The 288,358-nt window shown below is 42.8% G+C and overlaps 6 protein-coding genes and 3 non-coding genes across 9 annotated transcripts; 2 read left to right on the top strand and 7 right to left on the bottom strand.

The window, feature by feature from the left end:
- Positions 1-47,525: 47,525 nt before the first annotated feature.
- On the bottom strand, positions 47,526-56,559 carry LOC139208559 (sterile alpha motif domain-containing protein 9-like). The gene is made up of 4 exons (XM_070838274.1): positions 56,470-56,559; positions 53,178-53,239; positions 53,017-53,081; positions 47,526-52,752 (listed from the first exon to the last, which is right to left on the bottom strand). Exons 3-4 carry the CDS (start codon positions 53,038-53,040, stop codon positions 48,235-48,237), a joined length of 4,542 nt encoding a protein of 1,513 aa, XP_070694375.1. The 5' UTR covers positions 53,041-53,081; positions 53,178-53,239; positions 56,470-56,559; the 3' UTR covers positions 47,526-48,234.
- A 6,855-nt stretch (positions 56,560-63,414) lies between these two features.
- Positions 63,415-76,401, bottom strand: tfcp2l1 (transcription factor CP2-like 1). The gene is made up of 15 exons (XM_070837870.1): positions 76,260-76,401; positions 75,589-75,737; positions 73,643-73,716; positions 71,317-71,422; positions 70,676-70,782; positions 68,850-69,002; positions 68,614-68,724; positions 67,872-67,975; positions 67,468-67,519; positions 67,252-67,345; positions 67,000-67,090; positions 66,523-66,605; positions 65,033-65,175; positions 64,390-64,441; positions 63,415-64,267 (listed from the first exon to the last, which is right to left on the bottom strand). Exons 1-15 carry the CDS (start codon positions 76,316-76,318, stop codon positions 64,230-64,232), a joined length of 1,416 nt encoding a protein of 471 aa, XP_070693971.1. The 5' UTR covers positions 76,319-76,401; the 3' UTR covers positions 63,415-64,229.
- A 3,168-nt stretch (positions 76,402-79,569) lies between these two features.
- clasp1a (cytoplasmic linker associated protein 1a) lies at positions 79,570-153,920 on the bottom strand. Its single transcript, XM_070838555.1, has 42 exons — positions 153,825-153,920; positions 150,663-151,387; positions 128,043-128,121; positions 127,211-127,314; positions 126,544-126,635; positions 125,715-125,790; positions 125,071-125,168; positions 123,032-123,102; positions 110,192-110,332; positions 109,891-109,964; positions 108,867-108,959; positions 108,618-108,763; positions 107,331-107,466; positions 107,071-107,141; positions 106,903-106,962; positions 106,341-106,418; positions 106,070-106,237; positions 104,794-104,840; positions 104,094-104,264; positions 101,337-101,444; positions 100,831-100,857; positions 100,054-100,218; positions 97,583-97,741; positions 96,268-96,330; positions 95,372-95,475; positions 94,168-94,191; positions 93,230-93,474; positions 91,944-92,007; positions 91,776-91,778; positions 91,513-91,676; positions 91,027-91,105; positions 90,777-90,920; positions 87,243-87,392; positions 86,952-87,058; positions 85,459-85,606; positions 84,816-85,062; positions 84,287-84,343; positions 83,045-83,238; positions 82,777-82,905; positions 81,547-81,753; positions 80,982-81,098; positions 79,570-80,367 (listed from the first exon to the last, which is right to left on the bottom strand). The coding sequence occupies exons 2-42, from the start codon at positions 150,858-150,860 to the stop codon at positions 80,281-80,283; spliced, it is 4,695 nt and encodes a 1,564-aa protein (XP_070694656.1). The 5' UTR covers positions 150,861-151,387; positions 153,825-153,920; the 3' UTR covers positions 79,570-80,280.
- LOC139208963 (U4atac minor spliceosomal RNA) lies at positions 128,510-128,635 on the top strand. The gene has a single exon (XR_011585202.1). It is a non-coding gene; the product is annotated as a U4atac minor spliceosomal RNA (small nuclear RNA).
- An 881-nt stretch (positions 153,921-154,801) lies between the features above and the next one.
- Positions 154,802-157,883, bottom strand: nifk (nucleolar protein interacting with the FHA domain of MKI67). Its single transcript, XM_070838047.1, has 6 exons — positions 157,664-157,883; positions 157,009-157,137; positions 156,515-156,623; positions 155,974-156,185; positions 155,701-155,763; positions 154,802-155,444 (listed from the first exon to the last, which is right to left on the bottom strand). Exons 1-6 carry the CDS (start codon positions 157,784-157,786, stop codon positions 155,229-155,231), a joined length of 852 nt encoding a protein of 283 aa, XP_070694148.1. The 5' UTR covers positions 157,787-157,883; the 3' UTR covers positions 154,802-155,228.
- On the bottom strand, positions 155,532-155,662 carry LOC139208965 (small nucleolar RNA ACA64). Its single transcript, XR_011585204.1, has one exon. It is a non-coding gene; the product is annotated as a small nucleolar RNA ACA64 (small nucleolar RNA).
- On the bottom strand, positions 156,723-156,852 carry LOC139208964 (small nucleolar RNA ACA64). The gene has a single exon (XR_011585203.1). It is a non-coding gene; the product is annotated as a small nucleolar RNA ACA64 (small nucleolar RNA).
- Positions 157,884-158,686: 803 nt separating the features above from the next.
- LOC139208611 (high affinity cGMP-specific 3',5'-cyclic phosphodiesterase 9A) lies at positions 158,687-167,102 on the top strand. The gene is made up of 14 exons (XM_070838333.1): positions 158,687-158,774; positions 159,850-159,999; positions 160,101-160,152; positions 160,630-160,732; positions 161,285-161,427; positions 161,721-161,780; positions 162,665-162,842; positions 164,137-164,259; positions 164,805-164,897; positions 165,075-165,142; positions 165,241-165,343; positions 166,145-166,249; positions 166,699-166,845; positions 166,944-167,102. Exons 1-14 carry the CDS (start codon positions 158,687-158,689, stop codon positions 167,100-167,102), a joined length of 1,572 nt encoding a protein of 523 aa, XP_070694434.1.
- Positions 167,103-186,614: 19,512 nt separating this feature from the next.
- On the bottom strand, positions 186,615-265,799 carry gli2a (GLI family zinc finger 2a). Its single transcript, XM_070837752.1, has 14 exons — positions 265,614-265,799; positions 249,069-249,208; positions 221,154-221,259; positions 212,102-212,307; positions 208,708-208,926; positions 200,801-201,002; positions 199,508-199,703; positions 197,221-197,331; positions 196,581-196,721; positions 194,027-194,176; positions 192,775-192,939; positions 191,260-191,541; positions 189,748-190,114; positions 186,615-189,522 (listed from the first exon to the last, which is right to left on the bottom strand). Exons 2-14 carry the CDS (start codon positions 249,181-249,183, stop codon positions 187,211-187,213), a joined length of 4,572 nt encoding a protein of 1,523 aa, XP_070693853.1. The 5' UTR covers positions 249,184-249,208; positions 265,614-265,799; the 3' UTR covers positions 186,615-187,210.
- Between the last annotated feature and the right edge of the window lie 22,559 nt (positions 265,800-288,358).

Here is a 288,358-nt window from a genome sequence, read left to right as displayed (position 1 = left end):
AGGCTGTGGCTGCATGTGTCTGGCAGGTGGAGGTTTAAGCTGCAATTTTCTGTCAGATTCTGCAGGTGGAGGCTGTGGCTGCAGATGTCTGTCTGAGGTTACAGGTGGAGGTTTAAGCTGCAACTTTCTGGTAGATTCTGCAGGTGGAGGCTGTGGCTGCATGTGTCTGGCAGGTGGAGGTTTAAGCTGCAACTTTTTGTCAGATTCTGCAGGTGGAGGCTGTGGCTGCAGATGTCGGGCAGAGGTTACAGGTGGAGGTTTAAGCTGCAACTTTTTGTCAGATTCTGCAGGTGGAGGCTGTGGCTGCAGATGTCTGTCTGAGGTTACAGGTGGAGGTTTAAGCTGCAACTTTTTGTCAGATTCTGCAGGTGGAGGCTGTGGCTGCAGATGTCGGGCAGAGGTTATAGGTGGAGGTTTAAGCTGCAACTTTTTGTCAGATTCTGCAGGTGGAGGCTGTGGCTGCAGATGTCGGGCAGAGGTTATAGGTGGAGGTTTAAGCTGCAACTTTTTGTCAGATTCTGCAGGTGGAGGCTGTGGCTGCATGTGTCCGACAGAAGTTACAGGTGGAGGCTGTGGCTGCAGGTGTGGAGGCTGTGGCTGCAGGTGTCTGTCTGAGGTTACAGGTGGAGGCTTTTGCTGCAACTTTGTGGCAGATTCCGCAGATGGAGGCTGTGGCTGCATGTGTCTGGCAGAAGTTACAGGTGAAGGCTGTGGCTGCAGATGTCTGTCTGAGGTTAAAGGTGGAGGTTTAAGCTGCAACTTTTTGTCAGATTCTGCAGGTGGAGGCTGTGGCTGCATGTGTCCGGCAGAAGTTACAGGTGAAGGCTGTGGCTGCAGGTGTCTGCCTGAGGTCATAGGTGGAGGCTTTTGCTGCAACTTTCTGGCAGATTCCGCAGGTGGAGGCTGTGGCTGCATGTGTCTGGCAGAAGTTACAGGTGAAGGCTGTGGCTGCAGGTGTCTGTCTGAGGTTACAGGTGGAGGCTTTTGCTGCAACTTTGTGGCAGATTCTGCAGGTGGAGGCTGTGGCTGCATGTGTCTGGCAGAAGTTACAGGTGAAGGCTGTGGCTGCAGGTGTCTGTCTGAGGTTACAGGTGGAGGCTGTGGCTTCAGGTGTCTGCCTGAGGTCATAGGTGGAGGCTTTTGCTGCAACTTTCTGGCAGATTCCGCAGGTGGAGGCTGTGGCTGCATGTGTCTGGCAGAAGTTACAGGTGAAGGCTGTGGCTGCAGGTGTCTGTCTGAGGTTACAGGTGGAGGCTGTGGCTTCAGGTTTCTGCCTGAGGTCATAGGTGGAGGCTTTTGCTGCAACTTTCTGTCAGATTCTGCAGGTAAAGGCTGTGGCTGCATGTGTCTGGCTGAGGTTACAGGTGGAGGCTGTGGCTTCAGGTTTCTGCCTGAGGTCATAGGTGGAGGCTTTTGCTGCAACTTTCTGTCAGATTCTGCAGGTGGAGACTGTCGCTGCAGGTGTCTGGCAGAGGTTACAGGCGGAGGCTTTTGCTGCAACATTCTGTCAGATTCTGCAGGTAAAGGCTGTGGCTGCATGTGTCTGGCTGAGGTTACAGGTGGAGGCTGTGGCTGCAGGTGTGGAGGCTGTGGCTGCAGGTGTCTGTCTGAGGTTACAGGTGGAGGCTTTTGCTGCAACTTTGTGGCAGATTCTGCAGGTGGAGGCTGTGGCTGCATGTGTCTGGCAGAAGTTACAGGTGGAGGCTTTTGCTGCAACATTCTGTCAGATTCTGCAGGTAAAGGCTGTGGCTGCATGTGTCTGGCTGAGGTTACAGGTGGAGGCTGTGGCTGCAGGTGTGGAGGCTGTGGCTGCAGGTGTCTGTCTGAGGTTACAGGTGGAGGCTTTTGCTGCAACTTTGTGGCAGATTCTGCAGGTGGAGGCTGTGGCTGCATGTGTCTGGCAGAAGTTACAGGTGAAGGCTGTGGCTGCAGGTGTCTGTCTGAGGTTACAGGTGGAGGCTGTGGCTTCAGGTGTCTGCCTGAGGTCATAGGTGGAGGCTTTTGCTGCAACTTTCTGGCAGATTCCGCAGGTGGAGGCTGTGGCTGCATGTGTCTGGCAGAAGTCACAGGTGAAGGCTGTGGCTGCAGGTGTCTGTCTGAGGTTACAGGTGGAGGCTGTGGCTTCAGGTGTCTGTCTGAGGTCATAGGTGGAGGCTTTTGCTGCAACTTTCTGGCAGATTCCGCAGGTGGAGGCTGTGGCTGCATGTGTCTGGCAGAAGTTACAGGTAAAGGCTGTGGCTGCAGGTGTCTGTCTGAGGTTACAGGTGGAGGCTTTTGCTGCAACTTCCTGGCAGATTCCGCAGGTGGAGGCTGTGGCTGCATGTGTCTGGCAGAAGTTACAGGTGAAGGCTGTGGCTGCAGGTGTCTGTCTGAGGTTACAGGTGGAGGCTTTTGCTGCAACTTTGTGGCAGATTCTGCAGGTGGAGGCTGTGGCTGCATGTGTCTGGCAGAAGTTACAGGTGAAGGCTGTGGCTGCAGGTGTCTGTCTGAGGTTACAGGTGGAGGCTGTGGCTTCAGGTGTCTGCCTGAGGTCATAGGTGGAGGCTTTTGCTGCAACTTTCTGGCAGATTCCGCAGGTGGAGGCTGTGGCTGCATGTGTCTGGCAGAAGTCACAGGTGAAGGCTGTGGCTGCAGGTGTCTGTCTGAGGTTACAGGTGGAGGCTGTGGCTTCAGGTGTCTGTCTGAGGTCATAGGTGGAGGCTTTTGCTGCAACTTTCTGGCAGATTCCGCAGGTGGAGGCTGTGGCTGCATGTGTCAGGCAGAAGTTACAGGTGAAGGCTATGGCTGCAGGTGTCTGTCTGAGGTTACAGGTGGAGGCTGTGGCTTCAGGTGTCTGTCTGAGGTCATAGGTGGAGGCTTTTGCTGCAACTTTCTGGCAGATTCCGCAGGTGGAGGCTGTGGCTGCATGTGTCTGGCAGAAGTTACAGGTGAAGGCTGTGGCTGCAGGTGTCTGTCTGAGGTTACAGGTGGAGGCTTTTGCTGCAACTTTCTGTCAGATTCTGCAGGTGGAGACTGTCGCTGCATGTGTCTGGCAGAGGTTACAGGCGGAGGCTTTTGCTGCAACTTTCTGTCAGATTCTGCAGGTAAAGGCTGTGGCTGCATGTGTCCGGCAGAGGTTACAGGTGGAGGTTTAAGCTGCAACTTTTTGTCAGATTCTGCAGGTGGAGGCTGTGGCTGCATGTGTCCGGCAGAAGTTACAGGTGGAGGCTGTGGCTGCAGGTGTGGAGGCTGTGGCTGCAGGTGTCTGTCTGAGGTTACAGGTGGAGGCTTTTGCTGCAACTTTCTGGCAGATTCCGCAGGTGGAGGCTGTGGCTGCATGTGTCTGGCAGAAGTTGCAGGTGAAGGCTGTGGCTGCAGGTGTCTGTCTGAGGTTACAGGTGGAGGCTGTGGCTTCAGGTGTCTGCCTGAGGTCATAGGTGGAGGCTTTTGCTGCAACTTTCTGTCAGATTCTGTAGGTGGAGACTGTCGCTGCATGTGTCTGGCAGAGGTTACAGGCGGAGGCTTTTGCTGCAACTTTCTGTCAGATTCTGCAGGTAAAGGCTGTGGCTGCATGTGTCTGGCAGAGGTTACAGGTGGAGGCTTTTGCTGCAACTTTCTGGCAGATTCTGCAGGTGGAGGCTGTGGCTGCAGATGTCTGGCAGAGGTTACAGGTGGAGGTTTAAGCTGCAACTTTTTGTCAGATTCTGCAGGTGGAGGCTGTGGCTGCAGATGTCGGGCAGAGGTTACAGGTGGAGGTTTTTGCTGCAACTTTCCGTAAGATTCTGTAGATGGAGGCTGTGGCTGCAGATGTCTGTCTGAGGTTACAGGTGGAGGTTTAAGCTGCAACTTTCTGTCAGATTCTGCAGGTGGGGACTGTCGCTGCATGTGTCTGGCAGAGGTTACAGGCGGAGGCTTTTGCTGCAACATTCTGTCAGATTCTGCAGGTAAAGGCTGTGGCTGCATGTGTCTGGCAGAGGTTACAGGTGGAGGCTTTTGCTGCAACTTTTTGTCAGATTCTGCAGGTGGAGGCTGTGGCTGCAGATGTCGGGCAGAGGTTACAGGTGGAGGTTTAAGCTGCAACTTTTTGTCAGATTCTGCAGATGGAGGCTGTGGCTGCAGATGTCTGTCTGAGGTTACAGGTGGAGGTTTAAGCTGCAACTTTTTGTCAGATTCTGCAGGTGGAGGCTGTGGCTGCAGATGTCTGTCTGAGGTTACAGGTGGAGGTTTAAGCTGCAACTTTTAGTCAGATTCTGCAGGTGGAGGCTGTGGCTGCAGATGTCGGGCAGAGGTTACAGGTGGAGGTTTAAGCTGCAACTTTTTGTCAGATTTTGCAGGTGGAGGCTATGGCTGCATGTGTCCGGCAGAAGTTACAGGTGGAGGCTGTGGCTGCATGTGTCTGTCTGAGGTTACAGGTGGAGGCTGTGGCTTCAGGTGTCTGCCTGAGGTCATAGGTGGAGGCTTTTGCTGCAACTTTCTGTCAGATTCTGCAGGAAAAGGCTGTGGCTGCATGTGTCTGGCAGAGGTTACAGGTGGAGGTTTAAGTTGCAACTTTTTGTCAGATTCTGCAGGTGGAGGCTGTGGCTGCATGTGTCCGGCAGAAGTTACAGGTGGAGGCTGTGGCTGCATGTGTCCGACAGAAGTTACAGGTGGAGGCTGTGGCTGCAGGTGTGGAGGCTGTGGCTGCAGGTGTCTGTCTGAGGTTACAGGTGGAGGCTTTTGCTGCAACTTTCTGGCAGATTCCGCAGGTGGAGGCTGTGGCTGCATGTGTCTGGCAGAAGTAACAGGTGAAGGCTGTGGCTGCATGTGTCTGGCTGAGGTTACAGGTGGAGGCTGTGGCTTCAGGTTTCTGCCTGAGGTCATAGGTGGAGGCTTTTGCTGCAACTTTCTGTCAGATTCTGCAGGTGGGGACTGTCGCTGCATGTGTCTGGCTGAGGTTACAGGCGGGGGCTTTTGCTGCAACATTCTGTCAGATTCTGCAGGTAAAGGCTGTGGCTGCATGTGTCTGGCTGAGGTTACAGGTGGAGGTTTAAGCTGCAACTTTTTGTCAGATTCTGCAGGTGGAGGCTGTGGCTGCAGATGTCTGTCTGAGGTTACAGGTGGAGGTTTAAGCTGCAACTTTTTGTCAGATTCTGCAGGTGGAGGCTGTGGCTGCATGTGTCCGGCAGAAGTTACAGGTGGAGGCTGTGGCTGCAGGTGTGGAGGCTGTGGCTGCAGGTGTCTGTCTGAGGTTACAGGTGGAGGCTTTTGCTGCAACTTTCTGGCAGATTCCGCAGGTGGAGGCTGTGGCTGCATGTGTCTGGCAGAAGTTGCAGGTGAAGGCTGTGGCTGCAGGTGTCTGTCTGAGGTTACAGGTGGAGGCTGTGGCTTCAGGTGTCTTCCTGAGGTCATAGGTGGAGGCTTTTGCTGCAACTTTCTGTCAGATTCTGTAGGTGGAGACTGTCGCTGCATGTGTCTGGCAGAGGTTAGAGGTGGAGGCTTTTGCTGCAACTTTTTGTCAGATTCTGCAGGTGGAGGCTGTGGCTGCAGGTGTCTGCCTGAGGTCATAGGTGGAGGCTTTTGCTGCAACTTTCTGTCAGATTCTGCAGGTGGAGGCTGTGGCTGCATGTGTCCGGCAGAAGTTACAGGTGGAGGCTGTGGCTGCAGGTGTGGAGGCTGTAGCTGCAGGTGTCTGTCTGACGTTACAGGTGGAGGTTTAAGCTGCAACTTTTTGTCAGATTCTGCGGGTGGAGGCTGTGGCTGCATGTGTCCGGCAGAAGTTACAGGTGGAGGCTGTGGCTGCAGGTGTGGAGGCTGTGGCTGCAGGTGTCTGTCTGAGGTTACAGGTGGAGGCTTTTGCTGCAACTTTCTGGCAGATTCCGCAGGTGGAGGCTGTGGCTGCATGTGTCTGGCAGAAGTTGCAGGTGAAGGCTGTGGCTTCAGGTGTCTGCCTGAGGTCATAGGTGGAGGCTTTTGCTGCAACTTTCTGTCAGATTCTGCAGGTAAAGGCTGTGGCTGCATGTGTCTGGCAGAGGTTACAGGTGGAGGTTTAAGCTGCAACTTTTTGTCAGATTCTGCAGGTGGAGGCTGTGGCTGCATGTGTCCGGCAGAAGTTACAGGTGGAGGCTGTGGCTGCATGTGTCCGACAGAAGTTACAGGTGGAGGCTGTGGCTGCAGGTGTGGAGACTGTGGCTGCAGGTGTCTGTCTGAGGTTACAGGTGGAGGCTTTTGCTGCAACTTTCTGGCAGATTCCGCAGGTGGAGGCTGTGGCTGCATGTGTCTGGCAGAAGTTACAGGTGAAGGCTGTGGCTGCAGGTGTCTGTCTGAGGTTACAGGTGGAGGCTGTGGCTTCAGGTTTCTGCCTGAGGTCATAGGTGGAGGCTTTTGCTGCAACTTTCTGTCAGATTCTGCAGGTAAAGGCTGTGGCTGCATGTGTCTGGCTGAGGTTACAGGTGGAGGCTGTGGCTTCAGGTTTCTGCCTGAGGTCATAGGTGGAGGCTTTTGCTGCAACTTTCTGTCAGATTCTGCAGGTGGAGACTGTCGCTGCATGTGTCTGGCTGAGGTTACAGGTGGAGGCTTTTGCTGCAACATTCTGTCAGATTCTGCAGGTAAAGGCTGTGGCTGCATGTGTCTGGCTGAGGTTACAGGTGGAGGTTTAAGCTGCAACTTTTTGTCAGATTCTGCAGGTGGAGGCTGTGGCTGCAGATGTCTGTCTGAGGTTACAGGTGGAGGTTTAAGCTGCAACTTTTTGTCAGATTCTGCAGGTGGAGGCTGTGGCTGCAGATGTCGGGCAGAGGTTATAGGTGGAGGTTTAAGCTGCAACTTTTTGTCAGATTCTGCAGGTGGAGGCTGTGGCTGCATGTGTCCGGCAGAAGTTACAGGTGGAGGCTGTGGCTGCAGGTGTGGAGGCTGTGGCTGCAGGTGTCTGTCTGAGGTTACAGGTGGAGGCTTTTGCTGCAACTTTCTGGCAGATTCCGCAGGTGGAGGCTGTGGCTGCATGTGTCTGGCAGAAGTTGCAGGTGAAGGCTGTGGCTGCAGGTGTCTGTCTGAGGTTACAGGTGGAGGCTGTGGCTTCAGGTGTCTTCCTGAGGTCATAGGTGGAGGCTTTTGCTGCAACTTTCTGTCAGATTCTGTAGGTGGAGACTGTCGCTGCATGTGTCTGGCAGAGGTTACAGGTGGAGGCTTTTGCTGCAACTTTTTGTCAGATTCTGCAGGTGGAGGCTGTGGCTGCAGGTGTCTGCCTGAGGTCATAGGTGGAGGCTTTTGCTGCAACTTTCTGTCAGATTCTACAGGTGGAGGCTGTGGCTGCATGTGTCCGGCAGAAGTTACAGGTGGAGGCTGTGGCTGCAGGTGTGGAGGCTGTAGCTGCAGGTGTCTGTCTGACGTTACAGGTGGAGGTTTAAGCTGCAACTTTTTGTCAGATTCTGCGGGTGGAGGCTGTGGCTGCATGTGTCCGGCAGAAGTTACAGGTGGAGGCTGTGGCTGCAGGTGTGGAGGCTGTGGCTGCAGGTGTCTGTCTGAGGTTACAGGTGGAGGCTTTTGCTGCAACTTTCTGGCAGATTCCGCAGGTGGAGGCTGTGGCTGCATGTGTCTGGCAGAAGTTGCAGGTGAAGGCTGTGGCTGCAGGTGTCTGTCTGAGGTTACAGGTGGAGGCTGTGGCTTCAGGTGTCTGCCTGAGGTCATAGGTGGAGGCTTTTGCTGCAACTTTCTGTCAGATTCTGCAGGTGAAGACTGTCGCTGCATGTGTCTGGCAGAGGTTACAGGCGGAGGCTTTTGCTGCAACTTTCTGTCAGATTCTGCAGGTAAAGGCTGTGGCTGCATATGTCTGGCAGAGGTTACAGGTGGAGGCTTTTGCTGCAACTTTCTGGCAGATTCTGCAGGTGGAGGCTGTGGCTGCAGATGTCGGGCAGAGGTTACAGGTGGAGGTTTAAGCTGCAACTTTCCGTCAGATTCTGCAGATGGAGGCTGTGGCTGCAGATGTCTGGCTGAGGTTACAGGCGGAGGCTTTTGCTGCAACTTTCTGTCAGATTCTGCAGGTAAAGGCTGTGGCTGCATGTGTCCGGCAGAGGTCACACGTGGAGGTTTAAGCTGAAACTTTTTGTCAGATTCTGCAGGTGGAGGCTGTGGCTGCAGATGTCGGGCAGAGGTTACAGGTGGAGGTTTAAGCTGCAACTTTTTGTCAGATTCTGCAGATGGAGATTGTCGCTGCATGTGTCTGGCAGAGGTTACAGGCGGAGGCTTTTGCTGCAACATTCTGTCAGATTCTGCAGGTAAAGGCTGGGCCTGCATGTGTCTGGCAGAGGTTACAGGTGGAGGCTTTTGCTGCAACTTTTTGTCAGATTCTGCAGGTGGAGGCTGTGGCTGCAGGTGTCTGCCTGAGGTCATAGGTGGAGGCTTTTGCTGCAACTTTCTGTCAGATTCTGTAGGTGGAGACTGTCGCTGCATGTGTCTGGCAGAGGTTACAGGCGGAGGCTTTTGCTGCAACTTTCTGTCAGATTCTGCAGGTAAAGGCTGTGGCTGCATGTGTCTGGCAGAGGTTACAGGTGGAGGCTTTTGCTGCAACTTTCTGGCAGATTCTGCAGGTGGAGGCTGTGGCTGCAGATGTCTGGCAGAGGTTACAGGTGGAGGTTTAAGCTGCAACTTTTTGTCAGATTCTGCAGGTGGAGGCTGTGGCTGCATGTGTCCGGCAGAAGTTACAGGTGAAGGCTGTGGCTGCAGGTGTCTGGCAGATTCTGCAGGTGGAGGTTTAAGCTGCAACTTTTTGTCAGATTCTGCAGGTGGAGGCTGTGGCTGCAGATGTCGGGTAGAGGTTACAGGTGGAGGTTTAAGCTGCAACCTTTTGTCAGATTCTGCAGGTGGAGACTGTCGCTGCATGTGTCTGGCAGAGGTTACAGGTGGAGGCTTTTGTTGCAACTTTCTGTCAGATTCTGCAGGTAAAGGCTGTGGCTGCATGTGTCTGGCAGAGGTTACAGGCGGAGGCTTTTGCTGCAACTTTCTGTCAGATTCTGCAGGTAAAGGCTGTGGCTGCATGTGTCTGGCAGAGGTTACAGGTGGAGGCTTTTGCTGCAACTTTCTGGCAGATTCCGCAGGTGGAGGCTGTGACTGCATGTGTCTGGCAGAAGTTACAGGTGAAGGCTGTGGCTGCAGGTGTCTATCTGAGGTTACAGGTGGAGGCTGTGGCTTCAGGTGTCTGCCTGAGGTCATAGGTGGAGGCTTTTGCTGCAACTTTCTGTCAGATTCTGCAGGTGGAGACTGTCGCTGCATGTGTCTGGCAGAGGTTACAGGCGGAGGCTTTTGCTGCAACTTTCTGTCAGATTCTGCAGGTAAAGGCTGTGGCTGCATATGTCTGGCAGAGGTTACAGGTGGAGGTTTAAGCTGAAACTGTTTGTCAGATTCTGCAGGTAAAGGCTGTGGCTGCAGATGTCTGTCTGAGGTTCCAGGTGGAGGTTTAAGCTGAAAGTTTTTGTCAGATTCTGCAGGTGGAGGCTGTGGCTGTAGATGTCGGGCAGAGGTTACAGGTGGAGGCTTTTGCTGCAACTTTTTGTCAGATTCTGCAGGTGGAGGCTGTGGCTGCAGGTGTCTGCCTGAGGTCATAGGTGGAGGCTTTTGCTGCAACTTTCTGTCAGATTCTGCAGGTGGAGACTGTCGCTGCATGTGTCTGGCAGAGGTTACAGGCGGAGGCTTTTGCTGCAACTTTTTGTCAGATTCTGCAGGTAAAGGCTGTGGCTGCATGTGTCTGGCAGAGGTTACAGGTGGAGGTTTAAGCTGCAACTTTCTGTCAGATTCTGCAGGTGGAGGCTGTGGCTGCAGATGTCTGGCTGAGGTTACAGGCGGAGGCTTTTGCTGCAACTTTCTGTCAGATTCTGCAGGTAAAGGCTGTGGCTGCATGTGTCCTGCAGAGGTTACAGGTGGAGGTTTAAGCTGAAACTTTTTGTCAGATTCTGCAGGTGGAGGCTGTGGCTGCAGATGTCGGGCAGAGGTTACAGGTGGAGGTTTAAGCTGCAACTTTTTGTCAGATTCTGCAGATGGAGGCTGTGGCTGCAGATGTCTGTCTGAGGTTACAGGTGGAGGTTTAAGCTGCAACTTTTTGTCAGATTCTGCAGGTGGAGACTGTCGCTGCATGTGTCTGGCAGAGGTTACAGGCGGAGGCTTTTGCTGCAACATTCTGTCAGATTCTGCAGGTAAAGGCTGTGGCTGCATGTGTCTGGCAGAGGTAACAGGTGGAGGCTTTTGCTGCAACTTTTTGTCAGATTCTGCAGGTGGAGGCTGTGGCTGCAGGTGTCTGCCTGAGGTCATAGGTGGAGGCTTTTGCTGCAACTTTCTGTCAGATTCTGCAGGTGGAGACTGTCGCTGCATGTGTCTGGCAGAGGTTACAGGCGGAGGCTTTTGCTGCAACTTTCTGTCAGATTCTGCAGGTAAAGGCTGTGGCTGCATGTGTCTGGCAGAGGTTACAGGCGGAGGCTTTTGCTGCAACCTTCTGTCAGATTCTGCAGGTGGAGGCTGTGGCTGCAGATGTCGGGCAGAGGTTACAGGCGGAGGCTTTTGCTGCAACCTTCTGTCAGATTCTGCAGGTGGAGACTGTCGCTGCATGTGTCTGGCTGAGGTTACAGGTGGAGGCTTTTGCTGCAACCTTCTGTCAGATTCTGCAGGTGGAGACTGTCGCTGCATGTGTCTGTCTGAGGTTACAGGTGGAGGCTTTTGCTGCAACTTTCTGTCAGATTCTGCAGGTGGAGGCTGTGGCTGCAGATGTCGGGCAGAGGTTACAGGCGGAGGCTTTTGCTGCAACCTTCTGTCAGATTCTGCAGGTGGAGACTGTCGCTGCATGTGTCTGGCTGAGGTTACAGGTGGAGGCTTTTGCTGCAACCTTCTGTCAGATTCTGCAGGTGGAGACTGTCGCTGCATGTGTCTGTCTGAGGTTACAGGTGGAGGCTTTTGCTGCAACTTTCTGGCAGATTCTGCAGGTGGAGGCTGTGGCTGCAACTTTCTGGCAGATTCCGCAGGTGGAGGCTGTGGCTGCAGATGTCTGTCTGAGGTTACAGGTGGAGGTTTAAGCTGCAACTTTTTGTCAGATTCTGCAGGTGGAGGCTGTGGCTGCAGGTGTCTGTCTGAGGTTACAGGTGGAGGCTTTTGCTGCAACTTTCTGGCAGATTCCGCAGGTGGAGGCTGTGGCTGCATGTGTCTGGCAGAAGTTACAGGTGAAGGCTGTGGCTGCATGTGTCTGGCAGAAGTTACAGGTGAAGGCTGTGGCTGCAGGTGTCTGTCTGAGGTTACAGGTGGAGGCTTTTGCTGCAACTTTCTGTCAGATTCTGCAGGTGGGGGCTGTGGCTGCAGATGTCTGTCTGAGGTTACAGGAGGAGGTTTAAGCTGCAACCTTTTGTCAGATTCTGCAGGTGGAGGCTGTGGCTGCAGATGTCTGTCTGAGGTTACAGGTGGAGGTTTGAGCTGCAACTTTTTGTCAGATTCTGCAGGTGGAGGCTGTGGCTGCATGTGTCCGGCAGAAGTTACAGGTGGAGGCTGTGGCTGCAGGTGTGGAGGCTGTGGCTGCAGGTGTCTGTCTGAGGTTACAGGTGGAGGCTTTTGCTGCAACTTTCTGGCAGATTCCGCAGGTGGAGGCTGTGGCTGCATGTGTCTGGCAGAAGTTACAGGTGAAGGCTGTGGCTGCAGGTGTCTGTCTGAGGTTACAGGTGGAGGCTTTTGCTGCAACTTTCTGGCAGATTCTGCAGGTGGAGGCTGTGGCTGCAACTTTCTGGCAGATTCCGCAGGTGGAGGCTGTGGCTGCATGTGTCCGGCAGAAGTTACAGGTGAAGGCTGTGGCTGCAGGTGTCTGTCTGAGGTTACAGGTGGAGGCTTTTGCTGCAACTTTCTGGCAGATTCCGCAGGTGGAGGCTGTGGCTGCAGATGTCTGTCTGAGGTTACAGGAGGAGGTTTAAGCTGCAACTTTTTGTCAGATTCTGCAGGTGGAGGCTGTGGCTGCAGATGTCTGTCTGAGGTTACAGGTGGAGGTTTAAGCTGCAACTTTTTGTCAGATTCTGCAGGTGGAGGCTGTGACTGCAGATGTCGGGCAGAGGTTACAGGCGGAGGCTTTTGCTGCAACTTTCTGTCAGATTCTGCAGGTAAAGGCTGTGGCTGCATGTGTCTGGCTGAGGTTACAGGTGGAGGCTTTTGCTGCAACCTTCTGTCAGATTCTGCAGGTGGAGACTGTCGCTGCATGTGTCTGGCTGAGGTTACAGGTGGAGGCTTTTGCTGCAACCTTCTGTCAGATTCTGCAGGTGGAGACTGTCGCTGCATGTGTCTGTCTGAGGTTACAGGTGGAGGCTTTTGCTGCAACTTTCTGGCAGATTCTGCAGGTGGAGGCTGTGGCTGCAACTTTCTGGCAGATTCCGCAGGTGGAGGCTGTGGCTGCATGTGTCCGGCAGAAGTTACAGGTGAAGGCTGTGGCTGCAGGTGTCTGTCTGAGGTTACAGGTGGAGGCTTTTGTTGGAACTTTCTGGCAGATTCCGCAGGTGGAGGCTGTGGCTGCAGATGTCTGGCTGAGGTTACAGGTGGAGGCTTTTGCTGCAACCTTCTGTCAGATTCTGCAGGTGGAGACTGTCGCTGCATGTGTCTGTCTGAGGTTACAGGTGGAGGCTTTTGCTGCAACTTTCTGGCAGATTCTGCAGGTGGAGGCTGTGGCTGCAACTTTCTGGCAGATTCCGCAGGTGGAGGCTGTGGCTGCATGTGTCCGGCAGAAGTTACAGGTGAAGGCTGTGGCTGCAGGTGTCTGTCTGAGGTTACAGGTGGAGGCTTTTGTTGGAACTTTCTGGCAGATTCCGCAGGTGGAGGCTGTGGCTGCAGATGTCTGTCTGAGGTTACAGGAGGAGGTTTAAGCTGCAACTTTTTGTCAGATTCTGCAGGTGGAGGCTGTGGCTGCAGGTGTCTGTCTGAGGTTACAGGTGGAGGCTTTTGCTGCAACTTTCTGGCAGATTCCGCAGTTGGAGGCTGTGGCTGCATGTGTCTGGCAGAAGTTACAGGTGAAGGCTGTGGCTGCATGTGTCTGGCAGAAGTTACAGGTGAAGGCTGTGGCTGCAGGTGTCTGTCTGAGGTTACAGGTGGAGGCTTTTGCTGCAACTTTCTGGCAGATTCCGCAGGTGGAGGCTGTGGCTGCATGTGTCTGGCAGAAGTTACAGGTGAAGGCTGTGGCTGCAGGTGTCTGTCTGAGGTTACAGGTGGAGGCTTTTGCTGCAACTTTCTGGCAGATTCTGCAGGTGGAGGCTGTGGCTGCAACTTTCTGGCAGATTCCGCAGGTGGAGGCTGTGGCTGCATGTGTCCGGCAGAAGTTACAGGTGAAGGCTGTGGCTGCAGGTGTCTGTCTGAGGTTACAGGTGGAGGCTTTTGCTGCAACTTTCTGGCAGATTCCGCAGGTGGAGGCTGTGGCTGCAGATGTCTGTCTGAGGTTACAGGAGGAGGTTTAAGCTGCAACTTTTTGTCAGATTCAGCAGGTGGAGGCTGTGGCTGCAGATGTCTGTCTGAGGTTACAGGTGGAGGTTTAAGCTGCAACTTTTTGTCAGATTCTGCAGGTGGAGGCTGTGACTGCAGATGTCGGGCAGAGGTTACAGGCGGAGGCTTTTGCTGCAACTTTCTGTCAGATTCTGCAGGTAAAGGCTGTGGCTGCATGTGTCTGGCTGAGGTTACAGGTGGAGGCTTTTGCTGCAACCTTCTGTCAGATTCTGCAGGTGGAGACTGTCGCTGCATGTGTCTGGCACAGGTTACAGGCGGAGGCTTTTACTGCAACTTTCTGTCAGATTCTGCAGGTAAAGGCTGTGGCTGCAGGTGTCTGTCTGAGGTTACAGGTGGAGGCTTTTGCTGCAACTTTCTGGCAGATTCCGCAGGTGGAGGCTGTGGCTGCAGATGTCTGTCTGAGGTTACAGGAGGAGGTTTAAGCTGCAACTTTTTGTCAGATTCTGCAGGTGGAGGCTGTGGCTGCAGGTGTCTGTCTGAGGTTACAGGTGGAGGTTTAAGCTGCAACTTTTTGTCAGATTCTGCAGGTGGAGGCTGTGGCTACATGTGTCCGACAGAAGTTACAGGTGGAGGCTGTGGCTGCAGGTGTCTGTCTGAGGTTACAGGTGGAGGCTTTTGCTGCAACTTTCTGGCAGATTCCGCAGGTGGAGGCTGTGGCTGCATGTGTCCGGCAGAAGTTACAGGTGAAGGCTGTGGCTGCAGGCGTCTGTCTGAGGTTACAGGTGGAGGCTTTTGCTGCAACTTTCTGGCAGATTCTGCAGGTGGAGGCTGTGGCTGCATGTGTCTGGCAGAAGTTACAGGTGAAGGCTGTGGTTGCAGGTGTCTGTCTGAGGTTACAGGTGGAGGCTGTGGCTTCAGGTGTCTGCCTGAGGTCATAGGTGGAGGCTTTTGCTGCAACTTTCTGTCAGATTCTGCAGGTGGAGACTGTCGCTGCATGTGTCTGGCAGAGGTTACAGGCGGAGGCTTTTGCTGCAACTTTCTGTCAGATTCTACAGGTAAAGGCTGTGGCTGCATGTGTCTGGCAGAGGTTACAGGTGGAGGTTTAAGCTGCAACTTTTTGTCAGATTCTGCAGGTGGAGGCTGTGGCTGCAGATGTCGGGCAGAGGTTACAGGTGGAGGTTTAAGCTGCAACTTTTTGTCAGATTCTGCAGGTGGAGGCTTTGGCTGCAGATGTCGGGCAGAGGTTACAGGCGGAGGCTTTTGCTGCAACTTTCTTTCAGATTCTGCAGGTAAAGGCTGTGGCTGCATGTGTCTGGCTGAGGTTACAGGTGGAGGTTTAAGCTGCAACTTTTTGTCAGATTCTGCAGGTGGAGGCTGTGGCTGCAGATGTCTGGCTGAGGTTACAGGTGGAGGTTTAAGCTGCAACTTTTTGTCAGATTCTGCAGGTGGAGGCTGTGGCTGCAGATGTCTGTCTGAGGTTACAGGAGGAGGTTTAAGCTGCAACTTTCTGGCAGATTCCGCAGGTGGAGGCTGTGGCTGCATGTGTCCGGCAGAAGTTACAGGTGAAGGCTGTGGCTGCAGGTGTCTGTCTGAGGTTACAGGTGGAGGCTTTTGCTGCAACTTTCTGGCAGATTCCGCAGTTGGAGGCTGTGGCTGCATGTGTCCGGCAGAAGTTACAGGTGGAGGCTGTGGCTGCAGGTGTGGAGGCTGTGGCTGCAGGTGTCTGTCTGAGGTTACAGGTGGAGGCTTTTGCTGCAACTTTCTGGCAGAGTCTGAAGGTGGAGGCTATGGCTGCATGTGTCTGGAAGAAGTTACAGGTGAAGGCTGTGGCTGCAGGTGTCTGTCTGAGGTTACAGGTGGAGGCTTTTGCTGCAACTTTCTGGCAGATTCTGCAGGTGGAGGCTGTGGCTGCATGTGTCTGGCAGAAGTTACAGGTGAAGGCTGTGGCTGCAGGTGTCTGTCTGAGGTTACAGGTGGAGGCTGTGGCTTCAGGTGTCTGCCTGAGGTCATAGGTGGAGGCTTTTGCTGCAACTTTCTGTCAGATTCTGCAGGTGGAGACTGTCGCTGCATGTGTCTGGCAGAGGTTACAGGCGGAGGCTTTTGCTGCAACTTTCTGTCAGATTCTGCAGGTAAAGGCTGTGGCTGCATGTGTCTGGCAGAGGTTACAGGCGGAGGTTTAAGCTGCAACTTTTTGTCAGATTCTGCAGGTGGAGGCTGTGGCTGCAGATGTCGGGCAGAGGTTACAGGTGGAGGTTTAAGCTGCATCTTTTTGACAGATTCTGCAGATGGAGGCTGTGGCTGCAGATGTCTGTCTGAGGTTACAGGTGGAGGTTTAAGCTGCAACTTTTTGTCAGATTCTGTAGGTGGAGGCTGTGGCTGCAGATGTCTGTCTGAGGTTACAGGTGGAGGTTTAAGCTGCAACTTTTTGTCAGATTCTGCAGGTGGAGGCTGTGGCTGCAGATGTCGGGCAGAGGTTACAGGTGGAGGTTTAAGCTGCAACTTTTTGTCAGATTCTGCAGGTGGAGGATGTGGCTGCATGTGTCCGGCAGAAGTTACAGGTGGAGGCTGTGGCTGCAGGTGTGGGGGCTGTGGCTGCAGATGTCTGTCTGGGGTTACAGGTGGAGGCTTTTGCTGCAACTTTCTGTCAGATTCCGCAGGTGGAGGCTGTGGCTGCATGTGTCCGGCAGAAGTTACAGGTGAAGGCTGTGGCTGCAGGTGTCTGTCTGAGGTTACAGGTGGAGGCTTTTGCTGCAACTTTCTGGCAGATTCCGCAGGTGGAGGCTGTGGCTGTATGTGTCTGGCAGAAGTTACAGGTGAAGGCTGTGGCTGCAGGTGTCTGTATGAGGTTACAGGTGGAGGCTTTTGCTGAAACTTTCTGGCAGATTCTGCAGGTGGAGGCTGTGGCTGCATGTGTCTGGCAGAAGTCACAGGTGAAGGTTGTGGCTGCAGGTGTCTGTCTGAGGCTACAGGTGGAGGCTGTGGCTTCAGGTGTCTGTCTGAGGTTACAGGTGGAGGCTGTGGCTTCAGGTGTCTGTCTGAGGTTGCAGGTGGAGGCTTTTGCTGCAACTTTCTGGCAGATTCCGCAGGTGGAGGCTGTGGCTGCATGTGTCTGTCTGAGGTTACAGGTGGAGGTTTAAGCTGCAACTTTTTGTCAGATTCTGCAGGTGGAGGCTGTGGCTGCAGATGTCTGTCTGAGGTTACAGGAGGAGGTTTAAGCTGCAACTTTTTGTCAGATTCTGCAGGTGGAGGCTGTGGCTGCAGATGTCTGTCTGAGGTTACAGGTGGAGGTGTAAGCTGCAACTTTCTGGCAGATTCCGCAGGTGGAGGCTGTGGCTGCATGTGTCCGGCAGAGGTTACAGGTGAAGGCTGTGGCTGCAGGTGTCTGTCTGAGGTTACAGGTGGAGGCTTTTGCTGCAACTTTCTGGCAGATTCCGCAGGTGGAGGCTGTGGCTGCATGTGTCCGGCAGAAGTTACAGGTGAAGGCTGTGGCTGCAGGTGTCTGTCTGAGGTTACAGGTGGAGGCTTTTGCTGCAACTTTCTGGCAGATTCCGCAGGTGGAGGCTGTGGCTGCATGTGTCTGTCTGAGGTTACAGGTGGAGGTTTAAGCTGCAACTTTTTGTCAGATTCTGCAGGTGGAGGCTGTGGCTGCAGATGTCTGTCTGAGGTTACAGGAGGAGGTTTAAGCTGCAACTTTCTGTCAGATTCCGCAGGTGGAGGCTGTGGCTGCATGTGTCCGGCAGAAGTTACAGGTGGAGGCTGTGGCTGCAGGTGTCTGTCTGAGGTTACAGGTGGAGGCTTTTGCTGCAACTTTCTGTCAGATTCTGCAGGTGGAGACTGTCGCTGCATGTGTCTGGCAGAGGTTACAGGCGGAGGCTTTTGCTGCAACTTTCTGTCAGATTCTGCAGGTAAAGGCTGTGGCTGCATGTGTCTGGCAGAGGTTACAGGTGGAGGCTTTTGCTGCAACTTTTTGTCAGATTCTGCAGGTGGAGGCTGTAGCTGCAGATGTCGGGCAGAGGTTACAGGTGGAGGTTTAAGCTGCAACTTTTTGACAGATTCTGCAGATGGAGGCTGTGGCTGCAGATGTCTGTCTGAGGTTACAGGTGGAGGTTTAAGCTGCAACTTTTTGTCAGATTCTGCAGGTGGAGGCTGTGGCTGCAGATGTCTGTCTGAGGTTACAGGTGGAGGTTTAAGCTGCAACTTTTTGTCAGATTCTGCAGGTGGAGGCTGTGGCTGCAGATGTCTGTCTGAGGTTACAGGAGGAGGTTTAAGCTGCAACTTTCTGGCAGATTCCGCAGGTGGAGGCTGTGGCTGCAGATGTCTGTCTGAGGCTGCAGGTGAAGGCTGTGGCTGCAGGTGTCTGTCTGAGGTTACAGGTGGAGGCTTTTGCTGCAACTTTCTGGCAGAATCCGCAGGTGGAGGCTGTGGCTGCATGTGTCCGGCAGAAGTTACAGGTGAAGGCTGTGGCTGCAGGTGTCTGTCTGAGGTTACAGGTGGAGGCTTTTGCTGCAACTTTCTGGCAGATTCCGCAGGTGGAGGCTGTGGCTGCAGATGTCTGTCTGAGGTTACAGGAGGAGGTTTAAGCTGCAACTTTTTGTCAGATTCTGCAGGTGGAGGCTGTGGCTGCATGTGTCTGGCAGAGGTTACAGGTGGAGGTTTAAGCTGCAACTTTTTGTCAGATTCTGCAGGTGGAGGCTTTGGCTGCAGATGTCGGGCAGAGGTTACAGGCGGAGGCTTTTGCTGCAACTTTCTTTCAGATTCTGCAGGTGGAGACTGTCGCTGCATGTGTCTGGCTGAGGTTACAGGTGGAGGTTTAAGCTGCAACTTTTTGTCAGATTCTGCAGGTGGAGGCTGTGGCTGCAGATGTCTGGCTGAGGTTACAGGTGGAGGTTTAAGCTGCAACTTTTTGTCAGATTCTGCAGGTGGAGGCTGTGGCTGCAGATGTCTGTCTGAGGTTACAGGAGGAGGTTTAAGCTGCAACTTTCTGGCAGATTCCGCAGGTGGAGGCTGTGGCTGCAGATGTCTGTCTGAGGCTGCAGGTGAAGGCTGTGGCTGCAGGTGTCTGTCTGAGGTTACAGGTGGAGGCTTTTGCTGCAACTTTCTGGCAGAATCCGCAGGTGGAGGCTGTGGCTGCATGTGTCCGGCAGAAGTTACAGGTGAAGGCTGTGGCTGCAGGTGTCTGTCTGAGGTTACAGGTGGAGGCTTTTGCTGCAACTTTCTGGCAGATTCCGCAGGTGGAGGCTGTGGCTGCAGATGTCTGTCTGAGGTTACAGGAGGAGGTTTAAGCTGCAACTTTTTGTCAGATTCTGCAGGTGGAGGCTGTGGCTGCATGTGTCCGGCAGAAGTTACAGGTGGAGGCTGTGGCTGCAGGTGTCGAGGCTGTGGCTGCAGGTGTCTGTCTGAGGTTACAGGTGGAGGCTTTTGCTGCAACTTTCTGGCAGATTCTGCAGGTGGAGGCTGTGGCTGCATGTGTCTGGCAGAAGTTACAGGTGAAGGCTGTGGCTGCAGGTGTCTGTCTGAGGTTACAGGTGGAGGCTGTGGCTTCAGGTGTCTGCCTGAGGTCATAGGTGGAGGCTTTTGCTGCAACTTTCTGTCAGATTCTGCAGGTGGAGACTGTCGCTGCATGTGTCTGGCAGAGGTTACAGGCGGAGGCTTTTGCTGCAACTTTCTGTCAGATTCTGCAGGTAAAGGCTGTGGCTGCATGTGTCTGGCAGAGGTTACAGGTGGAGGTTTAAGCTGCAACTTTTTGTCAGATTCTGCAGGTGGAGGCTGTGGCTGCAGATGTCGGGCAGAGGTTACAGGTGGAGGTTTAAGCTGCAACTTTTTGTCAGATTCTGCAGGTGGAGGCTGTGGCTGCAGATGTCTGTCTGAGGTTACAGGTGGAGGTTTAAGCTGCAACTTTTTGTCAGATTCTGCAGGTGGAGGCTGTGGCTGCAGATGTCTGTCTGATGTTACAGGTGGAGGTTTAAGCTGCAACTTTTTGTCAGATTCTGCTGGTGGAGGCTGTGGCTGCATGTGTCCGGCAGAAGTTACAGGTGGAGGCTGTGGCTGCAGGTGTGGAGGCTGTGGCTGTAGGTGTCTGTCTGAGGTTACAGGTGGAGGCTTTTGCTGCAACTTTCTGGCAGATTCCGCAGGTGGAGGCTGTGGCTGCATGTGTCTGGCAGAAGTTACAGGTGAAGGCTGTGGCTGCAGGTGTCTGTCTGAGGTTACAGGTGGAGGCTTTTGCTGCAACTTTCTGGCAGATTCTGCAGGTGGAGGCTGTGGCTGCATGTGTCTGGCAGAAGTTACAGGTGAAGGCTATGGCTGCAGGTGTCTGTCTGAGGTTACAGGTGGAGGCTGTGGCTGCAGGTGTCTGCCTGAGGTCATAGGTGGAGGCTTTTGCTGCAGCCTTCTGTCAGATTCTGCAGGTGGAGACTGTCGCTGCATGTGTCTGGCAGAGGTTAGAGGCGGAGGCTTTTGCTGCAACTTTCTGTCAGATTCTGCAGGTAAAGGCTGTGGCTGCATATGTCTGGCAGAGGTTACAGGTGGAGGTTTAAGCTGCAACTTTTTGTCAGATTCTGCAGGTGGAGGCTGTGGCTGCAGATGTCGGGCAGAGGTTACAGGTGGAGGTTTAAGCTGCAACTTTTTGTCAGATTCTGCAGGTGGAGGCGGTGGCTGCAGATGTCTGTCTGAGGTTACAGGTGGAGGTTTAAGCTGCAACTTTTTGTCAGATTCTGCAGGTGGAGGCTGTGGCTGCAGATGTCGGGCAGAGGTTACAGGCGGAGGCTTTTGCTGCAACTTTCTGTCAGATTCTGCAGGTAAAGGCTGTGGCTGCATGTGTCTGGTAGAGGTTACAGGTGGAGGCTTTTGCTGCAACTTTCTGGCAGATTCTGCAGGTGGAGGCTGTGGCTGCAGATGTCTGTCTGAGGTTACAGGTGGAGGTTTAAGCTGCAACTTTTTGTCAGATTCTGCAGGTGGAGGCTGTGGCTGCAGATGTCTGTCTGAGGTTACAGGTGGAGGTTTAAGCTGAAACTTTTTGTCAGATTCTGCAGGTGGAGGCTGTGGCTGCAGATGTCGGGCAGAGGTTACAGGTGGAGGTTTAAGCTGCAACTTTTTGTCAGATTCTGCAGGTGGAGGCTGTGGCTGCAGATGTCTGTCTGAGGTTACAGGTGGAGGTTTAAGCTGCAACTTTTTGTCAGATTCTGCAGGTGGAGGCTGTGGTTGCAGATGTCTGTCTGAGGTTAAAGGTGGAGGTTTAAGCTGCAACTTTTTGTCAGATTCTGCAGGTGGAGGCTGTGGCTGCATGTGTCCGGCAGAAGTTACAGGTGAAGGCTGTGGCTGCAGGTGTCTGTCTGAGGTTACAGGTGGAGGCTTTTGCTGCAACTGTCTGGCAGATTCCGCAGGTGGAGGCTGTGGCTGCATGTGTCTGGTAGAAGTTACAGGTGAAGGCTGTGGCTGCAGGTGTCTGTCTGAGGTTACAGGTGGAGGTTTAAGCTGCAACTTTTTGTCAGATTCTGCAGGTGGAGGCTGTGGCTGCATGTGTCCGGCAGAAGTTACAGGTGGAGGCTGTGGCTGCAGGTGTCTGTCTGAGGTTACAGGTGGAGGCTTTTGCTGCAACTTTCTGGCAGATTCCGCAGGTGGAGGCTGTGGCTGCATGTGTCTGGCAGAAGTTACAGGTGAAGGCTGTGGCTGCAGGTGTCTGTCTGAGGTTACAGGTGGAGGCTTTTGCTTCAGGTGTCTGCCTGAGGTCATAGGTGGAGGCTTTTGCTGCAACTTTCTGGCAGATTCTGCAGGTGCAGACTGTCGCTGCATGTGTCTGGCAGAGGTTACAGGCGGAGGCTGTGGCTGCAACTTTCTGTCAGATTCTGCAGGTAAAGGCTGTGGCTTCAGGTGTCTGGCAGAGGTTACAGGTGGAGGCTTTTGCTGCAACTTTCTGGCAGATTCCGCAGGTGGAGGCTGTGGCTGCAGATGTCTGTCTGAGGTTACAGGTGGAGGTTTAAGCTGCAACTTTTTGTCAGATTCTGCAGGTGGAGGCTGTGGCTGCAGATGTCTGTCTGAGGTTACAGGTGGAGGTTTAAGCTGCAACTTTTTGTCAGATTCTGCAGGTGGAGGCTGTGGCTGCAGATGTCTGTCTGAGGTTACAGGTGGAGGCTTTTGCTGCAACTTTCTGGCAGATTCTGCAGGTGGAGGCTGTGGCTGCATGGGTCCGGCAGAAGTTACAGGTGGAGGCTGTGGCTGCAGGTGTGGAGGCTGTGGCTGCAGGTGTCTGTCTGAGGTTACAGGTGGAGGTTTAAGCTGCAACTTTTTGTCAGATTCTGTAAGTGGAGGCTGTGGCTGCATGTGTCCGGCAGAAGTTACAGGTGGAGGCTTTTGCTGTTTCAATTTGCAGCAGATTGACAGAGGAAATCGTGGTGGATGGCTGAAGTTGTAGGTGGAGGCTCTCGTTGCAGCTTTCTTGCAGGTGGAGGATGGGACTGTTCTCGCAGAAGCTGTTGTGGAGGTTTGGCTGCAGTTCTTAGTCAGAAACAGCAGGTGGATGCTTTTGGTGCAGTAATCTGGCAGAGTCTGAAGGTGGAGGTTCAGGCTGAATGTCTCTGCTAGAATCTGCAGGTGGAGGCTGTGGCTACAGGTTTGGTGGAGGAGGTTGCAGTTTAAGTATTTGTCTGCTGTCTGCAGGTGAAGGCTAGATCAGCAGACAGCTGCTGTAGTGTGAAGGTGGCTGTAAGATGGTATTGATGGAGGGTGAGTTGTGTCTATAGATGTCTTCCAGGTTCTGCAGGTGGAGCAAGGGGCAGCATGTGGATGGAGGAAGATGGTGCTTAAAGTGGTCATTCAGAGGTGTGGCTGGTGAGTCGGGTGGTGGTGGAGGCTGAGGAGAGAGTTTCTTATTAGAGATAATATTTACAGATTCAAACAAAAATCACAGTTCATACAACTTACCATTACTTAAACTACTAGTAACACTATGAATAACACTAACACTACTACTACTAAATGATACTTATTGATTGCTTATTATTGATATATGATTGCACATAATCTAATTATTCTAACGCTGTTAGATTTTGTGCTTTTTTGGATTCTGAGGTTTTGGCTCATGTGAAACATCAATATCATGTTGGGGAGGATAGATTCCAGCCCCGTATGCTTCAGCAACATGGAGATGTCCGTCTTCACTGGTAAAAGTTGTGAGTGTGGGACGATTCAGTCTCTCCCACAGCTTTTGTTTGATGCGACGCCCGAGGTCAAGGGAGTACGGGCGAGGCTGGCCATTCTTGTACCTGTGAGAGACAGAGAAAAGGATTCAATCATAACGATACGTGTGATCCAAAATCTTCTGCTCTAAAGTGTGAAAATCATCCGATTGAAAGAGTTCTGAGTTTTGACACAAACATACGTCAACATTTCATCGACAACTTCGTGGTAGATCCGCTGGTACTCTTCCACCGAATGGTTGTGGATCCTCAGTGGGCTGTCATCGCACCGTGGAGCAGGGGAGGGCTTGGGGCTAGTGGGCACACTTGAAACCACCGGCAGGTGGTCAGGCGGGATGGGAGACATCGGCCTTTGGTCCTCTAATGTGGAGGGCTGAGGAGGGGGAACCGGGTTCAGCACTTCAGGATGCTCATGCTGTTTGGAAGAACGAGCCACGGAGGTTCTCTTCCTCTTCTTGGAAGGGTTGGCCGCAGTAGCTGAGGGCTGGCGCTTTCTTTTTACACTTGGCACCTGTGGGCGGTCAGCAACACATGAGAGGATGTCAGGCTCCAGTAAACGTCTTACTTAACAACTCTCTTTTATAATGTCACAAGAGAGAAATCGACATCAAATGCACTGCGAAGGACTAGTTTGTCCAATGTAAATAACTTTATTATTTAACTTTATTATATCCATTTTCTAGGATTTTTGAGACACACGCCTTCATAACATAGAAAACATGGAAATCAAATGCCTTACCTGGCAGTCTCTACAGCACCGGCATGTGCTGTGGACTCCAGGCTGCGTCGCTCTTGCTGCCTGCCGCTCAGATCTTCTCTTTTCACTGTGGCTGTCACACTGCAACAATATAGCCTCATGTTAGATTTTCACAAACACAGTTAAAGTCCAATAGACTGTATTCGCGACAGACATTTTGACTTGTCACAGCTTCTTTCTGCTTTTTGGTAACTTGTGTTAAACCAAAGCATTGAACAGAATAAGGTGTAAAATCAGCCATGTGCACATCTCTGAAATACAGTCACAACCTACATGTTTTATTAAAATAACACATTATAGCAACAGTAATAATGAAAGAACTTATTATTAGACCTTTAGTGGAAGAAGTCAAGGATTCAAGGAACTTTATTTGTCATACCAACAAACATTTACATATGGGGTGGTACGAAATTACACTCTCAGGTCCCAGTTTAAGCCACAATAAATATATAGAATAAAATATAGGTACCTCTAGGTAGAGGTATTAAGTGCTAAAATACAGTAACTAGAATACAGTAACTGCAGTCGTGTCATTGCAGACAGGCTGATCATTACACACTGACAGGAATCTCAGAGATCAAAGATGAGACATAAATTCAACTCTAGAATAAAAAGCCAGGTGCACATCTGTGAAACACAGCCCTGACAATAAACCAATTTTAAATCTGACATTTTTTTTTTTACAAAAATTTAGTAACTTGAAAAGACTGAGATGCAGAGAAACAGCAAAACATGACAGTTTATATCACATCGTGAGTGAAAACCAGCAGAACACATGGAAGTTGTAATAAACTCAATAAAGTTTTCTCTTTTACCAGCAAAGCAATTTTAAATTTGACAGTTTTTGAAAACAACATTTTTTCTTAAGAAAATTAAACCATTTGAAAAGAAACTGAGATGCAGAAAAACATGAACACATGAAAATTGTAATAAGCTCCATGAAGATTTCTCTTTTACCAGCAGAGCAATTTTAAATTTGACAGTTTTTGAAAACAACATAGAAACATTTGAAAAGAAAGGGAGATGCAGAGAAACAGCAAAATGTGTCAATTCACTTCACAGCGTGAGTGAAAACCAGCACAAAAACACATGAAAGATATAATCTTTCATAAGATTAAAGTCTGTGGGTCTGTTCATGTCAGAGCCTGTTAGCCTTGTATCAGTGCAAACACATAGAAAAGTCCAAAATGTTCACAGCTTACATTTTCCATGTCGCAGGTCGGTAGTGTCTCTTTAGTTTGTTCGTCTGTTTGAGTCTTGAATACTTGTCAGGATAAAAGAAGTCCTCGGTTGAAGTGATAACTTTACAGAAATCCTCAAGTAAAACTTGCCAGAACTTTTTGTGACTGTTTGAGAGTTTGTGTATGTTTAAATGGTGATTTTATGAAAATGATGCACCTGGAGACAAAACATAGCAACCGTGGAATCCTGCCCGTCCATTCTGTCCACATGTGAGTTTACATTACAAGTTTAACAAATATTATTAAATAATAATAAGACAAGGTCAATTAAAAAGTAATTCTGCCTCAATGTAAGTCTAAGTATATTATAAAGAATAAAGTGTCAGGATAAAATCAAGCTGACGTACATCAGTGGAATACAGTTTTGCTAATAAAGCAATTTTAAATTTGATACATTTTTTCTTAAGAAAATTAAACCATTTGAAAAGAAACTGAGATGCAGAAAAACATGAACACATGAAAATTGTAATAAGCTCCATGAAGATTTCTCTTTTACCAGCAGAGCAATTTTAAATTTGACAGTTTTTGAAAACAACATAGAAACATTTGAAAAGAAAGGGAGATGCAGAGAAACAGCAAAATGTGTCAATTCATTTCACAGCGTGAGTGAAAACCAGCACAAAAACACATGAAAGATATAATGGAAGTTGTAAATCTGCACCTGTGTCTGCATCTCAGTTTCATTTGTGAATATGTGATAAAAAATAGACCTGATCTTCCCTTTGTCACATTTATTTTTAAGATATTTTGCTTAAAATACAGGCTATAATGTTTAATGAATGAATGTTTGAATTTATCTTGGATTTATTCTACTGATGAGAAAAAATAAAATCTCTTTTAGCCATTTCAGAGGAGCTAAGTGAATATTCACATCAGCTTTTCTTCAAATCCTTCTACAATATGACATATAGGCCTGTTATATACACTGTTGCCCTTAAAGTTGGAATAAAATATTTTTTACCTCTTACCTTTGACCTGATAATGTGATTTATTCTTGATAAATAAAGTGTATATCTTCTCAGCTTTATTGATCAAACTCTTCCAAACATATCACAGTGAAACTTAAACCACAACGAACCTTTGCTAACTGTGTATTCAGGCAAAAACTAAATTATTCAACAATTATTCCAACTTTATGGGCAACAGTGTATGACCAAATAAGCTTCATCCAGATCTCCATACTGCTCAGCTCTACATGTCTGTGGGTCTGTTCATGTCAGAGCCTGTTAGCCATGTATCAGTGCAAACACATAGAAAAGTCCAAAATGTTCACAGCTTACATTTTCCATGTCACAGGTCGGTAGTGTCTCTTTAGTTTGTTCGTCTGTTTGAGTCTTGAATACTTGTCAGGATAAAAGAAGTCCTCGGTTGAAGTGATAACTTTACAGAAATCCTCAAGTAAAACTTGCCAGAACTTTTTGTGACTGTTTGAGAGTTTGTGTATGTTTAAATGGTGATTTTATGAAAATGATGCACCTGGAGACAAAACATAGCAACCGTGGAATCCTGCCCGTCCATTCTGTCCACATGTGAGTTTACATTACAAGTTTAACAAATATTATTAAATAATAATAAGACAAGGTCAATTAAAAAGTAATTCTGCCTCAATGTAAGTCTAAGTATATTATAAAGAATAAGTGTCAGGATAAAATCAAGCTGACGTACATCAGTGGAATACAGTTTTGCTAATAAAGCAATTTTAAATTTGATACATTTTTTCTTAAGAAAATTAAACCATTTGAAAAGAAACTGAGATGCAGAAAAACATGAACACATGAAAATTGTAATAAGCTCCATGAAGATTTCTCTTTTACCAGCAGAGCAATTTTAAATTTGACAGTTTTTGAAAACAACATAGAAACATTTGAAAACAAAGGGAGATGCAGAGAAACAGCAAAATGTGTCAATTCATTTCACAGCGTGAGTGAAAACCAGCACAAAAACACATGAAAGATATAATGGAAGTTGTAAATCTGCACCTGTATCTGCATCTCAGTTTCATTTGTGAATATGTGATAAAAAATAGACCTGATCTTCCCTTTGTCACATTTATTTTTAAGATATTTTGCTTAAAATACAGGCTATAATGTTTAATGAATGAATGTTTGAATTTATCTTGGATTTATTCTACTGATGAGAAAAAATAAAATCTCTTTTAGCCATTTCAGAGGAGCTAAGTGAATATTCACATCAGCTTTTCTTCAAATCCTTCTACAATATGACATATAGGCCTGTTATATACACTGTTGCCCTTAAAGTTGGAATAAAATGTTTTTTACCTCTTACCTTTACCTGATAATGTGATTTATTCTTGATAAATAAAGTGTATATCTTCTCAACTTTATTGATCAAACTCTTCCAAACACATCACAGTGAGACTTAAACCACAATGAACCTTTGCTAACTGTGTATTCAGGCAAAAACTAAATTATTCAACAATTATTCCAACTTTATGGGCAACAGTGTATGACCAAATAAGCTTCATCCAGATCTCCATACTGCTCAGCTCTACATGTCTGTGGGTCTGTTCATGTCAGAGCCTGTTAGCCATGTATCAGTGCAAACACATAGAAAAGTCCAAAATGTTCACAGCTTACATTTTCCATGTCGCAGGTCGGTAGTGTCTCTTTAGTTTGTCCGTCTGTTTGAGTCTTGAATACTTGTCAGGATAAAAGAAGTCCTCGGTTGAAGTGATAACTTTACAGAAATCCTCAAGTAAAACTTGCCAGAACTTTTTGTGACTGTTTGAGAGTTTGTGTATGTTTAAATGGTGATTTTATGAAAATGATGCACCTGGAGACAAAACATAGCAACCGTGGAATCCTGCCCGTCCATTCTGTCCACATGTGAGTTTACATTACAAGTTTAACAAATATTATTAAATAATAATAAGACAAGGTCAATTAAAAAGTAATTCTGCCTCAATGTAAGTCTAAGTATATTATAAAGAATAAGTGTCAGGATAAAATCAAGCTGACGTACATCAGTGGAATACAGTTTTGCTAATAAAGCAATTTTAAATTTGATACATTTTTTCTTAAGAAAATTAAACCATTTGAAAAGAAACTGAGATGCAGAAAAACATGAACACATGAAAATTGTAATAAGCTCCATGAAGATTTCTCTTTTACCAGCAAAGCAATTTTAAATTTGACAGTTTTTGAAAACAACATAGAAACATTTGAAAAGAAAGGGAGATGCAGAGAAACAGCAAAATGTGTCAATTCATTTCACAGCGTGAGTGAAAACCAGCACAAAAACACATGAAAGATATAATGGAAGTTGTAAATCTGCACCTGTATCTGCATCTCAGTTTCATTTGTGAATATGTGATAAAAAATAGACCTGATCTTCCCTTTGTCACATTTATTTTTAAGATATTTTGCTTAAAATACAGGCTATAATGTTTAATGAATGAATGTTTGAATTTATCTTGGATTTATTCTACTGATGAGAAAAAATAAAATCTCTTTTAGCCATTTCAGAGGAGCTAAGTGAATATTCACATCAGCTTTTCTTCAAATCCTTCTACAATATGACATATAGGCCTGTTATATACACTGTTGCCCTTAAAGTTGGAATAAAATGTTTTTTACCTCTTACCTTTTACCTGATAATGTGATTTATTCTTGATAAATAAAGTGTATATTTTCTCAACTTTATTGATCAAACTCTTCCAAACATATCACAGTGAAACTTAAACCACAACGAACCTTTGCTAACTGTGTATTCAGGCAAAAACTAAATTACTCAACAATTATTCCAACTTTATGGGCAACAGTGTATGACCAAATAAGCTTCATCCAGATCTCCATACTGCTCAGCTCTACATGTCTGTGGGTCTGTTCATGTCAGAGCCTGTTAGCCATGTATCAGTGCAAACACATAGAAAAGTCCAAAATGTTCACAGCTTACATTTTCCATGTCGCAGGTCGGTAGTGTCTCTTTAGTTTGTTCGTCTGTTTGAGTCTTGAATACTTGTCAGGATAAAAGAAGTCCTCGGTTGAAGTGATAACTTTACAGAAATCCTCAAGTAAAACTTGCCAGAACTTTTTGTGACTGTTTGAGAGTTTGTGTATGTTTAAATGGTGATTTTATGAAAATGATGCACCTGGAGACAAAACATAGCAACCGTGGAATCCTGCCCGTCCATTCTGTCCACATGTGAGTTTACATTACAAGTTTAACAAATATTATTAAATAATAATAAGACAAGGTCAATTAAAAAGTAATTCTGCCTCAATGTAAGTCTAAGTATATTATAAAGAATAAGTGTCAGGATAAAATCAAGCTGACGTACATCAGTGGAATACAGTTTTGCTAATAAAGCAATTTTAAATTTGATACATTTTTTCTTAAGAAAATTAAACCATTTGAAAAGAAACTGAGATGCAGAAAAACATGAACAACACATGAAAATTGTAATAAGCTCCATGAAGATTTCTCTTTTACCAGCAGAGCAATTTTAAATTTGACAGTTTTTGAAAACAACATAGAAACATTTGAAAAGAAAGGGAGATGCAGAGAAACAGCAAAATGTGTCAATTCATTTCACAGCGTGAGTGAAAACCAGCACAAAAACACATGAAAGATATAATGGAAGTTGTAAATCTGCACCTGTATCTGCATCTCAGTTTCATTTGTGAATATGTGATAAAAAATAGACCTGATCTTCCCTTTGTCACATTTATTTTTAAGATATTTTGCTTAAATTACAGGCTATAATGTTTAATGAATGAATGTTTGAATTTATCTTGGATTTATTCTACTGATGAGAAAAAATAAAATCTCTTTTAGCCATTTCAGAGGAGCTAAGTGAATATTCACATCAGCTTTTCCTCAAATCCTTCTACAATATGACATATAGGCCTGTTATATACACTGTTGCCCTTAAAGTTGGAATAAAATGTTTTTTACCTCTTACCTTTGACCTGATAATGTGATTTATTCTTGATAAATAAAGTGTATATCTACTCAACTTTATTGATCAAACTCTTCCAAACATATCACAGTGAAACTTAAACCACAATGAACCTTTGCTAACTGTGTATTCAGGCAAAAACTAAATTATTCAACAATTATTCCAACTTTATGGGCAACAGTGTATGACCAAATAAGCTTCATCCAGATCTCCATACTGCTCAGCTCTACATGTCTGTGGGTCTGTTCATGTCAGAGCCTGTTAGCCATGTATCAGTGCAAACACATAGAAAAGTCCAAAATGTTCATAGCTTACATTTTCCATGTCGCAGGTCGGTAGTGTCTCTTTAGTTTGTTCGTCTGTTTGAGTCTTGAATACTTGTCAGGATAAAAGAAGTCCTCGGTGGAAGTGATAACTTTACAGAAATCCTCAAGTAAAACTTGCCAGAACTTTTTGTGACTGTTTGAGAGTTTGTGTATGTTTAAATGGTGATTTTATGAAAATGATGCACCTGGAGACAAAACATAGCAACCGTGGAATCCTGCCCGTCCATTCTGTCCACATGTGAGTTTACAGTCACATCTCACCTGTAACCTGTGAAGAAGATCAGGTCTATATCTGAGCACTGGTGGACTCCATGTTTGAATAAAACACTGCAGAAGTGCCCTCTTGGATGCCCCTTTGGTAGATAACACATGACTGATGTACTGCTGTAGTGCCATTTAGGCTGCACTACATGCTAGAAAATGAGTTGACCTCTATCTGCCTCTAATGGGTAAATAGTTCATAGTTCCCTGCATGTCTCAATTTAATACATTTAGTGTAAATAACTAATAAAATCTAATTTTAGTGGAAATGTTTACAATTGCCAAAAAGAATTAAAAGACCAAAGAAGGTTTTATTTGATGCATCCTCTCATGCTTTAGTTACACTGCGCCAAAGCCTGAATCAACCAGTTTAGTGTAAGTTAGCTGAATATAACTTTAGTGTAGTTAAATCTGATGAAGAAAGAAATCACATTGAATGTATGGATGGATTTTGTTTTGGAGCCTGTCCACAGAAGATATTTGTTCATTTCAAAATAGCACTAATAGCACAAATTGTGTAATACATCTATATGTGAAGCCAATAAGAGTCTTTCAGAGACAGATAAATGGTAGTGGTACAGATCTGTGACTTTTCCTCAGACTGAAACAGTGAAATCGTACACAAAAAAACCACTCAGTCTGACTAGTTAAACTGAGAAGTTTACTTTTACTTTTGATACCTACTCAATGGACAATGGACATGAACTTTGGTTTTTCAGTGCTGACAGCATAGGTCAAGCCAAGTGTGAACATTGGGTTTTGTAGTTTAGGATCTCAATATATGACTTGTGCATCATTTCATACCATTTGTGCATCAAGACCACTTTATCTGGTATGTCACACTCTCATCCTCAACCCTCTGCATTGCTCTCAGTCCCCATCTCCAGCAGCTGCTCCCTGCCCCCTCCTCCCTCCTCCCTGCCATCCTCCACCTGTCCACCAGAGGCCCTCAGGACTCTCCCTCCTCTTCCTGTCACCTGACTTCCCCATCCATCCACCCACCAGTTCTAACTTCCCTGCCTGCCTGTTTTTCACTGCTCTCCTAGTTTTCACCCTTGACTGCTTCATGACTCTGTAAGCTTATATATCTCCAGTTTCATTCATTAAATCATTAAACTGTATCAACTCTGCCTTGTCCGTGTTTGCCTAACATGCTGCCACATGTACGCTTGCCAAGAAATTCTTTCTTTGAGGGTTGTTATTCTGGGAAATGTTGGAAATCAGACTAAACAAGTTGAGTCCAGGGTGCGCGGTGGTGTAGAGGTTAGCACTGTTGCCTCACAGAGAGAAGGCTCCAGGTTTGAGTCTTGCATCTTCTCCTTCACAGTCCAAAAACATCAGGTTAATCGGTGGATCTACATTTCCTGTAGGTGTGAATACAAGTGTGACTGTTTATGTGTGTTGATTGACTAGCAACCAGTCCAGGGTGCACTCCAGCCCCCCTGCGACCCTGAAGGATAACCATGGATGGATGGAAGCTGAGTCCATAGATGATCTAGAGCAGGGGTCACCAACCTTTTTGAAACTGAGAGCTACTTCATGGGTACTGAGTCATACGAAGGGCTACCAGTTTGTCACACTCCTCTGAAATAACAAATTTGCTCAGTTTGCCTTTTGTTATATATTATTATTAATGATACTCATCTATGTGAAGACACTGATCACATTAGTGAGATCTCACAGTAATTATCAACAATGACTTAACAAAGTGGGAAACAGATAATATCAATATTACACATTTCATTTCTATTAGCCCCCACTTGGACACAGGGGACGTGCCCCTGCATCTTGCTTCTTTGATAACTTCTCCGTCTGAAATGCCTCCTTCTTCCTCTTTATCAGAAAATGTGTTGCTCTAAACTGCTGCTGCTTACCCAAAGCTGCCTTCGACTCTTCCCGGTGGGCAGTTAGCATGCTAGTTAGCATGCTAGCTTTGTGACCCGTAGTGAAGCGTCTCTCCACATTGTGCCGCTTTGTCGTCGCCCCACAAATGAGACACACGCAGTTTTCTTTCACAGCAGTAAAAAACAACTCTTCCTCCCATTCACTGTGAAAATGCTGAGTTTTCTTTCTTTTTTCTGCCATGTTTTTTGGGTTAGAAACCGCATTCAGCTCCACCCTCGCTGCGCTCGCTAGCTTCCTCTAGCGCCAAAGTTTTGACATGCACACAATACTTGACCTTTGAACTCGAGAAGGTCAGAGGTCACCTGAAACTATCTAAACTAATTATTTTATTTTTAAGATATTGTCATTTTCAAATCTATATAAATACAAGTGTGATTAAAAAAAGAATAGCAACAGAAACATTTTTTAGACGCAGCTCACTGGTGAGTTGTGCTATTTTTAGAACAGGCCTGCTGGGGGCGACTCATGTGGTCCTTGGGGGCGACCTGGTGCCCGCGGCCACCGTGTTGGTGACCCCTGCTCTATATTATACTATTATATTATACTACTATATTCTTCACTGTTGGTATAGCAACACTATATTTTCACAAATATATTCTCCACACAGACCTGATTGTCCTTTGCAGTCTGTGCCTGTCCTGTTTGGTGGCTGATCCAAACCAGACCGTAATGAGGACTGGATTCAATTCAATTCAATTCAATTTTATTTGTATAGCCCAATATCACAACAGAGTGTCTCATAGTGCTTTACAAAGTTAGGTGGATGTATGGCTGGATGGAGGGACGGATATGCGGATTGTCTTTGTTCTTTTCCCACTTGACTTGTCTGGACACACTGAGAGCAGAGACTTGCCTGCATCAAAGGCTTGTCCAATATTCCAGAACATGACTTCACAAAGTGATGACACATCAAAGGACATTTTTGAACAGTGTCACCAGCCACCAACGACCCAATCTCTGGAATATTTTACATTTACATATCCCACTCATCCATCCATCTATAGTGCTTATCCTTAAGGGTCGCAGGAGAGCTCCCAGTTGAAATTGGGCGAGAGGTGGGGTAAAACCCTGGACTCCTCAACAGTCAATCACAGGGCATAGAGACAGACAACCACTCACGCTCACACTCACCAGCTGAGAACACCAGGCGGCTGGAGAAGCTGGTTAATAAGGCTGGCTCAGAGCTGGATACAAGTCTGGATTCACTGGGGATGGTGGTGGAGGGACGCACACAGTGCAAGCTGCAGGACATCATGGACAATGTCAGCCGTTGCATTCCTAAGAATGGGATAGACGGAAGACAGACAGAGAAAAGAGAATCATAATGCCTCAGTCATCATCTGTAATGACAATCAGAATCAACTTTATTGGCCAAGTTTGAACAGGCAAACAAGGAATTTGACTCGGTGAAACTTGACTCTCTATGTACAGTAGGGGTGAGTATTGGCAAGCACCTCACGATACGATGCGTATCACGATACTTAGGTCACGATACGATAGTATCCCGATATAGCGATATTCACCATAGTTAACTTAAAAATTAAAAACAGAGATGAAAACACATGTTGCTGTAAATGTACATCAGATGATAGTGATCAGTGTACGAATTGAGTCCAAAATAAAGTGCATCAAATTTATTGTCACTGAAACTGGTAATGTCTTAAAGTAACTATTCTCTTTTCCCTTAACAACACTCTGAAAGCACTGTATCCTGCAGTACGGGTCACACTGTAACTAAAAACATGAGGGATAAAGTGCCCTGAGTTCATAACAATGCACAAAAAGAAGTGGAAATAATATTTCTTCTATTGTGTTTGAACACTGAACTAAACAGATTATATGAAAATACAATTCCTACGCACATATTGCAAACGTGCTCTATGTCACTGAACACACTGTGCTGAAAAGTATGAGGAAAGTGCACATAGTTCTCTTGTAAACAAAATTATTACAACTGAAAGAGTAAACCATGAACATTTTGATACATGAATAGGCCTAGTACTTGTACTTGACTTCTTTTGTTTTTAGATTTTTGTGTAGAAAGAGAATCTGATCAAGATGCTCTGGGGTGAGTATACTCCTCTGTGCGGTGATAATGTCCCCTCGCAGTAAAGAAAACTCTCTCAGAGGAGACACTTGTCCCAGGGATGCACAAATACCTCTTTGCAAGGTGACAGGAGGGGAAACTCGCACTCATGCTCCTTCCACCAGTTTGGTGGAATGTGGTGAGATGTTATTGTAATATACGACTCGGTGGCTCTGGACGTCCACCCGTCACAAGTCAGGGCAACTCTCTGTGCAGCGTTCAGAGACGTTTTCACGGCCTTCTTCACCTGGTCATACATCTTGGGCACAGCTGTATCCACAATGTGGATACAGCGAGACAGAGCTTGCCTGTCCTGTCTGGTGGCCGATCCAAACCAGACCGTAATGAGGACTGGATAGGTGGATGTATGGCTGGATGGCGGATTGTCTTTGCTCCTTTCCCACTTGACTTGTCTGGACACACTCTGAGCAGAGACTTGCCTGCATCAAAGGCTTGTCCAATATTCCAGAACACGACTGCACAAAGTGATGACACGTCAAAGGACCTTTTGTGAAAAGTCTCATCAGGCACCAACGGCCCAATCTCTGGATAGCGCTTATCCTTAAGGGTCGCGGGAGAGCTCCCAGTTGAAATTGGGCAAGAGGTGGGGTAAAACCCTGGACTCCTCAACAGTCAATCACAGGGTCAATACATAGATACAGACAACCACTCACGCTCACACTCACCAGCTGAGAACAGCAGGCGGCTGGAGAAGCTGGTTAATAAGGCTGGCTCAGAGCTGGATACAAGTCTGGATTCACTGGGGATGGTGGTGGAGGGACGCACACAGTGCAAGCTGCAGGACATCATGGACAATGTCAGCCGTTGCATTCCTAAGAATGGGATAGATGGAAGACAGACAGAGAAAAGGGAATCATAATGCCTCAGTCATCATCTGTAATGACAATCAGAATCAACTTTATTGGCCAAGTTTGAACAGGCAAACAAGGAATTTGACTCGGTGAAACTTGACTCTCTATGTACAGTGAGGAGAAAAATAAAAATAAATGTAGCCCGTCGAACCAGTAGTGTGGCTGCCTCACTTGCCCTATGACCTCCTGGACTGTCCTGTCCTGACAGAGGAAAGGGGGGGGGGTTGCCACAAACCCATGCTTTAACAGTGTACTGGCTGTGAATTAACCCTGAACTGACTTATCCAAAACAGGAAGCCATTGTATAAAAGTTTCGGATGATAACGTGATGAACGTTAAAAAGACTGATAAGTGACAATTATGAAGTGATGGAACCCAAAGCTTGCCTCTGGGTAGGTGTTGTGTAAAAGGCCTCACAGTGGCTGCCATAAAAATTAACAAAGAGCTTCTATCGACTTATACGTTCTGAACCCTCTATGAACCAGTGATTAGGATAGCAGGGTCCTATCCGAGCGACCCCGTGGTCTTCTTCACTCATGGACCCCTGAGGCCCAGGCCAGACTGATCAGGGAGAGGAATGAGGGAAGTCTGTATGAACATTCTTCCATTTCTGCTATAAGTTTAAATGTGGTTAAAGAAACTGTCCAAAGTGCCCACAGATCAGTTAATGCTAATTAATGTGTTCTTTTGTCTAATGGTGTAACCCACATGTTCATGAATATCCAAGGATGACCAACTAACCAATTACAACTTTTGAGAATGCTGCTTCAAATCCTGTGATAACACTGCAATTCACCAATGAGTGAGAAGACTCAGGCAGTCCATATAATTAATAATCTGTGTCTAATAAATTAGAAACTAACCAACAGCATATTCAATCCAGGTCTGTTTAATCTGTGTAATGTGATAATTAGAGTAATGGAAGTTAATGCAAACTTGAGAATGTTAAAGATTAGGTCATTGTGTGTCACGCCATTTAGGAAGTTATTTGGTAAAGACTTAATGAATATATGTATTGGAAGTGAAATATCTTGATTCTGGATACCATGCAATGTTAGGAATGAAAATGGATTTGGAACATAGTGAATATGAAACAGAAATCTAATTTAGTTCGTCTAAAACTCTTAAGTGATGACACAGGCGTTCCTCTGTCAGAGGAGAACACGCCTCTAAGATGCAGAGGATAAAACCTCTGTCTTCCCTTCTGTCATTGCTTAGCCCTTCTTTTCCGCTTTGCCGTTTTTTTAATTTTATTTTTATTTTTCCCTTTTAAGTTTTACTTTGTTACTTATAATCTTTGTGCCTGCTACCTTCAAGTTAAACTTTTGTAGACCGTTCTTCTGAAGTTATAGCTGATCACTATGACTGAAAGTATAACGGAGTTTTCTTAAAGTCCTCTTAAATACCGCCTGAAACACCAGCCAGAACCAAGTACTTTTGATAGTCTTGCGATCCCGCAACTCTCGTTTTTGATAACTCTGAACTGTTGCGTGTGACCAGCGACAACTTTTTTTTAGTGAGCTTTAAATGAGTTTTGAAGCTGAGGCCAACATCAGAGCCAGATCCAGCACCCAGTCTTATCCGCCTTTATAGTCATTAGTGTATTAACCGCCACTTCGCTGCCTGGATATTTCCTCATAACAAGGTGTAAGAGGATCAATGCCACTGAGAACTTGCACATTTAGAACTGAGACTGTTTAATGTTTAATGTTTAATGCTTAATTGTTAAGGTTAAAGACCTGAAGCCATCTGTGCTAATAAAATAATAAGTTGAATTTTACGTTCAGTGACGGGTGGTGCCCTTATTGATACGAGAGCTTTTAATTAATTAATTAAATGGTAGTCAACTTGCTACATTATTTTGGTGCCCCAGTGAGAGGGTATATATATTGCTACATTATTATGGTGCCCCGTAGTGAGGCCACCTCTAAACTTCCTACAACTGTCTCTTGCTCTGCAGGGCAGAGCCATCCCGCCTCTGTCCTTCGGAGGCTGTAAAGTTTGAAATTTTATCCTTGGTTTTTTTCTTCCCCAAATAAAGGATGAAATCATTCTATTCCATTCATTAAACTGCTTAAGAGGTATTTCCACCGGCAATGATTGAAAGAGAAAGAGCAGCCTAGGTAGGTTCATCTGTACTGCTAACTTCCTTTATTTTTTGTTAATTGTTATGTTTGTTTATTCACTTCCCTGTGTGTAATTATCAACTGTAATCCCTAGTAGTACTGAGACCTGACTTAGGTGTGCTGGTTATAGTCACGTGTGAACTGATTGCTGTGCTACTTTGATATGAATTGATGTGCAGTGGCATCTTAAGCATGCAGTCTATCGGGCTCATGTGCAATAGGTATTGACAGTATACATAATTTTACCCCGTTTGGAGGAATAGGATTGTGATTTTATGATATGCACCGTGGATAATAAATATTTACATTTATATACCTTCGTTACTTGCGCTCCATTTTATTTAATGATTGACCTGTGGAGTCAGGTGCAACATATTGTTGTAGTTTATTTCTATTTTTCTCCTCACTGTACATAGAGAGTCAAGTTTGACCGAGTCAAATTCCTTGTTTGCCTGTTCAAACTTGGCCAATAAAGTTGATTCTAATTCTCATTACAGATGATGACTGAGGCATTATGATTCTCTTTTCTCTGTCTGTCTTCCGTCTATCCCATTCTTAGGAATGCAACGGCTGACATTGTCCATGATGTCCTGCAGCTTGCACTGTGTGCGTCCCTCCACCACCATCCCCAGTGAATCCAGACTTGTATCCAGCTCTGAGCCAGCCTTATTAACCAGCTTCTCCAGCCGCCTGGTGTTCTCAGCTGGTGAGTGTGAGTGGTTGTCTGTATCTATGTATTGACCCTGTGATTGACTGTTGAGGAGTCCAGGGTTTTACCCCACCTCTTGCCCAATGTCAACTGGGAGCTCTCCCGCGACCCTTAAGGATAAGCGCTATCCAGAGATTGGGCCGTTGGTGCCTGATGAGACTTTTCACAAAAGGTCCTTTGACGTGTCATCACTTTGACAAGTCATGTTCCAGAATGTTGGATAAGCCTTTGATGCAGGCAAGTCTCTGCTCAGAGTGTGCCCAGACAACTCAAGTGGGAAAGGAGCAAACACGAAGCAAACAGGTTTTGATGAAAGTCACTGATTCCCAAATACTTTCTACGTTTCAAACGGTAAGCTGATAATTTCAATCGATCCTTTTGTTTATCTGTTCATCTATTGGTCTGTCCACCCGTGTGTCCAATTGTACTGAATGAGGTATCTCAGGAACGCATTCATTTTCATGATTCAAATTCTGCAAAAACCTTTCCATTTGGACTGAACAATGGCAGCCGTTGTGGGAGTCATTATGTCTTTGTGTTGTCTGCCAATCCGCATGTCCGTCCCTCCATCCAGCCATACATCCACCTATCCAGTCCTAATTATAGATACAACTGAGGCATTATGATTGTGTGTTCTCTGTTTGTCTGTCTGTCTGTCTTTCTTTTTGTCTGTCTGACTGTCGTCCATCTGGGTGTAAACTCGCCTCTCACTCAATGTCAACTGGGATTGGTTCCAGTTCCCCCATGAACCTTAAGGATGAGCACTATAGATGGATGGATGAGTGGGGTATGAAAATGTAAAATATTCCAGGGATTGGGCCCCGGGTGGCTGCTTAAACTGGTTGCTTGAGGAAAGAGCAGCAGTTTACCCTGAGGCAGTGACCATATCACCATCTCTCTAAACAGTTTCAACACAAACTGAACATCATGACCTTCATGAAGAGAGGAAGAGACTGTTGTGTTAGACAATCTCTTTAAAGAGATTCTCTGAATAATTACTGTCAATTTTCTATCATAATATACAGAACTTACCCTATCCTATCATCGACAGTGTGACTAATAAATATAGCAATATAATAAATAAGCAATATGTTAATATTGAAAAACATTACGATCCACAGCAGTGATTCATGAAGCCAGAGAACAACAGCAGGAGAACCAGGACCAGGATCCACAGGAACCAGAGAACCACAGCAGGAGAACCAGGACCAGGATCCACAGGAACCTGAGAACCACAGCAGCAGGACCAGGACCAGGACCAGGATCCACAGGAACCTGAGAGATGAGAAAAGCACAGAAAGGCTCCGGGGAAGATAGCAAGTTAGTGGCAGACATTAAAGAGACATGAAGCAGCTCCTTGACAGCTTGGTTAGCCTGATAAAGTCTGTGAGTAGCAGGGTGCTGAATCCACTGGCAAATACTGATGTACTCAAAGAGCCAATTGATGGATACATCAGTCCCAAACTGTACCTTGGTTACCTTCTTGAGTCAAAGGCAGCTGAGCTCCACCTTGCGCCTGAGGAGAAGAACAATGTCAGAAAGCGGTGTGTAGCCTTCACCATCTCCCTCACTAATGAGTTGAGGGTGAGACTGCCAGACAACATCGAAACATTGTAGTACATGTCTTCAATGTAGAGGAAACACAATAAGAGCCTGGGAGAAATAGAAAAATTAGCCAAGCTCCTTGGCTACTTTCCTGCAGAGATAGACAAGATTGTCCACCAATGGCGTGGGCTTCTGGGGTGAGATTTGGAAGTTCAGGGATGCAGCTGACATCAAGTTTCAGGAACTTGCCATGGCTGCTGTGTCTGTGTTGTCCTTGCCACACTCCAATGCTGAAGTCGAGAGATTATTCAGCCAGATGAGTGTTGTAAAAAGCAAACTTCAGACCCTTAACTCCATCCTGTATGTCAGATTTGGTCTGAAGTTGTCTGTTGAGGTTTGCTATGAGCACAAGCTGCCTGATAATGTTTTGCAACTTTTTGGCACATCAGCTGCTTACTCATTTAAGTCAGCTCCCTCAGTTGATGAACCTGCCATAGAAAGCCTTGACCAAAATGAAGATGACCTGCTCTTTCTGTGAGCCAGCACAGCGTGTGTGTGGAGGGAGGTCTGAAAAAGCAAACACTGAACCTGAATTAGGGCCAGACTAGTTGCGATCATTTTCTCACATTGCCATTGACAGTTTTTTTCTATTGTCTCTTTTTGGTCGTTATCGGTTGTTAATGTTGTCAAGTTAAAACCGTCTATACAAAAAATTGTTAGAATTATGGCAAAAAATATTTATGTTTTACTGTGACTTGTTGTAGGCTCCAAAACGTTGCAGTGTAGTGACACAACCAGCCAGGAAAGTTTAGCAATAACTCTGTAGATGTGTTCTTCATAAACAAAATGTAATCAGTTCTTTTCAGGGAGTTCATTCCACAGTGCAGGTAGAAGTTGGGTTCAGGTGTTTTGCATTTTTTGAGGACACAGCGCCCCCTTGTGTCCTGTAGGAGTAACTATTTATCAATGTTCCTCCACTCGTTTTCTCTTTTTCACTGTTTTTTCTTTTCATTTATTATATCTTTATATATCTTTGCTTTTAATGAGTCATTCAATGATATGTGTTAGCACTGTTCATTTGGGATAAATAAAAACAATGTGAAGTGTGTGGACCTGCCCATTGTGCTCTTTTATGTCCAGGGAGCCACATCTGGCCATTTTTGCAGCAAGCACATGAGCCAGAGCCCGTCTGCCCTCTGCCACGGCTCTGTGAAGAAATCTGGCAGTTTGAAAAGAAATGACACAGTTAGATTATATCCACATGCAAATGACTTCAGACTGTTTATCCACTACTTTGAGCTATTTCATTATTTGACTATGCCAGCCACTTTTAGTTGCCCATTTCAACCTCTTTGTTTGCTAACTAGTGTTCAGTCTTTAATACCCCTGCCAGGAATGACTGCTTTAAATTGCTGACTTTGAACCGTGTTGGTCCGTAGTGAAAACCCTGAGTTTTCATCAAAAGCTGTTGCCTTGGCGGCGCGACGAATTTCGATCGAAAATGTTCCTTCGCCGTGAGCATTACAAGTGCAGTAACTCCACTCTGCAAGGTCCTATCTTCACCACATTTATACTGTTTGACGACTGTCCGGCTCTGAAGACGTGCATAGTGGCGGGAGGAAGTGCATGTTTTATTCTCAGACGTCTCTCTCTCAGCAGGTTAGTTACAGCCACCTGAAATTTGGTCCAAACATTCCCAAGACGTGGATGATGCTCACTTATGAAGCTTTTGAGGTTTAGTCAAACGCTGTCACCGTGGCGATGCCGTGTTCGCCATGAAACAGGAAATTATTGTATCTTCAGTGTACATTATCCAATCTGTTCCAAACTTGTCATCCCGGCCTGAAGACATCTACATGCCAGTTAGCGACCAGTCATTGCACCACCTAGTGACAACAGGAAGTAAGACTTTTGTGCCAATCATCATTTTATTTGCATGAAATTGTCACGGTGTAGTCAACACTTCAAATGCTTAAATACAGGATGCATTTAGTGGTTGTTCTCTAGCACCACATAGGGGACACAGGAAGTGACGTGTAACTCCTTGATGCACTGTCCAAAATACATTAAAATTCTGAGCTGCATGGAAGGGACGGTGTCCAGCAACAGGACAAAGCTGCCGCACACCCCGATATGCACAAAGGTGCGAGGGCCCTCCAACGCTGCAGCGCTGCAGCGAGAAGAGCCGTCCACTGCAGCTGCTCCTCTGTCCTGCCAGGGTCTAGTGAAGAGGGTGGCTGACATTGTCCATCAATAATTTCCTGGTACCCCAACTGTAGGGGGGCGAGTGTGTTTTCATACTGTCTCAGGAGGGAGAGATAAAGCAGTTCCAGTGTCTTAATGATGTGCGATGTGAGGGCCACTGTACTATAGTCGTTACAATTAGTTTTAGCTTTGTGGGCCTAATAAACTGACAACTTAGTGTATAATTGCTGTCAATTTTCTATCATAATATACACAACTTACTTACCCTATCCTATCATGAGTACTCATAGAGGTACTAAGGCACTCACTGACCAGATGAAACACTCTTGATGGGAATGTAGCTTATTGGTAGAGCGTGTGCTTTGCATGGGCAAGGTGCTGGGTTCAATCCCCAGCATCCCTAACATGCTGGTGCTTACACTACACTGTTATCCTGTAACAGTATTGCAAGTAGTGATTCATATGCAGTGCTCTGTATCATATATAACATCAAATTGTTCAAGCATGTGTCCATATCTCTGTGCTGACCATATTCTTCATTGCTGCATTTAACCTATTTTCAGGATAACATGTTACAATGGTGCATAGATGTAGATATAGATGTGTGTGTGTGTGTATTTCACAAAAAAATGTGTATGTTGCTCAATTTCTGTTTCAGGGCACAGTTACGTGGAGATTCAAGGGGATCATTCATACAAATTAGTTCTCCTTGTTAAGCAAGGGTCAAAGTTAAAAAATACTGGATGAAACAGTAACACCTAATGAATAATAACCTAATAATAATGAGCATTAATGTAATGAAACAAATCCATCGCCATGGCAACTGATCCAAGTACTTTCTGTCTTTCAAAGTGTAAGCTGATGATTTATATCCATCCTTCTGTTTGTCTGTCCTTCCATCTGTTGGCAGCTTCCTCTTTCTGCCACGTCCAGGTAGTGTAGCCAATGGTCCTTCAGCTTTGAACTTGCAAACTATGCTTCCAACAGTATCTCCAAGGACATTCAGTGCCTTTTCTATCTTTTTGTATCCTTTTCCTTTTTTGTGTAAGGCACAATATTTCAAGAGTGACAATGACGATAGTCATGTCTATCCACTATCACAGGACCTATGGTGGCACCTACAGTAGGAATCTACACTTGTTAAAAAGCTGCTAATTCTTCAGGCTTCAGACGTTTTTGGTAATATTTGTAATTATTACATTTTAAAAACTGGAATTTCCCAGAGAAAAATTACAAGACTGCAACACATGCCCCCGCTTAGTCACAGAAACAAAGTTAAAATGATATAGGCAAGCGATATAAAAGCATTAATCATAGTTTTTGTGAAATGGGACAGCCCTTCCTAATATAGTCATGTTAAGTTTTAAAGGAAAGAGGAAGTTTTGTGGCACTTGGTGAAAAGCTGTCAGTGATACAACATAGATTTTGAACTTTGTTGGGCCTCGCTCTCCTTTTCATTTACTCAGTTTCAACCTTGCTGTGCTGCTCAGTTATGGAGGATGAAAAATTACTGAAATGTCAATATATATAAATACACTACTCACAATAAACTTATTATATCAGTGGATGTCATACATACGGTGTTTGTTTCACTTCAGAGATTTTTGGGATAGGGAGGCAAGTGTATTGGGGTGATAGACGCACCTCATTTTGTGTTTTCCACATAATGGTCTCACTGTGCCTTACATATTGGGGCCAATACCAAAAAATACTAAAAGACAACCCTTTTCAATGTGGCATCAATTTCAACATTCTGTGAGTATAAAAAGCTGGTATTGTCACAGTAAGTCATTCCAAGTTCATCATTCAAACAGCCAAGAACACACGACGTCACTTAACGGACAAGCAGCTCCACCTGGCCATAGCGTGCCTTCGGGTCAGTGGCAGGCAGTTAGATGTTGCTCGTGAACTTGGTGTGTCTCAAAGTGTCATCAGCAGACTTGCATCAAGACACAGAACTACTGGCAGAGTTCGTGACAGACCCAGGAGTGGAGCCCCATGAGTGACAGACCGCAACGATGACCAGTACCTAAGGACCTATGCACTCAGACATCGTTATGCAACTGCCACACAGCTGCAGGCCCGTTTACGAGATGTGAGGGGTACTAGGGTTTCCAGACAAACCATTCGCAACCAACTCCACCGCTTTTGCTTGAATGCCAGACAACCGTTGCAGGTGACTCCACTGACACCAACACACCGCCGTGAACGTTTGCAGTGGGCGCAAGACCATGTGACCTGGACAATGCAGCAGTGGTCTACCGTCCTGTTCACTGATGAGTGTTGGGTCACCTTGCACAGAAATGATCAGCGTTGCTGGAGAAGGCGAGGTGAGCGATACGCCGAGGTCAAGTCGGAGTGCCTCAAATGGTATGACCAACAATGTCCCCTGACCTGAACCCCATAGAGCACGTCTGGGACCAGCTGAAGCAGAGACTGGATGATCGTACCCCACCCCCACGTGACCTGGCAGAACTGCGTGTAGCACTTGTGGAAGAGTGGAACGCATTGCCTCAGAACAATATCATGATGCTGGTGAGGAGCATGAGACATCGCTGTCAAGCTGTCATTGCGGCAAATGGTGGAAACACCCGCTACTGACATTGTCAAATTTGTTATTTGGGGCTATCCTTGTCATTGTCTAAATTTTTGGGGTAATAAATATTAAACTAATAATGTTTCTTCTCATTCATTATTAGTAATATCAAAGGGAACTTTTACTTATTTCATTAAAATTCAGACCAAATAGGAAAAGCACTTGTAAATAACACACTGGAGGCGTGGGTTCAAATCCTACTTCTGACATCAACTGTTTTCAGTACGAGACCTGCAGTTTCCCAGTATGAAAAGTTTAGTTACCAAAAGCTGCTTGGCTAATGCTGCGCTTAGTTTATCAATTACCCCCAACAACTGGAGGAATCTCATCCACAGGTAGTCCACACAGATATATATATATATATATATATATATACACACACACACATATACAGTGGGGCAAAAAAAAATTTAGTCAGCCATCAATTGGCTGACAGCTGACAGCAGCAGGACCAGGATCCACAGGAACCTGAGAGATGAGAAAAGCACAGAAAGGCACCGGGGAAGATAGCAAGTTAGTAACAGACATTAAGCGGACATGAAACATGATGATGGAGAGGAAGAGGAGGATAGAGAATAGAGAGGAGCCCAGTGCTATATATATATATATATTTATATATATATAGTGGGGCAAAAAAGTATTTAGTCAGCCACCAATTGTGCAAGTTCTCCCACTTAAAAAGATGAGAGAGGCCTGTAATTTTCATCATAGGTACACTTCAACTATGAGAGACAAAATGAGAAAAAAAAATCCAGAAAATCACATTGTCTGATTTTTAAAGAAAATTATTTGCAAATGATGGTGGAAAATAAGTATTTGGTCAATAACAAAGGTTCATCTCAATACTTTATTATATACCCTTTGTTGGCAATGACAGAGGTCAAACGTTTTCTGTAAGTCTTCACAAGGTTTTCACACACTGTTGCTGGTATTTTGGCCCATTCCTCCATGCAGATCTCCTCTAGAGCAGTGATGTTTCGGGGCTGTCGCTGGGCAACACAGACTTTCAACTTCCTCCAAAGATTTTCTATGGGGTTGAGATCTGGAGACTGGCTAGGCCACTCCAGGACCTTGAAATGCTTCTTACGAATGCTTCTAACCCTAGCCTTTGTTACTTTGGTCCCAGCTCTCTACAGGTCATTCACTAGGTCCCCCCGTGTGGTTCTGGGATTTTTGCTCACCGTTCTTGTGATCATTTTGACCCCACGGGGTGAGATCTTGCGTGGAGCCCCAGATCGAGGGAGATTATCAGTGGTCTTGTATGTTTTCCATTTTCTAATAATTGCTCCCACAGTTGATTTCTTCACACCAAGCTGCTTACCTATTGCAGATTCAGTCTGGTGCAGGTCTACAATTTTGTTTCTGGTGTCCTTTGACAGCTCTTTGGTCTTAGCCATAGTGGAGTTTGGAGTGCGACTGTTGGAGGTTGTGGACAGGTGTCTTTTATACTGATAACGAGTTCAAACAAATGCCATTAATACAGGTAACGAGTGGAGGACAGAGGAGCCTCTTAAAGAAGAAGTTACAGGTCTGTGAGAGCCAGAAATCTTGCTTGTTTGTAGGTGACCAAATACTTATTTTACCGAGGAATTTACCAATTAATTCATTAAAAATCCTACAATGTGATTTCCTGGATTCTTTCCCCCCATTCTGTCTCTCATAGTTGAAGTGTACCTATGATGAAAATTACAGGCCTCTCTCATCTTTTTAAGTGGGAGAACCTGCACAATTGGTGGCTGACTAAATACTTTTTTGCCCCACTATATATATATAAATATATATATATATATAGCACTGGGCTCCTCTCTATTCTCTATCCTCCTCTTCCTCTCCATCATCATGTTTCATGTCCGCTTAATGTCTGTTACTAACTTGCTATCTTCCCCGGCGCCTTTCTGTGCTTTTCTCATCTCTCAGGTTCCTGTGGATCCTGGTCCTGCTGCTGTGTTTCTCTGGCTTCATGAATCACTGCTGCGGATCGTCGGCCACTCGTCACGTTTTTCAATATTACCATATTGCTAATTTTTTAGTCACACTCCTATTGTTACTGCTATAGTTGCTGTTAGTATGTTGGTTGCTGTTTGTGTCTCTCTCTGTCTCTCTCTCTCTCTGTCCAACCTCCACCCACCATGGACCCTGACAGAAAGCCTGGGTCTGTTCCAGGTTTCTTCCCGTTAAAGGGGAGTTCTTCCTGCCACTGTTGCTCAATATGATATCTGATGCTGCTCATGTGGGGATTCTTGAATGCTTAATTTTGAATTCCTGAATTGTTGGGTCTCTCTCTTATTAAAGAGTTTGGTCTGGACCTGCTCTTTAAGTAAAGCGTCTTGAGATAACACTATTATGAATTGGTGCTGTATAAATAAAGATTGATTGATTGATAAATGAAGAGCAATCTTTGAAAAGAGCCGGACTTCCCATCACTAGCGTCCTGATGTCCCTGACAACAACCAGGTAGGAACCACAACGCCCCCTTGTGTCCTGTAGGGAAATAAACACAGTTGTTGGTGATCTTTATTTTTCACACTGGAGATATTGTACTGAAATGTTACTACCTTAAGATTTATTATATCCCAGGTGTAACTGCTAGTGTTTACAATATAACACAGTCAAGTAACAGGGGCCTACCGAGTCCTCCACTAGTACTCTAACAGTTAAGTAAAGTTCAGATTAAGTTTGCTCCACTTATTGTGCTGTTCTCTGTGTGCAGGCCTGACAGCGCTGCAGACATTTGCTACTTGTTGCGCTATCTGCAGCACTGACATCAGCTTGACACAGACTTTCCCTGTCTTCTGAGGCCAAGAACCTGAACTCAGACAGACCAGAAAGTAACATACATATCCAGTAACGGGCTCCACACCTCACTAATCATCATGACCTACATGATAACACACCATCTGCAACACCCCTATAGGAGCTTTTGTGTGCAATCAAGAAACAGAGAAATGGCCCTGTTAACCATCCAAATCACAGATGACACTACAAGTCAGACAGTCCATCATCTACAGAGGTGATAATTCTTCTATTGCGTGTCGATGTGGCTGTCTGTTGCCTACAACAGGGAATGCACCGTCCTCCTCCACCCTCTTGTTCACTTATAACCATCTGTCTATTGTTATTGTGGTATGCAAGATGTCAAACTATAATACTCATATCATGGTCTTGTGCCATATATTTAAATAAGTTGCATAACAATTCACTTATCCTATTAAGTTCACTTTAACCTTAAATGGACAAATAACTTCATGATACTGTGTACATATTTTAAGTGTGTAGCTTTATGTTGTGTTTAGAATTACATTAGTAACTATGGCATGTAAACAACATCAAAGAGCTTATTACAATTACTTTGCGCACATGGTGCAGAAAACGTTAAATGATGTCTTACATGGTAATGTTACAAGAAATCTTTATTTAAAAATGTTTTACAAAGCACAGTGTTCATCACAGTTTATCATGGAACGCCAAAAAAGAACAAAGTCAGTAAGTAAAAACAAAAAAAGTAAAATAATGTAACACATGATGACAAAAGGCAAAAAAAAACTATTTCATTGTAAATATCAGAATAAACACAAAAATAAAAATAAATGCAAGAGAGACATTTCAATGTGAGCGCAATATGAGTCAAAGCTCATCTAAAACAAATTTGTTGTATCAATGATGGAACATGCACAATCACTGTGTGAAACATTGTAAATTCTTACATAGTCATTAAAGTACACCATTTTTATTCAAAAGTTAATTTTAGCTATTTCATTTCATTGAACAATATCATTAAGTTGATTTATAACACATATTCAGTTAAAGCAGAACATGACAAAAGGTAAACGTTGAATTTCTTTTTAAATGTCACATGAATTCATTATAGAAAAAAAAAATCAATTTTCATTATTCAAAAATGACTCGTCCAGCTGTCATAACCCCCCCCCCCGTCCCCATTTCCTGACTGCCTCTTCACTGTCAATGTCAAATAAATGCATAAAATGCTCAAAACATAATTCTTAAAAAAGACTCTTTTTGTATGTAAGTATAAGAAGAAGAATGTATAAAACAGATGGGTTTGGAATGATTAGCTATGCTGGAATAGGCTGCTTTCATAGTTTAGTTAATGTCAAGTGCAAGAGGGCCTCTCATCGTGAAACCAATAATGAATGACACTTTTGAACCCTGGGCATGCCCTCTGAGCTCACTTCGAAACACTGGGGTGACTTCAATCTTCAGATCTGGGATACAAGTATCTGCCAGTATCAAGTCACTTTTCACCTGGCCTGTGACCCTGCAAAGAAGTTTCTCCACCTTATTCTCTTTCCATATTTTGCCATTTTCCCACATAGAGGCAAACTGTTCGTCCCCACCCACGATGCACCTTTTGATTTCTCTAAAGTGTACCAGTTGTCCATAGCCCTGCTTCTTCCCCAGGAAGAAATGGACAATGGGCCTCTTGCCATTGTACACTTCCTTCATCACTGTGTGATAAGAGTTCCTCATCTGTGAGATGTACCTCCCCAGATTTTTACATTCTGGATGGTGCTGCTGTGGCCACAAAAGCACAACTGCAATGAAGTACAGTGGCAAAATATCATTTAATGGGGTTTGCTGATGCAGAACTTGGCAAAGCAGATCAACCAGTTTCTGGTGAGGCAGAACGTATCGTGACTGTAGTTTGATATGACTCAACACAACATTGACATAGATGAAGTTGATTCTGTCTTTCACTGTCGGGTTATGATGAGGGTCACAAACAAATTGATACTGTCTGGCAATCTTCTCCATTATTTCAGGTGAGATGTCATTTGAGAGATGATTAAGAATCCCAGAGTAGGTATCAGCTTTTTGCATCTCCAGAAATTGTCTGGCCTGGTGTATTTGCAACATGTGATGCATGGTTTTACCCTTCCAGAGAGCTGCAGAATCCGTCTTGCAGAAAAGCTCTCTATACGCCCTGAAACATCTGAAAAGCTCGTTTTGGGTAACTTGCTCTCGGCTGTCTTTCATTCCAAATTTGGAGCCCAAGTTCACGTAAAAAGTGTCAAGCAAGTCAAAGTTAATCTTCATCCTATATCTGATGTTGTAAAGAACATCTTCAAACTGTCTGAAAATGATGTAGTAGGGACTGTGTTTATTGCGCCGTTGATCAAATCTCTCTACATCCTGAAGTTTAACATCTCCAGAGAGAACCTCACTCATTATGTCATGGCGGACATTGTCAGAAGAAAATATGGGGGTCTTTGCCAGCACTTCAATGACAAGTACTCCAACCTGAATTTCTCCCAGGCACCCCGATATATTAAAAGGGCAGTTGTCTGACTTGACTTGTAATCGCTGAATTGACTCCTTCTTTGCAAGGCTCTGCGTTTCCTTGAATGCATCTATTGCTGACTGAGCCATTTTAAGAAACATGTTCAATTTCTCAGGACTAACAGGCTCTTCCCTGTAGTTTGCAATGGCATTCTTGAGCTCATGCTTGATAACTTGTGCTGATGTGTCTGCGATATATGAGCTGTCTTTGGAGATATTTCTTGCTCTACCTGCCCAAACTTTTGCCTCTGGGAAATCCTTCTTTTTAAGGTAATAGTACCTGGCTAGTAACTGACAAACAACAGCATCTTTCTCAAATCTTTTCCATGCATTTTGTAGCACCATCTCTTCCTGTCCTGGGGTTTCATTTGTAATGTCTTGAATCAGTGGAGAGAACTGAGACCCCTCTTCCTTTGAATGATATCTCTTCACCAAAATGTAATGAACATCTTGCAGGAGTTTGTCTTTGCCTTGTGTGCTCTCATAAAGCTTGTCTGTGGTTAGCAGAAGGTCAGCAATATCAGCCTTGCTGACTTTGTGTGTTGTTATAAGTTCTTGCAAACAGTGCCATGCAATACTTGAATGGATCATTTTCACAGCTTGGAATGCTACCTTACCCACAACTGAGCAGCTGGCAATTAAGTTGGAAAATTTCCCAAATCCTTCTTCAACTTTGATGGTTCCACAATATGGTTTTGGTTGAAGACCAAGAAATTCCTCACACAGAGAAACAGAGAGAGGGGCACCCTTGCAGTATACATTCAACAGAACTAAAACAGCCAGGAGTTGTGACTGTTTCTGATTAATGTTGAAGCTCTTCAGGTTGTTGCGGGCCACACCCTGAGCATACTCTGACTTAAAGTTCTTCTTCATGATCATGAATCCATAGAATGTATCAGCGTTCTTGTATGTTTTCTCTATTTCTACAAGTTTTTCCTCAAACAGTTTCTGCTCCTTTTCAGAAAGATCATTTCCAATGAAGACTGCGTCCTCAGTTGTTTCAGGCTGCTCAGCAGACTCCGACCTCATGCAGTTTAGGAGAATGACCTGTGCAGACTTAGACTGAATGTCTTTCTTTGCACATTCTTTTTCAATGAGCTGTTGCAAGTCAAAGACTTTTTCCTTATCATCAAAGTCATCAATCATCAGCAAAACAGGGACATGTGGTAGATGCTCACCATGGTCATACATTAAAAGTTTGACTACTTGACCCACTACCTCAGCAAAGTCAGCATTGCTGTCTCTAAGGACAGCACAACGGAATCTGTTCCGGAGAGCCCATAAAGTATGCATGGCCAAAGTTGTCCCACCACATCCAGGTATATGCATGAGGTTGAGCAACACACAGGCTTTTCTCAGGGAACACAAATCTGGTATGACTGTGTTCATGATGAAGTCAAACTTGTCTCGTTTGATAAATGGTGTGGATCCAGGCTGCTCTGAGAAATAGAAATTCCACCACGACACTTTTCCCCCTTTATAGAAGTTCTCCTCCATGATAAGTTTGTCCTCGTTTCCTCCTTCACATTGGTTCACGCACAGGACCTCCAAAGTATTCAAGCTACGCTCCACTTTCTTTTCAAGAAGAACTTTGCTTCCCCCACCACAGGGTAGGAAACGTCTGGATTTACGGTTTTTTGACAGAAGACTGAGGATAGTTCCATTCACTTCGGCAAAACTGAGCTCATATATGCATCTATTGGAGATATCTATTCCACACCGAGCATCGATAAGGTCCTTCCAGGAGGTAAATGCTTTTTCATTGTCACATATACAAAGGATTTGCTCATTGCCTTTGAGCTCCTGCAGGAATGTACTGAAAGTCTCAACAAGAGGATCCATCTTCTCACTCACTGTTGACAAAAGTAGGAATATGACAAGGAATCTCTTGTTTGGAAGCACATCTTTCCGACACAGGAAAGAAATCACATCTCGAATGGAGGCTCCTTTTTGCATCAACCACTGGTCTATGTCTGAGGGTGTCTCATCCTTGATACCTCCATTGCAGAATACCCAGCTGGTGTTTTGTGTTAATTTCAACTTGTTTGCAATGTCCTCAACTGCTTCTGTGATTTTATACTGTTCTGGCAAATGGACACTTGATATACTCTGCTGATCAAAGTGACACTGTAATCCATGTTTAGCTGATTCTGGATCAAAGTCCAAGACAGCTGTTGGGTTGAGCTCTACAAGAAATCCCAGTGATTCATATTGGATTGAATGTGATTTGTTAGTTACTATCACATACCGCTCAAAATGTGACTTATCTAAAGAGAGGGTTCCACCAGTTATCATCTCACTTAATCTAGAGCCTTGAGTACTGCTTTTTATCACATTGAGGTGCTTCTCTTCAGCCTGCTTTCGAAGTTGTGATCGTTGTGCCATACCATCAACAAACTGGTTGAATTCTTCCATTGGTTTGGCAAATGTAGTTGGTGCAAGGAGATCCCTGCTGCTACCACCATCTCGGACAAAGAATTGTTTTGACTGTTGTGTTTCAGTTTTGACGGTTTCTTTACCTCTTGCTTTTTTCTTGGCTTTTTTTGTGTTTACGCTGAAAGTGTGGTAGGTGTTTTCTTCGCAGATTGTGGAGTCAGGTTCTATGTCCACTTCAATCACACATTTGTCAGATGATGTCATATTCTTATTGAGAACCCCAACAAAGCGAGGAGGTTTGATGCAACTTTGAGCAGTCTGTCTGTGTTTGTGCTCAAAATAGCCAACAATGGCAGACTTTAGTTCATTTGCAAATGCCTCTTTGTCCTCTACAACCACTCCCAACACTTGACCATGAATGAAGTGTGGCTTGTCTCCTATTCCAAAGTGTATGGTGCCATTGGTGCGACTATTCATGCAGGCAGCTGCAAAGCGAATCACCTCAGCGATGAACTTGCTCATTTTATTATCTTCTGTTGTATTGATGAATGCTTTGTATTCATGGCAGGGTTCAATTAAGTCTGAAGCACCTGATTCTGTAATGTCTAGAATGTTGCTCTCCATGTATCTATATGTATCATGGTACCTAGAAAATGGATAAGGCTTGCAAGGTCTTCCAGGCTGATTTGTAGAGCTTGCTGGCTCCTCTTTCTTTAATTTCACTAACTCATTTCTGGCATGAATGATAAGTTTTGCTGGTCCATATTTTACTCCCATTGCTTTTAAATCTGCTGTATCTAAAAGCAAAAGACTTGCCCCATTAATGTCCTGTTGAAGCAGTATTTCTGCAACTCTGCAATCCACGTCATCCAACATTAGAGCCCATTGTCTCACTTGATCTTTACTCCAGTCCTTGATGTCCGGTGACAGATCCGCCTCTGGAGTCTAAGATTAAAATTGCTGTTATTTTACCTCATTTTCAAGTCAAATTAATCCACATTTAATTATTTGTTAGTCATATGTAGTGTTGAAGTGTTAGATAGCAACACATTGTAGCAATGCAGAACAACTTGAAGCAATAACTTTATCTTTAGGTGATCTTTAGCCTTTCAATCTAATGTAACAGTCTTCAATCTAATGAACAGTTTAGTGGACTATGTTATAGAAAAATCTTCTCCTAAAATGCTAATCATCTCAACAGTTACTTACCTTCATTTCATCTTGATCTGCCATAATGGCATTGGTTTCTTCTTCGCCAATGTAGATCACTAACCCTACAAAAATCATTTAAAAAGAGCGATTCACAATAGAGATCTAGACACTGTATTGCTAGCACATTAAACACAAAATGTCCTAGATTTCAGCTTTACCTTCATTTTTCAGGATAATCCATGACAGTTGGCTCAATATTCACAAATCTTGACCATTAATGCTGCAAAAGAAGAAAGAAAACATAGCTATTAATATCTTGACCATTAATGCTGCAAAAGAAAAAAGAAAATATAGCTATTAATATAGAAGATGACAATTGTCTCAACATATTCAGGACTAGATATTTAACCAATACCTATATATTGATTACCTAATAATACCTTATCATTTTACCAACCAAACTGTGCTCTGAGGTCTGAGCATCAAAAACACAGCAAATTGCTACAGACCATTGTCATGGCAAATATTTTAACCTGTCAGTCACAAATGTTCAATGTTAAACTAATATTACTAATGGTGCTATTCTATTGACTAAGTATGGTATGTTCCAGAGCCATGGTATTGAGCATGCTGGCTTGGCCTTGAATTGGCATTATGATGGTTTTGTCAACCTCACGAGTGTTGGTCTAACAGGATATGAGCCGGGCATGTGCTAGATGCTAGAGGAGTGACAGGAAGTGGCATGTTGCTGTAAACACAACACATATGCATTTAGCACATGTGATTACCTGGTAGGAGCTGCTTGAAGGCTCAGTGATAATTAAAGTCATAGTTGAGATTTTTTGAAGTGGGGTTGTATGAGGTATTTATTCATAGTTGGTCTATTACCTACAGTAGATATCAGTGGTGGGCCGTCAGGGCCTGCAAGGCCTTCTCTGCTGGCCTAAAAAAACATATCTGAATCACAAACTGATGTTAATTACATTTTGTCCATGAATACTTATTAAAATAATTCCAAATGGTCTGTCCGCTTCCTTTCATAGCTTTTCCGATGGTTGTGCTGCTTCCAGACATGTATTTTCATATTAAAGCATTTAACCAATCACATTTCAGCCATCATTTATTGCCAGGCAGGGTCAAAGTCAATGAAGTCTGCCCGAAGGCCTTCACAATCCGTTCTGTAGGCCCTCTAACACAAAATAAATGTCGATGAAACTGTTGCTACAACCAATCAGATTTTGAGTTGGTGGCACCAGGGCCCTCTAGCAGGCGTACAGCAACGTCACCGTATTCAGACCCGTTGATTGGATAGTCTAGATTGGATAGGATAGTGTAATAGCTGAACTGAACTGCACAGATAATCTGTACGACAGAGTATTTGAACTGTTTTTGAGGAAAGAGAGGAGGACGGATTTTGTTTACAAATAATCCGAATTTTTGGTGAGTAAAATGTTGCTATTTTCCTAAATAATATTGCAAGTTTATGAGGTTATTATTGATGTTTTTATGTGTGACGCGGCTGTAGCTGCAGTAGAAGGAGACTTGTTCACCCCTGGTTTGTTTATTCAATAAAGGCATTTATTGTGGCTTCAGGAGTTATCTATCTGCGATGCAACGGCTCTTTATACTGTATTTCTGCATAATAAGATGGTTTTATAACCATAAAATAGTTATTGAGGGGTGGATTGATTCAGACGGAGCACTACTGAAGGCCTAGGTGTGAAATGCATGGACTGCCACTGGTAGATGTATGCACTGTTGTGGGTCAGAGAAGCAGAAAAACATACTTGAACCACCTACAAAAAAAAAAGCCTCTATTTTTTTTTGCTTGCTTCAAGTCACCAGACTCCATAGACATAAATAGTAATTTAACTTTGCAGAACACCTTACAGCTCTGGGGGCATGTTGACCATCTACTACAAGTGATACATGAACTATGTAAAAGTACTTCACACAACCCCACTTCATATAGTCCAAACTATCACTTTCAATAAACCATTTTACTAGTACTACCTGTGCTGTGACAACACCATCAGTATTTTTTAGTGGAACGACCGGTTTGGTCAAGTGGTTTGTTTGTTTTGCAATGCATGTGCCTGCACAAGAGGCAAAACAAAGACAAAGAAATTGGAGAGAGTATTTTAACCCTGAGATGAGGGAAACTCTGGGTTTTCAGTTCCAGAAAGAGAGCTGGCTTAAGCTCAGACTCAGTGAAGCTAACCTGCTCACTGGCAAATCCTGAGTTTCTCTCTGTCTCCTCCCTTTTAAAAAAACAGACACAATGTTTTACTTCCTCATTGATTCAGCCCATTTAAAAGTACGTAGCAAAGTGCAGTAATTCGAGGAGCTTCACAGTATATCTGGATGGAACTGGATCAGATTGTGAGTGTGGTGTCTGATATGTAGGGTCTGATATGTGCCTTACAATCATGTCACTATGTCTTTGATGTATGGGCTATATTTTTTTAATCTTCAACTATTTTTCATCTTAAATTGCTGGCCCCTGTGTTTTGTCCCCATCAGATTCAAGCTGAACAAATCCATTTCTCTTCATCCACTGCCTTTTATTTACCTGTTGCCATGGTGAATCGTGGCATCAGAACTGATGATTTATGTTCACCACAAACACACTCTCATCAAGTTCAACCTTCTCAGAGCTGATTTGATAAACTCTGATCAGCTGCTCTGGAACTGAAAACTTGAAAACTGAGTTTCCCATCTCAGGGTTGATCAACTCAGAGTTTGGGGTTAAGCTCAGAGTTTGTTAAATCTGCTGTCTGAAACAGGACCCAGAACATCTAAAAAACCTAGTATATAAGTTACAGTATGTAAGGATTAGCACCAGTGCCCATAAGATCTGTGAGTTTACGACATTTAAGTGATGAATGCAACTGAATGCAATAGTTACAGTTATGTATAGGTGACTGTTTGTTCCAACACAAATCTTTTTTTGTAAGTCTCAATCTAATTTGTTTCCTTCATTTCCAACATCAGTCTAATGTCTAATGGTGCGGTTAGAGGTGCTCTTGGCTATATGAGGAAATGATGTCACCAGTGTGTTCACTGGTGCCAACTGTGGTTAGAATAAAACCAGGAAGAAGACGTATTTTTAAAACCGTTTGCTCAGTTCACAATTCCAACAAACTATAGCAAACAGATCTATCAGAAAATAATTCTACAATTTATTAAGCACTACTCTTATCTTTATCTACTCTTTTCACTACATTTCACTGTGCATCATTACTGTGTATAACTGTGTATGTGACAAATAAAGGTCTTGAATCTATTGTTATGGTATACTGGAAGTCAATGCAATGTCAAAGATTCTGAAACACACAAACCTAAAACCTGTAAAAGTAAAAAAAAGTAAAGGGAAATAACTACAGATAGACATCAGCCCAGCAGGGTTAACACATCCTACACTGTACAACTGAGGATATGCTGTTTTTTATTTAAAACTAGTTAATGCTTGTCTGATCAGACACAAAGGAAATAAAGACACACACTCACCCATCCATGTGTGGAGACGCTGCGCAGTCAGCTGCCCTCAGGTCTTCAAACAGGGTAACAGACAGTCTTTCCGTGTTTGTTTGCAATGAGGAGAGAAGATTAAAGTGGAGGAGGTTCACTCCTCCAGTGGGCGGAGAGTTCAGGCGAAACGAAACCCAAGCAACACTGTGTGTGTGTGTGTGTGTGTGTGTGTGTGTGTGTGTGTGTGTGTGTGTGTGTGTGTGTGTGTGTGTGTATGTGTGTGTGTGAGTGTGTGTGTGTGTGTGTGTGTGTGTGCGTGTGTGTTCCAAGAAACAAAACTTGTATGCGAGATGTAGTGTGTCATCACATTTTTAGAAAACTAAAAGGAAACATTTTTTTCTCTCAGTCATTGGGCTCATTGGGGTGAGGCAAGCCGGGTAGATTCACTTCCTTTATTCATCTATTGACAGGATGGGGGGGGCAAACGATATCAGCTCATGCAAACAATATCAGCTCATACAAACAGGTTTGGTGACATGGAATGCAAGGAAAATGAATTAAATTGAAAAACAAATAAAGACAGTTACATAAAATACAACTGTAAGATGGACTGTAGGTGTGAGTGTGAGTTAGTGTCTGTCTCAATGTGTTAGTCCTGTGATTAGCAGGTAATGGATGGATGGACAATGGAGTAAACATAAACATAGACAAACACATCCCATCAGAGTTTTCAGGAGGAAAGCCACCATAATGCTCCAGAAGCTTAGACTAGTTGTCTGTTAAACTACAGGATACAAATAGATACTTCAGTTCTAGGGAAAAGACAAGAACTTTAAAATGTTGACTTTGAGTATTTCCAATAGTATGTACACATAAAAAGAAAAGGCAATAAAAGATAGAATAATGCAATGAATAAATGGAAATGGAATTGGAATTACTAGGGGTGAAAGTTTCTCTCTTGCTGCTTCATGCTCAGGGGACAGTGCCTCCGTGGTCCTCAGCTTGTTGCTAAGAAGAAATTTCGAGCCTTTTGCCTCCCAGACGGCATCACGATGGCACTGCAGACAGGACAATAGCTGATCTGCTTGATCCGTCGTCGTTGCCCAGTGGGAGGGACAATGTTGACTCCCTCCTTCAGGCTGCCATGGATGTTGTGAGCCACTTTTCCAAAAATATCGATGATCCTTCCTCTGATTTCTCCATCTTCCTCCTTCACACCATGATTCTTCAGGGACCATCTTGGGTTGTAATGCTGACAGTCAGCGATGTCTGCCCTCAGAGTCTGATTTTCTGCTTGTAGTTTATGATCCAGTTTCTCATTGCTTGTTTTTGTTGAAGCTAACTACTCCATCCTTCTCCATTTTGAAGTTGACTTTTTCGTAGGAGGCTTCACAGGTGTCTCTGGAAGTGGAAATGCGAGGCCATCTAACTGTGTCTGGATTAACTTCACACTGGTGGTGGTGAGATTCATGCAACACAGACACATAACACTGACATGATTGACAGGTCTGCTGGTAATGAAGACACGCTTACATCGCTCTGCAATGAAGATATTCTTCTGCAATGCATTTTACACAGGAAATGTGAATTTAAAAAGACTGTTGGTCCCTCTCCCACATATGACACTGAGGCTTACAAAACTCTTCCCACAATTAACATGTCTGTTAGATTCTGGTGCAACACATTCTGTGTTGAAAAGGGGGGAGTTTATGACACCTCTAAAGCTCAATGGCCATTTTACACACTCGGTGGGGTCTTCTGGAACAACAGTAAAAGAACATTTCACTGTTCCAATCACGTGCACATATGACAGCAGTTGAACATAAATTTTTACTGTCAGACAGATGTTCTGTAAATCTGCTAGGGAGAGACTTGATGTCTTATCTAGAGTTGAACTTAATCTCTACACCAGAGGGTGTTTGGGTTCAGAAAGTAGAACCACCAGTCACTGTTGTACTCCTATCAGTAGCCAGACTCATAGTTCACTTAGTACTTCACAGTTATTGGAAATAGCAAAAGAAAGAGTGACTCAAACTGACACCGACTTCATGCAGTATGGCTCACTGCATTGTACTACACATATTTCTGTGACAGAAAGAGACTTGAAGTTTAAACAACTGTGGGAGGATGCATCAGCAGAGGAAGTGATTACAACAAACTTCCTGTTTTGGAGAGCTCACTCCTGTGCTTTATCAGTAACTCTGACCCAGTAGCAAATACAGCTGTTTAATGTTTGTGACTCACACCCACACATATCTCTATCTAAGCACAGACATTCGCTGTGGCAAAATTTGGGTGTCTGGGTTAAAACTTGTGTTCACTCTCCGGAGACTGAATGGCAGCCAACCTCTGATCCACAAGTGCAGCACAATCCGGTCATTGATGCATATCAACAAAAATGTCATCTTACACTTGATGCATCTAGGTATGTTGAAGTAGAAGAACTCATTAATCTTTTTCTCCAATATCTCCAAAATATAATGTTAATTTGGTGAAAAACCTGTTGTTCCAAATCAGATTTCAGACCACGTAAAGCCCAATATCCACTCAAACAGCAGAAGGTATTAGGTCGGTTTTTCAGTCTCTGTTACAAAAGGGGATCGTTGTTCCATGTAACCCTTGTTTTCACTCGGACTACACCCCCTCCTCTGTGACTGGTTCCTGGACTTTCTGACTGGCAGACCTCAGTCTGTCAGGATAGGAAACAGGACTTCAGCCAGCACCATCACGAACATCGGCACACCTCAGGGGTGTGTGCTCAGCCACATCCTCTATACCCTGTTCACCCACAACTGTGTAGCCTCCCACAAGGACAACACCATCCTGAAGTTTGCAGACGACACCGCTGTGATAGGACACATCACCGGTGGGGACAAAGCAGCCTACAGGAGGGAGGTGGACACTCTGGTGGCATGGTGTGAAGACAACAACCTCACCCTCAACACAGACAAAACTAAGGACATGATAGTGGACATGAGGAAGGAGAGGAGCCCTCATCAGCCACTGCTCATCCAAAGTCAGGAAGTGGAGAGAGTGAGCACCTTCAAATATCTGGGGGTCCACATCAACGAGGACCTCACCTGGACACTGAATACCGCACAGCTGGTGAAGAAGGCCGTACTTCCTGAGGAGGCTGAGGAGGTTTGGCATGTCGTCAAAAATCCTCACCAACTTCTACAGCCGCGTTGTTGAGTTTATCTTGACTGGCTGCATCACCGTGTGGTATGGCAGCACCACCATTATGGACTGCAAATGCCTGCAGAGAGTGGTGAGGACCGCGTCCAAGATCACCAGGACTCCCCTGCCCTCTCTGCAGAGCATCTACAGACGCAGAGTCCACCAGAGGGCTGCCTCTATCATCAAGGACCCCACCCACCCCCAACACAAACTGTTCACTCTCCTCCCCTCAGGCCGGAGGTACAGGAGTCTGAAGTACAGGACATCCAGACTCAGAAACTCCTTCTTTCCCTCCGCCATCAGGCTCCTTAACAGCCGATAGGAGTCAACAACACCCAAACTGTTTATTGTGCTCACACTTCCAACTGTGAACTGCTATGCACCTTACTCTCCCTGACACTTATGCGCCTTTATACCATACAGTATTTATATCATATTGTTTATCCCTACTGTTCATACCACCTACCTCTGACAAATTTGCACATTTACTTATCTGTTCGCACAATTACCCAGATGTTGCACATTATGTAAATGTGTATATATATATATATATATATATACATATATATACACACACACACAGTGGGGCAAAAAAGTCAGCCACCAATTGTGCAAATTCTCACACTTAAAGAGATGAGAGAGGCCTGTAATTTTCATCATAGGTATACCTCAACTATGAGAGACAAAATGAGAAAAAAAAATCCAGAAAATCAGTGTCTTGATTTTTAAAGAATTTATTTGCAAATTATGGTGGAAAATAAGTATTTGGTCAATAACAAAAGTTCATCTCAATACTTTGTTATATACCCTTTGTTGGCAATGACAGAGGTCAAACGTTTTCTGTAAGTCTTCACAAGGTTTTCACACACTGTTGCTGGTATTTTGGCCCATTCCTCCATGCAGATCTCCTCTAGAGCAGTGATGTTTTGGGGCTGTCGCTGGGCAACACGGACTTTCAACTCCCTCCAAAGATTTTCTATGGGGTTGAGATCTGGAGACTGGCTAGGCCACTCCAAGACCTTGAAATGCTTCTTACGAAGCCACTCCTTCGTTGCCCGGGCGGTGTGTTTGGGATCATTGTCATGCTGAAAGACCCAGCCACGTTTCATCTTCAATGCCCTTGCTGATGGAAGGAAGTTTTCACTCAAAATCTCACGATACATGGCCCCATTCATTCTTTCCTTTACACAGATCAGTCGTCCTGGTCCCTTTGCAGAAAAACAGCCCCAAAGCATGATGTTTCCACCCCCATGCTTCACAGTAGATATGGTGTTCTTTGGATGCAACTCAGCATTCTTTCTCCTCCAAACACGACAAGTTGAGTTTTTACCAAAAAGTTCTATTTTGGTTTCATCTGACCATATGACATTCTCCCAATCCTCTTCTGGATCATCCAAATGCTCTCTAGCAAACTTCAGACGGGCCTGGACATGTACTGGCTTAAGCAGGGGGACACGTCTGGCACTGCAGGATTTGAGTCCCTGGCAGCGTAGTGTGTTACTGATGGTAGCCTTTGTTACTTTGGTCCCAGCTCTCTGCGGGTCATTCACTAGGTCCCCCCGTGTGGTTCTCGGATTTTTGCTCACCGTTCTTGTGATCATTTTGACCCCACAGGGTGAGATCTTGCGTGGAGCCCCAGATCGAGGGAGATTATCAGTGGTCTTGTATGTCTTCCATTTTCTAATACTTGCTCCCACAGTTGATTTCTTCACACCCAGCTGCTTACCTATTGCAGATTCAGTCTTCCCTGCCTGGTGCAGGTCTACAATTTTGTTTCTGGTGTCCTTTGACAGCTCTTTGGTCTTAGTCATAGTGGAGTTTGGAGTGTGACTGTTTGAGGTTGTGGACAGGTGTCTTTTATACTGATAACGAGTTCAAACAGGTGCCATTAATGCAGGTAACGAGTGGAGGACAGAGGAGCCTCTTAAAGAAGAAGTTACAGGTCTGTGAGAGCCAGAAATCTTGCTTGTTTGTAGGTGACCAAATACTTATTTTACCGAGGAATTTACCAATTAATTAAAATTCATTAAAAATCCTACAATGTGATTTCCTGGATTCTTTCCCCCCATTCTGTCTCTCATAGTTGAAGTGTACCTATGATGAAAATTACAGGCCTCTCTCATCTTTTTAAGTGGGAGAACTTGCACAATTGGTGGCTGACTAAATACTTTTTTGCCCCACTGTATGTATGTATGTATGTATGGGATTTTATATATCCTCTTAGTAATAGTAGTTTATATTTTATATTTTTGCTCTTCTCCTGCCACTTTTTTTACTCTTTTACTCTTACTTTAACTCTTATGGCATTCAGTGTGGACGGCAAAGTAAGATTTTCATTGTACAGGGAAACCTGTTTCTGTACTGTACACATGACAATAAATGCTTTGAACTTTGAACTTGAACTTCACTAGTAAGAACTCCCATCTTCCCTGTAAAGAAAATCAGAGAGCCAAGTCAGCCGACTGAGTGGAGATTTGCACAAGATCGACAGGCTGTTAACGCTGTTGTTTCTCCAAGAACATCCACTGTGCCTAACCCATACATCATTTTACAGAATGTACCTCCTGAGGCTAAATGGTTCTCTGTTCTTGGCCTTGCTAATGCATTTTTCAGCGTTCCAGTTCATCCAGACTCCCAGGACTGGATTGCATTCACTTTGAAATGAATGATGATCATAAAACCTGAATGATCATAAAACTTCCCATCTCTCTACAGCTCGCTGGCTCAGATATCACACTGTCCTGCTTGACAAGCCTAATGTCAGGGTGCAGAGGTGCTCCAAACTTAATCCTGCCACTCTCCTCCAAACAGAGTTTGACAGCGAACCACATAACTGTGTGGCTGCCGTAGAGGTTCTGTTCCTCACGCCCTGATGGCATGGCTGATGAACCTCTCACTAACCCTGACCTTGTTCTTTCTCTTTGTTGATGGCTCAGCCTATAGATAGCTCTGGCACTAACTGTGTGGGTTTCTGTGTGGTGACTGATCATGACACTTTCTTCCGTGGCAAGGCTAGGGCGGATGCTGCAGCTAAACACGCAGCCCTCCATGGTCAAGCTTATGAATTATCTGTACTCAAAACCTTCCAAATTACCTGACAGAGCAAATTACACATGCCCTAATGTCGCTATCTTGGCTCTCCTTGGTTACATTTGTGTCTTAATCCAGACCAGATCTGACTTTATGCACGCACCGGCAACATTAACCTCAAGTTCAATTACTGAAAGCAGTAAGTCATCAATAGAACACACAGTATAGAAATCACCTGGAAGGCTTGCAAATGCCCCCATGGAGCACAAGGGTGGGGGTGTCCAAATCTGAGAAAATAATTTACTTTGGTGGGCGGTGGTTGGATTATCTATCTAATCATGCCTCTCCAGCCACGGTGTGGTGTTAGAAATGTCTGCCTCGCAGCCCACTGTCTGAAGAGAAGCAGTGCATTTTGGTGCAATTGAGTAAGTCCTTTCTCGTATATACAAAATCCACTTTCTATGCAGTTACAATCCACTACGTACTCAATTTGACATCACATGTAGTATGAATAGTACGTTAATATGTGAAACTCTCACAGTCTGTGTGCGACACAGCAGAAAAATTCATGCAGTCTAAATGTAGTTAAACTTGCATGCAGACTTAGTGCTGGGTGTGAGCAGCTGCAGGCAAACAAGGGCCTGTCTGACCGGTGTGGTGATTAGCTGACTGGCAGGAGGCATCCCCAGGTGACGGATCACATCAGGCTGATGTCCAGTCTGATTTGGGAGCCTAGCCTACCTGGGGAGGAGTCTTTCTCTCTTATCTTACCTTGAATTTTAATTTCATTCCTGCACTGCGTTGGAGTGATTAAGATAAAGATGTCTGTAGAACTGTAGACTGCTTTATAGCTTTGAGTAGACCATATTAGTTATAAACATTTTACTCACAGTCTTAACAGGCATTATCACATACCGGTTGACAACCAATCAAAATGTCAAATCTGTGGACCTATAGAAAACAGCACTTATTTTATTTTGAGTGAAATGCACTCGTCATACAGCCGCGGAATTCAAAATCATTCTCCAAACTGCTACATACTGTCACTTTTTAAACATACAGTTGGCCTGTGTGCAACAAAACCTCACTCTTACCAAATTTCACATCATGAAAATAGGCCGTATAGCAAATGCAACAGAGACAGTCAATAGACTACATCACAGCATTTCATATTTGGGACAAGGCATGAAATGGACATTGCATTACATTAAAGCAACATAACACAGTTTTGTTCATTTGTCATTTCTATTTGCCTGCATGAGACATTTACTTTGCTTTATTAGGATAAAAGTCAAGTAGCATTTCTATTGCAGGTGTTTCAGCTAAAAACGTATGCACGTGTGAAGGAGTAATACACCACTGCTTACCACTAATTACAAGCCATCTCAAACACGAATCAGTAACTTAACAAAAGTACAAACAGGAAAATTAAAGAAAACTAAACGAGGCTACAAAGTCAATAATAAAATTTAAGCTTAACAGCATTTTACTCTACTGCAAATCTTAGTAAATGTCCTATATTGTAGTGTAGAAGGTCTTATGTACAATACAGTTCCATCGATGAAACTTCACTCCTCCAGAGTACTTGTCAGTCATTTCAACACAACATGAAAACCATCTGTGTTTTCATCTGGGTAACAGAAAACAATCCAGTGGGAGATCATTCAAAATACCAATAATGAAGCTACACAGTACGTATGGATGTGGATATGGATTGTGAAATCAAAGGTTAAAGACAATAAAGATAATTACCCCTTATAGTGCTGAGGATGAAGCTTGTTTCCTCTCTGAAGTTCTGCACCATCTGAAACGAGTGGATCGCCCCATGTAAGCACGCCTAATGTCCATTTCCCATAGGGTCGCATATCAAAATCAAAAGAATATCCACCAGTAGTTCATCATCATTTAGAAATCCTAATCACCCCTGACAAACATCCTGTTTTCTGGAGGAAAGCTCTCTTACTGTAGACTTCACTTTCTTTTGTTCCTGTAAATCTAGCTTAGGGGGCTATGGCATTTTAGTTCAAGGGCCACATACAGCCCAATTTGATCTCAAGTGAATAACAACAACTCCAAATGTTTCCCTTTGTTTTAGTGCAAAAAAGTACAAGTACGTGAAAATGTTCACATTTAATGAACTATCTTTTTACAAAACATTAAGAACGACTTGAAATTTGTCTTCTCTGTAATTTTTACACTTTGAAAAGTCATCCCGCAGGCCGGATTGGACCCTCTGGTGGCCCACAGGCTGTATGTTTGACACCCCTGCTCGGTGCCATAGTTGTTTTCCTGCTGGATCACTAGTATATGTAGCCTAGACCCTCAAACAGTGCTGGTTTTAAAATGGTTCAAAGGTATGGAGAGTTACTGGTTGATGGAGGAGATGCAAGGATACCTCGTCAGAGACTAAGACATGGATCCCGCTGGGCTTCTGTCTGTAGATGTGTGTAATTTGCTGTGGAGGGATGTTGTACAGCATAGCAATCTTTTCAGACAGGTCAAGCACTGTCAGCTCCTCCAGATACAGAGCATGGTAAACTGCAGGGAAGACGAAGGAAACGGGGGGGGGGCGGGAGAGACGGACCAGCTTCATGTACAATGCAATGATTACATCACATTATTCATTTTCAAAAGGCTACCTTGTGTTTTAACTGATTTTGTAGCTTTCTCTGCTGAAAAAAATATTGTTAGTGTTTGATAATTGATATTTTCATGCATATTTTCAGTTTTACCGCAATTCCACAACTTCTGCACAGAATTTATGTCTTAGGTCTCATTCAGTCTGCTTTTATGATTACTATGATCAGTTTTGCTTCATTCAGTTATGAATGCGGCTGTATTCTGAACCAGTTGAAGTTGAGCAACAGCAGTGCTGCTTAAACATGAGAATAAGGAGTTACAATAATATAAGCAGGAAGAGATAAAAGCATTGATGATTTGCTCTATGGTATTTTTAGGCAATGCTGAACAGATTTTGGAAATGTTCCAATACTGAACCAATTTATTAATGCGATGATCAAAATTCAGATTTTGTTTAAACACAACATGAACATTTTTTGCTGATGGTTTTGTATTATCTGCTAGGTGCCTGAAGTATGGACTGATGTATGTAATACTTTTTGAAAATAGGTCTGGACCTGCAACTAAGATTTCTGTTTCGTCCGTATTTAGCTGTAAGAAATTCAGTGACCTCCAATCTTCGATAAGAGTAAGGCAACAGTGTAGAATATGGTCTGGGTATCATTTCATAATCTGTAATTCATTGTTTGATCAAAATATGAAATATCAGAACCAAAAACGGTATGTTTTTGGTTTGTAGTAGTCACTTTTATCAGTGTGCAGTCTATAATTTGTTATTTCATTTAGTGCATGCGATACAAAGTCTCAAGCAGATCATTCAGGGAAATAGAGGTAAATTCACTCAGCAATGTGCGGGAGCCGCCTGCAGAAGTTATACATGAGGTAGGGGGTGTTATAGAGCCTGATTAACCATTAACACTCTCAAGGAAATAAGCCAAGAACTCATTGCAGTCTGCAACAGAGGAGGCAGGAACAGTTGAAGGAGCAGGGCTTACTAGTCGATCAATGGCACTAAACAAAACTCTAAAGATATACTTATATAATAAGTCTCTCTTTTCATTAGTCAATTATAGGAGGACAATAGCTCTTTTATATGAAGGAGGTGGACTGACAGGTTGAGGAAAGTTGACAAGTATTCTCAATTAACCAAGGGGAGGGAGAGGAGTCTGCTACAGCACGTGGCTCCCCAGCCAGGGTGGGAATTGAACCACGAATGAAAACGGACTTACCACAACTACTTAAGACTTAAGGCCACTGAGTGTGCATGCACATATAATCAGAATCAAGTGCAGGATGTGAACTTACTGTCTCCACCCCCTGGCTTGATGGGAGGTTGATTTCTGGGCTGCTGCTGGCACGCATAAATGGTGAGACGAGGCTGAATACACCTGTAAATATAAGCAGACGGTGATACTGCTACTGCTGTAGGCAGAACTCGTAGTAGTAACATGACTCAAAATGCTTCTTTGTTTGCCATCTTGTCCACTTACACACTGACTTTTAGGACTTAAATGTATGTAATGGGACAGTTCTGTTGTGTCAAAGTTCTCATACACAAACCTGTATTCGTTTTATTTATGCATCTTCCTCTCTCTCATCTTAGCGGTGATGTGAAAATTGGATTATTTGAAAACGACTAGTAAGAAGGGGAAGACCGTATGTGGCTTGAGAGAGTTTAAAAAGCACTCACACAGCAACTAGTGTCAACCAACACTGCACAAAACAGAAGTTACGAACCAAATTACACTGTCACTCATTCAGAAGTGTATTCTAATGTCTCACCTTCCTTTCATGGTGTTAAAGAGGCGAATACCATCTGCAGGGCCACAGATCTGTATCAGATCCTCCCTGCTCATCCTTAACAGATCCCCACCTGCAACAACATCAGAACATCTACTGTGCTTCCTTCTTGCTCAAAAAAATATTCAGCGAATCCCTTAATGAGCCGTGCTCAGCCACTCAGCCGTGCGCTCGCTCTGTCCTGCTGTGTAATTGCTTGATACAAATACGTTCTGATTTTTACCGCTGTTTTACCTGAGAAGCTAGAGAAGAGCCTTGAGAAAGGGGAGAACCTGTGGCGGTGCAGCCACTCCTGAGTGTCCTGCAGCGAGGTTGATGGCAGGAGGTGCTACATGTCAAAAAGAAGAAGTGAGTATAGCAGCACTGCATCCACTGTCTCCAAATAATGGCCTAAAAGGAATAAGAGAGCAACGTTAACACTTTGGCACTGCACTTTTCTCTGTTACTTACATCAGAGCGCCTGGGCATGAGCAGCTCCCCTTGCTGGTTTGGAGAACAGTTGCTACAGAAACGTGCACATGAGGAAGAAAGAACAGATTGGGGCCACTGGTTGAGTATTTTGGTCAGTCTGTCTGTCCATTTATTCGTTTAACTTGTGAAAATTCAAGCTTCTGAGCAGGTTTGAGTGTTCTTGGTGAGCACCTATAGAGGGAGCTCTCACCACACTGTTACTGTGGTCACCCTCAGGCCTACAAAGACAACGAACAGATTTTGTCCTTTTGTCCACTGAAGTTACTAGCAAAGCTATTGATACCCAGTCAAAGTGAATACATTTCCGTCACATCAAAAAACAGCATCATTTAATCAAATGTGCAGACTAAACACGGTGACATTTAGAGTAAATTCTGACTCACCCATCTGTGAAACCACAGGAGGTGGGTGAGCTGTGGTAAACTGGCGACGGTGTACTGTTGCTGCTGTGGATGGTCAGATTTAGGGCATCGGGCCAAGGGGAACACTTGAGGGTGAGAAACAGGAAGAGGGAGAAAGCTTCTGATTATTCAACCTGGCAAAGTAAATGTATGTTGGCACGAAGGTTATGGGTTTAAGAGCTAAGATCAAAAATGTACAGTATGTAGATGTTTTGGCCCCCGACTAGATACGTGGGCTTTTTGCAAGTGCAATAACATACAGCGTATATGTTTATTTTTCATCTCGGTGAATGACAAACCAGATTAACACTAAAGACTGAGCCGCTGAGTCACTTGAGATTTACTAAAGGTCACGCCAGTAGTCCCAATCATTGACAGAGCTCAGCACTGAAGCCGGCACCCTTTCAAAAATGACTCAAAACAAGCGAAGCAACAGATTAACATGCAAGTGATGTAATTCAGGTTTAAAATGTACTGTGGACATGGAGGCTAAGCGAGAGGAGGAAAACATTTTGACCGGCAGGCGAGGCACATGAAAATAAAACCCAATGGTTTGCGCGGCTTCAGGGCCGATGAGTTGAGATAAGAGATGAGATTTTTACCGCTGTGAGATCAATAAAGTTACAGCATTATAACACCGCTAGGGAAATGGAAGCAAACAATGGGTCCTCTCAGGTCTGCAGTTATGTAACGTGACCACGGAGACAGAGGATGGTATGCTCACCTCTTTTAGCTGGGTGGTCTCATGGGACGGCTGATACTTCTCTCTGTCTTGAAGGGCCTTTTTGTCAATCTTATCCCTGTCTGTCTTCAGCTTGCGATCAGCTCCTTTAGGCTTAAAAAAAAAAAAAAGACATTAGAGGTGAAATACATAAGCTTAATGCATACATTAAGTTATATTTGACAAATATGATGACAGGGCAGGTGAGAATTAATCATGTGGGAAAGACGGTGTCTTACCTTGAAGACTTTGACCTGGCAGCTGGAAGAATGGATATGCTCCATGTATTCCCCATGTTCATTGGTGGTGAAAGTGTCCACCTGGATACGAAAGGGAACGCCTTTCTCCCCACCATGCTTCCTCGGGGTGAACTCAGTGCTGATGCAGTTAACCTGATGAGAACCAACAGAAGAGGTTTAGACAACTGTTAATTCGCTGTTTACGTACAGTGGGGCAAAAAAGTATTTAGTCAGCCACCAATTGTACAAGTTCTCCCACTTAAAAAGATGAGAGAGGCCTGTAATTTTCATCATAGGTACACTTCAACTATGAGAGACAGAATGGGGGGAAAGAATCCAGGAAATCACATTGTAGGATTTTTAATGAATTAATTGGTAAATTCCTCGGTAAAATAAGTATTTGGTCACCTACAAACAAGCAAGATTTCTGGCTCTCACAGACCTGTAACTTCTTCTTTAAGAGGCTCCTCTGTCCTCCACTCGTTACCTGTATTAATGGCACTTGTTTGAACTCGTTATCAGTATAAAAGACACCTGTCCACAACAGTCACACTCCAAACTCCACTATGGCCAAGACCAAAGAGCTGTCAAAGGACACCAGAAACAAAATTGTAGACCTGCACCAGGCTGGGAAGACTGAATCTGCAATAGGTAAGCAGCTTGGTCTGAAGAAATCAACTGTGGGAGCAATTATTAGAAAATGGAAAACATACAAGACCACTGATAATCTCCCTCGATCTGGGGCTCCACGCAAGATCTCACCCTGTGGGGTCAAAATGATCACAAGAACGGTGAGCAAAAATCCGAGAACCACACGGGGGGACCTAGTGAATGACCTGCAGAGAGCTGGGTAACACACTACGCCGCCAGGGACTCAAATCCTGCAGTGCCAGACGTGTCCCCCTGCTTAAGCCAGTACATGTCCAGGCCCGTCTGAAGTTTGCTAGAGAGCATTTGGATGATCCAGAAGAGGATTGGGAGAATGTCATATGGTCAGATGAAACCAAAATAGAACTTTTTGGTAAAAACTCAACTTGTCGTGTTTGGAGGAGAAAGAATGCTGAGTTGCATCCAAAGAACACCATACCTACTGTGAAGCATGGGGGTGGAAACATCATGCTTTGGGGCTGTTTTTCTGCAAAGGGACCAGGACGACTGATCTGTGTAAAGGAAAGAATGAATGGGGCCATGTATCGTGAGATTTTGAGTGAAAACCTTCTTCCATCAGCAAGGGCATTGAAGATGAAACGTGGCTGGGTCTTTCAGCATGACAATGATCCCAAACACACCGCCCGGGCAACGAAGGAGTGGCTTCGTAAGAAGCATTTCAAGGTCTTGGAGTGGCCTAGCCAGTCTCCAGATCTCAACCCCATAGAAAATCTTTGGAGGGAGTTAAAAGTCCGTGTTGCCCAGCGACAGCCCCAAAACATCACTGCTCTAGAGGAGATCTGCATGGAGGAATGGGCCAAAATACCAGCAACAGTGTGTGAAAACCTTGTGAAGACTTACAGAAAATGTTTGACCTCTGTCATTGCCAACAAAGGGTATATAACAAAGTATTGAGATGAACTTTTGTTATTGACCAAATACTTATTTTCCACCATAATTTGCAAATAATTTTCTTTAAAAATCAGACAATGTGATTTTCTGGATTTTTTTTCTTTTTTTGTCTCTCATAGTTGAGGTATAAATTATCAATTATAAATTGAAAATTACAGGCCTCTCTCATCTTTTTAAGTGGGAGAACTTGCACAATTGGTGGCTGACTAAATACTTTTTTCCCCCACTGTATATCAACAACATACTCCCCACGTGTTTGACAGTACCTGGATGAAAACAGACGCGTTCTTGTTAGGATCCCAGAGGAACTCAATGGTGTTGAGGTGCAGAGGGTCTGATCGGGGCTCCAGTATCCCCACTGACAGCGGGATATCTACAAATAATGAGTCAGACTGTTTACATTTGCTATAACACCTCTAACAGCACATGTTGGTAGGTCCGCCACTCTGATCCAGACACAAATATCTCAACAACTATTGCATGAATTACAGACACTCATGGTCCCCAGAGGAGAACCAACAGCATGCTGATAGTAGTATTTAGCTCCAAGCAATGCTGTACCTCATTGTAGCCTCAGAGATGTGCTAGCATGGCCACAGACTCCTTGTCTCATAAATACCCAAGGATGTTCTTTGAGCTTTAACTTTGCTACTCGTATAGACATGATTGGCTAATAGAACACTGGCTGAAAACATGTATGGAGGCAAATAAATGGCCACAGAACAGCATTAGCCTTGGCCAGCAACCAAGCATTACACTGGTGGAGTACACGTATAAATGCTTTACTCAAGGACGTTTTGATGCTAACTAACTTTTTAATATGCATCATCAGAACTGGGGCTATAAGTAATCTTTGATCTTTATCATATCAGTGAGGTTTGGTCATATGTTAGTACAGTCAACTCACCTATATCCAGGATTCGGTCTCCAGGTCTGTTCCACCTCCACCCCTCCAGCTGCTGGTGCTCCATATACTGCATCCGGCGGTCATGAAACACCACTCGCACAATGCTCTGTAAACAGGCAGGATCAGGCGTTTAGGCCTGAGCACAGCTACAGCTTGCGCGGGGCAGCTCGCACATAGCCGAACAGCTGGACTGTTGGGCAAAGTGTGAAAAGGCTCCCCTGATTTAGTCCTTACAACATACTGAGGCAGTTTCATTAGGCATCGGTAAGGAGGTGGAAATTCACAGTGAATTTCATCTTCTTTCCTACCTGTCATACATTTGTTGTACTGCATATCCATGAGGAAATTGACCCACTGCCAATGGGCTCTACGTGATACCTGTGAGGTGCAGCACCAACTGTGACTTTCCAGCTAACAATCAGGGCTCCCACACTCACACAAGCTCTCGTAAAATGGACATTTGAGCTTTCTGGGAAATTGCCATTTCCTGGAAAACAGTGTCTCTTCAGTGGTGACCACTAGTGGACATAACTGGAAACTGCAGTTGGTAAAATCATTAGAAGTTTTAAGCCATACTAACCTGCTTCAGCAGAAACTACAGCACATTAAGAAGATACTGATACGATTCTGTGGGACCTTTCAGGACTCTTTAAAGTCGGGTCCGGTGGCACTCAAGCATTCATAACTTGTGATCTTGGCAGGTTGAAAAAAGTTATAGCCAAAATGCACTTTTTATTCCATTCATGAGTTTTCCAAAGGTCATCAGCGCTATTTTTATTCCTACCAAGTTCACATACTTCTGAGAATTTTCAGGGTGTGGGAGCCCTGAACTGCTTCTGTTGCAGAGCAAATAGCTATTGGTACTAAGTTATTGATCCAACTTCTGTTGGCTTATTATTGATCTTGTTACCATATCAAACAACAAATGAATAACATTATCTCTGCTTATGGATTAGGACTTCATTAAAGGGGCACTCCACCAATTTTCGGCATTAGGTTCACCTTACTAGTCATGAGGAGTACTACTCAGCTTTCTTAAGATCTACAATTTTAAACAAAAGAATTTGGGAATTTGTGGTGCTGGTCATTTAGGACAGTGATGGTCTAATCAGAATCAGAATCAGAATTCCTTTAATAATCCCCAGGGGGAAATTGCTTTTTGTTACACACAGCTCCAAAAGAATAAGAATAAACTTCAAACACAAAAGTAATAATAATGATAATAATAATAATGATACAAATAATACCACTACTACTAATAATAATATCTAACAGCATGTACATTCAGATAAAGGACACTCTGCCACTGCATTATGGGAAATGTAGGATCCATACTTTTGGAGAGTTACACATTCTAAGGACTAAAAGTCAGGGCATTTTTTGCCTCTGCTGCTTTGATTTTGATCACACTTTTTTTTTTTTTTTAATCTGTATCTCATGACTCCCCTGACCTTATGGAAGCACACTACTGAATCTCTGGAGCACCTCTTTAACAGCAACCTTTTCAAATCATGCTAGGGCATGAAATAAATTAACAAATTAAATTAACAACCTGTAAAAACATGTACCATTGGCATATTTATGGAGGGAGGCTCACACATGACCAAGCAACAGAACTCAGCACGTCATGTGTTTGCATAGATGCCACCTGTCTCATTCTCCCGTTTCTAGGATGCTACTGCTAACACTACTGTCTCAAGCAACGACAGCCTGACGACAGAGACACGTCAAGTGGATGCGCTCACACAGAAATGAAATAAAAAGACCTCTCTTTACTCTTAAGTGAGTGTGTTGACAAACGCAATAAATGGAGTCACTTCCGACTCGCATCTGAGATTTAGTCAGCCAGTAACGCTTTTGTCACAACAACATGTGTGCTGAAAATGAAAGTGCATGGCAGAAATGATGGGCTGCTAATGGGCTTTTTTTTTTCAGAAAGCAATGGCATCACAAATATATCATTTTATTTTTTAAATGTTGAAATAATGAAGTATAAAGATGCCTGAGTCTTCTTGAAAAAAAATCCCAGAGCAAAAGCAGATCGGCAAGTTCGGCTGAACCATAGAGAGTGTGTGGGGTAACAATGTGAAGGTAAGATGAGCTGTGTGTTTGTAAGGGGTTTATGTGAAATCTAGGAAAGAGGAAAGGTAAGTTTGGGTGATAGTACCAAGTTCTTCAAAGTCGACACCCCACCCCTGAAGTGGAAGGGAGGGTTGAGGGGCCTGTGACAAACCAGGAAATGGATACATAAAAACAGATACGACAAGAAAGAAAAAGAGGTCACATGAAAGTCAAACATCAGACAAACACAATACCTTACACCTACCTTTACATATTTGCTGCTTATATCTGTATACTCCACTAGTTTTCTGTTAAGCATACGGATTTCGTAGGACTGACCTACATTTTAAAACATTAAAAAAAAACCTGATTAAAATTGAAAAATGGGAAATCAGTCAATCACAAAAGAGGGGCAGTGGAGATAGAAATTGAATCAAATTAGAAACTTTTTATGCTAGATATCAAGGCCAGTGACTAGAAAACTTTTACATATCTCCATCCTGATCAAATATGATGCATTAACTGTAATATCACAAGAAAATATCATTAAAATACCAGTGAGGAACACTATAAGACTATCAGCGCTTTTTCAGCACAATACTCCTACTCAGTACACACCATCTTTACATGGTAATGTAATTGTTGGCCAAAAGTTGCATGTTAACAGCAAGCTCACTTTCATTGTGTTCACTCCAGCCGAATTACTGTACAGCAGATAAGCAAGGCAAACTTGTAGATAAATAAAGGTTATGAAAGCACAAATAAAAATGTTACTGTTCAACAAGAGAGACAGAAACAATTAGAAGGTAGAGAGGAATGATGTGAAGTAGGAGGAATATAATGCAATTTGGAAAGGAGAAAAGTAAAAAAGTCAAAAAAGAAAGGGGGTGAATCAGATTAGAAGATAAAATTCAGACAGTAGGAGCTCATGTTGTAAAGATAAATCAGTAATACATAGTTTATAATTTTACACTCATAAGGCCTCTTATATCTCATTTAGTTAGTAATACAAAGACTCAGAGGCTTATTGTATGTATGTTATTAGACTATACAGTGCATCCCATTGTTATTGTCCAAGACAGCCTAATTATATGTCTGACTAGTAACAAACTGTCTACTAAAGACAGAAATCTATGGAAGCCAAAACAGGCCACAATAATGTGAATGTTAAAAGCAACTAAATACTTAATGTTGAAATTTAAATGCCACTGAATTTATCACACTAATGTTGTCGTGAAATTCGTCTGTTTGAATTTGAAATCTTTACATTGAAATTTCAAAATTTCATTCATAAAAAAGGAGTTCAAATTCAAATCTGTCAAATTTTGGAAAATTATAGTCAGTTTAAAAAAAAAAAAACATGTGGACCAACCTTAATTCAAACCACGTAAATCCAGATAGATGGTTGTCAAAGTAGTAAGTAATGTCTCAAGACGGTTAATTAAATGTCAATATTAAGTGTATTTCAACATTAAGTATTCAAGAATGGTTAAATTTGGATCTCCAATTCTAAGATTGTTGATCAACAGAAAAAAATCTACTACTATCAACTGAATGTACTGTTTTAGTAATTAATTAATTAATTGTAGCAACAAACATTTTCTAGTTTCAGTCTCTCTAATGTGACAATGAGCTCTTTTTCTTAAAGTCACTGAACATCTTAAAGTGTTCATCAGTTCATCATCAGTTCATCACTATTTTTTTAACATTTAAATAACTAAATGATTAATCAAGAAAATAATTGGCAAATTGATAATGAAAATAATAATAAAGAAAGCTCTGAATGCAGTTATAATTAGATGAAGTATTATGGCCTTTCTTTGCTTCCATGACTCCAGACAATTAAGAAGTTGAAGGTCTGATGTCATCAAAACACAAACACCAGAGCTGTGACTATAATCTGGCAATTAAACTGTCCTTTGGATTTGTTAATTTGATGACGTTGCACACAAGTCTATTCCACCTGGGAGACAGGTGAGAGACAGGTATGCACATTAGCTGCAGTGTTCCAAACTGCATGAGTGACAAATGAATTCAAGAGAACATGGTTTTAATTTGCCAAGATCTGTCTTAACCCTGTGTTATAATGGATGTAAAGTTCCACATTAGCTCTAATCCAATCCTACTGCCACTGCAGGGATTACATGTGACAAAATGAGCTCCAGTCCATTTAGTCAATGTGGACATTCAATTAACAGGACAAATAGCTACCTTGGTTGAGATAAGTGAGACTCTCCTCCTGCTGTTTCACAGCCGGCGAGGTGGCTGCACACAGAATGGACTGGAACGGGGTCCTCTTGGCACCGTTTTCAGCCATGAGCCTCGCTTCTTCGTTTTTCAAGAAAGGTGCCAGCGCCTCTCTGAAATAGACCAGAAGGAAAGACGAGAGGCTGAGTTGCAGACAAAAAGTTATTGTTCTCTTTTATCTAATCACTTAATCATAGGAACAAAGGTGCAAAAGGTTGATGTTACAAAATGCAATGCTATTCCTCTAGCTCAATGTTTTTAGTGTATTAGTTTGAAAAAGAGAAAAGGGAACTATATATGATCTGTATTTGTTGTCTAAATATGGATTTTTAATGTAATGCTCCTTTAAAATGAACCATTGAAATGCATTTCAAAATCTGAATTTCACTTGGCAGTTTAATGTAAATAATAAAATACTTAAATGTGTTCCTGGAGGCAGGATTACTGAGATCTGCACATTTTAGCAATAAATTTAAGCCATATAATCACTTTTCTCTCCATAATATTCTTGTGCAAGTAAACATCACTGCTTTGCACACACTTTGATTTAACCAGCTGTAAATATAACGTTTCCCAGATGTAAGCACTTGAAATCCACAAGATTTTGAAGCTTCTCGGCATGGCTTATGCTTTACCTAATGTAACTAGCAGAGTGCTGGTGGTAGGACTCAGGCTGGGAATGGCAGAACAGCATATTTTCCAGTGCGGTGTCTTCTTTTATCCCAGGACCACAGGGGAAACGTGGAGACAGACGGCGCTAGCTTTGTGCCTGCTGGCTTCCTCAGATTTCAGCTCACAGAGGTTTGCAACCAAATCTCATTGCCCGCCTCTTATACTGTCCCGTGATGTCATCAGGACCTCCATTAGCATACCTTGGATGACCTTTGAGAGGCGGAGTGTGCATGCACACCTCCCACTATTAATGTCTAGCTGGGTTGATGCATTAATAGAAGTTCACACTGGCAACAGTGTGGTCCTAAAGCTAGTTTTTAACTCAGTTAATGATGTTTGGAGGTATGTTTTGCGAATCAAACACGAGAACAGCTTTGGGGGAACAAAGATAAGGGCAAGCAGCCTTCAAATGAATAGGAGTAAACATACTTCTGTGTCTTTGTGTGCCACAGAGGAGCAGCTAATATCACACTAACCAGTGGTAGAAGAAGATCTTTTACTTCATTAAAAGTAGTGATATCACAAGTAAAAGTTCTGCATTCACAATCTTAGTCCAATAAAAACACAAAGGTAACAGCATCAAATATATATTTAAAGTAACAAAAGTGCTCATTATGCAGAATGGTCCATTTTTACAATCATCTATATTGTATTATTGGAAATAATTATTGATACATCACTTTAATATTGTAGCTTATATTTTAATTACATTTAATACTGCTGGGTCGCTTAAGCTAGAGTAATGTATCATAACTAATCAGCTGATTTATACTTACTTTTCTGTTAAAAACTTGCGAAGTCACCCGAAACAAAAGCTATCACGTGAATGTGGTGTACTGAAAAGTTCAATCTTAGCTTCCAGAATGCAGTGGAGTAGGAATATAAAGTAACATGCACTGGAAATATTAAGTACCTCAAAATTATAATTAACTACAGCACTTGTAAAAGTAGTCAGCTACATTCCACCACTGCCACTAAACACCTGATAGTAAAACTAACAGTGACGACAGCTGTGGCTGCTGATTGAAACATATCACTGACGGTGACAGTTTAATTCCAACACTTGTGCTAACAAAGTAAACGAGGACAACGGGTCGAGTACAAACGGCTGCAGCTTCTGCCCGGTCTCTCCAGAAATCCTCGAAAGGACCAGAGATTAGGAGCAGGTCACCTGAAACTCTGCTCAGGTTAATATTTATACAGAGCAGCTAAGTACACCTCAGTGCATGTGCTCGTAAATGGATGGACAAGTGGACAATGCTGCTGCCAGCACCCCAGTGGAAGCCACAGAACAAGGTTCAACCTGCAAGGGGAAGAAGCTGAGGAAAGAAGACAAGCTCGACTCTTTAAATCTTACCCAAGATGAACCAAATCTGGGAGTAATAACATTAAGACTTTCATGTCAGTTCTTAGTCTGTTTATTTCTAGAGCAAACAATTTCTTTACATTGTTGCAAATCTATCACAGGTGGAACCAAAAAAAAAAAAAAAACCCTTCTGTACAGTTTATCATGGGAGCAGAAAATAAAATAGGATAAAATAAAATAAAATATATAAATACAGGTATGAATATTACATGACCGATTGAGACAAAAGAAAGACTGTGTACTGTAGAACATGCATAGTGAACAGTTTGCAAGGAATACCATCTTGTCTGTTTCTAGGAGCCGTACGTGAGAACAGATGCTAGCGACCACTAGTTTGCCGAACTTTCCCCCTTATGCCACGTGTGGATTTGCTTTAATTGGGAGAAGCCCATGACACAACTATGCTATGCTAATGGTCTCAAAGTGTGTAAGGAATTGAGGAGAAGGAAACGCCACAGAGTGTACGGTACAGGGCTGCATGTTGCTGAAATCATCTTCAGTACCAATACTTAAAAAGCTAATTAGAACACATGTAAAGTCTGTACATTCATTCACTTAAATAACCACGATTGGCCCATTCTCAGTGGATCCTCTGAGCGAAAACACCACTAAGCTAAAACTGGGAATCCCAATTTGTCCATCCAAGGCTCTCCGGGGACAGCAGGACTACTTCTGTTTCCTTATTATTACGATTAATGTGCTGGACGTTAGCAAATGAGATCTAAAAAGGCAAATCATATCCAAGAATAAAAATCCGATCAGATGGATTAAACTCTTCCCAGTCTGGGATCCATGACTGGACTGAGATCTCTTAGGGATCTCTGGGGGTATTATGGGAATCCATCAAGTGAGACTTTTTTTTAAAGCTTCTTGGTACCTCAGATATCACACTGAAATTAAAAATCACAGCCATGCCCAGAGGTATTATTTCTCCATTCCCTACCAGGATACTTCTTACCAGCCAAGCGCATGGGTTTGGCCACAGTTCTTGCTCCGCTTTGTACCTTTTCAAATATGAGCGCGGCTAATGTGACTGCCTCCCCCTGCTGAAACATTAAATCAGAGATGAGTTACTGATGATGTTACAAGTGCACTTGAACAGCCAAAAAACTGGGCCCTTCTAAACAGCACAGAGGTGACATGTGCTGCAGGTTACATGCAAGCTATTTCGCTAACGTGCAAAAAAGTGAGATAGTAAACCTGTTCACTTCTCTTCCCCCCCCCCATAGACGTCATGTAAAACTTTGCGAAGCAGTGGTCAAAAAGTGTATATACAAAATACCTTTATTTGTGGATTTAACGGTTATTGCAGAAGCTGTGGTTACGTGACGGGAAACCGAAGGAGGAAACAACTAATACTGTATTTGTATCATCACAGGTCAACAACACTGCCAGGAGCCTTTTCCTGCAGATTCACATTTTTTGAGAGCCCAAGAGTTACAGTGCTGTACATCCCGTCTGCTCTCCGAAGTCCCAGTCAACAAACATTAGTGTGAATAAGGCCTGGTAATGTCCTTTCGACTGTCTCCAATCGCGGGTCTCTCTCTCTCAACTCTAAGTGGGAGAGACATGTGCAGTATTTACAAAGAACTTTGTCCTCAAACAGTCTTGGAGATTTACAAGTAAGATACCGGCAATCAGGAGGCAACTGTTTGAGAGAGCGTTTTGAACAGAAAGCACTGGTTTTCAATGAGCTCAGTTTCTACTGTCTGGTGAATTTCAAGACAAATTCAGACAACTTCAACTGTGTGCAGTTTAACCGATTTCTTCTTCTGTACCTTAAAATAAAGATCTGCACAAAATTTTGAGGATTGTCAATTCTGTGGCTGAAACGTTATCTTTTGGCAACTTTGTTGACAATGTTTTCATGAAAGGGCGATTCACTTGATTAAGCCACTCTTAATAACAAAAAAAAGACTACAATCAATCCACAGGCTTCGATGAGCCATGATGATCATCGCCAACTTAAAACGTTAACTAAAAAAGCTCATACAGTGCTTTCTTTTCTTCTGTCACATTGTTCCCTTACACATTTCTTTTTATTTTCTTACAATATTTGGTTTGGTTTTTTGCTCCTGATTCAGAATTCATCCCGAAATCTCTGGGCTTATTACCATCACTGGGCCAGCCAAATGACATTACATCCCAAACTGCAGTCGATTTGACAGAAATTTCTCGTGCACAATGACATCTCCTCCTCTCTGATGATGAATATTTCATGGCATCGTTAATGAATCCTAATTCTACCAAATCAAATCAAGCAGGCTTCTGTAGACAAAAAAAGGGTGGCGTGGAGGTTTTGGGAACCACGGTGGGAGAGAAAGTGCATTTCCTATATCCAAAAATGTGTCGATTCCCTCCCCACCAGTCTAAAACCAATCCACAGTTACATTCAAAAGTTTCTAGCGCAAAGGTGAGGAGAGGGAATGAAATGACAACCAGGCTGCTGACGGGATCTTTCTGAAAAACAAGGGGGGAAAAGCGCAGTGGAGCTGGAGTTACGATGAGGCGGGCGGGGGAAGCTCGAAGACGGAGAAGTCTGAAAGAAGCGCGGCTATGCCCTGGAGATCCTCCGACGCCGTCCATCCGCAGGGTTCCCACGCGAAAGCTCCCTAACATTAGCTGTGAGAGGAGACGTCCGAGGAACTGCTGCTATTGCTGTTGGTCGTCTGGGCTCGCTTGATGTACAGGTTCAGTAACTTCATCTGCAAACACGCAAAGACAGGAGATATGAATCTTTTCCCCCAGCGCAGGTTGTTAAGCAGCAGTATCATGTCTGACATCCCTCTCAGCTCCTCTCAGAAACCTTCGTTTTGAAGGCTTGGTCATGTGTCAATCTAGATGATGGGGCTAAAAAATTCACGTCAGCATGTTAACCAGTGGTACCCAAACATTTTGGCTACACTTTAAAGTGATGCAATGAGTACTTGCTACTTCTAGTCACAGGTTGCATGGTCAAAGGGTGACGTTCCCTTGTTTGATTTACATTTTTGTGTGCAGATATTTTCCTTTTGCATATTTATCATCCCCACTCAATCAATACTATATGTATCAGACTCCTTTCAGATAATAGGAGGAGGGTGGGGGTGGTCCCTCCATTCAGGTGAACCTGACCCTCAGACCACAACCCTTACGTAACCCAAGGACACATGTAATGGAAGTGGGGCAAATATGACCCCGTGCTTTCTAATTGGACAACCAGTCGATTCCTGCTGAGAAACAACAACATGGGAAGATGATAAGGCTCTGCGTCTGTTGAAGAGGTTTCTGTGTGTGTGTGTGTGTGTGTGAGAATGCAAAGACTTGGCGCGGTCAGCACCTTGCTGCCCGTGAGCTGTGCCAGGTGGGGTTTGAGATCCTCGCCAATCACGGAGTAGATAGCCACCAGACAGAACACGCTGGCCTTGCGAACGCTGCTCTCTGTGTTGTCATAGCCCTGCGGAGAGACAAGGCAGCATCAGGCACCACGTGCACACAAGCATACACACGCATACACACAAATGAGGGGTCAGCAGGAACGTGGGAGGAGTCGCAAAGAGTGCAGAGTACACGCAAACATTTCCAGGGACAAATAAGGCAAATAATTCCCACTGTCCAAATATGAACATTGTCCAAATATGCCTTGTTTGAGCCGCGGGGATGTTTCTGTTCTCTGTGTCCCTAAAGACCTGCGCTCGTGTGTCATTTAATCCATATAAGTTACAAGCATTTAACACTGCTGTCTGGCAAACAATGTTTATTCAGCTTTCTTTAAAGTGTGTTTTTGTTCTTCATTTTTGTGAGTTTAACACATTTTGAAACTCAAATCAGGAAAATATACGATCAAAATCTATATTTATTTGAAATTTCTCGCTGAACCAACAGCCTCGGCCTCAGACGCAGACCTGCAGGAGTCCAGGGATGATGTCGGGCAGCAGCTGCAGTAACGAGTCCTTTGCGATGCGTTCAATGACTTTGGTTTGCATCTTGATGGCAGCCAGGTTGATGGGGTAGTCGGCTGTCTGCACAATAGGGCACAGCACCTTGATGCACTGCTCTGGGTGGATGGAGCCGGCCAGGGTGGACGCTGCCTCCTCGGCCGCACGTACCACCTAAAAGCACATGAACACATGCGTGTTGAGATCAACAATATAATGTGGAAACGCAGAATGAAATACTGAATTTGTGTTATTTAGGACATCGATCAGTGAGTGCCAACTACAAAGAAATCGCTTTTTGGATGAAAAGTCCTTATTTGGGCAAGTTGAACACCTTTACTCCACTCAGAACACTTTACAGAACATCTTTGCTGTCTTTTAGTTTACCCTGAGTTAACCCTGAGGTTTCTCCTGTGTGTTCCTGAGTTAAGGGTCAAAGGTAGAGTTTATTGTGTTCAGCAATTGCTATTGTTCTCATATTGATGTCAATTATCTAAATGATGACGGCACTCTGGAGCCCTTATAAAACCAACAATAATTAAGAGGGAAATGGGCAACTTTTTTGCTTTAATTTATCATCATGAAGTAAATGTTGACGGTGCAATGGCTATAAAACAATGACACCATCTGTGTTTAAACGTAATTAACCTCGCTTTCATTGCACAGTTCTGTCTGTTGTCAGGTTTGATCATCTGGGAAAATGACATGACTTGATTTACTGCACAAAAGTACACCATTTCACAACCAAAACAGGAAGAGGGAGGCACTCTTGTTTTCCCAGTTAGGCATGCCCTACTACCACACACAGACAGGATCTGAAATTAACACCTCAACATGTTATTTCATGTCTCAGTACTCAGCAGTAAGTAATTTATGTCATAGAGTAAACCTAGATTTTGTTTTTGAGTGTACAATATATATTATAACATATAGGTAGAATATAGAGAACCTTTTAAAAGCTAAACAAACTAAGTTTTTCAATAGATCAGTAATTTGTGTGTCATGTGTGGGATCTTCACTACAATTGACTCCTTTACAGAATCATCATTAACTGAGTCATTTCATCTCTTTTGGCACATCGTTTTGGTTTTCCTGCCCACATATGCAGCAAACTTTCATCAAACTTGATGAACACACCACCTGGAATGAATGCAGCTTTAAAACAGTGCCCTGTAGTTTTACGTGGGAGCTGTGTACCTCCTTATGAGAGTCCTTGTGAGCCTCCAGGGTCTTCATGATGGTCAGCTCAGCATAGTTTTTGAAACGGGCCGGCTGGTTCCTCAGAATTTCTTTGAGCACGCGCAGGGCCAGGGCTCGGATGGTGTGCTGGGGAAACAGTGGCTGTTAAACTCAGTGGGAATCAATTTACTCAGCGCACAAACACTCACACAATTGCACTGCATGGTAATTAGCAAACCTCTGCGGAGGCAATCACACACAGTCACAGAGCCATCAGATAACATACATCCTTATCACCCAGCGTCTCCAGCAGCAGGAGAAGGATGGTTTTAAAATGTTCATCCCACACAGCCAGGCTGTCTTCTCGTGTGATCTTCAGAAGCTCCACCAGGGCACCTTTACGCTCCTCAGAGCGCTCATTGTGATTGGACAGTTCTTTAAGCAGGTCGGCCACCATGTCTGAGTGATCCTGACCGATTGCTTGCCAAGAGAGGATGAGAGATAGAAGTTAAACAATTGCAAATGAAAAATACCACTACTGACACCTTGCCCGAAAACAATCCAATCTTAGTGTCGTCCATCAATCTGGCATCAGTCTTTCCAAGACTAAAAGAAGAAAAGTCCTCTGACCTGTTTGCAGTGAAAGCACATTAACTAGTAAATTCATCTCTATATATCTGTATTTTATAGGTCATGTCAAAATAGATTGTCAAAGCAATCTCAAATTAAAAATACATCCTCTCACTTCTTTAGAGAAAACAGCTTTTATAAGCCTGACCAGAAAGTGACATGACATGCCAAGATGGACACTGTAGTGCATTCTGTGTGAGAAATGCATCCATCCTGAAAGTATCGCAAGCTTAACAGCTAGGTAAGGCAATAAAGGCCTAAAGTCATGGCACTGCAGGACTTTAAAGTTAAATTTCAGAAATGATTTGACATTATTTGACATTAAAAGGAATCTGAATATAAAACATAAAAGTTTGGAATATACAGTGGAAAGACTGAACTTACTTGAAATAAGTGAATTTATTCATTTTCCATGGATGTCTGTGTCATGTTGGACAAAATGTGCTTGTGCCTTTTATTGCTGTGTTATAGGTTTAGTGTGATGAAGCTAATATCATGCATTGTGTTCTGGAGCTGCAGGGGTCTTCTAGATATTCAGTTGTTGAGAATATAATGTTATTTATGATGCCACCAGTTAGATGTCTAAAGACAAACTAACACAGCCCCCCAAACATATAAACATTATGTATACCACAACCATTAGTAAAAGCATCAATCTGCCGGCTAGTTCTGCACTAAAAGCAGGGTAAGTTGGACTTAGTGAACACACTGGTACTAGGTGGAGTTTAAAGAAGTTAGAGGACCATGAAAAAAATGGTGATGGGAATTGAGAGAGCGGGGTGAATAATGCAAACATGCACAAAGGGTGAGTGGAGTAAGATGAAGTCAGTAAATCAGTCGGTCAGTCATTCAGTCATCAGTCGTCAGCGAGACAGTCAGGCAGGGGAGGCATCTTTACCAGGAGCAAAGACCTTGGGGAGCATCGTCTTGTTTTCACCACTTTCCTGACGTCGGCCTGGAGAGGGGGTGGGGGTGGGGGAGTGGGAGGTGGGGGGTGGAGGAGGGATGAAGGTGGAGGTGGGGAGGTGAGGGACACGGGAGAGACGGGAGGGTGCAGAGCAAAGGATGTGATGACAATAACAGCTGACACACAGGAGCTGCAGACTCACACACCTGGAGAGAAAGGTGCCACCTCTTTTGCTCTAGATCTAGCTCTAGTCAACTCGGATAAACTCGATGTTTAGCCAACTAACCAAAGAGAAAAGTCATAGCTGACAACTAATAACTACTGCCACATTTGGGGGTGAGGTCACTGCTTGGTTAAAACATCATTTCTTTATGTCTTCATTTATGTTGCCAAAACAACAGGACATAAACGGTGAATTAAAGATAGGGAGAGGCAACTCTTCCTCGTTCCTGTGACACTCTTTTCAACTTTTGGATCAAAAGCAGGAAAGCCAGAACAAGAACCAATCACAAGAACTCACAGTCCCGGAACTGCTCCACATCGTCGTCAAAGACAGCCTCCTTCAGGGCGCTTTTGTCATACGTGCAGATGGTTTCACCGTAGCCGTAAGGGGCAAACTCGCGGCTCCGTGGCCCAGAGAAGGAGCGAGGTGATGGCGTGTTGAGTAGTGAGGTCTTGTTGTCTAAGGCGGTGCGGCCCCCTTCCACCATGTCTAAGCCCAAGCGGGCATCGGAGCCGGGAGAGGGCGCGACGCCTTCTCTTCCCGCCTGAGAGACAGAAGGGGAGGTGGAGGGGAGACAGTGAGGCAGGGTTAACCACTATGTTTTTAACAGCAAGTACAGCTGTGTTCTAACAGCCTGTAGCCATTATGGTTCTATGCAATGTCTATATGATCATAAAAATATGAGTGCAACATTCTACACATACCATACTGTAAGTACTGTACTCGCCTCTTATTCGAAAATATTCGAAAATATTCACCTGATCTGATTCAGTCACTCTCTTTTTTAGCCTTTAATCTAAATTATTACATTCACATTTAATTCAATTAATTCTAAGTATCTTATGCAAAATGCAAGCATTTCCCCTATAATGATTCATGCAATGAAAGGCCACATTTTCTTCAACCAGAAATGCTGCTAGATGAAAATGTTATGACTTACTGCATCGTCCCTCTTGCCCTCTTGTCTGATTGGCTCGTTCAGGTCCTCCTGGCTCCGGTAGCTGTAGCTCTGAATGGCCTCTGTGACGCCGCGCAGTGAGCTGTAGATCTCCTCTGAGTTCATGTTCTCGGTGTCATACTCCATCATGCTGCCAGGCACACAAACACAGAAAGAAACACAGCAGATATTTACATATATACACGGGTTACAATACACAAGACTTACATAGAAAGCAGAGAGGTGAGAGGCTACACAAGCCTGAGTGGTTTAGCCACCATGCAAAGTGCTTTAGTATTGCTCTTTTAATATACAAACGGATTAGTTGTCAGGAAAGGAAAGATCATGTGTAAGTGAATGTTCATTGTTAATGTGTAGTTTGAAATGTACACACACTTCTGAAGTAATGTCATTTGTTTCTTGTAATATGATGGAGTAATATTCAGTGAGAAACTGAAACACAAGAAAACTGGGAGATACTCTCAACTGGTTTTTGAAAAAGAAGTTTTCTAAAACGGAAAGGGATCAGGGTCTGGCTTCCTTGAGGGAATAATCTCGCCTCATTACCTGGGTGAATATGCTCTGCGCAGGACCCTTAGGGAGGGGGCAGCAGGGGTGGAGTGGGGCGGAGGAGGAGGAGGAGGGGCAGGGGGGTGCTTTGACAATCCGTCGACACCCCAACCCCATAACCGACTGTTGCCACAGCGCAGCCGGGAGGGAAGGATGGACAGACGGGGTGAGAGAGTGGGGCAAGGCGAATGGAAAAGGACAACAGGTCGGGGACCACACGACGAGACAAGAGGGGGGAGGAGAAAGACAAAAACAAGTGTGCAGGGAAAGAGAGAGAAAAGAGAAAAAGAAACTAGTCTGAGCTTTAAGGTTAAGGGAAAATGTTAATTTAAAAGGAGAGCATTGGAAAGTAGCAGAACCCCACAATGTCAGCTTTGCATAGAATAAAAAATCTCCCCATCCTGAGTGAGGGGGTATATTCCAGCCTGAATGATCTCAACATGAGGTGCATTCGACTAATGTAATACAATTACAATTATCAATCATTATCTGGGTTTATGGGTTTCTGCTTGCAGTAAAAAGGACTGTACAGTGCCTCAGACGAATGAGCTGCTCAGTCTGTGAGAATAGAATTGTATTCTAGGAAACCAAAATTGTCAGTGGCTACGTTATAGTAGCACAGGAGCAAGTAAAGAGGCAAAAAATAGTTCTTCTCTGTTTTTAATTCTATATTAACAGCACCAAAAACTTTATCAAGCAGCCAAGTGTGCTCTGGAATTTGTATTTGGTCTTTGAAAAAAAAAAAAAAAAAGAACGAAAATTTGGCTTCTTTCTGTCCACCCGTTCTGAGCAACTCACTTGGTGCTTTGCTCCTTCCTGTTAGGTTGTGTGTTAGCTCTACTACACCATAACCATAACCATGCATTAGGACAGAACAGGAGGCGTATTGTAGATAAGACTTTCCTAACAGATTGGTAATCAGCTACCTTGGAGACAGTCCTCCGTGGGAGCAGTTTGTTGGAGAAGTGAGGGGGCTGGTTCTGCTGGGAGTGTGGCGTGTCGGCGTTCGACCAATGGTGTTGCTTGGAGACCCCTGGAAGGAGAGGGAACAATGAGGAAATCGAAATGTGGCAATGCTGCTGTGTGATGGTCCTAATGATCTGAAAACCTCTAGGCTAGTGTTTACTACCGTAATGTCACCGCTTGAGGACTGGCTGATTGAGAGTTGGTCTTCTGCACGAATAACAACAAACAGTACAGAGTTTCATGTGACTTACCACACTGCTGCTGGTGTTGCTTGAGTTTTTCAGATGGTTGTGCAGGAGTTTGGTGGCTCCGTCCTGGAAGGTTTTGGGCAGAGCTCCCAGCAGCATGGTGAACTCTGGGGTGTTGAGCTCAAACAAAGCGATCAGCACCACCTGGGCCGCCTGGAGGCAGTTATGGTGCATCAGGTTAGGATGGAGCACACAACACCCTAGAAGAACTTCACGTGGTTCCCTTGGTTCCAGAAGTACCTTGACCACGAGTTTCGTATTCTATTCTAATTTTAGCTCTATCTCTCATTATTTCTTTCTTTTAATTTTTCTACAATCTGCAATTTTTTTTGTTTTTGTGCTGCTGCAACAGCTGAATCAATAATTATTTATATCAATAATTATTTGTTTGTCTTATGAGCAATTTCACCAGGGTGGGTCAGAGGAGATGTGCTGTACAAAGTCAGACAGTGCAGGCAATGACTGAATTGCTCTAGTATTTGACAATTTAAACTCACAGACCATCAATCCAACATAGAGGTTAATGTAAAAGTCAAAATAATTCTGAAACCATAGAAAACAACTTCTCAGCTCCACAGTGCACTTCTTGGCAGAATAACACAAGCATAAGCCTGTAGAAAGAAACTGTTAAAAGGTGAGTGTTCAAAGATGCATTCGGTGGAAAACTGATGAGGTTTACAGCTATTCAAGGACATTGTTGCTATATCAAAAGTTGCAACATGCAAGTGAGTACGGAGCAAACTTGATGGGGGCTGTAGAAAGTGCCTGGTTACTATTGTTGCTGGGGAATAGAAGTTGATATTTAATGGCACCAAGGTGACGGTTCGGTTCACCAGACCAAACTAAAACCAAAATTGGTCTGAAACCTTTTAACAGCAAACTTTCCCCACTGTGGGATCAATAAACGTTATCTTATCTTATCTTTACTCTGGGAGACTTTAAACAGACAACAATAATATTTTTATGATATAGCTACAGTAACTTGCTAACACTGAGCTGTTTTTGTATGTTTTTCCTCCTTTTAATCTACATTTACAAGTTTTGTGACGCCACAAAACATTGGGTGCTGTCAATCAAGTTGTTGTTGCTTTTTCTTGCTTCCGTCACGCTTCAGGTGATATACTGTAAATGTGATGTATGACGTTGTGATGTGAGTCGATGAATTAGCTTTGAATTAACATTAGCTTTGTTTGTGTTTTTTGGCGCTTGTTGGTGAATCAGCACCGTGAAAAGTCGTGCTTCATTAGCTACCAGCAGCTATTAACAGCCATCACCCCGATTTATAATGATACAAAGAATAACCTAGATTTAATGATTATGACGCAAAATCAGGGGTTATGAAAAACATGTTTTAAGTGATGTCGAGTCGAGTTATGGATGTTCAACAGACTTTAATGTGATACCATGGCAACTTAAATAAAGGAAATGAGCTAGGCCCACTGTATAAGTGCATGATGTTTGTGTGTTGTGGGTTGACTGAGTTATGACTAAAAATAATGACAGTAGTTACAAAAATAATGAGTTCAGTGATTAGACAGTATATAATCTATACATAAGTATACATGTGTAAGCAATTTATGTCAAGACGGGAAACTCAAGTGAGATGAAGTTAACAACTACAGCATCACAAACAGCAGAGCATTATAGGCATACTAAAAGTAGACTTAATGGGACAACTGGATTGCATTGGATCGTACATGTGTACATGTTCTTATATTCTGGAAATATTATTGCGGTGATTCCAAACTTTTTGTGCCAAAGCTGAACTCCCACCACTTGTACTATAGCAATGGGTACGATTTCTGTTGTTTGTTTGAGAGGAATACACACTGATGTTTGACATCATCTAGCCGTTGCTCTTGTCAACTTTTGAATACAGTTATCATATGCTGCTTTGGATTAAGTAAATGAATGCAACATAATGTAATGCAATCACGTATAATACTGGTACTTGGCACAATGGACACAGATACAACACTACTGTTATTATAAGCGTGAGCTACACTACCAGTAAGACAAAGTCTTATAAATCTCTCTTCTTGCAGAAAAATAGAATGTTAACAGCATGCAGGTATGCAGATGGATGAGATGTTACGGTGAGTCAGACAAACACAATGTGTTAGGCACACAGTATTAACAGAACAGCACTCCTATCAATGTTGAGCATTAAAACTGACTTAAAAGTCCATTCACAAAAAGCAACAAGCATTTCCTGTGTTTGGAAAAATACCAAGGTTAAACCTAAGTCTTTTCTGCAGCAAGCTTAATCTATTTGGTGAGTGATCACTTTGCAAGGCACTGAGTGATTTTTTTTCCCTTCAGGTTGTTACAGCGAAACAGCTGGAGCGTAAATGGTAGAGGTGAGTGAGAGATGTCACACTCGAGTTTTCACGGTTTTGAAGGTGTTGGTTAGGCACCAGGCAGGCGGGGCATTGCGTGCTTGTCATGTCGTGATGTGACTGGCTGTTGGAGCGGGCTCTACCTGCTTACACCTTTCTTCCTGGTTGCCCTCAGCTGACAGTAAGGCTGCAGTACTGGACCTGCCAGCTAGCTCCTCGCTCACCCAGTTATGAAGGGTCTGGGGCACAGTGGCAAGGCAGAAGGGGCATTACAGCATGACACAGGTCCATCACACATGGATGCAACTCTGAACCAGTCTTTCATAACAAACTGGCACAGACCAATTGGGTATAAATCCATTTTCCCATATTTGTACACAAGACGACAAACTAAAGCGAGGATTGCTTTCAGCTATTCTATTCTATTAGATTTATTTCCAACTTGCTTGAAGGTCAGAAGGTTTGAAGCTCGGTGAAGATTTCATTTTGTAGAAGAGCAGTGGAAAAACAAACAGAAGGGGATACAGAGGGATAGCATATGACGCACGTCACACAAGGTGGGGGTGGGGGTGGGGGGGGTAATGGGCCATTGACCCAAGGCCATCCACAGAGAGAGTGCCTATTAACAAAGTTTACAACTGCTGATAAACAAACACTATAAGGTGAAGAATTCAAATGACAAAAGAGCGGAGATACGGCATACAAGATACCACTGGCTGTCAAAAAAACAAAGCTTCCCTTTAGAGATGATGGATCTGTCCCACAAATATATATTCTAAAAATCAGTTAAACTCATTTCACATTACGTCATGACACTTAACAGTTCTCCAAGCAGGTTTCCATAGTTTAGTGTGGCATAATTCCTATGTAGATTAGGCTACACGTCCATACTAATTGCTGTTGGAAAAAAAACAACAGAAAAAAATGTGGCTTTGATGTGAGATCTAATGTAGCCTCTTTTCATTAACCTGGAAGCATAAGAATTCAGTTGTGGGCCCTTCATTTCCTCAGTTTAGAACTGTGACAATGCACCATAAGGATTAAAGCAACTGCTGTGTCCTGTATCACAACGTGTTTGACCTAAACTTAAAATAACACATCAATATAACTCCAATAATTAAGATTAAAAAGACACGTATTGGATATATACATACTTAGAATAAGAATGAATATGAACTGACAGGCAATCATGGCCTACCTTCCTGACATCAGAGCTTTTGGGCTCAGTGGTCCAGGTGATGATACGAGACACAGCCAGGCGCGTTTCGCTGGAGTTGACAAAGTCCGTGGGGTCCATCTGCCGAGCCAGGGAGTCGATGTACTTCAAAATGGCGACCTTAACCTAAAGAGACATTCGGTCACATGTCTTACTAGGTTTTATCAGCCACACTGACTAATCAAAACCATCTTGCCTATAAACAAAATCGGTCTCTCTCATTTAACTTTACCTTGAGGTTGGGTGTCTGAGTCTGATCGACGATAAACCTCATCAGAATGTTGAACTGTTGGTCAAATGGGAAGGAATCTCTGACAAAGATAAGGACAAAGATTGATATTAGACTGTAATCCTATACTGGAACAGTATTGAACGAGCTTTAGTTAATGAAATAAAGACCAGACAGCTCAATGGTAAGGCTGACCACTAATTGAGTGACATAGGAAGTAATGGGTCTTTCAGCTGGATGACAGCATCATCTGTCACAGTTTTAATTAGTGTAGAAATGTCACTTAAGGATCGTGAGGGTGTTGCTACTGGTTGGTTTACTTTCAGAATTTACAACAAAGTGAGTGACAAATGAGCAAACAAAGGTTATTAAAACAGGTTATCAAGGTTTACATTCTACATGGACTAAATAGATGAATGGAATACTATTTTCCACAGTCGCTAATCTTTGTTATCCCCCCGAGAGCCATGTCTGGCTTGTGCTTCAGACCTTGTGATATCCAGGGCTTTCTGGACTTTAGCCTGGACCGATCCCAGCAGATCTGCCCCCATCTTCTTTAGCAGCTGAGTGAGCAGGACAAAAAGCCAGTCCTGCAGGTCCTCCCTGTGTACCGTGATGAAGTCTACCAGAGTCTCCAGAAACATGCTGAACACCTGAGGACATGTGCACAATTGTAACATTTAGGAACACTGCTCGATTTGTTTTTTTTTTTGATTCATGTCTGCAGGAATATGGATGGAAAACACACTTACTCTCTGTTGTTAAATCCACAGCAAGGCAGATCATGCAACAAGAGACACTCTGTTAGTTTCAGGTAAGTCACAGCTCCGTCTTTTATTTCTGTATTTTGGATGCCATGCCTTTACACCAAAGTCACAGTTAGTTGTAGTGCTTCAGTTAGTATAGCGCATCCTCTTTACCTTGCTATGTGGATCTGCAAACATCCTTGTGAAGATCTCACAAAGTCTCTTCAGCTCCACTCGACTGCAATGAATGAGAGATGCAAAGGAAGTCAGTAAGGCAGCAAAGTGCTCCATATGCTCCTCATATTAAAAAAAACACAAAGACACTGAAATCTAAGAACCAGTTTTCCAAAGCAGAACTTATTTACTCCTTCAAATGTAACTGTGAAATGTGAATAGAAAATAGAATATAAACTTTTTATTGTCATTGTGCAACAATATTAAACAATGAAAGGCAGTTTAGCAGCTCTGATGGCAGCATGAAAAGATAAAATACAAAGAAATAAGAAATAGAAAATAAGAATACTATGTACAGTAAAAACAGTGCAAATAGGTGAATAAATATAAACTAAAGCTCTAACTAATGATCATAACACCCACAGCGGTTATGCTCCTACAGTTCCATCTCCATCCTATAAAATGCTTTAATTTATATTGTGCCATAAGAGACAGTCCGGTCACTTTGCTCTTCAGCATTATTCAGAGACAAAAGGTCTCCCAACAGTATCCACACTTGAGGTCTTCAGAAGTGTGTGTTTATATACCACCAAGTAGTAAGTAAATGTATCCCACATTAAAAAATAGCAAAGCACAGTGCACTAGACGCGCACATTTCCTTATATTGCTACGAGGTGATATTCAGGTAAGTGTATCCCATAATTCACCACAGTGCCACACCTGTAACTGTATGCTTGATCCTACTTATTTCTTCCATCAAACCATCTGAGCTGCATAAACGTGAGTGCAGTATTTGCATTTGCTTGAACCGAAGGATGCCTTTATTAAATCAAGCATGTCCCGGAGAGCCTTGATACATTTCCACACACACACACTTGTGGTCTTAACAGGTATTTGGGCACCGAGGCAATTACTGAGAATACGTCACACAAGAAGGCACAAATATGGCAAGTGTGGATGTTGGGACGGACACACTATAGGGCTTTTTTTCCCTTACTTGCGGTCAAGATGCTCTTCCCTATCATGACTAAATTTGTATTTTCAAAATCAATCATGTGTGCTTTGAAACCCTTGTGGCTGTAAACAGCAAATAGACGCACACAAAAGTCCTGATTATGTCCAGCTAGAAATTCCTACATGCTCTCCCTCATTTTAATGTTCAGCAAATGACACACAGTTATAGCCTTTGGTCACACTTGAACAAGCTGGACATAGTGTGTCAAGGCTCACACTTCGACTCTAACACAGTGTGACATCTTAGCCAAGACACACGAGCCCATTCCCACCTCAGTATTCTTTGGCTCTTGAGGAGATTCTGCAGGCCCAGGAGACCCTCCTTCCTCTCTGACCAGTTGGAGCTGGCACAGTGGTTCAGGATCTCTGCCACGTCCTCCGTCTGGCGCAGGTAATGGGGGATGCCGCCGTTCCTTGAGCCATATGAGCGCTCTGAGCAAGCGCTGGATGCATCGCTGTTGGCATCGTCATCAGAGTACATGCCCGGTGATTCGTACCTCCGCCTCAGTGGCTTCCTCTGTGGGAGGAAGAAGATCGCGAAGGAAATGTAAGACACGCAGCACGACACCTAAATGTTAACCAAGCTCTATAGGAAATGTGCCGAGGCAAATTAACTCAGCCATGAGGCAAAAATCTTTGATACAAGACGCCAGTTGCATCAGGTAGCCATGCAGTTTTCTGTTCTGTTATGTGAAATGTGAATTTCCTGTTTTGTTCAGTAGATGTTATTTTAAAGTTAAGGCTAAATTTGATACATAAACAGTTGTGGTATAAGATTCCTCAGTTAAACGTGTTTTAAATGGATGTCAAAAGCCAGTCAAGCGGTGCAGCATGTGAGCAAAGGTCTTGACTACAAATGCAATGCAGTGGGGGATATATCAAACAGAAGAGTGTATTCATCTCATGGTCTTTTATAAGAATAAACATGTGGATAATGTAGCAAAATAACAACGTTTAGCACATTACTGCAAATCACAATGTGAAAAAAATAACTTTGCTGAGGTACCACAGATGCACACTACTGGGATGCAATGGACATAAACTTTCAAGGTAAACTTAAATTTAAAAAAATGAATAAATTAATCACAAGGGGTCGGGGTGGAAGGGTGTCATGAGCCAATATAATGAGGCAAGCTGCATTATTGTTTTCTGAATTTGATTAGTGCATGATGGCATAGATATATGAACAGTATGTAAAATGACCAACTACCTTATTCCTGGAGTCTCCTAATAGCTGTAATGGTAACAAACAACCGAGAAGGGAAGAGCAGAGAGGGAAGGTTTAAAGGGGAAGTAAAGAACAAAACTAGACATTTCACATTTTAACTGATCTGATCTGAATAAAGGAGCACGTGGACATCTTGATGCATCGCTTAGGCCTGATGTTATTCAAGCCATTTTAATCTACTTCTCCGTTAATGTGTTATAAATACAGAAGAAATCATGATTCTGGTCGATATTGTCCTTTAACCTTTCCAGAACAGCCACCTTGCTTCTAACCCCTAATCAATACCAAATAGTGGGTTCAACCAACCACTGTAGGAAGGATTGATTTTGATCTTTTAGTGAAGTAAAGAACTCTTACAGTTGTTTTTGAAGTGATGTACATCCAAGAAAAATATCTTCAGTGTGCTACATAAATACTCAATAAGCAAACCAGAAATTGGGTTCTGGCTTTGTGAGATGTTTATAAAGCAACACTAAGAAGCTTTAAATGCTAATAATAGGGGGAAAAAAACAGTCTGCAAAGTTACTTTCAGTTATATGGTTTCACAAGACTTCTGCAGCATTCACCAAATTCCAATACCACACAGAATGCTATGTATTCTCTTTTTCATGGCTATACAGGTCTAAAAATAGGGCAACACCAGTAAGGTCAAAAAGGTCTGCAATTATGTACATAATACATTAATCTATTGACCTTTATATCAAATTTTTGCCAGTACATCCTTGCTATATATAACAATAATACCTAGTAATGGATGACTGATCGATAAGTGTGACCTGGACCCAGATAAGTGTCAGAAAATGGACAGATCAACCAGTAAAAAATGTGTTTTTGCTAAAATCAGCACTTGCCCAGTATGAGCTGACAGGCTAACTACTGTAGCTACAGTGACAAAGTACAATGTACAAAAACAATCACAATCCAGCTTTTAATTACGAGTGTGTATTGTCCTGACAGCATGCAAATCAAATAAAAACATTAGTTTCTTCTAACAGACAAGATAAAACATTCAAAACTTTAGCAAATTAACTTTAAGGCTTTTTCATACCTTCTCAGGCCTTTATAGGGGAACTAGTTTTCAATTCAATCCAAAAGGTTTGTATGAAAACCCTGCCTAGTGCTTGCTTTAACATCAGTCCCCTCTCAATAACAACACACCTATTGTATATGTCTCTACTCTCCTTACCAGAGCATCAGCAACTGCTGCTTCCACCTCTGTGCCGGTGTTAAGGACCCTCATGGCGTTGACCGACGCAGAGATTCTTGCTTGGTGAATCAAACCATATCGGTCTAGACGGGAAATGGTAAAGGTAAAGGAAGATGGTGAGTGAAGCCTAGTAATCAAAGAAATGTGGCCATTGTAACTTACCTGAACAGCAAAGCAAAGGAAGCTTTGCTTCTTGTGGATACATTTGAAAGTAAAGCAATATATACTGCAAATACGTGTACTGAAAAGATTACAAGAGGGGAATATTCTCATGTCTCCAACCACCAAAACCAAAAGGAAATGATACATGTTACAAAGAAAAAAACCCAATAGAGAATGACCATGCTTTTAGGCAAAAGCACAGGCATAAATCGCATCTGTGCTGTTTCTATGGGAGATGAAGAATATGCAGCACAAATGATGCACCGAAAAGGACAAACCACAAATACGAGCTTAAACATTCAAAATCAGAACAATGGCAGGACAATTCACAAAGTTCAAAGAATGAGAAATGGGCAAATAACGACTAAAGATAGGCCGAGTCCACACATAAAAGGTTGTCGATCACAATTCCATGAAAATTACAGCTAAAATCAAAACAGTAAACATAAGGCACTGAAAATGGAGCGTGGTGATTAAGGCACAAGCAGATGAAAACAGAATGTTTCTGTTTAGATGCTAAACATATAACAATACGACTTGTCCATTCTTACCTATCCCGTTTGCTAAAACGCTGGATAAAACGCTCAGAAATACTCTGAAGGCAACATAAAATGATGGAATGATGGATGCAGCCTGCTGTCACATGACTTAACATAACCATAGAGGGGGGGGGGGGAGTGAGAGGGGCTGGGAGGTTTGGGCATGCAGGTCACCTGACTGGCTGTGGGGGTCGGCTGTGGAAAGAGCGCTGGTTGAGCGGGAGTGACGTCGGGAGGCTGCAGGGGACAGTAGAGGTGGGCAACACCCGGACCAGGGGGTTAGTGACAGACACGGCAGGTTTAACAGCAACACTCGGGAGCCATTTCCACACTGCTGCACTGGCCGCCAGATATCACTGCACTCATTATGTCATGTTTTTTTTTCTTAATAAATGGATTAGTGCACTCTGGCTTGATATTTATATCAACTTTCAACAAATGACTGTGGATTTCTGATATATGACATACACTTTAATAGGAGATTAGTAAGAACTTGCCCATTGCACAGTCAAGATCACCGCTTGCTTATTAATCATTTTTGGACAAATTAAAAATGATCATGATGTATGCCTTGGCCTTTACAGAGATTTTAGCTGGCTCTGCAGTGTGAAAAGAGTCAAATTTAGATGAATTACATTTAGATATAGAGCACAGTACAGTGTGTGTGTGTGTCTGGGGGGGGCATTATTCATGACCATTAGAATAAAACACAGCCAAACTTACTTCAACTATGAGCATTCATCAGTCTGCTTATTTAACATAAAAACGTAAAGGACTAATCTCAAACCTATTTCCAGTCTGCAAGTTAAATTACCAACAACTTAGACTGATGGCTGATAGAAACACTCAAAAACCACAATAAAAGGAACAACTAAGAAAAACAGTTCACTGATGCTGTGCTGACAGCACTGACCGCCCTTAAGCTTGGCTCTAAAGTACTGACAGACTGAGCGGTGACATACTTCTCCACTCCTGGTTTGTAGATTTATTTCTGTTAAAGCAATGTGGAGTTTTGACATCAATACCTACAAAGTCACAGCATAAGAACTCCAGCAGCAGCTACTAAGCTGTGCACTGGTTTCATAAATACCAGCTGTTTTTGTTAATCCAACTTCTTACTCTAATGTCTTCAGCAACCCTTCATAATGACACTTGCACCTAAAATCACAACATTTGTACACAGATTCATTCGGGAACAGTTCAAATAGATGAATCCAGCTGTAGAGAGTCTACCTTGTCATTTATACCATAAAGAAAAAAAACTAGGATTCAGAAGAGAACACATAGAACAGGAATCTTCCCTAAACTCAAAAATGAAAAGTTAGTGCATGCACAGAGAAAGACAGGCAGAGGTAGAATGTCCATAAGACACTACAGAGACCACCAACAACAGCAGGGAGGCTGGTGTAAGCAACTGGTCAAGATTGTCTGGTTGGGACACTCACTGGGAGAGGTAAGTCCAGACAGCTATTAGCTCAGCGATACTCACCCAGAGGAGTAAAGCCCCGAGCGGGGCTGGTGTCGCGGCTGCTCTCGCGACTGGTGTCGCGACTGCAACCCTGACTCATGCTGGGACGGGGAATGCGGCTCCGGGCTAGCGTGCGGTAGGGAAGAGCAGCAGGAAGAAGAGCTTTACCACACAGGCTGGCTGTCAGGACAACAAGTTAGGTGGGGAATGTCAGTGTGCATCCATGGCAGAATGGGGGTCAGAAATAAGGAAAAGAAGAGGTGGTTATAGAGGTTATGAGAGAAGAAGACTCAAAGAAAAAACCCCTGCGTACTGTACTGTGTCTCCAGGCTGAAATATTCATGACACCAAAGAAAACTTTGGTTGAAACAAGCCACAACCCTTTGCTATACTTAGAACCTTACACATGGGGGTGCTAAAATGAGAAAGGCTATACGATCATTAAAATCAAAAGACTTTAATGCTTTGAGACCATGAATGTGCTGAAATTTGTTCAATATGCGATGAGATATTGTGTGTGCTAATTTGACAGCTAGACTGTGTTTAATTTCATGGCAACCCTGCCAGGAGATGCTGAGATCTTGGTCTAGAAAAAAATGTGAAGGGGTATACACAAAATTAACTGCCATAAAGATGGACTGGAGAGATGAGAAGAAGAAAGAGGACATTAGAGTGAGGAGAAGAAGAGAAACTGAGTGACAGTAAAACAGGAGGAGGAGCGGTGGCAGTGGTAGAATGCTTGGGTGGGTGAGTTGGTCAAACAGCATACTGCAGGTTAGACAGTCTGGACGCAACTAGAGCTTCTGTTAATGTGTGACAGTGATTAGATACGTCAGCAAAGGATTATAGGTGTAGGTATGTAGCTTTGATATTAAGGAAACGACACTTCAAATTGTGTTAAAAGAAGGTGGATGTTTACAGGTTTGTTTTGATAAAAGGGAGGATACCAACCATGTTCCTCTGCTACTGTTTTTAACTACAGACAAATTGCACAAAAATTAAGACAGACTCAACTTATTGAAACCACGTTTCATTAAAACTCGCACAGAGCTACAAAAAGTCCATCAACCCCACTACAGCTAGATAGTCATATGGTATAGGGTTTCTGTCTAATATTAGCCAGCTACCCTATTTAACCCAAATGGTGAAGACCAAAACAGTAACAATGTATTTTCTACTTGACAGGATTTCACTGTGTCTGTAGTTTGAACCTCAGTTTCAAGTAAGAAAACTGATTTACATTATTTTTAACATCTGACATTTTCATGCCAACTACCATAACACCCATAGCCATCGCTCCCTCCAAACCAATTATAATGTACATCGGAACTGATCTGTGAGGAAGTGTTACTGAGTGTAATTGATGTTTACTTTCCTAATGATGAAAGGAGAACTAGGGGAAGTGAAAACCAGCACAAATGTAGACACTTCTGTCTTTGTCCCCTGGACTGCAGATGCTGCAAATGCAGGAAATGTGAGTGCTGCAGTGTTTCGAAGGACAAAACAGAAACACAAGCTTATCTCTATATCAGGAAGTTAAGATAGGAAAGTCCTGTTTCACCTGTTTTCTTGTCGGTACGTGTCTAACGATGTGGAGCATGTGACTGATTAGTTTTACACTCACTAATGAGTCTTGTCACAATGCCTGCACATTTTAATGGCATGGACTTGACGAGAGACAAGTTCATCCGTGCAACACTGATGCTACGTGCTGATGATGTCCACTAGTAAAGATTTGGCAACACCTTTTCTACCGCAGGAGCTATTTTTGATCCCAATACCACACGATCATGCGATTCGCACTTGACCTCACGAATGCAGTGGCCTGGCAAGGTAACTTGGAGGAGGAGAGGGACATCATAATCACAGAGCAGGAGGAGGCCTGAAGTCAGGCTACATACACCTGATAACCTTAACACCTGTGAGACTTAAAACTACGGTTCCCATGCAGAACCTTAAAGCTTCTTTTTTGAAAGATTTATTGTTTTGAGTCTGTTGAGTTATTAACTCAAGTGTTGTCTGATATGAGGCACGCATGTGAGGCATGTTTTATTTTACTAGACTATTTCTTAACTGAATTTACAGAACAATTATTGTGTCGTGATATAAACATACTGTGATAAAAGATTTTGGACATATCACCCATATGTACACTGTGATGCATTTCAGATTATTGTTCTTCCTTCACAACACACTTGCAGGCAAGCTCCAGTTCATGTAGCCAGTTGAATGACCTAATTCCTTCCTCATTCATTGCTTACACAATAAGCGTTCTTCATTTGGGGCATCAGGTGGTTTAGAAACTAGAGTTTCAGGAAGAATCGTGGGTTAATATGTGTCGAGTAATGAAGAAGTCAGCTGTGATTTACAAAAGAAACTCACAGTACTACTCACTACTTCCAGCCTTCTACCACATAGGCCGCAGACCTTCCGAACTACAGTTAGCGCGTCACTTAAGAAAGAGAAAGTGTGTGCCGGAGTCCTGGCCTTACCGAGGCCCAGTCGGCTCGGGCTGGTCTCGCGGCTGCAGCCTTGGCTGCGGGGGATCCTGCTGCGCTTGTCTGTTGGTGTGGTGGAGGACGCCACGGTGGCTCGAGGGATTCGACCGTAGCTGCTGTGGCCGAGTAGCTTTCCTGGGGAGCTGGAGCGACTGCCGGCTGTCGGTGGACAGAGGACCAATAAACACAGAAACATGCACCATGGTTAGACAGTAGTCACAGTGGGCGAGACGCTGGCTGGGTTAAGGGTGAGGGAGTCGCACAACCTTTAATAACATGCTCGGACTGAGTCAGGTCTCAAAAAGACAAGCCTTGTGTCAGCACACCCAGTGCTGTATGGAACAGCAACATAACATATTATATTGTCTTTTTTAGTGATATTACAATGTGAATGAACAAATACAGATGTTACAGCCTAGACACACATGATGTGTGGGTGGGGGGCTGGATCCACGTTCTAACCTAATGTGCTGTGGGAAGACATTTACTGTGGCACCAGTCACCAATGTGAACATACAACACTTAAACAACAAACACGGAGGACAACAAAACGGCTGATGGCAAACATTTACAACTCCAAACAGCTTCTCAAACTGTGGGGGAAAGTCACCACAAATAAAAACTGTGATGAGTGGAGCATGCTGCTACTGCATGTGGTGACATAAACGTAAAAGGCTAAAAGACGGCGTGCAAAGCTCTGTGTGCTAGGGGGGGGGGCGGTGCTTAAGGATGAGGCATCTGGCTCATGATTGGATGATGCTGAGGCCTTACCACTGATGGGATTGGCTGATCTGGATCCTGGGTGATGGAAGCAATAGGCAGGACAGGGTGGAGATCGAGAACGGTCAAAATGAGACAGAAGGGGTTATGTTTATTGATTTTACCCAACATGCACTCTGGACGGCTGTGAACATGTTAGCTGTGTATTGACGGACAGATCTCAAGAATATAAAAAGGTACCAACACACGCGTACATACTTAAAACACAAGCACACGTACCGTGCATGCATGTGGGCACGCTTGCGCAAAGACGCAAGGTTTGTGGGTGAATGGAAGTGTTTTGAGGGTGCTGTTGCGATAGAGAAACAAACACATGTACGAGAAACCGCAAAACATCTAGTATGATCTCACAGCCAATGCAGACAAAGACCATACTGGAATATGAGAGGGACAGATTGGTGTGCAGTGTGAACACTCATAGCTGCGTAATGCTGAATGTGTAGAATGTGATTTCAATTGAGCTTGTAGCACGTGTGCGATGTATGCAGTATACATACGCTGGGACTGGGAGACAACTTTGGCTCGGCTGCGCCCCCTACTGTCCACCACCGAGGTACTGGCCCCACCCACGCTGCCGGAGCTTTGTCTCCTGGTTCGCACACGACCTGGTCAATAAGGGAGGGAGCAAGATGTGGGGGGGGGGGGGGGGGGGGGGGGAGAGGCAGTGAGAGTTTAATCCATTTGGATTTGTTATAGAGTCTGTGTTCACCCCAACCCTGGACAGAGATGCTGGAGAAAAGAAAACAGTCTGGGGAGACAGAATGAAGAAGAAGACCTGGATGAGGGGAAAAGAGACCCCCCCCCGAAAACACAGGGAGGGAAACAGATCAACCTGGGCCCATTAGTATTTGCAAATAATTCATAGTGCTCATTTTAACCTGAGTTCAATGTGGTTGGGGGAGCTAGCTGGTACTAGCATACCTGTGTTTCCAGGTAGGCTTGTGCCAGCTAAGAACCACAGAAAAGCACAAGTTCAGTGACTTTTTATCACGTCCCACTTGTGTGCCTTAATGGGCTAAAATAAACCATGAGAAGTATTGGCAACGTTTTTGACCCAGGTTCAGGGAAAGACGACAAACAGTGAATATACTGCAGTTGCCTACATGTTAAGCTTGAAAAAGAACAGACGTTTTGAGTTCATCCGCATCGTCACATCGCTCTCTTCTTATGATGAGTTGAAAAAACTCTTTAGAGCTTTAGACTCGAGGTGCGTTTGCGTAAGTTGCGTAAGACCTTTTTAAGTAAAGCTATATATATATATATATATAACTGAAAAAAACCCTTACCTACAGACTAGTTCCTAGTTTAAAGAGTGTAACATTAACACGTAGCATGTCAAGATATTGCTACATGAACCATGCTGAGGCTGTTGGTCGTATTCAACAAGTCACTTCACCGTCATAACCAAACACAGCTTGACCTCAAATGCATGTGACAATACTACACAACCTCAAGAGCACTTGTGTAAGAATAACTCGACCCTGTCAACATCCCCTTTAACATAAATAAATGCTACTTGAACTAAAAGACATTTGATTGTGGTTTAACATAGTTCGCGCACATGCTGGCCAAAAACAATACTTTCTCACTCTCACTTCCAAAGCGCAATGTGAAATGTGGTGAAAACGAGGGCTGCTGTGACCCTCGGACTCTCTGATAAGGTGGGGGCAAAGGCCATCTCACCTAAAACGCCTTGTGCAGCCCGTTATACAATGTTACACAATGTGCCAAAAATAGCAGCTGGAGAATGGTGAGTGAGTTACACAGCAGGCCGAAAATAAGTCTCCTTGAGGTGGAAGTGTAACTGTGTGCAGTCATCTCCTCCAGTTTCTTTTGCTCAGATCATAGAAATGTACAACTAGCTGATATGATTTGTGGGTGACTGATAAGAAAAAAGTATTAGTATGAAACATTCTCATTAAGTTTCACACAGAGTTTGACCAGATTCATCAACTCTGGTCACATAATTAAAAGCTTGGGTTCATGAAACGCTGCGCTGTTAAAGTGGAACATCAATTTCTGTGAGGCAAGAAAGTGGTGAAGAAAACGACCTTCCCTACTGACTTGAAGACAACCCTACACAGTATGAAACATCAGACTTGTAACGGAGTTGATGGATACAGTTGTTCGGGTTTACAGTCAGAGGAAGAAATCCATGCAGACAGTCCATGCAGAGTTCCACATTATTGACGACCACTTGGGGGGATAAAGAGAGGAAAAGAGAGCACGGATGAAGAGAGGAAGGATGTAAACGTGTGGCCCGTGACAGCTGACAAAAAAGACACACTCGTACGTCTTCACTGTCTTGCGTTCTGTGCGGTTTGCACAAAATACAGAACACACACACACACACACACACACACACACACACACACAAATCTTACCATCGCTTTTACCAGGAGTGCCATCTTTGGGCATTTAAGAAAGGTGGTGCAGCAGCGAGTGGGAGGAGAGGTATAGAGGAAGACATTAGTAGCAATTTAAGCAGGTACAGGAGTGAGTGTGTAAGCAAGGGACCTCATCATCATTAGTAATGGCCATAATTGAGCTATGGGGACTCACTGAGAGAAGAACAAGAGTGGGGGGTGGGGTCTCTGCATGGCAAAAAGATTCCAGTACATTACCTATCTATTGGTGGGGGATGGTAAACGCTACATGATTTCCCGTTGGCTTAAAGTGTTAGTGAAAACATCAGTAAAAGTGTCACAGGTTTTCATCACACTAGGGGGCTGCTCAGCCTCATCATACTGGTTTGTCAAAAGTGTCAGCTTAGGATTTAAACAGTTCCTGCTGGCAGAACAGTTTAATGACGACCTCAGTAGTCATTAATAAACCCAGTCAGGCCCTAAATAGCCAGCGACTACAGGGGAAAATGCTTTAATACTTCATGATGATGAGAGACTTTAAGAATAATGGCTTGAGTGCGCCTCTGAAAAAGGGCCTCGTTAACCAACATTTACTCAAATACTGTAGATATGGCTCTTTCCTGAGCCAAGTGCAACAGTGCAGCTCTGAGGGCTTCTGCCTTTTCTTAAATCAAGTTTAGCAAAACTCTAGCTCAAGTAATAATTTGATGCCGTTTTAGCCTAGCCTAGTTCATCTTGCTTCCAGTTTGCACTCTAACTTGAACAAAGCTCAACTGTATTTACATGAGCATTTTTACTGAATGGCAGAGAGAGAGATTCAGAGTGAAACTGCCACATGACATGTTTTTCTGCTTTCACAAGGTTAGAGGGAGATGTCTGATGGATTACCTAATGAGGCGTAGGATCCTGGGGGAAGGGCAGCCGCAGAGCTGAACGGTGAGGAGGCAGGGACGGTGGACAGACGAGACTTGGAGTTGGAGGCGGCGTTTACATCGATGTCACTACGAGAACGCTGGAGGGAACCCGGTGTGGTAGACACCCTGGTGCTCACTAGCTTACCTACAACGGCACAGAGATGATAAGTACATAGACACTTTAGGAGGCTCATTTTAAGTGCTGGTATCTACTTCTAAGCTTTTTACTTGTCACTTCCCTCAAGAATTTGCGAAAGAATTTCTGTCATCTGCCATCAGACTATACAAGAACTGTGACAACAGCCGAAGCCAGTTGTGAAGCTGAGACTTGACTCATTACCTCAAGTACACACATGCACAAATCACCTTCATGTATCTAAATATTATAATGCATATGTAGCTTGTGAATGTCATTGATTTAGTAGTTCTTTATCTCTATTGTTTTATCTTTTTAGACTGTTTCCTTTATCACTGTAAGGTGAATTCCTCAGTAACGTTGTATCTTATCTCATCTCCCTTTAAACACTAAACTACAGATTAGTGCTGCTGGGGACAGAATGGATACAAGGTCTTGATAAAGGGTGAATGAAACTTCAGTCTGCTTACTCTTGGCTGCTTCCTCCCAACTAACACCACTGGCTAACTCTGAGAATATGACTTGGGAAGTGGCTTACTCCTCGTTATGCTCCCTCCAATGACACTCTTCACAGACAATGGCCGGCTGCAAAAAACAGAAACACAAGACACCTTTTAGACTTTATGTACCTTCCAAACCCAATGAGCTGATGATAGGCTAACCTTTGAACTAAATACTGATGTCTGAGCACAGGCCCATCAGCGCAGGTACTTTTATTGGAAGCTCAGAGGTTTTAATGTTGACACCACCTTTATCAGGATGAATAATTCTTGTTTTGTTGAATCTGCTCTATCCTCTTTTATCTACTGGCTTTGGGTCACTTATCTCGAAAAACAGGAAAAGGTGAGCATGAATTGTCAGAATGTGCAATAAAGTACAGGCATATATCTGAAGGACCTTTCCCCAATTGTACAAAGGTCCTGTCAGTCCCTGATGACCACAGTCACCCTTTGGTCACATAGTTCAGGCTCAGATATAATCTGCCAACATGCAGGACCGACAGATTTACTCACATGTCTATGCCGCTATACGCCTTTTGACTAACATCTGTAATTCTTTAGTGTGTTGAACTGCTGTGCATCAAATTGCTCCTCAGGAATAACGATTACCTCGACCACCTTGACAGTTATTGTATCCAAGAACAATTCAGATGAAATTATTTATGCAAAACATATGGAGAGATCTTTGAATAAAAATGTCTATGATAAATGTGCCATGTGCAGTATGTTCCCATACAGCTCAGCATGTAGCAGCTTAAGACATCATTAGCATCACATTAAAAACCTAAGCTTCCTGTGAGACAGAAAAAAAAATGTTACGATAAAAATGAGCTCATCCTCTCAAACATAAACACCCCACCAATAAACACACACACACACACACACACACACACACACAGATAACCACGACAGCTGTAGTCTTGATGGTTTGAGTATGAGGTCATTAGTCAACACACTCCATAGGGAATCTATAAACTAGGTTAATGATGATAATCAATCTAAGAGTGCCTGTGCATGTGTGAGAGCTCTGATAATAATTACCGATGTTGTTAAAATCATGTTCAACAAGACAGATACATTGGTGCTTTCCTCTAATCAATCACAGCAAACAGATGAGCAAAAAAGTATATAAAGAAGGTGGAAGGTGGGAGAGGGGAGGAAAGAAGGAGATGATGAACAAAGAGCGTGGGATGGAAGGAGATGTAATCTAAAACTGAACAAAGGAAACAAGGATGAGAACATGAGAAGGGAAAAGATAAAAAACAGAAGCCGGGGACTTAGACGGGAAACACAAGAAGGGCATCGTGGTCTTACTTCAGACTCTCCTGCGAAGATGATGAGGAGCGGTCGGACTGGGGTAGAGACACGATGCTGTCAGAGCTCTTCAGGTGAGACTGGAGGGCCTTCTGATAGGTGGACTCCAGCGCCTGGAACAGATGCTCTGCCTCCCGACTGTAGTGACCATGGAAACCCCAATAGCACCTGTGGGTGGTGAGAATTGTTGAATACTTGGTTTTCTTATAAAACGAAGTCATAAGTCATAACATAAGCCTGATGGGATGCGAAATCCTTGAATGACACTTACTTTCGTGCGATGGATCTGGCCTCAGAGTCAGCATCATGTATGCCTTTCTTGATGGTCTCAGTCAGAACGGCCACATGCCTGGGGTAGTAAGGGAACATGGTGAGGATGACACAAGCATTTAACCCAAGAGCCACGATCACGGCAAGATAAAACCAGGAAGTTTATGTGGACGACTCCTGTAAGTAAAAAAAAAAAAAAAAAAAAAACTCCTCCAGAATATCTCTCTCTTTTTCTGTGTCTTCCTGTTTTAGTCTTCTGGGGGTCCACAGGCAATGTGGGCACCCGCTGAGAATCTCGCACGCTTTTTAAGGTCTCTGCTGCAGTTGTCATGGTTACAGAGATGGAAAGTCGCCTTGTTGCTGGGGGTCTTGATGATGATGGCTCTCTCAGGACTCATCAATTTAATGGGCCTCATCAGTGGTGCACCCAGCCAACACTCAGCGAACTCAAATGTTAGCAAACTCAAATGTCATCATGTCAGAGGAAGAGGAGGAGGAAGAGTTACCTCGACTACAAATACAAATACGTGCACGCATTTTTCTCCTCATAGGTTTCAACTTACCTTTCTAGTGTGTTAGTGTGCCACTCCTGCAACATGAGGTCCAGGAACTCATAACAGCGTCTGGAAGGGGAAAGTTAAACTAATGAAATCTCCCTTAATTTGTGTAGTTTAATACTTTTGACCATCGTGTACGAACACCACCTAGTAGCAGCGTTAATGTCCTCTTACCGTCTGACTGCTACTGATTTGGAGGTGCAATTACTGGTGATGATGGGAATGAGACGTGGGTAGTGTGTGTGCTGGAAGAGAAAGACAAAAAAGTAAGGTACCAACATTTCTTCTGACAATTATCCAACTCTGACATGATGATGCTTTTGTGGTCTGGTGATGACAAGCACTGTAAATGCATCGTTCCAAGATTCCTATGACGGCAAACATATGGAAAGGGCCTGAGGAACCACATTAACTCACCCCTCTAGAGGTCTTACCCTGAGGATGAGACGGATGACGGCCATTCCAGATGTGGCCATGACTTTGGCACTGTTGGGCACGAGGTTCAGCAGTGTGGGCATGACGCTCTCCGCTCCGTGGTCAAACTTGTTACCCAGTATTGATGACAAATGTCTGATAAAGGGAGAAAGAGGGAAGGACGTGGACGTGGTGTTAAACAACAAGTGTATACCCCATCAGGTGATCCATTCATAGTGATGTGTTATTGTTCTTTCTGACAATACAAAGAGGACTGATGCAGGTGCAGGTCAGTAAAGTAACGTTAAAAGTAAAGGAATAAGGTGCAACAAGTGATCATTTCCACATTTAATTTTCTCAGAGACATAAAAGTGTATGTGAGATTATTCTGACAGTTGGGCAGTTGTTTCTTTTTTATAGGAAAGAGAAATTTAGAGATCACCAGAAAAAAGATTTGACATTTGATATTCCAAAAAATGTGTCTAGGTAGTCCTCGTCTAAAAATCTGAAGAAAAATTTAACATCTAATCCATCACAATATTTGTACTGGACTGCAAGGTGAACTGCAGTGGTGACATTACAAGGGATGACTGGATCTATGGTAGCTCACATCTATTCATCAACCTGCTGCTCTTTCAGTGCATCTCTGCTCAGTTCCACCTCATCAGGGTTGTTGGGATGACGGATGCTTTTGGGTGGTGGGCGTGCTGCTCGTTTCTTACTCGAGCAGGGCTCATAGTCATTAGCTTAAGTATGTGGAAAGAAAATATTCTATCAGGCTATTTTTTAAGAAGAGCCTAATCAGTCAGAGGTTTGAGTTTAATATCACTGCTGCCAATCAAAGCCACTGAGACTATCCCGGCAAGGCAACTGATCCATAAACGACTCTCCAACTAAAACAGAAATTATAACAACTTTATTTTTCACTGTGTTGCGCCATTTTTGTAATTAATCAGTGTTAACAAACACACTCTATTCAATATCCAATAATTGTACAACCCTTCTATATGCTAACCTGTAAAAGATTATCAGTATCAAATAACATAATAAATATAAAGACACAATGCAATGTGTTTTTTTGTGTAATGTACACTTAAATAGGTGCTAAATCTAATCGATTAGTGCTGGCGTCTGGAAGTGTGTGAACATGGTGAAAACATGCTATGTCATGATGAAATAATTACATTATTTGTCAAGGAAAGGAATTTATTGGGTAGTTCTATGAGAGTTATCATCAGATTAAAATGTTCCGACAACATTGACAGATCTGAACCAGACAGTACTTCCTTCTTAACTCGGGGTCTTACCCTAGTGTGATGCAGGCCTCGCGGACCACCTGTGAGCGCAGGTCTTTAGCCGACAGCTTGAGGGGAGCTTCCAGGAGACGCAACTGCTGAGGGAAACCCTCGTACTCAGTTGCCCCAGCCAGCATGAGAGAACGGACCTTCTTCAGCTGGAGAGCAACAAGACAAAGGAGACAGTGTTTCATCACTGGATTCATGCGCGTCCATCCTGTGTGTGTGTGAGAGAGTATACATTTAGTTTCTTGGTCTTACCGCTACCACTCGGTGCTCCCAGTCATGTTTGTCGTCAGACAGCACTTCTCTGATCTTGGTCAGCTGGTCCTCCAGCTCTCTGTTAGAGTAGATCTGGACATAGAAAGAGATTATGTTTCAGCCTGCATTATAATACACTACTGGGCTACTGCGTCAAACTGCACCCCATCAACAAGTGTCTGTCAAGTTAGGAATGGCAACTTATAGAAAGCTGCTGGTTGCATGGCAACTAGTGGTACCTCGTGAGTGTCACGGAAATTAAATTCTGTCTTCAATGCTAGTGCAGCTAGTTAAAGTTAGCGCAGGAAATGGGGATGGAGCTGGACTGCGAGACGAGACCTGACCCAAGTAAGAGAAGTTATGCTAATGTAGCGACGCACTCATAACCATTGTGATCAATACCACTGCTACTGCCACCGTAACCTGCCACTGTACGACTACAACTACTAATATCAAAAACAACAACAACAATAATGATAATAACAACGACAGCGTGTTATTGTGAGATATAGTAAGCTCCTATAACTGCCAAGAGTCCCTCTGGTGGGGAAGCCTTCATACATTTTAACAAAGAAATAATTGGTTTTCGGAATTATTTTGTTTTATGTGTGCATTTTTCCTGTGTGGTCCTCAGTTACATGCTGGCTCCCTAAATTGTCATGAAAAACTTTGAGAACCTCTGCTTTACAGCTTGGTATCTGAGAGAGACCAGCTGGTTTAAGTCCACACCACAGAAGTGCATAGACCCTCTCAAATGTACAAATTTGTCATCAGTTGCTCATGTTAACATGTTAAATTCCACCTGTGAGCAAGTAAGTGAGTGTTTTGTGCCCATCATTCCATCATGTGCATACATTGACAGATAATATGTAGTCAGTAGTTGTTATTAGAGGACTAAAAAAACAGAAGGAATTAGAAAATATCACTATAGCTGTCAATGCTGTATTCATGCCTATTGTTTGTTTAAGTTTGGGTACCTTCCCATGTGTCTCTGTCAAACCAAGCTATATTCAGTTCAGACTACCTGGACTGAGGGGACATCTTCAAAGGCTTTGATGAAATCCTCTTCATCAACGGCACCGGCACCTGCTTCTTTACCTTTGGAAAAAAATACGCAGAGATTCAACAGTACTTAAACCCTTCCAACGAATGATCTAAGCACAGAAGTACATGCAGGGTCGAGACATTAGCAGATTACTCGCTGTGGTGAAAGAAGACCCATTAGAGCATCGGCACATTTACTATTACTTCTGTTGAAAATTGTGCACAGGTTGCACAGTGTATTGTGGCTATGTGCGTCTGTGTGGACAGAGCATCTCCCTCACCTGTAGCCTTTGCTGTGGTAGCTGAGCTGGGCCTTCTCACAGAGCTCACTACAGTCCTCCTGCCACTGGGGGGCGCTTTAGATGAGGAAGAGGAGGAGGACCGGCCTCCATCCACAGAATCTTCATCCTCAAAGTTTTTATCTGCAAGAACAGAGGCAGAAGCAGGGCAATGCGTCATGTGATAGCTAATGTGAACTGGAAAAAATGAACGCTATTCACTTGTTGGCTAAATGACTGTATGTCAGAGATGTTTCCTGTAAAGATCAGTAAATCATTATCTCCTCATCAAGCAGAGACACGTCGCTCCCCTCTGAGGTCAGGGTTTTAAGACAGTATTCCTGGTTAGTATTAGGGCCCACGGTGAAATGCATCATCATCCCCCTCTCATTTATCTGCCTACAGCAGGCCCTGAGTCATCCCTGCATTGTATGACCTCTGCCTGCCTCAATAGAGAGTGCAACGCAGTCAATCTGTCAGGTTGTGTGTATGTATCCATTCAGCCTCTATCTATCCATCTGACTTTAATCTGGTTTTGCAGCCAAGCATGAATGCATGGCCCCCTGTCACCTGCCCAACGTGACCATTCACACGAGGGATTAGCCCGGGGGAGATACGATGGTGCTGGGTGGTTGCCATCAGCTGAAGCATGGCGACCATGTTTGCGATCAGGAGTCATTGTCTGTTTTTGAGGACATGTAGAGAAACAGGATTGATTTAAAAACAATTCCTCAATCAATTGAGCAAATCCTGTAGATTTACAATGAGCTGCTGTTTAGGACTGAAGCCCAGCCCTTCAAGCTGCACACAAACACCGTTTTCATCGGTGGAGTCAAGCCGTGTTAATTAATATTGATAATTAATGTAACTGATTAACTGATAAGTTGAAATAAATCATAGATCAATGGTCAAGCTCATACACAAAAACCAGCTCCCTCATGACCATGACACTGCATCTATCGCAGACAGATGGACAGAAAACAATAAAGTGGAAGACGGGGACAAAAGGCAACAGGTTGAGAGATGAAGGAGACGTTCACAGCCAGAGAAAGCAGAGCCACGACAGAAGGAAAACACAGACGAGACACCAAAAATTAAACTATGTGACAGCAAAACCAAGCACAGGGGGGAATGGAGGGAAGAAAAGGGGAGAAAAAAGGAGTCATTCTTACGAGAGCAGATTTTCTTGCACATCAGCTTCTTCAGCATGTCTCTGCTGCACCCACTAACACGCTCTCGCTTTTTCGACAGGCATCAATGTCCACAGGGTGTGTGTGTGTGTGTGTGGATGTGTGTGTGTGTCTGAGTATGCGTGTGTATGCTCTGCATGTGCCTCTGTTGAACGCTGGGCTCTGACAGAGTGCCAGACTAACCACCCCTTAAGCCCTTCTCTGAGCAGTGGAGTGTCTGTTGCTGTACGTGTGTGACTGTCTCACAATACCATCACTGGTGATGCTGCTGGACTGTAGGGACTCTTATGAGGGAGGGGCCTATTGTTATGAGATCACCTTTCTGGCCTCAGCAAGTACACATACTTCTACAACAACAGCAAAACAGAATGTTAAACACACGTTAATGCTGTGTCTCAGCACGAGGCGTTACTGCAGACATGACAAAATACATAGGCAATATAAACATGTACAATTATTTCTGCAGTTACTTAGTATTATTTCTTGTACGTGCAGAAAGACCCGTGCTTGAATGGCTGACTGACACTTCAATCTTTAGAGCCCTGCACATGCTGTGCTAGCAGGGCTACATGAGGCTTAAAGCCCCTCCACACACACCCAGGTGTTTTTATTTCCCGAGGGTGATTGGACGTCTAGTCTGGTCGATGTTGGGTGGAGCTCCACTGGGAATAAAATGACGTTGCTTAACTCTATGCACGAAACCAAAAAGGGCGCAGTGCTGTATGGAGCCGTTTGGGGCGGAGTTTGTCAATGTCTCTTTGCCGGACACTGAAGAGGATGCCACATGTACCAATGGATGTGTAAACAATACAAGCTAACAAAGACCTAACTCGTATGGCTTTGTTGTAGTGGCTTCAAAATCGATTTGATTATCAACTGATAACTGATTGAATGTCATACCTGCCACCTCATAAACCCTGCTCTGCATTTAAGCAGGTTTAGATAATAATCAACAATAACAAAACACAATTATGAGTTAATGGAGTGCTAGCAGCTACTTTGACTTGTCACAGTAGGAAAAGGACAGCTGTTACTAATGACATTAACAGTGTTTCTGTCCCAGTAAGCCATGACAGCGTGACAGCGAACCAGCATGCACAATATCTGGACCCTGAATGGAATTCAGCCATTAGTCATTTTATAATTGACACCTGTGCTTTTCTTACTGTGACATGTCAAAATAAGGCATATTATATATGTTTAGTTAACTCCCTGCTCTGTTGGAATACAGTCCAATGTTGCCCCTTTCATCAGAAAACAGCAGACGTAAAGGCAGAATTTGCCAACTGGCCCTCACTTTGTTTAAACTACAGAGCAAACGCTACAGCCCTAAAAGCTTCAAAAAAAAAAAAGACATCGGAGCTCACTCCACATACATCTGCATGAATGCTAATGGCTTGAGCACCTTCACAGAAAGCCCAGCGCCCTGCCACACTTAGAGAAATATTGATTACAGCTGTGAGAGGGGCTGTTCTCATCAACGCTGACACCACCGATTTATCGGTCTGTCAGGGGAGCAATTAGCAGCGCATGCAACATGTAATGAGCAACTCAAACACCGATGTACACACACGGACACAGACAACAGTCGACACACGGACACAGGATTGTGTGCTGCAGAGAGAAGCAGGTCACTAGTACCGTCTGAAGCTAAGGAGACTGGTGACAGTGATCCCCCAGAGGCCCCCTAACATCACCCCTGGCTCTCTGAAAAGATTTAATCACTGATAAAGGATCAACATGGAGGGCTTGTGTGACGTCTGCAGCTTATTGTGTAAAATCAAAGGATCATATGAAATGCTTGAAGGTTTCGTGAAGATAGAACAGCACTGAGGCCAATCATACTCCTACACTGACCACATGCGAATTCCAGATGCAGGGGTCTCCAATACAAGCACATACACAGGACTCATTGCTCAACAAATGAGACGGAGGACAAGATAAGGACGGCAGACAAAGGGCCGAGTATATTACAGTTGCAAACATTCTCTCAGGGGGGAAAGGATCTCTAAATAGCATCAATGTTCTCTAATACAGACTTCGTCAGTGAAGGTTGAGTTTTCTTTTAACAATCTTTCACAAATAGTTACACACTTGAAAGAAGCACAGTATGTGCAGAGTCTACTGCTGGCCTTTGGGCAGCTGAGGACATCTGATTTAGATATTCAACCTCTTTTTTAAAAAAAGCTGTTCAACCACAGAACACCTCATCCTTGAAAAAACGTTCGCAATCTATTTTGCATTTCTTGTCCATTTTGTCATTTGATAGTTATTTTTCTCACTCTGGTGGAAGCAGGTAATATGGACAGTCTTCTACCACTCTATATCTCCTTTACAATGTCTTTATTGCGACATGCACTGGGGTAAAGCCCATTTTCTATTAATCAAAACAGAAACTGAAATAGATAAAATAATCAGATATGAATATAAGTTTTTAGCTAAACCACCAAACTAAATACCTAACAAATTGAATACCTGAATGAATTGCAAGAATAGTTAACTTGATATATACAGTATGGCCAAATCTTATATTGTGGAAAACTAAAAAAAAAAAATACATCTTGTGATATCACCAGATTTTCAGTGCCGCTGGATGGCACAAAATGAGCAGTTCTTCGAAGTCGGTTTTAAAATCTCTGACCTGACACATTAAAGGTGGCGCTAGTGGCAGCCTGATGCAGAGTAAAATATGTACTTTCAGTACAATGCTGAATCTGATATGATACCTTAATATCAGTCAGCCAAATATCTTTGTACCAATACTAGAGCAATACATTTTTGGATACCTTACTTTGAAAAAAAAAAAAAAAAATAGATAAAACTAAAGTAACATACTGGCAAAAAGATTTTATCTTGCGTTCTATCTTGCATTCTACATTTTTTTTTTAAGGATTCACTCCACCATCACAATGCTTTGCCTCCTTCATGTTAAGCAGAAAACTTCAGTAGGCCATAATGCATGTAGTCAACCACGAAAAAATTCAAGAAACAGACAACCGAATAAAAGGGTGTAATATAAAACTATTGTTATATCACTTTAAAGGAAAAGCAATGCAATTTATTTTGGAAAAGAGTTTCAAGCCAAAACGCCCTTAAAACCCTTCTGTGCCCTTATGTAACCCTTAAAGAACACACACGCACAGCAGTGAAGGAAGTGATGCCTCTTCTGCGCGCTAGGTGTCAGTGTACACTGTCCACTGCAAACAACACCACAACACATTGAAGCGCTCAAATTGCTGAAGCTGCACTGGCATCAGCACAGTCACCAGTAATCTGTGCCTGAACCACAGATTTATATAATAGGGAGGATTTTCTCTCCCCACACTGTACTCTTTAGAAAAAGAACAAAAGCCCAAAGGCATGTGGGATTTTTAAAGTTCTGGAAAGTTAAGTTCTTAAAATGAGAGACACGGTTGATAATGTTCTGTACTGCCTGACAGAGGGGGGGGGTTGTCTCCTCTTTTAACCTCGTCTATCCCTGCAGCTTTCCTATCTCTGTCCCTGTCCTTATCCCCACATCTCTCCATCTCTCTCTCTTATTCTACATCTCATTCTTCACTTTCTTGTCTTTTGCTCCGTCTCGGTCCATCTCCATCTGTTCTCTCTTGGTTCTCCCTGGAGCTCCGGGGAAAACTGATGGGGTCCATCGTACAGGTCATGGCTTAGCCAGCGGCCTGTGGGGTTACGTAAGAGACAGATGACTGGTGATCAGCGTTATGTCATGACAAAGATGTCTTGTTTTGCTGACATACCGGAGAGTCTGCTGGAAGGACAGGAAATTAACCTTCTGGATGCAAGTTATGGATCGATATAATCAAATATTCACCAGCCTCGGAGTATTTTGACTCATATATTTCATTTTCTCTCCACCAACTAGACTATTTGGTCCCTCAGAAGCCGTGCCTCTACCTGTTTCATGCACACAGGCTTTAAGTCTGTCAGATATCTAGCAGGCAAATGCTCTCTCACTCTCTTAGAACAGCACCTTGACAAGCAGCCAGGGGAGCAGGTGGCTCCATTCTCAGGAAACTCTGCCTGCACACTGTGGCTGCTGATGAGGGATTTTGTATTGCTAGTTTGTTCACCTAGACACAGTATGAAGAACATTTTGCTGACATTAGACATTAGACCTCTATCTTCTCCTCTTTGGCTTTATGAGTGCAATAATAATGTGTGTAATGGGACACTTTTCTGATCTCAGTAAGGAAAAATGTCTTTTTGCTTGCTCTGATTTCCACACGAGAGTAAAAGCAACATGGTGAGTTGTAACTTTAGCTTGTACTCCTGAACACCCAAACCCCCCCCCCCCGCAGACGGAAAGATATCAGAGGGCAGGATGATTCCTTCATCTACGTCAGAGAATGCTGACTGATCCTTTGAAGTTGAAGCCTGACCTGTTCTGACTAGCACTGCTTCGAAGCCTCAAAGGTAACAGTCATTATGCACTAAATGCATTTAACTGTTTGCTTGACTAACAAAAGTGACGAGCAGGAGCAGATTTAGTGCTGACCGTCACAACAGAGCACTCATACGAGGGGGGGGGCATATCATTTTACTGCACCTCTGCTGATTAGACGATGTCTGTGCTGGGATGAAGAGAAACGATCATGACAAAGCTAGCAAAAACCATCAATGCTGTGTCAAATAGACAGCCTCATGTATCTGCCCAATTCAACTACAATGGGCATAAGCAATGACGCCATGTCCTGTATGAGACTACGGCTATAACTCATTACAGCAAAGATTAACTGTGTCTATTTGTCTGTTAGTTTCTAATATGTCAGGGGGAAATATTTTTCCCACTGCATCAACAAATGTCTTGTTTTCTCCGTTTCATTTGATGAATAACTTCATCAACTTAATTCATTGATTTTTACAATCAGTCAATTCATTGTTTCGGCCCTGGATAAACAGCTTCAGCCATTCTGTTGTTTTTAGCACCAGACAATAATGTGAAAATTCCGACCCAAGTTTTCCCACCATCTAATCATGCAGCGTCAGTCTGTGTGTGAAAAATGGAAGACTGGTCTCTAAAATGCAATGTTTCAGATATAAAACTGAAGAAAGGGGCATTTAGTGGGAGTGGTGTTTTCACAGCACACAGACACAACAGAAATACATCATTGTAGCCTGGCTTGGTCTGAGGACAATGAGCTGGCTGTCCACTCAGACTTTATAAATGAACTGAAAAAAAGGAGGCACAGAAGCTGAGAAGTGACTTGTTGATTTCCCAGTGGCCACCAGGCTCTTACTCTGATTTGGCTACCTTTACATACCACATGAACATAAATTAAAATAGGCTGTTTTTTTTTTTTTTGCATTCTGGTTTTATAACAAATTTTTGCACTTTTTTGGTTTCTACAATCTAGGTGTCCCTCTCTTCCAACACACCCTGCGTCCCTTCAGCGCTCGGTGCTGCTGAGCTGAGAAAGAAGAGAAAGTGACAGGCGGGTAGCAATCAGATGAAAAACATTCAAATGTAGAGACACATGACCAAAAAAATGTAGACACGCAGGAAAACAGAAATAAAGAGACTAACTAGAGACAGGAGCCGGAGCTCCAACCTCTGGGAATGAAAAGTTTGCTTGTATGGTTACATGTCATTGTTCTGCAGGGTATCTTAAAATATCCGTCCACAACAACATCCTATAAATGCATTGCATATTTAGGCCCAGACAGCACGTTTCCTTGTTTTTACATTTGGGTGAAAATCTTTGATGCCTCGGAGCCTATTTATTCACTACAACCCAATTCACACCACGTTATTATGGTCGTTTGAAAGCTCTGCATGACATTCACTTGACAGCTGGACAGGAACAGAGACAATAAAAACAGAGAGTTTGTGCACATTTACTAATGTTCACTTAAGCCTGCCCACCCCAAGCAGCAACTTGTACGGCTATTCAGCGCAGTTGGCATAGATGAGCCTAGCCTGTGCCCTAGCTGTGGGGGGGGGGCACGGCTACAGCGGGCTCTTATTGTTCCCCTCAAAGACTCCATTTGTGCCCCTTTAATCCTCCAAGTCACTTGGACAGAGGGACTGCTTGCCCATTTCACTTGGCAGAGAGCATAAGGAAGACAATCACATCATTCAGTAGGCTGGCCACAATTTATACTCTGTCTCTGTAGCATGTTAGCCCTCCAACCCACACAGACTCTCTCTCCCTCTCTCTCTCTGTCCGTCTCTCTCTCTCCCTCTCCTATTCAATGTCAAAATCAAAGCAGATGGGTACCTGATCTTCCAAAGGCTTTCAGTGATACCTTACTAATCATCTGATAGAGAAGATTCACATTCAACTCTGTGTTTTTGTTGCGACCAAACATATGTATATCATACATATACCAATAACAAATCATGGGGGAACAGTGTTAAACATCTAGCTGAGCTTTCAATTTCCCATCACTGTTAGAAATAAAAATCAAAAAGCATCACAAAAAATTCACATAGTTAAGACGCACTAAATATAGAAAAGATCTTTCTTCTGTGCTTTAAAGCCAGAGGCTCCTTCACACTGTGCAGCAGCCAATAGCAGCAGATAAATGGGCATAAGCACCAACACACCCCCACACAATCCACACATGCATAAGGAAACAAGTTAAGCTCTTTGCAAAGCAGTGCATTCACTGTATGTGTGTGTGTGTGTGTGTGTGATGATCACAGGGCCTCCTTAGAATAAGCATTCCTTCTTCAGCATCCAGCAGCCCTCTCTTCCTCTCACCCACTGGTGTTAACCATTTCCTGCATGGTGCAACACTTAGTAACACACACACACACACACACACACACAGGCACTTGTGTCATCACAAAACCATGAGACTAGCGGGCCTAGCTGACAGCCTAATAATACTGGCCACCGATTTCACCTTTCCCAGCTCTAAGAAGCATGTTGTTTCTCCTTTTATAGCTGGACCCTGATGTGATGTCACATGAACGGAAAACCATCAGAAAATGGAGCAATCATTCATTTGTGGAAACGTAGCATTTAGTAAGGTGGGTGGAGGGGTGTGCCTCATAAGAGAAGAATCTAGTTAGTGCCACAAAGTTCAAATGGCAGGTTCTTCACATCATCATCTGTGACACGTCAGTGACATGATGGGACAGAAGGTGACCAGTGCACATCTGCTCTGGTCTCCGTTTGCTGCTCACAGGGGAAAAGACAGACTTGCAGCGTCCGCAATGTTAATGTAACAGCAAAGCACTAAAAGAGAGGTTGCTGAAGGCAGCTCATGCGCGCACACAAATTCACATAAAGCCTCGGAGGTTAAACCAAACACAAAGGCGTTCTGTGATGGAAGAAACTGAGAACCCCTTGGCTGATGTACTGTAGTTAGAACAAACCACCAATATCCACAGTTTTCCCTGTTTTAAAATGTCGGCCAACAGTACTGTCTGTGGTTATAAATACTGCCTCTATTTCAAGCTGCAGTTTTCATTATGCATTGATCTACAAAGGGTCCCAGACAGAACCACACAGACCCAAACAACGTCAGACAGAGCTGTCCCACGTAGAAAAGAAGTCAAAAGAAGTGTTTTTTAATGGCAAGAAAACGTGCTTGTTATGTACTTTGTCTTCTAGAATGAGCTGGAAATCTTTCCAGTGGGGACCTGTGATTAGTCGATTGATCGAGACAATAATCTGGAGATGTTTCAGCCCTGACAGGAACCACAAACCAGTGCTCCCTCCTACACACTGACGGTTAGATTTCCACACTGTTATCAGCCCTGATACGACTTGTCACTCAGTAATGAAATCATTCATTGCACACAATGCTGTTTCGTACGGAGTCAGACAAATGTCTGTGATGGGGTGATTCTTTACAATCTAGTGATAGTACAAAATACAGAATGCATTTTCCCACAGATTCATCTATGATTATTTAACTGTTTAATTCCTTTCTGTACTACTGCCACCACCATGAATAAGTAGTCTGAGAAACGCTCTGATCATCGCAATGCATTAGCCAATCAAACTAATGAAGTACTTGTTACTGATAGCTACAGATTGAGATCCATGCACTTTTAATTTGGGCTTCTTAGCTGCACTGCTTTCTTCTATGAGTCTTATAATGAGAGCAACTCATTGCGAGAGTAATCTTAGAATCCTGCTGATTAGAAACAAAGTCCAGAAGACTCCAGATTTTTGATTATACTGTAGGTGTGAAATGCATTCATGGACAGGAAGTAATGCAATGAGAATAGTCTGATCTCATTTAACCTGCAGCACAAATTTAAAAATATATTAAAAAAATGCCATTAGCAGCATATAATGACAGCGCATACTTTTTTTTTTTTTTTATACTTTTTTGGAGGCAGTAGAAGACAAAAGGGGGGGGGGAGTGAATTGCATGACAACTGATGCAAATTACAGAGAGCAAACAGTTTATAACTTGGCAGTAACTCTCTCAGCTCTCATCATCTTGGCCAGTGCTGGAAAAAGATGAAACAAGTGTTGGGGATGCTTTAGGTAAGCTGTCATTTAAGGCGCTGGGGTGGGGGGGTGTGGGGGGGTTGTTGCAGGCGGGTTAGTTTCCACAGTGTAGGGATAAACGAGAGGCATGAAATGTAAAATTACCATCTAGTGCTAAAAAAAAAAAAAAACTGCTGCAGTACAGCAAAAACAACCACAGCTAACTGAATTCACTCAGGAGAGATGAGACGCTGTCTCCTATAACTGAAGATATTAATGAGAATACAGTGTGCAGCAGAAAAACAGTGCGAAGAGAGATTACATAAGGGAGTTAAAGCTGTCATTTTCTCCTTATAGAACAGTCCTCTGTAACCCATCCACAACACACGCAAACAGAGCCACTGGGGCCACGGATACTCTACGTCTCATTCAAATCTGTATTACACATGTTCGTGATCTGACCTTAGCAAAGAAAAACCCAGTCTTACCCTCTCCAGCAGTCATGGTGCAAAGCCGCCCTCAGCGCTGAAGCCAGAGAGGAATGCTGCTACACAGCTGATAGCTGAGCTCTCTCTCTCTCTCTTTCTATAGTCTCTGTCCTATATCTCTCGCCCACTGTTTACCTCTCAGTGGCGCTACAGAAATAGCCGCTTTGCTCTGCTCTCCATCCCTCCCTCCCTTCCATCTATCCCTCTACAATCTCTCAGCGATCTATCCCTACCTCTCACTCCCCCCCCCCCCTTCTCTTTCCTCCCTGCCTGTGTGACAGCATTACAGAGAAGCCCCCCTTTGCCTGCATCTCCCTGATAATCTGTGCACATGTAGCACGAAAGCAAGACGTGACAGAATTTGGGAATTTTGTGTCTCGTTAAAACCTTTGCAATTAAAGTCCCTTACAAACTGTGTGTGGCAAAGGCTTTAGATGAGGATTTAGAAGTCCACATTCAGCCATAGTTTTCACTACCATTGTGCATAATCCCTCACTCGTCGCAAATGCTCCTCTCTCTTCCACGCAGTTTATTTTGGAGCTGTTAGCACAACTGTGAAACTAAGCTGAAGGCCTGTTTAACAGCGCATCTAACAACAACTCATCCACACCGCTCTGTCCGCACCCACACCAGACATTCTTCTCGGCTCTGAGGCAAGTGGATCGAAATTAAGATGAGTCGTCATCTGCAGCCACATGAAAGTCAATTTCAGTGCGGCCGTGAAAGAGAGGAGTGGAGCCTGTGAGGAGCCGGGCTGCTGATGGTGATGAATACGATGCTCGACTATCTAATAACTGCTAAAATGAGTCATGTTTTCGTGTTCCTCTTAGCTTTCCAAATGCACTTTCAGCTATTCTGCTGAACGCTGACTGAGAGGAGCTGCCTGGCCAAGCCGCCAATCTTTATTTCTATTCTTTATTCATTCACATTCACATTCTTTGGTCTTATTCAGCATTATTGCTCATATAGATACACAGTACTATGCACAAGTTTTAGGCAGGTGTGAAGAAATCCTTTAAAGAATATATAAAAAATATAGAATTTGTTGTTTGTTTTTAAACAATTTACAAAATGCAAAGTGAGCAAACAGAAGAAAAATCTAAATCAAATCAATATTTGGTGTAAATGGCATCAGTTCTTCCAGGTACACTTGGACACAGTTTTTGAAGGAGCTCGGCAGGTAGGTTGTTCCAAACATCTTGGAGAACTAATAAATCTTTCTGTCTGACTCCCTCTTCTTCTTTACACTGAACATAGCTCCTAATGACTTCGGCTGTACGTTTGGGGTTGTTGTCCTGCTGCAGTATAACTTTGGGGCCAATCAGACGCCTCCCTGATGGTGTTGCATGCTGGATAACTATCTGCCTGTATTTCTCAGCACTGAGGACACCATTAATCTTGACCAAATCCCCAACTCCATTTGCAGAAATGCAGCCCCAGACTTTGCAAGGGACCTCCACCATGCTTCACTGTTGCCTGCAGACACTCATCATTGTACCGCTCTCCAGCCCTTCGGTGAACAAACTGCCTTCTGCTACACGTGCAGTATATTGTCAAATCAAAATAAGTTACCGGAATAAGATACAGATTTAGGCAGCAGGAAACAACGGCAGATTTTTAACATCAAAAAGTCAGTTCGCATTTGGTCAGCGCAGTTCAAAATGTTTGCCTTTATGCTCGACTGGGAGCCCCCGCAGAGGAACAGAAAACTGTGGTTTTCATTCACCAGCTTAGCTAGCAGCAGCGATGAATCAGGTGTCGTGGCGGTTGAATTCCACGTGTGTGCCTTGTTGTGGAGCGGTAGTGGGGAGGAGATGTTGCAGACTGTTTTGAAACGCTGAGACCTGTCCAACAGTATTCTCCCTAGCTCAGCTGCTGTCCCTGTAAGTGTGATGAGGATGTAGTCAGCTGTAATAGGACCGAGTCAGCAGTGAGGGTGTCAGTAGAGCCGCAGCCTCTGTGCAGGTGGGATCGCCCTTACACGCAAAACACCCAATACAGGAGCATAAATCTGTCTTTTTACTGTAGCTGTGTCTCTTTCCTGTTTATTCTTGTCTGCTGTGATATAGTCATGCAGTATAGAGGAATGCTGTTTGAAGTCTGTTATGGTCTTTAGCTCCACAGAGGGACATTGGAAAGCTCCAGTGGATGCCCACCTCCTGTGGCTAAATCTCAACCCCAGCGAGCCCCAAGCTGTCCGTCTGGCCTGCGACTCCCCCCTTCTCCCTCTACACACACACACACACACACACACACACACACACGATGGAAAATAGAGTCTAAAAGGAAGCTGACATAGTGGGAGGACGAGTGGAGATAGAGGAGAGAAATAGTTGGCTGACAATGTGATGAAAATAAAATCCTGAATGGAGCCTGACGCTGGATAAATAAGATTTGCACTGCGACACAAACAACCACCAAGCTGCTCCAGATCCACAAACAGTCCTCAGGTCAGACCACGGTGGAAACTACAGCTTTGGAATTCATAGTGTATCTACCCATCATCATTTCCCACTTTTGCACTCTGTCAGTGGGGAGGAAAACTGAAAATGAGTAGATAACTACCCAGAAGTGAATTAAAAAAAAACCCAAAACATTCCACATTTTGACAACCTGAGGACAATTTCTGAAAGCCTTCATCGACACCGATGCTTTGTTGTGTTTGGTCAGAGCCATCTGGACACCGCGCACACAAAAACCAAAGGCAACAGGACAGCACAGCAGGCTGAAATAATGACACACAGGAGGAACACTCACCTGAGCCAGAGGATGAGATCATGTTCCCCGATCTTTGGACTTCGTCAAATTTGCTGAAGATTACATTCAATCTGAAAAAGTGGGCAGATGGAGAGAAGGAATAAAATGATTTGCAAACAGATGCTGAGAAAGATGTAAAGAGGATACTAGATGACAGAAAAAAAAAAGGAAAAAGTGAAGCAGAGAGGAGCTCTCCTGTTTTCCACAGAGCAGTGGGAGAGCCTCCATCAGCAGTGACGGTCAAGACCAAAATAGAAGGCGTCCAAAGCTGCCACACAGGCGACAAACTGGCACTGAGGCCAGAGACGGAGAGGCGATGGATGCAGAGACAGACGGACCTGTGTAACAAATGGTTCGCTGGCTGTTGTAAAAAAAAAAAAAAAAAAAGAAAAGAAATACAGCTCGTCCAAACCTGAGCTATGAAACTCAGCACCCTGTTCCAAGGGCTTGTTCAGGGGCTGACGGACGACTGGAAATCAGATTCAGTGGCTGAGAAAATCGGATGGGCTGTTCTGTCGTGAGCTTATATCAAATATATGAAACACGAGGTGAGGTGATGAGATCATTCTGAACAGGAATATAAATAATTGCAATCCCTGGGTAGTTTGAAATAATCTGGATTATATGGAAGGTCAAACAGAAGTGCCTTTATCTCAACAACTGTTTTTTTTTTCCATCAAAATGTCTTATTGACAATAGAAATCAAAGTTCTTACACGCGTGCCACATGAAACAACAGGATAATGTGTATTTTCTTCATGACCTGAACAAGCAACGAGAGCGAACATGTACAACACTGAATGCAGCCTTCCAGAGTGGACAACTGTTTGAAAAGAAAACTGGGCTCCCACTGAGAATGTTGCAGTATTACAGTTTACTGCTGTGTGGTTTTTAAAAACCACCTTGAGAAATGCTGACAATGCCCGTGAGTTACCAAAAGCTGACCTGAAACCTTTAATTGGCACTTTTTGGTTAAGAAACGCTGTGTTTTATAACATTTGTGTCAAAGCACAATTGAGGAGAAATGAGAAAACAGGGAGTCATGTTGCATCTCATGAATATGAACGACAACAAACTTTTTTAGCGAGTAGAGGCAACAAAAAAAAAAACTGCACAGGACCTTAATTAAGCAGTTCTATGTTGATTTGAGAGCAAAAAGAAAACAACTACAGCCAAAGTTAGGAGGAGTTAAGATGAAGTGGTACAGAGGGTTTTACAGTTTGAGTAAATCTGACAATAAGTGAGTAGTGTAGCTATCCTATGGACACAGAGTACATGGAATCGTGTGTCTGGGGCAATGACAATACCAGTAATCCCACATGAGGAATTGTGGGTGTTATAACACACAAGTCCAACTTGATTATGACATTCAAAAGCAATCGTACACGATTATCATGGAAGAATCCACATTTTCACTGCCGGACCTTCTTCAGCTTGAACAGTACACACTCACACTCAGTTGCCCACCTTGCTAAAACTCATGCAGCTAATACGACAGTCCTGACATAGATCCCATCTACATTGAGGTTATCATTTTATTCAACTGATTGATCATTTTGGAGGTTGTAGTTTGAGGTGCTGTTGAAATGCATTGCATTTAACTGTGGTGTTTTTACTTAACAATGCAGCCCAATTATGTGAATGCAATTGTTTTTCAATGAGATGCAACATTGACTTAAACAAATACTTAAATCAACGACTCTCTTGAACTGGTTCAAACAAACGTGAAGATTAGAACCTTCATGAATGTGGGATCTATTGCAGGACAGTTGTATTAGACTGTTAGGATAAACTAGGTGGACCTGATGAACAGGCGACTGAGTAAATCTCAAGCTGCAATGCTTATTTCTGCCACTAGGGGGGGAACCATTGTTATTGCTACCTCTGTGTCTAGACATTGGAGAAAATATTGCTCTCATCACTATAGTAGAATCTGGCCTGCATGCAATGTGTGTATGAGTATGAGTAAGTGTAATAATTGATGCAAAAAGAGAAAAGGAGTGAGGGAGAGGGCACATGAGAAGCTTCCTGTTGTCGTACCGTGACTGTGGCAGGCCCTTTTTGCTGAGATCCATCCTCACCCTCTCACCCACGTGTCTGTAGATCTCCACCAAACAGCTCATAGCCCCGTCACGTACCTGATGACCACAACAACACAGGAAACCATCAACATGCTTTTCTTTACTTTTTTGCTATTCTTACCCACTTAGGGACTATTTTTTTCCATTTGTATCAAATATAAGTGAGTTTGGATCCTGTCCTGATGGGTCAATTGTGCTTGGTGGATGTCAGTGTCCTCCAGCTGCACTACTTAATGCTGCCACTGGAGGGAGAGCATTGTGTGGAGTGTCGCAGCTTGCAGCCTCTTTAGTGTCTGGACATGAAATCTTCCTCTCACATGATACACCAGTGAAAAATCACACTGACTACAGACTGAGGATGTCCTTAAACAACTGTTTTCGCCATCAATTACAAGTATACAATTTGTGTGTTTGATTAATTGTGTGGTTCTTGGAATGTCAAAGAGAACTACAAAAACACAGCACGCAAGTAACCCAGAAAACCCATAAGGATAAGCAGTGTAGACGATGGATGGATGGAAATATTTTTCTTATTTAGGGTTGATAGAGACTCAAATCACAACAGAGACTAAAGAGATGGAGAAAAAGCACGAGTGGACATACCTGACTTGTGGGGTCTCCCAAGAGGTTACATATGTGGGGAACAATCTTACTGAGTGTCAGGCCTTGAGCTCCGTATCTGTAGAACGGGAATTCAAATTAAATTAGCCCAACAAAGAGATTAACTGGAGGAGACAGACAGAGGAGAAGAGCACTCACACACCGACTGTGCAAAGAGGCAACTCTGTCCTCAGCATAAGATACTGTAAGCAACTGACAGAGTGGATCCTTTGTATTTTACAAGAGTGTAATGATAGATATCATATGCGTGGGAAAATACTACAGCAACAAACAGGAAAGAGGAAAATAGAATTTTTAACATCTTTATCACCACGACCAATGTAAAGCCTCTTTCAGTAAATTACTCGTACAGGCACCGTTAGTTATTTTCACTGTTCATACATGCAGCCACAGTAAGGAACATTCAGTCTTGCTCCTCGTCATACATGCCAGGATAGACGATGGAAGGGACAGCCCAGCAGGTGGCACTAATGCAACAATTATGGATGCCAACCGCCATATAACTCAGCAGAGGAAGAAGAAGAGGAAGTGAAGGTAAAGCCTGCAGGAGCAATATGGGGTTCAGTGTCTAACCCTAGGATACTTTAAACATGTGATCTGGAGGAATTCATCCGCAATGTCATTCACAACGCAGCCGTGCCGCCATTTTCCATGAAATGTCATTAGGTCTAGAGGTGGGAAGTTGGTGGTACAGACTTCCTCAATATCTACCCATGCGCCCATTCATACAGGACCCCACGCATGAAGCGTTCCTAGCACTGGATGTGTACACGGGGCTTAGATCAAATTTTTAGGTAAGCATTTGACTCACGTGTTCAGTGTGGCGATGAGGCAAAGGCACACTCCTTCTCTGGTCCTGTTGTTCTTATGCTTGAAGCCTCCCAGCATTCTGTCCCACACGTACTGGAACAACACGAACCAGACGGATATGCACACATGTCGTCGTTTAATGGATGGCTGCATTAACATGCAATCATAGGACAATGGACAACAGCCCCGCACATACGCGTGTTATACTACGTAACTTGATGGCACCAACTACTGCACGAAAGGTACTTTAAAAAGAAATGGCTACATTGTTTAAATACCAAGCAGTAATTAATCTATGTGCTGACATTATTGATTGGGAGTCTGTAAACTCAATTGTTTTGTCCCCGTGGATACTTTAAAAGTGGGATATCAGCTAATAGAGTTTATTATGTTGAATCACAGTATCAAAGGTTTGAGAACTGGATTAACTGCAACAGCTCAACAGTGAGTTTTATTACACTGAACAAGCTCCGATTCAACTGAGGAAATGTTGAACTGAGGCTGTGTACTCATCGTTATTCAGGAGAACAGCAACACACACAAAAAGAACTTTGGCAGCAAATAGACATTAATCATCATTAGAATGAATTCATGGAAAAAGTGACCTCTCTCAGAACGGCATGACTGCATGTGTGTGTGTGTGTGTGTGTGTGTGTGTGTGTTGGTACCTGCGGGGTGGTAGCTTGTTCCATGATCTTAAGCAGCAGTGTTTGGTCTTGGTCTCGCACTTGGTCTTTCGCATCTCCCAATCGATCAATAAGGCTGGGCAGAACTGTGAGACAGAGAGCAGAAGAAACGTACGGGTGAGGATAGGAAAAGAAAATCTGACGTACCACAATCCCCTGGTGGACAGAAAAGAAGAAAGATGGGAATAAGCCTTTGGTGTTTGAGAAGTGTTCTATCTACTTTAATATGTTCAATATGTATTGGCTGGCCAAACTTCCAGGCATCCATTAAAACATTCAGGAAGGATGGAGGAATGTGAATTGTAAAGTCATTATTTCTTATTTAGGACAGCAGGGTGACCAGCAGGAGAAGAGAATGATTGTCCACCCCGCACAACAGAAGCTAATTGTTCAGTCATTCAAACTTAGAAGGTGGCCAGCTGTCACAGGCGTGCACTGAACGATGACCTAACATCTATCTAATCTAACAAAAAGTGTCTTTAACTTCCTCAACAACTGATTAGTTCAACTGAGACTGGTGAGATTTCACAAGAGATAGCGTGGCCACCAAGAAAGTATTGTATCATGTGATTGGTGCTGTAAGAACTTCATTTGATAAAAAAAAAAGTAATCTTAAAACTCCGAATTGATTCTTATTTCTTTATTTCAGTAGTGGAATCTTTGATGTCAGTAAAGGCAAAGGGGCAAAGAGAGAAAGAGATAATTAAGGGTGAGTGACTCTTTAAGTCTGTGTCTAAGAGGATTTTATTAAAATGGTAAACAGAGAGATCGAACAATATAAAAATACCATACAAAAACACACTGTGAATCTTACCTGTTCCCACATGGGCCCTAAACCGCTCCTGTAACCGTGTCACTAAGGCAGATAAGAGGTCCAAGCCGAGCAGAGCCACCTGGTGGACACACAATAAAACATAGAAATACATTTAGAATAACATTTCATTAACACAAATCTTATCAATTTCCTCAAATTTCCTAGTCGTTACTCATAAATAAATGGAATAATGATTGCTACAACTCTGGACAAGCCCAGGTTGAAGGCTGTATTGGGGGAAAAAAAAAAAAAATCTGTTGCAAAGGATCATGGGTAGACAGAACATTTTTACGTTTGTAAGCCTCTGCTGTTCTTATCAATGAGTCTGTCTCCTGCAACCTTCACCACATGGCATTATAACACAGCTGGGGCTCATATGGGCCATAAACACCCAGAATCCCTCCAGCACCATGACTGTACTCCCCTGGACCAAACATTGATATTTATCTACAAGCCCCTCCTTCTCACCTTTCCTTGTCATGGGGTGAGAGAGCTGCTCAATGAACGCATAGTGAGAGCAGCCCTGCTAACACCATAACAACACTTTCGCATCACCTGGACTCGATCCAGACCATGATGCAATTTTTGGAAACTATTAATGTGATCAAAATAAAAAATAACACTAATGAGTACTGAACATGTGAACGCTGCCATCTGGTGGTATTACTTAGTACTAACACATCTAATGCAGCATGAACAGCATGCACCACATCGTGTGTTTAGTATGCTTCGTTATAAATGAGTGCTTCTAAACCAGGTAGTAGCATTCTAGGTATCAATCCTTCTCAGGAACCGTTTCTACTGTCATCTACTCAGTTTGATTTCCCAAACCGGAGAACACGTAACGTGTGTCCGACAGGCAGAGGGCCTGGTGTCTACAGGCCTAATCCTCAGATCAGTCTCTTTGTTCTCCAACTGGAGGGAATTACAGTAATTAGACTGATGACAGGGCCCACACAAAGACTCAGTGAGAGGGGTGAGCAGAGTTTAACATGTCTCTGCAGAAACTCCACTTTGAAAGGCTGATCTCAAGTCTCAAGCAGGAGTTCTCTCTGACCTTTCTAACAACTGGGGGTAAACACTTTTTTTTTTTTTTTTTTTTCCCCTCGCTCCTTTCCTGGGCTCTGAAGTTGAGTCACAAAGGGACCGTAGCAACAACTGCAGCCCGTCTCCGAGTGGGAGTTCAACAGAGGAGACAGAAAAGCAGCACAGTCCAGTCCAGTCCTTTGCATGATGAGAACAGACAGGCTCCTCCTTTTTGCAGACAGATGGCTAACTCCCTTTTGCTGTCACCCACATCCGGAGCCCCAAAATACAAATGCACTCACACACACACACACACACAGAAAATGACCCCCCCCAAGGCTCTAGACTAGACCCAAATCTCACAGACATCATCCCTTCCCAAATCCTCCTACCCAACATGCTTTACAGTCACTTCTGCTCCTCCTCTTTTTGTTTGCTACAGCAGTGATCTGTATCAGCAGATACTGAATATGAAACAACCCCGATCCAAACCAGGACATCCCCGCATTTACATTTGCCCTTTGAAATAAATAATGATGTGCACAAAGTAACCTACAGCACGGTGGCCTAGTTTGTAGAGAACCTGTCTTTAAACACGTGGTGCATGAGAAAGAGAGCAAACATAAGACTGTGTGGCTGAATATAAAAATAGGAATCTTTTCAGGGATCGTCCAGGTTCTCTCACTGTTAGCCGTCTTTCTTCGTGCCTCTTGTTTTCTAACAAAGAAACCTATCATCCCACAGCCCAGGCTTTCCATAACCTGGCCTTTTAAAAACAAGTTAGGCTCCGGCACCACATGCTTCTCCACATTTTCATTATTTTGTACAATTAAAAAGACAACATCAGGACAGGCTTTGACATGTTTTTGTGCTGTTTAGTGTGGAAGTTTGATGCTCCCAGAGTGAGAAAAGGAGACAGAAACAGTGAGCAGAAAAGTGCACTGCTAGATACCATCAACAAATGGTGGGAGCTACAATTGATGCCAACTTTGGATGTAATTCAGTATACTCTTACACTCGCTGTAAGTGTGTTACAGTCATCATAGTCTAGTGATCCTTGATCAGTAAGTCCATGGTTTTGGAACAACCAGCAAGGCTTCATCTCGGTATCTCAGGTACTACACCGGCTTGTTGAAAACACATAATAATTACCTAGCTTACAGACTTTGGTGATCAAAATGATCAATAAAATTGTTCTTTACTGTGCCGATTTAAAGTCTGTCATCAAAAGCTCACTTGGTCAACAGATTTCCTTGGAAAATACACAAAAGCTGACAAAGTTAAGATTATGAGTAAAGCACTCAGTGGGAGTTAATGTTTCTGACTAGAAACTTCACCCTGTGTTCAGACAAATTCATACAAAGAGGCAGGTCGTCTCTTGCCTTTGACTAAATCTGCGGCTGTTGAGTATGTATGTACTGAGCACTGCATTTGCATATCCAGCTCTGCTCGGGCTATTGGGCTATTGTTTCCTGTGTGTATCTGTCTGTGTTGTGAAAGAATCTTGTAGAACAACTTTTCCCTGCTTTCAGTCTGCCCGTGGCCACCTCACACCCTCTCTCTGCTGACACTAGTGCCTCCTTGTAGAGATTTCTGTTTCTATTGAAAATAAATGGCATTCTGCTGCTTCTTGTGTCTTTTATAACTGCGTGTCATATAAATAAGATGTTGAAAATAAGAGAGAAGCTAATGTGGTTAACAATCAGTCACTATACTACATACTGTATACCTGTGCAGGTTCGTCTTTATAGTAAAACAGCTCCAAGCTGCTGGTGCTTTCCAGCGATAACTTGGTCGGTAGACAAAAAGAAGCCTAATAATGTAAAAAGTAACTACAGAAATCACAAGATGGAAAAAAAGCAAATCAGATTAGCAATTAGCAATTAGATTAACAGATCTGACCGGATTTAAGATTTGAAAAAAACCTGCAGAGGGAATGCATGTTCCAGAGAAGTACTGTTGGATTTCACGGACCAACCTCTGATCGAACTAACCCACTAACATAAATCCTGGCTCACTGAAACACACGTGCCTGTTCAGCCGAAAACTGCCGGGAGAACCAGCAGACCGTGGCCTGTTCCTCCATCTGCCTCTGATGTGGAGGAGCCTTTAAATTAAATCAAGGATTTCTATCTCGTCCCTTTGCTCGCTACCAAGCCTGTCATCTCATTACCAGTGGAAACACTATACACACACACAAAGGGTTGTACACACACATGAAGCTGTACAAAGGGAAAGGCAGACACAAGTGCAGACACATACAGAAACATGTTGCCATCTTTGCAGTGATTTTCTCTAAACCACGAGAACAGCTGGGTATGCTGTACTCTCCCCCAGGGAGTGGACGGACACACACACACACACACACACACACACACACACACACACACACACACACACACACACACACACACACACACACACACACACACACACACACACACACACACACACACACACCTTCCCAAATCCCAATATAAAAAAAAAAAGCTAAATTTCCCAAATGAAGCAGAAAGACGGCCAAAACATATTTAATAAAATTACTAAATAAGACAAATTAACGACACACAGAACAAAGAAGGTAGGGTTGTCTTAACCACACTGTATAACAGTCACACAAACACAGAAGGCTGTAGTTTGCTAGAGTGCTTTATGATTATACAGCATACCTGGCCCTCCCTCCAGCCTCCTGCTCCGTAATACTAACTGGATTCTGATGTCTCGAGTGTTTTCATGAAACTGGTGCTTTGTCTGGACCAGGTCTATTTTCAGGTGAAATTACAGTGCGACTCACAAGCCAAGAACTCACATGCCTGTTTTTTGTATGCTGCTGTACTGAAGGAACAGGCCTAAATCCTTCAGCATCTAAACTGACAGATGTTGACATCTGCTAATCGCCTTTAGCTATCTAGCCTGCAAACTGACAAAAGGAGTGCACTTCTTCCTGGGGGATGTTTGCCGGTGAGCTACCACACCAGACGAGACGCATTCCTAGTTTGAAGTGAAATGATCTGATTGACTGTATGCAAATTGTTTCTCTGTCTAGGTAGAGTCATGCCCGACTGGTTAGGGCGTACGCAGGGCAAGGGCCATAAAACAATTTGCTCTAAAATCATCCTAATCACTACAATGGTTTTTGCTGCAGCTCCTGTGTCGCAGTTACCCACAGTCACAGCCGGTCACAGTTACAACCTTGTTAAAGGATAAGCTGATAACACACACACTGTTGCAAGAGGGAACGGTCTTGGCGTGCTTCGTCATAAGCCAACATACTGTGAATGTCTGCTGACTTATTCATGCGCTATGGAAACGGGGCAGGTGTTGTCATACTCCTGAGGTGTGGTTAGCCGGCAGTTAGCACACAGTGACTCAGCTTCATTGTGCAGAGCTCAGGACCCCGGGCATCGGGGCCACTAGACACTAGAACGTACAGTAAACATTCATTACAGAAAAGAGCCAACAGCGCTAACGCAGAGCGCACAGACACAACACAACGCAGACGGCTATGGACGTGAATATAGCACACACAGAAAACAGCGTTGTGCACAAATACATGTACAAACACTACAGTGTTTTCCGGTTGACTTCCTCCAGAGTTACACTTCATGCTCGACTTCCTGCAGTGAAAACACTGAAAAGAGAGCATCCTCCTCCAGACATACTGCTACTGATACTAACCTCTCTCTCTCTCTGTCTCAGATATGATTTGTTAAGTTTTATTAGCATGAAAGCAGCAACAAATTAACAGGAAAAGGGAAAACAAAAACCATCATTCATCTAAGGTAAAGTATTTGACCGCCAACAACCACCAGAGCAGCTCCACTGCTTCTCAGAGATTCTTCTATCCTTAGACACTCAACCCTCAACCTCTCCTTAGGCAGCCACTGTCCAATCACAGCTTAGCAACCGTAACTAGGGCCTGTCAAGCTTTGGCTGACACCGACTGGGGAACGTTGCATTTTATGGTCAGCGGCTTAACCCAGCACCGTCTCTCCTGATGCCCGAGAGCAACACGCTGTGGAGGACGTCGCTCACACTGCAACATGATTTAAGGAGCAAAAAACAGACAGACACACACACACACACACACACACATCAGCCCCATCTGATAACAGTAGTAAACAAATATGTCAATTATGGCACATAGCTGTGTCTCAGACGCAGACGTGGCACAGAATCCACCAGAGGAGGAGATGAGACTTACAGTGTGGATGTAGACAAGGAGGACTACAGTTATCTGAACAAAGATGGCAGGAAAAGAGAAGCTGGAAAGTGAGCTATGATGTTAGCATAGCATCAGCATAAAGCTCTTCAAGCTAATACAGCGTGACGTCGATGAGCCACATTTTTAATGATTTTTGATGAATTACAAGCCTGCGACCTTTTTTGGAATAGCAAACATAATGTCTTTATACCTGTTTTTGGTCTCTCTTTCACTCCCCTGAAGGAACACCCTTTCATTCCTGTGAGTGTTGTATATGTATAGAAATTCTGTCTTGAACGTTGGAACGCTCAGTTTCCTCCCACGGGGACAGGAAGACAAGTAGACAGGCTTCTTCAAACTGCCAATCATGTTCAAGATGTGGCTGGCAGGTAAGTGTATATCCTGTTTTATTAGCACCGGCCAGAATGCATTAGATCTGGAGTAACATGACTGAATCCGGTCATGATTGTAAAAGAGATCATATAGTTACAGACGCTGTAAGTTGTTGCAGCAAAGCCACTGGAGCCTGTGGCACACTTCTTCACTTGTTAACCAACCAAATGTTGTGTTTAGAGGTCCTACAATGCTATCTAAAAGGCTACAATTTAACCACTGGCTGGTAGAAATCTCTGAAAAGTCAGATTTAAGTGTCTTTTTATCTGGGCGACTCCAACTGTGTCCTTGAGGTAGAAATGTGGCCTATCAGACGGCAACCACGGGACGGGCAGTGACGTGAGCTGAGGTGCTCATGAGTCCCATTTGTCACGGGCAGATGACTAAAAACAGCAGCAGCAAAGAGACCGTGATCAGAGAAAACACAGGGACGGAGACGGGCTACTGCATCAGCTAATATAAACAACTACATCCTCACTCAAGTTGAAGTTTGTTGAGAAGCGTTAAATTGTGTTGTGTTGTGTTGATGCCGCTTTTAAAGAGCACACACAAAGTGTGGAGAGCAGACAGAGCTTTGACATTGTGACCCCTGTTCACCACATGCAGCTCTCTCATGCACTCATGCACACACACACACACACACACACACACACACACACACACACACACACACACACACACACACACACACACACACACACACACACACACACACACACACACACACACACACACACACACACACACACACACACACACAGAAAGCTTTATCTCAATCCACTCAATTCATATTTACATAATATTGAAATATAACTGCACGACTACAAGGTCATTCAACACTGAAGGACACTAAAATAAACACTTTGCAGCAGGCTCCAGCTACCTGATCCTCAAATATCTGCCCTGAACTGAATTTGGGTTGCTGTCTGCAGCTCTTTTGGACTGATTTGCAATTTTTAAGCCTCAAACACTAAGTAAGTGTCTGCCGTGGCACTTGCCAGACAGGATAGAGGAGGACATCAATCTGTAGGCAGACAACAGTCTTAATGACAGCGGGCAGCACACTAACGTTGCCAAAAACAACTGGACATGGAGGCAGACAGACAGCTGACTCAGGGTGTCTCAGTGAGACTGCTCACACACACAACGTCACAGGAGTGGAGGGTGGAAGTTTGTTTGTGGCTGATCGAGGTCACGGGGAAGCAAGACGCAGGTTACCGGTCGTGTTCGGACAAAGAGTTGGTGGTGGCTGCTGTTTCTCTGTGAAATGTCTGCACATCAAGCCTGGATCAAACAGCGGGGACAGACACGTCGCATTAATATACCGTCAGATGGTGTTGGACCGCGCACATCAACACTATGTCCGCGTGGACTGAGTCAAATAGAGTGTATTATTAAACCGCTATTATCCTTCAGTGTGTCGCTCAATTTGGGTTCTGTCGAAGTGTGACTGGGCAAGACACCAAAACACTTTGGAAAAAAGTGTTGAATTCAGCCATTTAAGAAGCAGCTAAATGAGTTAACATTTGTGTTTGACATATAAAAGTTTGTCATGTAATGCTGACAGAGAAACAGCTATATTATTTAAACAGATCCAGTTCGGAAAGAGCGACTAAATCCTGGTATCCTGAATACTCTAATTCAAGTACACATCATTGCATTTCCAGCTATACAAAATTGTTGGAGATCATCATATGATGACCACTTCAGTTCATCACCATGAACCTGCTTTACGGAGCTCACAGAAAGCCGGAGAGAGCCTCTTAAGTTTGAGAAACAAATCCAAACTAATCATGAACAAAGACGGTCCTTCTTGTAAGTAAGTGTTGTGACACTAGTGCAGCAACGTGCAGCAGTCATGTGGACAGTTTCAGTGGGGAATACCTAAGGAAGTGCTGGGAGGATTTACTGTGTTGACTGCTCTCGGTTCAGAGATCATAGCAACCATTGTGCATTGTATTAAAAACATGGTGAGATGCGATCGAGTCACTTTTAAAAGTTTTGAAATCACTGTTGACCAGGCTGCTTTAATCGTGCTCGGCAGTTTTGTTCAATTTTCGTCATCCGATATGATCAGATGTTTCAAAAGAGTGCTTATGATGCGAGGGTTCCTTTTCTTGGGGATAATGTGGGCTTGGAGAGAAAATGTGCCCGTCAGTGTGATCTTTTTAATAGAGTTAAATAAAAAAAGTCTATAACTACAGTATTACAGCCATTCAGAGGATCACTAAGATTCAAGTTTTTAAACTAAGTACTGATAACTACAGCAGTTAGTAAAAGCTACAGAATCAAACCAGCACTCAGAAGTACCAGTGTTCCTTGCAGTGTTTCTATCTTGTGTATTCTAGGAATAAGGAACATAAAGACCGTCAGACTGGAGGTCTTTAACATGAGCATTTTAGATAGACATGAGTCACAACTGTCTCTCTGCATTTCCCCAAATAACCCCACTCATCCTTTTCTACCACTTTCCCTTGTGTCTGAGTTCATGTTAACTCAATGGTTCTCTTATTATCCACTCATCAGCAAATCATTGTGTCAAATCAATGGCCTCCAGACTGTTGAATACTACTGCAGGTATGTGATGATGCAGGTCAAAACAACAGATCTGTGTTGTTGGATTGTGATGGAAACAACCCGGGATAGAGATAGCCGAATTCCCTTTAGCTGACATGCATCTATTTCCACATGTAATCCTGCAGGGCTGCTGTAAAATACATTTGACAGCATCCTAACACAGAAGAAAGACCCCTAAGTGACACGCTCTGTTTTTAGCATCATAATTACAACTGGCAGAGATCACTGCTAATTTTGAATGCAGTTCTAAAACATTTTCAGTACTTGTTCATATGTTTGTGTGTGTGATAGCATTCCTAAGCTACTCACACTGCCCTCCCTGACATTGCACATACAGAGAAGGAAAATGGAGTGTTTCATCTGCGTGACAGCATATTTCCCTGTAATAAGAAGCCAACCAGATATTGCACTGTAGTGAGGCTCTTTTGTCCACAACACAGCACTCTTATACAATGCTCACTTTAGACCATGACAGAACACATGAGCTGTACAATTCACTCAGTGGCTTCTTGCTGGGCTCTGCTGACTTGGCAGAACAAATGACCAAACTGATAACATGATACGGGTGTTGGAGCTGCAGTGGGCTGACATGGAAAATGACATGGCCATGAGTAGATCAAAGGAAAATTGACTATAGCAGTCATTCCCAAACTTAAGAATGCAGTGGCCAAATTTGAAATCTAAAAATCTGCTGCAGCCCACCCAAACCTTTAATCACAACTCTTGATTAACACGTGAGACTAAGATGACATATTTCCCTATATAGTTTTTATTTTATAAACATAACGATTCATGTCAACATGGGCCTGGGGCAATTAAAAATCCACATACACGTAATAATCTGTAAAGAAACAAATGTAAGAAACTTTTTCCCGCCACTGATGCGTTGTTCCATTCATTTACGATATCCCGCCAATGACAGATGTAAGAAACTTTCTGGTGTTTCCCATCAGATACGATGACTTGACCTGACATTCTAACCCTAACATCACTCTCTCACTCCTCACGCTGACCGACCTAACCTACACTGCAGGTCACAGAATCTGATGGGACACCAAATATGGTGCAACACCGAGTCACAAATAGGTCAGACAAATGAACACTTAAATGAATTCCAATGGCTTTGTTTTATTAGTTCTGTTCTTCAGTTCGTTTTATGGTCATTTCAAGCCCAATTACAAAACTGAAAATTGTAAATGACCTCCACCGGCCCTCCTACAGTACCTACACGGCCCACCAGGGGGCCGCGGCCCAAACTTCAGGAACCACTGAATTAGAGAGTACAATCCCGGGGTTTTACCAAGAGTTGCAGGGTTCAAATCTCATCACATATTCATTTGAGGGTGGCATGTATGTATGTATGCAGTTCCCAAGAGGAGTTGGAGCATAAGAACAGCAGGATGCAGCATCCTGGAGCACGTCAATGCCACTCAAGCACACTTAGCTGACTAATGCAGAAGTATGCAGCATTCCATTTCCAGCTAGGACGAGAGATTTTACTGTACTGTCAATTCTATACACAACTGGATGGCTCCAACTGCCCGAGTCAACACTAGCGCCACATTCAGACACTGAACACAATTATTGCACTGCAATAATTCATTTCAATGGGACCACTGTGTGTGGTGTTTTTTGTCTGCTTTAGTTTAATTTGATTATTTTCTTTTATCATCCATATATATTAAGAGTACAACCACCCCTTCCCACATTTTTAGATTTTTTTTAAGAAAAACTACTGTGACGCATTCACACAACCATATTCATAAACGCCACACAGCTAATTACATTAATTACGTTAAGTATTACATTGCATACACACCACATAAACATGCAAAGTCCAACTTACAGCTGCCCTGCAACAATTTTCAACCTGACTCAACTTTTGCCAAAATGCAATGCAGCTAAACTACGATAATAATGCACTAAATCAATCGAAGGATGCTGGAAAATTACTTTGTAACTTAAAGTGTAATTTTAATGTTCCGTTTGTGATCATCAAAATGGTAGCTATAGGCCAACGTACCATAATCAATATGCAATGTTGTGGCATTCGATAAGCCTTCAAACCAGTGGATCCATTGCTCAAACCAGCATCCCTGGATAGTATTTCATTGCTATTTCATTGTCAGTGACTCAACAATCTCAGAACCCAGTGCTTCCAGTGTAGCCGGAAGATAACCGGATAACACATACCCACGCCAGATGACCATGTGACATTTCACTAATCTCCATAAAGATATCTGCATCTGAATGCACATGAATTGAAAGAAACTAGTAAAAAGCTAAACCATCATCAGAGGACATTGCACTTATTTATTAAGCCTCTTCTGCATTCTATAGACTATTGCACAAACATGGTTAATTATATTACTATATGCCTCTTGCCTACAGATTCTGCATTCATGAGCAGATATCTGTTTGCAGAGATTAGGGTCTCACTGGTACCTGAAGCAATAGGCCCCACCTCACCTCAAGTCCTTTCCACTAGAAGTAAGGAAATGCCTTGAAAAGGACTAGCATGTAGCTAACCTTAGGTTAGCAAAATGTCCCTTGAGCCAAAAGAATTTTCAGAGAATACTTGGATGAATCCCATTAAAATGAGAAGCCTTTACAACCTAGACAGAATGACGCAGCACTGCTCAGGCAGAGAAAGAGCTGAGGGGTAAGACAGTTAAATACACACACACACAGACAGACAGACAGAAAGCAAGACATGGAGAGAGTGAGCATGTGCGCTCATGCTGTGCAGAGGAGCAGGGTTTCCTCCTGGGTCAGTCAGGACATTTGCATTGATCACTTAAGAACCTACAGTAACGGGTAGTAGAAGACCATGACATGTGGCCATAAAGCCTTCACACAGAAAGTGGTGCATTAAACACTTTGATGTTAGCCGTGTGGAGCTCAGCAGAGACAAAAACATGCATACACACATTTACACAGTTACCTCTGACAAGAACTCAACACAAACTCACACACTGGTGCTCAGCTGATCAATGCCTGCGGGTTCTAAGGCGCATGAACCGTAAAGGGTGTAAAGGGGCCTATTGTGACAGCTATAACATGCTGTCACTTCCTCCAGAGGGGAGTGGGACTTAGTCCAACTAAGGCTCAACTTGAACAATAGGACTGAGTATGAGAATTACATAAGTATGCATGGCTTCAGGTGCGATCGTGGCCTTGCTGTGACCTCACCTGACGCCACAGTGAGAAAAATAGGAATGCTGCATTTCATCCTTGTATTTATTCATGCACTCGGTTCCCTCCTTGTTTAGAGGGTGGTATGAGCAAATAGCAAACCCCGGCTTCTACATATCATTCACACAACATTAGCTCTCAGATTGGTTGTTGTAGTAGTGTAGTAGTGAATCATATTACATATTTCATCAGCTGGGGAGAAAAACCTTTCCATCTTTACTGATGAGTCCCACTGCAAGTGAATAAGAGCACCAGTCTAGACTGTGGTTGTCCCTCAGTTCATTAGATTTTGCAAGGATGGAAAACATAGTACTGTCCGCATTCATCTCTTTATACCCACAATGCCCTGTTTTTTTTGGCTCCGACAGGCCTCAACAAACAACCTCTCTCCCCTTTTTGTAGATTCGTTTCATTCTCTGTTCCCGTCCCGTTCATGGAGATTTTATTGCTTTAACTCCCGTGCATGTAACAACAGATCTGACGCAGGAGAAGGTGTGAAAGTGTGTTCCAGTTTGTAACTGCTCTTTTATTTTGAAGTTTGCACCTCTGTCATAATAAGAGTTTCAAGCACCTCTATCCAGGCATTGGTTTTAATTTTTTTTAAATTTCTTAGTTTAGATAGTTAATTTCGTCAACCAGTATCACTTTGACCTGCATGGGACTCCCATACAAAACGTTGCTTATAAAGCAAAACCTTCCTCATTGTTGCAAATAATCCATATTCAGAAATTAAATTTAAAGCTCTAATATCTCTAAAACCAAATGAAATGTGGATTAGAAGCATTTCTCCATCATTTTTGGGCCCCAACAGTGATGCATCATCCCCTATATACACTGTCCACCTCTAATGTTGTTTTCTACTTAATCAACAAAACAAATTCTTTTTTTTTTCTGCATAACTCATGGTCTTTTTGTTCTTTTCAGTAGACCAAGGTGGACTTTCTTGGGAGTGCTCTTGTTAGGCACTCAGTGGGCCACTGGAAAACATTTCCTAACCTTGCTCAGTGTTAAGACTCTAAAATACACGTCTCCCATTTATAAATGCTTCCAATGTGCAAAACAAAGGAGCACAAAGCTGGTGCACAATCACACAGTCACCCTGTCAGTCGTACTTCCACCACAACAACAGCATCTGGGGCTTTAGGCACCCGTCAGTCTACAAACAGAGTCATCAGCCACCTCAGGATATGATACCACATTGCGTGCTATGGCCCCAGTCAAGCAAGTATCGAGCCCTAATTCATCTCTAAGTGTGCTGTAATGACAAAGTCAACTGGCAGAGGCAGACCAGCCCAGCCAAAACAGACTCATGGTCTATCGCCTCACTCCATCTGCCAGACAATTGTCCTCATTAATTGTCAACCGATTGCTGCTGAGTGGAATTTCAAATTCAATTTACATTCAGTGTTTAGGGAAGACCAATCACCAGGGAAAGCTGTACATCAAAAATGCTGATTTGTTATAAAAAAATAATTCTCACATACATCAAATGGCCTGCAGGGACCCGATGAAATGTGGGATTGCCACACATGTGGAACTGCTATCTTCACAGAAAAAAAAGAGAAAAGTCCTGGAGTTGAGCAGATTAAATAAGAGAGCAGATTATGATTATGCGGTTGGCGCCTCAAAGGGTCCCACCACTGGTAGATTTCTACTGGCAGTGATGGGGAGGGGGGTCATCAGGATATGGGGATTTACAGCTGCTGCTGGTGGTGCTGCTGCTGCTGCTGCTGCTGCTGCTGCTGACAATGACAGTGGCAGTGGTGGTGACACACAAAAGGTTCATCTTTTACACAGCGCAATCTCTAAATAGGCCAGGAAAGCAGAGATTGCATTCAGCGAGAGAGATAACAAAGGAGGTGGAGGTCTCACAGGGTTAAAAATAGGGCAAATGTGAAGGACAACTAGAGAAAGAGAGAAAAGGAGAGGGAAGTCAGAGAACAGAAAGAATAAATGAACTAGAAAATAAATTAGGAGCATAGACGGAAAAAGAGAAGAGGAAGGAGTGATGTATAACAGAAAACAAGAGAATCTAGGTGCTGGGTGCGTTAACACTGGCTCTCCAGGCATCAGCGGGAAGTCCATCAATACAGTGTGTCTGCACTCCTCCTCCTCCTCCTCCTCCTCTCCCTCTATCCCTTGCTGCGTCATTTACATCATGGCGCAGCCCTGTTGCCAAGCTGGCTCTGCTGTCGTTATACATGCAACATGTACGGTACAGCACACACACCTACCACAGGCATGGAGGTCCACTACACACCACACTGCTGACAAGCCATCGCATTAGCTCAACTCACAACTAGCTTTGATGCTGCCATTGCAAGATCAGTCAATGTAGAATTTTTTGAAGATCAATTCAAATGTATTTCCTGCCAAGAGTTTGCATGTTATCCCTCAGTCTGCAGAGGTTTCCCTCAGAGGCTCCTCCTTCCTTCCACAATCCAGAAACAACTAAAAACCCTAAACTGCCTGTTGGTGTTGATATGTTTGTCTTTATATTCAATCAATGTATGACCTATGTGTATGACAGTGCTGTATCTTTATATTATGTTTCTATCTGTGATGTGCTAGACACATGTGTAGAGCACCACGTATTGGCTTGCTTCCTTTTGTTTCCCTCACCTCTGTACTTCATGTAAGTAATGTCTTGTAAGCCCATGTGGGCTGGGCACCTTTAGGTTGAATGAAAAATGATGAACTCATATATAGGTCCAGGTTGGAATCTGTTTGCCGGCTGGTTTGCAGTTTGAATCTGGGGTCTTTGTCAATGGAGTTTGCATGTTCTCTCTGTGTTTGCATGGATTCATTCCAGGTACTCCGGCTTCCAAAGTCCAAAGACATGCAGGTTAGGTTCATTGGTGACTCTAAAGTGACTGTAGGTGTGTGTGTGAGTGTGTATGGTTGCCCTTCTCTATTCATCGGACCTGTGATTGACTGGCGACCAGTCCAGGGTGTGCCCCCACCCCACAACGACACTTCCTACAGGGGATTGTCTCGCTCATCTTCTGATATTCTAATGACATGTGCTACCTCTAAGCTACCCACGGCTAAGAAAGAAGAATAAGTCTGCCCATACTCTTTTCTTGATTCAGTATTCAAATTCAGCTACAGCAAATATCACATAATATTCCCAGCCATTACATCCCGGCTCTCCCGTCATTGTGTTTATTCGTGCAACTAACGCAAATTAATAAACATGATCTGCCGAGCAAACTCGAACGAGCCACACGAGGCAAATATTTGCTTAGCATTTGGCATTTGGTCAAACCTACCCAGTAACTTTGACCAAATACCATAATATTAATAAGGGGACAGTATTTGAAAAAGAACTAATGGCGCTTTCACTAGATATTCTCTTAAGAGAATGATTAAACGGATATTATGACCAAACTCAATTATTCATTTGACTCAGCTAGAGCAGTCTAGTTAAATACAGAATATTTTACTTCACCTTGCAAGACTCAACATTTATGCCTTCAGAGTTATGGTCACAGCTTGTTAATATTTCATCAAATTTGAATACAGTATGGAATCGAGCTGAAACCTCCAAACACACGCCACACAAAGATTGTTCCTACCAACTTGCACAGATTGTTTAGGCAGACAGTGCATGCGCCTTATGTCTGAATAAATAAACTCGACACACACTGAACCACTGGATTTCTGGAGGTAGACGACCCCACAAATCCCACAAGGACGCCCACTGTTCTGTGTTCGTCTACCATAACAAACATGGGCAGCAACCAGAACGTTAAACCGTTTACATGTGGGGCAATTTGTGCTGAAAATGATGAAAAAGGGTCATACACACGATTTTAGCTGATGTGCCAACAGACCCAGACTGGAGCAGACCAGGTCCAATCAGTCATCACACCCAAATCATACTCATAATCTGCTCAGCAGTCGAAATGTGTGTCACCACTTTTATCAAGCCCAAATCCTTAAGAATCTCTGGGCTTTGGGTTAGAATCTATTTAGATTTGACAATTTTAAGTAACAAAGCTTCAAATATACATGATTATTTAAAAACTAACATTGAAACATTGACACTTAGCTTGAGCTAAAACTCAAGTTCTGACAGACACATAAATATTTGCTATTTTGCTAAATGATGACCTGACCCTTTTGTACACTGCTCTTTGGTTTGATAACAGGTTAGTTACACAACGATTGTAACAGCAGGTATTCACCAACTTGGAACCGTATCAAAATAAGAAGTTATCAGAAGACAACCTAGACAACAAGAATCACAAACATTGCATTTTGCAACACTATTATTATATCTGAACATCACAACCACACAAAAGCAAATCCTCCACAAAACCACACAAATCTTGTGATGGTGGCTCCTTCATTCAGAACACACTACATATACACATAGAACCCTCCAGACTTCACTCTTAACCCATAAATCCTCACACAGCCACCCCCAAACTTCTCTCCCACAGACACACACACACAGGCGCACTTTTGTGTTCTGTAAATGAAGCCAAATGTCAGAGCAGGGGCAGAACACACAAGCTCTACATCATCTTGAAGGCGTCCGTTCATCAGTACATACAGAGTGCTGTGTGTTGCAAAGCTTTCCCCCCGAGCCCTGCGCAAATCTCTGCTCTCCCAGGGCGCACAAAGTTAACATGGTTTAGGATTAACATTTATCGCTGGACTACGCCAAGTTCCAAAGTCCCCCCATTAAGCTCAAATGACCGGTTAACTGGAGAAACGGACCTGGTCCACAAGCACACATGGGGCACATGGACTTGTACTGTAAGCAGATAACGTGTGAAATCTGTCACTTTCAAAGGTTTCCACTAACTTCGCCAGATTATCAGTTTTCCATAAAGAAGACAGAGAGTCTACTATGCAACAGGTGAAGTGTTTGTTTGTGTGTACAGCTTCGGACAAAGGTTACAGAGGCTCCTCTATAGGTTTAGCTTACACACACACACGCACACACACACACGCACGCACGCACACACGCACACACACACACACACACACACACACACACACACTCTTTTCCCACTTTCACAAGTTCTGATGCAGTAAAAGAAAGAGAAATGCTACTGAGCAAGTGGAGGGAGGGAGAGACACACAAACACTGAGTGAGACAGACCAGGTAGCTAGATGAACTACAACTCTTCTCTTCGGTCTCTACAGGTGAACTGAGCTATCCGGATTTTGGTGAGTAAAAACCAGGGCCCACTCAAATCTGGCAGAGAGCGCGAACTGTGAGACGGAGAGTGCGAACTGTGAGAGGGACAGTGTGAACCGTGAGAGGGACAGTGTGAACTGCAGACAAAATGACATGCGTTGCTGCTCTTTTTCTTTATCTGTTGTGGACGCTAATCATGCTGCTGCCTGTGTTACTGGTCTCCCTGTATTTGAGTCTGCTGCATTTTGGATCAATATAAATATCACTGGGTCTATTTGTCCTTTTCAGATCAGGTCTCTTGGTTTTATGTTAGGTTTTTCATGAGTCAGTTTCAGATTGAAGAACACTAAGTAAAGAGACTCTACAAAGTAATTTGTACATAGTTACCTAGTTTGTGAGGGAAGAACCTATTAAAAAGATTAGACAAATATTAAAAAGGGACAAAACTTGATCAGGACATCCCAACATTTCTGCTTCTGTTTTTGCACATAAACAAAATAGAGGACCGGAGAGAGTGAGAGGTCACGTTCAACTGTAGCCACTGTTGAATGTTCAACTGTAGCCACATAACTGCTGCTTGTCTCAGCATTTAGCAGCACGGAGACTAAAGCCGAACGATGTAAGCACTTAAAATGTCGCCAGAGGGAAAACAGTCTCCTGCCTTAATAGGCCACATTATTTGCAATACATCCTGTTGAGACGTATTATTCCCCTGCAGGGCAACAGAAACAGCCTTTTATGAGAACAACTTCAAAGTGATGTCATTCAGCTGCGCCCTGGAGCATTTAGCTGCCTGAGCGTCTGAGTTACATACACCTACTCTTTGATGATGTCAGCTGGTCAGTCATCCCCACAGCCACAGACTACAGCCTGAAACAAACAAAAGGCTTTGACAACTTTCCTGTCCCATTCTCGTTTCTATGCCATCACTTCCCCCGAAAGCAACGTGCCACACTATACCACCATGTGTGTTGTCCTTATGTATATTGTAAGGACAGCACGCATTAATCAACGTTTCTGTGAATGCGCCAGTGTTAGCAAGCTGGCTAGTTTTCAACTGCAGTCCTTTGGTGAGCTGTTTTGAAGCCTACAAAGTGATGAAATGCACAGAACTAAGACTAAAAGACATCATAAAGGCAGCAATAGCTGCAAAAGAACAATTCTAAAGATAGAACACAAGCCATGGAGAGCAACAGGAAACAGCAAATCATCAGTACAATAATACAGCGACGACAAACGTCGTTTTGGCACATTCAAGATTCAAGATGTTTATTGTCATATGCACAGAAAACCACCACCGTACAGTGTAATTCTTACTCTACCCCCCATCGCTGAGCAAATACAATCTAAGTAACACTCTAAATTTAAAATAAAAGGGTCTAACTAAATAAATATAAGTAAGCAGAGTATAATAAACTATGACTATACAACACCTGAGCCAGCAGCAGTGGTCGTAAAGTGCACTGTGCGTCATGAAAACTTTGGTGGAATAAAGTGTGTTATAAAGTGCGCTTTGCATGTAAACAGAAAGATAACAGTATGGATTATAAAGTGCATGTTCAGTGAGTTAGTCCAGTTCAGAGTGAGTGTGTGTGGGATTCATTCACGAGCCTGACGGCCTGCAGAAAGGAAGAAACTGTTCGACGTGTAGTCATGCAAGCAGCGCAAAGTAACACAACACGGCCGAGCTGTACTGACCACAACCATCTTTTGACACATGCAGACATGCAGAGCACCATGCACCACGGAGTTGTGAGGAGAACATATCACAGGCATACATAGCAATATGTTAATAAAGCATATAAAACTCATCCCTACAATCTGACAACTGAGATTTGTTTATGTTGAAGAAAGACCATGCTTCTTATATCATGCATGGGCCTAACAGGTGAAATCATTGTTGTGATACACATAACTATATCTCAACCCTTCTGGTCTAAGAGACCACATAAAGGCAGTTTCTGTAGACGGAAGCGAGAGGAAATTCCATTACCATCCTACATAAAACCAAACAGTAAACAGTAATGAGCAGCAGAGGAAAAAGCCTTTCCACATCAGTGGCTCCCCAAAGACAGCACCAGTCCACTGTCCTGAATATGAGAAGCACAAGCTTGGACACATTTCACAAACAGTTATAGCTGTGCTGACTAAAGCCCCAGGAGAGGGCCCGCACTGCGCAGGACAGGCAGGGGAGGTCATGCTAGGTTCCTAAAGCATCTGTGGATCTGAAATTAAGAGAGAAACTGACCACAGGCCTGGTGCTTAGAGTTATCCAACAGAATGCATACATGTGACAAGCTGGGGGGGTCAGGACCAGAAGTAAAAGTGCAAGTCTCGAATAAATGTCTCTTTAAAAGGTACCACATAATACTAGAGCAGCTATTAAATTGTCCCTAGAAGTAAGATCCCAAACGCTGCAGAGCTCCTGTAGAGAGTGTAGTGTCTGTCATCATATAGTCGTATAAGGCCGCTCCGATCGGACATGTCTAACAACGTTACAGGTGGCACTGGGATGTCTGAGCGATGGCCTCAAGCCTCGTCAACCCAGAAACCAGCCCTGCCAGCCTTCATTGATTTAGTCAGTAACCCAGCTCAGCTCCCAGGCTCAGCTCTGCACAAGGAGAGGTAGAGTTGAAAATGATGGAAGGCAGAGGTGACGTGATGGATGGTTACTGACAAGAGCCTAACTGGTCTCCTGGAGGCAGGAAAGGTGTGTGTGTGTGTGTGTGTGTGTGTGTGTGTAGGGGGGGGGGGCTATGAAAGTACAAATCACATCCTTTTTTCCTTGTGCTTTTTCTTGCTGTGCGCTTTTTCAAAGACTCATTAATTAAAATTCTCTGAATGCCCAAATCATGTTGCATTTCAAACTGAAAGTATGACCCGAGGAGAAGACTGCTTTCATTAAAGCATTAGAGCATCCTCTTTATTTATTTATTTAGTATTTGCGTGATCACGATTCCAAAGTCTGGAGAGTATTCTGTTAAATCTCCCACCTTGAACCGCTGCAGTCAGTCAGTCCCGTTGGCATGGTGACTGAAGCTTATTTCAGTGTTATGCTTTCTGTATTAGGGTCAGCTAGCTGCTTAAAATGGCATTAAATGTGATGAGCCAGAAGTGATGGGATACTACAAAAGTCTGAATCTTCAGGTGGGAGTGGCCTCTGCATGGCACAGTATGGGAGGAACCACCCCCTATGGAGCACACAGGGAACATTTCACATGTCAAGCAGGTTTGTGCATGCATCGTGTGCAGGTGTAACCAGAAACACACTCAGACAAGTAGCACACTAAATTTAATCTCAGGCCGACTGCAGATTATCTACAACACCATTATAGTGAATTAAGTGTGCCTCTGACAAACATGCACACTCACTCTAGGTCTCCAAAAGCACCGGACCTCTGCATTTAGCCAATTGTTAGGTGTATGTGGCCTTGTTTCAAGTTGACTTAGCAGCTGAAACCACAGCTGGGATGTGGCTGCTCACTTGACACACCCCACGATGGATGGGGCACTATAGAAGGAGATCGCTGTGGAAAACGACAACTGCATCAAGAGGTGTCCGTCTCTTTTCATTTGAAATTGCATGTGCATGAATCATTAAACCGCTTGATTTAGAAACAGTCAGAATAGCCTGGCGACAGCGATCAGTGGTGGCCGTGCTTTCTGCTCCCTTACGAAGGGCATATCCAAGACATTACTGACCACATTGCGAACAAATGCGCTTGTGCTCCATCTCGGTGTCTCATCGGTCATTTGTACGTGTAGGGGCCTTTTGGGAAGAGAAGTGGTAGTTTTGTTTTAAGGCTTCAACACTGCCATGGCTGAGATATGAATCTGGCTACTCAATGAATCCTTTCTTCAAAAATATCAACCTGACCAGGGTGAACAAATGTACTGTGGTATGTGGTATGTCATTCTCAAGATAATATTATCAATCTTAGATAAGACGGCTTCTCTGTCTTCCAGTTACTGTGAAGAATGTAGCTAGCAGCACGTCACTGTGGGTTACCAAGTCTGCCATGTAAACAATGACATCCTGTATCATTGTCTTGCGTGTGTTTTACAGTGTAACAGCTCAGCTTTGGCAGGTACTGCGACAGCGAGCACACCTGACACTAACTAAACAAAGGTTCTGTAAAAATAATAGTCACTGAACATGTGCAAACCTACTGTAATGCTTGAACAACCATTTGAAACTACACGAGCCTAATAAAAGGTTACAGGCTGAAACAAGCTAAAGCATTAATATAGAACTGAGACTGCAAAATGTCCACCCTACATACCCATGCTTCAGACTGCAAAAGGGCATTTAATTATGTTTGAGACACAATTCTAGTGTTGGTGTAGAGAAAATGTCATTTTGTTCGTGGAAAAATGAAGTGCTTTTCAATCAGTCTTATGTTGTGGACCCCAAACTACACTGAGTAATCCTGTTCCTCTGCAAAAAAAAAAAAAAAAAGTTTTCACTTGTATTTGACTTGTCAGCTTTCCAGTTTAGCAGTGCAACAATGTTATGTTTGTTGTGTGTGAAGCAAAAGAAACACATTGAATGTCTGAATGGTGCACTGAAGTTTATGTCAGCGCAGTGATCGACTGTAAAACTCTTCGTTTAAACAGCTTGGTATTAGAGGCATCCACCCAAAGCTCCATTTATGGCAAATGAAAATCTCTCTCTCGCTCACACACACACTCTCACTTTCTTTCTCTCTCGCTCCCCCTCCTCTCCCTTCATCTCCCTCTCAATTCAATTCTCTGCCCTCCCCCTTCTAACTAGATAGTTTCCACATTAGTTGCCAAGTGATCATTTAGGCCTGTGCTGAGGATACTGCCTCTGCTGGCCGAACTAACAACACGGGTAGTAAAGTGCAGATGTGTGTGTCTACCAGTCCTGTCAGACCTTAAAAAGAGGACATGTCTGTTTGTGACAGGTCGACTCACCTAAGCTGTCACAAGCTTTATAACACCCAGAAAATGAAACGCAAAGAGAACAACTTTTAAGTCCTGCTTAAAACAGGAAAGAAAATGCATTTTTAAGAAAATTTCAATTTCTGCCCTGTGGAGAATTCCACAATATACACCCTAAACAACGCCAAATTCTAGTTTGGTACAGTGTAAGGAAGTTTGTCTGCAACCTGAAGTAATTACTCCTCTTTGTGATGCCCCATATCTGCCGGCTCGCACCATCCAGTACCTTGAACTGTAACCAGGCCAGATCCAATTAAGCCTCCCTTGCTCTGTGTCCTAAACACACATTTCAAACTCTCCCCGGCCTCGCATCACTATGTACCAGACTTCTCTGAACAGAAACACAGCCGTGTAACACACATGGTCATTTGCAGCACGCAAAATCTACCATCCAGGCACAACATAGCATCACAGCACTGATACTGCAGAGAGACTAAAAGCCTTCCCCGTCCTCGCTAAGCTACAGTATGTAGGGCATTGGAGGCAGGCTTGGCTTTGTTCAGGCAGATATCTCTTGACATTTGTAGGCCCACACAGAGCAAAAGCGGCATATCTCTACGTGAAATCAGAGATTTAGTAAACAATGTGTTTTTGCAGTCATGGCAGAGAAAGCAACCTGTGGTTGCGCACTGATAAGAACTGCTGATGGAATCACAATTTAGGGTCAGATAAAGTTGTGCCCTAGATTGAATGCCAAAATAAAGCGCAATCACTCACAGATGAACAATGGTGAAACAAGAGGTGAAACAATAATGCTATGTGCGTTAGCTTGTCTGACATCATTTTGCTTTACTGCACAGCGAATTGTCAGAAAAACGGGAAATTCCTCGTTAAAAACAAACTGGAAAAAGGCCATTATTTGATTGTACAATGATATGGAAGTATAGTCTAAACACAGTGAAAAACAAAGAATTCTGCACAAGCTTCCACTGTAGCGTAGTTGTTTTCCAGTCATTCTATTTAACTCACAGGTGTAAGGAAAACTGTCAATGTCCAGCCTTGGTTATTGTAAAGGCTTAAATCAGTGTGGGTGCAGGTCATGTTTGTGGAATCCTGTCTACAATTTGATACTGTCTCATAGTCCTTATTGTCGGGGGGAGTTTACCTTGAAGTTGCTGGAGTTGACCCAGGAACTGGCGATGCCGTCGACCATCTTGTCCAGTGCCGTCTGATCCTGCTCCAGGTCGTGGGACTTCTCCTTGTCCAAAATGTAATCAATGATTTCTTGGCCCACCTGCAGCCTCCGGCCCACATCCTTCTGCAGGACCTGGGCCAGGCAGTTCTCCATGCTGGGCTCCATCATCCTGGCCTCGGATAACCAACCCCTCTGGCTTCCTCAGTCTGCCTGGTTGAATGACTGACTAGCTACTAGCAATCTTCCACTGCTCAAAGCAGCGGGAATGACAGTTAAACAAAAGGCGCCCCGGTTAATGAGTGTGTGGCTGGGTGACCCGGAAAAGGGAGGGGAAAAAAATAGCCAAGTGTACACAGTCTGCTTGTATTTTTATCCCTAAGGACAGGCCTCGTCTTTGTGCAAAGTGCTAGCTCGCTAGCAAGCTAGTGGCCGTGCCCTGGGGATGGATGGAGCAGGGCTTAGGGAATGGCAGCAATGCAGCATGTGTGTGTCTGGACAGCAGCTGGGGAAAGTTTACTACTCCCTCCCACTTGGGTTTTTCCCCCCTCTTCTTCTCTTAGAGGAGTCTGAGCCAAACCGCTATGGCAGGGGTAGAAGTGGTTTTGGAGAGCAGCGTGCAAGGCAGCAAATGGAGATGGATGGAGAGGGCTGGCTTAGAGCTCCATGTCTTGTCCCGGGATCTGCCCTGGAGAGCCCTGAAGGAGCAGAAAGGACAGCAGACATTAGAGCAGAGTCAATTCGTTATCAGATCTCTTCTTTTAAATAAGGAACATCATCACTGATTCCTCCTAGTACATTTCAGATTTAAAGTCTTGTCTGATAAATGGAGAAAATCCCCACAGTAAAGTGATAAAAAAAAAAAAAAAATCTGCATCCAGGTTACAACATCTTGCGGAAAGCTCAGAAGAGCCGAGGGTTATAGCAGCAGATTAATGATCGTGGTTTTTGGAATGAGATGTGCACCAATCACACGCAACTGTAATTAGGGCAATATACACTCAGTGTAGGTAGACCTGGCTAAACTCATGCAGTCTGATACAAAAGCCATTCAATAACTCCTCCCTTCATGAGGATTATGATGTTCAGTTTCTATTGAAACTGTTAAAAGGAGCTGTGTAGCGTGTGGTGCTGTTGAACTGTACTGAATTATACAAAAAGACATTTGTATTATTTAGCCTACCCTGACTGATATACTGTAAATGGGGACAAAACAACAAAAACACCTGGCGGTATAGCACAGTACTAAACCTAACCCATCTCTCTAAAACTGAACATATAGCCTTCATGAAGGGAGCACTTGTTGCAGGGCTCTTGCATTAGACTGCTTAAGTTTAGCTGGGCATACCTAATAAAAGTGACAACTGAGTGTGTTGTGTGTTATTTATGCTCTATTGTTGACTTTGTCGTGTTACGAATCCCACTTTTTACAGCAATATCTTTCATTATTTGCCATGTACTTCTGCAAAGCACTAATGCAGCCAGGAATTCTGCACAAATGTACACAAACATGGAGGAAAGTGAACAGGACAAAGAGCAGGGTAACGCTGAACAGGAGAAGGAGCTTGTACCTAAAAGAGCGACTTCCTTCCGTCGCATTGACATGCTTGTGAAAATACAGTGTGAGTGCATCCACGGTACCTCAGGGTAATTCCCAATGGAGCATTGAATGAGCCAGTGTTGCCAGCCAGTGATGAGCTATATCCGCTACTGCAAAAACACCATATGTACTTTCAAGAATATTATCAAAAACTGAAAGAAAATCAACACTGAAAAACAAAATAACAAACACACACATCCCCCCCATCTCTGACAGCTTCAAACCCTCAGCTGACAACCCAGCACTGCCGTGGAAACACGGGGGGGGGGGGCTGAGGGGTTGGTCTTCATAGGAATACGGCACAAGGACCTCACTGCGGTGTTTATTTGCTCCAGCTCCGAACTGTTCGATCATATGCTAACGGGGGACTCTCCCCTTCAAACAACCACAGGCCTTTTGTGTGAGAAGATTATCTACCAGCGAGGAATGCTTAAACATCACCTATCACATGTGGGCCTTTGTTGTGGGAAGTGAAAATCAAGCCTGCATGTTTTGAAGCTAGATACGGGCCTGATTCACTCGACTACAACCTTCTCGGTGCCCTAATGTCTGAATGACCTAATCATCATTAGACTGATCGTGTTGTTAAAGCACAACATATAATGTGAGAAATCCACTAGCTGAATTAGCAGTGACAGTATAGATAAACCCAGATTACAGATAGTTACCCATAGCTGAAACTAGTTTCCACCAGCCTCCGTGCCTGGTTAGGCTTATAAATTCCACTTAAAACAGGAATAAGCGGATAAAATAGATGCAGGATAAACAGAGCAGGACGAATAAAACACACTGTGTGCATGTGTCTGTGTATTATGAAATGTACATGACTGTGTATGCACAATCAAGTGTGTGTGTGTGTGTGTGTGTGTGTGTGTGTGTGAGAGAGAGAGAGGGAGAGAAAGTGGAAGTGAATGTGGGAGAAGCTGGGATACATTTCAGTAATAATGTATTAGATGTGTTATTTATTATGAGGCTCTTTTCACTGTTACATATACAATACGTGCAAATCACATTTAATTTAAACATCTGTAACATGATTACACCCTAAAAATTGTTTTTGACATCCTTGTGACACAGATTTGCTTGGCGTGTGTTATGCCACACACACACACACACACACACACACACACACACACACACACACACACACACACACACACACACAGCAGTCTGCTTTTTTTTTTTTTTTTTTCTGTTAGCTGAGCTCCAGCTAGCTCAGAGCCTGACCATCACTGCTAGCGCCCTGACAGCTTCCACGCGCAGCCACCGTGGAACATGAGCCTCCCTGTATTTTCCACCGTGGCGTGACGCGTCCCTTTTTCTTTGTTTGCCCATAAAAGTGCCGCTTAGCCTTCCCACTGTACCAAACACAGCGGGGTGTGTGGGGTATGACGGCTAAAGCTAGCCCCTGGTGAAGCCCTTCCTTTCAATGAAACGTCAGTTCGCAGCCGGGCAGAAAGGCAAAAGCACAAAGACAAGAAAAATGTGACAAGGAGGCGAGGAGGTCTTCCTACATCTTCCACCTTTCTACTCACCATATCCTGCCGAAACGCCGCAGCTGGTGTGGACATACAGCCCGTGTGTCCCGCTGTGAATGTACAGTCTACGGCCTCAAACCTCTCCTGTCTTTCTCTTTCTCTCACTCTCTCCACCCGGAATGCTGTCTGCAGGACAAGAATGGGATCGTCGTGCGCATGCGCAGTGGGAGCTAGGATGATGTTGGCACTTGGAAAACTGTCGCATGGCAATGTGGAGAGAGAAAAAAAACAAAAACCATCGGTTCGTGTCTTGTATAACTCGGCGTTCAGCGACATCTACTGGACACGTTGGGCCTGTGCAGCGTGCAGCGTGCAGGTTTCCACTGATCAAGCGTATGGCACTTACACCTTTATTGTAGATACAAGTGGGCTTAAGGGGGTCAGCATGTTCACAGGTGCATTCTGGAAAATGGGAAGATGCTTAAAAACTATAGTTCATATTCATTTTGGTCACATAATGTGTGAAATCAAAACTATGAAAGGAGCAGCCCCGTGTAAGAGACTACGCTTCCCACAACACACCTTGTTTTCCTATGTACAATTCATTTCTTATCTTGTAAAAGGGCCTAAAGGTCATATACAATGTGTGTAAAGGAGGCACCCATTCTATAATCTGTTAATGAGGATGACTATATTGTCTATTAACATGAAGTATTATTCAGTACGGTGTAAAAGCTACAAAATCTTAAAAATGTCACATCATCGCCGCATAACTTCACAGTGCCACTGATGGGCCCTCTTCAGTTCCAGTGTGCTGTGACGGTGAGCCAGCATGCACAACGCCAGCTAACTGAAGGCTCTAAATCAAATTCAGCCACCATTTATCTGATTTCCACCTGTGCAGCTCCTACTGTAGCCTGCCACAAAATGTCTTCCACCAAAAAGGCTTGTTGTACTGAAAGTGTGTGAAGTTCTTCAGTTGCTTGTTCAGAAAATATCTTTCCAACGTATTAAAAGACAGCTTATAAGCACATTATCACATCATTTATTTTTAAAGATCATAGTTAACATATTACAAATAAAGCCACAATTCTAGACGTCCAAGTGTGGTTATAAAGGCGAAAAAAAATATCGCTGTGTTTTGTATCAACATTATTGTCCATATGGGAAAGAAAACAGTCTCCAAGACTGAAATACACATTTGCTTTGTCACAGGAGTCCAGGCTAACTGTTGCCCATGACATCAGGCTCATTGTGATGACTTTGCGAGCATCATATATGGTACCCACTAGATCTAGTCTTTCATAAGGGCTTCTTTTGCCTATGTAATGTGATTTCTGAACACAGTTCAAAGATGTCACATGACTCTCAAAGCATATCGAAGACCACGCACGATCCTCGTGTACCCATCTGCCCTCTGACAGCCAGGGCGCCAAGTCCACATTAAAACAGGGGAGACGTTCACTGCGGCTCTGCGTCCTCCCCAAAGGGTTCCTCGCTCTCTGAGCCGCCGTCATCCTCCTTGTTGTCGCCGCCTTCTTCCTCCTCCTCTGAGCACTCCTCGTCTTTCTCTGCAGCCGGCATCTTGATGACTATTTCGTCGTCTGCGGCGTCGTCGTCGATGACCATGGACTTCCTCCTCTCCAGGATGGAGGGGGTGCAGACCGGTGTGGTGTCCTGAAGTGGAAGAGAGGAAGCTCATTAGCCAAACACTGTCATTCTGGTACAGAGGGGATGATGCTTTTGTTTTGTTGAGTTGACACAGTATGTTGGTGGACGGGTTTTATCACGCGGCCACAGAGAGACACACGGGATAAGCTTTGTGCACCACGGTACTATAGGCGCAGTTATCTGACCCCAGGCCACTGACACACCTGGGGTCATTTTCAGTCTGAGCCGAAGCTAAACACCACATCATTAGTGCTGGCCTTACATCACTACACGTGGATGCGTTCATGGAATCAGAGGCCTTTTTCTTCTGAGGCACCTGGGCAGCCTGGAGAAGCAACAAGAACACCAAAGGTTAGTATGACGGCAAAAAAACGTGACGCTTTTGCTCTTTGAGGCCATTTTCTTATAATCTGAGGCTCCCGAAGGCAAAGTCTGATATTCGTAAATACAAATCAAATGTTTTCATCCCTTTTCCCCCCTCACATACATGCAGCTAGCTGCCATTTGAAGTCACTACTCCAATCTCCACACTTACGAAGCCGGGGAAATCGTAGTCGATGCCCTGCGCTGCGAGCCTCTTGCGGAGCTTGGACTCCTTCCGCAGGAGCTTGCCTTTCATCTTGGTGACCTGCTCTTCTGTGCGATTCTTGTTGTAGCGTGATACGGCAGGATGAGAGGGCTTCTTGAATTCCCTTTGCGAGCCGACAAACAGCTTCTCGTGCACCTTCTCTGGTGGCATGAAGTGACCTGGGAAACGGCAAGAGGCGACACGGGGCTGATGATTTTAGAGCCTTTATAGTGAGAAAACGGATACGAATCATTGTCTGACAACAGCTGCAAACAAAAAGTGTGGAAAACAGGCAAAAGAATCTATTTGCTGGAATAATTTCTGTAAGCAGATCTTAAATTCAGTTAATGCCAAATCGAGGTAGGTCACATTTCAGCATGCTTGCAGTGTGCGGATCGATGGGCAATGCTTTATCCGACTGAACACACGTGAGGCCAGGTTACCCTTCTGTCTGGGAAAACAGAAATCAAGGAGGTGATTAACACGCTTTGACGAGGTCAATACTCACATTTAATGAGTCTCTCTCCCATCAGGTAATTGTTCATGGTCTCTGCGACAATTTTGGCTACTTCGTCGCAATCAAACTCTACAAAGGCATAGCCTTTGCTTCCACCGGTCTGCAAACGTCAATGAAACAGCGTTAAAAGATTACCATAACATCTCTGCATCGTTTGTATACAGTATATTAAAATGAGTTGTCTTAGTTTTCCTTGTGCTTTTGTTGGAACATGGGTTTTATCACTCTGCCAACAGGTGAACAGGCGATAAGCTTTATGCACCACAATACTTTGGGCTCAGTTATCTGATTTCAGACCACTGTTACATCTGAGACCATTTTCAGTCTGAGCCAAAAAATTAGCAAGATCACCTGAAATTGCATAGTTTAAAATATGCTTATCAAACTACAGATGGTATCTACGCCGTGGTGGAAACCAAATGAATGAGGCTTTTCCCAGTTATATCATACATGTGTGTGTATTCAGTCATCCTCTGTGCCATCACCTTCTTACTCCTGGACAGCCGCAGCCTCAGGACTTTCCCGAACTGTTCGAAGTAAGATTTGATCTGAGGTTCAAACAGCCCGAGTGGCAGGTGGCCGACGTAAATCACTCCAGGGGTCAAATGGACCTCCTGTTTACAAAAAAAAAAAAAAAAAAAAGACAAATTAACATTTGAACATTGTGTAATACAAAGTAAGGCTCAGTTGCACATGTATTTTACGATGAGGCCTGTCAGACAAGTTATAAGCCGATATAGTTCTAGATCAACACGTAACAACCACTTTAATGAGTACATTTCATAACCACAAAGCAGGACATAATAGGAGAAGCACAGGTGTATATACTTGTGTTTAGGTATTGTGCCTACTGGCTCATTATCATTTTAGAACTGAGTCATTCTCAAGATTATAAAGCAGCACATGTGCTTCTCCTACTACAAGTCAAAATGCCTGCTGAGAAAAGGGCCCTTTGGCTTTCCCCTCATGGGTGGACTGACCTTTTATTTAAACATATTTCAGAAAAGCAACATTATTTAACCAACTGTACGGAATATTTGCGAAGCTTAAGAAGCTGCCGTTGAATTAACGAGGCAACGGCAGCAAATTCTGATATCAATTCGCGTTTTTTTGCAGGACCACGCTTCGGTCTCGACCCACCTTGTTGGATTTCTTCTTCTTCACCTCCTGCACCTTCTTCTTGAAGTCGGACTCCTGTTTGGGGTTTAAAGCCAGCAGTTCTTTAGCCGGCTTAGCGGCCGTTTCCGCTTTACTTTCAGTCATTTCGAATTAAATAACGACACAAAACATAAACTGTAAAGAGAGGAAAACAACACGGTGGACCAGCTCTCCACTGACCACGTTGGTGTCCTCATCCGGCCGTCACACGTGGTGACGACCAAAGAAGTGCGGAGGGAGGGTCTGCTGAGAGCGGTTATGTACAGTGGGGCGCTCCGCACAGCGCCACCTACAGGCGGGGAGGGTGAACTCTGCTACAACAGTGGCAGCAATCGACGCTACTGCAGCACATCAACTTAAAACAGGTCTGGAAGCCTTTTCCTGAGTCTTGAATCACTATTTACGTATATTTTTAGAATTAGTGAGTGTTTTGTAATTCATTATTATGAGTTATGATTACATCTTGATTGTTCAATTGTATCTCATAAAAAATGCTTATTATTTTCTGTATATATATACTGTATATAATAACATTATACTGCAATGTATAAGACCTTAAGTATATTAATTTATAACATGATTAGAGCGTTTGAAGTCAATTTCTTATTTTTTTTTACTAGCTCTTTGAATTATTATAGTTTTATCCTATTTCTAATTATTCCATGTGACTTAGTGTTTCATAATTATGAAAGGACATCCAACTTTCAATTTTTTTTCAGTGAAGGAAACTGGCTACCATTAAGAAATCTACTAATGAAGCAAAAAAATACAACACACACACGCACGCATAAAAAAATAGGAGTAATTTGAATTAATTAGTCCTACTGTTATTTGTGAAATAATGTTTCAGTGTAGCAGAAGGAAGGGAAGGAGGAGCAGAAGAGGAGGTGGAGAGAGTATATATAAGGGGGTGGAGTGTTTACCAGTAAAATAATTAGGTGAGACCGATGTTGGATAGAGATCAGCAGTGCAACACAGCAACATCAGTAGCTCTGAATTCATGACATGGCAAGAAAAATCATCTACTTCACCGTGAATGGGAGACCAGAGCAGGCTGAGTTCCCAGTGGATTGTCCTGCCCAGGATGTTAAAGGTAGGAGCAGAAAATTATTAAAACGTTATATTGGAAACCGTATGTATTAATATCTGCACCTTTAATACGATGTTGTTTTAACTTTGTCAATGTTTACCATAATTTTACACAAATGGAAAGAGAAAGAAGGTAAATATAATGTGAATATCTCATCTGATCTGGACTCTGCATAAGCAGTCATTCAATGAAAAATATCCTAACAACTATAAAAAATAAAAAAAAAAGCACACACCAGTCATTGCACAAGCAAATGAAAGACTTGTGTAAGTGTTACAGAGGCTGTCTGAGCTACTGACAGCGACGCAGCTGCCGCTGACAGCTCCTCACTTGCCACACCGGCCTCACGTTGTTTTATGTTCGCTTTGTTTCAAGTGGCGAGGAAGGCGAAAGAGACCATTTCTCATACATAATGTTAATGAGCACAAGTTTTCCAGCCACAGTTGTTATTGTTATTTGGATTTAACATTAACATGTTTATTGCATCGTTGTTATCTAACTGGACAGTCTGCATGCCCCCTTTTGCAGTCCTGCAGAAAAGTGGTTCCCCTTCATATTAAGGCACAATTTAAAAGGTTTCATTAGTGTCAATAAACCGTTTATAAATGTTTAAAGACCAGTTACGAGCCACGATCAAGAGCAATGTTTGCCAAGTTAGGACAAATCCCATTGGCCTGCATTTAGTCTTTCTGTTTAGGAATAATGACTTTATAGATGTTAATCTGTTAATAAATGCTTAAAAGTTGCTTTAAATGGATTTTGGTCCAGGTCCTCTGTAGACCTTCTCCAGAAGGTAATAACACTATAATACAAAATGACAGTGTTGACGTCAAATAGCCATTGGTTTGTCATGGGTCTTTCTAGAACATAAGCATCAAAGTTGTGTGTTCCAATGGACTTTTAAACAAGGGTCAATAGAAGTGCAGTGTGAATCATATAGCCCCGGGCTTAGCTTAAGCCTGGCTTAATGTGCGTGCTAAGGATAGCCCTGGGCCAGGAAAGCACAGTGCGAAAAGCACTGTAAAAACTGTAATAGTGCTTTCTCAGAGCATAGTGTGAAATGAGCCATTCCTTCCAGATTTGTTCCGCTCTGCAGCCGAGGCAGGACCCCATGACATCCTGAAGCTGTACAATCCCAAAGGCAACATCATCAACATCTCCCCGAGCCTGGAGCCCAACGGCCCAAACTCCTGCTACAAGCTGGAGGTCGTGGCCGCCGACTGCAACAGTGAGCCGTTAGGTATCTTTAACTTTGCACCATGGAGGTCACCGTGCTTGGTTTTATTTAAAGACTGTTAGCAGTCTCCCTCTTTTCTTGTCATCATTCAGGTATGGAGCTTGCTGGTGCACTAGGATTTGACCTCTCATCCATGGAAAAAAGGTAGGCATGGTCAGAAATAAGACGTGTAAGGACGTACTTAATGATATTCTTGAGGAAATGTGTAATTTATGTGTAATGTGAAAGGTGAAAAACTCAGCAACAAGCAAAAAATCCTGCATTTGGATTTATTATACACTGTTGCCCATAAAGTTGGAATAATTTTGTTTTCCCCCAATGTTGTTAAAGCCTGAATCCACAGTTTGCAAAGGTTAATTGTGGTTTAAGTTTCACTGTGATATGTTTGGAAGAGTTTGATCAATAAAGTTGAGAAGATATACACTTTATTTATCAAGAATAAATCACATTGTCACAATCATTTCATGAGAAGAGTTAAAAAACATTTTATTCCAACTTTATGGGCAACAGTGTACCTTGACCAAGCAGGCCAGATAGACAGTGTGAGACTAAGAATTTGAGACTTTGTACAGCACAGACCAAAGATACAGATGGTAACTCACTGCTGGTATGTGACTTCAGACTGCAGGGCCTAGAGAAGAAAATCCTGATCGAGGCTGGAGAGACTCCTGCAGTTGTGTATGAGATGAAGAAACAGGTGGATTCTTTCCGGGAGAAACTGGAGGTACGGACGAAGCACTTAAAAGCTGCTCATGAAATTTGGGTACAAGAACAAGGAATGTATTAATATGCCAATACATCTGCATAGGAGCTTTTTTTTTTTTTTAAATTCCCGTCAGAAAACAAACTCTAACCTGAGCCAACAGCCGTAAAAAGGTGTCTATGTCATATAAAGTGGGCTTATATGACTCCAATTAAGTCGCTTGGTCGGCTCACCACGTGGACTGAAATATCTCCTAATTACTGGGTAGATTTCCATAAATGTTGATACAGACAGATTTATGATCCCCAGATGGAGAATTCTACTGACTTTGATGACCACTGTCCCGCCAGCAGCTGACACGTCAATTATCCTGGGAAACATCTCAGCATGTACATGATGGTTTCCCATCAGCTTTGCTTCTGTGCAGACATTCCTGGTTCTCAAACAACGCACAATACTCATTTTGTGACCCCCTTACTTTTCCCCCAGTGAAACCATGACAATGATCTTGGTGGTTTTGAGTGAAATATCTCGAACAACTATTCATTCAACTTCATCCTCACTCTTTTTCAGAGCGTAGAGCATCTGAGCTGGCTGGGATTGTTTAAAGACCTGTCGGAAGGAACCCACAAGCCCTCCCCATTCTACCACAAGAGGAGCCTTCATAAAACCAGGACAGAGTGTGAGCATGTGCGGGAAAAGTTTCTTCAAATGAGGCACGTTCGCATGCAAAGCTCACATACAGAAAAAACTACTGCCCCTCCATATATGTTGCATCTTTGAATATGTAGTACATTAATGCTAAAGGTAAATAGAATATTCTAGTTACCTTGTGTACATTTTGTATATTTGTATTTTATTTTATTTCTTATTTTTTCCTTTTCACTGGAGTTCTCAATTGTTATTTTCGATTTTCTGATGTAGCTGTTGTGTATATGTGATTTTCCCCTTTGGGGGATGAATAAAGGTGCATCTTATCTTATCTTATGTTACGTTGTCGCCTTTGCAGCTCCCTGGAGGTATCAGAGGAAGTGCGGCAGTATCTAAAGACCCCAACCTTTGATAACTGGTAAGTTTTGATTTTGGCCTGTATGAATCTCAGGTTTTTTTTAATGTCACCTGCGGCAACATGATGTGCTGGTCGTCTGTGTGCCTGTGTGATCATGAATAACCAACCAGTGCACCTGGTTCCTCAGCTAATGACACTCGCGCCCTACAAGCACCTCTGACGTGTTTCTGAAGAGGGAGGGAGCCGTGACCCTTTTCTTCTGATCGACACTCATTTCAATATGAATGGGCCTGCTGAGGGCCCATATATCACAACAAGGTCTTCATAAAAGGCTTAATCAACACACGGTATTTGAAGTGGGCTTCATGAGGAGGAAGTACATGCTGCATTCGCTCAGGCTTGGTCAGCGTTTCATTTGTTCAAAAGCTTTTAAAGCAAACCCACAATGAGGGCGATGGATGGATACTCGCTTTTACACACGGTACCGAACAAGAACTGAAGCTTGGTGCGTCCCATAATCATTGTGATTTACAGGATTCCTTTGAAACCTTGATAAAATATGCTTTTCTTTGTTTCCTGCTTTGTAGGCATGAAGGTGTTACAATGGTTAACACTGGCATCACTCTACTTTTTTGTTATTAGCCACAAAAAGACCAAACCAATAATGTGCCCATTATTCAACGTTCTTTCACTTATCAGCCCCATCTGTGGCACTCAGCCCCAATCCATTCACACTGAAGACAGACAGCATTAAAAAACAGTCGGACATTGTCGCCATTGTCATGTTGCATCCTTAGAAGTTGAATTATTCTCCACCTCCACTTATGATATGATTCACATCAAATATTTCAGATAACAGCTCGTCACTCCAGCACATCCAAATTAAACAGGAGCTGAACTCTGAAGGATGGTGTTGTGTATTTTGTGTGTGTGTGTCTGTGCAGGCAGTGGGAGGACGCAGAGATCATGGTGCTTCTGCAGGTCATGTACACAGATTTAGATTTCATAGCGATCTTCAACATTGAGCCTGAAGTACTGCAACAGTTCCTGTTTGAGGTCTATCGAAGATACAACAACATCCCCTTTCATAACTTCAAGCACTGCTTCTGTGTTACCCAAATGGTGAGTGTGTGATCGTGTGTGTGTGTGTGTGTGTGTGTGTTAGAGGCAAGTTTTATCAGAGCAAACCATCAAGAGCCAAATTGTGTCTGTAATCATGAAATGATTGAATTAAACCATCACATTGGCTAACTAGTGAAGGACATGGCAGAGAGGTGACTCCATCATGGACAGCTCCAAAGGACAGGCACTTACCTCGACACATTCATCAAGGATGGCGCTTGATGGTTTGAATTCTTGCCTTTAACACTTCTTTAACCAGAATTAACACCTCACAGGTTACACCTATGGCATCCATGTATCCAAGTGGTAGCGAGCATTGAATAATGTGGCCATATGGCCATAATATGTCCTTGTGAGGTCGAAGTGACCTGTGACCATCAAATTCTAATCAGTTCATCCTAAAATCCAAGTGGACATTTCTGCCAAATTTGAAGAAATTCTCTCAGAGCATTCCTGAGATATCTGCTTCAAGAACGGGACAGATGGACAACCAGAAAGCATAATTCCTCCGGCCACAGCTGTTGCCAGCACAGAGGATGAATATGTTTGATATCATTAAAGGATAACTTATTAAAAGATAACGTGGTCCGTCTTTTTTGCATATTTTGGGTTTGAAATGACTGGTAGATACAAAAACTTGAATGGTTTGAATTGGTCTAGTAGATCGTCTCTGCCAGCAGCCAAAGAAAGGGCAGCGAACGAGCTGTGAAGGCTGCAATTCAATCCTTCAGGACAGTTGTGCCCCACTTCAACTACCGTACAGACAGAGCTCTATCTTTGTGGGCATCCTTTCCACAATGTTGTCAAACGCTCCGTGGCAAAAATCAAGTACTTTTAGTGGCCATTGCGCCAGGAGCAGATGCCCCAAATAATAAAGTTAATGGACCTTTTCCAAAACCAGTGCTGTGCAAGTTCACATTTCACAACAACTAGCTCAAAGTTTAGTTCTCACAGGGATTCAAGTAAGTTCACGTTCATAGTTCACAATTTTTAATTATGAACATAGTTCACAATCCCAAAAAATGAACTAGTTTGCATTTATTTCCTATGAGATTCGTCTCTTGATTCTACAGTAGTGAACCATAATTCGTTTAGTTTAGGAATTGGGCAGTAGCGATGATTGGGGGCTGGGATGGTGGGCAGGCAGAGGTTCCATTGACAAAGAATAGTTTGGAGCTGCTGAAGAAAAACATGGAGGTAATGTTAGAAAAATGCTGCGACTTTGACTTTGGTGGAGGACCTCTGTGGCTGCTGGTTCCATCCTGTGCTTCACTGTTTCTTCACCTGTGAGCAGATGTATGGTCTGATCTGGCTGACCGACCTGAGGAGTAAGATGGACAGCAGCGACCTGCTGATCATGCTGACCTCTGCGGTCTGTCACGACCTCGACCACACAGGATACAACAATGCCTATCAGGTAAATTAAATTCCCCTACTGTGCTTGTGCACACAGTCTGGGTCAATAAAAACAGTGAATTCTCCAGTTGTATCAATATAACATTTAAAGATTATGTAGGATTTAGGGGGATATATTGGCAGAAATAGAATATAATATTCAGAATTATGTTTCTTCATCATATCACTGTAGTCACTTGAAAATAAGAGTTGTGGTTTTGTTAGCTTAGAATGAGCCCTTCATATCTACAAAGGGAGCGGCCTCTTCCACAGAGTTTGCCATGTTGCACTGCCATGTTTCTACAGTAGCCTAGGATGGACAAACAGGGCATTTTGAATTTTTATATTAGTGGCAGCTTGAACTTTGGTGGCACAAATGCACCAATTGAAAGGTGAAAAAGGAAGAAGAGGAATTCCATTTTGTGTTTCAGAACCCAAAGTTCGGACAAATGGCAGATCACACTTCTGTCGCAAGAAAAAGCGGTGGAGTGTGAACCCTCATCTGCCTTCTCCCACTCCACTTAATGCTAATCACAAGCTCTAAACTGATGTCTGACCATCTTTCAGATCAATGCTCGGACTGAACTTGCTCTCCGCTATAACGACATCTCTCCACTGGAGAACCACCACTGTGCTGTGGCGTTTGAGATCCTGGAAAAGGTAATGATGACAACTTTGCTGTTTTGTTTAAAACTTTTTTTTCTAAGCGACCATGAAAAATACATTTCAGTTCAGGGATTTGAACTAACTTGAACAAGAACGTAGCCTGTCATCATAAGATGGAGCCTGTCAACTATGCAGTCGGTGACAATGAACCACAGATTTACTTTTTTGCAGACAGAGAGCAACATCTTCAGAAATCTGTCCATGGATCAATACAAGCGGATAAGGGAAGGGATCATCAAGTGAGATCATCTTTCTGATTCTCTTGGCATGCACATTTCCCCGTGTTATTTAGTCATGACAGCACATCAGCGTGGTTTTTATTCTTTCATCACTGCAGATGCATTCTGGCCACTGACATGACGAGGCACAATGAGATTCTCAACAAGTTCAAGTCCATCCTGCCGGCTTTTGACTTCACCAACAAGGACCACAGAGATGTGGTAAGCAGAGAGAAAATATAAACACAGAGGAACGGGACACTGCAGCCATGTGGTCAATGCACAGAGGCAGTGAGAAATTCATGCAACGAAAACATCCTCATACTCTAATTGTCAAATACAGCAGTGCAACGTCCAGATAGACTTTCAAAATAAAGCTTGCTGAGAAACATATCAACATTGTATGCGTTTTGGATGTGCAGGAAAGGAAGGTGATCATTGTCATCATGTAACATTAGTCAGGTAACCCTCATCGTCATAGTAACAACAATAAAATGTGCCACAGTTTGGTTAGGTTTGGGCACCAAACCTACTTGGTAAGGTTTATGAAAAGATAAAATACATTATGATAGAATAAGTAAATTAGTTATTTATGTTAAGTTACTGTGTAATGTTGCCGTTGACTACTGGTTTCATATAGACTTTTCTCTTTGATGGCACTTGGAAACACTAAAGGCTAAAGGAGCACGTCCAGAAATGATGCTAGAAGGGAAACTACAGCGTCATAGTGAGATTGGGTCGCATTTAAATTAATACTCTGTAAGCGTTATTGTCCAATTTTTATTTTGCATTGCATTTTAGAGTTTTATGAAGAGAGGACATTATTTTAAGGAACAACCTTTTATTTATATTTTTCTTACTATTGGTTGTAATTGTATCCAGTGTTACACTTAAAAACTCACGTACACTGGGACCACTAATCCATGACTGTTTCAGTGGAAACATAGACTAACAGCATATACCTGTCTTTCTCTCGTATTTAACACGTCCACTATCTGATTTTTTTCCACCTTGTGTGTGCAGCTGATGATGATTCTGATCAAAGTGAGCGACATATCCAACGAGGCACGGCCCATGGAGGTGGCTGAGCCCTGGTTGGACTGTCTTCTGCAGGAATTCTACAACCAGGTAACTAAGCCCCATTACACGTAAAGACAATTCATACTGTAGCAATGGCTGAATATTAATTTCACAACTATAGAGGGTTGTTTCCATTTTTTATCATATAATCAGACCTTCTTCCCAAATGAAATATGTGTGTTCAGTGGGGAAAAAATGTATTCAGATCCTTAAAGTACTAATACCACACTGCAAAAATACTCTATAAACTTGATACACTTTTTTTTCTTTTCTTTTCTTTTTTTTTAATGACTGAAATAGTTAATAAAAATAGTTTCCAAATAATCCTCTGTGGTTACATTCCAACGTTGGTGTTCTAGTAATTCAAAACCTTGTAAGACACAACCTAATGCTTTCTGATTCAGGCGTAACAAAGCTAATTGAAATAGACAAAATCAAAAGTTACATACCTTTATGTATAACCATTCATTCCAACTGTGTTGTCTATGTGCCCTCAGAGTGATGTGGAGAAGTTAGAGGGTCTTCCAGTCACCCCCTTCATGGATCGGGACAAAGTAACGAAGCCTTCATCTCAAACAGGCTTCATCAGATTCGTCCTTTTGCCTCTGTTCATCGAGCTGGCCAACCTCTTCCCCTGCTTGGAGGTAACTCATGGGTTCCTCTGGGAAATGAAGCATTACACGTGGACAGGGAAAGTTTTTCTTACTTTCACATTTCTATTCATTCTTCATTCATTCTGCAGCAACACATTATCAAGCCGGTGCGGAAGGCTCTCGATTACTACACAGAGATGGAGAAAGCACTGGAGAGGGAGAAACAGAACCGGGCCGTGGCCACACAGAGCACAGCTGACAGCCAGACGAACGCTGGGCCTGAAGCCTCGAAAGGAGACGCACAGTGAACTATGGTGGACGGCACATTTAAGGACTTCTATAAAGATTGTATAACTTTATACTGATTTAAATGTATGTGTATGAGTGGGCTAAGCACAAGTTCTATATGCTGTTCTAAGCAGTTTTTGTTGTAGTTTTGTGTATGCAGTATTAAATGTAATGTTATGAGGTTGATCCTAACCTTTACTTTGTGATTCTACTGTAGAGCTCAACACAAATTGTCATCAGTAATATATTTAGGGCCCCAGCACCAAGCGGTGCGAGGACCCTACTGAAATGCAAGGAATTCTTCTTCTTCTCCTCCTTCTACATCAACGATAAAAAGTTTTTAAGGGCGTGGCGAGCTGTCAAACCTCAGTGTCTCGCCATGAAACAGGAAGTTGTTAATAATTAGACTCTACATGATCCAATCAGCACCAAACTTGACATGTTTGATAAAAGTCCCGGCCTGAAGATGTCTACATGTCAATGTTCATTCACAGTCATAGCGCCACCTGGTGGTGACAGGAAATGCTATGTTTTATGCTATGATGTCTCAAGACCAGCCAGTTGACCAGATCCACTTCAAATTTGGTCAGGAAAGTAGTGAAGTAGTAGTAGTAGTAGTCGTCAAAAGGCATTGCCCTGGCGACGCAACGGATTTCGAACGCATGAGCATTAAAAGTGCAGTAACTCCACTCTACAAGATCCTATCTTCACCACATTTATACTGTTTGATGACTGTTCAGCTCTGAAGACATGCACATGCTATTTGAACCATAGCGCCACCAAGTGGCGGGAGGAAGTGCATGTTTTATTCTCAGACGTCTCTCTCTCAGCAGGTTAACCACAGCCACCTCAAATTTGGTCCAAACATTCCCAAGACGTGGATGATACAAAGTTATGAAGCTCTTGAGGTTTTGTCAAACACCGTCACCGTGGCAACACCTCGCAGATCCCCTCCCTCCTGTGGGCTCTCCTGTCATCTTTGACTCTTGCACAACGGCAACCAGGACTACAATCCACAAACTGGCATTTTCACCTGTAGCGTACCAGGGATCTACTATTTTGCTTACCATGTCCACTGCAAAGGAGGTGATGTGTGGGTGGCCCTGATGAAGAACAATGAGCCAGTAATGCACACATATGATGAACACAAAAAGGGCTTGCTGGATCAGGCATCCGGGTTCGCTGTACTCCCGTGACGACAAGGCGACTCTGTGCGTGTGCAGCTGCCATCTGACCAGGCTGCAGGACTTTATGCTGGTCCATATGTCCACTCCACATTTTCTGGATATTTATCGTAGCCAATGTAAGAAATGTGTACAAGGAAAGGTGATAGCAATGAACGGTAAATGTTACCATATTTATGGTAAAAGCAGTCTCAAAGGTACAAGGTAGGTCAAGTGGACTGGTTTACAATGAGTGGTGGAAGAATAATATCTTTAGATATAGTAGCAACATACTTCATTGAATTATTCTTTCCATTACATACATCTCTATTTACATACATTAATGGAGTCTCAGAACAATGGACAATAGTGCACAGCATTAAATGGGAAGCTGCTGTGCCTAAAGTATGTGAATTTTTGTCTTTGTCGCCATGATTGGTCAGATATTGGTTTAATAAAGCAATAAAAACCTTTGTCTGGACTTGATTTTCGTCACCATCACAATTTCAACTATATTTACATGCTGCTTACAACTGACACCATCCCTTTAGCGCTTACTTTCACAATCATTTTGATGTTTTGTAGCAAATAGGTGACACAAATGGCATGATTGTACATTTTGTCTACAGTAAATATATGATCCCAAAGGTGTGCAGAGAATGTTTAAAGTTAAGTAATAATTTCACATCAAAAGATTTGTAACCCATGCTTTTTATATCGTAGCTGTATGAAAAAAAATTGCATTGCACATTCAATTTCACATTTTGTTGAGGTGGATATGACCTGCGTGTGTACTCTTTAGGTCCTGTGGAAATGAACAACAAACACCGCGCGAAAACAAGCTCCTTTGCTGAAGGTCAGAGGAAGTGGAAATGTAGCAGACTGTAGTTACCTTTGCCTCACAGGAGGCGCCCTTTAGCAGCAAAGTCTTAATGCATTCAACATACGATTGTCTCCTCTGCAGCAGCTGCATCATCATGTACGAACACGGACTCTCCAGACTCCTCAGCTCTTTAACCACAGCGTCGTGAGACAGGACCGCAACATGCAGCGCAGTAAGGCCTGCACACAGAGAACAGCACAGCAAGTGGAGCAAACTTAATCTGAACTTTACTTAACTGTTAGAGTACTAGTGGAGGACTCGGTAGGCCCCTGTTACTTGACTGTGTTATATTGTAAACACTAGCAGTTACACCTGGGATATAATAAATCTTAAGGTAGTAACATTTCAGTACAATATCTCCAGTGTGAAAAATAAAGATCACCAACAACTGTGTTTATTTCCCTACAGGTCACAAGGGGGCGCTGTGGTTCCTGCCTATTGATTACCATTTCACAGTCAAGATCATCCTCAATTTCAGGAGTACGATTGGATTTAGAGGTGGTGATCTTTTCAGAACGATGTGTGGACTGAACAAAATAACCCTGACCTACATGCAGCTGACATGTGCTGCATAGCGGCCACATTTAAAATATGCAACACAGAATGGGGGGGCATGCACTACACAGTCATTGGCCAGTACCAAAGGGGCAGAACCAGGCATACCAGATGCAAAGCCGTCTCTCTCACTCACATACAGATGAAATGGTCGCGTATAGTCCGGCAGACCCAAAGCCGGGGCTGAAACCAAAGCAGTCTTCAAATCCACAAAAGCCCTGTGCATACTGTCCGTCCACTGCACTACAGTGTCCACAGCAGCATAATCACAAATCCAGTGTCTGCAGTAGTTAGTCATGCCTAAGAAAGAAAGCATTTCCTTCTTAGATTTAGGAGGTGGCATATTAGTAAACACCTTCAGTCTTTCAGAGGATACCAGCCGCTGACCTTCCCACAGAACATGACCCAGATATGTGACCTCTGGACTGCAATATTGTAGCTTCGCCAGAGAAGCTCGATGTCCATGCTCAGTCAGTCTCTTTAGCAGCAGCACAGAGTCAATATGACAAGCCTCCTTAGAGGGAGACGCAACCAACAAATCACCAGCGTGTTCCAGGAGAGTACTTCCCCCAACCAAATGCAGATCTCCCAGGTCACGTCTCACTGCGGACGCACACACTGTTGGACTTTCACAAATCCCAGTGGCAGCCTGCTCCAAGTGAACTGGCGTGACTTAAATGTGAATGCAAACAGATACTGGCTTTCCGGATGCAAAGGAATTGAGAAAAACACAGAACTCAAATCAACGACTGTGTAGCACTTTGAATCTGGGGGCAATGAAGCCAAAATAGAATTTGTGTCTGGTACAATTGGAGCTTTAGGCACAACAATATTATTGATAGCTTGCAAATCTTGAACAAATCTCCATTCATCAGGACGATTAGGTTTTGGAACGGGCAGAATAGGAGCGTTATACAGGCTCTTTGCTTCCACCAACACTCCTTGATCCAGGAGGGACTGATATCATATTGAGCAACAGTGGCAGGAAGAACTCCCCTTTAACCGGAAGAAACCTGGAACAGACCTAGGCTTTCTGTCAGGGTCCATGTTGGGTGGAGGTTGGACAGAGAGAGACACAAACAGCAACCAACATACTAACAGCGACCATAGCACTATAGGAGTGTGACTAATAAATTAGCAATATGGTAATATTGAAAAACGTGATGAGTGGCCGACGATCCGCAGCAGTGATTCATGAAGCCAGAGAACCACAGCAGCAGGACCAGGACCAGGATCCACAGGAACCTGAGAACCACAGCAGCAGGACCAGGATCAGGATCCACTGGAACAGACATTAAGCTGTAACAGGATGTGATGGTCAATGGTATCAAAAGCAGCACTCAGGTCTAACAAGACCAGGACAGAGAGGAGTCCTCTGTCTGATGCCATAAGGAGGTTGTTTGTAACCTTCACCAGTGCTGTCTCTGTGCTGTGGTTCGCTCTAAAATCTGACTGAAAATCCTCAAATAGACTATTGAAACTTAGAAAATTACACAGCTGATTGGCTACAACTTTCTCCAGGATCTTGGAGAGGAAGGGAAGGTTGGATATAGGTCTATAATTGGCTAATACACCTGAATCAAGAGTAGGCTTTTTCAGGAGAGGTTTAATTACTGCCACTTTAAAGGACTGTGGTACGTAGCCTGTTAGTAAAGACTGATTGATCATATCCAGTAAGGACATGCTGATTAAGGGCAGGACTTCCTTAAGTAACCAACCAGCCAGGAAAGTTTAGCAATAACTCTATAGATCTAGTAACTATGGGTGTTAATCATTCACAAAAAATTGTTTGTCATGGACTGTTTCCAATCAGTTTAAACACTCCCAAAACACGTCAGGATACATATGATGAAATTCCACAAAGTTTACTTGGAATCTTATAAAAAATATCTGCATTAATAAACAGTATTGCTGATCAAATACACATATCACAACAGTGTCCAGGCATTAAGCAGGTCTTAACTAGCTTAGCCACGTAGCTAATATAATAAAGGCAGGACTAACATGGTCTAAAAGACAACCAGCAATTCACTAACTTAGCAAAGCAATTAGCATCCAGCAGCACTTATAATCATGCAAACACAAAATAACTGGATGGCTTCATGTCATTAGATGAATATTACTCACAGACGTTGCTTTAGCACAGAGGGAAAATGAAGAATAACATCTAAACCGAGGAGCTGACAACTGCTCATGATCAATGTCCCATCACAATGACATCCAATCACCACATGATGAACTTATTTTCTGCTTCCTACTTCTTGCTTCCTGCTTCCCGCTTCCTGTTTCCTGCTTCCCATTTCCTGCTTCCTGTTTCTAGGTTGCTATGGTTACAGCAATAACATATCACACTGAACTGGATTTCTGACTGAAACTTATTTCTGGGGGCATAACAAATGTAATAAATAATTTTCAGGGAGTTCATTCCACAGTGCAGGTAGAAGTTTGGGTTCAGGTGTTTTGCATTTTTGAGGACACAGCGCCCCCTTGTGTCCTGTAGGAGTAACTATTTATCAATGTTCCTCCACTCGTTTTCTCTTTTTCACTGTTTTTTCTTTTTATTTATGAATATGTGTTATAAATCAACTTAATGATATTGTTCAAGGAAATGAAATAGCTAAAATTAACTTTTGAATAAAAATGGTGTACTTTAATGACTATGTAAGAATTTACAATGTTTCACACAGTGATTGTGCATGTTCCATCATTGATACAACAAATTTGTTTTAGATGAGCTTTGACTCATATTGCGCTCACATTGAAATGTCTCTCTTGCATTTATTTTTATGTTTGTGTTTATTCTGATATTTACAATGAAATAGTTTTCTTTTGTCATCATGTGTTACATTATTTTAAGGACTTTGTTCTTTTTTGGCGTTCCATGATAAACAGTGATGAACACTGTGTTTTGCAAAACATTTTTAAATAAAGATTTCCTGTAACATTACCATGTAAGACATCATTTAACGTTTTCTGCACCATGTGCGCAAAGTAATTGTAATAAGCTCTTTGATGTTGTTTACATGCCATAGTTACTAATGTAATTCTAAACACAACATAAAGCTACACACAAGTTATTTGTCCATTTAAGGTTCTTCAAACACTAGAGGGCACCACAAGCTCAGAAATACTAAAATCATCACAGTCTGTGAGTGCCCAGAATAAAACTAAAAACAGATACAATATTTATTTTGTCTTTTGTGCTGCAGTGTCCAAGACCAGTCAACAAGATCAGGATAGCTAGTTACATTTCAGAAAATGTATGTTAAAGTAAATCTTAATTCACTTTTAATGCCACTGGATGCTAAATCACATGAAATGAATCACTGCTTTCAAAGTGAACTTAATAGGATAAGTGAATTGTTATGCAACTTATTTAAATATATGGCACAAGACCATGATATGAGTATTATAGTTTGACATCTTGCATACCACAATAACAATAGACAGATGGTTATGAGTGAACAAGAGGGTGGAGGAGGACGGTGCATTCCCTGTTGCAGGCAACAGACAGCCACATCGACACGCAATAGAAGAATTACCACCTCTGTAGATGATGGACTGTCTGACTTGTAGTGTCATCTGTGATTTGGATGGTTAACAGAGCCATTTCTCTGTTTCTTGATTGCACACAAAAGCTCCTATAGGGGTGTTGCAGATGGTGTGTTATCATGTAGGTCATGATGATTAGTGAGGTGTGGAGCCCGTTACTGGATATGTATGTTACTTTCTGGTCTGTCTGAGTTCAGGTTCTTGGCCTCAGAAGACAGGGAAAGTCTGTGTCAAGCTGATGTCAGTGCTGCAGATAGCGCAACAAGTAGCAAATGTCTGTAAGAGATTGTATATCTGCACTTAAAGAGAGGAAGACTTTAGACACCAAAAATCTAAGGATCTCTTCAATTTTAATATGTGTCTTTAAGCCTAATAAAATGACATACATATGACATACAACACAGGACCGAGATAGATTTGACATCTGCAAACAATAGATTTGCTCACGAGATCCACTAAGTTCACCAAATATCTCCACACTGTTTCATCTGTGAAGCCCTTAGTAAGTCTTGGTTTGGTAGGTTTACAAAATGGCAATAACAAGTTAATTTGGTCGTTGGTATGCAGTGTTTCTGTCTTTCTGCTGTGTCAGTCAAGATGGATTGAGTCAGATGTTAGTCCTAAGTATATGTGCCACTGCAACACATGGCTGAAAACAATCTTCAGGAGGTCATCTGTTGGGGGTCAGAGGTCATTCTGGTGATGTGAAGTGTGTCCCTCCTATTGCATATTGTAGTGAAAGCTGTGGATATCACAACTTAGGGGTAGATTCAAGAGTGATAAATGTCTCTGTTCGTACTCAAAGAAGGATGACCACCAGAAATGCATATGATTATACTGAATTTGCTACTTTGTCTTACTGTCTTTATGGCTTTGGTCTGTGAAAGAGGTGCATTTAGATGACTGATGCTACGCCAGTAGTAGCGTGTCAGTGTGATTTGCTGTCACCCACACAAAAGTGAAACCTGCACCTTTGGCATTGAGGGTCAGCAAGGTTCAAGTGACTGATCGCCTGTCTATCCCTGTCAGAGAACGGAGCGAAAAGTGATGGAAAATGAAAGCAAACATGTTACGGTGTCATCCTGCTGTGGCTCTTCAGAAGGTACATTTTCAATGCAGAAAATGTTGTAGGAAAATTAAAATCCAGTCAATCCAGTTAAATTAAAAAAGAGCGCCACAGATTTAGCTTTGCACTCCAATAAATCAGTTGGACTCGTGATTTAAAAGAAAAACAGGATAAAATTCGATGCAACACAACCAGAAAGGTTGTGCTCTTTTGGGAGACGTTCCTCTGGTGCCTACATTACCCACAATGCAACTCTACTGCCAATAGTTAATTCGGAGGTTCAGGTATGTTATCCTAGTAACTGCTATTTAGCCTCGAGCCTCAGCTCGCTTCTTTGAAACTCCACACCCACAGATTTTTTTTTTCTTTTTCACACTAGTTTAGCCCCGACTGACCCAGACTCCAGTCACACTGCTTGAGGCACAAAAAGGCTTTATACAACTTTTTTTCTCACATATGCAAAGGTTCTCCACAAGCAGGGAAGTTAGGAAGTAGGCTGGTGGTTTTGGTTATTTCATGAGATTTGCTGACAATAACAAAAAACATCAAATGTTTCCAGCCATATCCTTACATGAAAGTACACTGTCACGGTCAGATTCATTTCTGAATACTGTAGCTGATTTGATCAAGTATAAATCATGAAATAGCACTGTACCCATTAATGTTGAATTCAGTGTTTAAACATGTTACATCTGTCTGTCTGTGGCAATTTTGTTCATCTTCAGAGTAATTGTTAAACCAGACAATACCATCTGCTTGTAATTATTCATAAGGTGAATATACTTTTAGACAGTGATTTGAATTCAAGCAAAAGTTTAAATTCCAGTCTAGAGTATTCAGTCAAGATATTTTCATTTGTTAAACTACAAAAACTTGCCTGTGTGTGTCAGAGCGATCTTGACACTTCCTCCCCTGTAGAGAGCGTATCGGGGCTGAGTAATCTCAGCTCAGCTCACCAAAGGGCTCACCAAGCCCTTTGTTGTGGGGAAAGAAAAAATTCTCTTCACTCTCTCTCTTTCTTTGGCAGCCTGATGAGGTTTTTATGTTTAAGGAAGTGAAAAGCACGTGTGCTCATTCGATGGTCAGCGGGGATGAAAAATGATCCTGATCATCTTGCGCCATTCTGCCATAAAGTGCAGCTGTCCGCCCTACATTAACACGTTTGTCAAGCTGAGCCGGCTGAAAATTGGAAGAAAAACTCATGGTCGGCCATGCCATCAGAGATGTTCCCCTCACAAATGTCATTCGTGATACGTAATTGCTGTGGTCACGAACTTGATTTAGACATTTGAAATAAACATTTAATTTCATAGCAGCAGACAACAGAGTGACACTAACTTCACTGCCACACTTGTGTTTATGAATAAATGTAAGGCTTTTTCAGCGAAGTCATAGTGATCAAGGATTATGATCTATGGATCTGTAGGACAGTTTCCCACAACTCCCTGAGCAGCACTTCTCATTGAGCCAAAATACATGACCCTGTTGACCTTCCTCCCAAAAGTCCACCACCATCCAACCCAACCTCCCAGCTCTGTCTGCTAGCTTTGAATTATAACCTTTGCACACAGGCGGGAGCACAATGTGACGATTGTGATTGTATTTTAATTTTGATGGCAAGTGAAAAAAGATAGCTTCCTCTGAGAATGGGCTAGATTTATGGGCCCTGTCCTGGCTGCCGGCCCCACATCCTCTCTGATCTGCTTTTACTCCGACGACCCCTCGACCCTTGGGGGTCATTAGAGAGCCCCTGAATGGTCCGATTGGCTGCCAGCCCATCTCACACTACTTGTTTTCCAATCAAATCACTATATTTAACGGGGACACGAGCCCAGGGCCAAGTCCAAACAGACATCTGTTTGAAATTGTTCCTCGCAATTATTTCACACAGAAGTTCTCCCTCTACACCCCCGTCCACACTCCTCGCCCCACTTTGGTCTTTTGTTTGTTGTTGTTTGTTTTCAGCAAAACCTCCCCCTCTGGATTGCTAATGGACAGAAATGAAAGGGGGAAGTGAGGGGGGTGGGGGGGGTTTGGGGATGGGAAGTGTGGTGGTGGTGAGGGTCTGGCTCTTGGAACCGCTGCCACAGAGATACCCAGCCAGAGGAGAAGAGGAAAACCAGTGAGGGCTTTTTGGTTCAGCACAAAGCAGGTTTTTCACTCTGACCACAGGGAACAACTTCTACGATCAGAGCCCCTGCACTGCTGCCAGCTCACATGACATCTCCATCAAGACTGTCAGTCACAGGCTGACTTTCATACCCTGGTGGCTGCATGGATTTCTAAACAAGGCTTAATCTGCTCGAGGAAAATGCACTTATTATTACGATCATTGGTTGGATTCCTGGTGTACCATACATTTTCTACGAAATCATACATACATACACACATACATACATACATATGCACTTAAAAGACTATCATCCTCATTAAGGTCCTGCCCATTTTCCCACTGGATAACTGGCTTAGGATCAAAAAGCTTTCCCTTCTTTGAGACTTACTCAAACTGAGGAGGAAAAGGTCAGACTATGATCTGCCTGTAACCCACTCATAAAGCTGTTTTGCAGCTGTGGGATAAGACGAGGCCTCATCTAGCATTTAAAAAGAGCAAGCATCTACACAGCCATGTCAGCAGCTCTGTGAGGCTTTACTGAGCTAAATGATAACATCAGCATGCAAACACGTGCGTGATGACAATGCTAAGATGGCATGACCTCACGGTGGTGCTATATGAAAAACTGTCACTAAAATCATAACTCATCCTAAGGGGGAAATGAACGTCTGCACAAAATGTTATGGTAATCCATCCTTTAGTTGATGATATATTTCTGTCTGGACCAAAGTGTCGGAGCGACCAATGGCCCAGTGAACAAACCGTTCATCAAGATAGGAATTAAAAATGGAAAACTGAGAGTGGTCCGTTGCCATGTCATTGCTCCAAGATTCATTCACAATCTCAGTGATTTGTCAGTCAACACTTCTCTCTGGCTGGCAAGATGTGAAATGCCACATGTGTCTTGACATTTTTGTCAAATTAAAATTAACAGCCACGTCAGGCTGTCTGACACAGAGGCTGCAACATTGACAAAGGTACAATAGTCAAGTGGTCAGTGTGGCAATAAACACACAGTATCTGATAGTGAAGTATCGTGCTCCACACTGCTCACACTTTCTGCATTATTTTGTTTAGACATCATAATGTGTGGGACAGTGATTACAACAGATTTCTATGGCTTTGTTTAGTCCACATTTTAGACTTTATAAATCTAAAGAGTCAAGATGAGCCTACTTAAGGACCAAAATTGCAAACTGTAACCAAAATTGTCGCAGAATACAACGACTGGTTTGCAGGATATATAGTGATTACGCATAAATGCAGGATGACCACAATGGATTTTCCAAGAGTAGACAACCAAATGCTTTTGCATTAGTGATTCATACTCAAGATCACTGTTCTCTGATCCACATTCAAGTGTGTCAAAGTTGATGGTTGGTTCAGAATAGCTGTGCAGCTGTGTGGGTTATGTTGGATATATCTGGAGCGTTTAGCAGCAGTATCCTGTTGTCAGTCAAAATGATGCTCTTAGTCACCCCACCCATGTAGCTGGAGATTAGATGTGTGATAATCCATTGTCACCTAAAATGGGACATTTTGACACGTTGGAGTGCTAAAAGCAGGGATATCAGCGAGGACTTTAGCACCGTACCTGAGTTACACTAAAAGCCAAGTAGTGAGTGGTTTTCCTTCAGCTGTTTGGTAAGGATGCAGCTAAGAACGAAACGCATGCATCCTCCTCTATGGAGGATCAGATCCTACATGAGGTGTCCGTCTTTGATTTAACAAATATTTTGGAGTACAAAGAGGAAGATCAGATGTTGAGGCACTAAAAAGCAGTGCTGTTTTACATTAGGTTTATATCCATGAAACTGAAAGCGAAACTTACTCGACGTGTGCAATCCATCATAGTGACATCAGGTTTGTATTTGTCAATGTTACGTTATTGTTGCCTCAAGTGAGATCTATTTGAAAGGTTTGAACAAACACAGATGTTACTGTCAGTTTTATCTTGTGGAAAATACAGTTGTTGTTGTCTTCACAATGACTTACTCATTTTCTTACACTGGTCACTGTGAGGAGTGAGACATTGCCAGCATTGCCAGAGACTGTCATACTACAGCTGGAGTCCATTTCTGGTAAGGCCGCAGTTGGATTTTTGTATTCTTGATAAAGCGTCGCTGTATCCAGCAGGCACATGATCAACGTAGACATGTTCAAAGCGCGAGGCTCTGGACATTTAAAATGCTGTCAGGGAAAATTACAGTGGTACTGATTTGCAGCTATATCATTCACTGAAAGTGAATTTCCATCCAAAAGAATATTTTCATTTGCAGTGTAGAGCATATCAGAGGGGGAAGCCTTTCAACACTGTGAGTACTCCACTGCATCAGGAGGCAAATGGATTGCTGCATATGGACCAACTATCAGTATCACCACGTTAACACAATTGGATTACTGTTGAAGGATGTTAAGAGACAGTATGAGGGAACCTCCAATGTGTTCCAGCTGCTGGCCATAGTAGTTTGATATTTCTTTAAATACGTCTAAAAAACTAAAAACAAACATGTTCTTGTTGTCAACAAATCCAACAAAAAGACCAAAGCCACCAATATGTTAGTTGATCTCTCTCTCAACACTCAATAATCTGACTTCCTGTCCTATCGATGGAATTCAAACCTTGAAGTCCATCATTTCTACTAAAAATGTAAAAGCACTAATCAGTATTTTCATTATAACAATGGTTGTACATGATATACATCATAACCGTTTTGTCTTCACTGATGTGTTTTTTCTAGTTTTTGGACATCAATGGAGCTCTTTGGCACAGATCTTTGATGCACACAATACTTTACTCTTTTCAGTAGATTTATTTAAAAAAAAAAGAGAAAAAACATAATTTTTCAGCCTTATCCACAACATTCAATACATTGATTTGACAGACTTAGAGGACACATGGGGCATTTATTGGGGGGTGTCACCCTGGATTGGTCGCCAGCCAATCACAGGGCCACACACAGAGACAGACAACTACTCAAGCTCACACTCACACGGGCAATTTAGAGTCTGTTTACCAGCTACGCAAAATTACATTTTGAATGAACAGTGATGAACTTTCTATGCATTTTAAGATGCAGTTTAACCATTTCCAGTGGTTTAAAATGATAAAAGATGATGATACAGAATGAAAGAGGGAAGTAGCAGTTCCTCAAAATAGACAACATCCCACGTGCTGGCAATATGTCCAGGATATATGCAACACTTGTTCCTTCCTTTTGACAGTGCCACAGTGGTTTACCATTCTACATAGACCTGCTGTGTGTGCTAAAAAGAGGAACTTTGTTTTGGCAAGTGGACCATTGTGCTTTGTATGGAAGGAAACAATCTGTGTTTTGTCTGGGCTGATTTTTCTGCTGCATCAGACCCCCTTTCCTGCCTGCAGCCCCGGGGAAAAGAAGGGTGATTATATGATACTTGTGAGATGGTCAGGCCTCAAGTTAAACTCAAGTCACCAGCTGGAACTTTTGCAACAGTTAAAGGTAACTGACCCCAGAGCCTTACGTGCTGTGGTTAGTTTCTCTAAAATGCCTTATGGCATCGGCATCTTTGTGCCATTGATTTATGATGGTGTGGAAATTATCTCAGTGCTGAGTGCTCTTTTCAGGGATTCCAGACCCATGTTATTAAGGAAAACAAACACACTAAAATATCTGTTTGCAAGGTTTTAAGGGTAAATTCTACTGTAGATGGCTTTTTTGAAGCGCAGTCATTCCACTGTCTCTCAGCTGTGCTCAGCTATTCAAACTGCAGCTCTAGTTGACATTTCCACCACATAATTACAGTGTTGAGGATGTGAAAATACTAGTCCATCGACGACAGCTTTTATGTAGCAACATTAGCTACAACCCAGGTCTCCCAACCCCTAAACAAGGTCAAGGGTTCAGGTTTAGGGTGGGAAACCTCCTTTGGCCTATTAGTGCTTTTGCCTCAGAAGAAGCAAAAATGCTACGATGAGAGGGTTGTCACGGTGTTAGGGAGGCGCTTTGGTCAATGTGGCCTGAAGAAAATGTGAGTGAGCCAAACCAAAGGAACATTAGCAAAAACAGAACAGCCCTTACTCCCTGTGGTCTTTGCCCATTACATTTTTCTTTGCTTCAAGAGATGTATATTTAACTTTCAATGAATGCAGGAATATTAAAGAATTTTTAATGATTTATTTCAGTGGCATGGTATCCAGAAGACCAAAAACAAAACAATCAATGAATGCACAATTATGCTTCGATAAACAGAATGGCTTGTGGCTACTGTCACGCCATTCATTTCAAAGGGAAAGTGCATTGAATAAGAGAGATGAGTGGGTGTACATTCTTTGAGCCAGTTACAACAGGAAAAAGAAAAGTCTAAAAAGCATAAAAGAGGAGCTCAAAAGGTTAGTGACCAAGAGCTAAGACGAGGTCATCCACTTCCTACACTCACTCTCGCTCACATAAGCCTTTAATCAGAAGATCCCCCTGACTTCAATCAAACGATGGCATTTCTAACGACCTACTCATGACGAAGCTCTCAGAGCATCTGACCCCCAGTCTGGCTGGCAATAGAGGGTAACCTAGGAGAGGTCATGATCTGGGTTAGGAACTGACCCTGGACTCTTACACCCTGGTGGAAGGCCACAATGCTGGCCTTCATCACAGCCATCCCCTAGGCTCTGTGCGAGTTGATCATAATTCTTGCACTTCCAGAGTTTAGCAGGGCACGTTCTGCCCTTAGGCCAGCACCAGCAGGACGGGCCAAAGCTCTATTGGAACAGTAGGTAACCCTGACTCTGACACGGGTCACGTCCCTCTGATCTCAGTAGGCACAGAGCTCAACGCAGGAAGCCTTTGATGAGAAACTGAGCTAAGCCTGGGGAGAAAGGCACAATAGCCCCAGCCAGTGAATCGCTTTATTATGACGACCTGACCTCAAAGGCCAAAGAGCAAAATGCGACACACTTCTTGAAATTCCCTCAAATACATTTAGGGTTCATTACAAATTTTGGCCCATTTGATCCCATTTGCATGAAAAAGCAAGTTAGATTCATAGCATCAGCATCGAAATATCAAAAAATCTAATTGATAGATACACCAGCGGCCTTAGTGGTGATCAGCTTATTGTGTTAGCACAGCGTTTCATTTGTGTGTATGTGAAGGGAGACGGACAGAGATGGATGCTGGTAAAAACCGTAATGTTCAGTTCCACAAAAGGAAGGATTTGAGAAGTGCCCATAGCACCAAAAGCATCAAACAATGAGTTTCTGTTCACACACCACTGGGAACTGGTGAACTGTTAAGTAAGTAAAGCTGGAAGGAAGACCTGATGGATCTGGGTTAGAGATATAGATGAGTGAGTGAGGATGCAAAGTTCTGTATATAGAACTGTACAAGTTCTGCAAGATAGTTTTTCAGCCTCTATCATGACTGACACGTCTTACATGAAATGACACAAATAATTTCAAACAAGACCAACAGGTCATGCAGTGGCTCTATGACACTGTGTGAAACCAACATTGCCCCACAGCTCGTGGAGCTCAAGAGAGATAAATAAGCTTGATAATCAAATCAAATTTAAAGCGAGAAATTACAGAAAAGTAACTGCTGAGTCATTGTTGCTCATCAATTACATTTTTGGACCAATGAAGATCGACTGGTATTGTGTGATCTATTTTCAAGTTGCAACTGCTTGTGGCCCATCGTGGGTCATCTGAGGATAGCAATCTTTCATCCACTTGACCCTCTGCTCTCTAACGCGTGTTGTTTTGTCTGGTAGCAGCTATGGTGCAGAGTGCGAATGTCACCAACCAACAGCTGACTTCCTCCGAATGCCTCCTACTTAGTGGGCAACAGGACTTTAGAGCCCTGCAGTAAGACGTTGGCCAGCTCAGGGACAGCTGAGCCGACTGGCAAGGGATTCCACAGATAGAGCTGCCTTTCCCCCCCTCCTCTCCACATGCAGCTTTTGGGAAGTGCATTTGAAGGGATAATTACATATTTTTCTAGAGATAGAATTGACCAGCTTGGATTATGGTAATTAAAGATCAGACTGGGAAATTGAAAGATTTTGCTTCTAAATGTAAATGTTTTTTGTGTAAAATTCTTTGAAACAGCTTATTGTTAGTGGACCAGATAATTGAATATTTTATTAAAGCTGCAGTAATAGATATTCTTACATGAGTGAACGAATGAGTGAAATGTGCAGCTCCTCTCAGGTCTGCAGACTGCAGTACAGTACCTGCTGTTGCTCTGTGTCTACTATGTTAGCCATATCAGGTTTGATAATATAAGTACTTTATTAGTTTCCTTGGGGAAATCCATTATTATATATAAGGCCATGACATGTCAAGAGGTATTCGCTGATGTATCATTATAATATGGCTAATACATGCAAATTACCAATGTTGAATTTCCTTCTGTGTGCCAGTGCCAGATCATTGGCCAGCAAAATTACAAACTACAGCTTTGCAGTATTGTGTGCTAAAAAAAATGATCAAAAGTACAATCTGTAGTTTGAACAGCTCTACAATCACCAAAGATCACCTGCATGATGTGTTTCCCTTTCCTGCAACTTAAAGAGCAGACATCTCGGACAATTAAAATCTCACTCGGTCTTTACTCTAAAGTCAGATTTTTCAGCATTGTCACGGGAATAGGTTGATGTCTTTACTTTTTCACATGCGAATGCACCGTACAGTGTGCCTATGTGCTGTTTACAGTATGAATCTGTATGATTCGCAGCACACCGTCTTTCCTCATCTGTGTGCTTTGTCTAATCATCCATTTCTGCCTCACTAACCTCTTGTTCTCCTCTCTGGTGAGACTCCTTACCCTGGGGCTATTTTTCTCCCATCCTCTCTCTAAGAGAATAAGGAATTCCAGTGGCAAAAGCAATCAATGGGCTCTCCACTTCTAACTAGTCCCCAGTTGAATTTGCTGTCAAATTAAAAGTGATTTGTTCTCCTTTTTTTAGCACTATGCATCTTTCCTTATACCCCCATCCCGTTCCCCTATCACTAGTCCGTCTCCTGTTTCTCACCTCTTACTAGCCTCGTTCAGTTCCACCCTAAAGTAGCTCTCTCTCTCTTTCTCCTCATTTTTCCCTTTTCTTGCACCTTTTCTTCTCTCTCTTCATTCCTGTGCTATGTTGTTCTCGGACCCATTTCTTTAGGGCTGGCCTGCCACTGTTAATGTTGAACAACATGCCATCTAACTTTAGAAACTGCTCTGTATGCGTTTTGTGTGTATGAAGTATCCTTTTTCACCTGGGTTTTCAGACTGGAAGTCTTTTCTCCCTCTTTTGCTCTAGTATGCAAGTGAAGAATCATGGATAAAAAGTGCAACTACTGATGATAATACATTATCTTTTCATTAGCAGAGCACTAAGAAAGATACACAAAAGTATACAGAAGTGCTTCAAAGCAAAACAAAGCGTGCCCCTCTATTATTGAAGCATCTGCACTGCAGTTATCACAGAGCAGTCTACAGAGACCTGACTCTAAGGCAGGAGAAAAGAGAGTGCAAAGCGCGTAGTTTAATTTGACACTATGTCAATTATGGAGTTACATCTCTGTTAAAGCAACTTAAGGAAAAGATGCTTTGTCTTTTTTTCGACACAGCGAAATTTTATTCAAGACAAAGCTCTGCAGAAGGAATGGATATTTACACCAGACTGCTAGATGACTTTAAAATCTGGCTCCTCCAAATAAATGCACAGCATATCCTATATCCATACACCCACACCCCTTAATTACAATTCACCAAGTCACCTAACACTGTGTGTGTGCGTGTCCAGAGAGTAAGTCATTTAAATGTGAAGCATTTTGATTAGTGAGCTTTAAAGGTGCTGGTATGCACATTATTCTTTAACATTCTTAATGTTTGCACACAGCTAGGCTAGCCATTTACCCGTGTTTTCAGTGTTTATGCTACACTAAGTCAACCATCAGGGTGGTATCGATGGAAAGTTTCCCTGTTGAAAAGGTTTTTTTTGGGAGTCTTTCCTTAACTAAAGCAAGGGTCAAAGGACTCATGTGCATTTTACAGACTGTGAAGCCCCCTGAGGCAAATTGTCAATCTTTAATCATTTATATAGCATCAATTCATAACAAACATTATCTCAATACACTTTTCATATAAAGCAGGTAAAGACCAAAGTCTTTGTCATATGTGATTTTGCACTCTATGAATAAAGTATGAGTACTCGGCTAACTCTCCAACAAGTGAATAAAAGTAAATCTCATGTAAATACTACCTAAAATGACAGAAAGGTTTTTTGGAAACATTTATTAGGCTTTGATTTTTTTTTAGTTATCCCATGTCCCATCCGCTAACATGGATGGAGAGGGGTTTAGGACCTGTACTGCATCGAGCCACTGGAGGTGATTGAGATGAGGAGCTGTCCTGTGATCCATCTTTATTAACAGTCTGTGAGAATTATCAGCTGAATCTGCGGCTCTGTTTGGCTTTATGGAGCTTTATAGTGGGTTTCAGCGCTTTGTTTAGTTGTGTGGTCTGACACTTGAAAATGTTTTCGCTCTCTCTCTTACAATGTTGTTTTAGGCCACTGCAGGCTGCTGCTTTCAACAAAAAGCTGCAGTAAACCTATTGTGCACTACCTGTTTAGCACCAAACATCAGACAGACTCAGTTAGAGACTAGCTGGTGAACATAGTGGAGCATTTAGCTGAGGAGCCAGACATTTGCTTTAGCAGTTGGTGGAGACTACTAATGCAGTGCATTAATTTTAAAACGTTCTATTTTCACTAACATGTTATATTTGTCTATTCCCTAGGCAGTACATGTGTACAGTGAAGAACCATCCTTTCAAACAAGGTTGTTTTCATTAAAATCTGTTGCTCAGCGTACTCTCTATGTGTGCACACCCTTCATAAACATGGCTGCTGGAGTTACAGCGAGTATCGGAGCTGTTCTCAGCAGAATTTTGAGAACATGCCAAAAGTGATTTCACTTATAGTGTACTAGCCCTACTTTCATGTGGCCTCCAGGGACCACAGACCATGTTATATCAAAGATGACACAATGCAGGAATTTAAACAGAAAAAAAGGAGATAGTTTATTTGAAATGTACAAAAGCTATATACACACACACTCACAAAAAACCCACACATACTGAGAATAGTAGAAGTGAATGGTAGCATACACACAAACAGTTTAAAGGCTACTTAGAAATTCAGCAAGCATAATAAAAATGAGGAATTCGCAGGGCTAGTTCGGTCCGAAACAGGATTTCATTATCAAAGTCTCTGTCCCTTCCTGGACTTCTCTGCAGTTCATCCAGAGCCCAGGGGAAGTATGGGGTGCAGCGAAGGGGGGTGGTATGAATGTGTTAATTAGGATTGGATCTCTTCTGAGAACACAGAGGTACTTGTATATTCTTTTAGAGAATACTTCTCATCAGACACATGGGTTCATGTGCCCCAACAGACACTGAGGCACATCCTTGTCCTTTTCAATCATTTACCCTTGTGAGATGGGACCATGGAGAGTTAATGCCTCTGATCCAGAGGGCAAAGAAGGAAATCTGATCTTACAGTGCTATCCCCAGGAGCTCAGACCATCATCAAAAAGTACTTAACATCTGTGGATCATAGTGTTGTACAACCATGTGTTTATACTAGGGCTGTCAAATTCTTGATTTTGTAAACAGAAATTAGTCACAGATTTTTGCTTGAATTACAACCTGGTTAATTGAATATTGTATTAAAAGAAATTTCATTAAAAAAATCCTGCGCATGTTTCATTTTTATGTTTAACATTTGAAATTTGCTCAGATTCACAAATGAACCTTTGTTCCAAAATCTAGGTTTGCTTGAGTCAAGTTTTTCACAAGGCAGGTTGCAACACTTGCACATCTAAGCTTATTTCTGATGCTGCACGTTAGTTCAATTAAGTGCATACACATAAACTGCAGTGGCAGTTAATTTTTTTTTCAAAACAAGCATGTATCAATCTCTACATGCATGGTTTGTTTTTCTGCTTGGACTATGCTTCAAGCAGCTTCAAGCACTTACATATTTGGTAGTGAAGTTAAAAGGTAAAGAAATTGTGGTTCTGCAATAATTTGCCTGTAAAGAGCCATGTGACAGAGTTTTAAACAAAGTCACAAAAAAGTCTTAATTTTCATAAAATTTTTTACTGTGCAAGTCTTCCCTTAACTCACATTGTATTGTACATATAAAAGGTACAGCGAAATAGATTTCCAAATTCATTCCTTTTTTAATTAATAGTAGGGGTTCATACTGCTTCTTTGACAGCCCTAATTTAAACATCAAAAGTATATAGCATAACTTAAAGCAAGTACCATACAGTATAATCTATACACAGAAATGTCGTCATGAGAAAATAGTATCTGTTATCTACATATAATGTCCATTTCCACGTACCTTTCATGTCAAACTCAGATGCTGAAACTTGATATCCTCAGCAAGGTATTATATGAAATGCTTTCAGTGCACCACATTGTAAAGGGCTATTACACCAGCAAATACTGAATGGCAATTGTTTGTAGATGCATTTATATACCCTGGGCTATCGTGTATTTGTTGGTAAAAGTATGGCTTTTTAACACATTATGGTAGAAAAATGTCCTTAAACCTAGCTATACTTATTATTCATTTTTATTGTAACATATTAAAATCTGAAGCACATATTACAAGATAAGCATATTACTATGGACAAAGAAGAAAAAAATGTATGAAATAGCCAGTTTTGCATTGTTCAGCCAGTGCTTTTTTAGGTAGTCCATATATTCCTGATATAGATGTGGATAAGACCGGATGGATGATGAGGTGTTTGATTGCTCTCAGCTTATCATGTTGAGGAACTTGTTTTCTTCAGCCAAGGCTGTGAGCAAAGAGTTCATATCACCAATGGCCATGTTGCCAATCCCTGCCGGTACAGACGTGAGGGTGACAGAATTGCGAGGGGTGGTGAGACGTGAGGAATTCTGGGACAGGCTCTGTAGAAGGCCAGGACTCAGGGTGCCCGACATTAGGCTGGAGTGATCCCCATCATCCAGCATGGTGTCAAAGTCGATCTGGGCATGCTCCGTGCCACCAGATCCACCAGTGGAAGAATCCACCGTACTGCTGGAGACCTGGTTGACTCCTGGTGATGCCATGTTGGCTGCAGGAGTGGTGTTGCTGGCAGGAGCCTGGCTTGCACAGTGGGACATGGGCGCATCAAATGTGACAGAAGCTGGCTCAAACATATGAATCTGACCTGTGTAGAACACGGCAGAGTTTGGATTTTCAGAGTTGCTGTTGTGGGCTGCTGACCCACTGGGCCTTTTTGGGCTTGCCTCTGATGTGTCATTACCACGACTGGGGCTCAAATCAGACAACTTGAGTATTTGGCTTGGTTGCATCACGCTAGGCCCTGTGTGTTGTCTGTTGATAGACTTAGGCTCTGTGGGAGGCCTGGGCTGTAACATTCCTCTTCCTCCGTTATGGGTGTTGTACTGTTGTTGCTGAGAGAGAGCACTGTAATTTTGCTGCTGATCCACTGGGTTCACATGAGAATACCCATCAGCCAGTGTCCTTGCTCTGTAACTTTGCAGTTCTGGATCTGCAATACTGTTCCGGGTAGGTCGTACGCTAGAGTTCCCACACACAGACTTTGGGATTGCCTCTTGTCCAAGTCCTTGCTGAGGGCTTATTTGCTCACTAATGTTCACATTGTTACACTGTCTTTGTTGCTGTTGCTGCATATGGGAGATGTTCATCAGCCTCTGGCTGTTGTGGTTCACATACCCCTGCATGGACATATTCTGACTCATAGGCACTACCTGCTGGTTGCTGCCTGGGCCCTGCCCTGGTCCCTGGAAGGAACCAAAATTGTGTCTCTGCTGAACAACAGCTAGGTTTCCCCGTAGAGAATGTTGCTGTTGTTTGGAGAGCTTGGTTGTGGTGTCCACAGTGCCTGAGCTCACCTCGTTCCACTGTACTGGCATGTTATTCTTGTTCATGTTGTCCAATGGTGCTGAGAAAGGCTGCTGGGAGCCACCGGAGCCCAGCTGGCAGGATTGCATGTCCTGGCCAGTCTGAGCTATGTTGGCATCAACCATAGCCATCCTTCTCTGCGCATGAAATGATGCTGGTGGGGCCATCCCTGTCTGGTAGCCCTGAGTGTGATTGTTGGAATGGTAGTCGCCTTGCCCCAAGTTGTGCCCTGAAGGCCCAGAATTCTGGGACCTGAGGTACTGCACCACATCATCTGGAAGCACCATATCATCCTCCCCACTATGCTCACCCCCAGTCATCATCCCATCTACTGCCATGTTCTCCATGACTACATTCTCAGAAATGCTAGGTGGTCTGGGGGCAAATGGGTAGCGTTGTAGGCTGCCATCAGAGCGTGTATATCCCTGCATAGCCAGTGCCTGGTGGCGTTCAACTAATGGACCATTCATAGGGTTCATGCTGTTCATGCTGTTATAGCGCTGAACCCGGGGAAAGGAGAGAGGGTCCAGTGTGGGACGACGCACTGGGTCACTGGCACGGCGTGGAAGGTTGGTAGGTACCTCATGGGGCATCATGCTCTGCGTGCCATATCCAATGTCACTGCATCGCCTAGGCACAGTTCCAGGGTGTGGCTGATGGAATGGGTGCAACGAGCCCTCCTGGGAGTCATTATAGAGTGCCATGCGGGTCCTCAAGCTCATTCGATCCATATTGGGGAGAGGAGTAGGTGGCGCTCCACCAATGGCAGCAGCATACTTTGCCTTGAGTCGATAATGCTGAGCTGGTGTCAGACTAAGGAGGCTTGGGAGACCACCTCCACTGACACCACCACCTCCTGGCTGGCTGGCCTCGCTGGAGCGGCGAGACAGATCAGTTGATATTGGGTCATAGGAGTCGGCTGAACTGATATTGTTGTGGCGGTTAGCACCAAATTGGGATGCCTCACTGGAGCGGCGGCTGGAATAGCATGGTGAGATACCAGAGGAGCGCCTACTCAAAGTGTAAGCTGAGCTGATGGTGCTGGTGGTGCTGTCACGGCGCTCATTCAGTTGATTCAGCAGTGTTACTTCAGATGAAAACAGGTCACCCATGCGTTGGCCGGGGTAAGAACCGTTGAAGTTACTCATCACATTGGAGCTCTCGAGCAGGGAACCTGGCAGATACAAGAGATATTATTACACATTGATACCAGCCGCCATTTACATTTTCTTTATTCATAATTATTTCAATTATATAGTGAGCATCACTGTATGTGGTTGTTGTGGCTAATGGACTCACTCTATGTAACACTATTCAGCCATCTTGCACCCTTATCACATAGTAAAGGACTTAGCTTTTAAGAAATTACAAACAGATTTCCTCAGCCCTCCACACTCACCGACTGCAGGTATGGGAGGCAGCTTCATACTGTTGCGTTGGCCCTGTGGTGGCTGTGGTGCAGAGTTGATCCAGGGGCAGGAGTCCCTTACTGTCTTCAACCTTTCTTTCTTAATGTTTTCCAGCTTGATGGTGACTGCGCCACCATGACCCACAGCTTTCCTCAACTGAAGCCCCACCCCGGCCTGCTGTCCCCCAGCGGGAACAGTGGAGTCAACCATGGGGCACTCATCCTGTGCATTGAGGTCCCCGAAGCTGCCTCCGCTGTGCAATGCCATCTCTACCCCACTGTCATTGTTGTTGGCGCTGCTGAGAGGCGACGGCTCGCTGCTACATGATGAGTGGCCTCCAGGACTGGACTGATACATCTGGAGGAAGACAGCAAGGAGTTTGAATTGGAATTTGAAGAATTTGAAGCTTTGTAATGGATAGTGGTACATTGTTCTATATTCCTTGAGTAAACAAATATTCTTGCAAACTGATAACAATGAGCTATTTGCAAAAAATGATGAAAAAATAAGTGAAATATAAAAATAGAAATGGATATAAATTAATAATAGATAAATAATAAAAGCTCATGTAAAGTTCAGAGAAGTCCATTATGTATTCTTCAATATTAAATAATTACCACAGATTAATAATTCTGATTGTAATGGTGTTTTGTAATAAGTAATGGAGGCCTATAGTTCCATAATCTAATTCATTATGGATGAATTTGATTTATTTACAACAAGAAAACAAGTGGATAATAGATGTGAGCAACAATCCAGCAGAGTGGTGACAGTAATTCGAACTGGCTGAAAATGAACTTAAGTCTTGATCACAGCTTGATGCTGGCACTATTTGTTCAGCACACATGCTGAAACAGTCCCAGCCTTTGAATATTAATAAGGCAATGACTTTTATCATCGGCTGACAGCAGAGGCTACTGCCACTGATCTTGTGGACAGAAAAATCCAGTAGTGTGTCGCTGTGTGCCTCTCCATACATGCTTATGTGTGCGTGTCATATACAAAGAAGCATGCTTTCAATGTCTGTAAATGGATAATCGTGCAAGAGGACATTTTACACCATACAAGAATGCAATGATGTAGCATGAAACACGAGTGCACATTCGCACATCTCCCATGCTAAGTTGAACAAGACAAAGAGACAGTTTGAGCGCTCACCTCAGTGAAGTCTGTCCATTAGGAAAGTTAACTTGAGAGAAGCAAGTTCAAGCAACAACCAGAGAGGTAAGTTAGGAAGGATGCAGGCAGTGCCAACGGTAAACATTTAACTTCAGAGCAATGTTAGTAAAGAGTAAGAAATAAAGTATGACCCTTGCTTCGATGTTTTTCTTAAACATACAAAGCCATGCAGTATGCCCTTTTCATATCAACACTGACATTTGGAGTGTGGAAAGTCCCAGAGTTTAAATTTAAAAACAATGAATTGCCTACTGACAAATTTTATATGAACTATTGAAGAGGTTTGTGTGGAATGACTTTTCTAATCTGTGATCAGGACCCACCATGGAGTTCTCGGTCTTGATAGATTTGACCTGTAGGCAGTCTTCCACTCCTCTGGAGGTGCTGTTGGCCTCAATCTTGCCATCCACACCTCTTGCACCGAGCTTAGAATTTGCCTCATTCTCCCCGTTGCCTTTAGGTGGCTGCAGTCTTGGAGGTGCGTCGCTTCGTTGTTTCTTGGTGACGTGTGCTTCAGGTCCATGTACTGTCTTCACATGCTTCCTGAGAGAGCTGGGGTCTGTGTAGCGCTTGGTGCAGCCTGGGATCTTACACACGTATGGTTTCTGTCAAGAATGGAAAAAATAAATGAAATTGCTTTTCTAGTAAACCAACATACATATCTGCTGTGTACTTCAGATTTTTTAGTTTCATGATGGAACCCCCTGGTATTGCATTAATCTGACGGAATACCGTAAGGTATCTTTCTAAGTAAGTAGCAGCCTATCAAATCTTACAATATTGTATCACTGGCAGAGCAAACAGTCTCACTGAACCAGACAGCAACTTGCTACACAACAAAGGAGCCATAGATTCTGAACAAATCCCCTCATCAGCGTTCCCATTAAAGTCTCCTTTAAGGCTAAACAGTATTATAAATTAATGCAATTAGAGCAATATTGCAATATATAGTATATAGTACACCTTGACCAACACAACATTGGATATAGTGAACAACTGCTCGTTCCTGTAGACCAGGCCTATGTGTTAAGATGACATTAGATGAAATGATGCATGATTGATATGAATCACATATCGTATCTTATTCACCTATCGAATTTTAAAAACCTTCAATTACAGTGGAATGTTGATCACGTCGAGGCTTGTAAACATGTAATACAGTCATCATGACTTAACTTTGGAATAAAATCTGATAAAGAACAACAAAGGACTGCAGAACAACATGCCTGGTGTGAACATTGATATATGAAAACTATCTTACGGATCTCCAATCAGTTACGGTCACAAATGCTCTCCAACAGTTCTGTCAGTGATTGGCCTACTTGACATACTGGCCATTTTCATGCAGGCCTAATGCTAGCCATAAAAGCTTGCATCTGGCATTTTAAAGATTTCACTGCTGTTTTCTTCAGTAATGCTCACTCACATAGGTCTTGTGGAGTGTTGGGCACCATGTGTGCACATGACCCACCGGTCCAGGGTCAGGTGTTTCTAACCCAGAATGTGTAGTGTTAAAAAAATGAATAAATCGCAGTTGATTCGTTCGATTGCGTTACAATGTCAGTATGAATTTGATTAACAGTGCGGCTGTAGTCTCCTTCTAACACATCTTCTCCTGCACCTTAGCTTGTTGAATGGGCAACCAAACAAACATGTGACAACATTTTCGTAATTTACTTCAAATCTTCTCATATGAGTGTCCTTGAATGTTGTAATCATTATAATTAATGATTAAATTATTACATTTCAGAGCACACTGAAGCCTATGATGATGGTGGCTCAAATGCATGAAATCCCACTAAGTGAGTCGGTTGAATGATGTGTGTGTGTGAACATACCTCATTAGAGTGCGTGCGGTTCTGGTGCTTGGCCCGGTCTGAGGCATTGGAGAAGGCCTTGTTGCAGCCTTCATGTTCACACACATACGGCTTCTCCCCGGTGTGGGACCTGAGATGGGTCTTAAGGTTCTCCAGACGAGAGTAAGCTTTTGCGCAGCCTTCAAACTGCAGAGAGATTGAGATAAACAGGTGGGTTGTGAGACTGACTGCATGACTGCTGTGTTGTTTTGTTTGCAGCTGGGTAGAGAGAAGAGCTGGGCAAAAAAAAAAAAAACCTGTGTGCCTTTTCGTTTTCTAATGTAATCTACTCTTGGACCCGTGCCCACCTACTGTGGCGTGACACACAAAAGCAAAGCAGTGCTACACTTTGGTAAAAGGAGCTATTATGCAAAATTTCTAAACTGAGTGTGAGGTGTGGTAGAGCTCTTTGTCTAGTGTGCTTTGTTGAGACAAAGAGAAGTCTGTGTTTAGCCTTTGTATTCACTTGTACTGTACAAGCTATAATTTAGTATTCCCTCTGAGCAGTCATTGTGTATGTAATTGGCATTGAAATTAAAAGGGAGTTAAATTAGACTAGCACAGAAATTGAATATAAAAGTCAGAAGATTCTCCCTTAAAAGACAAGACTAAAGGGGAGTTAGAGTGTTATGAGAAGATGCACGTGGGATTTGTGCAGAGAATATACAGCAAGGTCTTAATAAGGGCCCATGGCCCCTTGCTTGTCTGCAGATTTTAATTACACACCCACGCTGTCAATCAGCTTTCTCAACTCTCTCCTTCACAAGTCATCTGTTTTAATGCATTCACAAGAGCCTGTGAGGAAGCTTTGAAGCCAAGCAAACAGGCCCTCAACTTGATCTTCACACAGCAAATGAAGGCTTCAATAAAACCCCCATGATTTAACAACATGGAACATATCACTGGTGCTCTACACAAAGAAAATCAAATGAAAAAAAATTTTAATAATTTTTTTTTTCTATGGCAAAGGGAAGAGACTGTATGGCTGCTAATAAGGCTGAGTATCATCCAAGTTGAAGTTCCAGTAGTTGGTTAATCAGTAAACTAGTCAGTTAACCCTTAAAGATCCTTAAAATCTGTCTCCTACATATGCCTTCATAGAAAGGCATATGGAGCCTTTAAATACAGTTAAAGACAATACAGTCAGTCAGAGGATCCTGCGTCCAGTCAGTCACTTAACCAGGTAGTTAGTAGCAATTCACTGTGCTGTTTTAGAGGAATATGAGGATCTTACTGTGCATTTATGCGGCTTCTCCCCTGTATGGCGCCTCATGTGGACCACGAGCATGTACTGAGCCTTGAAGGGCTTCTGCTCTCGCGAACACTCCTCCCAACGACACACAAACTCCTTCTTCTCACCATGGATGTGATCGTTGTTGATGTGCTGAGGAGACAATTCAATTCGAGACAGTCACCACAATGTATTATAATTTATGTCTACAGATGCTGAGATGAATGAATAGTGGGCTATACACCAAGTGTGTGTGCGTGTGTGTGTTTTACTAAAAGCGAGTCAGCAAATTCATGTCTTTTTCCCACCAGAAGATTCTCCCGCTTTCATGTGCCCCCCCCCCGCTCAACACACACACACACACACACACACACACACGTGCACACACAGTGAGTGAAGGTACCATCCATTATAGTTGACAGTTATTATGCATCTGTCAACAGGAGACAAAACCTATAAAAGCACTGTGTCTGTTTTTTCAGGTTGTGTGTGTCTTCACTCTCTCTCTCTTTTTACTCAAGGAAGAGGAAATACCTCGGATCCCAGTAAAAGTGATCAGGAAGAGGATTTCGTACGGGACTTGTATTTATCTTTCTTTCTCCTTACTTTTGATGGATCAGGAAGCCGGTGGGGGACACACAACGTTTCCTGTGTGATGCTTAAACTTGAACATCCATTTTGCATTAGCTATTCTTGTAGTTTCAGATCCATCAAATTGTGAACCAAAACGTACATTTTCAGAAAAAAAAAGTACATCTTTAGCGCTATAGCTTTAGTTAGAATTGTTGTGGTTGTCTATAGTCTTAATCCTCTTTAACTTGTAAAATAAAAATTCCACCATATTTTGCCAAACACAGAGGTCATGTGATTATATATATATTTTTTTGTTTTCCGCCTTTATTCTGCCTCTTTCCCAGTCAAGAATTATTGTGTCTATCTTGGCAAATATAATTGAAAGTTTTGACAGCGTTTTGGATACAAATTTAGGAGGCTCATCTCGCTACACGGCATGGCGCGAATATTACATAGAGCATGGATATCATATCTGGGGCAAAATGTCAGTAAATTCAACTAAAAATACAGACTTTTCTTATCCTGTGTAAATGCACCACACAAAAAGGGGGATCATTTCTAAATCACATGAGGTCCTTTGTTAATACCAGCCCTGCACAAATAGGGCTTTAATGTGATTCCACCTTGTAGGACTTAATCATGTCTAAAGATTTTTGTGGTCCTTGTTTGACCAAGACACACAAGGTTTTGTCAAACCCAAATTACTTATAATGAACACACACACACACACACACTGTTTCTTAACAGACACACTTAAAAACTCTCATCTCACGCACCACATGCAAATATCCACACACCCAGAGGAACCACTTCATTTCCTGAGGACATCCAGGCCCACAATGCTCCACTTATGTGGCCACTTCTCCACCAGCGAAAAAGCCCAGTGGTTGATGATTTTGCTGAGATCTATTTTGGGTGAAGGAGGAGGAATGGAAACATGTGGAGGCCTCTATTTTCAGGTTACACACTACTGTGAATCCATAATTTGGTGGCTCTTGAGACAGGATTACTCTGGTCAAGCAGAAGCCAGAAAAACCCACAGGTGAGTGTGTGTTTTTTTGGCTGGATGTGCTAAGCGAGATGCTATCAGACATTTTCACACAAAAAATTGCAATTACTCCTTTGGCTTTCTGGCTGAATTTTATAGAAAGCAGAGACTTTTAAAAAAAAAACATCACCCTGTGAGGATTTAGGAATGTCTTGGCTTCGTATTGTCCATCCACACCCGAGATCTAACCACTGATCCTCTGCTATCCTACTCACTAGTCATGGCAAGCTCTCAGAGAGTTTGTGGGTAGGAAGCTGGAGTTGGGGCAAAAGTTAACTCCGGTCCTGACTTGTAGAAGCCCACAGCACCACCACCTCCCATCATTCTCTGGATCCATTGGCCTTGACACATGCTACATCCTACCAATGCTCTGAGATGAATGACAGCCAGTCAGAAAGTGGAAAGCAAGAAGAGAAGTTGGCTTTGCGAAGGGGGGGAGCATTAGGTTCCACAACTCCAGAGGTTCTGGCATGACGATGGATTTATGGATGGCCCTCTGAGCTTCAGGGGTTGGGAGTATTGCTGGGAGTGAGAGGTTAGGGGTTAGGGGTCATGGGGCTGAGGGGTTGGGGGGCACAGCTGCAGGGCTTGGGCTTGAATCTGGCGAGAGCCGGCAGGCTCATTAACGTTGCGCGTGTCAACCCAACAGGAAAGGATCAGTTACTGGACAGCTTTCTGACTGGACTCAATCAGCATGAATTTAATGAGTAGCAGAGGAGTTGTTTGAACTTTTCACTTTTTACACAAGAAAGTCCAGGGGTTCTGATGGCGTAGTTTGGAATTTACTGTCAGTACAGCAAAGGCAGCATGTCTGTGAAAGACTTAACATTGGACAGTTTGTGTTTTCACTATGGAATTTCCAGGTTTATAGTCTGTAGTCTGTAATAAAAAAGTACTCCAGTAAGTCTCAGTCGCTATAAGGACACTATCGCTCACATGAACAAGTTGCTCCTGGGTGTCATACTCCTTGGTGCAGCCCTCCCAGTGGCAGTTCGTCTCATATACGGCCTCAGGCTCCTGTTTGCACTCGTCTTTATCCAGGTCTTCGCTGAGGTCCAAGATCCCCCCACCATGGTCCTGGAGAAAGGGGACATCACTTTGTCATGACAGGTTTTGCGAATAATACACATGTGTGTCTATCCATTAAAGCGTACTGTAAATAACTAGAATAAAATCGTGCTACATCTTTTACCTGAATCTGCGGTCAATTTGTTAAAGAAGCATTCTGTACTGTTTTGCATCTCTCTTATCTTATCTGCTTCTTAATCCTAATGAGTTGTTACTTGATCTCAATGCGTGACAAACACCTTTTGTCATTGATTAAAGCTGCATTTTTAACCGCTACCTATAATCAATTAGAGCGAAATTAGAGGGGACTATTTTCCACTGTAAGTAGCTGAATCTGTGATAAAGATAGATAACTTACAAAAAAAAAATCTATGCAGTTGATTAGGATTTTCTGAAGGTCATTGCACATCCAAAAAGTGAATTAGTGCAACCTTGGAAAACAAATATCTTATGTTGCATTTGCATTTCAGATTCTCTTCATTTATCCACTGTTGTTTGATTCCCTTACCTGAGAGGATGGTGAGATGGGCAGTGGACACTCTGCTTCTGTCTTAACCTTTGACCTCTTGGTGGTCAGTGGGTTGACGGTGCTACTCACTGCTGGGTCTCCACTGGCATTCTAAAGGACAAATAAGAGCAGAGACAGGGTTGAAGAAAAGTTTTTTTTTTACTGAAGAGGATATGATTTTCTGAATGACTTTTTGAAGCGGAAAATGAGGCAGAATTATCTGGTTTTTCACAACGCTTGAAGTGAATCATTCCATTAATCCTAACACATACAGTACATACCTACCTGTCAATGCATCCATTAACCTTCCCAGTCATTCTCCTATTTATTCAACCCTCCATTAAAATGATTAAACCACCAGTCACCACAGGGAGTGACGAAAGGAAATCAGATAACAAAGTCACAGAGATACCATGCAATAGTTTTTGGCTCAATAATCGGCTGCCAAAAAAGATGTTTGGAGTCTTGGTTGCGCCAGGCACTGCAGCTCATAAGTCAGACTGGGACCCGCCGCCGAGACTAAACAGTTTAGACTGCTTTACGATCGCCAAAGCCACAAGGAAATATGAAAGAAGGGGAGTTATTACCCTCGGTACAGAGGGGGAAGGCGGCACTGTGGGGGGTTGCGGGGGGGGGCTTTGATCTGCCAGATTCTGAAGACGACAGAAAGACAAAGACGCAGAAGGCCTGTTACAGCCCTAATGGAGACGAAAAGAAAGGAAAGATATTAAATGTAATGCAGCTGATGAATTATTGTGTATGTGTATGTCTATTGAGGTTCATTGGAGGGGGTCCAGCAGTGGAGGGAGGTCTCCTAATCCCACCCAGACGCTACAGTGCAGTTCAACATTCTGTGGGCCACTTCAGTTGGAAATATGGTTCTGATCATTGTTAGAATGACGAAGGATGTGTGTTGAATGGGGGTGTGTCTTGTTTGTATGTATGTGTGAGTGTACACACAAAGGTATGTCCTCTTGCTTGGACACTCTAGGTGTGTGTCAGTACACTCTGTGGTGAAACAGAGCTGGAGGCATCTGATAGCAGTGTGAGGTGGAGTGATTCACTGAGAACACTGGGAAGTTTACATTACGAGTGGCTGTGGTGTATACAGTGGGCTGATAAAGAGAGACAGAGAAGACAGTAGGAAGTAAGACAGATAGATCTGGGAGGGAGCCTCCTGCATATTTCAGACATGACACAATTTACAAAAAACACATTCACGACAACTTGTAATTTTTTTTTTTTTTACAGCACAGTCATTTCAAAATAAAACTCTGATCATAAATTGATTATTGAAGGTATCTATGCAGCAAATGTGCCTTACATGCTGGTTCTACCTCCTCCTGTTAGTTTTTAAGACTATTTGTTGGACAAACGTAGGAATTCAAAGACAGCACTTTTTGGCTCTTTGAGCATCTGACAGACTTTTTTTTTGTATTTTAGCATCAACAGAGAATTGAATGCCTTATTCAGTAATGTAAACCATCATTACTTTCAGCCCTACTCAGAATGGTTGCTTACAGTAAGGAAGGGGGGATGCTACACTGTCAGATATATCTGAGCAGCATTACAGCTCCAATGTGGGCCCTTAAGTTTTCGTCCTTTGTCTTTAAACAATCAATAAGATTTTTTTTAACAATGTTGTGTATCAACTTAGTCTAATTTTTAACCAATTGGATTTTTTTAATCGAAGTGGTGGATAATGCTGGTTGGAAAAATAGTGGCGCCGATCAGTGTTTCATCATACTGTGCCACGAACAGAAAACTAGCGACAGAAAAACGTCCACATTATCATGAATGCAAGCTTAAATGAGTTAGGTGCAGCTATACACATTGTTTTAAGTGTAATGAATGCACATTCCACAGTCCCAGTGTTCACCAAAACAAAGCAAAATAACCTCTCTCCCAAACATTGCCCAACATGTCCCTATTAGACATAATATGGCAAACTGGCCGATGGGTACAAAAATCAAGTGCTGTCCACAGTTAAGATCTTCATTTCATATTGTCATGTCAACATTGACAAAATTTCTCCTTTACACATTACATGGCTTGTATCTGCCTCACTTTCATTAGAAATCAGATCTATTTCATGAAAGTAAAAGATTCTCCAATTGGTAGCGGAAAATATTTGAGTGAGCCTCAATGTATCCCACACATTAGACATCCATATGAAAGGGATCTAAGATAAGAAAATTCAAAAGAGAAAGTGTATATCCTTGAATCTGAGTACATTTTCATTAGAATACAAGAGTGGCATTCAAGGGTACAAATGCTCCCATCCTACCTGGTTTGCCTCAGAGTTGGAGCTGTTGTGGGAGGTGGACATAGGCGAAGCAGTGAGCGGGTGTTGGCGAGCAGAGAAAGAGGAAGGCGTCGGTTGAATAAGAGGTGTGTGTCCGAACGCGTTGAGACCCCTCTGCTGGGACAATAGCTGCTGATACGCCACTGGGTTGATGGGATGAGGGAAGCTGAATGAGGGGCTGAGCAAGAAGGAAAAGGACATAAGTTATCTCATAGGGAATATGAATGGAGATTTTTCACTAGTGGGTAATACCCAAAGACTCAACCCACACTAGAATCACATTTGAATGATGGGCCCTCAGTGCCAAGTGATTGTGGGTAAACCAGATGCATGTAGTACCATGCTTGTAGCATGCGGTGTCACATTGCAGTGTAAGCTAGCTAGCATAGTGACTTTCTCTCAGTATTTTCCAACTCTCCTACCACCATGTCTGTGGTCCTGTTGATACCTGGCATTAACACGTGTTCTGGTTGATCTGATCACAAGTGGACAGCTACAAGTACACCTGGCATTAGCATGCATCTTCACAGGGATCTCCAGAGACCACCAGTGATCAGATCTGACTTCCCTGCTCTGTATGCAAATAAACACGTACATCACTTACACAAACATTTATAAAAGAGTGTGAACATTTTATTTAAAAGGTTAAACATTAAAAAACAGGAATGTCTCCTTTATTCGAACAAACACGCCCCTTTAAAAGACCCTTGGATCCACTGCTAAAAGACTGTGGTCTTATGCGGCCCAGATCACCTCTGAATGTGGTCTGAGCGATCTGATCTTAATGCATCCTCAATGCGTCTTGGGTGCATTTACACCTGTACTTAGAGCTGTACTCAGATGCATGTTAAAGTAAGGTTTGAACGGGGCCTTCGGCACTAAGCCCCAAGATCATTTGTTTTATTGAAGAGGTAAATCTAAACAATGCCATATAACAGCTGGAGACTGTAGTTTTTAGCAGGCATTGTTTAAACATTATTAAATAGTGAATTTGTTGGGGACTATTTTCAGCAGTGGATTAATTCAACTTTGGTGCAACAAGATAACATTTGTGAGAATGACTGTTGGTTGGTTGACTACCAAGAACCCTACTGCTCAATCTGAAAAATAGCATTGCTGCTGTTGGATTTCAACAAATGTGATTTTTTTTTTTTTATCAGCAAATGTTTCTGGAGAAAATAAACTTCTAAATTCATCCCTCCCATGGTTTTTAATGGCTGTAACATGGAGATGAAGACAGATAGATGCATGTACGTGTGTGCACTGTCTAACTACCTGATCCCTCCAACTGAGAGGTGCCCATAGGAGCTGCTGGCAGCCGAGCTGGAGCGGGAGTTGTTGATGTAGGCCACCAGGGAGTTTGGTGAGGTGCGGATCATGGTCTGCAGGTCAATGCTGGCATCTGACAGTGGGGAGATAGACAGCGCCCTCTTCCTGCTCAGTCGGGGTGTTAGGCGTGGGCTGGAGAAACGTGAAACTGGAGAGACACAAAAAGAGTCTATTAAGACATCAGCCATCTTGGCATTGCTACCTCCATGGATGACTTCAAAAGAAATCAACCAAATGTTTATATGATGTTAAATGTGCAGTATTAAGAACCTTTCAGACGCTGCTGTAGTGGCTCACAGTTCACCAGATTCTCCTACTTCCATTAAATCTCTGCTTGGCCTCAGTGCAAATCAGCAGTTACTCTGGACCATGTTAGAAGAAACATTCAGCCCTGAGCTTTGTAGTGGAGGTCACAGCCATGCTAAGCTACACTATATCTCCTGCATCTCTCTCTCACACACAGCTCCCCTGTTTAACATTCGCATCCTCTTATGCATAATGAATCCCCCCCAATCATTCTCAGTAATTACTGTGATAGCAATCTCTTTCAGACCGCTGTACTTGGGCAAGTTAAATAGAGGCAATTTAAAGAAATTGATCTCAGAATACCATTAAAAAAGAACAAGGCTAATGCGCAAAGGTGGGGTAAATGGCCTCCCACTAGACCTGGTAGTTGCACTATTTTCTTGTTCTCATAGAAAAGACCACAGAAACAAGACGGAGTGGACTACTTTCCCATGAACTTGAAGAGAAGGCTATTTATTTTTCCATACGTACTGATAGCCCATCATTCATGTGTATTTGTTTTACATTTCTAAGGCATGCAGCTCCCACTCCGGCACAGAGACAGATCACTCGCTTGGGACCAACAGGTGCTGCTTTGCAGTGTGAGGGGACAGAGACCAGAACTGGCATGCATGAATTTTCTGCACACTTGTAATTAGGTCTTACAGCGGACATCATCAGAGGCGCTAGAGGCAGGAAACTCATAATAGGCCCATGACAACTCACCTAAGCACATGCACAGTGACCTGACACACACGCAAACACATTTCCTGCATGTCAGCTCCACTGCTGTCAATATGTCGCCAATCCCCGACTCATTGCTGGTGGAACTCACAACCCCTCAAGCCAAATGAATCCAGGCACCGCCATAATCACTGTGCCAGACCTACAGCCATAAACCAGGATCCTACTTCCAAAACTATTATGTTTGGAGGTGGCAAGTCGTAAAGTAGAGGCATATGCATTTAGTTAAAAGGCCCCTGGGAACTTCAGACAGCAGACGACAGTAGTTGGGGGTCTATGAAAAAAAAAAATGACGACTGGTGGAGGCGATGATAGAGGTGTGTATATAAGAGCTGTCAAAAACAACTTGCAACAAAGGAGTGGGAAAAAACAACAAGCCTCATCGGTCACTATAGGACTCTGGGAATGTGCCTCTTTGTGTCATCTTTGGTCAACTACGGAGAGGAGTAGGGATAGTGTAAAGAAAAAAATGAAAAAGGGGAAGAGACAGGCGATTCTGTCCATTCTGACGTCATGCAGCTGCCAGGATTTGCTATTTTTGCAGTGAGGCAAGTGTGCTGCTTTGCTGCCTTTAATGGGAGATACGTGTAATAATATTCCCCTTTATAAAGCAGGAAACAGGCCTCACAGCCTGGTGGCCTGGTAGCCTGGCGCCTGCCTCACCCTTCTGGGCACTGTGCCCAAAACACCGCCCTCTACCTCCATCTTTAAACCACCCCCTCAATCTATACATGAATCTCAGCTCAAAAGAATCCTTAACGCCTCCAGCTGCAAAGCTTAAATGTCTGCAATGCACGGTCTTCTAAAGCTGAGGTGCGGACAAGCTAGTTTAGTTTAGCTCAGTGTTGTTCCAGGTAAAATTAGGTTAGACCAGTGACATCCACTGAAGTTTCACACACACACACACACACACACACACACACAACTCTCACCACTTGGTAAAGGAGTGTTTTATAGGTGGCGGTTATAATTGAAAGGGTGAGCAGGTTCCGGCTGGGAATGAGAAAACAGATGTTGCACAGGCCATGGCGGTGCAGCACTGCAGTGGTAATATGGCATGTGTGCGTTTGTGTGTATACGTGAGTGTGTGTCTGTGTGTGCGTCTGTTGCTCCGCGGGACTGCATTGTGGGCTGGTTGTAATTGTGGGATCTGGATTTATATAGAGAGTCATAATTACATGTGCTCCAGTGCACATCAATACAGTAAAATATACACTACTCACAAAAAGTTAGGGATATTCGACTTTCAGGTGAAATTTATGGAAAATGGCAAAAGTTAATGCGACAGTGATATTATATCATGAAAGTAGGGCATTTAAGTAGAAGCATGCAATGGTAATTTTATTCATCTTAAACAATTTATTGAAAGAAAATCTAACAACAGTGGTAGGTATACCACAACAAAACATGTTCAGTGTCTCAATAAATTGGGATGTGGCCAAAGGACGTCCACTCCTCTCCTTTCTGTGACTCTTCCAGTCTCTGTATCACTGTTACAACCTCCTGATGACACTCTGTGACCCTCTAAGCTCAGTGAACACCTCCGTCTGAGGACTTCCTGTTTGAAGCCTCCAGTGTTGAGGTGCTGCTGATCAACTGTTAGGTGTCGTCTTGGTCTCATGATGTCAGAATGTGAACAGCAGGATGAGGAGGACTGTTTAAATACCAATTCTAACTGAAGCAGGAAATGTATTGGTGGATTCATGGATCAAACCTGTTGTGAATGTTGCTGTTAAGCTTCTTGTTAGAGAACAGCAGCTGGTGCAGAAAGTACTGAGACACTGAACAGTTGGACATGTGCATTCAAAAGTTTAGAGAAGGTCACATTAAGTTCACCTGGAAAGGTTAGAATGCATTTTAGGTTCATCCTGAAATTTCACCCGAAAGCCGAATATCCCTAACTTTTTGTGAGTAGTGTATATATATATATTAAAAAGAAAGAGAGTGTGTGTGTGTGTGTGTGTGTGATTGTTTCAAAAATTTGCCTGTGTTGCTGAAATGGCTATTTGGAAGATGAAAACAGTTTAATTGGAGGTTTGTACTAATTCCCAGAAGCAGCTAGCTCTCAGTGTCATCCTGCCCCCCCCCCCCAACCACACACACACACACACACACACACACACACGGGGGGTCACTATAAGGCAGAGAATTGGCATGAAGCCTTTTTTCCCCATAAGAGAGTGATTCTAAGATTGGGGCTGTGGACTCTTGACACTGCATTGTAAAGAACAACAAGTTATCATCATCTTTATCTAAGAAAAAAATATTTGTTTTATTTCTTAAAGGCATGCAGAAAAAAAAAAGAAACGTACATCTTCATATTTGTATTTGTCAATTTGTATATCATCTTGTAAAAAGTTTAAGTTTCAATAGTTCAGTTTTACATGTACGCAAGTATGACGATTATACGCAAACTTTAGTCCCTGGGATTCACCATATACCTCCCTACCTAAAAAGAACTGGAGATGTGTTATCAGTTTTCATCTTGTAGCGCAGGGCTGCAGTTACAATCTTTCATGTAATCAGTGGCACCCATAAGACTTTTGTTCCCTGACTTTAACCTTTAAGGTAATGCCTCCTCGCAGGCAAAATAAGTACTTCCCTAATATGGCACAGAGGACAAGCATGGGGGAAGCACAGTCCTAAGGACACTAATGCATTTTTTGTTGGCTTTGGAGTGAATCTGGAATTTTTGCTTTTAAATTTCTTCCAAAAAATGTCTTTCAAGAAACAGAAAATCATCACGTACTGAAGGAACAAATGCAGTCAGCAAAAACCCTCATGTCCCAAGCACTTGGCCTCAGTGGATAATCTTTTGCTTGTCCACCTTGACCTTCTCTAAGGTGAAGCAGGGCTTAGCAGTCCCCCTCCTTGATTTACTGGTCTATGCTGGACAACCCCCCACCCCCCCTCCCCCCACCACCACCACCACCACCACCGCCACACCGCAGCTTGAGTTCATGCCAGCAGGGCCCCAGGCCTCCACATCTTCAGCCAACCTAGCCACCCCCAGGCCAGCCATAGTGGGAAAATGTTTATTTTCCCTGCTAAATCTCCCTAATACTAACACTGTGAATTTTATTAGTGAGAGCACTCGTGCTGAATCCTCTATGAGCCCCCAGTGTCCAGCCCAAAGCCACCGTTGTGTTTGCTAGTGTGTTTATGAACACACTTGCAGCCATGTGCTCGTGAACCAACATATAGTTAAGTGTTTGTGTATGCAGTCTGAGGGGACTGCCCCCCCCCCCAACCTCCTCACTCCTCACCACCACATCAGTACACAAATCTATCTCCCTCTCTCCCCCCGCTGCATTAACACTAAAATCTTTTTCCTCGGGATGGCAGACATTTACTTTGGCTGCTGCTTTTGTCGTGGGAGCTTCAGGGTTTTCCCGCTTGCTGCTCTGATATTTCTTTGCCCACCCACCCCTTCTATACCTGCTCACTCATATACACACAGTCTTCTGAATGCCTCCCAATGTGAAATAATGTGATTTTATTTATATTTACCAATGCTAATGCTAACAATGCTTAAAAGTCTTTTCACTTATGTTGGAATTAAAGAAAATAACTCTTGGACGCAAAAGCTGCTTGTATTATTTTATGTAGTGTGACTTGGCATAATAAGATTTTGCAATGGCAACTCATGTATGGCTGAGAGCATGCAAGTTTCTACACACGCCTGCAGAGGAGATCCTGATAATGTAGTATATTTAACACCAGGAAAAATCAGGTGAATCAAGCTTGTTTTTAAGTGATGTAAAACCAGGCTCATGCATGTGTGGGTCAAGAAGATTTGGCTCACAAATTAAACTATCATTGCTATAATTGAAATAAGCAGTTGGCCATTTTTACTTATTACTTACAACTGTAAGAGGATAGTAATACATGGGGTTGTTGAAAATGATGCTTGTTTAACTGTGTCTTTTGAGCAAAATGCATTTCTGCAGTTTTGGCCCATTCTGCTGTGCGTGTCACTCTCGTCAGATCAGGACAGTGATGTATGAAAACTACCCTGGACACCAACACTGACTTACAGAAGCAGCTAAGCATTTCTGCGAGGCCTTTATAGCCGCTGGTAACATCAAGTTTGTCTAGCCGTCCTGTCCATCATACTGTCATGTGGTCATTCTGTGGGAGGACAACCTAGTGAGCAGCTTACGGAACAAGAAAAAACAAGAAATCCAACAACTCATATTGCTGGGTAGGTTTACGTTCTAACTGGGGGCATGTAAAGAGGTCCCTTAAAGTCATCGTTATCATTTTTTAAATGTCTTCCTTGTATTCGGGAGAGAAATTGCTGTGTTTAAGTATCTGACTTAAGGTGCCCACCAGTAAATCTTCAAATTCATAAGTGGAAAGGTAAGACCTGCACCCCTGTCAAAAAACCTTTGTTTTCACAACTTTTCCACCGGCCCACTTCGTCACAGCAGCACTCAGTATTTCATAGTCGCAATTCACTTATCCAGAGGGAAAACAGGGGGAGGAGGGGGGGGAGGGACCATACTATGGGCTCACTGATGGCTCCCAGTTTTTGCGGTGGGTCCGCTAAATATTAGCGCATAAATTGATTTTTAATATGGGTGTTATCTGCTCTGCTTTCCAAAACTAACGGCATGGGATGAAGCACATATTTGCCACCTCTGCCACTACTCCCCCCTCTCCATGCTCTGGCAGTAAATGAGGCCTTTGATTCAGGCCGAGGCTGCCCGCGATGACCATTAGCTGGCCGCCTTGGTCAATACGGGCCCTGTGTCTGGAGCCCGCAATGGAAGAGCCTCCAGACTGGCAGAGCAGTGCAAACGTCAGACCACATCACTCCTAGCATGGTAGAACACTAAATAAAAGGTGCTGGGATGGAGGCAGCAAGTGTGGACGCTGCGTCGAAGCAAGCGATGGGGGCGAGGAAGGTGGGGGTTGTGGCTATTTGAGCAAACAGCTTTGCCAAACAAGTGTGGGCAACGCAGCACAGTGGCGGTCACTGAGGTGGTTGGAGGTAGAGAAGAAAAAGGGGGAGGAAGGGGGAGCAGAATGAGGTGGTCTACAGTTTCTGCAAGGTCCCTAACCCTTCCTTACCCTTCTCTGTCAGCACCGCTGTGTTTAACTAAGTGATTGAGGTAATTTACAAGATTAATTGCCAGGCAATCCCATATCTGATTTGGTTTTTTTTCTCTCGGCTATGTTTTCCTACCTGTGCGTGAGGATGCCTGCATTAGTGTCATGCAGTGACTTTGAGAGCGTGACACGGCAGCGGTGAAAGCAGTGGGGCAGTTTCTTTTCTGGGTGGGTGGTTGGACGGGATGAAAGAAAGAGCAAGGGCTCCTGGAGCAGAGCGGGCGTCAGTGCCAAAGGGAGTATTTGATTATCAGGACATCGAAAAGGCTAACTTTCACGGACAGTTTTCCACTCTGTGCGCTTTCTATTCCCCATTCATAAGGGCTGAAGGTTTCTTGGATGCGTTTCGCTGCTGAAATCAAACGTCTGTTCTGGTGCCTGACCGTCATCTTGATAGAGGGCCGAGGTCCTAACTGGCATGAAAGAACAGGCTGGTCTCTGTGAGTTTGTGTGCAAACACGTGTACGAGTTTTTGAGCATTTGCCTGCCTATTTGCCTGGCTGTTGAAATTTTTGTGTGCCACTGTGTGCGTGTGTGTGTGTGTGTGTGTCAGTGTTAAGCTGCCTCATCTCAGCCATTAAGTGGACAGTGCATGCAGCTCACGAGGTTACTCCCTGCCTTCACTGCCTGACACAGGGAAAACACACACACGGATCTAGGGTAACACTCATACAGCCAGATTCTCTCCATGCTGCCTTTTTACGGGTTAGCCAGGATTTGTTTTGTAGGATGTTACTGATAATAGCAGTATAAACACACCTGAAACACCATCAGAATGAGAGACTCCAAGGTAGCATGTATTTTTACAAGTTCTTGGCCTTGGGGCTTTTCATGTTTATGCACCCTCAACCCTCAAATAACTGCAGCCCCCATGCTATGTATGAGTCTAAAAAGCTCCACTGGCTTTGATGTGGGGAACTCTTCCATGAAAAAGCCTCAAGAGGAAGAATAAGACGATGGTATCAACATGTCTGGTGCTGAGAACAAAGGGCAAGATGGCGGTTAAGTTTGACTGTTAGTCTTGTGGGGTTCAAAGATGTGCTTTAATATTACTGGGATGGGAGTTTGATATTTCTAACAGGAAAATATCACACTGACACATCATGTTGGTAATTCAGCATGCTTTCCATTACAGGTTCTCTTTCAGGTTTCTGGTTTCAGGTTTATAAAATGCCTGCATTTGCTAAAGCCGTGCAAATCATTCAGGGATAGCGGACTTCTCGCTTTTAGCTGGAAATGATCATCGTTTTTTTGCCAGTTAAAATGACCAGCTGTGGCAAATCATTCAAGCTATAATCGGAATCGTAAGTATCTTGCCAAAAGGCAAAAGTTAATCTTGGCTCATGTGTAGTTTTGCCAGAACTCTTTGCAGCCAATGCCTGTTCCCAGAACATTCATTTGAAAAAAGGAGTACCACTCATATACGGCACTCTACATTTGCAAGATGGATGAGGATTTTTACAGAAGTCAAATTCTCCATGTGAAACCCAAATATGCTGCGTTTAACTGGGAGTAGACTGTTGAGAGCTAAACCTAACTGGACTTGATAGTTTCATACTTGATTGAAATTTGACAAAATGTTATTGAAATCCTACCCTAACCCAGCCTAGTTACACTAGGCTATAAATGCACGAATTGCTTAGGTATGGTAAAACATTTTATGTTGTATTTCTGTCAAAAGGCATCTCAGCAGCATGTCATTTGCTCACCATCCACTGGGCTGATGTAGTCCGGCAGATGAGCTGCAGCAGCAGCAGCCGCCGCTGCTGCTGCTGCGGCCGCTGCTGCACTGCTGTGCATCAGCAGGTCACCGTAGGGGCTTCGCTGGCTGGCACTGGTCATCAGGTGATAGTAGTCTGTGGGGTTGGCTCCTGGCGGTGGAGGGGGCAGACTGTATAGGGCACGGTCCTTCAGGTGTTCATGGGTCACTGCAGGAGAGACAGGGGGAATGAATAGGAGATGTAAGAGAACAGGTACATCTTTTCCTACTTGAAACAAATATATGAAAAAATAACCTCATTATCTACTGCTCTATAATACAATATTACAGAATCAAGCAATCAGGAGGTCAGGAGGTGAGATTGCAATTTCTGCAGCTACTTCAGTACAGAGGTCATAACCTCTGAAGTGATGCTAAATACATTTTGACAAGTCGGGGGGCTGAAATACAAAATAAATTGCAATTTTGTTTTCATGAAATGAAGTAATATATTCAGTGATAGTGCTCGACATGCCCCTTGACAGAATGACAGAAACAAAGACAAGCACAGAAAGCTTGCAAAAGGACTTGACAGAGGAGACGAGTGGCCTGCTTTACAGATCTGAAGATTTGTGATTGCGTGCATGCCCCGGGGCATGAGGCTTTCGATAAAAGATGTCTGATGTCTTTGAGGCTTGCTGGGTTGTGGGAAAATATCTCTAGGGAGTAAAGGAAACAGAGAGGGAGATGGAGCAGGGGGGGGGGGGTTTCTCCAGCAGGAAGGAATACCACATTCCTGCACTTCTCTAGTGTTGTGCATGCAGTTTTGTGTATGCAAGTTTGACAGGCTGAAGTCATACACAGAGTGCAGGTGCGCGCGCACACACACACACACACACACACACACACACACACACACACACACACACACACACACATTATGCACACTCATAATGCTGACGAAGCCTTTAACGCTGCGTGTGCAAAGGTAATATTGATGTAAAATGTGTTAACACTAGCAGCCAGTAAAGTGACATTTAAAAGTGTCAGGAACTTTAAGAGGGAGAGATGGATTAGTTTTCCTCTTTCCTACATCTAACTGTGCCTGTGTCCCCCTTTCCTCCATTTCCTGCCCACTCTCCCTCCCTCCCCCAGTGGATAGGGGTGTGTGGAGGGGACAGGGGTGTGGGCTGATGGTGGATTAATATGCATGCTGGTGGAGACGGGGGGACGTGGGGGTTGGGATCACTGAGTTTGGGCCAAATGGAATATAGGGGGAGCAAAACCACAGCCTCCCCCACCCTGTGCTCACACACACACACACATAAGTGCACACATAACCAAAAAATCTGGATCCATCAAAACCTGTTAGGCCATGGCTGTAGTAACAGTGCACAGGCAGTGTGTTTGTGCTCCAACAGCAGCAAACCCGGGTATATTCCTTTGGTTTCTCCATGGCTGTCAGATCATGTTACCACCTCCATGGAGTAACATTTGTGTGTGTTTGAGTGTTTAGAACACAGAGGGATGAGAGATAGCAGCTACACTTCCACCGGCCCCAGTAAAACCAGAGAAAAATTACACGGGCCATACACAACACGTAGATTTATAGATTGTAGTGAAATGCACTGCATTACACACAAAATACAGCTGAGGCTGATGTGAATGTGATTATTTTTGCATGCCTTTTTCGCTATAAACCAAAGAACTGGACAAATTCGGAGCTCCAGTGCCTCTGTAGAAACACTGTGGGTAAAGTTGTTCGCAAGACCCTGTCAAACATCAATTAAGTTAATCAAATAAGGCATTACACTAGGAATCATGGTCATTTATATAGTAACCTTTAAGCAGCTATGATTTCACAAACAACCTTTAACACATGCCTGACACCAAGGTATCCCTATCAGAGGTTTACACATGCTCCACTGAGCTCTGTGGTTCCACAGACTTTATCTATGTTCTGCAGAGCTGCAGAGCGACCTCCATTTGAGTGCCATACTTCCCTACCACCTTATCAGTGACAGCATCTCTTCCGCATTGCTTCCCTTGAAAGACTAGTAGACATTACTTGCCAGCAATACATGTTTGGCAATATACTGGTGCCGGGTGCAGGCTTGCAGCTCCTCGCTTCTCCGAACTGATGTTTGAACAGGGGCAGTGAGGAAAGTTCTGTCATCGTGTAAACTCAACAGATCGGGGCTACTACGTGTTTGTGTCCGAGCCTATTTCCACGGGTTCACCTGCATAAATATATGTACAAATGTGCAGGAAACTTGCCTGTACCTCAGAGCTGGTACACCCACAAATCACTTGTATGCACACACATGCAGAAACTCCACAACATGCTTGATGAAAGGTGTGCTTCAGTGCTATATGAAGGGGAATGTATAAGGTGAGAGACTAATTATCACCTTTGGTTAAGTAATCCACTGTGTAAACTTTCGTGTGTGCGCAGTGAACTGCGGACAAGCAGACTGAGTGGGTTTATAGTGAACAGGATACATAAATTCGAAACCCGCTGAACTCTAATCTCACCTCCTTAATTTTAACTGGTCAAAGCACCTCCAGAATAGCCGCCATTTGAAAGATTTTCCATGTCACTTGCAGTCTATTCTCCATATTGTGTGCATTGCACCCATCAAAGGAAGACTAAGGCTGAGTGTTTACATCTTGTAAATGCACGATGGTGATTGTAACCTACCGGGTATGAGTATTTATGGCTGAACACATGTGCCTGGGGATTTGAAGTCATTCACACATTAGGCTTCTGTACGGGCAAGTGAATAACAGGATGGGAAAAGTATCTGTGTGCCCTTCTCTTAGTGCCGTAGACGTACTTGTCTAAGTGTGTGTGTATATGTGCATGTGTGTATTTGTTCAGTCGTCATCATTTAACCTCAAATGTCAGAGGCTGTATTTGATATGTAACACTTCAGCATACTGCACTGTATGTCGATTACACAAGAACTGGAGAGGAAGAAAGATTAGCTATGACTTTTTTTTTTTACTTTTGATTGGTGGCAGGAATTGGACAAAGCATGTGCTACAGCTGTGCGTGGGTTGCCCAGCACTAGTTTTCCAAGAAACTAAAAAAACACTGGTTACTGGAGTAATAAAATATACTAAAAGGAAATGATTCTCCAAATTCACCCCATGTTGCAGCCCGGTAGGATGGGGTAATACATTTTAACACTGACTGGTTTCTGTTTCTAGATATTTTCCCCGCCCTCTAATTCAAGACAACAATGTCTGCTACTCAGTTACTAATATATTAATTTTGCTTTAGTTCTTCTGTTTTTCTCTTGCTGCAGTATTAGGAACAATCAGATTTGTAGATATTAGATGGATAATACAACCAATCTGTTAGTGGTGCTACAACAACGGTATGTGTGGGTGAATCTTACCTTCAGCAGGGCTCAGTCCTCGAGCCGCTGAGATCATAGAGAGGGTGGGGCTGCCGTGTACCGAGCGCAGGTAGTGCTCCATTTGGGGGCTGACATAAGGATGTGGAGGGCTGAAGGGTGATTCACCTGTCCCAGGCGCTGCGTGGGGGGATAGTCGAATCAAGGAAATATCTGAGATGACTGGACTGCCTGTCAGTCCTGGAGGGCTGTGAAGAGGGAGGAAAAATGAGACAAGATCAAATAAATGATACAAAGAGAATGTTAGAGCGATGAGGGGCAGAGAAAGAAGGAAAAAGGAGGAGTGGGGTGAGAACGGGATGGAGGGTGAGGGTCATAGAAATAGACAAGGACAAAAACCAGATAGTGTGAGGTGGAGGGAGTGGAGACAGCCTGTTTTAATTTGATTACTTGTGTTGTGCTCAGTTATCATCATGAGTGATCTTCTTTGGTATGCTCATAGACAAGCCTTAACTAATGTTATTCCACAAAAGTGTCTGCAGTCTCAATCCACTTACACCCTTTCGTCTCCCCAGTCCACAGCTAATACATAATAATCCCCTTTTGTTCACCTTCCTCTATTAAGCCCTAGAGCTACAGACAAGTTGAAACCAAGGGCTTTCCACTGTAAGGCTACCAGGAAGAGCATTTTCTGTTTGGGTGGGCAAAACTACAGGGTCTCTCACATCAGGTATTACATAGTATATGATAAGAGAGTGTAACTGGATGCTTAAAAGCTTAAGTAGCTGCCTATACCTCTGGCAAGGAAAGAAAAAAGTCTCCTCTGAAGTTCTCCGACAGCCTGTCGGTCACATCAGGCTATACAGTAAATTTGTCATCTCTGGCAGGTAATAGGCGGCTCTGCTTGCAGAAACACAGACAAGTGGGTGTTGTAATTCTCGATAACCCCGTGGGGCTGAACACTAGATAAAAATGTCTGCTGGCCTCTGGCAGTGGCACAACCCTTTGAAAGGGCACTACTACTTATGTCGACCTAGCGTTCTTTAGTTCTGATAAGCGACCTGTCACTCCCTCAGTGTGTGGTAAAAACACCTGGTAGAGATTCAGTCCTCAGAAAAGACTCTTTAGCGAGAGGAACAATGACTTAGCGAAAAGCCTCAGGATTGATATATTGCTAAGTGTCAAGCAACACCATTCTAGGGACTTTTAGTTTAGACTACATTCTGGTTGGCTCAGTGCTGTACCTGACTTACAAATGAACATGGTCCAAGAGATAGAAAGCATTTTAATGCGTTTGTTCGGAAATTTAATATAGGCTAGCAAACTCATGAATGAGTGAATGATAATATTTTCATGAAGTCAAATGCACAGAAGAAAACTATGACCCCTTGAACCATTGAACCAAACATAAAACAAGTACTTTAATCCTCATTGAAGTACAGCAGCTATAAGTCTCTCTACTGAAAAAAGGTGTCACATTCTTTGGTCATTATGCTCACTTATTTAGTCTTACTTTACGTTTTGAATTGAAAATGAAAAGACTTCATGCAAGCCCTGTTGGAATGTGTCTGTTGGAAACTACCACCACTCACAAACAACAATATAATGTAATAAAAATAATAATAATAGCTGTTTTTTTATGAAAGCCTGAGAGCATATCTTGTTTTAGCTGACACTTCAGCAGCTTGATGGCTGCTGTGAACATCACTGTTTATATACGTGGTTTTGATTCTTGGCAGCATCAACTACATGCTGTGTGCCCAGCATGTGTGTGTATGTGTAAGAAAAGGGTCTGTGGAACAGCTCTCTTAAAACAATGACTGGATCACACTATACACTAATATGATTCATTAATGTTATTCAGTTAAAATATGGAGATCAGAACATGACCTGACAGACTAAATATTGAAATGACGATACTGTTTCAGAACATACATCTGAAAAAAAAAAAATCACTCAGTGGTGTCAATTTGTTTGACTCAGATGAAATGAGTGCAATTGGTCGAGGTTGTAGTTACTGGCTGTGGCTATGAAAGGTAGGCCTGAGACCTAGCATGCTTGGCAGAACCTCTCTTCCCATCCTCCCTTCAGAGTTTCCCTTCTCAGTGTCTCATTCACTGTCTCTGTGTGGACGCCAACCTGCACCCGGCCCAGCCCTGCCCAACTCAGGCCGAGCCAACCAACCCAGAGACTCGGCCCTTGCTCCATTTCCAGTAAGCGCCTGCAGACTGCTGGCCTTGTCTGAGGGCCAACTTTCTGCCGTCAGGCCCACTCTTCCCCTACAAACAACCATAAAGAGCCCTCTGTTCTGGGCGGGAGGGGAGAAGTGAGAAGAAACAGACGCTCCATACACAAAAACACACTTCCTTCGGTCTGCCTCTAAGCGGCATACAGAGAGCTTGGCAATGCCTCCTTAGATTAGTGCTCCGGTGCTTCATTGAAGGACTACCTGGGTAAGCTGGCACTGGTACTGGTTCTCTTTCTTATCAAACTGAGATGACTCAAAGCCCATCAAAGAAACCACACACTAGGATTCCCAGCATTTAGCTAAAACATAAAGCTAGAACGTAATTTTGTGTAATATGTTTCCTGAATGGACATAATATTAGAAACACCTGCCTAATGTAGTGCAGGAGCAGAGGTTTCTTCATTGCCTCCATATCTGAATCATGGTGACTTAATGGTGGATAACAATGAAAACCACATTTCATTTAAGTTTCATGAGTGTATGGTTCTAATTAGGCCTGTGGAGTATGACGAAATACAGTATATTATGATAGAAAATGATGATGGTGATAATTGTGACAGAAAAAAATGCCTATTGTTTCATGTCATGCTGTGGTGTTTATTTTGCTAATCGCACTCTGTACAGTATTATTGTTCTGCATTTGGACACCGCTTTCCTTTCCCTTTCTTCAGCACGGCACAGATGCGTACAAGGCGGCACAAATAAACATGGAACAGAGTGAATGTGACACAGGGTGGTGCAATTCCAAACGGGAGAAGGACTTCAACCAGTCAAGAGAAGCTGTTTCTGTTGCATGGACATGGTTTGGGTGCGAAAAAAGTCCAACACAAATCCCAACTTTGAGCGCGCAGGCCTGTCCTAACGACAGACTCAAACACTGATAACCTCTTGTACAAACTATGCAAAAATCATGTGTAGAATTTGTTTAAATCATAGAGCATGGGCTATATTGTGACATGTATCATTATCTAGATATGAAACAACCTATATTGGGATATGAGAGTTAGGTCATATTGTACAACTGGTCACTGTAATCTTTAACAGTGTAGCATTTGTTGTGGGGACTATTTTCAGTTGTGGATTAATACACATTCGACCTACTAATGGGTATTTCTGACAGCAGTGGGGTGTGTGTGGGCATGGCATGGACAATACCTGTTAGTATAATGTAGCCTCACAAAAACACAAAACTTCACCAGCCTCATCCTTTCAAACAGATTAAAAATTGCAGCCTATAATGTCTTATGAACATCCTCAGTGCACTTCATAGATGTTAACTGAAAGAAGAACATAATCACAACTTCAAGTGTGAACTTGCTTTGAAAAGAAAGCAATTTAATTTTCTTTCACAATCAGTGTGCCCCCCTCTACATGCTCCAAAACCAATTTGTAGCATTGTACTTCGAACCTGTATCCATCAACAATACTTATTTGTTTCTCGGCCGATAGCAAACCAGCATGTCGACACGCATCACTCCAGCTGCAGTAAATCACTCAAACACCCAAGCGTGTATATGAGGCCTTGATAATAAGGTGAAATTTACTGCCCTTGCCTGTCAGGAGGCTGCAAATAATAGTCCTGTCTGGCAGGCACCATTATTGAAGCCTTGTCGATCCACCCTTTTTCTGACAAGATGTTACTTGAAGTGTGTGTGCTTTCCCGAGGCTTCAGTCAAAGAGGCTGAACGGGAGGCCTCAGAGCCCTGAGCGAGCCCCATCTCTTAATCAGTGGCTGCCATTTAAACCAACCTCCATCATACCTGAACACTACGGGTGGCTGCCCTGTTGGAAACAGACTAAGAAATAGACATCTGCTGAAAATGCATGGAAGAATTAATGACAAATAAAAGTGCCAGGAGTTTGTCCTTGTAGGGATGATACTTGTGGAGAAATAGCGACAGATAGGGGGGCAGGAAGCCATTGTGAGTCAGTAGATGACATTCTTTCAACGAAGTAATTGCTGTTTGTCTCTGTGTTCTGCACTGTGTGATTACATGCTCTCTGTTGTTCCATTGTTAAAACTCTGCTGTGAGAAAAAGTGATTTGGACAAGGTACAGCTTGTTGAGCATTTGAGTAACCCTATGAGTAAGTGCATACCTGAGGGCAAACATGGCCTGCATTAGATTGCTGGTGAGTGCAGATTGTAGCATGATTAGTAGTGAGTTAAGGAAAAATATGATATTAGTCTCTTCAAGTCTCTTTTTACATTCTCGCTTATCAATCCAACATCAAACGGAGCTAAATGATGAAAATAATGAAGTTGACAAAAAATGTTCTACAGGATGTTGTTGATGGTGGTCTTCCCTGCCCCTCACATCTTTCCTACATCAAAATTGGGGGTGTTGGGTCCAACAATTTTTTACTAGTTTACTGAAACTAAAAACCCATCGATCATGTCCACTTTTGCCAGCAATTGGCCATGTACACAGAAGCGAGAAAGTAGACGGGGCTTGAATCTCTTTCTCTCTTTCTCTTTCCCACAAGTATTTCTGCGATCATATGTAAAACCAATTGCAACACCACGAACGCCTTTGTGGAGAGACTGTCAATAAGTATGCATTTTCCCTGTTTTATGATTCAGCATGTCCTGTTCCACTCTACTTTAACCCCTTTGAGTGTGGCCATTTGAAGCACATTTACCTTTGGACAAGGTTCAGTGACACTTCATACAAAGTAGTTCATTGCAAGTGTAAAAGGTATTTCTGCATGGACAAAATCAACCAATCTAGTGTCACTATAGTGTAAAGTCATGTAGTTTGAACGGGTCTTTCTGCACTTGATGACTTTGAAAATGATCCATCTTCACTGCCACAAGATGCTGCCCCTGTATCCTGTTTTCAAGGTGAGGTGTTAAAGCCACACTCCACAACTCCGAGTCCCCTTTCTGTCTGTCTGCCTGCCTCCCTGCCCTCCTGGCTGACCAACAAGTTAGAATTTGCCTCTCTGGCATTTTCCCTACTGGCTCGGGGTGGGATGAATTATGATGTGACACACTCCCTTCTGTACTTCTGGGCAGCCAAGGCGATCAAGATAAATCACCATGCTGCCCCACAGGGGACATGCTAAGATCCTGCCTTGGTTGTTTTTGGGGCCCTGATCAGGATGCTGAGGATTTGGACACAACTTGATACTGTACTCCCTGAGAGGCGAGGACTGTGTACAAAGGGGGGGCCCTGTAGAACTATGTCAGACGATGGGATAATATACTTAAATGAGATGGGATTATACAAAGGGTAATTATCTATTATTTGGCTCCATTGCTGTCACATACCATTTAGGCTTTTTTGAGTGCATGAAAATTATGTTGAGACCGTGCGATAAACCGTGACAATTTCAGGCTATTGATTTGGAGCTTTGCAGTCTTTTGATTGATGGGTCCCTTGTCTTTTCAGTAGCACATTCCTGGCTGTAACTCAGGGGAGCATCCAAATTCAAACTTTACCCGTGACGATGAGCTCGGGCTGGGGCCAACGAGCAACAACATAAGACAACACCATGTCTGTCAAAACCGCTGACAACTAATCATCAGCTTAGAAAAAAAAAACCCCTCCCTGCTTGCCTCCCACCGTCCACTCATCTCCCCACCCGTCCCCTTTCCATGTTATCCAAACCAAAACAATGAAGGGAAAAAAACAACATCAACCCAAATGGCTGATCTGTAAACTGTAATCAACAATTTAATCAACACATTCCGTGCTGTGGGCCTGCAGGCCTTGAACAGTCTGATTGCCTGCTGAGCGGGACCACATCTGTTTGTGTACAGGGGCGGTGCAAGCCACAGCTCTGCCACACAAAAACCTTGGGCATATTTCAACTTTTCAGTGCTGCAATTTGCCCCCCAACTGCTTCCCAAAAAGCATAAATACGGGCTGTGGTATGAGCGGGGGATCTGTTTTTCTCATTCGTTGCGTTGTCGTTGAGGTTCTGGGAACGGAAGGCTGGATTTTGGATGCTAATTACCCGGTCAAACATGCTGGCATGGTGGCTGGCTTTCCTGGCTTGTGGGCTTTGCACAGAAGATGCCCGACTCCACACTGCGCAGCAAACAGCACACAAGTTGTCCCTAAGTCCACATTCTACTGTCATCCAGCAAGAGGCTCTTCCTAACATGTTCCAGAGACAGTGCGGATACAGCATGTTTCTTCTCACTGGAAGAAACATGCCGTATAAGTTTATGAAAGGCAGGGAGACCACAGCTGGAAGGTTACTACTTTTAAATCCTGGATCAAGGAGTATGAGATGTGCTGAAAGATGGAATATGCAAGGATGCTTTATGTACTATCACAGGAACCCTGAATAGTTTGTATGAATTTGAGTCAGACTGCGCAGGAGAGAGGAGTGCCAGCTTTTAAATAAAGGAGGACTGTAAGGGACTTAGACCAACAAGCATTTGATTTAATGCATTCTAACAACGTCTGTTGCATTGCAGTCTGTTGATCCTTTTGTGGCCTCAGAAGGGGCCCTGAAAATGTTGATAAATGGCCTCAAGTGATGTCACTTGAGTCAGATGGGGCGGAAGACTGCTAGTTTGAAAAGGAAAAATGCGAGGGATGTTGAGTTAGAACAAAATGAGCTTACCAGACCTCTATAGTGCATTCCTCGTCTCTTCTTTAGGCTTGAGGCTACGTTATCAGCTACTGACAGCAGGTTTCACCAAGGACGAATATTGCACAGAATTACATCGCCAATATGTCTGGTTCTGTTGCATTTATTTTGATCTTTTTTTTAACAGCCCATCGTGAGTCCAACATGGCTGTAGGAGTGCAACACTAAATTGGTGTAGTCCTGTTTAAACGTTTTCTTCTACATCCAAGGGAGTAAACCTCTAATGTGAAACAAAATTGGCCTTTTTTTGTATTTCATCTTCTAAACAGCATATATTAATAAACATATTGAGAAACATACAGGCATTGGCCTATTGAGTTACAGTATACGCCGCTCTATTCTTTTGAATTGTCATCCAGGGAGCAAAAGCACATAACAAAGCAGTGAGTACTGCAGGATTTGCATTATGACAGCTGCGACATCATGACCTGCAGCCCTCATTATGTTACATGCAAACAGTGATGAAGGCCGCTCCATATGGAGTTAACATGATCCTTCAGACAGGAAGTACAACCATGACACATAGCAACCAGCCACTGACAAAGTGCTGCCACCAAGCGCCCTGTGCTGACACCCCGCTCTATTTTGCCAGGTAATTAGGTGAATTTGGCGCAAGCTGGGGAAAAGACAGCTAGATCAAGGTCTTGATGAATTAGTGGGAGCACTCTGTCAGAGTCACATCACATTAATCAAAACAAACCGGGTGCACAGCCACACTTTGTGTCCCCTCCTTTCCCTCGCTTTGCAGGTGATGAATAGCTCTGCCTACATTGTGTATCACCTGATCTTGCTGAATTTAAATGTAACAACACGGTTCTCACAAAACCTCTATTGATCTTACTCCTGGGTTCCCTTCCTGGATTCGAATATTGTAGATAAGCGTAAGAAAGGCCTGGCAATGTTAGGGAGGCCAGACTTGTATGGTAATGCCACATTAATAAAGTCAGAAAATAAATGAGTGTTTCTTTGTAGGTCAGGTCAGGATATAAGTTTGAAAACCAAGCACACAAATGGACTACCAGCCTATTTATCCTAACCACTATACTGTGTGTTCATGTTTTTAAAATGGATTGCTTTTAGAAATGAAATACATAAATGTGTCATATAAATGTTGACATATTTCTATTTTAATAGCCAATAGTAATGCTTTTTTTCCATAAGGATTTTGCTATTAAAGTTAGCACTGCCAATTTTACTTTACTTTTAAGCATCTATGTACTTCCTCTAACACTGTCTTGCACTGGGCTCTCTTTCAGCAAACTATTCTACTATAGACAGTGTCTCTTGGCAGAGCTCCTCATTTTTCGGGTTGAGAGAGGAGACAGGAGAGGAAATGTTAACAGTCTGTTGTATTGTGCTAATGTGGCTTGTCTCTCTTCATCTCTGTCTCCCTCTTGCACTGTGTATCTTGTCTGGCTTTGATGCATTTGAAGTAAGCACTGAAGCTCAGAGAGAGAGTTTTTTCTCCAGCTCCGGTTCTGACACATCGGAAAGAGTAGTTAAGAGTTTGCAGAGAGAGAAAGCACTGAACAGTGACAACTGGCCTTCACAAGTCAAATTAAACCACCTTTGCTTTTCACACAGTGTTTACACCTGTAAACCTGGATAACTAGATCTTAACCAAGTGGCGCGACACAAAATGAGAAGGCGCTGTTCTATTATTTCTGGTTTTCTGAAAAGTGAAAGGTTTTTTTGCACATTATTTAATATAGGTTATTATCATAATTATATAATATTATATAATATTATATTATATTATATTATATTATATTATATTATATTATATTATATTATATTATATTATATTATATTATATTATATTATATTATTATTAGTTATATTACTTTTGAGGATTCATGCTCAGAACTTTTAAACTAAGCTGACTGCAATAATTTTAACTTCCCTGGTACAGTTTTAATTAAGCTTTTTATTTTATTAATTTGTGAACATACACATTCCCCAATTTTTCTCTTTAAAAGCAGTAAGAAAATCACTGTATCCTGCATTGTCTTACACTATCATATGTGCATTATATTCTGTATCCACAAAGTAAAGTATTGTCCACACGAATTTAAAATATATTTCTCTGGATTTGAATAATGTTTGGTGGTACAGCAGGATTGTTAGGGAAGATAAACAGTTTTTTTTATTATTAACAGGTTATTATAATGAATAATAAACTACATTTATTTCAGAATAAATAGTGTTTTCTAATGACAGTGATTTCTAATGATACTTACCCATGTATGCCGTGGAGTGTGTGCGGGTCGTAATGGTATCGCCCCTCGTGGTGTCTCATGTCGATTGGGATGGGTGGGTGAAACGTGGGGAAGAGGTGGTGGGTACCTGTGAGTGCAAAGATGAGAGGGAAGGTCACATATGTATATAAAAAAAGAATAAACAGTGAATGATGACAGATTTCTTCAGAAGGTAAGTGACAAGAAGAGCACTGAAACAACGAAAAAACAAATACAGTTCCTGACTAATGCCTGCAGCTCAGCGTGAGATCCAACTTTACCATTTTACATCCAACTGTACCAGTTTACAGTTCCCGTAATCCACCAGTAATTGAAACCTTCTACACTGTCTGTGGCTTTTGCCCCGAAGCTGAATGTTCATTAATGGCTCTCTCTATCCAATGAGACCAAAGCAGAGTTTACACAACAATGAATGTGTTTTTATGTGTCACATAAAGAATGCACGAATCCACCATATCCTGCCATAAAGGGTCTGATGGCTTGAGGGAAGCCTCATTAGGACAACACAGCCAATCTTCATTAATTGCTGTCATTACAACCGCTGAGTAGGAAACATTATTGTCTCGATTGAAGGAGGAGGAGAGCTCTAATCATAGACAAAAAGCCTACTAATTCTCTACAGTTTGATATCTTACGGTTTCACATGCTTGATGTAGGAAAATAAACCAAAAGCAGTAACCTTTTGCAAGAACCCTGAAAGTGCATACAGCTGTGTGTGTCCGTATGTATGTGTGTGTGTGTGTGTGTGTGTGTGTGTGTGTGTTTGAGTGTGCAATGTGGAGGGACAGAGACAGAGAGCACAGAGAAACACAGATCCCTTGGGTTGATCCCCGGCTGCTATTAGGATTCTGTGGCTGTACGGTCCACTAAACCTGGGATGACCTGGGAGCAGAGCAAGGTGAAAGGTCAAAGCTCAGTGAGAGCAGATCATTATCTCTGTCTGAGAGGACCACTGGGACTGGGTGGTGAGGGTGAAATGGGAGTGTCTTTTCAAACCAATGTGACGTTATATGCCACGAGTTTAAGTCCAAAGGACACGCTGTCAGAAATTAATAGACAGCATATCAAGTACATTGAGTGAAAGTGATATTCCTACAGCATTAATTCAATCAGTACAACAGTCATACAAAATATTATCATTTATCATCAATATCATCTTTTAATCATTTTTAATCATTCTGAGTTTATCTTTTTAATAGAAATTCCATTGCATTCCATTCATATATTAATTAATTTCCCTGTTATGTTACTGTCAATGAATCCCAAAACTCCCTGCTAACTTTCCACATTAAAAATCAGTAAGGAAAGTGATTATGCTCATTCAGCCACAGGATGACTTTCATGAGACATATAAACAGGTACACAGTGCTGTCTTTCATTGATAGAATTTCACCAGATTGGTTAAATAGATCTAAATGTGGAAGCAACTGGAAATAGTGAATAAAAAGTACCTGGTGAGTGGAGTGTACGTTATCCTCAATTTATCAAGACAACAGGTAAATATGGAGAATGTTTTGAGTTTATATAAATTGAAACTTGTTCCAAAGTAAATGTCTTGTTCTCTGTCATGGAGCTAGTGTTTCATCTGAATGTTTTACTGCATGAAAATCATTGCATTTGTCACAGCAATTTTAATGTCCTATTGACATTCTTCACAAAGTGTCTTCCTGTTTGAGATATGCCTTCGGGGGAACTGACTAGGGGCTCCAGCCAGTGCTGTGAAAACTAGGTGTAACAGGACTCTGTGCCTGTAGGCGACGGAGGAACGCTGAATGTTGTTTTTAGGTGCTGTTACTGCTACTTAACCCTGATTGAGTCTTTTGTTATTGTGATTGAGGTATTCATCGTGACGTTGTACCATCTTGTCTTTAGTTAATTCTGGTGGGATTACACATGACTGGCAGAGTAGAGTTTCCCTGAAGGCAGCTCTGAACTGTGAAACATTTGACTGGTGTGGAATTTGTTTAAGAACAAGCATTACCCAACAATGATTGTTTTCTTTTTGAAAGCTCAGTCTGAATAGGCCTTACTGATACACTGCCATAATGCCATTTGCTGAGATAAGTTGTGCCACAGATATTGGTAAGGTAAGAGTTTTGTACAGTTGGATGAGTCGAAAACAGCATGACTGCATTTTTTCAAATACAAGAAATGAGAACATATCCATCTAGTAAATTGGATAAAACACACCAGCCGTTAAATCAGCAGATTTCTTTCTTTGTTTTATATATATCACTGGATGTCTCCAGATAAAGGAAGACAGACTTTCCCATTGCAGTCACACAGACTACTGAAAATTGTCTGTGAAGCCAAAGTGAGTTGTAAAAATCAGTCTGGTGTCTCCTCTCATCCTTGAGCTTAGAAGGCCAAGGGCTCTGTGTTTTCTATGAAGATCTATGCCGCTGGATCTCAGCCAGTGACCCTCCCTTGCTTTTGTGTGCCAGACAGGCGGCCAATTCCGAGTCAACTTGTGTGTTACAAAGCCAAAAGAGGCACCCAGTAAATGAGTGAGAGGGAGTGAGAGCTGGGAAAAGGAGTTTGAGCTTTGTTTCACAAGTGCAGCCAGAAGTTTGGGCTTTGTATGAGAGGTGCCCCCTGCTTGTGCTGCCTGGCACATCTCTGGTGGAGAGGGTCGGGGGGGGGGGGGGGGGGGGGGGGGGGGGGGCTTGAGACAAGGAGACGAGGCTATGACTAAGGCAGCAGTGTTGTGGTGGAAGTCACGGCAGCACAGTGACTTATTTTAGACGAACTGAGAGGTAATCCATTTAAACTGGAAGGCCTTATTCACTTGTTAAAGCTTTCACAGGTATTGATAAGAAAACAAATTGAAGCTTTTTTGTAATCATGTAAACTATTATTAATGGTCCATTGGTTCTTCATGGCTATATTTTACTGTAAGGCACAGAATCGTATATCAATCTAACCCACTGGAACCTCTAACTGGTGGTCGTTTTCAGGCATATCTGCTCTGATCTCTCACAACTTGTTTGTTTTAATACTTAAAAAACATATCTTTGGCCCCTAGCCCCCATAATGAGGCTCCAGACGTGCCAAACATCCTGCCAAGCAGCATGGTTGGAGCCCCACACCTTCTTTTCTAAGTTTGCTGTTTTTTTAGCTGTGGGGGGCTTAATATTTTACTTTCTACCTTTTCTTTAGAGATTTTTGTTTGAATTCTAATTAAGAAATAATGTTCAGTGTAACACACAAACATACTGAAATAAACTATAGCAAGCAGAAGCTCCAGAGGCTTGATCCCCCTCCCCCTTCCCTCTCCCAGCGATGGACTGCAGGATGTAGGGGCAATAAGGGCTGAACAGGCCCTTCCATCACCCAGACAGCTGCATTGTTTCCTGGGCTGCAGGGACAACTACCGACAGGTACATGGCTGGGACGATTTACACGCCTCAGTCTCTTGATTTACCGCACGCCTATCCCCTTCGGGTATGTTGGCATGCAGGGGTTACTCCACTCTAGGCCTTGTAATGTACATCTGAAGCAGCATTAGCACAACTCATCTCAACTTTTACCGCAACACAATGTGACATTGGAAAGTTATCACAGTGAAAATTTTATTCTATCTAAGAGTTGTGAAAGCCTTACAGTAGTGTGAACCACTGTGCCTTAGAGCCTTTTGTCTTTTTTCAGTCCAGCGCTCTTTTGGCTCTCAATCGCTGCATAGGAGAAGCTTTATATCATAACCATGCTGCCTCACTTTTGGGTCTGTCATAGTTTGCTGTATATCTCACCTGCAATTTACCGTATGGTAAAGCTGAGGTGACTAGATACAGTAACTAAAGGACTAACTCACATAGGTAGTCATGACAGCTATTAATGGTCCATTGGTACATTTCAGCAACACTCATTTTTAACTAATAATAACTAATTTAGTAAATCATGGCAATGGCTAAAAATGCAGCAAAATGCACCATGCACCAGTGCACTGTGGGGCTTTGGTGTCGATGTAATCATCTTATATCATAAATAAATGTAAACCACAGGAACCTTTAACTGGTGGTTGTTTTCAGAAAAATATGGTCTGATCTTGTATAACATGTTTATTTTAAGACTTTAAAACATATCTTTGTCCCCTAGCCCACATAATGAGGCTCCAGACGTGCCAAACATCCTGCCAAGCAGCAGGGTTAGAGCCCCACATTTTCTCCTCCTTTTTAGTTTGCATCTTAAAGCCTCGGTTTGATCTCTCACTAAAGACAATGCCAGGTGTTCCATGTTAACAAAGGCCCCTTCGAGTCTCATGACTCAGATAAAGAAGAAGGAAAGGCACTCTCTCATTATGTACAAATGAATCCCAAAATCAGGACCATGCTGAAGTGGAGAGTGGAGTAGGCTCATGTCTTTGAGGAAGTACTCAACAATGATAATAATGCCCTGAGAGGCCAGGCCAGGCCAGGAATAATTTCGGGAAAAAAAGTCTTTGTCGTTCTTTGAGAGAAAGCGGCAGTGAGAGACAGAGAGAGAGGGGGGGGTGGAAGCACAGGGAGAAAGAAGTGAAGAGCAGAGGAGTAGGAGAGGTGGGGGTGCTCAATTCAGACAGGAAATTCCAGCAGAAAAAAGTTGGCCGGGGTCCTAACTACACAACGTCGTGCCAACGGCTATACACAAATGCTCATGTGCATGCATACACACTCACACACTCACAATTACACACACAGACACTGATTTGTTCTGCAGTTCACTTTCAGTAAGCAACCATCACGAGTGAGACAAACACAAACGTGTTACTTTAAGGTTGAACAGACATGTCTTTCTTAAACACACGCATACACACAAACAAAATACACTACAGCAAGTGTTATGCCCAAGGTTAATAAAAAGTGTGTGTTCAGCCTAATCCGGGAATCCTGACTACACACACAACATGAAACCTGTAGATTTAGTTTGCAAGACGTCGCTTCCTCTGGGGCAGTACATGGGCGAGTGATGGCGACAGAGGGATTAGAGGCTTACAGGAGAGCACGGAACCACTGCCATCTATGAAAGGAGGTCTTAACAGAGTTGCTCTTTACTTTTAACAACCCTCAGGGAGAGTAAAATGATACCTTTTTTATTGATAGGAGGACTTAGGGCAGAAGGTAAGTGGATTAGGCCAATGGTCTCTGAAATGACACAAGATGGTTTGAGCGGAAATTCATTAGTCTCTGTGAACTCGTGCAAAGTCTGTATACATTGTGATGTGCACATCAAACACTCACTCCCTGGAAAGACTAACACAGTTGTTTCCAGAGTTTGTGAGTCAGCACTTGTAAAGACCGTGTGGTGCTTGAAGCTTGTAATCGTTTTATTGCACATTATGAAATCAGATGTTTATGCTTTAAATATAACAACTTTTAGTCAGTAGTTGTGGCTCGGGCTGTAAATTGAACAGATCAAAGTGTTCAAAATTGTCAAATCCCCAAACCTGATGCATGCTGTGACTGTTTTGTCATGGCAAACTTCTTTTACTGCAACTTGGATTTCAATAACATGCAACAATTCAGATGTTTTGTCTGTTATGAGCATATTCATATTACTTTAAGTAAGGAACAAAAACTCTAGACACTATCAGCACTTGTACAACAACAACAACAACAACAACTTGAACAAGTGCAATATTTCATATATATTTATATATTTATATTTTCCCCCATGTGCAATAGCCTTTCTATCACCTCATTCTTTCATTCTTTCACCATACATTATTTTTTGTATATACTGTACATGTAAACATATATATATTTTATATTTTTTATTCCCTTTCTTTGTATGTGTGAACTGTATCTTGTATGTGTGAATCAGAACTGCTGCTGACTTGAAATTTCCCCATTGTGGGATAAATAAAGGAATATCTTATCTTACCTTATCTTATCAAATACATTTTTTGCCACTTAGCATTAGTTCCGTAACAAGGTGAGCAGCAAACACATGTCTGACATATCATTTAATAAATATGCTAGCAAACAGTTGCCTATATACACTTCCAACAGACACTGAACACTAAAATCAATTTATAGTTGTGTTTCTGGTGACCTTAAGTTAACGTGTCTTTAGCTGCGAAACGCTCCAATATGTTCCCCAGCTAGTTGCTAGTTTCGTCTGCCTGCTGTTTGGTGCTGCATGGGTAGTGTGGGTTTTTTGTCAAAAAAAAAAAAAGCTGCCTTCCTCTAGAAAGGAGGCTGATGAGAGTGGAACAACTGAATGAAAACAGTAAAGTTGTGGACCGTTGAACCAAAAGAATGAGAGTTGAGGAGAACTATACTGTAGACTTAGATCACAGTTCTCTGTCCATCACTACATGCGAACCCTTCCACATGACACATGGCTATTTGGTGAATTTCTATGTAAAAAATATTGATTGGTGCAGCTTTTAAGGGTTTTTGTGTTTACAGATCCCACTCAGACTCAGCTGGCTGCTTTCGTCTGTGATCAGTCTCTGTCTAATCTGCACACCCACCTCAGTCAATCACTCCTTAGTCTCAGTGTCGACCCCACGAACCCACCACCAGTATGATCCATCACCTGGACTAGAAGGTGCTGCACAACCTCTCCTAATTGTTCTAAAGACTGAATGCTACCAAGACCTTACCTCACCTGGGTTGCCATTAGCTGGTGGTACTAACGTCCATTCAGTAAATAGGTACCAAGGGAGGTAACAAGGCACAGGGAAACACTTGTCAATTGTCAGATGCTTGCACCTCTAAAATGTCAACGATTTTCCTTCAAAAATGTTGCACTTCTGAAGCTGATCTTTTTTAAAAGCTCACCATTTTATGATCTGAGACCCAAGTCGCAAGACTCAGAGGTACAAGATTTTCATTTTGGCAGTGGTGGTATAATCACTGGTGTCCGGCAGCAGCACCTGGGGGTCATTGCCTAACGACTGCCATGCATCACCCGGCCTGAGTATTAGGTGTTTAGTGGAGCTGGGTGTATCCTTCATGTGTGAGTGTGTGATGTTAGCGTACAGGTAGTTTAGTTTAGCAAGCCTCTCAATGTGGCAGGCAGTGGGCCTCTCTGTGAAGACTGATGAGGTGTCGGGATAATCAGCTTCCCGTGGAGACTTCTGATTTATCACCTGGCCCCTTTAGAGCAGGTGTAGGCCTGATCAAGTAATTAATGCACTGCGTTTGTTATTGTTGCAGCGATAGTAAGAAGAAACCGGTGGCCACTTCAGGAGAATGCAAGGAAAAATGAGATAAAACCTTTGTCCCACTTGGGGAGTGAACATCAAGTGAAGTGATACTAGGGATATTGAGCAGTCACTATTATATGTTTTTTGATATTCTCATTCATCAAAATAATACATAAGCTTGTGATCTTGAGCTTGCCACTTACTGGCAAATGCACCAATCAAGCCAAATCACTTAAAACGGCGGGAACTCAGAAGTTTCCTCTGCCTTCTGTGAGCCCTTTAACCTCTCCGACATAGCCGATGGAAAAGCTGCCAGTTCACACAAAGAGCGCCCTCAACGCCCTATGACGGCATCCTTAGCGCAAGCTCAGCACTCCCCCTGCCCGACTTGGAAACAGGGATTTTTTTCTTTTAAGGAAACATGGGAAAAGCAGAGGAAATACCCAGAACAGCACACAATGAGTGGGAGAAGCAGGCAGTGCACATCAATCTAAAGCCGTCTCAGCTGGGGGTCACCATGAGGTGAGGCACCCCCCGGGGAGACTGTTCTCCAGGCCCGAGTGGGAGGCTGGGGAGTATCTCCTGGATGGACCTGGCCTGGTCTCCATCAAACTGCCATGCTGAGTCTCTTAGATGTGTCTGTGGTCTTGCAGAACGCTACACATTTTCCCTTTTGAACGGTGAAGACATAGATGCTATTTAAGACATGGATGGATTTAGGCTTAAAAAGACCATGTTCTCCTTGAGGAACCTTGAAAATAATGAATGTTTAAAATAATTCATGTCACGTTTGTCATGTCATGTTTATACCCATCAGCATAGAGGTTTTATTAAATAAACAACTTATATCCATTAGTTTCTTAGTGACATTAATAGCAACAAAGTTTACAACAGCTCTAAAACATGTAGCCCACTTCAGACATAAGTGCAGGACACAGTGCAAACCCCTCTACTTTCCCTTCATGTGTGTTTGCATTACAAAGCAGACCAATTCTTAGTATTTCAAAAGTCTGGTGACAGGTGAGAATAAACTGTCAAAAACATTTGGTTGGCCACTTTGTTGCATTAGGGTGTGAGTGAGTGTATTTTATTCCGTTTTTTTCAAACTCTCTGTATGTCCCCTGAACTATCTAAGATAAGGCTTTCTTACATTTGTATATATTCAGCAGCAGTTGAATCAAAGGTCGACTCTCACTAAATATCTGTAAACATCCTCTGAGTGTCCCAGTTGAGGGTTGATACTTTTAAAGCTGGAGGTAGATTTTGAAGAAATCAAGACCGGCTCAGCTGACTGTTGGTGGCGTTCATAACACAGGGCAGGACATCTTAAGTGCAGGCATCTGCGCTCTCAGGTCATCTATCCCGATAAGATAAAACATTAAGACTGAGCTGTTTATACACACGCACACACATACACACACACACCAGCGGGGTCTTCTAAACCCACTCCTTGTCTGGCCTCTTTCTTCTGGGCAGGATTCAGCGTGGAAACCATCTCAATCTGGGAATTTGTTTTAATGCACTAACAAGAAACAGCTGTGAAGCAGGTCAGAGGGCCTCTGACCAACTGCAACCAGCCCCCAACCAGCGGTGTGTCTTTGCTGTCTAACACTGTAAGTCGCTTTGGATTGCTAAAATAAAGAGCTAAATGTCAAATGATCTCTAATCTGAGCTGAATGGATATAAGATCACTTTCAACTGCAGTGCACTGTATCCTTATAGAAATACCTGTTTTGTTTTTGTATATGATTATGGGCCAGATTCACACCTACTTTTCAGATGCCTTAATGTGGAGCAACAGCATCAGCCAACCCTATATTCCTGCTGTTGGGAGCAGTAAAATATGACATGCTTGCAGAGTTGTTTTCCATGCTTCAGCTCGTTGGACTTACAACCGATGCCAGAACACTGGCACTCGGGTGCACTCATCGACAGAGAACGAACTGACTTACGAACTCATTTAATTTAAAACACTTTAACAGTGCAGCTAATGGCAACCCTTATGCGGCCACGCTTTTTCAGAACTTTATCCTTTATTGAAGTATTCAGGTTGTTTTGAACAGAATCAGTGAAATGAGGTCTGGTTGCTACGGTGGACAGCTCGGTTGTCTGAAAAGGGGCAAAGATGGGGGGCAAAAAAAGCTACACAAAGCTACACATATACACTTGTCTAATGGATCGGTTTGTTGGACAGTGGGACAGTTTATTAGCTGAAGACGGTTGGAATGACTGAAGTGTAAGTTTGGTGCCTTTGTTGGTTTGAGGGACATTAGCACATAGAAAAGCTCCCAGGCAGTGCTACTTTTTTTTATAAATAAATGTATAGCATCAGTTTTTTAGTGATCAAAGAGGAAAGAAAATAGGAGGGAGAATAAGGAATGGAGTCAAAACTGGCATGAATTACTAGGGCCACAGCCTCTGGGATCTGCCAGGTCACAAAACATGTGATTTTTATGTTTCTCTGCTGTGGGGTACCAGGATTACGAAAGAAAAAGCTCCTCTTTTCACAAAAAAAAAACATCTTCTGGTTTACTTGTTCTTGTGTGATGATACATATTTTGTAAAGAGTCCATTTCTGTTGCAGATGCACAGGCTTATTACTCTGAAATATAAAACTGCACATAATTCTTTTACCTCAACTATATCAGTGCTGAATGGCATTAATCAGTGGTTCATTTATTGCCAGGGAGATCTCTGTCTCTCCTCCCTGCAGCTACGTTTGGCAGCAAGGGTGGCGCTGCGAAAGCAGTCTGGAGGGCAGTTGATATGTTTACTCGGCCTTAATGCAAGTATGAAAGTCAAATAAACAAGGGGCCCTATAAGTAACACATGTTGCTTTCATCAGTCCCTCGCTGGCAATAAGGTTGAACCATTTATACAGAAGAGGGATTTGTGAAAAGAAAAGGAGCTTTCTCAATGTTAGTCTAAATGTCTGTCTTCATTAGATTTTATGCAGGCAAATGGAAAGGCCATCAAGCTGACTGGTAGAAGACTCAACAGAGAAAAAAATGCCGTGCATAGAAAACAGCCTGGAGGCTAAATGACACCCCAGTTTGTGTACACATCAAAGAAAGTTTGGTTTTCAGCAGAGCTTCACTTGAAATCCTACCAACTGCGATTGTGTCCGCTCAGGTGTGCACATGTGCGCACATGGCTGTAATGTGAATGTAGTTCCTGACAGTTGAAGCCTCTGAAGGCTCCAGAGACAAGAACGAGTGGCCAGGACATTACTCAGCAACAACAAACAACAGCCCTCAAGATAAGGGATCATTTGTCACTGGAGCTGTGCTGACAAACAGCATGCATTGTGTGATAAAATTAGCCAACACACTGCTTCCCTTGTGTGACACTGAGAGAGTTGAGTCACCTCGGGGTAAGCCTGTGGGGGAATCTCCTTTATCTGACAAACACTATCATGGATGTGGTCAGGAAGGGCTCTTAATCATAAGGAAGTTGCTAATGTAACTTTCATTCATGAGGGAAAACCCTTATGAATAAAAATCACATTAGCAACTTCCTAACAATTATCCTACTTCAATATAAATTAGATTATAATGGGGTGAGAGAATAATAAGAATAAGAGAAATTAAACGCATATAGAAATGAAACAATTTAATTGGATTTTCTTTTATTGTGCATCTCGATTTAGCATTATGAGCATTCGTTTAGCATGTGATCCTATTAGCTATCTATTGAAGGAAAGGATTATTGTGATAACAGTTTAATACACCGTCCAGTTTGGTGTCAGTGCACCCTGTTTTTCTCTGTTTGACTTTTACGCAGTTACACACACATTCGCACTGGGGATCTGCCCAGCTTAACCACAGACCTCTGCCGACGACCACTGAGCAACTCTGCTAGAGCATTATGTCTTTAGTGAGTGCCTTGCTCAAAACCACTTCAGCTTTTAAAAGAGAGAGAAGTCACTCCTCCGCAGATATTCCCCAAAGCACCAGGGATCCAAACTAGCAAACCTTAAAACACCATTGAATACATTTGGAATCAGTGGGAGGAAGTTATGGCAGCTCATTCAGCTTATTGTTCCAATTTTATGTACATTCATGACCATGTGAGAGAAATTAAAGTAATTGTTTTTTTCTTTTTACAATAACTAAATACAAAATAAATGCACCCTGTGTTGCGCATTAATATCATCTGATATCAAAGCAAGCAGCAGCCTCCAAAGCCAAGCTGGAATTGCCGATGGGACTGCACAGTGAGGGCCGTGCTCGCCACGTTTGGAGTGACGCCTGGGAGCCAATGGAAAAGTTTTGTTCACACAATCCTCGGAGCGATCTCGACAACATGGTAAACATTGTCAGAGGATGGAGGGAGTGTGTGCTGGCCTTTATGTCTCTTCCCTTCCACCACGGTAGCAAGGGGGCAATACTGGTTCATGATGGGCTGGGCAGTCAGGCATGGACCAACACGTTTACAGGGATCAAGTTTATAAGCATTAACACTCCTCTACCCCTTTGAACACCTACGCACGCATTAGGCACACAGCTGGAGAAAAACTTTCTTCAATCTCTCAGTGAGTCAATTAACTGACTGTAGTTTATGTGCACTGGGCAAAGACACCGCATGCGTCATTACGCACAGTGAACTGTAGATACATTGTTTAAATCATGCTTGCAGCACTCCCCTAAATGATCAATCAGAGGGGACTTAAGTGATGTATACGCAATTGCGACTGAAAAATAAGAAGGTACCTGCCGTATACCTGATTATATTCTGCACTACACCACTGATCAAGAAGATTATATAAAGAATGTGGACCGTACATGTGTTTTTCATAGTGGCCAGTAGGCCCTGTCAAAGCTAAGCAAGGCACTGGTGATCACAAAAGGTCTACCTGTTATACCAGAGGCTTTAATTGGCTGGCTTAAACAGTCACAGGTGACAGGTGAAATCAGTCCTCTGAAGATGTCAGTAGGAATATAACACATAAGGGTTATGTCATATGACAGCTTCCACTGTTCATATGGAACAAGTCAAAAGGAACTGACTCTTATATTAATTCACTGGATTCCCATTGACTCATGGTAGTGTTTCTGCATCTGGACCGCATTGTGTGTTCATTTGCTCTAAACTACACAGATATGCCCTTCCAGTGTTTCAGTGAATATGTCAAAACCCACAAATGTCAAAACAAAGAAAATTCAATTCCACATTGAGGCATATGATCAAAAAGTTAAAGGCTGCTTCGGGTGGGTCAAAGCAAATGAAAAATAGAATGGAAATGGCGATGACAGCGAGACAATCAAGTAGTTGAAAATGTAGCTACAGCATGCAGGTTTTGATTAAGGCCTGAACTCCCTCTATCCCTGGTCCCCGTGCAATCTGAAACTAGAGAGAGGTAGGGAACTCAGCTGTGATTACAGAGATGAGGGCCTCATTTGTAGAAAAGTTGAAAGCACAATTTTTGTACATGTGAAAAGAAAATTCCATTTTTCTACATGGAAGAATGGTTTCAGTGTAAGAGTCAGTGAGTGACTGATATTTATAGAAGTATAAATCAGCATAAATCATGAAAATCTAAACCCAATATTGATTTCAAATACTATTCTATAACTACTGAAGTACCTGACCTTAAACTTGCAGGTCATTTTCCTAGTTATGTTCAGAATAACTCACCCAGTGTTAAAACGTATGTTCTACCTCTGGAGAACCTTTAAGTAGTTGACTAGTTTTGCCTCTGTTGCATCCATTCTTTGGGGGGTACTCAAACTTAATGGAAGTGAAATACTAAATCCTTGGTTATACAGTTCTACGCCTGTTGTGACCAACGGCATTGTTAATTGTAACATAAATGTTGAATAAGGTGAGTTTACACCATCATACCATAGATGATAAAAACTAAAACAGTTTTAAATTCTAAATATAATCCGCACTGTATAATAATAACATATCCATGTTTGGTGACCCACACTTAAATGTTTTTACTATGGGCCTTTGTACTGCATAAGTATACTCTGTCAGTGAGTCCTTCTCTAGGCTGAATGACTGCCAGGGAGCTTCCATCAACATACAAAATGAAACACTTGGAGAACAAATTGAAGACGCTGTCAGTAAATACTTCTTACTCGGACTACAACCGTGATGATAACAGTGGGATTTCATCAAATCTTGACATTTCGGACGGCTAAAATAAGACACCCGGAAATGGGAGAGGGTCTCGTGTGCTATCTCAGTCTTAAAACGCAATTGAGTGACATGATGAAGCAATTACAGCGTGGACTCGAGCCAAACTCCAGACTCCAGAGCAAATCCAGAGTTACGTCTCGTACGGTTATCTTGACTCACTCAAAAAGAAAAAAAAGACAAATTCCCCTTACAGCCTGTTTCCAATGCTGGATTCTTTTTATTGAACCTAGAAAATGTTGCTGTTTTATACATCTTAAAGAATCCCCAAAGGGAATCAATGCTCGGCTTTTACATACTAAACAAGCAAATGACTCTAGACTGACTTATCATATAAATCCTTCTCTATTCCATTTAGTTCTCCCTTTAGTAGAAACAATCAAACTAAAACCATCTGGCTCCCTAGGTTGGAGATGGTGTTCTCAGAGTTTAGGCATTGTGGCTTTTGTTTTTGCAAGGCCTTGATTAGAAAGCATTTTCCCTTTGCCCTGCTTCAAAGCCTCAATCAAAAAGCACATTGAGTTTTTAACAGTCCCTGCCTGGCTCTTGATAATGATCCACATGTTGCACACTTGTGATCGTTATCGACCATCTCTTGTTGTTTCTGTGGAGAAAGGGTGCCACATGCTGCCACTGTGTTATTCTTAATCTTCTCTTTAAATGCACCACATTAAATGCTCACAGCAAACACCATGTGAAGTGGCACTGTATGCTGTGGTTTAGGAGAGGGGGAAAGAATAATGAGTCCAGCAAAGACTAAAAACCGTTGTGATTTTGGTGGCTTCACCTAATCTTAAGCACAGAATGTATTACCAGTAGTGCAACTGCTAGTTTCTATCAATCTCTCTAAACCCATCAACATTTCAACACTATTGTTTTCCCTGTATATCTCAGTTTGCCAATGACAATTATACTGTTGTCGATCCCGAGATTATGGTAGCAGAAAGTGCATGACAAAGTCTGCATGCCACAAACTTGTCATGCAGACTACTGTTTTCAATGTAAGCTCACGAACCAGAGTTGAGGTTGTTTTCACGAGATGCACCAAGTCAATAAACTTCCGTCCTATTTCCCGGCATCAGTGCCAGCTGACACTCCAGAAAAGCTGTGATTCTTTCACACACACCCCCCCGTATGGATTGGTGATAGCAGGTGTTCTTGTGTGGTGTGTGGGGTGTAAGTGTTACAGTGGACCAAGGAGTAGGACTTTGTATTGTTTAAAAAAATATTGATGATGATTGGCCGGCTTCTAGATCTGTGTACAAAAGGGGTCTAGAGCAGGTGTCAATTGACTGGAGAGGTTTTGATGCATGGTACAGTAGTATTTTGGTAGATACCGGAAAGGTATTGAGTGACAGCCCTATACAGGAGAAACAAGAAAGTATGTGACTTTGATACTGGACACCACTGTTCATTTCCCATTTAGGACCGCTGTTCATTTCCCCTTTAGGACCGCTGTTCATTTCCCCTTTAGGACCGCTGTTCATTTCCCATTTAGGACCGCTGTTCATTTCCCATTTAGGACCACTGTTCATTTCCCATGGTGGGACTGTGTACCATTAAAGAAATGGGGACCCACTTATAGAAAAAACTGCTCCATAGCATTTAAGTCCATACGATCCTTTAATTAAAAGTATTAGTTCAAAACAAGGGACAATATGAATTCCAGCACGTGCGTCTACCAAGCCGGCGTAGGTCTAGAATGTTGGGGGGACAAAGTAGAAGGGGAGCCATGAGTGAGTGTTTCCTCTGTACAAAGAGTCTATTTAAAGCAAACTACTCTGCCATAGGGCCTATAGAAACAGAGCTCTGTTTCTGTAGTGATAGGCCAGTCCAAGCCATCTGATCTCTCCCTGTCAGACCGCCACTTGTCAGCTCCTATTAGGGCCAGCGGTTGCCTCTGCTTACATGTGGTACCCATCACCCCAGACCATGAGGTAGCAATCCTGCTCGGCTGCCGCAGCTTTTTACCCAAGGGACGCTCGGTTCACTCAGTCCTGGGATCACCTCAGGTTATACGTGCCGTGTTATGACAGCCTAATGGTGCTAGTAACTGTGTGGCAGTAGACTGAAGAGGGAAGGGAGGAGGAGGGAGAGAGAAAGTTAGAGAGAGTGGAAGAAAAAGACAGGGGTTAAAAAGATGCTAAGGAAGTTGTAGCAGTGTCTGTGTTAAGCATGGGAGGAAGACGGAGCACAGGATGGTGTTGCATTGGCATCTTTTAAACAAACAATGAAATAAAATTTTGACTTTAACTAAAATGAGGTCAAAGAAAATCTTAAGACTGCACAACACAGTAAAATTAGTCTGGGATGATTCATTAAAATTCAGCAATGATTTTATGATTTGCTGAACATGAAGTACAGAACACTCCCATCGAACCATTACTTTACCCAATGCAGACTTTTGAGAGTGGCAATGGTAGAAAAAAAATCACAAGCTCTTTGCCATAAAAAATACAGCGAGCAAATTTTTAATAAATATTCGAAACTTGGCTAGTTTCTTAAGCGGCTCTGTTCGCCTGTCCTGGTGTGTTGAAGCGGTGAGTCACCAAAAATGAAAACCTTGTATTATTGTTGTTACTCCATCTGCCACACAGCCAAATTCTGGGGCAATTACACTGTCTATATGCCTATGACAAGCTGCCAAAGCTAAACACTAAGCAGTCAGGACAACACACACACATACACAGACACACGGATACATGCACACACTCATTTCACAAAATCACAAGCTGTCTGAGAACTGAGTTAACTTAATGCACACCTGCAAAAACAGCCCTATGGTAGCTTCGCTTGCATGACATAGCGTGTTCTCAACAATGCAATGAGACACCTTACAAGACGCTAAATCAACCTGCCACGAAAACTTGCATGTGCACATGAACAAAAAAAAACGGTCTTGATGGCTTCATGTTCTGAATTGAATAAAATGTCTCTTGGGATGGTTTAATGGATCAGGGACATCTGGCAAAGTGTGCAGCATGAAGCAATGATCTGAACTGCTTCGCTCTAAACTGGAAAAAAAATTTGTTTTAAGGTTGTAGGTAACTATTGTTTCCACCACTGACTAATCTGAAAATAGTGCAGAGTGCACATCACAATTTCATCGGGGAGCCAGGATAACGTCTTTAAATAGCTGGTTTTGTATGAACAACAGTTCAAACTCAAGTAGATTCACTTTATTATCACCTACGATAAAGAAAAGCTGGAAATCCTCACAATTAAGAAGCTGAAACGAGGAAAATGAAAATTTGTTAATGGATTATGATTTTGCTTATTCATTTTCTATTCTTCTTTCTTCAAAACCTAGTTTTTCCAAAATCATGTGAAAATGTCTTGAGAAAAAATGAGGTTCCAATTAGAGATTTGGCACTTGTCACTTCAAGTTAAAGTGCATTCAATATAAGTAAAGAGCTAAAAAACCCTCTGCATATTTCTTCAGACTGAATACACAACTTAATAACATGTTGACGGACAGCTCTGCAGTATGCATATATTTGACCCTACCTACTTCTCGGAACATTTATAACTTAGGTAAATATTTGCTAATGTCTGTCATTATGCCATTACTTTGCTCGCACGCAGTCTGGATGTTAATTACTTAAATTTTTATGAGATGGCTTGTGCATTAAATGCTCCAAAGCTGGGATGACTTTATGAAATGATTTCCAGTCTGTAAAAGGTAGGGGTCCACAGGCTTTTGGCAGCTTGTGCCAGCCCCTAACCTCGCTCACCCCTTGCTCATTGGGCCCAGACGCCTATAAGTCTCGACCAGTATGCTGGTCTAGCCTCACAGAAGGAAATATTACTTGGAGCGGAGCACTAATTGGCAGGCGTCCAGACACCCCAAAAGTGCTAATGAACAGGCAAAATAGCCACAGCGAAGAGGGAGTGAGGAATCCAGATCAAGGTTTGGGGAAGAGGGGGTCCAACACTCACTGAGACTCTCTGTGAGCCCTCGCCCTCTGTCCGGGGCTTAGGGCTACTTCCTCCTCTATAATTAAGGGGTTATCCCTTGCACAATGGAGAAATTAAACTGGAAAACCTTGTAAGGTAAATTACTGCTTTTCCTCGGAGCAAGAGGAAGTGTCTTGATATGTAAACAATACCCCCTCTTCAGCTGAGTACCCTCTCTCTCTCTCTCCTTCACCACGTTCCCTCCTCTGCCTCCCTCTTTGTTCCGTGGGAATTTCAGATGGGCTACATTCTCTCTAAGACTACAACTCTGCTGAAAAGAGGATTTACAGTACCTTTATCGCTTAAGCACCTCAAACCTGTTTTGCCAAAAGCTAACACACAGAGAATGTGCACTGCCCTCATGCAAAAAGCGCACTCGGACACACACGCATTCTCGCCTTTCGCATAAAATGTGTCTGAAACTAGTTTTAGCTGAGCTACACATGCTACTACACAAAATGACCATGTGACTTGTACTTTTTAGGAATGCAATGGCTTGACTGTGGAAGGACCACCATGCCGAAACATGCCAGACAGTACAATCTTTCACCATGACAGTCGATGCCACCCTTATAATCTCTGATAAGACAATGATCTGGAGACAAGGCTGCGTTAAGCTAACAGGGTCAAAAGGTGATTGTGAGACTATACATCCACACTTAGCCAGCTAAATTTGAAAATGCCGTCCACACTAGGATTTTAAGGTTGATTGCATAAAGCTTTCAGTCCCCACTGAAAGACCTAAACAATAGGAAGAATTAAATCTCTCTTTCTTCTGTTTCTTTAGGTCAGCGAAAAACAAAACTGTGTCTCTGTTGGGTAAATCAATAAGAGAAAAATGCCACCCTACTGAGGGCTGGTTGGGTAACTCGGGTATCGGCTGACACACGTTCACCTTTACTTACTTTCATCACAAAGTAAATGAAAGAATGTAAAGGCTGTATGATGGAAGATTGTATGATGGATTAGGTATAATACATCCATTTAGTCCTGCTGTGGTGCTATCAACAAGTGAAATTCAGCACTTTAGTATAAATAACCCCCTACGCCATAGGCCACAGTCAACCCCTTGCGTCAAACATAAACACAGCTTTAGTGTGGATGTACTTTTAGATGGTATTACTGAGTACACAGTGAACGTGTGTGAATGTAAGTATAGGGCTGAAACTAATGATAGTTTTCATTATTGAGGAATCCGTTCTGAAAAATGCCCATCTGAAGATCTAATGTGAAAATTACCAACACTTAGGTGTCCTCATTTGCCTATTTCGATTTGACTTCATGGGTCCATATAAATGGTTGTCATTTAATTCTCTGTCACTAAGTGTTTGACCACTGAGTGTGTGTGTGTTTGGGGGACAATATACAAGTATTAATGTGCCGATCTACAGCATCTTTCAACAAATCACTGGATATATTGTGGACGTGTGATAACTGTGATCAGGTAGACAAACATCCTGGTTGCAGTGCTGCGCATGTCAGATCCATGCCTGCTGTGAAACATGTCTGTATTTGCTGCTGCCAGGGGGACGACCCTGCTGCTCTTTGAAGCCAGAGCCAAAAATTCTTAGGCTTAGCTAACATCGTTGGGGAAATCACCTGGCAAACAAAACACAACAGGCTTACACGCTATACTAACACACACAGGCTTTCATTCAACAAACCCTTTTCATACAGAGACTGTTTATCAGACGGCCACCTCCTTCCACTTACGTAATGAAGCAAAACGATGAACCTTGTTGCAATAATCACAAAATGAGCAGTACACCACTCCTCATTTTGTGATTACTGCAATAAGGTTCATAATCATCAAATAGTCATCAAATCTTCATCTGAAAAAAATACTTCAGCAGTTATGGAAGTAACAGAAAAGCATTTGAGGGTACTTTCATTGTTTGGCTCTATAAATGAATGGCTGATCGACTTTGAACACAAAGACTTGAAATTCAAAGTTGTGTACTTGATTGGTCTTCACCACTGATGGGCAGTAACGCGTTAGAAGTAACGCGTTACTGTAATCTAATTACTTTTTTCAAGTAATGAGTAAAGTAAGGGATTACAATTGCAAAAACAGTAATTAGATTACTGTTACTTTCAGGCTGCGTTACTGCGCTACTGCGTTACTAAATCGTGATTTTGTTTTGTGAGACTGTCTCGTGACAATGACGTATTAGTGGCGCGACGTCAGTGGTAAACAACAGACACGTGAAGTGAAGAACAAGAGACAACATGGAGCGCGGGAGAGAGCAGGAACATACCGCGTTTAATGGTTGGAAGTACCGACATTACTTTGAGTTTGACTCGGTAAAAGGTGACAAAAATATTAGCGTCCGCTGTACACTCTGCGTGGGAAGAAAACTTTTATCCACATCAAAAAATTCCACCTCAAATTTAACCAAGCACCTAGCTAGCCGGCGCGGGGATGTCAAACCCCCGGTTCCCCCCACCGATATGCCCGCTGCGGCTACCACATCCAGTTCCACCGGGCGAAACTTCGAGGGCCCCTCTCCTGCTAAACAGGTGAAAATAGACTTGAGAGCAACAGGACTTAGTGATGCAATGTGCATAAGTTTATGTGCATAAAGTTAAAAGACTGAAACTAATAAAACAAGTTTTAAAAAAGACAGTTTCATTTGATTCAATTTTATATAATGGAATATGCAGAAAGAATAGAATTAGGCTGAAAGGTCTATTGCTTTATAGTGTATTCAGGTTGTGCATCATGTTTTTGAAAAGTAACTAAGTAAAGTAATTAAAGTACCTAATTACTTTTAAAAGTAAGTAATCAGTAAAGTAACTGGATTACTTTCTTGGAGAAGTAATCAGTAATCAGTAACTTATTACTATTTCCAAGTAACTTGACCAACACTGGTCTTCACTAATGTCACTAATTTCTGTGTGCAGTGGCTTCTTGTTTTCTCATTAGTTGTTTGTTATTTATGATTCCATAGGTCTCAGTAAATCTTTGCATAACTGCTTTACAGTGCAACTGGAATCAAAGAATGTCACAATGCCAGTTAAATGTTTTTATTAGATCTGTTTTCCACCACCTACATCTGAATCTGATCTGAACTACAGTGAGGCCATCAAAGCTAAACACGGCACTGTCAAGCATTTTGGGTAAAACTATCAGCCATGGGACAAATTCAATGTTTGGCTGAGGTGAAATGAGGAGAATTTTAGATTTAAATCTCAGACATCCTGTTTCTACAACTGTAGCGGCTTCTTTCGTACCAAAATAAAACTACACTGCCAACCCCAGCCAGCGGTCGCACTCAATCATCTGTCGCTACCCAGCTCTTACAGAACGACAGTCTTTATTCCTGTTTCTCCCGGCATATTTCCTGCAGATGTATGATGAATGGCATTGCAAATCAGTTTTCCATATGGCAGCATTTTATTTGCTTTTTTTTCAAGGGACCATGACAACTGTACGCTGCCCTTACGACAGGCTTTGCTATCATTACAGAGCAGTGTAACTAATAGTTGTGCAATCCCAAAGCACTTTCTCACAAAGAATGTGGCACTGTGGCAAATAGATGCGTATGGCTGGCAGAAAATCCTTTTCTATCCTGGAGTTAAGAATAATACAAGAGAAACTGCGCACGGAAACCGGCCTCCTATTGGAAAGTCAGACAAAATAAATTCAACTCAAACTCTAGTTCAGTTTATCTGCTTATCAGAGTTAGCAAGTCTTAATTAGCTGTCAGCAAAATGTATTTACTAGCTTTTTACTAACTTTCAAACGCATTTCACCTCCTTCATGGGGTGTTCTATAGTTGTGTATAGTTGTGTGTTAACAAGTAGTTGAACATGAGTGAGGAGGCCTTGAAACGATAGTTGGACATTTTAGGAAACTCACTTATTTGCTTATTTTAAGAGCAAGATAAGAACATAGATATCAGACAACAGTTTCAAATGGGGTCATTATTGTTCCAAATCAAATGTTTTTGACAAGAAGGTATTTCTAAGACTCATTTTATACACATACGACGACACAAAAGTAATCATTAAATATCCATTTTCATTCCACGCAATTCATTAGACAGACATCTAATAAGCATATTTCCCCAAACTATTCCTTTAATCTATCGCAGTTCAAGTATGGTCTTCAGTGTCTCCTAGTTTATTTTTGACTATGCAATAGGCTTAAAATGTAGTAAAACTGTCTCAACGTTAAATAAGAAATGCAATAGTAAATTGCAGGAATCAAACACGACACCAGATTTGATATGTGGTGTTTGTTTGGGAAGCCTTTCTGTTTTTCCTTAAGAGCCAGTGGGTTGTGGGCAGACACAGCTTTTGTTTGTTATACCTGTTTCCGCTGTGTTTGCTCAGGCAACCTCATCTGCTTATTTTGCTGGTAGCGCAGTTTACTGCCGCTCGTCAGCGTCCTGTCCTTGGAATGAGGACACCGGTGATGGCTGGTGTCATGGTGTCTGGAAAAAGATTTACCCTACTGGGGACGTGACCGTGAAAATACATCATAAAGTATATTTTTTCCTAAATGTTTATGGAATTCCTTCACCTCAGCTGCAAACCTAGCCACAGACTCGGCAGAATGGTTTGATATTGTTTCTGGCCGCGACCGTTTTTATTTAGAAAGTTTGAACCCATTTCAATTCGTTGAGTGAACCCACAGGCCGGCAGGTGATATGTAAGAACAAGTCTGGCTCTATGCGACTGTGCCCCAGAGCTCTCAGTGATTAGGCTAATTGCTAAATACTAGCAGAGGCTGGAGAGCAGCAGCAGTGAAATCTTAGATCTGTAATTACAAGAAGCAGTGTTACCCTCAGGAGGAATTTCACTGATGGCAAAAATCAATTTCCTCCTCTTGTTTTCTGGGGCGGTAAAAGCAAGCATTATTTGTAAAGGCACCTCTTGTCCACTGGCTGAGACACTACTGAACTGTGGCTGTTGGGCATCTTGAGAGTAGAAGCATGGAATATCTAATAAAATACACTAACATTCTCCCTGGAGGGATGTGTTGAAGGCAACTTTTCAAACTGTATATTGTTTTATGTATTCTCGACTGATGCCTGAGTGACTGCAGACATGCAATTCTCATCATGGGTGAGTGGGCTTTTTTTTTTTTTTCTTTTGCTCCGTGCAGTGCTGGGATTGATTCTTGTCCTCCAGCAGAGTTTCTACGAGGGCGTAACACAGCTGTGTCTGCAGGCGAGGGGAGGTGGTGGGGGTGGTGGTGGTGGTGGAAGGGGTGAGGGGATACGAACCGGAAGAGCCTGACCACAAACTGTCCGCCTTTAGACCAACTCAGCCATAAGAAGCAGGCCTGTTTACATAAGCGCCTCCCGGCCCTGTTTACAGCAAGCACACATTTTTGTTTTACCACGTCTAAACTCCTCGGACGTTTATTTTGCTTTACTTGAACTGTGAGTGCTGGGGCTACATTAGTGGAGGAAAGTAGCCGAGGCTGGCAGGCTGGTGGCTCAAGTCTGATGGATACCAAGGGTTACACTGGGTCACAGAGATTGAGCGCTCTCAGCTTTGAGATGCACGGCCATGGACTTTCAACAAGTTCTTTAATAACATGCAGTGTCTTCCCCTCAAAAGAAAGTGGTTGCCTGAGGCGACACCTTAGAGGAGAGAAGAGAGCTAGGCACCTTATTGGGCTGATTCCCATCAGTCCAACAAACAAAACAGGCAGGAAGTGTCTTAGAGGCAGGGCATGGATTACACTCTGCATGCTGGGAAAGAGCTTTCTATTTAAGAGAGGATGAAGCACAAAAAGAAAAAGGGAAGTACAAGCCAGGGAGAAGGGAGAGACTCGAGGGATAGGGAGAGAAAGCTGGCCGATGGGGTGTTGGTTAATCCCCTAAAGCATCCATATATTGCCTCCACCTCCTCTCCCACTGCTTGTAAACGGCGAGGAATGTAACATGTTGTCTTTGGGCTCTGTGTGTGTAGACGCCTCTGGTACAGAGAGATTTATATTCGCAGACATTGCCCAAAGCATACCACGTTGCTTTTTTAAAATCTAGAGGCTTTGAAGCAAAGGCAGAGCGTTCCAAAGAAACAACCAATATCGGAAAATGTCCTCTCATTTGAGCCTGATTTATGTTTCATAACCACATTAGAGACCTGCCAAAGGCTGTCAGTCCTCCATTCAGTCAACACACTACAGGCATAGGCTTAGAAAATACAATGTGAAGATTAGGTTGCTTAATATTTGCCTTTATGACTGTCTTTTAAGAATTCACTAAAATAAACATTTGACTTGAGATATTCTTTTTCAAAACTAGGAAGTCTCTATAGTGCTTTCAACTTGTTAAGAATTCCTCTGAACTCTATGGTTGGACTCAGCTTGGGGTTTCTTTGCTTACTTATTTCAAGTAAACATAAAAAAAAAGTATCCAGGGAACTTATGTATAATTCAGTGTTTAAATAAAAAAAGAAATGATAATACATATACAGTATATTAATCTGAACAATTGCTATCACATGAGGAGAACCACGCTGCCTCCTACTGCAGCTCCCTTCTCTTAGTATCTAGGCCAGCACTTCTGTGATGAGAACGCCCTGTAATGAGTGATGATAAAAGCAGCAACTTCAGCGAGTTCATAAGGCTCAAAAACCTGTGTTTTTGGCTTTTACGCAGCAATCAGGAAGGCCAAAAAAACGAATGAAAAGACAAGATATCCCCCTTCTGCTTTCACTTAGCATATATAATACTCTTTAAATCCAGTCTTGGCCAGCCAGCAAACAAAATGAAACTCTAGATAAGACAGAAAGAAAGAAAGACAGACAGAAAGAAATACGAGGATGGAAGCTTGGAGGGGAGTTGAGGGGTGACTTGGAAAGCAGCCAAGTTAACTGTTTATAAGAGCCACATGAATTAACACAAGCACTGATCTTTGTAGCTCAGATAGCCAGTCATTCAAGTATTTCAAGCAAGGTTTTTTCAAGCAGGCTGGCTGGTTAATATGTGAATGAAAAAAACGTGGATGCGGTGTTGCTTTAGATGTGTCCACTTCTAAGTTAGGGTACGTACTGGACATATCGGCCGCTAGATCCCAGTGTAAACTGACTCGACAGATGATGTTGTTCGCGAACAGAAGGCCATAAATTGAAAGTCATTCCGGGACAGAAACAATATCGGTCTCTTGAAGTCATTCTTGGAGGACAGCAGTGAGTTCCTGATAGTGTGCAGCTATAGACCCTGACAGGAAAATAAACAACATTGGGACTTGGTCAATAGGCCTTCCTGTAAGCTTGTTGCTTGCAGGTCTTCTCAAGTATCAGGAAAGGCATTATTGATATGCTGTTACAAAATGTTACTGTAGATGACACCTGATAGAGCTGATTCTTTCTCAACACTGGGGATACGAATATGTACTTTGGGCTGTTAAAAGTGAAATCCATGACATGTTTAAAGGCTTTAGGAGCCAAGGGAGGTGTTTCTTGTATGTGCGGCCATGCAACTTGATCTACATCATTTCTTTAAATAGGAAAGATACGTAAAGTTACACTTAACCCACAAGTTCTTTTGCCTTGGTCAAAGAATAATTTGCCTGGACATTATGCAGTATCATGGTTATTATGAAGAACTGCACTTCCTTGGTTTTTTTTTAGATATGTAGAACTTCAGGCGACAGGAGATACATTTTCTCAATTATTCAACTAAGGTGGAGGGCCAAGGAGTTAAACCAAGAGGGGACACAGGGGTCTGGCATGAATGCGGTCATCCCTGCATAACCCTGGCCACTGAGCCCCCACCCCTCCTCCTCCACCCCTCACCCGGTCTGTGGAACCACAGCAGCGTAAGAGCCTCATTTAGGAGCATAGAAAGAAAGACAGAAATCTCTTTCTCAGGAAGATTAGTGGCTGTCCCTTTGGAGTAGGCCTGTGGACGGGGAGGGAGCTGGAGTAGGTGGGGGTCTGTTTTTCTCTGGAACATTTTTCTCTGCCAGGGGGGCTGTGACCCGCTCCAGAGCACCCTCCAGAGAAAGGCCCTGTGGTCAGTGCAGAGACCCCGGGGGACACCCTTCAGACTCTACCTCCATTTAGGACTTACCCATGATGGCCATGATTAACACACGGCTTCTTATCGTAAAGCCACGCTCGACTCCCTGCAAGACTAATTATACCAGACTTCTCCTCTTCATCCATTCGTCTGACTTGTAGCTGATCAATTTTCATGGGGGAAAACTGGTGGTTGGGTGATTTAATGCTGTATTCTTCTTTGAGTACAAGTGAGATGGCAAGTGTTGACAAAGGTGAAGACATATTTTTTGTGGCGCCTCTCATTGGCATCCTCCTTAGATACATCCAAGCTGTGAATAATTATCTGTGGACAATGTGTTTTTTCTGCTGAAGAACATCAGTCTCTGTCAGGAGTTCGCCAGCTACGGCCAAACTCTAAGAAAAATGAATATAACACACTGGTTGGGCAGAAATAATCAGAGTGTTACTGAGCTTGTCTGCTCCACTGGCCTCGTACAGTCAACACCAAAGTGAGGAATGATGGAAAAATTCTCGTCGGAAAAAACTTTCTCAGAATATAATAAGGGTAGTAAAACAACAAGTTGGCAGATCTGTGTTTGAAAGCATTGCTCTTCCTCAGTTGAGGCCAGAGGAAGGCAGCAAAATACAGCAGCACATCTGAGCATCCATATGCTAGTCTTGTGAAGAAGGGAGGAGGGCGTGCATCAATCACAGGTATTCCTTTGAAACCATGAGATGTTTTACAGTCCTGGTAGCGGGCACCTAATCTGAACACATGTTACTCTGACATGGTAAAGCACAAGCCGACACAGACTCGTAAATTGTGCCTAGGAGTCAGGTTGCAAGGGCCCAGCCTGTGGAAGCATGCCCTGTAGCAAGACAGATGCAGGCTGTCACACAAAATGTGGGTGCCCATTTAAAACCATTAACAAGGCCCTGAGAAAGAAGCCCCGATGCCTATCATATGGACTGAACCCGACCTGCGCTTTTTGTGCCAGCATCCTTGGCCTCTATCCTCTTTCCTTTACATCTCTTTGGACCCTGACACGCTGCCTGCATTAGTGGCCAGACACACTTCCATTATGTCTTTACACTCAGAAAACACAGACAAGTCCAACAGGGTAAGACATGTCTCCATGAAACAAGTGAGCTCTCATGAAACAAGTTCTGAGATTCACGGCCAGCTGACACGACGGATTAGGGTGAACAAGATGTTCTCAGGATGTCTCGTCCTAAGTTACGCTATTGTATTGTTTGGTTTCATTTTCAAGCCTAAAAACGGTAATGTAGTCTGCGTGGTTTGAAGTACTTCAAATCCATCTCAAATACAAGTAAACTGAATAAAAGAGAACCTTTAAGTAAGCCAGTCTGTGATATCTTACAAAGGCTGTTTCAAAGATACTTGATTTATTCAAATTTGCCCCATATTTTTTGTTTCCACAGAGATACTAATTTGAGAAATGGTACAAATAAAAAGGAATAATCAAATTTAAAACAAAAGCAGAGCATTAAAACTATCTAATGATATACACACGTCCTACTTTTAATGCCCCCCTTTGTGACAAAGTGAGCTTTGCGATGGCAGGCCACCAGGCCCTTCATTAAACAGTAAAACAACTTGAATGATACGTTCCTGTGGTGGCCCCTCAGATGATGCCAGTGTGTCTTCCTGAGGGGTTTCAGTGTCCACCAGCCGGCTCCACCAGCGGGCGTGAGTAATTTATAATGCTGGATACGAGTCAGAGGCCCGAACAAGGTCCTCAAACCTCATTATCAAGAGTTTTCATCACACATTCTTTAATGAAAACATGAGCTCTCATCTTTTAATTATGACCCCTTTATAGTAGGAATCCTGCACATCCTGCACCCTCTGTGTTACCTCACAAGCACAAATAACCCTTGATGGGTGCAGACTAGTTTTTTTCAGTGGTGCAAGGTTATGGAAATCAAACCCCCACAGCCTACATGACACACAATGGTCATAACTGTGTAAATGATTGAATAATTCATGTCATGGCAAACGCAATATTTTCTTCTTTGCTCGTTTGAAAAACTTGTGGCCTCTTTGTGGAGGTGCCAGGGAGGGCGCACTGAAACGTCCTAGTTTTTCACCCTGCATCCCTAAACAATTAATGCTCATAACTCCTCTTGTGGCAGGCCACCAAGCCCATCATTAAGCAGAAATACCGCTATCGCCACAATGTCATATGACATCTTCTTAGCATTTCAAAGGTGCTTCCCTCCTCCCAGCCTTTATCCAAGGCCTCTGATAAACCATGTTGTCCACTGCTATGCCAGCCTTTTTTAGTAATTCATGAAATTTACACTTGGGAGGTGAGAAGAAGGTCTTTCGACCTCATTATAACATTTTTTCATCACCCATTCTCTGACATCTCTGAAACATGCAGCCCCAATCTCTTGGTCTAACTCTTTTCATGTGCCACCCAGCTACTTATTTGAGTAGCCATAATGTTTCAGTTCACTGCACTACAGAGTACTTGATCCTACAGAAAAACAAAAGGATACAGGAGTGCTATATTAAGCTAGCATTTAAAATGAACGGAGCTGAAGTGCTGCCAGTGCTATTACCTTAAATTACCTTCCTCCCAACATTAGCTATTGTGTGTACCGTATGTCCACCCTGTCAAATATTTAGTATTAAGGGTAAATGAGAAAAGAGCATTAGAAAATAGCTGTACCTCTGGTCAGAGTGGTGGGCGAGGGCTTCTTTGGAATTTCTGAGAAGCTGCTTCCATCCAGACCCGAAGACTTACACTCCTTCTTCTCAGTGGCTGTTGGAGCTGAAGTCTCCATGTTGCTCTTCAATTTCCGTCACAACCTGGAGAGGCAAGAGAGACTAATGTTAAGTCAAATATCTGATTGGCGGGCTGTGGCCATGCAAAAAGGCAAAAAAAAAACCAAAAAAACATCCTGTGGTGTAAATTCAGTAATACATTTAAAATTTCAAGCAGAAATAATTATGGCTTGTTTCAAGCAATTAAAGTGAGAAATGAATCAGCAAGAATGGCCGATCAGAGAGCAACACCTATAGAGAGCCAAATTGCTACTGTTTCATAAGAAAAAAACATTTAAAATCACACTGACATTTGTTGTAATGCATAATATAACAGCTTTGGAGCGAAACCTCATTCAACATCATTGTCTAAATAAAGATGGCCTTTTCCGAATAACAATCTTATTACTTGTTTTTTTTAAATTTGTTTATTGTTTTTTTATTTATTAGTTAGCTGCAAAATGTTGTTCGTGTTGGTGGATATCATGGGCATGTATACATATCGACACACTCGGTAAAAGTTTATAGGAGTTGTAGTAACCTTGGTAATTTCAGGAAGGTTTCACCTTCTAATTACAAGTGCTGTGGTAAACGGCCATTTATCTTAGAATATGAGGAGCTTCACTTTTTCACAAAAACAGATAAGAGATTCCATTGAGTTACAGTGAGTTGAGCTGCTGTCAAAATTCTAGCAAACTATGTCAACTTGGAGATGGGATTTTAATTTCAGGAATGCTGCGAGAAAACACTTAATGGAATGTATGAAGTCTTACGCCTTTAGCAAAGCTTCTTTAAAAACACTGTAGTAATTGACAAAAATAAATGCATCTTCACACACTCACATTTAAAAAAGGAAAAAAAACAAAAACATGTTCTTCTTTTTTCCATTCAATCATTATCCTCCCGTGACCCAGCTGACAAAAAAGCGAAAGGCAGGTTCAAATGTTTCTGTGTCTGTTGTTCCCTTGCTGCCGTATTTCAATATTTACCCTTTGATTTCTTCAGAGATGTGTATGTATTTATTCTGTGAGTTTAACTAATGTCAGGTCAGGCCCTAAACACATATAGGTTTCTCAATTTGATGTAATGAGTTCACAGTGCTCCTCAGTCCTGATGGTAAATGTGAGCGTCCCATAGCACTGAGGTTTCAGCTGCACGCACTGTGTCAATACCTCCTCATGTCTATGAATGGCCTGATGACTTGGCAACGTGCCACTTGTTTGACTTGGTGGGACCTACAAGATCATCCTCTGCCGAGAACAAACAAGACCCCGGTCCCAGCCTGGGAGGAAGAAGTCATTCCACACTCTCCAGCTAGCCTGCGGTCATCGCTTTTGCACCTGCTTTCAGACGCTGGCGAGAACATGTCTGTGTGCTTTGACAGAACGCTGAGATGACATTATGGCAAGACTGAGCAACTGGATGCAATCAGAGCGGATGACTTAATGTTTCACAGGTGCCAGACTCACAAACTCACGGCATTTTTACTACGCATCTGAATGCTTTGGGGCATCCAAAATGAAGCACTTTAAATTTCCCCTCACACCTGTTGGCAGCTATTGGAAGTCAGTTTATTTAAATTTTTACACAAACATACCAAATAAATTGTTTTGCAGTCTCAAGTCCTATAAAAACAAATGTGTTTATGACTTGACTTGTGCCCAAAAGACACAGACAACACCCTGAAACAGCGATCCGAAAATGAATTTCCACTCAAGTCGGGGAAACAAATGAGATTTTTGGCAGGTAAAAAGTCCAGAAAAAATGTACAGGATCAAAGGACCACATTAAAAACAGACTCAGTCTAATGCAGTCATGAGAATATGTAATTTTAAATACATAGTTATGAGAATTATGAGATGAATTATGAGAATAATACTGTCATTGCGAGGAAAAAGTCATTGTTGGGTGATCTGGTTATCACTAGCTGAATGTGTGAAGTGCTGTTTTTGGTTTCATGTGGATATCCAACATGTCATCCTTTATTGTGAGGTGTGTGTATTAGCAGCCATGTCTGTGACCCTTTGGAGGTGCCAGTCGCCTGTCACCAAGCCAATGTAAGCCGATTAGAGGTGGGTGACTAACAGGTTTAGGCTGCATCTGTTTCTTTTTTTTCTGGTGCCAAAACGTCCTCGAGTCTTGTCTTGGAGAACTCCGTCACTCTGACATCACCTTTGTGATAGAATTTAATGTGCTCTTTCATGGACTTTTATCTTATTCACAGTTGGCCAGAGAACAGGCTCTCTTTGGTAGCGAAACCCCTCTTGGCCTGGATAAGATGTGCCTATGAACACGCTAGTGCTCACAATAACGGAGTTTGTCTTTCAAGCAGCATGCCCCTTAAAAGTAACTGAGAATCTTCCCCTTAACATCACCGTCTGATGAACATCTGGCACCGCATTAATAGCTGTTTCCATGCTTTTACAGCATGCCAACTATTTGCTTTCCAATTGCCTCTGAACTTCGAGCCAATATTTTGATGAGGAGAGATTTGGGGTACAAGCACCTGTAAAGGTCATTTACCTAAACATAAAAATAATCAGCAGGTGCACTTTAGGGGACTGTTTGATCTAAAAAAAACTCTTGACAATAAACCTGCTAAATTTGATTTGATTTCCCAAAAAGTGGCCCTAACTTCACCCTGACACCCCCCACCGATGTCTTCCCTTAATTCTGCGGGGCTGTTACATTACCCCCCATCCCCTACCCGGTGTCTCCCTACAGGCCAGACCCGTGTTGCCCCTGATGACAGGGAAGCCCAGCTCTGATGGGCTGGTACAGGTGTCAGGAACCAAGTGGCAGATGGCAGGGGCCAAAGGCGAACAAACAACAAGGGTGCACTTCTTTTCTCATCTTCTGGTTGGCTGGGCAGCCCGTTGCGGCATGAACAGGATAAGCCCCCCCCCCCCCAAACCCTCCTCTTACCACACCTTCTAGTGCCATGTGACCACAGGCTGAAGACTCTGGGAAGGATTACCCCCACTTATAGCACATACAGTGACCGAACTCCAAAGAAATCAAATGATTCTCCATTTTTCCAAATAAATGTTACAAACATTTTTGTTATGTCTGATATGCCACCTCTTTTAACTCTAGCTGTGTCATGAAATCTTCTACAGCTGGTGTCTTTAAGACCTGTTACAGGATGTGGTGTTAAATTTGGTGGAAAAGATGCTCCACGGATGCCTCACTGTTTACTGTGCAAAAAAAAAAACCCATAGCAATGTCTGTCTAGCAGCAAAATCCAAAAACAAGGATCTTACAGATCACTGCTTTGAATGATTTATTTGTCTTCAATTTAAATGCAAAGCTGCTTTTTTCACGGATAAGGCTAGACTAACCATATCCGAAACCTTAACCCTAGGTTTTATAGTGAGGCTGCTTTGTTCTTGTTCCTTCCTGCCGCACAGCCACAAAACTGGATGTTTTTGCCTTTGGTGAATTATCTTAAAAACATTCAAAGTGAGGTCTGGTGCAGAATCTGTGTCTGTGCATTTGTTTTTTTCCAAGTGTGACATTTCTGATTTAACTGTTCTGGAAGTCAACATTGATGCCAAAAAAAAGTCCTTTCTTTAATAAAGTCAACAAATTCTTCTGTGTTGTTTTCAGACTTAGTCTGCCCACACTATGAAAATGTTCTGGTCAAATATGAAATTGCTATATTTAATGATTTCTAACTAAAATGTGTCAGTTTTTTTGCTGTGTTGTTAGCACAGGATAGCAAATATTAACAGAGAAGAGTACAGTTTATAAGCAGAGATTGTACAATTACATTTTCCTCCACTAGCCCTCGCTCTGATGGACCATCCAGACATGCCACTTAACCACAAGAGGTACAGGAAAAAGATTGAGGTAATGGGGAAAGTCACTGTTATGTTTTCTTTTGCCAGTCAGTCTTAAATTCATAGGAGGGTTGAGATAATTCCACTCATTTCTAGTGAAGAATCACTTGTTTGTGGAGTTTCTCTGAGAAAATCTTCAAACAAAAAGTCAGAATAATGACTTGACTAATGAATTTACAGCTCAAGCAAGTAATTATCTCGGCCAATTTGAAGACTTTCTCTGATTTAGATAGAACTGTCTCCCTGCTTCATCTTCACCCCTCTCTCTCTCTCAACTCTTCTTCCTGTTTCTGTTAATGTACCTTCAACCCCCTCTGTCCCACGACTTTTTTTGTTGTGAGACCTGGCGTGTGTTTTTCTTAGCGCCTCGGTCAGTTTCAAGTGTTCCGCTCCTCCACTACCGTTCAACAGCTCCCCTTTCACCAACACTGAAAGGAATGCAAACATACATCAAAAGAGGCCCTCTCATTTTGAAGATTTCCAGGCTTTGCTCTTCTTTACTTTCTTCCTTCCTATCTTTCAGTCAATGTGATCCTTATGCTGGTAGGCTCTCTTTCCTGGCAGCACAGACACACAGACACACACACACACACACACACACACACACATTTACACGGGTGCACACAGGGAATTCGCGCACACACACGAAGACTGGCTCACCAACTGCTGTCCCACACTCTGCTCACTTGGCAAACACGAGAGAGATAGATAGGTGAGGTCTCCTGCCCCTATGCCACCTGCAGACCTCTCTACTCAAGTTTCTGGTGGTGACACTCATGCAGGTCAACATAACAACCATCAAAAGCCCAAATATGATTTTGTTTTACATATTTTTGTGCCTTCATCACAGACATCACGATGACATGTTGTTTTTTTTAGACTGAAATTTTATCATGCTACTTTTATCATGCTACTTATCGTTCGGTGTTGTGATTGGGTATGTCACTGCTTTAGGACTACCATAGATGCCTTTTTGATTAGAATTTGTGATGAACTCACCTACTGCACTTAGAATTTTGAGATTCTTGAATTTTGACTTCTGCCTTACTTATATCACAATTCTAAATAATTCAAATTCTAATTTAAGTGTCTTTGCACAACACTTTTACATCTCTTTGAGTATTGGTACCATTGCAGATTCCAATTTTTTAATCACTTTGATGGATTGCTGACGATATAATTACCCCACATTATATAAAGTAGTTACGATTCATTTCTCTTCGACCAGCTACAACAATAAAATTCAATGATGCCATACAAATCACACATATTATGATTGATAAATCACATGTATTAGAATGACAAAATAAGTTGTTTATCATTGCATTTTGAATCTTGCAGGTGTAAGGTTTGGGATAGACTGGGGCAAACACAACATAATGAATAAGTGTGATACTGGAAGAAGTACAATAGTCCGATTTTTAAAGTAGACTGCTGTAGTAGTTTAGAGTACTGTCATAGTATGTCAGCTCTTTGGTGAAGTCACCATATGTGTTTGATTGATTCTTTGGAGTCGTAGACTGACACACATGATAATAATAGCCTGGGAAGGCTATCTAAAACAATACCCAAAGGTAAAGGAACCCATAGTACCGTACTACCCCACTAGAGCACTGCACTCCCAGAATGTAGGCCTATTTGTGATTCCAAAAGTCCTCAAAAGAAGTGTGGGAGGCAGAGCTTTCTACAATCAGGCTCTTCTCTTTAGACTTTAGACTTTAGACTTTAGACTTCTTTATTTTATCCCCCATAGGGGGAAATTTTCTTGTTACAGCAGCAACAATATAAACAGGGACAGTGAAAGAACAAAGCAATAGAAAAGACAAAAAATAGCAAATATAAATATAAATATAAATATAGATATAAATATATGGATTGTGATGAAATGATAGATATAAATATATGGATTGTGATGATTCCTGTGGATTCCTGTGGAATCTTCTTCCAGTTTGGGTTCGGGGGGGGGCAGACATCCTCTCTACTTTTAAGAGTAGGTTTAAAACCTTCCTTTTTCCTAAAGCGTATAGTTAGGGCTGGCTCAGGCCTTGGACCAGCCCCTAGTTATGCTGCGTTAGGCTTAGACTGCCAGGGGACTTCCCATGATGCACTGAGCTCCTCTCTGCTCCTCTTCCTCTCCATCCTTATGCTTCATGTCCCTTTGATATCTGTTACCAACTTGGTATCTTCCCCAGGGCCTTTTTGTGCTTTTCTCATCTCACCTGTGGATCCTGGTCATGGTTCTCCTGGCTGTGGTTCTCTGGCTTGCATGAATCACTGCAGCGGATTGTCGGCCGCCGCCACCTTTTACTAATATTATTCATGTTGTTATAGTTATGGTTGTTGTTTGCTGTGCATCCCCACCCACCTTCTCTCTCTCTGACCAATCCCCACCCAACACGGACCCCAGCAGAAAGCCTCTGAGGCTGGTTCTGTTTGAGGTTTCTTCCCGTTAAAGGGGAGTTTTTTTCCTGCCACTGTTGCCTGATACCTGATGAGGGGGAATGATTACGTCACTCTAAACTAATTTTTTAAGACAGACTTGGAAAACTCCATATGGAAAACCACCCCGTTTATGCATTATTGCAGCTTTTAACCCTTCCTCCAGTTCTCCAACACGGTGACACACTGAGGAGGAATGCTAAAACCGTCAGGTCTAATTTACAGGTGGACAGGTGTAGGAGCGAGGGGGGGAGGTTTTGGTAGAGTCCACACAGGCTTCCTCTTTCACTGTGCTTTAGTTGTACCTTCACTATATCCGGAAACAGAAACCTTTTCACATAATTCAGACAAAACCCAGCTGTTTTTGCCTTCACCTGGCCTGCCCCGACTGTCTGACAGTACTGTCTCAATTTCCTGAGAAGCCTTTAATTTAACTTTCCAAATGTTGTTTTCAACTAACCCAATACTTCCTTCCATATACAACACAACTCATTTTTAGCTCTGGCTGCTACAGTACATAACAGTCAAATGGCACCCATTGGTGAAATAGCTGAATACAAACAACCCTATCTGTGCACATTTTTAGCTATGACTATTTCAACTAAACTCATCACTAAAACAAGTTGTTTCATCATATATTTATTTGAGTATTGAGCTTTAGTTTGACTTCTGCCATCTCATCACACACACACACACAAACATAAACACACACGAACACAGGTGTTCAAAGTAAACCCTCCCAGATGGTAACAGAAACTTAACAAGAAGTTGGTCAGATTTCAAAATAAAAGCCATCCATTTTAAAAATTTTTCTAAATTTCTAAATTAAAAAGCCCCAAAAGGTAACAGCAGCTTAAGACAGGCTTAATGAGCGCTGAAGACTTTCAAAATCAAAATCTCAATTACTTTTTTTTTTTATGCACATACACACACAAAACTCGCCGTTTTGTAGTGCGCTGTAGTGCGTACCTCAGTTGATGGTCATTTAAACACCTTTCATTGCTTACACAATATTCCTTTATCCCTTTCCTGTTATTCCAACTCTTCATAGTCCTTCAGATGCTCCTTTGAATTCCACTCCCAGCCATTCATCAACCAATGCTGTTCAGCTCTCAGCTTTACATATAATGCAGTGTCCATTCAGCAAAGCAGCTCGGCATCAGCTTTTGACTAACCAGCAATCCCACCACAATTTCTTCAGAAATTCCATTTTCTCGTTTTTAAACCATTTTCTAAAAAATTCACATTTGGTTTACCACATTTGAAACTATATCCTGGCCAGTGTTTTGAATTTATGATTTCTGCTTTTTTGGGCCAGGATAAAGAGAAGAATTATTTAAGCGGCTCCTTGGTTCGTGGTGAGGCGAAAGAAAACGCAGAGGATGTTCCAAGGACTCTGGTCTAATCACTTTGAAATCAATGTAACACAAAGCTGGTTACAAACCAAGATCCTCTGTGAATTCTTTGATTGTACATTGTTTATACTGCAAATGTCTTATTTGATGTTTTGTAGTTCGTACTTCCAAAAACTCAAAATCAAAAAAATCCAACAAAATTTGTATGGTGTCATCACAAGAATGCTTTGGTTGATAGATGATATAATGCAATGGACGGCAAGTTTCAGAGACCTATGGAAGAAGACAAGTTTAGACTAGGACAGGGCACATTCTCTGTGGGTGAATCACTTGTCTTTGGAGAAATATCTCCCTACAGGATTTCAAGCTCAGGTCTAAAAGGTCCTGAAGTAGACTGTGAAAGGTCTGACAGCAACACATTAGCCATTAGTCTGATTCAGGGGTTGAAACAACAACACTACAGGCTGTCACACATGTATAGATTCAGGTCACTCAAGCGGGAAGCAGAGTATTGCCACAATATGCTTTCTCAAACCAGGGTGCAGGTTTTTTCCTTTGGCAGGCCTTTTAAGTGCTTCACACAGCTCACTAACTAAGGAGAACTAAAAAGTGAGGGAAATATAATCTGGTGTCTGTTTTAAATACTATTCAAATGTATTTACTATTATATTAACCTGGAGCAAGATTATTCACATACTACTTAATGTAGTCATGTCAATTAGGGACTGACCACCACATTCCAGCTTTTTAAAAAATTTTTTATTATTAATCTCCATCTCTGCTCCAACCTTTACAATCTTTAGATTGCATATGGGGACTCAAATCCCTTACCAAAATCCAGCCATCCAGTGGATTGCAAAAGATGCAGAGTAATGAGGAGCTAACAACTGGTAATATAAAAGGCATCTAAAACAGCAGAGAAAAGCCCTGTGGATGAGTTCTTACCCCACCCTTGAACCTGACCTTTCCTGCTAGTAAAAGTAATATCCTGTGGTTGATCTCTCCGTCTTCCTCACACAACAGAAAACAGATGTGGCCTATACACAAGTCAGGGAGGAATGTACATGGATGAAATTTTTTTTTCTGCCGTCAGAGAATTAAATAACAACAGTTAATGAGCAGTTGTTACAGAGCAGTTTGTAACAAAAAGACTATGAGATCTACAGCCGTGAAAATGTGTCTCTGTGAGGATGAGCTTATGCTAAATGATCATATCAGTATGGAACGATGCTCACAGTGACAATGCTAACTTGGGCAGGATAGCTACCATCTTATGTTAGCATGCTAACATTTGCTTATTAGCACTAAACGCCAATGATATTTGAAAGTGAGGGAAATACTATTAGTTTTGTGGGTATTTGGTCTAGACAAAGGTAAATATTGACCAGATGATGGGGAAAGAGAGAAAAGGTCAGGGGATCACCAAAGTTAGTACATTTCCTCCTGTGGAGAACATGATGGGTGTACCAAATTTGATAGTGATTCAGGCAGGAAACGTGGAGACTCAAGACAAATGTCATCCTCATGGTGGCACTTGAGTAAAAATCAGGGTGTCAACAATCAGAAGGCTTAAACCCTTCTGGCCATTTCATGGCAATCCATCACACCTGTGTGACAGGTGGTGGGACCAACTGACACTTGAGGCATGCCACTAATGTTGTTAAAAATGCTAAATGTCAGCATTTGGTGCTCATCTCAGATTTGTGTAAGTATAAACCGCAAAACCAAGCAATTAGAACATGTCTAGAGCTTCGGCTCTACAGTTTTTGTTTTTCACTACTTGAATTAATCAGAGCAGCAGCATTGCTATGGCATTGATAATAAAAGTGATCTAGGGCAGAAAACTTTTGTTTTTACTGCTGACACAGCACAGCTGAATGAACACTAAACTCACCCTGTAAACATGTAATGGAGGTGTGTGTGTGTGTGTGTGTGTGTGTGTAAAAGTCACAGCTGTCACTGGTGCCACATTGCACACTGCTGAGTTCAGCCAGCTTCCTCTCTGAAACATTTGGACTGGGTCATTCATCCTGAATGTGTTGTTAGCACTCACTCTCGACTGCCTCAGCTGTCAATAACCTCGGCAACTACTTAGGCAAAACTGACTGTGTGTGTGTGTGTGTGTGTGTGTGTGTGTGTGTACATGTGTTTGTCTATACACAACAACAGTGGATATGCCTATAAGCCAGCGAGTAAAGATTTGGCCAAATCAAAGTTGGCATTTGTTCCACTCAGGTTTCACTGTGGTGCGACTTCCACATTGTTGCGGTAGGACTCCAGTAGAAGTGCTTGTGATAGTTGACAGTCTGCCTCTGTGGTTGTTCACTGCTGGCCCATACAAGCCAGCTGCTTCTATGTCCATGCCAAATCTCAGGCCTTTAGTGACAGTGGGGGGACTTCCCTTGAAGTTGGGGGGGGGATGGTCAGTGTATATGTGAATTTGTGTCAGCTTGAGACCTGTCAGCAGCAGCTGTCAGAGGATGTTGCCAGGTGAGATCTTGTGGTAATTGTAACTAACTACATCCAAACTAAGCCAAGTGACTTGAAAAATGTTTTATGTTGTCACCCAGAAACGTCTTTTTGCTTCCAACAGTGGAAACATTTCAAGGCAAAGTCCCTGTCCCTTTTCACATGAATAACACATACGTAGATTTTTTGCTGTCTTCACCAGCTTTTTTTTTTTTTTTTTGTTTCCTGGAATGCTTTACGTTACACTGCGACCACCTGTTGACACCCCCGAGGTCACTCCGAGTGCAGTTCGACATTACCAAGTCTTGCATGTGAAACAACCGAGTGCAGCGATGGCCCTGCACGTAACCAGTTTCCATCCCACTTTCTCTCTGATGAGCTGATTACAAAACATGAGCAAAACCTCGTTTTGGCCCAGAGCCAGAGAAAGAGACTGAGAGAAACAAGAGAGAGGAGATGATGGCAGCAGCAGACATGTTGTGAGGGAGGAGGGGAAATTTGCAGAGCTTGTTGCTAAAGACAACCACATGTCTCTATATTCAGGCTCAACTCTGACTCTCTTTGTGTCTCTGTTTCATGTCTCTGGCTTCTATCTGAGAGGAGACTGTGGCCTGGCACTAAGTCAGCATGATTGGGAATCTAATATCGCCCGTCATATGGAAATGTAAGAAAAGGAAGCCAACCCCCCCTTGCTCTTGAGGCTGCGTCGACTTTGTAACTATGGGAGGGCCTGCAGTGTAAATCATAACTTACAAACTCCTTACCCTCTCCCCTCCCAACACAAACTCTGAGTCAGGAGCACAAACAGATCCCACTTCACTCATCTCCTCTCTTTCTTTCTCCGCATGTTGGCTGCATTTTTATCGTCAGCGGCCTCTGAATTAGATTAGCCCGCGGCAAACACAGAAGACAATGCGCCATTGTCTGCGAGCCTGTGTCAGTCTATCTCAAAGGCTTAAAGTCACATAGGAAGGTGTTTTATGATGAAGATAAATGACAGTAAAGGGAAATCATGTTCCTTCCCCTTCTAATAGTCATATACGCGATGGGACTGACAGCTGATCATCATTTTACAGCCGGCTCATTTACCAGAAGGTGAAGCATAGAGGAAAGCATACTTGAGCTGTTATATTTGAACATGTTTGCCAATTAAAACAAAAAAAGACAGAGGCCAAACTTCTATCTAACAATTGCCTACTTTGTTAACTACACGTCATATCGTGGAATCTGGATCTCAGTCACTGATTTCATGGGGAAAATAACGCCAGATGGCTGTAAAGTCATGAAAATGAAAATTCTGCCAACCTGGGGGACTCTTCCAATAGAGTCTTTAGAATATATCCAAAAGTAAAGATGGCTTCCAGTGATAGCATCAATCGAACTGCTTTCCAAGAGGTGAGCGAAAAAGAAATCCTGCACCATCTTTGATTTTACGAGGTTTTATCGGCTCCACTGGAACGCATTTGAGACGGATGTTTGCTTTTATGTAAAGATAACCAGTAATTGCCAGAACTGTGCTTGAATAAGGTTCATTTCCCTCCCTTTTCCCATCTTTCTCCTTCCCTTTCTCCTTCAGCCTCAGTCTTTCATTTAGTTTCACAAACAAAATAATAATAAATGTTGTAAGATAAACGAATAAAAATGGTTTAATCTGTCAAATATTTTCTTGCGTAATCAATTAGTCGTTTGGTCTTCAATATGTCAGTAAATAGTGCAAAATTCATCCATTTAGCTTTTTCAAAGCCCAGAGTGTTGTCTTCTGATATATAGTTTTGTCTGAACAACAGCGAAAGATATTTGCCGCGGGATATTAAGGGAAGATTTTACATCAAAGTCTTTGTGCTTTAAAACAACACAACAACAGTAAGTGACTAAATATGGTGTGAAAGTGAAATGCAAATTAAAAAAAAAAAAAGATTCAGTATGTTGGGATAAAAAAAAAAACAACCTGTCACTCTCCATTGTCCAGAGAGTTTATCTTGAGTGTGAGATAATGAAATTAGCTTCACCATCCCCCTCCTACAAATTAACTGACCTCCTGCGACCTGGGCAGGGTTTGCTCAGAAGACCCAAGACCTACGACCGCCATTGTTCCTTTGTAAGCCGATAGACAATGATGATGTTACTGCTAGAATGCTTTTGGGAAACTGGGTTTCCAATGAGTCAGTGTGTGAGTTAGGGAGTGTGTGATGAGTTCGGCCAGAAGGTGATGGGAAGATCTTTGTACTGCGCCGGTGATGACACATCATGCATCACTCAGAGTACACTGTATACAAGACTGAATCTGTTTAAGTTTCCTCCCTTTTGGAGACACTGGAGCTGGCCAAGGTGTTGTTCTTATTCCTCTGGAGTTTGAGAGTAATTGTTGTGGAAATGAGGGTTTTGAGACCTTGTTTCATGCCTTGGAAATCAGCTTTTCCTGTTTCAGATGAAGGACAGCCCCTACAGTGGTTGATGAGGTCAATCAGGCAGTAATAAGCTTGTCGGTTGTTTTACCGTACAGCCCTTAAAGTGGCTTGTTAAATGCACATCAGGCTGCTGCGCTGTTTCTCAACGACGTGCGCGCTATTAGAGGCCCGGCGGTGCGTTCGTGTTCTTTTGACGGCAGTAGTACAATCCAGCGTGACCTCAGTTTCTGTTCTGGGATTCGAGTGCCCACTCATAGCCGCTCTAGTGTAAAGAGGGGTAAGCAGGAGGGGTTGACATGTGCAGCCCCCACTCCAAAAAAAAAAAACTCCTCTCCCCGCCAACCCAGATATGATGTGAGCCTATTTAACTTAACACACTTGAGGGAGAATGAACAGGATGCCTGGAGGGGAGTGAAACAACGGGCATTAAAACAAGCCCGTATTGTCCTGTGCCATTGGAGGGCTCTACAGATGAATGTAAGCGGTCATCTCTCGCTCACTCTCCCACTCTTCCTCCATCTGAAGAGCAGCCTGACTGTGAATGATTGCAGTAGCATCGCTCGACACATAGCTGCCTTTTACAGCCCCCTAAATGGCCATTAAAGTCTCATCAATTCATCCCTGCACATGCGTAAGTTTTAATCAACACAACACCCCCCTCCTCAGTGGACTCCGTGACAGCTGTAGTCCCATTTGGGTCACTGATGCTAGAATAATATTCAATACCGTTATTATTTTATAGAATTAATTATTAAAAGTACCAACTATTTGCTGCTTACAGATGTGCAGCTGTAATCATCGTGCCACTTTTTGAAAATGTCATAATATTCTGATTATCATTGGGTATTTTATTGCCAGCTAGACAAAATGCACACATTTAAAAGGGCACAGTTGGTCAATTAATAAATTGGACAATTTATTGAAAAATCAGTTTTGAATAATTTGAAAACAATTAAAAATGCTATGGATTGTATATATATATAGATAAATATATAAACTGAATTCTAATAAAAATAATTATAAATACTTAGCTGCAGCCTCGGCCAGGATCTGTGGGAAAACGTATCAATATACTTAATCATTGCTCGCAGTCCTACACTGACGCTTGAGATGAATAAAATGCTAACCATGGCGCTCATCCTGCTCTGTATCAAATGTGTGATCTCTCTCAAACTGCAATTCCAAAAGTGATATGTTTATGAATTGTGTATAATTGTGTTTTTCTAAAGAGAAAAAACCCTCGACAACTGAACCTTCCCTGATGCTGATATTACTGCGGAGGAAGTATTTTTCTCATTTCTGGTGCCTAAAAACTAAAAATGTAAGATGACCTTGGCAGACCTGCATCAGAAATCCACTGTTTTATCTGTCTCTGATCCCTCAGAATCAAAAACCATTTGGCACCTGCATGTGTTCATAAGGAAGAAGACAGGTAAAAGGAGCAGAGATAAGATAGGCCAGGATTGTTGCAACCATGTAATTGTTGTAACCATGTTTCTCCATAACCTACAGCTATTATCTGGGTTACTCCACTGTGGGAAATGTAGTGAATCAACACATAGAAGTAAAAGAAGGAGGCTATTACACTAAAACAACAATCCACCTCAAAATATGAGAATACATTGCTGATAAGACCCTGAGAATAAATGTTTAGCAGTAACTACAGTCTGTTAAGCAGCAGGCCAGAGGTTTACACAGTGCTTAAGAGAGAAAGCAGCAGCTACCCTTCATCCACAGCCACTAAATTCCAGTGCAAACATTTTTCAGACGAACCACCGAGGCCTCAGAAGCACCCCCCCACACACACACACACCCCACCTACCGCATCCCCTCGCAGGCTGCGTTTTCTTAAGGCGACCATCATGAGGTGACAGGCTGCTGAATGGCTTCATTGGTACAGTACAGTGCCTTAGCTCAGTGAAATGAGGGTCACAGTGGGATGGGTTGGGGTTGAACGCATTCTCTCTTTTCTTTCAACTTTTGAGTTTACTCAGCAGGAGTGGGTGGTTGTGGTGGGAGAGGGTGGTGGTGGTGGTTGGGGGTGGCGGGGGGGGGGGGGGCTCCTCCCCCTCCTCAGAGTCACTCAGACTTCACCCTCTTCACCCTCTCCTCCAACCCTCCTCTCTGTCCCTGTACGCTAGACTTCATCGGTATTTGCTTTCAAAAAAAGCTGCACCCCCCCCTCCCTCCCCCACCGTCTCCTCCCTTCTCCTCCTCCTCCTCCTCAGCCTATATCCCACCAACACACACACACACACACACACACACACACACACACACACACAGTCACTCCTTTTCCAGTATTTGTAAAATTTTCTGCAGATTTCCAGACAAGAGGCAAATAAAAAAAAAAGAAACAGATCAATAAAGTGGGGGCCTGAACACAGAGGGGATGTGTGAAAACGGCGGTATACATACAGCAGCACACATACAACAGCACACAGGGGCAGGGCTGTGGAGATGAAAGTGACATGGTCACTATGGGTCTCTGAACGCTGCAGAGCGGAGCCCCTGAACTGAGGCTGAATGAGCTGAATAGGCTCATCCATTCTTTACTCCTTTCACTCTCCATAGGCCCTAACTGTTGGAACTCTTCATTCCTCACAATGGGCAAATGCACTAAAACTTTTTCTTTTTTTTCTCATGCTAATCACCTCAGCCCTAACTGGGGTTGTCATCATGTGAAGCGGAAAAACACACATGCATGCACTCATACTCAATGTAAAAAAAAAAAATATAAAAAAATAAAAATAAGATCACCACTTGTGTTATTATTCAGAACTTTTTATTTGCTTGAATTATTCCATATCTTCTTCTTTTTTTTTTTTAAGCCTCGTCTTAAACCCAAATCATTTCCCAACTTTTCTAGGTCTGATTCTCATCAGAATGCAAAGGGGGGGGGGGAAAAACAACCAGTCATCCAAGGAGGATGTCTGTTTGATTTTTAAATGTGAACTGTGAAAAAAAAAAAAAGCCTTAAGAAAACTTAACACAGCATCTTTTCAGTTAGATATGTAGGTCAAAAGCATTATCAAAAAAGTGGAACTCAGAAGTCCGCACATGAGTTTGGAGATCATTAGCAGCGCCTGTTAGATGGGAGTAAAAGCCAACAGCAAATATAGCTGCTTAAGGACCCCACAAAGGCGTCAAGTGTTTGTTGACTACTCAGGCTGGAGAGCAAACAGTAAACTTTGAATCTTTCAACAATAAGTACACATCTCCCACAGTCCTGTCACAGGCGGTGATGTGTCCATGCACTGCACCCCTGACACTTTTCTTTGCTTTGTAGCATTAAGAGATTAAAAACGCAAAGTGTTCCAAAAGTGAGAATACATGTGCATGACTGCACTGGTGCAATGTGTGACATTGTAATTGTTAGAATAGTTGTTTTTATTTCTAGCTTTACTAAGAAAAAAAAAAAAAAAAAAGCAATGAATTATGCAAAGTGGACTGAAAAGGTGTGCTGAAATGTAAAAGTTACATTTGCAGGGCTATCTCAGATTGATTTTTTTAATTCTTAGATTTAAAGATAAAAGATCACCTTCACTGTTTGGAGACTTCAGTGGGCACTACAACACTACAAGAGCTTAAAAGTGAACTATTACAAGCCATGTAGAAGGATTGGCGCCGAGCTTTCTGATCACATCTCTTCCCATATGGATCAAGTTGCAGGACAAAAATTTTTTGGATTCCAGTGTCAGATAAGTTCAAAGTGCAAATGAGATGTGAAGCTGCTCTAAGCCTCATCTGCCGTTGACACGCAAGGCAACAGAAGAGGAGGAAAAGGGGGGAGAAACCCCAGCAGTAAAACACTTTTAACAACCTCCAAGTGTGAATAGAAGCAGGAATAGAAGCAGAATATACAGAATCAAAGCGCAAAAATGAAAGCGACTCTCCCAAACCCGCCGCTGTCAGCATCACCACAAACTTTTCTTACCTTTGCTTGCGTCTCTTTTCACTTCCAACCCGAGGCTCTTTCACTCACTCTTTTTGTCCCGAGGAAAAAACTTTGCCTGGAGTGTGATTCCCGTAAACTAGGACAGAGCTGGCACCACCATCGAACGCACAACGCGCAAACAAGCCTCTCCGGACTTGACGCGAAACTCCATGAACCGAGTCCAGAAAAGTTAGGAGGCACTCAAAGTTTGCACGGCATTACCACCCCCGCTGTCCCGGAGAGCGATTCAGCGCGGACCACAAGTCGAGTCAAACTTTTTCTTACAATCCATCTTCTCCCAAGAGGTGCGCTCTCGTGTGCGTGCTCGGCGCGCTTTTCAGCAAACTAACATGATGCGTAAAAAGCGCTTTGTTTGTTTTTCTGGAACACGCGTAAAAGTTTGGAACAGGAGGCGGCTGCGCTTCACTCGATAGTTGTGTCAGAGGCATGCGGTGGTGTTGAGATCTTCAGGCTGCTGATCTGTTTTCAATCCGAACCCCCCCTCCTCCTCCTCCTCCCTTCTTTCTCCTCTCCCCCCTTTTACCATCTCCTCCTCTCTCACTCCCCTTGCTCCCTGGTGAGTTGGGCCATTTGCTGCACCAGATGGGCCGGGCTAACTCTATCCAGCAGTTGCAGACGGCGAAAAAGTTAGATAAAGTTTCATTTGTTGTTCGATTTTTCACGGGCTTTGCAGTTTAGAATGTCTATCGGAGCCAGTTTTGTCAGTTACCACACTTGAAACACACACGTTTGCATCAGTTGCCATCGCAGTGCTCCACAAATCAGTGCTTTCGTTCACAGAGTTGCATCAAGTTTCTTGCTGTTGGGGAAAAAAAAGAGCTCCTAAAGCTCTAATTGTTTTTCCTTTTCATTAGCAGCAGTGATTCCCTGCGTGGACGGATAATCAAGGCTCTCTTGGGTCTTCTACAAACCAAAGTCACATTCATCCACAGCCAGACCTTGTAGTTAAAGCGGGTTGATTTAAAAAAAGTAGACAGCAAACAATCTTCATAATTCATGCTTTGTTTATTCCCATCCAGGCTTTTTCATCTTGGTTGGAACCTTTTATTCAGCAGTGCAGCGGGGGCAGCGGTGCAGTAGGCAGAGATATGTAGCGGACAAACAGCATTTATTATGTGATTTATGTAGATTTCACCTAAAGTAACCCTGTCCGTGCTTGTGCATTGAAATGCTCATTTAGCGTGAGTGTTTTAATTAATTGTTATTTCTAAGGAAAGTGGAGAATTAACGAGAAGAAGGGAAACGAGGCTGTCTGCTCCACAAACTCTAAGCTAGATTTCAACATGGCCACAGGTCTGCTTGTGTGATTTCATCATTTAAAGCACAACTTTGTGAACGTGCAGCACCCAAGCACAAAAGTAACACGATGAAAGTCTTAAAAGTAGATTTGTACACTGCACTTCCTTGTTAATAATGAAGCAGGACCCCAGAAAGCATCTTCATCATGTCATTTAGTAACCGCTGAATCACAGTAAAACTGAAGCTTTCAAGGCCCTCGGTGTTCCAGGCCCTGGTTGGTAACCAAAGCCTTGGAACACCACAGTGATAAAAATGCTCCATCGCAGGTGAAGCTAATGTGTTTTATCTTAGAAAAAGTATAAGAAATGCATAAATGAATGATATTTGATATGTTCTGTGTCATACCATTTAAATAGTCCGTCCCACGTGGGGTTACACGACTTGTGAAACATATGAAATGTAAATGAATACTTCCAGGAGTTGACGTTCACGTTCTGAAGAACGACAAATCATTGCTGCGTACGATAAACAATACTATGAATAAACCAGAACAATCTAAGTCAAACATGTTTTATACAGAAACAGAATAGAAATACAGCATAAAACCCTTTGACGTTAGACAACGCTTTCTTTTTTTCCTCCTTTCCAGTCCATTTAACCTCCAAAGACCTGGCGTACACATGCGTGGACATCACATTTTGGGTTATATTACCATAGTAGTTAATTCTGCTTAGCTGGGGCCGTATGGACATGTATGTGGGCAAAATTGTTGATATTTCATATTGTTTTTTGCACCGTGATTTTCAAAACATGTTCAAAATATGTTTTGTATGTTATAAATACATGCAAAAGCAGCCAGGAAAAAAAACCTGCTATGTTCAGGGTGGAAATAAAGAGTTTTGCACAAAGGTGACTTTATTGTGTTTTTTGGAAATTAAGACCGATTGTCCACATGTGTGGACATAATGTTTCTCTAAAACTACACCATGTAAAAAGATGATGCTTAGGTTTTATACTTATCAGGGTCCAATAAGCCCAAATAGCGAGGAGAAATAAAAAATGCATATCAAACAAGAGCTCGGGTCTTAAGAGGTTAAGATACTCTGGCAACATCTTCACTGTCTTCTCATTAACTCAGTATCTTCCAACAAAAAGTCTCCTCGCTTGGTTCTACTAAATGTCATAAATGATCATATTAAGGAGTCTGTCATTTGACTCACATTACTGACAAAGCTTAAAGCATTATCAAAAGTGAAAGTCTTCATGTCATAGACTGGCATGGTTCAGGTGTGTCATGCTAATATGTTATAATAAATCATATGGCAACACAAGATATTTTATCTGACTGGCTTATTATCATGTATTCATGGATGAGCAACATTTGAATGTTGTAGCCGCTCATGGTGGAGTGCATTTAAACCACTTCATATTCTGTTGGATGTTGTATTTTCTATAATAATGATGTGATCAGTGTGAGAAATGTAGCGGAGTAAAACTTTTCCTTTTCCCATTGCACAGTGCTTCAGGAAATGGACTCAGTTACTTTCTGCCACTGGCACATAGAGCTGGCCCCCCAAATGAGGGCGGACCCCAGCATGGCCTCCACACTCATTCATTCATTCTTTCCGCATTATTTGGTCATCCTCCCACTTTGGATGTTCCTGAGGCTCGGCGTGTTTCAGTGTGTTTTGTACACACATGGAAATAAGAAGAAAAAAAAAAAAGGAGTCTCAGAGACAGTTTGGCATCGTTGAGCTACTTATGTATGTATGTGGGAGACGTCTCACGCAAACATGGGAATCACATGCAAACTCGCACACAGATCCGTGCGCGGACAGCAGTTCAAACCGGCGAGCCGCTGCTCAGCTCAGCAGCAGAGACAAAAAAAGAGGCGGATAGATGGAGAGCATGAAAAGAGACGGACTCACAGAGGGATTGTCAGGCCTGGTTGGTTTCGGGGCTCGAGGTGCTGCCACCTATTGTCTCTCTCTGTGCTTGCATCATGCCTGAGTGGCCACTGTCAAAACAAGCCTGTGCACATGAGCCACCTCCGCTGCTCCCTGTGTCTCTGTGCCTGTGCACGTCCTCAAAAGAGGGGGAATGCCAGTGTCGGGCTCACTGGCCTTCTCTCCTCTGCTAGTACGGTCTTACAAGCAGGAATTTTAATGAGCTTGTTGGGCTTTTCTGATTGGAATAGAAGAATGTAACCGCAAAAGCAGCCACAGCAAGGCCGTCGGACGGCTCACCACAGAGGACAGAGGAGGGGAGGGGGGGGAGGAGGAGGCCTGAAGGTGAAGGGAGGAGAGGATTTTGAAGTTTGATTTGAAGGAAGACCGTAAGATTACGTTAGCTCATGCATTCTTTGGTGATGAACATCTGCAAGCCTGTGATGGTGCAGCTCATTATTTACCCAAATGTTTATGGGGTACATGTCGTTTAGATGAACTCACGGCCCGTTTTAGTGGATAATCTAAACCAAATTTAAATATGATGCAATAAAGATCTCAGTCAAACAGAATCAACGTAATGTCTCTATATTGATGTGTGAGGTTTTTACTGATAATACTGGACCATTATATTCTATGTTGTTGAGTCATGTGAGCATGATGAATGTATTAGGACATTTTTTAAGCACAACTCTCTCTTTGCCCATTTCTTTTTTTTTTTTTTTCTTTTTTTTGGATATTTCATTCATTTCTTTGGTAAATGTATTAATAATTTTGAGGGCCAGTGTTTGAATTCTAGTCTTTGGCAAAGATCCAGTTGCTTTTTTCTGAGGTTTCTGAAGTTCTCTGACCAAAATGTTGCTTAATTCAAACAACGTTTCATAGTAAGATTTTCAATATATATATATTTTTTCTGATGAAACAAAGGTGCAGAAAATGGGTGGATTAAATATGTAAAATCTATCTATCAAAAGTGACATCTGGGAATACATAAGACATATGCTATTTTGTTATCATGCAGATTTGGCACATATATCAACCATACAGACGGCAGTGACCTGAATGACGGGGTCTTTTTTCTAAGAAGCACTAAATGAGTTTGTCAAAGTCAGCTCCAGATTACGACTTTGCCTCAGAGCGCTCTCAGTCTTTAGACCCAACAAAGCCTGGGTGACTTCACTCACATCCACGTAGAGTGGATGAGGTAAGTGAGGCCCTCTGCTGGAGCACAGTAGTGACTTTGTCCTCTTATCGGCCCATCGCTGGGCTCCTGACAGGCCATTCAGCCGGGCCTCTCTGTGCTCCTCACAGCACTGCACTGTGTTTCCTCAGGGCGGCCGACCAGTCAACCTGCCACTGTGTCGTCCAGGTACGGCAAGGAGGGTCAGGTTGCTGATATCGATTGATGAGTACTCAGATAGGACCTTTGAGTGGAGGAATAAATGGCAAATGTACCGTATATTAACAGTTTATTGTTCAAGTGCTGAATATTAATATTAACCCCTTGAAGGTCCTCAGAAATAATCACGTTAAAGATCCTTACACACATAAATGTGTATGCATAAAAACAAGCCATAAAAATGTTAAAAATCTTTCTTTTTTTAAAATTTTTTTTAAATAGTTTTTTAGACCAGCATCAGCCCTAATCATACATATCAAATTTTAATTAGTTTTTTAAAAAATTAACCCTTAAATTGCCATGTTTTTGTCATGATGCGCATCATTTTATGGTCTAAAATACACAAAAAATACATGAAAAAAATTGAGAACTCTGAAAAAATTCACCATCTTGCAAAATTATAAGCAATATGCATGAAAAACTGATAAAATATGCTAAAAATAAAAATCATAACACACTAGAAAGTGCTGAAGACCCTCAAAGGGTTAATAAGTACTTAAGTTTACTTTTGACGAGGGGCATTTCTACCAGGGGCATTTCTCCAAGGTTACTCCTGTGATAACTATATAATACTATTATGGAACTATATTGATGATAGCACTTTACTGTGGACGTTAGTTTGGAGCAGTTCAACCAAAGAATCATTTTCCCTTCTCAGATTGTTTCATTTGAATGATTTTTAGAGGTCTGAAGACGTGATGTTATTCAGAATTTCACAGAAAAAATAAAGAGAAAAATCTGACTCAAAAGTATTGGGACATACTCAGGGGTCCTGACCCCTATGTTAGGAACTACACTACTATACTACAGTTCTGTGTTTTAAAAGTATTTTGAACAAATAACGTCTTCAACTGAGAAGGAATCTGTTCAGTCTCTGTCCATCCTGATATGTCAAGAGGAAGCAGTGGGATACATTTCTTAGAAAATGCTGCCCTCTAGTGGTTAATAGGAATATTGCAGCTTGCACACCAAAAGCTCAACGCTTACATTTTTGACCACGTAAATTCCAAGTTTACACACAATTTAATATGTAAAGTGTTTTACCTCTATGTTTCTCAACTTACTCTCGTGGAAAATTGCCCGCTCACTGTCATATTTCCAAGCCTTACTGGCATTAGCAGTTAGATTCAGTGAGTTTAAGGGCCCTACCAGTGTCTGGGAGTGTATACGTGGAGTTTGATTAGCACCTCTCTGACCTTCATCCTATGAGGTTTGTACCTGTTTGGGTAGGACAAGATGCACCTTTGTCATTCTGTTTTGTTTCATGAAGTTTGGTGATTTCATGTGATTCTGCTTAGCTTCAGTTCTAATCTAATGTAAAACCAAATGATCTTACTGTACAAACATATTACATCATTTATACCCTTATGTAGTATATACATTGTGCAATATCATCTACATAATATTGTTTTACTGTCACTTGTAAGCGTAAACAGGCTGCATTTACTGTATATCTAAATCTATTCATCAATAGACACACTGTAAAACCAACTTCTTTGCATAGAGACATGTACTACTACTACTACTAATAATAATACTTCACAGTACCAGCTAGAACACAGCTCCTTTCTGCAACAATTTACCTTGTGGATAGTATAAACACTGTATGTTTGGTAGCCATTGTCACTTTATTAGATACCCCTGGATTAAAATCAGTAAAATCTAATGCAACTGAATATAACGGTAAAGATGATAATGTTCCATTTTAATTGACCCAGTCAGAGCGGTATAGATTTAACCAGTACTGATGTTATAGTGTGCACTGATGTTGGACTGAACTGCATTACACTGGAGTGATATTTTTCTAATACTCTTCCCCCCTCATTTATTTAAAGAAGCACTTAGTGTTCAAGCGAAGCTCTCGAGCAAAATGTAAGATCACAGTTTGACTGAGTGATTTAACCGACTAATTTGATTTATTAGTACAGTCTTAACTATGTAGACATGAACATGTTTTTGTATTGGGACGTATTAAGACAGGGACAGTGATGGGAGAAGTATTTAGATCTAAACTAAATGTAGCAATACCATAATTTACTCTTAACCTTACTTAAGTAAAAGCAAGTAATATAATTCAAATATACCTCCAGTATCTATGTATGCTGTTCAGAATTCAGGAAATGGTGCAGTCAGTATTCTATTCTATTCTATTATTAACAGTACATACAGTTTTGAAAATCCTACAATCTGCATGTAAAATCTGTAAACCAAGTAGTATCTATCAAATAGATGTAGTAGTAGTTGCAAGTACAACGTTTTCCATCTAATATGTAACAGAAGTACTCATGTAAAGTACCCGTACCTCCAAAGTGTACTTCAGTCTAGTACTTGAGTAAATGCTCTTTGTTTGATTGGGTAGGGAATATCTTTGTCTTGAATCTCCAGAGAAAGAACATAGTTAGCAGGTGTAACTAACATACTGTAAACACATCATACCATGGATATACTGTATACACAGTGAGCCTTAAAATGACAAAAGAATTAGACCAAATACTTTTAAAATTGGCTTCTACTTCACGAGATTAGAATAAAATGTGCATCCTTCAATCGGACTGTAAATGAATTCCAACTGATTGAAGTGAGAAAACGTGCAGAATATGTCCAATAACTAACAGGCAGCACGTTATTACAGTTTACAGGTTGTAGCTTTTTATTGTTCACCGACACGTGATGTGCGAATCCTGAAACTGAAACGGGACCATTTAACCTCTAACCTGACATTTGGCCTTTGGATCTCTCAACCACGGCAGCGAGAGTGTGAGATTTGTTGTGACAAAATTGTCCTGTGCTTGTAAGCCTCAGCTAGGTGCCTGGCCCGGGCATTTGTTCTGGCTCCGCTTTGAGAATCCTCATTTCCAGCATTCTCAAAGTGGCCATCACAAAAGAGCGTCCGTTCGAAAGGTACGAAAGCTACAAAACAGCCCTATAAAGTGAATAGAATTGTCTTAGAGGCCATTTCCTTGCCTTGGGTGGTAAATCACAGCGTTTGTCGCAGGGAGGTTTATGTTGTTTGTGCACAATCTGCCACCACTTCAAAGCTGTGGGAGGGGACCGAGAGAGGAGGGGGGAGGGAGGGTGTTGTCCCCTTTCAGTGACTCATGGTCAACCTCAAAGGACCCGCTCTATAACATCCGTTCCAGGCATTTTGATGGCTTACTGGGAGAAGTGGTCAAGAGGTTGTAATTGTTTGTGGTTTTAAGAATTCAGCAGGTGGGAACAAGTCATTTCTGTGTTTTAAGACTTCAGATGCCAACTGAGCTGCGTAGATGCCTAACTTTCATCCACGAGACAAATTACAAGGCTGCTCTTTTTTTTTTTTTTTGTTTTTTTGGAAATAACCTCATCATGGGACTTCCCTTCATCTCTCCTCTGAACACAGCTCCGGTCACTTTAGGTCCAGACTCCCGGCCGCAGACTGCTGCAGATGCAGTAGCTGTCAGGCGAGCCACAGCCAAAGCCTCACCGCAGCAGTCACAGCTGGCTGAGTGAGCTGGCGGAGTAGCGGGGCCACAAGTGCCTTGTCTTGTCTGACTCACTGCCCAGTCTGGCTTTTCCAAGGCACGGGAGCATGTGGTGCAGAGCTGATGGAAGAGCATCAGACATCAACACGCAGCACGACCACTAATCACACGTAAACAGGCTCTCTCAGGGGAAGAGTTAGTGTGGGAGTTCTGTGATGTGTCCAAATGATTCAGTAAAAAGTTTCCCCCCGCTGTTACGGTAAAGAGGAGCAACAAAATCACACATTAGAGAAAGGTTTAAAGCTGGAGCCAGTGTTTTTTTTATAGACGGAATAAATTTGCTTTTACTGTTTGTGCCAAGTTTAGATTCTCACTCAGAGCTGAGTGCAAGTGGCAGTTGCATTACCATTAGTGAACACTAGGAGGAAGCAGTGACCTGTTTTTGCTTGTGGTCCCGAGCTCCGACAGCCTGGAAATTCTTGTCTGTTTATTGCTTTGGCATTTTTTTGAGCAAATATTTTCTGTGTCTTTTCTACCAAAAGGGAGCATGAAGCACACACATTGGTGATATTCAGTCCTAATGAGATGGCACAAGCTTCCGCTGGATTTCCATAAACCGAGAACATCATCAAAAACCTGTTGATCTGAGAACGCTAAAACAAATGATGTAACTTTTAACTAAGATAACAACAATACTGGAGGCCGGGAGATGAGATCACAATACACAATCTAAAACCCATTAATACCATTAGGTCACACAGATAATCATCACCTCACACTGCCTTTTGTGTCAAACATGACTCACTCTAATGTAAGGTAATGAAAATTGAGTTGCCACATCAAGGTTTGGTCTAGGGAGATAACAGAAATAGAAAAGGACAAGGTCAGGCAAGTCTTTGAAAGCACCCAAGTTACCCCACGAAAAGGTCCCCAAAAAGATTCAAACCTGATGCGTTTTTTGTCCCTGATAACTAGAAATGTAGAATAAAATATGTGTCCTCAGATGTCAAGATTTTGGGTGAATTTTAGGATTTAATTGATGATACTGTCCAGACAGGAAATGCATAATAGACGAGAGAGGCAGAAAGAGAGAGAGATCCCTGGTGGGATTCAAACCAGGTTCAGTGCTGCGATATACTTCACATATTAGATCAACAACCACCCATTGCATTTATCCTCCTCTTTGTTAATGATGACATGTGAATCACGGCGAGGTTACCCTCAAAGAAAAATGAGCCATGAACTCCTTGTTGGACCCCCCCCCCCCCCCCCCCCCCCCTTTCCACTGTCCGTGAGCTGTATACATACCCTGATGCCTTTAAGTACCCGTTAATGACAGCGTACACAGTGGGCTACACGTGGCAGCCTCACAGCCCCAGATACCAACCAGTGCTCCTATGGTGGATTTCTGACTGCCTGGTTGTTTGTGGGGCCAGGCAAGAACTGTGTTAAATGTAACGGTAATTAATGCCATTTTAGCTTATATAGTGCTTCAGTCATGGAAGGATTTCTGAAAAGGCCGACTGGGCACACACCCAGGGGCGCAAGGGGTCAGAGGGTAAAACGACTACAAATGACCCAAAATGACCTCAAAGAGATGCAAAAACACCACAAAGACGCACAAAACAGCCATAAAGAGAGGCAAAAAGTGGACCAATAGTCGACCTAAAAAAGGCTCTTTGGGTTTTAGCGCCTTGCTCCAATGCTGGAAAGATAGGGGGCCTTTTGCTGTGTTTAGTGGTGCACATTAACACATATATTTGCAATCAATCGGTTCAGAAACCGCTCAGAAAACCCAGCGTTCCTGCGAGTCTGACTCTGACAAACACAATCATTGTTCATGAAAACTGCAACAACTGGAGCAATGATCTGCCTTGTATGTGAAAGACCTCCCAGCAGTCTTTAGTGATCTGTGGTGCTGATATGAACGAGGAGATAGACAGACATCTTCACCTCGGGCCAGTTCTTAGGGTTTGATTCTTGCCATGGTTTATTTGCCGGTTATCCTGACAGTAATGCAGGAAGGCATCTTGGTTGGTCTAAATTTCCACATACATCCTGTTGTTCTCTGACTAGAACAATCTGTTTGAAATTAGACCAACCACGTTGCCACATTAATGTAATTAACTTATCAGCTGACTCGTCCTCAAGGCTTTCTGCAAGAGTTAGCAATTTATAGTTAGTCTTTTTTATCTATTCTTGGCTTAGGGGAAGTTTAACAGGGATATAGCTGATGAAATTTCAAGAGCTTCAAAGCATCTCTTCACGTGACACCAGAGTGCACCGTCCAGTGTATTGTCATTGTGTTGTACCTCACTGTCTCATAAATCACCAAGCCATTGACCTATGAAGCGACTTTCATGGCCCGTTTTGCATCTGGGACCGCTGCTGCAGAAACGTGAGACGACGGGCATGTGTTGAAGCTGCTCTCCCAGCTGCCGATGTCGAGATAAAACTCAGCGACTGTGTGCGTCACTCTCTTGTCATGGTACTTTGAATACTATCAGCTCTCTTTCAAGCTTGCCCAAACACAGAGGGGCAGTTTGAGGAACCCCGGGGAGGGATCAGTCCAAAATATGCAGGCCAGATCTAGATACCCATCGCTGGTCTGAGCCTCGGAGAATAAAAGGACAACAGATGAGGGGAAAGGAATAAACTCTCCCTCATCTCCAAATCTCTCTCCCACGTCGCTTGCGTTTGGTCTTCCTTTTTGTTACTCTGTCGGTTCTCTGTTTACCCTGTGATCTTTCTGCCTATTCCACTGCCCATCTTCATGCTTCATCTTTCTGAGTCCCGAAGTGCACAGCGCATTATTTTAGGTCTGCAACTAAGAAGCATTTCAATCACTGAACAATAGATTAGTTTCCATTTAATCAATGCATTGTTTACTGTGCATAGTGTCAGAAACAGTGAAAAGTTCAGGGAGTGCTGAAGGTCCAGGGGTTTATGATGCTGACCATGTTGTTTGGGTTGGGTCCAACTCATTTCCCAACAGGAGTCTACTTTGTGTGTGTTCAATGAAGGCAAAAATGACTAAAAAATAGTGTTCAAGTTTCCATATTTCAAGCTTCTAAGATGACATCTTCATAGTGATTGTTGGTTTACCCAACAATCCAAAACCCAGAGAGTCTCATGTTGTGGCGATTTGAAAGGATGAATATTATTATGATAAAAATATATTTACTCATTTTTGCTTGATAAATTATTTTACAAAAATAAATGTAAAAAACTCTAATTTTGAAATATGCCTGCATATTTTATTTTTTTCAGTGTTATGCTTTTATAGATTTTACATTATTAGATTATTTTTCATTCATGAACATGTAAGCAGTATTTTAATATGTAGCTTGTTGTGATGGAAATAATGTTAATATTTCTTCAACAAATGTATCCAGTCACTTCCCAGCCCCTTGTACGATTTGGGGTCTTGCATACAGCAGTAAAACCTTGCTGCTATAAGGATGGAACATTTGTTCTTGTAGCATTGCATGCCTGTTAGTGTCCTGCTATCTGAACTTCATCTGAGAGCTTTCAGACACCTGTCCAAATGGTGTTACCTAAACACTATGCAGATGTGTGAGATCAAGGCCATTCTTTTTTGACATGCCTTCCTCCCTCTGTATTTATTATAGTGGGCCTGTGATATATTACACAGGAACCATGATGATTGGCCAGCTTGATGCTTCCTCTCAACTGAAAAGTCTGGCTGTTTTTCCCACATGACCAAACCGTCTGGAAAAGTCAAGCTTTAAGATAGACAAGGAAACTGGACTTAGACTCTCTGCTTCCTACTTCTGTCTGAAATCTGCATGTTGCAGTCTCCAGAGGATCCACTTGGTCTCTCTCAGATATGATCCAGTTGACATAACCGACCCCACGTCGGTTCCTGCTGCAGCTCCGATCATTGGAGTGGCTACAGTTAAATGTAACCAAAGCTCATTGGGCAGGAGGGGGCTGGGGATTGAAATAAGGGGTTCATGTGTGCCACATCTGAGCGCTTTGATTCCTCATGGGAAGTCTCATAAGGGAAAAGGTCAGAGGTTGGGGTTTCCCCACTGTTTCAAGCTTTTGTTGTGGTCTCTCGCTGCAGCTTTGGTGACTGAGTTAAGGTGCTTTGATGTACAATTGGACGAACTTCCAAGTGATGCAAGCCATGGGGGGATGGGTGGGTGGTGTCTTTCTCAGACAGGTGAATGATGATGAAAGACAACAGCCATTGTGTTGTCAACAGTCTCCGACCTACTGTAAAAACAGCTTTAAGTATCTGAGCAAGTCACAAAGGGGATTTTCTTCAAGGGCACACTTGAAACCTCCTAAGTCACAGTCCCAAATGACCACGCTTTATGTCAGTCAGTGTCTTATGTATCAAGTCTTTACGCGTGTATAGGCACGAACTTTTACATTTGAAGTATGTAGGTGGAAAAAAACATCTCGAGGGCCCGTTGTGATTGATGGCTGGGAGAGATCAGCCTGCACTGACTGAAGCAGTCTCTATTGGTATCTGATACACATCCACAAAGCAAACACAAGCCTCCTCTCACATTACCTAAGCCCACATATGCCATGTTGTGTGTAACTATTTTAAGGACAAAAACTGAGAACAAAAATCTTTTACAGTCCTGAAGCAGTTTCTTTGGAAAGCAGAGACATATTATTCCCCTTAAAGCGTGCAGCCACAATGTAGAGGTAGCTGATGAAACAGAGTAAACAGGTCAGGTGAATCCGCCAGACTGGGGCACTGTCTGGGACTTCGTGTTATTCCCCAAGTGACCGTCTCAACTGTCTTAACCCTGTTTACCTTGTCTCCTCAGTGGTAGACAGGCACGAGGGACACGGGAGGCTGGATGCCCTCATTTATCTTAAGACCTCTGCTTGGCAGGATTCACTCCAAGTGGCTCACCTAAGTGTCATGTGTGTCTGTGTCAGTGGCTAGGCGCCACCTTTGGCTCCTCTTTTTTTAGTCTTCAAGGGTCATTCTGTCTCTGAGATTTCTCCCATCTTGTTTAGAGAGCTCACAGCAATTAAATCTTCCATCAAAAACCCAACGGCAATGCGTCTTTTCAAAAAAACGAATGCGCGTGTTCGTCTGAATGATCCACAGACCTCAGTGTCTACAATTTTCAAAGGTAGAAAGTGGTTTCTGTTGTGGTCAGAAAAGGCCCGTGGATCATCCAGAGTAGAAAGAAACAGTATTTCTCGAGAGTCATGTTGCTAATAAATTATCTTTATTACTGTTTCATGTTAAATCCATGTATCTGTGACATGCCAAAACATTGTGCAACAGTAACTGAAGTAGAGGAGAGTCATAAAGTGAGCAAACTGTTAACGAAGCGTTTTCTATTTAAAGTTTGTTAACAAGTTAACAAGCATGCCACAATGAATTAAGGGTGTAGCAGCAAAACCCCGAGCAAATGTGTAGTTCATGCCTTATAAAAACAGCATTTCTAGGTTCTTAGACTCTAAGACTGACTGGCGTCGTCGTCACGGTAACAGCGATGAAATTGTCCCTTTTTATAAAGAGTTAAAAAAGACAAAATCCTCTCAGTATGCTGTATGAGTCTGAGCCATGGAGGAATTCAACCTGGCACATCAGTGAATGAAACCGAAGCCTTCTGGCTACCCAGGAAGCTGCCCCGTATTACAACTACAAGTGTAATCACAATAATCTGGCTGAATCCCATTATAGCACTACCAGAGTCTAGACAGCATGATCTCTACAGTGCTCCAACCTCTCTACTCATAAATGACATCGGAGAATTTTGTACCATTTAATTTCTCCCACACATACAAACAGAAGCCCAGACGTTGCCTCCACAACACACACACACACACACACACACACACACACACACAGCCAACCCCCATCCAATAATCCACCTAAATCAAACCGCAGCATAACCCTGCATAATATCAGACAGAGGATTTTCTAAAAGGTCTTTCTAAAAATACAGCGCAAGAGATGAATGAGTGGAATCCGTCGCACTAAGCTGTATTATACATTTGTATATGCACATGCTTTGAATTCATTTACCAACACTGTTTTGTTTTCAACTTTCCCCTTCCATCTTCTATCAGTATGTCCTGATGGTTTTTTTTTTTCAGCAAAGTAGATTGATTGTGCTTAATAGTCTGCATTATGACGCGGGACATGTTCCAGACAAACACATGGATTAGGGTGCAACAGGGACACATTGTGGGCAGATGGAAATGTTCTGGATTTCCTCTGCCAAGCTGAAGTTAGAAATGTCCCCGTAAACATGATTTCACGTGTCCTTTTTGTTTTGACTGTCCTTAAACCGAGGGCATGAATACCCTGACAATGTAAAAATGTAGGGTAAATGTGAACAATGACAACGGCGCCAGGAAGACAAACATCTGATGTAGAACATTTGATTGTTTGTAAAGCAGATGTAATACTGCACTTTGGCCTGCTGGTGGTGGGAGGATTGTGAGGTTGATCTGTTGAGTCAGTACACACTTTGGTCAAGAAGGTTACGTCTCCTGGCCACAGTCATGGGTTCACTTCTCCCCCACGAGAATGATTCTTTTCATTTTGGTGACCCCTTGAACACCATCAGGTCAAGCTCTTCAAACACTGTTGTCCCTATGGCCTTCCCTCTTTACGTAGCTGAGGCCATGCTACCAGTTACTACAGCATCGTACTCTTCAAATGGATCGCTGAGATCTTAGAACACAGAACATTAAACAGACTTATTTAGAGAAGAAGACAAGGGAGAGTGGTAAAGTGGCGGTTATAAATATCGAGAAAGACTTTGACTTTGACCAACCATACAACTTTAGTGGCATCACAAATTTCTTTGTTGAGTACAATGTTATTAAAATAGCTGATAATACAACCGGTAGCCAGAGCACCTAACGTACATCCCCAGATATAATAAACAGTATTTTACCTTTAAGGTGTGCTCAGATTAAAATTTTTTTTTTTTTTGCCAATTTTTGTTTATTTCTCTAAAACAGTGAGCATATCTAATGTAGAGTAGCTAGCTACAGTAGCCGGTACATATGTAGACTGTGGTAATGTTTGTGTGACAACTCAGCCTCTGGCTAATCTTCTCCTTTTTCTGCAGCATTGGAATGAATGCAAATATTTCCTCAAGTTAGAACACTCTCACTTTGTGTAGTCCTAACCTCAATCAATCTAGACTCAAACTCACTTTTACACTCGTGCCTTCTCACATGCGTCTGACTTGTATTCCATCCCAGCACACACAAAATCCTCAGCATTAAGTTTGTCCACCACCTCACACTCATAGCTTGTTACCCTGCACTGTAATGCTAGCGGGAATGCTGGCACCACGTCCAATTTTCACCAACTGCATATGTTTCATTATGAACAGCAAGAATATATCTCGACTGAAGCTGTGAGTCTAACTGAAAGTCAGACACCTTTCTGTGTGAGAGACATTTGTTCTTCCAACAAAAGATTGCTCAATTTCAGTTACCAGAGATAGTTATACTGTTGTGCAACTGTATTATACTAAAAATTTTACCCCGGTTTTTCTTATTTGTATTTATATCTCTGTCATGCTTTCAGATGATGCTGATTCACTCACAGCCAACAGCCCACAGCAGTGGGCTGCTGACACACATGCTTTACTCGCTGTAACAAAAACCCAATTCACCCTTTGCAAAAGGGTTTTGTATTTATGATGTCTGCAGTGTCTTCTGCTGCACTGCTCACCTGAATTCACTCGCTCGCCTTGGCTGCTGGTCATATAGCACGCCACAAGCTCCACCGTAACATCCACCCATAGTCTCTAATTTATTAGCGTTCTAAACCCCAGTCTTCGTTGAGCTGCGTTCGGTATCTCCTTGCAGGGAGTGACAAGGTCAGAACCTAGACGCCAAATATGTGCACATACGTATTCTGCTCTCACAAAATAATGCGTTCCACATGAGATGGCTGAATGAAAGCTGGATGATGGGCAGAGCACTAGAGTACCACTTGATTTGAAGAGCTAAGCAGGTCTGGAGGCCTGCCAAAGGAGAGCTCCAATTGCAGTGTTGACATTGCTCTTTCTCATCCTTCACCTGCTATCTATTAGCTCTGTGTTGGTGATACTGGGGCAGTGCTACAGTCTTTTTTTTTTTACCTGGGGCTAGTTTCACTGTTTTGGACCCTGAAAAGTTTGGTTGAAATTTAGCATGAGGGGGGCCTCCTAGTATCGTCTGTGCTATTTAAGATGATAATTTTCATCTTCCCAAAGCAAATGAAGGCATTGCTAAATTTCAAAATGTGCCCCAGCTGATATGAAAATATGTTTCTTGTCCAGTCTTTCTTGGAGTGCATTGTATTGTATCCAATAGCGATACATTGTGTCTTTGTTCCAATCGTGTGAGAGGCCAGAAAGGTGTCTGTTGTGAAACAGCGCCCAGCTTACATCTCCTATAATGTTATTATTTGGCTTCTTGTTCCTTTGTGTCTCCCTGTAGTATCAATAACATGTGAATTATAAAGGCATTGTTCCGTGTTTTGGCCATGACGGGACACATATTTCAGATTTCAATATACAGCAACTCCTCAGAGAGGAGTGTCAGCCTGGTGTCACAGCAGTGTGTGTTGCCCCCCCTGAGGACAGACGGGTATAAGTTTACATATACAGACACTCACGCCTACGCACATTTACTGTATACACACATTTACCTACATGTATGCATAGGTCCATGCACAGCCACACACACACACACACACACACACACACACATACACACTATACAACCTCAGGTACATGTTTTTCTCTGTCTGTTTCTTAGGATTATGTTCTGGTTTCTTTTTTATTTGAACTCTGTCCAAATTGCACGGCCTTGGCAGCACTGTGTAATTGGACTTTTTGCTAAACCCTTCAACTGAGCAGCCAAAGGTGTTTGAAGGGTTAGTTCACCTAAATTACAACAGAAAACAAATTTGCCTCAAGACACACTTACCATCTGTAGAGCATATGACACCCTGTATTCCTAGATAGTTGATTTGTGTAAGGACCCCCCACCCCACCCCACCCCCCCAAACAACCTTTTAATGGGGAAAAAAAATGAAAGAAACTTCAAGAAGAGCACCTGAGGGCAAGGAGACAATTTTGTGTGTAAAGAATAGACACATTATAATTAGGACAATCAGAATGACAGTAGTATAGACAGCGGAGTATAAAGAATATGATATGAAGAATATGACCCATATCCACCGTGGATCCCACAAGGGCGAGAAAGAGAAAAGGCTGAATCTCTTGAAGGGTGAAAATACAGAACCAAAGTGTAGGAAAGGAGGCACCGTCTAGCACGTCCTCTTCCCTATTGGTATTTTTATGAAATCTTGAGATCTTAGAAGGAAGTGTGAAATTTTAAATGAGCATAAATCATCCTGTATAGTTTGCTGCCAATTTGAGATCAAATTGGCCAAAGCAGCAGTCAGTCTGCAAAGAGGGGATTAGCTCATGTGCTGTGCAGACTAAGGCAAAGAACTGTCCGTTCCTTAATGCTTATTAAGCACTTTCTGCCACTAGTCAGCTTGTCCACACGCACACACACACACACACACACACACACATGTACAGGTTTGATTTTGACAGAAACTTTTGTCATGTGTGCTATGTGACTTTGGTATGTATTTTAGAGGCTTTAGTTCATTGTTGTGGAATAGAAAGAGTTACAGACTCTGGTATGTTCAGTAAGAGCTCAGCAAATAGCAAATGCTTTTTAATACCTATAAAACCTGGAATATACACGTATAACCATATACAATGATGATTTATATATTTTTATACTAATGCATAGAAGACAGCATCATAGCTTTCAAATCTGAAGGGAATTTTTCTTTCCTGAAAAACATTAATTGATGACAATTGTTGAAATGTTTCCACACTTGCTCATCGTGCCTTCATGCTAAGGTCCAGGTGGTTAGAGAATAATCCAGCCTTGTGAAGAGAGAGTGCACGAGTGTCGTATGGCGTCTGGACAGCATCCTTGGGACTGACGGCTCCGCACGGCAGGTCCAGACAGACCTAGAGAGGGGATTTGGTCACGCAGGAGTGGGAAACTGGAGCACCCTGGGATCTGTGGTCCTCAGAGTTGAGTCCTGGGTTTTGCTGAATGAGCAAGGGCTGACCCAGCGACAGTTGCTGACACGTCCCATTGGTCCAGCTGCAAGTGGTGGTGTGCAGATATTGGGTATCAGCTGTTGTGCTGGCAGCTGTCAGTCAGTAACCACCTGCCTATGCGCTGGATTGGCTTCTAGACTGGCTGTGTGACAGGTCTCTGCCTGGTGTGTGCATATGGGGGCAGGTGATTAGGACACCAGATTTCTTAAAGGATATTTTTTGATGTATTTTTTTTAACTTCAGTGGACAAGGAGATTCAGTGGAGCACCAGCTACCAAAGGTGAGTGTAATTTATTTCCTAACATCATGTCCAGTCTGAGCAAAGAGTTTGTTTAATTCAGACAAAAATGCTAAATCTGAGACACACTGAGTTGAATGTAACAGCTTGATAGTCTTACCTGCTATTGCTTGCCAGACTAAGGATTTGGCTGCTACTTTGTCGCTGCTATTTTTTTTTTTTTTTTGCATATGTGTTGCTATGCTTTAGTATTGCAATGTATTTGCATAGGTAAGTGCTCAAACAGCCTCTAACTCGATGGCACAGGGAACATATAAGATGTATAAGATGGTTACTGTTTCATCACATCACTACATAGATGTTTCTGGCCTCTCATGTGACTGGTACGCACACAGAATGTGATGCTGCTGTTGAATAAAAACACAGAACTACCTAAAAAAAGACTTCTTTTCATACTGATGGGCATACTTTTTTAATCTATCATATATATCGTCGTGGCTCTGGGATGATGTGTTTGTTTTCAATCAGTGGCACGGCAGGTGCTCCATAACCCCCTCATTACCTAGCCTCAGTTGATTGCTTGTAATGCCTGAGTGCGTATGGCTGAAGGCGCGCACTGGTGTCAGTGGGAATGCCCTCTTAATGGGGGCAGCAATCAGGCAACTGTCGCCACTGAGCCAAAGGAAAACATGCTAGAAACATGCAGCATGTCAGAGGCTCATTAAGGAGCAGTGCAGCGTTTATAACAGGAACAGTAAATCACTGTGCTCCCCTAGAGCGCTGAGTGGAGGGAGTCCTGCTCTGTTAAATGCACTGGTCATCATTCTGCACACATCACTGACTCTGTGTGTGTGTGTGTGTGTGTGTGAGTGAGTGAGTGAGAGAGAGAGAGAGAGAGAGAGAGAGAGGGTGTGTGTGAGAGTATGCTCAACAGTGGTGGTAGCAGAGGTCCATTTTCTTACTGTTTGGTTCAAAATGCTTAAAGGTTTCCGGAGATCAGGGATTATGAATTATGAATGTGATCCATACAGGGCAATAATGCTAAAGTCAAATTGTGTGTGCGTGTGAATGTCACATATGTATATGAATGCTTTGCTTAAGGTGGATAATACACTTTCATTTAAGACATTTCAAGAGGTGACTGTATTGCAACATTTTGAGAAATCTAATCACTTTCCTGCTGATTTAGATGAGAAGAACAACGTCACTCTCATATTGGTCCGCTAAGTACTGCCAGTAAATGGTTAGCTAAGCTTGGTGTAATGACAAAACATGAAGGGTGAACAGCTGGCCTGGCACCAGTTACTATGTCTGACAACTTAGGTTTAATTTATCAATAATTCACAATTCAACCGCATGTCTTGCTGATGTCATCGCCACCACTTACATTGCTTCATTTCTCCAAAACTCATTACTGGCTATATTGAGTCTTTATCCAATCGATTCATTTCTCTGAAATTCATACATAACTTTACGGATCATATTGTTTTATTTTTCAAATTTTTAACTATTTTATTTATTTGTGCGTCTGTTTGTCTTTTTATTCGGTCTCCATTTTATGTAATTTGCGTATTCGTTAGGCACATGAGAATTTCACTACACACTGCAGTGTGTATGACTGTGTGTGACAATAGTACTTTGGCTTGGACGTGTGGCTGGTGCATAGCTAAGTTAAGTTAACTAGTATTCTGGGTGCAGCTTCATATTTGATTGTCCGATAAGAGAGCTGTCTAGATCTTCTCATCAAACTACTGGCAAGAAAGTGAATTATATTAGAATTGTGGGCAAAATATGTGTACATTTGTAATGGTTGCCAGACTGTTCTTATGTTCTCAGGCGGTCTTTGACACCACCTTTGACATCTGAACATACTTATTCACCTAAACCACCATCTTTTCTAATTCCCAACCAAGTAGTTTTATTGCCTAGACCCAGAGCCGGCTCTAACCATTTTGGTGCCCTAGGCGAGATTATGGTTTGGCTCCCCCCTCCCCTCCGCACGCACACACCACCCCAGTCATTAATGGACAACAGCCGCATGACAGACCTTAAAGATTTAATTGTTAACACACAAACAAACACACACTAAAATAACATAAAATAACAATAAAAAATAATGAAATAAAACCAGAGTTCCTGTTCAGGTTTTGTGCAAATATTTCGAAAGTCCTGACAGCTCCCACAATATGAACAATAAAAAGGTGCTACGTTCAAACAACACGAAATAATATAATATAATATAAAAACAGAATACAAAAGTTGCAGTGTAGGTTTAACTCAAAGTCAGTCCCAGTGACAGCAAATCTGTTTTCAACAACATAAATGGAGATGGTGCTACGGTCAGTGAATACTTGGTAACAATGGGCCTTATAGAAGCAGAATGTGCAAACAAGACAACATAAAACTAGAATATACAGTACAAGTAACACATGGAGCTGCAGCAGACAGACTACTGATGTGTTCAACATAACATGAATCATTATCTAGTTGTGATGATGCAGCACTAAAATAAAAGAGGTTGTACTAGAATTATATAGTTCCACAGTAGCTACAGTAGAACTATTAGGCAACTTTGCTTTATTTCAACTTAGCTAGCCTTTAGCTGTACAACTGAAAAGTCAAACAGCATTTTTTAAAGTTAGAAAAGATGACACACCTCTACACTGGGACCTCTTATTTTATTTATTGTTTTAATTGTTTTTTTTTTTTAGGGCAGCGCCCCTCCAGCAGGTGGCGCTCTAGACGACCGCCAGTATGGCCTATTCCAAGAGCCGGCTCTGCCTAGACCTAACCAAACTGTGACAGTTTCAGTATGTTAATCACATGTTTTTTTATTTATTGTTACCACAAAGACCACCATGACCATGAAGGTCTGATGGGCCTGCAGCATTTGATGAACTATTAGGAATGAAGAGCTGGGACAGTTGCTCTAAGCGTTGCTATTTCTTGCTCTGAGGGGTATTTTAGGAAAAGGAAAAATTACATTAAAATCACACTTCCAACAAAGTTTTGAATGCAGTTTGTTCCTGGGGAAAAAAATGCCAATGCCATGTTTTACTTTTTAAATGTAAAAAGAGTAGTTCTGAATTCAACTCAGCCTTGCGACCAGGACCACTCACCTTCTGCTTTCTGTCCAGGTCCAGTCTTTGTATAATCTCATCCATCTGACTCTGCTCCATCAAAAGTTTTATATGAAGCATTACTGGAGGAAACACATTGTGTACAGTCTAACATGAACACATCAGTTCTTCAGACATTAGCTCTTGATTAACTCCTCCAATTAGATAGCCATCAGCAGGACTGGGGCCCTGATACAAGCCAAATGGGATAGCAGACACACAGCCCGAGTGAATTGTGTCATTGTGAGGCTGATAATGGCTGCCTTCTTACACACATTAAATGCAAGTCAGGGGGGCCCTTGAGGCCCCTGGCGGCCTGTTTTTGCATGAAGTAAAATGCCTCCCATTCAATAAGGCATGAGCAGCAACGTTAAACATTTATGGAGGTTGTTTAAACAGCAGTTAACTGCAGATTAAGTGAGATCTGCGCTCCTGGTTTTGAAGAATCTGAATACGCACACACACACAAACACTAATACAACCATGCGAGTGCATGTGAGCAAGCACACGCACACGCTCACACAAGCATGCACGAAAAATACAAGACAGCACGTGCACACATGCACACACAAACGCAGATACATGAATGAAACCATTGCATGTACATACATAATCACACACACAGATGTCTGAAAAACAGGCTGCTCTGTGTGTGCATGGACACACACACACACACATACACACACATGGATCATTCATGCCCTGACCCCCTGCTTTCATTTTGGATATTGGTGCTGGAGTTGGGTCTGTCATGTGTAACCAAGGTTTTCGATTCTAATGGTTCTCTGATGGACTGTTAATGTATCTAACGGGCTGATATTGAAGCTTACAGATGCTTTGTTTTTCGTTTCACGTCAAAGACACGAGTACTCCTTTCTATGAGAGAAAAAAACCACTTTTGAATGATGGGAAACTGCCAGTACTTTTCATTCTTTCGAAAGCTTGTATGTTCAGCCATCATTTTCTACAGACACATTTCAGGGTGACAAACGGTATGAAATCAAATACTAGTTGAACAGCAAGTGTATTTATTTTATAATTTGATGGGCTAAACATCCTGAATGATATGCAGAAGTCTTAGAGGAGACTCTTTTTCCCTTGCTATCTCAAGAAGAAATTCATTCAGCAATTAAAAAAAATCCTTTGCTACAAAAAAACACACGTGGAGAAAATCTGAAAAGTATTCCTAATTTTCAATCTTGTCCACTTT

The sequence above is a fragment of the Pempheris klunzingeri genome, chromosome 10, assembly GCF_042242105.1.
Source record: "Pempheris klunzingeri isolate RE-2024b chromosome 10, fPemKlu1.hap1, whole genome shotgun sequence".
NCBI classification, from domain to species: Eukaryota; Metazoa; Chordata; class Actinopteri; order Acropomatiformes; family Pempheridae; genus Pempheris; species Pempheris klunzingeri.
Note: the sequence above shows the minus strand (reverse complement) of the source record. Positions and strands in the feature narration are given on the sequence as shown.

Coding starts and splice junctions, on each gene's coding strand:
- tfcp2l1 (XM_070837870.1), bottom strand. CDS start 76,318: ATGCTGTTCTGCCATTCCCAGCCTGAGTCCTACCACCAGCACTCTGCT. Junction 66,606..66,999: donor TTTAACACCATGAAAGGAAG/GTGAGACATTAG, acceptor TTATATTTACAG/GTGTATTCAGCCTCGTCTCA. Junction 64,442..65,032: donor ATGTCTTAGTCTCTGACGAG/GTATCCTTGCAT, acceptor CACTCGTTTCAG/ATGGTGCAGAACTTCAGAGA.
- LOC139208611 (XM_070838333.1), top strand. CDS start 158,687: ATGGCAAGAAAAATCATCTACTTCACCGTGAATGGGAGACCAGAGCAG. Junction 165,143..165,240: donor ATAAGGGAAGGGATCATCAA/GTGAGATCATCT, acceptor TCATCACTGCAG/ATGCATTCTGGCCACTGACA. Junction 165,344..166,144: donor ACAAGGACCACAGAGATGTG/GTAAGCAGAGAG, acceptor TTGTGTGTGCAG/CTGATGATGATTCTGATCAA.
- clasp1a (XM_070838555.1), bottom strand. CDS start 150,860: ATGATGGAGCCCAGCATGGAGAACTGCCTGGCCCAGGTCCTGCAGAAG. Junction 101,445..104,093: donor AGGATCCTACGCCTCATTAG/GTAATCCATCAG, acceptor CTTATTGACCAG/GTCGTGTGCGAACCAGGAGA. Junction 81,754..82,776: donor ACAAGGACTCTCATAAGGAG/GTACACAGCTCC, acceptor ATGTGCTTTTAG/GTGGTACGTGCGGCCGAGGA.
- gli2a (XM_070837752.1), bottom strand. CDS start 249,183: ATGGAGACTTCAGCTCCAACAGCCACTGAGAAGAAGGAGTGTAAGTCT. Junction 196,722..197,220: donor CCATCTCACCATCCTCTCAG/GTAAGGGAATCA, acceptor CCCTTTCTCCAG/GACCATGGTGGGGGGATCTT. Junction 191,542..192,774: donor ACCGCACGCACTCTAATGAG/GTATGTTCACAC, acceptor CATTCTTGACAG/AAACCATACGTGTGTAAGAT.
- LOC139208559 (XM_070838274.1), bottom strand. CDS start 53,040: ATGGCAGATCAAGATGAAATGAAG. Junction 52,753..53,016: donor CAGATCAAGATGAAATGAAG/GTAAGTAACTGT, acceptor TTTTAATCTTAG/ACTCCAGAGGCGGATCTGTC.
- nifk (XM_070838047.1), bottom strand. CDS start 157,786: ATGACTGAAAGTAAAGCGGAAACGGCCGCTAAGCCGGCTAAAGAACTG. Junction 157,138..157,663: donor AGAAGAAGAAATCCAACAAG/GTGGGTCGAGAC, acceptor TTTTGTAAACAG/GAGGTCCATTTGACCCCTGG. Junction 156,624..157,008: donor GGCTGTCCAGGAGTAAGAAG/GTGATGGCACAG, acceptor TGACGTTTGCAG/ACCGGTGGAAGCAAAGGCTA.